General features: G+C 34.3%; 24 protein-coding genes, 7 long non-coding RNA genes, 1 other non-coding gene and 4 pseudogenes across 41 annotated transcripts; 23 read left to right on the top strand and 13 right to left on the bottom strand.

Moving 5' to 3' along the window:
• Positions 1 to 8,680: 8,680 nt before the first annotated feature.
• Positions 8,681 to 10,417, bottom strand: LOC125583883. Its single transcript, XR_007320914.1, has 2 exons — positions 9,825 to 10,417; positions 8,681 to 9,737 (listed from the first exon to the last, which is right to left on the bottom strand). It is a non-coding gene; the product is annotated as an uncharacterized LOC125583883 (long non-coding RNA).
• An 8,573-nt stretch (positions 10,418 to 18,990) lies between these two features.
• Positions 18,991 to 22,013, bottom strand: LOC125583272. Its single transcript, XM_048749906.1, has 7 exons — positions 21,147 to 22,013; positions 20,472 to 21,008; positions 20,125 to 20,188; positions 19,927 to 20,079; positions 19,728 to 19,768; positions 19,380 to 19,638; positions 18,991 to 19,307 (listed from the first exon to the last, which is right to left on the bottom strand). The coding sequence occupies exons 1-7, from the start codon at positions 22,011 to 22,013 to the stop codon at positions 18,991 to 18,993; spliced, it is 2,238 nt and encodes a 745-aa protein (XP_048605863.1).
• Positions 22,014 to 22,822: 809 nt separating this feature from the next.
• On the top strand, positions 22,823 to 24,079 carry LOC106386174 (peptide methionine sulfoxide reductase B9). Its single transcript, XM_013826062.3, has 3 exons — positions 22,823 to 23,041; positions 23,284 to 23,440; positions 23,555 to 24,079. The coding sequence occupies exons 1-3, from the start codon at positions 22,923 to 22,925 to the stop codon at positions 23,711 to 23,713; spliced, it is 435 nt and encodes a 144-aa protein (XP_013681516.1). The 5' UTR covers positions 22,823 to 22,922; the 3' UTR covers positions 23,714 to 24,079.
• A 19,528-nt stretch (positions 24,080 to 43,607) lies between these two features.
• LOC106389944 (derlin-2.1) lies at positions 43,608 to 45,426 on the top strand. The gene is made up of 6 exons (XM_013830302.2): positions 43,608 to 43,853; positions 43,971 to 44,070; positions 44,444 to 44,658; positions 44,730 to 44,813; positions 44,904 to 44,957; positions 45,043 to 45,426. Exons 1-6 carry the CDS (start codon positions 43,755 to 43,757, stop codon positions 45,223 to 45,225), a joined length of 735 nt encoding a protein of 244 aa, XP_013685756.2. The 5' UTR covers positions 43,608 to 43,754; the 3' UTR covers positions 45,226 to 45,426.
• Positions 45,394 to 47,319, bottom strand: LOC106384742 (annotated as a pseudogene).
• Positions 47,320 to 49,580: 2,261 nt separating this feature from the next.
• LOC106389945 (homeobox-leucine zipper protein MERISTEM L1) lies at positions 49,581 to 56,339 on the bottom strand. Of its 2 annotated transcripts, none has more exons than XM_013830303.3 (11): positions 56,039 to 56,339; positions 54,042 to 54,340; positions 53,838 to 53,955; positions 52,899 to 53,555; positions 52,717 to 52,818; positions 52,347 to 52,547; positions 52,075 to 52,249; positions 51,677 to 51,948; positions 50,573 to 50,668; positions 50,091 to 50,493; positions 49,581 to 49,990 (listed from the first exon to the last, which is right to left on the bottom strand). In XM_013830303.3, exons 2-10 carry the CDS (start codon positions 54,272 to 54,274, stop codon positions 50,101 to 50,103), a joined length of 2,247 nt encoding a protein of 748 aa, XP_013685757.2. In that variant the 5' UTR covers positions 54,275 to 54,340; positions 56,039 to 56,339; the 3' UTR covers positions 49,581 to 49,990; positions 50,091 to 50,100. The 2 variants fall into 2 exon arrangements, with proteins under 2 accessions (XP_013685757.2, XP_022555823.2); XM_022700102.2 differs by lacking the exon at positions 56,039 to 56,339 and adding an exon at positions 55,096 to 55,295.
• Positions 56,340 to 61,276: 4,937 nt separating this feature from the next.
• On the top strand, positions 61,277 to 63,247 carry LOC125583882 (annotated as a pseudogene).
• An 8,206-nt stretch (positions 63,248 to 71,453) lies between these two features.
• Positions 71,454 to 74,333, bottom strand: LOC125583881. The gene is made up of 3 exons (XR_007320913.1): positions 74,229 to 74,333; positions 73,484 to 73,903; positions 71,454 to 73,406 (listed from the first exon to the last, which is right to left on the bottom strand). It is a non-coding gene; the product is annotated as an uncharacterized LOC125583881 (long non-coding RNA).
• A 15,577-nt stretch (positions 74,334 to 89,910) lies between these two features.
• On the top strand, positions 89,911 to 95,634 carry LOC106360991 (DNA-directed RNA polymerase II subunit 2-like). Its single transcript, XM_048751423.1, has 24 exons — positions 89,911 to 90,193; positions 90,303 to 90,587; positions 90,651 to 90,848; positions 90,948 to 91,012; positions 91,114 to 91,197; positions 91,273 to 91,393; positions 91,501 to 91,545; positions 91,638 to 91,775; positions 91,909 to 91,981; positions 92,155 to 92,231; positions 92,314 to 92,421; positions 92,498 to 92,614; positions 92,695 to 92,850; positions 92,929 to 93,033; positions 93,123 to 93,248; positions 93,358 to 93,435; positions 93,521 to 93,616; positions 93,704 to 93,819; positions 93,897 to 93,966; positions 94,045 to 94,098; positions 94,204 to 94,347; positions 94,448 to 94,747; positions 94,827 to 95,249; positions 95,333 to 95,634. The coding sequence occupies exons 1-24, from the start codon at positions 90,017 to 90,019 to the stop codon at positions 95,438 to 95,440; spliced, it is 3,264 nt and encodes a 1,087-aa protein (XP_048607380.1). The 5' UTR covers positions 89,911 to 90,016; the 3' UTR covers positions 95,441 to 95,634.
• A 1,575-nt stretch (positions 95,635 to 97,209) lies between these two features.
• Positions 97,210 to 99,692, bottom strand: LOC106427509 (probable 3-hydroxyisobutyrate dehydrogenase, mitochondrial). The gene is made up of 10 exons (XM_013868241.3): positions 99,446 to 99,692; positions 99,171 to 99,259; positions 98,970 to 99,084; positions 98,575 to 98,725; positions 98,328 to 98,410; positions 98,103 to 98,198; positions 97,881 to 98,023; positions 97,712 to 97,796; positions 97,532 to 97,611; positions 97,210 to 97,450 (listed from the first exon to the last, which is right to left on the bottom strand). Exons 1-10 carry the CDS (start codon positions 99,569 to 99,571, stop codon positions 97,363 to 97,365), a joined length of 1,056 nt encoding a protein of 351 aa, XP_013723695.2. The 5' UTR covers positions 99,572 to 99,692; the 3' UTR covers positions 97,210 to 97,362.
• Positions 99,693 to 100,880: 1,188 nt separating this feature from the next.
• LOC106427547 (LRR receptor-like serine/threonine-protein kinase GHR1) lies at positions 100,881 to 105,952 on the top strand. Of its 2 annotated transcripts, XM_013868275.3 has the most exons (5): positions 100,881 to 101,214; positions 101,332 to 101,407; positions 101,533 to 102,661; positions 102,751 to 104,265; positions 105,145 to 105,952. In XM_013868275.3, exons 3-5 carry the CDS (start codon positions 101,611 to 101,613, stop codon positions 105,729 to 105,731), a joined length of 3,153 nt encoding a protein of 1,050 aa, XP_013723729.2. In that variant the 5' UTR covers positions 100,881 to 101,214; positions 101,332 to 101,407; positions 101,533 to 101,610; the 3' UTR covers positions 105,732 to 105,952. The 2 variants fall into 2 exon arrangements, with proteins under 2 accessions (XP_013723729.2, XP_022561695.2); XM_022705974.2 differs by lacking the exon at positions 101,332 to 101,407.
• Positions 105,953 to 106,396: 444 nt separating this feature from the next.
• On the top strand, positions 106,397 to 108,565 carry LOC106360994 (riboflavin biosynthesis protein PYRD, chloroplastic). Its single transcript, XM_048751422.1, has 2 exons — positions 106,397 to 107,088; positions 107,560 to 108,565. Exons 1-2 carry the CDS (start codon positions 106,714 to 106,716, stop codon positions 108,463 to 108,465), a joined length of 1,281 nt encoding a protein of 426 aa, XP_048607379.1. The 5' UTR covers positions 106,397 to 106,713; the 3' UTR covers positions 108,466 to 108,565.
• Positions 108,566 to 111,238: 2,673 nt separating this feature from the next.
• Positions 111,239 to 112,772, top strand: LOC106427531 (transcription factor bHLH162-like). Its single transcript, XM_013868258.3, has 3 exons — positions 111,239 to 111,553; positions 111,647 to 112,009; positions 112,508 to 112,772. The coding sequence occupies exons 1-3, from the start codon at positions 111,362 to 111,364 to the stop codon at positions 112,580 to 112,582; spliced, it is 630 nt and encodes a 209-aa protein (XP_013723712.2). The 5' UTR covers positions 111,239 to 111,361; the 3' UTR covers positions 112,583 to 112,772.
• A 581-nt stretch (positions 112,773 to 113,353) lies between these two features.
• Positions 113,354 to 114,397, top strand: LOC125583271 (alpha carbonic anhydrase 4-like; the record flags this gene model as incomplete). Its single annotated transcript, XM_048749905.1, has 5 exons — positions 113,354 to 113,590; positions 113,701 to 113,807; positions 113,893 to 113,995; positions 114,082 to 114,240; positions 114,323 to 114,397. Coding segments are annotated over 5 exons (681 nt in total), but the record flags the coding sequence as incomplete, so codon positions are not given.
• Positions 114,398 to 114,926: 529 nt separating this feature from the next.
• Positions 114,927 to 117,082, top strand: LOC106427525 (annotated as a pseudogene).
• Positions 117,083 to 124,113: 7,031 nt separating this feature from the next.
• LOC106427524 (late embryogenesis abundant protein 2-like) lies at positions 124,114 to 125,534 on the top strand. Its single transcript, XM_022705990.2, has 2 exons — positions 124,114 to 124,329; positions 124,764 to 125,534. The coding sequence occupies exons 1-2, from the start codon at positions 124,180 to 124,182 to the stop codon at positions 125,358 to 125,360; spliced, it is 747 nt and encodes a 248-aa protein (XP_022561711.2). The 5' UTR covers positions 124,114 to 124,179; the 3' UTR covers positions 125,361 to 125,534.
• A 5,810-nt stretch (positions 125,535 to 131,344) lies between these two features.
• Positions 131,345 to 133,138, bottom strand: LOC106427530. The gene is made up of 2 exons (XR_007320912.1): positions 131,853 to 133,138; positions 131,345 to 131,723 (listed from the first exon to the last, which is right to left on the bottom strand). It is a non-coding gene; the product is annotated as an uncharacterized LOC106427530 (long non-coding RNA).
• Positions 133,139 to 141,406: 8,268 nt separating this feature from the next.
• Positions 141,407 to 142,988, top strand: LOC106427523 (dof zinc finger protein DOF4.3-like). Its single transcript, XM_013868251.3, has one exon. It carries the CDS (start codon positions 142,075 to 142,077, stop codon positions 142,837 to 142,839), a length of 765 nt encoding a protein of 254 aa, XP_013723705.2. The 5' UTR covers positions 141,407 to 142,074; the 3' UTR covers positions 142,840 to 142,988.
• Positions 142,989 to 150,811: 7,823 nt separating this feature from the next.
• On the top strand, positions 150,812 to 153,536 carry LOC106384711 (F-box protein At3g26010-like). Its single transcript, XM_048751421.1, has one exon. It carries the CDS (start codon positions 151,793 to 151,795, stop codon positions 152,609 to 152,611), a length of 819 nt encoding a protein of 272 aa, XP_048607378.1. The 5' UTR covers positions 150,812 to 151,792; the 3' UTR covers positions 152,612 to 153,536.
• Positions 153,537 to 170,175: 16,639 nt separating this feature from the next.
• Positions 170,176 to 171,975, top strand: LOC106387070 (dof zinc finger protein DOF4.3-like). Its single transcript, XM_013826884.3, has one exon. The coding sequence runs from the start codon at positions 171,054 to 171,056 to the stop codon at positions 171,816 to 171,818; it is 765 nt and encodes a 254-aa protein (XP_013682338.2). The 5' UTR covers positions 170,176 to 171,053; the 3' UTR covers positions 171,819 to 171,975.
• Positions 171,976 to 173,734: 1,759 nt separating this feature from the next.
• Positions 173,735 to 178,142, top strand: LOC106389897 (protein BREAST CANCER SUSCEPTIBILITY 1 homolog). Its single transcript, XM_013830249.3, has 14 exons — positions 173,735 to 173,893; positions 174,026 to 174,079; positions 174,169 to 174,239; positions 174,316 to 174,423; positions 174,668 to 175,128; positions 175,334 to 175,441; positions 175,545 to 176,354; positions 176,438 to 176,538; positions 176,622 to 176,808; positions 176,892 to 176,989; positions 177,083 to 177,209; positions 177,286 to 177,451; positions 177,532 to 177,650; positions 177,725 to 178,142. The coding sequence occupies exons 1-14, from the start codon at positions 173,832 to 173,834 to the stop codon at positions 178,016 to 178,018; spliced, it is 2,766 nt and encodes a 921-aa protein (XP_013685703.2). The 5' UTR covers positions 173,735 to 173,831; the 3' UTR covers positions 178,019 to 178,142.
• Positions 178,143 to 178,785: 643 nt separating this feature from the next.
• Positions 178,786 to 180,815, bottom strand: LOC106389896 (adrenodoxin-like protein 2, mitochondrial). Of its 2 annotated transcripts, none has more exons than XM_013830248.3 (8): positions 180,679 to 180,815; positions 180,450 to 180,548; positions 180,244 to 180,311; positions 179,697 to 179,809; positions 179,513 to 179,619; positions 179,352 to 179,401; positions 179,184 to 179,266; positions 178,786 to 179,077 (listed from the first exon to the last, which is right to left on the bottom strand). In XM_013830248.3, the coding sequence occupies exons 2-8, from the start codon at positions 180,505 to 180,507 to the stop codon at positions 178,963 to 178,965; spliced, it is 594 nt and encodes a 197-aa protein (XP_013685702.2). In that variant the 5' UTR covers positions 180,508 to 180,548; positions 180,679 to 180,815; the 3' UTR covers positions 178,786 to 178,962. The 2 variants fall into 2 exon arrangements, with proteins under 2 accessions (XP_013685702.2, XP_013685701.2); XM_013830247.3 differs by having other exon boundaries at positions 180,450 to 180,541; positions 180,679 to 180,803.
• A 1,381-nt stretch (positions 180,816 to 182,196) lies between these two features.
• On the bottom strand, positions 182,197 to 188,671 carry LOC106389894 (DNA damage-binding protein 1b). Its single transcript, XM_013830244.3, has 19 exons — positions 188,397 to 188,671; positions 187,992 to 188,040; positions 187,764 to 187,823; positions 187,598 to 187,689; positions 187,221 to 187,272; positions 187,067 to 187,129; positions 186,918 to 186,967; positions 186,648 to 186,723; positions 186,195 to 186,404; positions 185,981 to 186,087; positions 185,800 to 185,908; positions 185,414 to 185,614; positions 185,110 to 185,325; positions 184,659 to 184,769; positions 184,202 to 184,477; positions 183,844 to 184,118; positions 183,400 to 183,748; positions 183,022 to 183,306; positions 182,197 to 182,935 (listed from the first exon to the last, which is right to left on the bottom strand). The coding sequence occupies exons 1-19, from the start codon at positions 188,498 to 188,500 to the stop codon at positions 182,354 to 182,356; spliced, it is 3,267 nt and encodes a 1,088-aa protein (XP_013685698.2). The 5' UTR covers positions 188,501 to 188,671; the 3' UTR covers positions 182,197 to 182,353.
• An 84-nt stretch (positions 188,672 to 188,755) lies between these two features.
• LOC106389895 lies at positions 188,756 to 189,930 on the top strand. The gene is made up of 3 exons (XM_013830245.3): positions 188,756 to 188,901; positions 189,234 to 189,395; positions 189,649 to 189,930. The coding sequence occupies exons 1-3, from the start codon at positions 188,785 to 188,787 to the stop codon at positions 189,694 to 189,696; spliced, it is 327 nt and encodes a 108-aa protein (XP_013685699.2). The 5' UTR covers positions 188,756 to 188,784; the 3' UTR covers positions 189,697 to 189,930.
• Positions 189,931 to 190,038: 108 nt separating this feature from the next.
• On the top strand, positions 190,039 to 191,650 carry LOC106389893 (protein BUD31 homolog 1). Of its 4 annotated transcripts, none has more exons than XM_013830241.3 (4): positions 190,039 to 190,188; positions 190,400 to 190,497; positions 190,587 to 190,774; positions 191,284 to 191,650. In XM_013830241.3, exons 2-4 carry the CDS (start codon positions 190,404 to 190,406, stop codon positions 191,437 to 191,439), a joined length of 438 nt encoding a protein of 145 aa, XP_013685695.2. In that variant the 5' UTR covers positions 190,039 to 190,188; positions 190,400 to 190,403; the 3' UTR covers positions 191,440 to 191,650. The 4 variants fall into 4 exon arrangements, with proteins under 4 accessions (XP_013685695.2, XP_013685697.2, XP_013685696.2 ...); XM_013830243.3 differs by having other exon boundaries at positions 190,047 to 190,188; positions 190,395 to 190,497; XM_013830242.3 differs by having other exon boundaries at positions 190,072 to 190,188; positions 190,367 to 190,497.
• A 2,445-nt stretch (positions 191,651 to 194,095) lies between these two features.
• On the top strand, positions 194,096 to 195,478 carry LOC111204190. Its single transcript, XR_002656597.2, has 3 exons — positions 194,096 to 194,942; positions 195,044 to 195,079; positions 195,276 to 195,478. It is a non-coding gene; the product is annotated as an uncharacterized LOC111204190 (long non-coding RNA).
• Positions 195,479 to 197,251: 1,773 nt separating this feature from the next.
• On the top strand, positions 197,252 to 202,868 carry LOC111204738 (cationic amino acid transporter 1). The gene is made up of 3 exons (XM_022700096.2): positions 197,252 to 197,891; positions 199,030 to 199,692; positions 201,687 to 202,868. Exons 1-3 carry the CDS (start codon positions 197,483 to 197,485, stop codon positions 202,406 to 202,408), a joined length of 1,794 nt encoding a protein of 597 aa, XP_022555817.2. The 5' UTR covers positions 197,252 to 197,482; the 3' UTR covers positions 202,409 to 202,868.
• A 295-nt stretch (positions 202,869 to 203,163) lies between these two features.
• On the top strand, positions 203,164 to 208,649 carry LOC106358925 (annotated as a pseudogene).
• A 134-nt stretch (positions 208,650 to 208,783) lies between these two features.
• LOC106361004 (ADP-ribosylation factor GTPase-activating protein AGD12) lies at positions 208,784 to 211,261 on the top strand. Its single transcript, XM_013800699.3, has 9 exons — positions 208,784 to 208,924; positions 209,329 to 209,390; positions 209,569 to 209,650; positions 209,752 to 209,827; positions 210,024 to 210,187; positions 210,270 to 210,420; positions 210,493 to 210,615; positions 210,697 to 210,792; positions 210,870 to 211,261. Exons 2-9 carry the CDS (start codon positions 209,366 to 209,368, stop codon positions 211,149 to 211,151), a joined length of 999 nt encoding a protein of 332 aa, XP_013656153.2. The 5' UTR covers positions 208,784 to 208,924; positions 209,329 to 209,365; the 3' UTR covers positions 211,152 to 211,261.
• A 1,488-nt stretch (positions 211,262 to 212,749) lies between these two features.
• Positions 212,750 to 213,477, top strand: LOC106359742. Its single transcript, XR_007320911.1, has 3 exons — positions 212,750 to 212,847; positions 212,956 to 213,036; positions 213,134 to 213,477. It is a non-coding gene; the product is annotated as an uncharacterized LOC106359742 (transcript).
• Positions 213,478 to 235,027: 21,550 nt separating this feature from the next.
• LOC111204737 (gibberellin 2-beta-dioxygenase 8-like) lies at positions 235,028 to 244,336 on the top strand. The gene is made up of 3 exons (XM_048751419.1): positions 235,028 to 235,945; positions 243,383 to 243,704; positions 243,905 to 244,336. The coding sequence occupies exons 1-3, from the start codon at positions 235,491 to 235,493 to the stop codon at positions 244,142 to 244,144; spliced, it is 1,017 nt and encodes a 338-aa protein (XP_048607376.1). The 5' UTR covers positions 235,028 to 235,490; the 3' UTR covers positions 244,145 to 244,336.
• A 1,466-nt stretch (positions 244,337 to 245,802) lies between these two features.
• LOC106433729 lies at positions 245,803 to 249,348 on the bottom strand. 2 transcript variants are annotated; one of them, XM_013874556.3, is made up of 5 exons: positions 249,156 to 249,348; positions 248,832 to 248,982; positions 247,936 to 248,050; positions 246,701 to 246,956; positions 245,803 to 246,322 (listed from the first exon to the last, which is right to left on the bottom strand). In XM_013874556.3, exons 2-5 carry the CDS (start codon positions 248,976 to 248,978, stop codon positions 246,241 to 246,243), a joined length of 600 nt encoding a protein of 199 aa, XP_013730010.1. In that variant the 5' UTR covers positions 248,979 to 248,982; positions 249,156 to 249,348; the 3' UTR covers positions 245,803 to 246,240. The 2 variants fall into 2 exon arrangements, with proteins under 2 accessions (XP_013730010.1, XP_022555813.1); XM_022700092.2 differs by having other exon boundaries at positions 248,832 to 248,978; positions 249,156 to 249,342.
• A 6,736-nt stretch (positions 249,349 to 256,084) lies between these two features.
• LOC106433742 lies at positions 256,085 to 257,333 on the bottom strand. Its single transcript, XR_001286638.3, has 2 exons — positions 256,770 to 257,333; positions 256,085 to 256,663 (listed from the first exon to the last, which is right to left on the bottom strand). It is a non-coding gene; the product is annotated as an uncharacterized LOC106433742 (long non-coding RNA).
• A 9,315-nt stretch (positions 257,334 to 266,648) lies between these two features.
• Positions 266,649 to 268,929, bottom strand: LOC125583880. Its single transcript, XR_007320910.1, has 2 exons — positions 267,226 to 268,929; positions 266,649 to 267,023 (listed from the first exon to the last, which is right to left on the bottom strand). It is a non-coding gene; the product is annotated as an uncharacterized LOC125583880 (long non-coding RNA).
• A 3,596-nt stretch (positions 268,930 to 272,525) lies between these two features.
• On the top strand, positions 272,526 to 273,382 carry LOC106433740 (cysteine--tRNA ligase 2, cytoplasmic-like; the record flags this gene model as incomplete). The annotated part of the gene is made up of 1 exon (XM_022698918.2): positions 272,526 to 273,382. A coding segment is annotated over one exon (822 nt), but the record flags the coding sequence as incomplete, so codon positions are not given.
• A 3,924-nt stretch (positions 273,383 to 277,306) lies between these two features.
• LOC106433730 lies at positions 277,307 to 279,812 on the bottom strand. 3 transcript variants are annotated; one of them, XR_002657283.2, is made up of 5 exons: positions 279,526 to 279,812; positions 279,045 to 279,211; positions 278,030 to 278,105; positions 277,852 to 277,941; positions 277,307 to 277,781 (listed from the first exon to the last, which is right to left on the bottom strand). It is a non-coding gene; the product is annotated as an uncharacterized LOC106433730 (long non-coding RNA). The 3 variants fall into 3 exon arrangements; XR_002657284.2 differs by having other exon boundaries at positions 278,030 to 278,698; positions 279,526 to 279,790; XR_007320909.1 differs by having other exon boundaries at positions 277,307 to 277,775; positions 279,526 to 279,783.
• Positions 279,813 to 285,360: the final 5,548 nt, after the last annotated feature.

Below are 285,360 nucleotides of genomic sequence, written 5' to 3'. Positions count from 1 at the left end.
TTTTAACGGATATTTGCCCGAAAAGATAAGCGCACTTTGATATAACCAAATCAATTCCCTTAAACATTTTTGCATATATCAGAAATCATGGTGCTACATTTTAATGGGACAATCTAAAGTTGAATGCATAATATTTTACCAATTCTTTCTAAAATAATTAAAGACACAAACTCATACACAATTTGTCGTTATCGTAAGAGTATCATGTTAACTTCCTACTATTAAAATGGCAGGATCACTCTTTTGTGATTTCCGAGTTCCAACCACTCTTTTGGCATATTTCTGACCACTACACATTTATTTCTTTTATAAAATTATTAGCCTAGTTGAGAGTTATACTTATGTATGAGATCCAGAATATATTCACATGTAAATTTTCATATAGTTATAACTCAACTAGGCTAATAATTTTCAATTAGTCATGTTTACTAACCTTGCAATCACTGCATACTACATGACCTTTGTATGTGTTTTGGCATCATTTGCACGATATTACAAATCACTTTTAGATAGGTTACATTTCATTTTACTACTCCAGTTTAAACATGCAAAACTCTAGTATTTTTTAACGGATATTTGCCCGAAAAGATAAGCGCACTTTGATATAACCAAATCAATTCCCTTAAACATTTTTGCATATATCAGAAATCATGGTGCTACATTTTAATGGGACAATCTAAAGTTGAATGCATAATATTTTACCAATTCTTTCTAAAATAATTAAAGACACAAACTCATACACAATTTGTCGTTATCGTAAGAGTATCATGTTAACTTCCTACTATTAAAATGGCAGGATCACTCTTTTGTGATTTCCGAGTTCCAACCACTCTTTTGGCGTATTTCTGACCACTACACATTTATTTCTTTTATAAAATTATTAGCCTAGTTGAGAGTTATACTTATATATGAGATACAGAATATATTCACATGTAAATTTTCATATAGTTATAACTCAGCTAGGCTAATAATTCTTAAGGGAAAAATGTAGTGAGTTTTATTTTATTTTATTCTAACTTCAAGATTATCTAAGGAGGTGTTAGTAGGAATTACAATTTTGGTGATTGTTATAAATTTTAAAATCCCTTATATATTAATTGAGAAACATTACACAATTAACGGAGGCCTTTTCGACATTTATTGCAACGTCTTCAATAACATTACAACCTTTAATTGTATCTATGTGTCATCACCAAAATGAAATTCAGAATTATTAAAAAATATGTTGGTCCAATTAAGTATATATTATACTTTTTATTAAACTAATCATAAAATTAATTAAAGTGTACAATTACTATTTTTTTATTTCCTTAAATAAAAGCTACAGGATTACCAAATATGACTAATATATATATGAAAATTAATGATTCTAATAATAAAGATTTGGTAATAATTTATATCTCATCCATCGTTTTTGTTTAATTTTATATTATTAAAATAAATTAAAAAGTCAAATTAGCTATAAAATTAAAATATAGATTTTTCGTATATGTTATATTTTGAATTTAAAAAATGACAAAATTACTAAAACTGCTAAAATTATTATGTTAAAAGTTAATGATCAATGGTTTAACATTCCCTATATATTAATAGAGAAACATTTAAAAAGTTTATAACTTGTAGTTTGTACTAATTAAAAAAGTGTTATGCTGAGTTGTCACGTAGTTGGAATGTTAATTTGTTTACGTGGCGGCTTGAAAATCAATTGAGAATTTTGTTAGTCCAAAATTAAATTACTAGGGAATGTTATATTATATAGTATGTCCATTATGGACCATTCATTTATAAAATTAAAATTTATTATATACTAATTTCTTAAATAAAACCTACGGAATTAACTAATGTGATTATGATATATAGTAAGTAATGATTTTAAATAATGAAGATTTGCTAATAATCTGTATAATTTCTATCATTTTTGTTTAATTCTTTATTATTAAAATAAATTACACAATTACATTAATCATATATTAAAATTTTAGATTTTTTGTGTATATGTTGTATTTTGAATTTTTCAAAACAAGTATAGATTACTAAAACTATTAAAAGTCTCACATAAACTTGTGTGATCGATGTTTAAATTTAGTTTCTATACTAAGATACAATGATAATAAAATCATATAAATAAATAATTTTATTTTAATTGGTGTTTACGTTAATATATATCTATATAATTCATATCGTTTAAAGTTAATTATATATCATATATGATATATAAGATTGATTGTTTTGATTTATTTATCCTAAAATGATTGCGAATAAACAAGAGCGGTCATTTGATTTATATGTGCAAGCCAATTTATTACATAATAGTAACTGATTTCTTAGTTATTCAATGTATAATTATAATTATATTATTTCATAATATGAAGAAAAATATAAAATAAGTAATAAATATAAAATATTTATCCTGCACAAGACGTTGATCTTAACCTGAATATGCATCTCTTTAATAATTTTGAATCTTAAATATTTTGTAAATCTCATGCCAAAATAAAATAAAGAAATGAGAATAAACTCAAAATCAATAATTATATCGAGCAATAACCAAAATGATACAAAAAGAAGAAAAATATCGAAGATGGATAGGATTGGCACGTGAACGTAAATTTCTCATAAACATAATTAACTTTTAAATTGTTAAATCATGATATAAAATCGAGCTGACATAGTTTCATTGTAATCAAATAGTAGACATGAGATTTTTCGGCCTACACGTTAGGTTTTTATGCGACAAACAATTTTTTTGACCTAAAATATTTTTTTTTAAATGGGATCAGTTCATTAACAAACAAATTATGTAATTAACAAATTAAAAAAAAAAAATTGTTTAAGGGCCAAAAATATTAATTCGATCAATAATATAAATTTTATTTTCCATAAAATATTTCTTAAATAGTTTTCATATAAATTTACCCTGCGCAAGGCGCAGGTCTTATCCTAGTTTAATGTTATTGGTTTATACATTTTTGCAATCTCATTAAAATCTAGAGTTATTGATTTGATGATTTAGTAATTCTATACACAATCGTTTGTTATTCAAAAAATTTAGATTTTGTTATAAACCATTTAGAGATCGACCCATTTATCAGCCCGTGTAGCAAGACGGGCCAAGCCCATCCGCAGGATCATACTGGCGCCTATCTACTCTTGTGTTTATCTACATTATAGTTGGTGTTTATCTTACGTATTGCTAGTCATTATCTAGTTAAGGATAAGTACGATCTCATGTCGATCCAGTACTTAGACCGTCATTACCATATGTATATAAAGACCAGTTGGTCGACCTAATAATACACACAAGTTCCCCTCTTCATTCACAACACGTTATCAGCACGATCTTGTCTCTAAACCCTTCCAAAAATCCACCACCCATAAATCAGAAACCAAACGATCTCTTGCTATTTTCCGGCGACTCCTAAAGCTCTTCCAGTCGTCTCCTTTTCTCTCTGTCAGCAACCAGCAGCAGCTCTCTCTCCTCACAGACCGTTCAATTCATCACAAAAGAATGAAAAGTGGAATGGATACAATCGTGGTGGACAGTGGCACCATCCACACCATTTTGAGAGACAAACAATTTTTCATACATCTCACACATAAGGTAGCTAACATCACCACTATAGCTGGCACGGCTAGCTTAATTGAAGGCTATGGCCACGCCAATATCTTATTGCCAAAAGGTACACATCTTGAGATTGAAGATGCTTTGTACTCACCTAGCTCAAACAGAAGTCTATTGAGCTTTAAAGACATAAGACTGAATGGTTTCCACATCGAAACAATGGGTGAAGGAAGTAAAGAATTCCTACAGATTTATAAAATCACCCAAGGCAATAAGAAAGTCTTTGAGACTATACCTGCGTGTGGGACTGGTCTTTATTATGCCCAGACCAGTCTTGTTGAGGCTAATGTCGTCTTGAATAAAGAATTGAAAGAAGAGTTCACTATTTGGCACAATCGGCTGGGACACCCCTGTTCGAACATGATGCGAAAACTCATATCAAATTCAAATGGTCACAGTTTGAAAACAAAAAGAGTTATCCCTAAGAATATCACATGTGAAGCATGCTCACAAGGGAAACTAATTACTAAGCCATCACGTACCAAAGTGAATAAGGAAGTGACAAATTTCCTAGAAAGAATACAAGTTGATATTTGTGGACCAATACACCCACCCTGTGGGACATTTAGATATTTTATGGTCCTGATTGATGCATCCACAAGATGGTCACATGTTTGTCTCCTATCAACTCCTAATCTAGCACTTGCAAGATTGCTGGCTCAGATAATAAGACTGAGAGTACATTTTCCAGATTTTCCATTAAAGACTATACGTCTAGACAATGCAAGTGAATTCACATCCCAAGCTTTTAATGACTATTGTATGTCCATGGGGGTAAGTGTGGAGCATTCTGTAGCACACGTCCATACTCAGAATGGCCTGGCTGAATCCTTTATAAAGCGGATCCAGCTGATTGCCCGACCACTCTTAATGAATACCAAACTCCCAGTATCAGCTTGGGGACATGCAGTACTACATGCAGCTGAGCTAATTCGCATCAGGCCATCTAGTGAGCACAAATACTCGCCATCCTAACTACTAACGGGTCATGAGCCAGATATATCCCATCTAAGATTTTTTGGATGTGCCAGAGGATGGGAGTATATGTTGGTTACGATTCCCCTTCTATTATTAAGTACCTAGAGCCAACAACATGTGATTTGTTTAAGGCCAGGTTCGCGGATTGTCATTTTGATGAATCCCAGTATCCAGCATTAGGGGGAGATTATGGTAAGCTGGTACAGGATATAAAATGGAATCAAACATCCTTAACATGGCAGGATCCTCAGACTAGAGATTGTGATCTAGAAGTCCGGAAGATTATACATCTTCAAGAGCTAGCTAACAGATTGCCAGATTCCTTTGCTGACCCAAATAGAGTAACCAAGTCATACATACCAGCTGCAAATGCACCAATAAGACTTGATGTCCGTGATGGACAGAATCAGGCTGCTACTACGTCTAAACCACAATTGAAACGTGGTAGACCAGTAGGTTCCAAAGACAAAGAAGTTCGAAAAAGAAAGAGTGCAAAGAAATCCGACAAAGTGGAAACTCTAGACATGGAAAAGGAAACTCATGTACCACCAAAAGATACTTGGGACGCTAAGAATCAAGGTAATGAAGTTCCTGACAATAATGAGATCTCAATAAATTATGTCATGTCTGGAAGGAAATGGACCAGAAAACATGTCGACATGAGTGATATATTTGCTTATAATGTAGCAGTCGAATTGATGGATAATAAGGATCTAGAACCCACATCTATACTAGAATGTATGCAACGACCAGATTGGTTGAAATGGAAAGAAGCCATTAATGTGGAGTTAGAATCACAGAAAAAGAGAGGAGTGTTTGGACAGATCATCCGGACACCTCACAACATAAAACCAGTGGGATACAAATGGGTTTTTGTGAGAAAAAGAAATGAGAAAGGAGAAGTTGTGAGATATAAAGCACGACTTGTTGCACAAAGATTCTCACAAAGACCAGGAATAGATTATGAGGAAACTTATTCCCCTGTGGTGGATGCTACGAGCTTAAGATTTCTAATAAGTCTGGCTGTAAGAGAAGGTCTTGATATGCGGTTAATGGATGTTGTAACTGCCTACTTATATGGTCCACTGGATAATGAGATATACATGAAAATTCCAGATGGTATTGAATTGAAAAACAAAGAGAGTTCTCGAGAACAACATTGTATCATATTGAACAAGTCTCTTTATGGATTAAAGCAATCAGGTCGAATGTGGTACAATAGACTGTCCGAATATCTCCTGAAAGAAGGATACAAAAACGACCAAATCTGCCCATGCATATTCATAAAGAAGTTCAATAAGGGTTTTGTAATCATTGCAGTATATGTAGATGATTTAAATATCCTAGGAACCTCTGGAGAAATTTCCCAAACTGTTGAATATCTCAAGAAAGAATTCGAGATGAAAGATCTTGGAAAAACAAAGTTTTGTTTGGGATTGCAACTTGAGTATATGAAAGATGGAATTCTTGTGCATCAAAAGGCATATACAGAAAAAGTACTCAAAAGATTTAATATGGACCAGTCTCACCCATTGACTAGCCCCATGGTCGTGAGAAGTCTTGGTCCGGACACTGACCCATTTGGTCTGAAGAAGAAAAATGAAGAAGTCCTTGGTCCCGAAGTGCCTTATCTCAGTGCCATAGGAGCTCTGATGTATTTAGCTGGCCACACACGACCAGACATCAGCTTTGCTGTGAACTTACTTTCTAGGTTCAGCTCATGTCCGACCCAAAGGCACTGGAACGGGATTAAACATATACTTCGTTACCTACAAGGAACGAAAGACTTGGGTCTTATGTTTACTAACAAATCTAAGGAAGATTTAGTTGGTTTTTCTGATGCAGGTTATCTCTCTGATCCACATTATGCTAGATCTCAAACTGGTTATGTTTTTACACACGGTGGGACAGCTATATCCTGGCGGTCCATGAAGCAGACCATGGCAGCCACATCCTCTAACCACACAGAAATATTAGCCATGCATGAAGCCAGCCGTGAGAGTGTATGGATGAGATCCATGACACAGCATATTCGTACCACTTGTGGTATGATCAAAGGAAAGGATCCACCGACCATCCTATACGAGGATAACACAGCATGCATCGCACAGCTTAAGGATGGATACATTAAAGGAGATAGGACGAAACATATTTTTCCTAAGTTCTTCTTTACACACGAGCTTCAGAAGGCAGGAGAGGTCCAAGTATTGCAAGTCCGTTCGAGTGAAAATTCAGCCGACCTCTTCACCAAGTCACTACCAACCTCAACGTTCAAGAAGCTCATATGGAAGATAGGCATGCGTCGACTGAAGGATCTTCGGTGATGCATTCATCAGGGGGAGTTCATGTGTTGTACTCTTTTTCCTGTCTTGTTTTCCCTTTTACCACATTGGGTTTTGGGTTTGTCAAGAGAGGTTTTAATGAGGCAACATCCAAAGCATGAATGAACCTTGACCGGATGTGTCGATCAAGGGGGAGTGTTATAAACCATTTAGTGATCGACCCATTTATCAGTCCGTGTAGCAAGACGGGCCAAGCCCATCCGCAGGATCATACTGGCGCCTATCTACTCTTGTGTTTATCTACATTATAGTTGGTGTTTATCTTACGTATTGCTAGTCATTATCTAGTTAAGGATAAGTACGATCTCATGTCGATCCAATACTTAGACCGTCATTACCATATGTATATAAAGACCAGTTGGTCGACCTAATAATACACGCAAGTTCCTCTCTTCATTCACAACAGATTTTACAAATGATTCTTTAAATCTATTAAAGTTTGTGTTATTAAGAATTGTATTCTTCACCATTTAACTCATAACACAAATTTTGAGAAACCTACTTATATTCCTTAGATTCTTAAAATTATTATATCAATTTATTTTCCTAGAATTTCATAATATACAATACTCTCTACAATTCTTTCCAAATTTAACAAATTTTGCTATTTTTAAAATCAATAAACTTTATATAAATCTTACTTAAATTTTAAATTTCAGGATTGCTGAAATTTCATACAATATTTTTTAGTGTGCTAATTGAGCTATTTTCCACAAATGCTATTAACAGTTCGTGTCTTCAAACCATAAACCTAGTTTCGGACCCAAACGTTGATGATAGATGCAAACTTGTTAACCATCTCTCGAGAAAAGAGGCAATTTGATAACAAGCACTCACCTCTTTCCCCACCAACACAGTTTTAATTTTCATCATTCAAATTATTATTAACGTTGGAGATTTCGCATAACAAACTGCCAACATAGTTCTATTTTTTAGGTTTTTTTTTTCTAAGAATGTAAATATCATTTGAAGAAACTAAACAAACCCTTCAAAAAAAGACAAAGAAAAAAACAAACCCTCCAGCAATATAAAGAAGATATTAAATATATTTTTGTACAATATTATTTTATTTTAATTTTATTTAGTAATATAGTTTAGTTCCATTTTGCAACTTGCTATCACTACCACCGGACATCTCATACTTTTTATTTATTATGATTATTATGTAAGGTACTATTTATTATACTTTTGTCATCTATTAGATTAAATAAAGATTTGCATCAGTTCTTACACAAAACAGGCAAAGATCTGACCTCTTTCCAGAGCCACAAGCTGGCGTGATATAGATTACCACCCAGAAATAAACGATGGAACTAAAACTGACTATACAAACTCAAGAAAACAAAGGAATGAAAAGGAGGCTAAGAACATAATGAAAATTAAACATAAACTTCAAGAACAATGAAGCTAATCGAAACACGAAGCAGGATTGAGTGAAAAAGCGAAACATGCCTAAATTATTAAAATTGAGCTGAAATTTCACAACACCATTCCCTTAGGAACCATACGAGCAACCAACACATTTACCAATTCTTTAACAAAAGAAGCCACCAAAGAACAAACCTTCAACCCAAACAGCTAACGGTGAGACACATACACGTTTGGCAAACCCGATTTTACCAAAATATTATTATACTTTCAGTTGGTAAAATCATGTATGCGGGATATATAGCGAAAATAACTAATATGTGGAACCTAATAATAAAATCAGTTAACACTAATGTTAAACTAATATCAATTGAAATGACGAAGTTAGAGTTTTTTTTTCTTATTTTCCTAAATAATAGATATTCATTAATGAAAATGATACTACATACTGTTTCTTTTCTTGTTTAAGTACCAAAAAGATGAAAAATACTTAAAAGAACTAAATCATTAGGATTTACATTGTAAACAATTAAATCCTACACTTTCTCATTAACAACCGCAAAACATATAGAAAACCGACAACACAATTTTTCACGAACCCTACCCTCACGAAGATGCTTTTAGTTACGAACCATGGCCTCCTGACGACACTCTGAGCACGGAGATTCTCAGCACGAACCCAAAAGAGACTGAGAACATTAATCCTTAGCAAGAACTCAGCAGAAACCAACAAAGCATCATGAAGCAAACCCAATGAATTCCTAGAGCAGTGCACACCTTTATCCGTGCTAGAGCCCGCCCGACACAAAGCTAAAAGACACTAGAAAGCAGGCTGACGAATCAACAGCAACACATCACTAATGCAGCTCTGTCAAGCACAAGGTCGATCAAAACGCAGCCACCGGGGGAGTCAAGTGACACAATCTAGTGATGGAATACTGGGTTTCACACAGGGATCCACCAAGACACAAACAAACCATAGAACAATTGGAAAGTCGAAGCCTCGCTGTGTGCCCATTATGAGAGCCAGAATCAAGACTGACCCAACAATATTCTAGGCAAGACGAAGGCAAACCGCAAGCTAAGGCAAAGAGAGATTAAACCCAAACTTAACCAATCACGATATCAATTCATAGGGAGAGCAGAGGAAGTGCAGCGTGACCGGAGAAGGTAAAGACAAAGCAGATGGAACGCAGAAGCAGCCACAGACATAGACGACTTTATGACACCGCCGAGCACCAGAGATGCACACGCCATTTCCAAGACAAGAAGACCGACACCTGTCGACCATTCAGACCTTGAGGCGCGCTGACGCGGCAAGACCAATGCCGAAAATCTTTGAGAGATGACATAATGAAGCTCTTCCGACGATGCACCAAGCGGAGGAGTATCTCAAACGCCACCGCTCGACCTCGCCGGAGCCACAACTAACGGGATAAATCAAAATTAGGATATAATATTGAAAACTGAAGTATAAATGACCTCAAACCCTAAGAACCGGCTGGCTGATTTACATTACAAGAGAAAGCCACGCCGGAATGCCAAAAGCAAGAGACCCTTGCTAGCAGTGGGCCCCATGAGCATGACATCGGGGAAGTAAGGTCGTGAGAGATCCAGAGCATAAGGCAGAGTGGACAAGAGGAGGAAGAGAGAAATAGAGAGCAAAAGAAAAAAGAGGAAATGGAGAAGATAGACGTTTTTAATGTCAGCGCACCGAACGCATGCGCGCACCGAACGCTGGAGCAAAAGAAAATATGTATGCAACTTTCGTTTATGAGAGAAAAAAACAGTTAAAGAGAGAAAAAAATATGTTCCGAATTCTTTTTATAAGCTCGAGAATATGTTAGACGTTATAAGTAATTAAATGGAATTATATACAATAAAATTTCATGCATACTGAAAACAGAGCTAAATATTAAAAAAGTTCAAAAATAATAAGAACACTAGGTGATAATCTGCGCATTGCTTGCGCGGAGTAAAATACCTAAAATAGTTACATATTTGCAATTTAAAATTAATTATATATTTGCAATTTTTGTTTTTTTCTCTATGTATAAGAATATGTTTAAAATTTAGTAAAGCATAGCAAGGACACAAATTATTAAATAATATTTCTTGTTGTTTTTATTTTAGTAATTTGATGGTGGTAGTTGTTTAAAAAACCAAGTTTGATTTTTTGTTTACTTCATCATAATTGATTTATGTTTATAAAAACGTAATATAATTTTACATTCAATTTTATTCAATCCATTTGTAGATTCTTAAAATATATGTTATGCCCAAAAAGAATTCAAATGGGCTGAACTAAGAACATAACCTGCTCTTTCAGATCTTCAATAAAGAGAATCAAAATCATCCTATGTTGACAAATCGAAGAAAAAAAGGAGAATAGGTTATGCAACTAAATTTTGCTCAAGCTATTATACAAATATGTAAAATTTGCATGTATACCCTCCGTTTTCATCTTCTTTTTCGGTCTTCATTTTTATATAAAAAAAAAATCATCTTTTAAATATATTTAATGACCAAACATCAAAGAAAAAAGTTTCATATTTATTTATTTCCATATTCAAACTTGATGAAATATAGAAAAGTATTGAGTGGTTTATTTAATGTCACTCTTTAAATAATTTTAGTAAAATCGTTCCAATTAAAAATGAAAAACTAAAAGAGCCCTCAACTTGATACGTAAATAGCTTCTTAAAGTTGTCATGTAACCAATGCTCAAGGATTAATATATCGGGGATTTATACCTTTTTTGTAACTGAAGAACATGTATACTTGTGTGGAGTGTGGACAACTTCGAATTCAGCTATTCTGTACTATTTCCACGTCATTGATTAATCAGAGTTCAGTATAATCAGAAGAAATAATGGTGTATTGTAAAAAAAACAAAATTAATGATCTATCTAGTTATAAAAGGGACAATAATGTATTATATTATGATTTGAGCGTTCACGTGATTCATGCAACAAGGACTGCGATCAACTGTATATTACTGATTAAAGTCTACAGATGTTCTGCATGAATTAAATAAATGAATTAACTAAACTAGCTACGAGAATCCAAACACGATTTCTAAACTACTCAAAGAAACGAATTAACTATCTACTACATTAAGTAGTTAACAAAATTAATTACTATGAATTTGAATAAATTTGTAATAGTATATCATGCAAAATTACTATTCATCTTCTTACTGTTCATTTGCTAAATGTGGTTTGTTCACCAGAAAATCAAAAAGTGGTAAGACTTCGATCAAGCATTTTATGCCTGCGTGGTACCTAGCATTTTGAACAGTAGTATTAGATTTTAACTAGTCTACTTAATATTCTAGTTCCTTTCTGTCAGTTAGAACTACCTATACGTTACAATACGTATGAGTTGTCACCTAGTTGTTTTATATTGAGTGTGATTGGTAAAAAAAAAAGCTAAATAGGAGTAAATGAGAGGGAGAAAATAAAGGGAAAAGAAAAGTTGAAATTGTTACGAAAGTCAGACATTCCAACGCCGAAAATGTTGAAATAATTAAAGATGTGGGTTCCACTATCATTATTTACATAGTAATTTTTCTTCTATAAATACGGAGTTTTCGATCATTTGTAAAAACACGATTACATCCTCTCCTCTCCTTTAATAACACATCATCTCTTCTTATCAGTGTTATCTTCTTCGTACGGGTATAAAATTTTGCCCTTATTTAAATTCCTGCGATATAATAAAATTTCAGTTCTTTTATAACACGTTATCAGCACGATCGTTCTGCAATTCGGTAAAATTTATTGTATCATATATACCCTGCTATAATGGTCGGTATACCGCCTGTACTATTATTTATATTATGTTATAATGGTCGGAATACCGCCTATATTATTTATTAATATTTTAATTAATTTATTGGTCGGCCGAGCCGCCTTATATTCTATTTATTGTTAATTGGTCGGCCGAGCCGCCTTATATTCTATTTATTGTTAACTGGACGGCCGAGCCGCCTTTATTTTCTGTTTGTTGTTAACTGGTCGGCTGAGCCGCCTTATATTTTGTTTATTGCTAATTGGTCGGCCGAGCCGCCGTATAATTCATTTATTACTCTGCATTGACCGGCTGAGCCGTCGCATGATTTGTTGCCATAATTTTTACCTTTACTAATTTTTATGAAATTTTATAGATTTGATTGACCGTTTAATACAATATTTTCGGATTAATTTTTGGTGCACTCGATTTAACCCCAACGGTCACAAATAAATTTTTTCAAAAATTTCCCCTTTCTCCAACGGTCATGAACAGTAATTTTCATCTATAAATACAACTCATTTTCACTCCATTTCATCATCCAAAACATTTCATCTTCTCTCAAAAAGTTTCAAATCGCTCTCCTCCGATTTTTCATTTCAAGAAAGATGATTCGCGCACTTTTGTTTTTATGTGCCATTTTTATTTGTGTTTCTATTTATGGTTTATTCGTTGGAGAATTTACTCCGAGTGAATTTAAGATGAATATCGGCTTAATTTTCTTTACATCACTTCTTCTTGTAATTGCTTGCATGATTAATGTAAACGGTTTTTAAATTATGAAGTTCTAATAAAATTATTATTTTGTGTTTTAGAAATACAAATGGCAAACATCGAGAAACTCCAGTTCCCGGCTCTGAAAGTAACCGGCGAAAATTATGTCAGATGGGTCACAAATGTGAAACCTTATCTTATAATAAAAAAGATAACCGAAGCGATAGAAGTCGGTAACAAATCGCCACCCGAGCATATAGCCGAAGCGATTATCTTCCTGAAGAAGCATTTAGATGAGAATCTAACTCACGACTATGGAGACGTTGAGGACCCAGCCGTACTATGGCAAGCCTTGAAAGATAGGTTCGATAATCAAAAGGAAATCAATCTCCCTCACGCTCTTGAAGAGTGGAAAACCCTGAGGTTTCAGGATTTCCAAAGGGTTAGAGATTACAATTCCACTATCTTGAGGATAGTTGCACAATTAAAATATTGTGGTAATCCTGTCACCGAAGCAGAAATGCTTGACAAGACATATAATACTTTCCACAAAGAACACAACGTCTTATCCCGAATTTACAGAAAATGTGGGTACACCAAATTTTCTGAATTGATGGTAAAACTCATGTTGGCTGAAAAGAACGATGAGTTACTAATCAAAAACCATAATTCCCGACCTACGGGAGCCAAGGCATTTCCCGAAGTGAATGCTACGGCGGTAGAATATTCAGGAAGGAGAAACCAGACCAACCGAGGTCGTGGTCGGCGTTTCAACAACAAACGTGGAAAGCCTTACTATCCTAAAAGTATTAGATCTAACAAATGGGTTAGATCTGAACAATCTCCTAAAGGCAAAGAAATCGAAGAAGATACCACAAAGAAAATTGAGACTGTATGTTACAGATGTGGATGTAAAGGACATTGGTCCCGTACCTGTCGTACTCCCCCACATTTGTGCAAGTTGTATCAAGAGTCCATAAAAGGAAAGGCTAAAGAGGTGAACCTCACGGAAAATGTTGAAGGGACTTCATACCTTGAATCCTCCGACTTCGCTAATGAGCTAGACTAGATTACTCCTGAAGAGAATCGAAACGCCTATGATAAGAGTATTGAATAGTTTTCAGTATTACCATGTATAATTATTATATTTCATGTTTTAAACAAATAATGATGTTTTTAACATCATCTTATTGTATAATTATTATGTGTTTCTTTATATGAATGAATTTTATGTTTTTCTTTTATTAATATTTATGACAATTTCAGAAATGGATCAGAATGCTAATGAAGCAAAATCCAAGAAACGGATTCGTGAAATATGCATACCAGATAGTGGAACAACGCACACTATTCTGAGATAAAAGAGATATTTCTCTGATATAAAACCAACAAGAATTGTCGTCAATACAATATCAGGTCCTGCAGACGTGATTGAAGGAACTGGTAAAGCAAACTTTACTTTACCGAATGGAACAAAATTTTCCATAAATAATGCTCTATATTCTCCAAGTTCTAAAAGGAATTTGTTGAGTTTTAAAGACATATATCTTCACGGATATGATACTCAGTCTGCAACTGAGGATGGAAAGAAATACATGTATGTAACTTCTGAGAAATGTGGCCGAAAACACATATTGGAAAAGTTTCCAGAGCTTCCTTCCGGGTTACATCATACTTATATCGATGAAATCGAATCAAATCTTGTAGTAGAACGGAACCCAGAAGAGTTCACGTTATGGCATGATCGCCTTGGCCACCCAGGAACTACAATGATGCGTAAAATCATAGAAAGTTCACATGGTCATCCACTGAAAATCCAGGAGATTTCTCAAGGGAATAAAATGACATGTGTTGCATGTTCTCTAGGAAAATTGATCGTAAGGCCATCGCCAACCAAAATCGATAAAGAATCACCAAAGTTCCTTGAAAGAATTCAAGGCGATATATGTGGACCTATACACCCACCTTGTGGACCATTCCACTATTTTATGGTATTAATTGACGCATCCAGTAGATGGTCACACGTTTGTCTATTATCATCTCGAAATGTGGCATTTGCGAGATTTCTAACTCAGATAATCAAACTGCGAGCACAGTTTCCTGATTATACTATTAAAAGAGTTAGACTAGACAACGCTGGTGAATTCACATCCCAAGCATTCAATGACTATTGTATGGTAATGGGAATTGAAGTTGAACATTCGGTTGCTCATGTTCATACGCAAAATGGTTTGGCTGAATCTTTAATTAAGCGTCTGCAATTGATTGCAAGACCATTGATCATGAGATCAAAACTTCCAACCTCTGTATGGGGACATGCCATTTTGCATGCAGAAGCACTCATTCGGATCAGACCGAGTGCATACCATAAGTATTCCCCACTACAGCTAGCGTTTGGTCGAGAACCAAACATTTCCCACTTTAGAATCTTTGGTTGTGCGGTATATGTGCCTGTAGCACCACCACAACATACAAAGATGGGACCACAAAGAAGATTGGAAATATATGTTGGTTTTGATTCCCCATCAATTATAAGATACCTAGAACCACAGACTGGTGACGTCTTTACAGCACGTTTTGCTGATTGTCATTTTGACGAAAATGTATTCCCAGTTCTAGGGGGAGAAAACAAAAATGTTGGAAGTGATATAAAATGGAGTGTACCATCATTGTTATATCTTGATCCTCCTACTAAAGAGTCAGAACTAGAAGTTCGACGAATTATGCATTTACAGAGTATAGCTAATCAGCTACCTGATGCATTTGTAGATACCAAGACGGTAACTAAATCTCATATACCAGCTGCAAATGCTCCTGCTCGTATCAAAATGCCAAATGAACAAGAAAAGGAGGATGACACACGAGAGCCAAAAACACGCCTGAAGCGTGGTAGACCTGTTGGTTCTAAGGATAAGAATCCTAGGAAACAGAAGAAAGCTGAAATATATGATGCACCCAAAATAGCAGAAAATATTTTGGAAGAAATAAATGATAAGGATTCTGATGAATCAGAGCATCATGAATCAGAGCATCATGAATCGAAAGATAATCATGAGATTTCTATTAATTACATCCATAATAAAAGGATATGGAATAGAAATGAACAAAATGACCTTGATGATGCTTTCTCATATATTGTGTCAAGTGAAATAAATGAAGAAATCGATGATCCAGAACCAAAATCTGTCTATGAATGTCAAAAGAGACATGATTGGGAACAATGAAAAAATGCAATACAAGCTGAACTTGATTCGCTTAATAAACGAAAAGTATTTGGATCTATTGTGCTCACACCTGCAGATGTGAGACCAGTTGGGTACAAATGGGTTTTCGTTCGAAAGCGAAATGAGAAAAATGAGATTACGAGATACAAAGCTCGTCTAGTGGCTCAAGGTTTTTCTCAAAGACCTGGAATCGATTATGAAGAAACGTATTCTCCAGTTATGGATGCAATCACGTTTAGATTCCTGATGAGTCTAGCAGCTGATAAAAATCTAGAAATGCGTCTCATGGATGTTGTTACAGCTTATCTATATGGATCATTAGATACTAATATCTACATGAAAGTTCCTGATGGATTTAAAATGCCAGAAGCATTAAGTTCCAAACCTAAAGAGTTATGTGCAATAAAATTGCAAAGATCATTATATGGGTTAAAGCAATCTGGACGTATGTGGTATAATCGTCTCAGTGATCATTTAACAAAAGAAGGATATGTGAATGATCCTATATGCCCATGTGTTTTCATCAAGAAAACAATATCCGGATTTGTAATAATCGCGGTATATGTTGATGATCTTAACATTATCGGAACTCAAAAGGAAATACAAAAGGCATCAGACTATCTCAAGGGAGAATTTGAGATGAAAGATCTTGGACAGACACAGTATTGTCTTGGCCTACAAATAGAACATTCACAAAATGGTATATTTGTGCATCAATCCACATACACTAAAAGAGTGTTGAAACGATTTAACATGGATAAATCAACTCCTCTTAGCACCCCGATGGTCGTTAGGTCACTTAATATTGAAAGTGATCCATTTCGACCACCTGAGAAAAAAGAAGAGATACTTGGTCCGGAAGTACCATATCTAAGTGCAATAGGAGCGTTGATGTACCTTGCAAATTGTACACGGCCTGATATATCATTCGCTGTTAATCTTCTAGCAAGATTTAGCTCATCTCCAACACGAAGACATTGGAATGGAATTAAACATGTCTTTCGTTACCTACAAGGGACTATTGATTTAGGCTTATTTTACCCTAAAGATTCAAATGGTCAAATGGTTGGTTTTGCAGATGCAGGATATCTTTCAGATCCACATAAAGCCCGATCGCAAACAGGATACGTTTTTACGATCGGAAGCACTGCTATATCTTGACGTTCCCAGAAACAAACGCTCGTGGCTACTTCTTCAAATCATGCTGAGATCATTGCACTCCATGAAGCAAGTAGAGAAGGTATGAATCAGTAGAAGACAAGATAAAATCTTCTCAAGGATCAAGAAAGAATAAAAAGCACAAGTGTAGCCGTTGTGGAACCGAAGGACACAAGAAAGGAACATGCGATTTACCCATCTAGTTTATTATGTGTGTTCATCTGTCTCTGTTTTTGTTTCTTATTGCTCTTGAAACAATTTGATCTTCTGTTTAAGAACCTATTTGACAATTTGGTAGTTGTTAAACTCTTGAGACAAATCGATTTATGCTAGTAAGAACCAAAGTATTTGCAAAATAATTAGTTTCAGTAGATGATGATCACCAAGAAATAACAAGAAATATGGTCTTAACTTCTTTGAAAAAAAAGAACAACAAATTGAGGAAGCACATAAAAGTAGTTGGGCGTGAACTTACTGCCTTTGTTGAACATCTTGCATAGGTATGGTACATGAAGACCATCACCAAACAACACACAAACAAAGCTTTTATGCTCCTTAGTTCCCTAATGCATTCTGAGGTCTTCCCTTTGCAATGTGCGATTGCATCTTCCATCTCTTCAATTCTACTCTCATAGCGTTTCATTATGGCCTCACCAGCTCTCACTGATTTCTGAAACTCAGAATTGTCAACGAGCAACATGTCAAACAGGTCCTGGAAGTCTTCAATTTCCTCAACAACTGACTTGTCAGTCCATTTGAACAAGTGGATTTTGTCTTTCATCAGTAACATCCAATACACAGTAAGATTGACAAATTCTACACTCATCGGACAACAATGAGACAGTTATATGATTAAACGACTAACCTTCTGAGATCCTAAAGGACAACAATGAAATAATCTTCCCAGATTTTTAATTGTTTTTGAAGTGAAACAAGACACTGCCTCACCGCAATCGCATTTTGTGGGAATTCCCCGTTGTTTGGCGAGATGATCTCTTTGAAGTTGATGAAGAATTTACTGAAGACAGGAGGGAGTCGATCTCCAAATTTTCGCCGCTGCAAATCTCTCTGTCGAGGAAGAATGAGGAAGAAAATGGGATTAGGTCAAAAAAATAACCAAAACTACGTCGTTTCAGACTCCCATAACGCGTACTCTAGCTAAGGCAGAGAAGAAAAAAATCACTAAATTTATCGATTAGACCACAAGAAATTTGTCTTTGAACCCTCTAAATTAGTGTTAAAACATCTTGCAAACATAGTGGATGGACGTACATAGCTAGTGACCAATGTACATAAATAATGAATAAATAGATGTCATGTGTATTTGGGGCGTTGGATTAATTTGTACTTTGGTTATAGTTAAGGGTTTGGTTAGGGTATGTCTACGGTTATGGTTTTAGGGTTTGTTTAGGGTTTAGGGTTTCACTATGAATTAAGGATTTAGGGTTTGTTTAGGGTTTGATTAAGAATCATTATTGTATTTTCAATAGGATTGGGTCCTCAGGTTTTATGATCTTGTAGCACACAATTCTTTGTAGAAAATCAAACCCAAAGCAAAAATTGTTTCATAATTCATACAAAATCAAATCTAGAGTCGTTTCTTAATTCAAATCAAATACCAAAGCCATAGTTGTTTTATAATTCTAACAAACCAAACTACTAAGGACACAGTTAATCAATCATCCTCGAGGTCAAAGACCTCAGACCTCTCCCATGGTGAAGGCACATATCGTGTCATAACCTCAGTGAAGATGGGGTCGTGTGCAGCCTCCCATAAGTCCACTCCAATCTTCTATCTGCAACCCATGATGATTTCATCATCCACTAAACTGACGTCGAGACCAAGCAGCGAGCATTCCAAGTGCTTGAGAGCGTATGCACCGCAATCACAACAAGTTTTGTTCAATCTCAACTTCATAGGCACATCCACGATATAATATGATGAGAGGAGTAGCTGCTTCTGTCTTTCTGGTGGTCCAACGGCCTTCACTATCCTAGGATTGATAGCAGCAAACTTCTCAACGTATTGTCTGTTCTTTCCCCGACCGCAATCAAAGACTTCCACTTTTCTTTCAATGATGTTTACACAGACACCAATCCAGTGATTACCTGCGTTAGAGTCCACTTAATTTTGTAAATGAAGAAATGTAAACTAGGATGTGCAGAGGAGTGAATGATTACCATTTACAAACAGAGGAAAGTAGAGTCGATCAACATCAACACCCCAAACTAGATCAGTCTGCCCATGAGATGGAAGCTCTCCTCTGCCGTACCCAAGAAGGAAATCAGGCAATTGATAGGCTTTTTTGTTTGGTAAAAACTTCTTGTATGCAGCGTCGACTTGGAGGCAGAACATAGCACTCATGAAAACAACACGGCGAGGGGCCCAACGAGTCAAAGTAGTGTTCACACGCCATATAAACATAACCGCATCCATCTCCTGAAAATTCACAATGAAAGTTAAGTAATGTAGCATAGAAGAAGCGTTAGGAAGATAAATTCACTAAAGGTTAGTAGAAGATTCATTACCACGTTCCCAAGCCATTTTCCAGCACTTACTACTCTTGTAGCTACAGACAAATTAAAGCATGTAGGACCAATTGTTAAAGGTATTGGATTTAATGCCCATTCCGTGAATCCTTTCCATGACTCTTCAGAGATATAATAAAGCGACGCCTGCGGAGAAGCATCTTCGGGCAATGGTGAATGCTAAGCTGAAGTCCTTGACCTTTTCCTTTACACCATTTCTCCCACTGTGACGGCGGTGGAGCTGTATTTATCTCTATCTTTTCTTTCTTTACTGGATTATCCACTGAACCTCGGACCGAAGTCATTGGAGTCCACCAGTCTTCTTCTTTTTTGGTCTGAGATGGATCAAAGCCTGGCACATACGACGTCTAAGAAAGCCCTTCAACCCCTTGCGTACCTATCCCGCGACCCATATCATCTGCTTCACTAAAATTCACATCGAATGTAGTCTCGGATCCATCCTGTTATGTCACGATAAATAAGCAATATTTGAGACAACAAAATACATTATCATTACATAAATATTTTACATAAAAGTTCACAACCATTACATAATTTCGAACAAGACACTTACAAACCAAGGACACTTATACACCAAGCACACTTACAAACCGAGACCTTATAAAGTAAAACAAAATTCAGGCCGATAACTTAGATGCCAATAAAACAAACAGACACGCAAACCATCTAATAAACAAGACAAAATAACACTCAAGAGAGTGGTGAAGACTAGTGTTTCTTCACCCCGCGTGTGGACCTCCTCAACGGTGCCTGGCTCGTCGATGGCTTTGTCGGTGAAGGCTCTCCAAGCTCAACTTCAACGCTTGCTTCCTTACGTGAATCTTTAAGCTCTGCCCGCATCTCCTCAAATGTCTCAGCCATCTGTTTCTGTAGCATTTGTTCCATTCCAGAGAAGTTGTGTTCAAACAACTGCGTCACAAAAGCCTTCATGTCGTCATTAAAAGGAGCTTGCTTTGGGCCACTTGCGAGAACCTTATGTTTCCTCTTCTCCATACCACGATCCGAAAGCCTCTTCTTACCCCTCTTTAATCTAGAACCAACGTTCTTTGATCCTTTCGGAGTCTGAAAGTCGTCATCACTCTCGGCTGCTTCAACATTCACGCTTGCTTCATCATTGACAGCTGATTCGTCATCAAGAGATAAAGAAACCACTTCATTTTCTTCAGTTTCCCAAGCATTCTCACTAAAATCATGACCATTCTTTATCAACTCCATCAGAACCTTGATTCTATCATCCTCCACATCATCTCTGCGAAATGTCTGAGCTTTGACAACATCATAATTTCATGTCCATGAGATGTATTGATAGATGTCATCCTACAAAAGAAAGGTAAATAAAGTTAGATCCTAAATACTCATTTCAAACCGGATGGAGTCATCTTAAATAGAGATAATTACCTTGGGTGTAATAAGTTCCTCCAACCGAATGATCTCCTCATATGACACCTTTGCAGCTCCCATCCAGTTTATGCATCTAGGACCGTTCTTGAAACCCTTGTCCAGCTTTTTTCCACAAAGCTTCCCAATCTTTGGTACCGCTTCCATTGCCCAAATCTGCAAGGCGTATGAGAATCCATCCAAGACATAACTAGTAGTCTTTTCCTTCAGTTGGTCACGATTTTTGGCTATTGACTTGCAGAGAAGGTCATAAGCAGCAAGTCCCCAAGGATACTTTCGAACCCTGTCAAGATCCATGACCACCGCGATGTATTTAAGGGGGATATTAGCCTTCTCATCTCTCGCTAATACCACACAAAGAATGATCGCCAAGTAGATAAGGCGTATGCGATCTGCATTCCTCCACTTCTTAACAGCTTCCTTGTCCTTAGTCCACAGGTTGAAGAGTGTAATTGTTCCATCTTTTCTCCTCAAAACTTTGCTCCAGAAACCACCATCATATTTCCACTCTTCGAATTCCTCAAGCGAGATACGAGTATCGCATTCAAACCCGGTTACTGCATGGAACTCTTGCAATGAGAATCGAAGCGGTCTCCTCGCAAAGACAAACCAAAGCTCGTGCTGTAAGTAAGTCACCAGCTCCCTACACAAGAAGCTGTGTATCACCCTCGCAGAGTATCCAAGACCATTCTCATGGAGCTTAAAAATCTGATGAAAAACCGGATCTTTCTTCACAACATCCAACTCCTTTGGCAGCCACGCTTGGAACTTTCGGATAATGTAGTCGATCCTGGAGTTGTTGTTGATCTGAGTCACTCGGGGCTCCTCGCCCTCCTTAAAAAGCCTCTTTGGTAAGTCCTCAGACATATCTACAAACCATGAAAAAATTGTTAGTTCAACATGTTAAAGTATCAATATCATCACACAAATAATGATGTATAAGATGTTTAACCAACCCGTGAAACAAATTTAGTTTAAGAAACATGACAAATCGTTTTAAAAAAGAATCTAGTTTAAATGGACGAACACTTCGATTTCGTTTTAGTTGAGAATCAATAGATGTAATCCAATACCTTGTGTGAAGAAATGTGAGATTTTAACGAAATTGATGGAAGAACACTTCGTAAATCGCTTTGACCCGACGAAGAGGAAGAACGCTTCGATTTCGTTGTGTCTTCAGTGAGATCGAAGAGGATGATGACGGAGACGAGAGTAGAGACTACGGGCTGATGAAACACCGACGAAGAACAGGGCTTCTCACCAAGGAACCCTAAATCGCTATGGAAGAGCGACGACTCTACGGCGGAGAAGACAATGAGAAAGGGAAATTAGGTTTGCGGCATCCCGCGTCTCCCTTTTTCCCTATTTAATTTTTTTTTTTATTTTTTTAACTTTTAATATTTTAACATTAAAAATCTATTACGAAAATTATTATAATTTATAATTTTAATTCAACATAATTGATAAATTAATGGTACTTTGGTATTTATAGGAATTAAAATTCTATTTTCCTAAAACATCTTCTATAAATTCTATTGTGACAAATTGAAATTTAAAGTGTCTCATTTATCCAATTTTCCATTATCTTTTCTTAGCTGTTTATTTCTTAGGAATATTCTAGTCTCTTTTAGACCCACAATAAGAAAATATTTTCTGTATATATACCCCCAACCCCTTTGTTGTTCTTCTACTCACTCACAAATCAATTCTTCATTTTCTCAGAAGACATCAGAACACACGACCATCTCTCTGTCGCCTTAAAAGCCTCTTCTTACCATGGCAACGACAGCAACATCGGCGGCTCCATCACCTGGATCTGTTCAGAAACACGATGAGGAGTGGCGTGCGGTTCTGTCTCCTGAACAATTTAGAGTTCTCAGGAAAAAGGGAACAGAGTAAGCAAGCTCTACAAATTTTTAGCTGAAGTTATATTTTCATTGCATGTTTTTCAAAACTACTATGACTACCATAATGTTCTAGTGGTCTCGGTACTAGTCTGAGTTTTGATCCAAGACTTATCAGACGAACAAATAGTCACTATAACATGTTATTAATTAGGTGTCCGGCTCAATAATACTACCAAGTATTATTTTTTTCTGAGACGGTCCCTCCTGTTAATATAATGATTTTGATTTAGAGCCCGATTCAAAGGAGAATATACAAAACTGTTCGAGGAAGGAACCTATGCGTGTGCTGGCTGTGCGACTCCTCTTTATAAGTCCACCACCAAGTTCGACTCTGGTTGTGGCTGGCCTGCCTTCTTCGACGCTATTCCTGGTGCCATTATACAAACTGTATGTAACTTATTAATTAATATGGTCTTATGATTCTGCATCTATGTTGCATATATGTATAAAGAAGCTAGATCTGTTGATAACAAAAAATATATTTGCTTATATAACTATCAGCTGGAGCCAGATGGGAAGAGAGTTGAGATCACATGCGCAAAATGTGATGGACATTTAGGTCATGTTTTCAAAGGAGAAGGATTCCCCACGGCTACCGATGAGCGTCACTGCGTCAACAGTGTTTCTCTTAAGTTTAATTCTTCCGAAACTTCCTCCTGATAAATCGATATATATCCATTTATTGTTTGGACCAATTCTTCTCCTACAAGAGAATAAAAAAATTGAGTCTAGTCGTTTAACGAACAACTTATGCAAGATGGAACAAAAAATGTGGGATTAGAAAGTCATAGCTTCAGGTATAAATATTGATGAATTCAGATGATCCGAGCAAGAAGAAAGAGCAACTAAGGGAACCCAAGAGAGCAGCGTAGAGAAGTTAATTAGTGTAATTTATCGTGTGTTGAGATTCAAGTCTTGTTCTTAGGTTTTTTTACTCTAGTTTCTGTATTGTACCTAAACACAAGAGTGACCAAGTTAAAGTTTGTGTAATCCTTTGGTAATCAATTTTTGTGTCGTTAGTTTCAATCCTGTCTCAGATCTCATAAATTCTAAACATTAAATCTAATTAGTTTTTACTTTTTAACTGGCGCTTATGGCCCAACGGTGAGCGAAGGCCAATATGGCGAAACTATTTGAGTTTGAATCCCAGCCAACGAAAAATTAAAATTTCGGTATTATGAAGGACATCGGACCCACACGAGGACCGAAAACGTAGAGTGCTAACATGTGGCTAATCGGAATTCACTTCGGTGAAAGTGACGATACCTCCGTATAATTAAAAAAAGGAAAATTTTTGTAGTCACTGAAATTTAAATTAAATTAAATTAAAAACTTACTATATTAAATACATTTTTAGGTTTAACTTTCCTTTGCCGACACTAATGATGAATCTTTTTGGTTAATAATACAGACTTATGCTTAAAACCAAATGATAATACAATATTAATATAAACCACTAAGATAACTGTCATGGTCACAGAAACAACAAAGTTGGAATTTATGCTTTTCAAATATCATCGATTTTTCTCTTATAGAACGAAGGTGCGTTGGAATAATAACCTCAAACTCAAAATTTACTATATTTTGCATACCGATACTAAATTTGCTTAAATGACAAGTTTTGCAACTTTAGACGGGTTTTTTGCAGTGTTAAATTGATTTTAGACCATCAGTTGAAATTATGTCCAATATATATTTCATCTAAACATTTATTTTTAGTCATTTCGCGCATATAGCCCTTATTATATACTAGATCCTTCTTCTTCTTACTGGTAATAATACGAGTATGTAAACCTCTTGGTTTTATTTTTTTTTGCCTTGGTAAACTATAGTTAGAATTAATAAAACACTTTTCTCTCTCTTACAGAAAATGTTTCTATCATTGTTTGCCTTTCCGGCATCGATTTCACAGAAAAATCGTGAAAAGATTTATTTCTTCTTTTTTCTTCTATTTTCTGTTTTTTCGGCCAACCATATCTTTTAAGACGGTCTTTTTCTCTTCCCGGTGGCTATTGCAATACCTAGAATAGTGGCAATATGAGAAGCTAGCCAAATACACATGGTTTCTTCAAAATACGATTTATTAGGAATCGCTTAAACAAACTTCACAGTCTTGTTTAATTAGATTTTTGTGACAACATGTTTAATTACATTTTTGTGACTACACACACCTGTGTATCACAATTGATAAATCTCTAACTACCCAAAACGTAAGAAGGACAACCCTAGTTGCTGCCCTTACAGTTATTAAAAACCAAAACCTTAATACCCTAGTCTACTGACTCTATCTCTCGCCGTCACCACTTTTTCTTTAGGTTAGTGCACATTTTATATCAATCATTTTCAGAATCTTTTCTTTTATCTTCTTTCCATATCTTCCGCTAACCATAATAACTGCGAAGATTGCGATCTTTGGTACTTTGAGTTACCAAACCGGATCCAGGCCCTTGATGGTTCACCCCGAAACTAATAAACTTATCTTCAACCATCCAAACCGTCTTTACTTTGGTCAAATCCTTGAGTCTACAATTTTCCCCTTTTTGTCTGCACGAGTCACCTCATTCTTGAACCTACACAGAAATCAAACGTAGTCCAAACTAACTGCAACTACATGCACATCAGCACTAATTAACATCATTAGTAAACGAAATACTTCAGCCATGCATTGGCCAAACTACATAGAACTGAAACCCAAAAAAATTCATGACATATAAACCAAACTCAGGATGCAAGACATAAGCAGGAGAAAAACACAACGCACGAATTGATAAAGAATAACCAAAATTTAAACACACTTCTCCCCCATAGTATGTCCCCCAGAATGAGTGATCCGTCAGACAAAAATCACCCTTAGGCCTTCCCTAAACGAACGACTTCGCTTGGAAACTTCCAAGAGATTTCGGACCTCCCACAAACTAATCATCATCTATCAAATTATGAATGTCCTGCTGATAAGCCAAGACATGATGAATGAGATTGAAAAAATCAATATATGAGGTGTCATTGAAATCGATGTCAGAGTTCTGGATCTGAGACAGCAACAGCTCTCCAAAGTCAATTTTTTCTTTCTTATTGCGAGGGCACCAAGTAGCTGCATGCGTTGCCGTATTAGGTTTTTCACCTCGGCTCCTAAGATCCAGTTTGTCGTGAAAATCTCGTATAGAGTTATGTACACTGGACAGATGTCCCTTAATCCAAATTCATCCCACTTGCTGCAAAGACCACCGGTAAGAATCGCTACTGAGTGATCTTGATCGATTAGCCTCCAATTCTCAGGATTTCCATCAATATTTGTTTTGAAAATCAATTAAAAAATTATAGATGAGAACTCAAAGTACTCGTTCCTAATCTTAACTTCCAGATCAGATTCACCAAGGTTCGCAAGTCACTCTCTTACTAGAATGGGTGAGAATTCTTGAATATTTTTAACTGTAGTTCTCCAACTGATACGATAGATGAAGTTTCGAACTGGCTGAAAAGCTGCTTCAGACGGGGACATGATGATGCCTTGGACAAGAAATCCTCTTAGACAGAGTGTGAGGTACTTTCGGAGAGCAAGGTCAAAAGACAAAGCGATCTGGGCAATTTGAAATCATGATGTCGATCTTCAGATTTTTCTGAAACAACATGTGATCTTACAACACATACGATATTTCTGAAAAGCTCAATTTAATCATGGTTAGTAGAGAAAGCCGACAACTTTCAGGCATTTTAAACAAATACCCGACACTTGTGAAATAGTTTTTCAAAAGTAAATCTATCGATTTCCGATTCAAATTATTATGTGTCCTTTGACATTCTTAAGCGAATCACATTATATTGACAAGCATAAAGACACAGTCCACTTTTCAACCAACCATGACCCATCTACTAGACAGATAGACAACCAGCCATTTTATTGAACCATTTTATCTTAACAGGCCACTTTCTTATCTCTATTTAATCATCTTGATTGATAAGATTCAAAGAGATATTGTGTTTCTCAGCTGAGATTCATACATATCAGTCCAATGTGGTGCCTCTTTCCCTTAAGACTTTGTTCAAATTGTCATCAGCTAATTATTCAGGGTCCTTCAGAGTGCGAGATCTGTGTCATCAAAAGATATATCACACTGTCCCAGAGTTTTTTCATAATTTATATGATATTGTGTTTCTCAACCGAGATGCATTCATATCATCATTTTTTCTAAATGCTTTAGGATTGCAGCGAGACTCTTCATAACAATCTACATACATAGACATTGCGACTGCAAGTCGTTAGTTTTAGGTATTACAAGCAGTAGTCGATCTCATTTACAGTAGACATGTTCTCAGTCCAAATAGTGATCAAAATCAGACACAAACTGTGGTTGCAGCCTGATCCGACATGAGTGTTTATATTATTGAGACTGATAGTTCCAATTTTAACTAGATTCTCCAACGTACGTTGACACTCTCCACCAGTGCCTCTATTGACTATTACAATAATGGGACATAAATATTTACACTAAAGGTAATCATCTAGGAGAAAGTGTAGAATCTAGAGATCGTGTATCCCGAGAGCCTCTCATACATACAAAAGACTGTTGAGATCCACATGTTCTCAATATAGATATGTCAGCTGGTTTTGTGATGTCTTATGTCTAACAATAGCTATTTTCTCCTCAATCAAGGTGAGCACAAAGTGATGTTTAACATCAATATGTATAGTTCTAACATAATTTATTCGTTCATTTACGAAATGCACATGACTCACACTGTTGCAAGCAAACCTCGTAGAGTTAGTGATGTTACCATAGTTGTTGATCATATGTCTCATCCAAAGGATTTGGACACATTGCTTCCCAAGTCTGAGGTACTCTCCTAGTACATTTGAGAAGATGTCCTGGTTATCACTGTCATACAAGACCAAAGTTTTTGTCAGTGAGTCCCTTAAAATTTTAAATATTTTTTTCCTGTATGTATTTAACCACTCGCTTTACTCTATGGAGAGAGTACTGTCCGAAACCCATCTTATTTTCTCCACAATGACTCAAGTCGATGCATAGACCTGGCTAGCTTACTGTGGTGTACACCAGGCTTGGTACTAGTGCATTGTTGCACTGAACCACTCCGTTAACACTATTCTTCAGACTAATCAATGTGCTTGATTCCAAATCAAAGCGTCGAGTCAGGCTTCAAATGCATATCTCATGCTCCAGACACGTCTCTTATGACCCAAGAAAGTAGACTACCTCCCCCATGATGCGCAACGCTTATACTCATCTTTCCATTAATGTAACTAGCCCTCGTGATGCATGATGTCACAATTATCAGATTCCTTGATCTTGCATTGACCTTCTTCCTCCACTGGAGTTTCAAGGCTGTGTATGCATTTTAGATACATATAGGGTTTCCAAGTTCCCGAGTCTGTCAGACTTTTTTGTTCCTCATCCATCGAGTCTTGCCAGTGGGTATTGTTCTGAGTTATCTTGTCTTACACTGTCTGTTCGGTGTTTTCTGATGCTCTCCACATGTAGCAGTTGTTTCCTGTCCTAACTCCTGATAGCACTACTCTCCCTTCTTCATCCACTACTTTGAAATCGGTTTTGTTGAACATTACTGTCAGGCTCTCATCACACAGTTGGATTATACAGATGATATTTAATCTTAATCCTTCAACCAGATAGGCACTGAATAGTTATGGTTGTTCTGAACTGTTTATTGTCCTAATTCTTTGGATCTTTCCTTTCTTTCTGTCACCAAAGATAACTTTTCTCCCAATTTTTTGAACAATTTCGGTTAGGACACTGCTATCTCCGGTCATGTGTCAAGAGCATCCACTGTCAAAGTACCATGCATCCGACAATCTTTGTTCATTTGCAAAGTAGGTGGATACTATGTTTTCTTCCGTCTCATTCTCGTCATTGTCAAACATGACATGATTGCAGAGTATGTTCTTCAATTCTGGTACTTGATCTTGGCTAGGGTATAGATCTTTTTTTGCTATCCACATCCTTCCAAACCATTTCTTCTCTAAGAAAAAACTTTCCAGCCTGCCATGCTTAACAAATTTTTCTGAGAAACTGATAACGAAATGTCTTCCTATGTCCCAGTCTTCCGCACGCAAAACAACCTCTGTGTTTGATAGTAGGAGGTGTAAGTTGTTCTCCTTGAATCTCCTTTCTTACTATTTTTTACTCTACCAAAATATTTTGGTTTGAAACTTTCTGAACTGTCTAACTAACAAGAGGGCTTTTGGTTTCCCTGATTCTAAATTGTCCCACTGTAACTGGTTTCTTCATCTCAGGAACAATTGTTGTGGAATATTCACCATCCTCAATCATGGTTCAATTCTCTTGCGGCTGATTCTTAGCTGATACGAATACCGTAGACAGTGACTACCATTATAGCCCAATCCCTAATTAACTTTAGGAGTTTGCCTATAGACAACGATTGATCAAGAATCTTAATTATTTTTCTCACCATATGAATATTCTTGTGATTCTCCGACAGATCCTGTTACAGACTCCTAGCCTTTCCTTGTTCTTCTGCGAAGACTTATCACATCTTAGCTTCTCAATCTTCCACTACTTGGTTCTTGAGTCTTTCCTTAGTAAGATCTTGTTCAACAATCTTGACTGTTCTCAAGACATTAGCAGGTTCATGAACCTTGTTCTCTTTGTCTTCTGATGAATGTGAATCAATGGCCTGATGTTAGCTTGTGCTTTCAGCATAGCCATGTCCTTTATGAGTTAAATATTCTCATGACTCAGATTGACCCACTGATCATACAGTTCACAGTACTTTTTTTTAACATCAATCGCTCCTTCATCCTCAGAATACGATGTGTCTTCATCCGATAAAGATATCTCAGACCCCACCAATGCTGCAAAGTTCAAGAGAATGTCTTGATTATCTTCTTCATCCTCAGACATTGTGTCAGTGAAACACAGAATTGACTTGTCTCCACTCTTTTGCAGGTTTGGGCATTCAATTTTTTGATGTCTTACTCCTCTACACTCAGAGCACTTCATTTCTCTTATTTTGTATAGAAGACATTCCAGTTTGAAGTGTATCTACCTTCGCACTCATGACATTATTGATCCTTCTTCCAGTCTTGTCGATCATCATTGGTTCTTGAATTCCGATATTGTCTCTTTTTGTTGAATCGACCAAGATTTATTGACATACCTTTGTCAAATCTTTGTACCAATTTGTTGAAATTATTTGCCATCATACTTACATTTTCTTCCAGCTTCTTCACTCTTTCATCAGCATGGTTGGCTGAAACCCCGATTCCTTTCACATGTGGAAGCTTATCTTCAGCTCGTTCTAGTTCAAATAACATAAGAAGTCCAACCAACTTGTCAAACTTAACTTCGTCAGAGTTGACGGTAGCTTTTATAAAATCTTTGTATCCTTAAACCGCTTAGGGAGATATCTGATGAGTTTCTTGACTAGTTTCTTCTTGGAGTACCTCTCACCCAACATTGTTGCTTCATTAGCTATTGTATTCAACTTTGTTGTGAAGCTTTGTAGGGTCTCAAGATGGTCAATGTGTGTTCATTTAACACTTGTGTCTCCTTCAAAGAAGTTAACCAGAGTGTCCCTTGCAGCTTTAGCGGATTCACATCCTTGAATAATTTTGAATTGATCAATATCAATAGCCGAGAAGATGGTGGAAATTGATTTTGAATTGAACCTATAAGCATTCTTTTCTTTAGTTGTCCATTGTTCTAGTGGTTTGATGACTTCCTTTTTTCTCTCGTCTATCATGGTTGGTTCTGTCCAACCACACAACAGCCGCCCACGCTTCTTCATCAATCCCCCAAATCACGTGTCTCATTCGGACTTTACAGTGCCCAAAATTTCCTCCATCCAGCATAATTGGTTTGTGTACTGCAATGAGCTCCTTCATATGTTCCATGTTCCTCCCAGGATCTCAACATATAGATGATACTTGATATTGAAGAGGTTGTCTGCTCTGATACCAAATGCAATACCTAGAACAATGTCAATATGAGAAGCTAGCCAAATACACACGGTTTCCTCAAAACACGCTTTATTAGGAATCGTTTAAACAAAGTTCAGAGTCTTGTTTAATCCAGATTTATGTGACTACACACACCCATATCTCACGATTGATAAGTCTCTAACTACCCAAACGTAAGAAGGACAGGCATAGTTGCCACCCTTATAGTTATCAAAAACTAGGGGTGTTCAATCCGGATATCGGTTCGGTTTAGGTTCGGTTTTTTTCGGTTTTCGATATTTCGGTTAGTAAAATATAACTACCATTCTAAATCCATATTTACTTCGGTTTGGTTCGGTTTATATACCGTCGGTTTTCGGTTTATTCGATTTTATACCAAAAAACATAATTATTTAGTTTGAGATCATATTATATGAATTTTAGAGTCATATTGTCAACACAGTCATTTATTAAAAATATATTACATGTTCAAATAAATGAACAAAAAAGTAAAAATGCTTCTACCATCAAATAAAATAATCAAATCTATAACTAAAATCAAAGTTTGAAATTTTGAAAATAAAAATATGAAACAAAACAGAAACACGAAAGAAAAGTTTTTCCACTTCCATATTTAGTGTTCATTAAAGTCAAGTTTTTTCAATTGAACACGAAACTCTGTATGTTTACAGATAAGAAAAAAGTTGTGAAATTTTTTCATTAATTATTGCCCATCAAATTTATAATCTTCATATTAATTTAGGAAAGACTAAAATAAAGCAAAAATATCAAAAGAAGAATTAGAAAATAAGATGTCTGAATTGCGATTAATTGTTATTTAATTATAGTTCAAGTGTTGTACAAATTAAGGATCTTTATTACTATAAAATTATGGTAATAGTTATTAACACAAATTTAACTTATGTAACAAATAGATTTTCATGTATTGTTATAAAATAGATACATATTTAATTATATGTTTCTACTTTTAATCGGTTTTGTTCGGTTTATTCGGTTTAATCGATTATATACCAAACCATATCCAAATCCTACGGTTTTTATAAAATTATATCCATTCGGTTTATATGGTATATACCAAAACCAAACCATATTGTCTATTTCGGTTCGGTACGGTTCGATTTTACCATATTGAACCGCCCTATCAAAAACTAAAACCGTAATACCCTAGTCTCCTGACTCTATCTCTCACTGTCGCCACTTCTTCTATAGGTTAACGAACCTTTTATATCAATCTTTTCCAGAATATTTTCTTTTATCTTCTTTCCATATCTTCCGCTAACCATCATAACTGCAAAGATTGCAATTTTTGGTCATTTGAGTTACCAAGCCGGATCCAGTCTCCTTGGTTCTTGATGATATACCCCAAAACCAATCAACTTATCTTCATCCATCCAAATCGGTCTTCACTTTGGTCAAAACCTTGAGTCTACAGATATGGCATTCTAGGTTTGATGTATCAGATGGAGTTACGATGGTCTCTGGTGGTGCGGCGGTTTGGACTTCACGCCTTCGATCAGTGGGGGGGGGGGGGGGGGGGGGGGGGTCTGAGTCGTGTTACCCAAGGTCTCCTCGTTATTTTCCTGCACATTTACGGTGGTCGTATGATTCCGTTCTAGCGGCGAGGTGGTAGAGGACCAACACTGATGAGGCGCGACGTAGGGGTCGGATTTTGCTACCGATCGGAACCACATGATCTCTTCTCGGTTAGCCGCTCACTTTGAGGACGCCGCAGAGCTAGGATTAGGGTTCTCTTTGGCGGTGGAGGCGAGTCGGTGGATATGTGAGGTCTCAGCCTATCCTCTCGCCGGTTCCGAACTGGCGAAGCCGGTCTGATCAGTTTTGCTCCTCTTGTCCCTCCGCTTTTCCTCCTTTTCCTTATGTGTTATTTAGATCCAGTGATTTATTTGTCCTTGTTTGTGGTAGTGGTAGTGGTAGTGGTTTCACCTCTCCTTGTCTTCTCTGGTTTCTTAGATTTATTTCTAAAGTTTCTCCTCCATATTGGCTTAGCTCTTGGGAACTCCGGCGGTGGCGGGCATAGTCGATATTGCTTCTCTTCGGTTGATTTTTTGGCAAAAGGCTTCTATTTTTGTATGTCTTCTCTTGGTGTTAGAATTAGAATAAATCCGGTTTCGTAAACTGAAATGTGGTTGTGACTTATTTTGGTTCATTTTTATTTATTTTATTTTTTTCTTATGTTTTTCAGCTGTAATGTAAAAAAAAACTCAAAATATTTTAATATTGAAGTCTTTTGAAATTTTTCTTAATGAAATAACTCCATAGTAGAGCCGGACTTGGGCATAGTATCGCGAAACATTTGAATAGAACCCCCATTTGGTGGAGCCCTTTTTCCAATTTTTTTCTATATGTACATATGTGTTTGTTATGTATATGTCTAATATTTAAGTGTAAAATAATTAAGTCGACAAAGGAAACACAATAAGAAAGTTACGGTTCTTAACAGAATATTAGGAAGGTTATAGACTCATAGATAGTTATGATTTAAACGATAACAAAACTTTTATATATAAAAAATATTTAATAATGAAAACTGGAATCAATTATGTTGTTGAATTTGGTTGTGAGACAGTCTTCTGGCTTCATCTCGTTAGACACAATTGTTTATTCATAAAAAAATAAAAGTTCATTGATTTTCAGTTACAAATTCAAACTGTAATTTTTTTTGGGTTCAAAACTGTAAATTTTTTATAAACAAATCTTTGTTGTTTATTCATCTGAATCTCACAGATGCAATTGTTTATTTTTGATCGAAAGTTTTTAATAGTAATTTTTCTTATGTAAAAGCTAAAATGCATAATAAACATATTTTTTTGAATAGGCCCCCTTTATAACAGGACCGGCACTAAATAGAACTGAAGTTGGTATCATTATGAGAACTAGTACTGCTAATATCAACAAATATATCCAACATGGACATCGATTGCAAGCGATTGTGTTCTCTCTCATTACTCTTTTCATATTTTTCAGTTCTCTTTTCGCTGGAATAGCAGCCTTAACAGAAAATTGATTTTTCTTTTTGAATTAAAATGAGATAAGACTAATCTCTCAAGAGGAGCCTGATCATGTTTCTGATATTCATATAGTTATACGAGGTCCGAAGCATAACTCTATATCCGTGTGACCACACATGTTTAGTGTTGTTTAGTTGTTTCGAACTCAGATCACTTAGCTTTCAAGAATCTATCTAGCACTTGATCACCTATATGTGGTTAACATGAATTAATGAGGCATAAGTTCTTTTAAAACTGAAGTACAAAACAATATTTGATTATTTTCAGTGATTTTTACAGATTTTCATTCCATGTTTCATTAATTCTAACCACTTCATTTATTCCACATCATTTATCACAGAAATACAAAACATAATCTCTTACATTTCCTTTCTCAATCTTTTTAACTACTTAATTAATTATTTTTACTATAATATTGCGACAACATTAATATATATATTAACCATAATAATTTAACATGTTTAAATGAAATTATTTCATTTGTGACAAGAATTCAAAATGGTTAACAAAGAATTTTTTTTATTTGATTACATAATCGGTTAGGCACATACATTCGTGTATATGTTAAGGTACGAGTTATTTCTTTCTGGTATCTGATAAACTATGGATTTGACTCATTTTCATCCATGGTTTATAGATGTTTTTACTAATAATTATTATATTATAGAGTCTATTTATTATATTTATAAGATCAGGAGAGATTTGGAGATAAGTGATGATTTTGGAGCATTTTGGAGATATTTGGAGGAAGCACCCGAAATGACCATCGAACTCGACCATCGGTCGATATTGGAGAGGAATAATTGATCGATGTTCATGTCTTGACATCGATCGACAGCTAAGCACGCAGAAAGCCCGTTTGGTCACAGCCGACTTGAAGCCCAAGTCTTCACCATTTTACAAGATTACCCCTGACGGGTTTTAACCTAATGATATAAGCTTTGCCACCATGTTAGAGGCAAAGTGTGCTTTTCTTGTTTTATTATTTTCACAGCAATGGTTTTTAGGATTCTGATAGATTGGAGAAAAGATCCAAAGTTATATTTTGTGATTGAAATTCCATTAATATCTATTTACTATTTTAATGAAGTTTTCTTGCCTAATTGTTGTTATGAATTTCTTGGCCATGTCTGAGTAGTTCCATTGTTAGATTTTAGGGTTTAAATAGGTTAGGAGGGATTAGCCCCAATTATAGATTTCTGAGTTGTGATAATTATCATTAGGATTGTTCATTAATGTTTGTTTCTAGATTAGCTACCTAGAACTTGCCCTAGGATTGATTGATAAAAGCGAGAGCTTCATTCTCATCCTGAAAACATTCTAACTGAGCTAAGTTTCTTGCTATGAGCAAGGCGAGAGCTGATCTAGTGAGCTTAGTAAGCTACCATTCAACCCGCGCATAAAGCTTAACTAGAAACGCATCAAATGATATCATCATTGAATAATCGATCGATGGAAAGGTGTATCGATCGATATCCCTATAGGATTATCGATCGACACTTTCTAGTGATCGACATACGAGAGTTGTGATCATTAGATCTAGTTAATAGACAAGTCAAAACATGCGAGAGCTGATTGACTTGTTGATCAAGTAGTTGAGCTTTACATTACATGCATGCAACTCATTAGACATCTATAGGTTTATAATCCCAAGTTTCCTGAATAAAAACCATAAGTCTAACTATTTCCTTTTAAGCACCAAAACCTCAACATGCCCAGCAGTACCAGAAGCAACAAGGAAACTCAACTGCTATTCTCACCAGATCCTGCAAGTTTGGAACATTCGATCCGCAAGGAAGCGCGCTCCTCATCGACCGACAACAACACTTGTGCGTCGCTCGATTTCGCTTAACCACCGTCGACCCAGACACTAGTCCCGTTGACCGATGCTCGCTCACCACTATCGACCGATACTCGCTCACCACTGTTGACCGAAGGCACTCACCTTCCGTCGACCGACATCATTCATCCGACATCGATCGATACTCCATTCCAGACATCAATCGATACTGAGCCGCGAGACATGGTTGCGACTTTGATACTTGTACGAGATAATAATGGAGACCTGCATGACCAGGAGGGTCATCTGCGTAATGCAGCAAGTCAGAGGATAGATGCTCAGGGGGCTGCAATCCCTGAGTCTGATGCTAATGCTACAAGTACTACTTTACCTGTAGATGAGGCTGCGCAACCCAAAACGTTGGCTGACTACAACCGTCCAGATCGATACTACACCAACAGATCAGCCATCCGTCCTCCCACTATTGAGAGGGATTTTGAGTTGAAGGCGCAGTACTACACGCTTGTGGGACAGATACCTTACCATGGATTATCCCACGAGCATCCTATGGATCATCTAGAGAGGTTTGAGGATCTGATTTCTGCTATTAGAGTCGAGGGAGTCTCAGAGGACTACATGTTATGCAAGTTCTTCAGGTACTCACTTTCTGGAGAAGCTCTGCATTGGCTCAAGCAGTTACAACTGGGATCTCTTACATCCTGGAACGACATCAATAATGCATTCTTATGCAATTTATTTGATGAAGCGCGTGCTGAAGACTTGAGAAGCAAGATTGCCACATTCACTCAGGGGCCTGCAGAATCATTCAGAGGCTCTTGGATCAGATTCAAGTTTTATCAGAGAGACTGTCCACACCATGGATACAATGAAGTACAACTGCTCAGTACTTTCTACAGAGGCATCGCGGTGCAGTACCAGATGGCTCTTGATGCTTCCAGCAATGGAAACTTCAACACCATGAATCCATAGGAGGCAGTAAAAGTTATTGAAAACCTAGCATCTAGCAACAGCACCAAAAACACTGATTTTGAGAGGAAAAGATCTGCCAACATCCTTGGGAATGATCAGATGGATGAGGTGAAGGCAAAGCTGGATAGTGTTCACAAGCTTCTCAGGAATCAGGTTTGTTTGGTTGAAGATGTAGAGGCTGTAGAGTGTAGAGCAGAGAAAGAAGAAGAGGTGAACTACATTGGTGGAACTGGATTCCAAGGTTCTGGAAACCATGGTGGAAACATAAACTCCTATGGAAATAGAAGTAATTTCAACCAAAATTCACAGTACCAGAAACCCTACAACAACAACTACAGCAACAACATAAGTTATGGAAGTTCCTACTATCAGAAGCCACTGCCGCCTACTCAAGAGACCAAGATTGAAGAGATGCTTGATAGGGTTCTTGAGGCACAGCAGCGAATGACAGTGGACTTCAATGGGAAGATTAATTTTGTCTACACCAACCTGAACACAAAGTTTGAGACTTTGAGCACTCATGTGAAGAAGCTGGAGATGCAAGTTGTGCTGACAGGAGATGCTGTCAAGAGGCAGGAAGCCTCGATAAGAGAGGTAGGGGATGATGTGATGAAACACCACGTGAATGCCATCATTGAGTATGATTTTTGGCAAGTGGTGAAGGAAGAGAAGCTGCAAGAAGGAGTTTTTGAAGTAGAAAGTTTGATGAGTTTCGGCGGATATCATTGGTGTCGATCGACGCTAGACATCGAACATCGATCGACACACACCAGTCCAAATCGATTGACAGGAACTCAAGAGCATCGATCGATGACGCCTATGGAGTCAACCGCGTCTTGCAATGCCGTGAAGATTCTAACTCACGAGGAGTTCGCAGCAAAACACCCACGTCCTCCCAGCCCCGTTTACGTACGAATCGATCGACGTGCTGACACCCACATCGATCAACAAACAGAGGCAGCCATCGATCGACAACATCCAGCGCCTATCGATCGACGAGCACCTATTACCTACCAAGTGCAAATGCCAAAGATAGATGTTGAATGTCTTAATGCACTCAGGCCCAAACCCGAACCTTCAGAAAACCCACCAGAGACCGTCATGACACCTTCAGATGATGGAGAGGATCCTATAGAAGAGGATAGGGTTCCTACTGGAAGAACCCTAAGAAGAAGAAATGAAAAAGTGGCGAAACATCTGAAGAGGGGGGCTAATGAAAAGGAAAAGGAAAATTTCCGAAAGAGATTCTTCAAGATTCCTCTACATAAGCCAATCGAAGAGGCTTATTATACCCACAGATTGTGGATGTTCTTCAGAAAAACTAAAGAGAAAGAAGAAGACATCAAGAGAATGTTCTGTGAAGCTAGAAAAAAGATGAGGATGAGGATTACATTGAAGAAGAAGAGCGATCCTGGGCAATTTACAATACCATGCACAGTGAAGGGTATTGAGTTGACACAAGAGCATCAATCAGCATCATACCTAGGGTTATGTCAGACCATCTGGGTCTGCAGGTGGAGCCTTCGCAGGAATTGTTCACTTTTGTGGATTGTTCCCAGAGGAACTCAGGAGGAATTGTGAGAGACCTAGAGGTGTAGATTGGTAATGCCCTAGTTCCAGTTGATTTCCATGTCTTGGACATCAAGTTAAACTGGAACTCTTCTCTACTACTTGGGAGAGCTTTCTTGTCAACAGTAGGAGCAGTGTGCAACTTGCAAACCAACCAGTTGTGTCTAACACTCATCGATCCTAATGCCCACTACGACCCTATTCCAGTCAAGAAGCCACAGACGATCTCCAAAAGAATCAATGATCCAGGAATCATTGCAGCTTGCCACTGTGTAGCCGAGTACGAGACAGACTACTCAGCGTCGATCGAAACTCACAGTGCATCATCGATCGACAGTACCAACAGAAAATCGACCGATACAATAAAGGAAGAATCGGGTGACACTTGTCCAGATGATTAGGAGAACGACTACTACAACCCCACTCTTGCCGCTTACACCAAACAAAATATGCATACAGACGAGTATGATGAAGACTATGAGGGGGAACGAGCTACTGAGTACAGAGCCATTCTTGATGGGGAAGAGAAACTCCTACATCATTCCTCCTGGAAAAGGAATGCACCATCGATCGACATGATAAGATCGCCATCGATCGACACTTAACCTCATCAACGAAAACGAAAACGAGCATCGACCGACACTGCCTACTATAAATCGATCGACACTGAAGTCAACCGTGCACGAGAAGGAGACTACTCGATTGGCAGTTGGGCAGATGAACACCACCACGAAAGCTTTGCAGTAGAAATAACAATCTACGCACCAGGAGAAGATAAACTACAAGACGGTTTCACAGACGAGGAGCTTCTCAACATGCAAAGAAGCGATGAAACATATCAGATTTGAGCAGAAGCAGCTTGGGAAAGAACTCGTTTCAGCCATCCGATCGACAGGGTAATCCGTCCATCGATCGACACCCATCATCCACAATCGATCGACATCAACAATACAACGTCGATCGACAACCGTCCAATACCGAGAACTACTGTAAGCGAAAAAGATAAATTCGATTACCAGTATCTAACACTAGACGAATTTGGTATTTTCAGGGACCCAGATGGCTACGCAAAAGCAATAGACGGACGCACACTATACGTATCTCGAGAAGATATCGCAGATATCCTTCAGACAGCTAATGGAGCAGACAATCTGTTCATGCATCAACGCAACAATCCAGAGCAGAAGGCTACAAAGGAGTCCTATGACACAGCTGGTGGCATAAACAAAGGCTTCATACAAAGATCTCGCCATACAACTCAACCATCGATCGACATTGACGTCCCAACATTGGTCGACAGACATCCAGAATTAGGCAGAAGAGCCTTTGATTTCTACGGTACCCGACGATTCTAATGGGAAGAGAAGGATGAGTATGGAGTTTACAGAGATGATCAGAGATACGCCAGAGATCTAGATGGACACACCATTCCTGTTCACAACAAGGACATCAGAAGACTTCTGGAAAGAGATTTAATAGATGAGCCAAGCTACATATGCCTTCCTGAACATGCAAGCTTATTCACACAGACAAAAATAGTACCAGAAATCTTCACCAAGGACGAGATCAAAGAGATGTTCTATGGAGTATGTGGAGAACAAGAGAAGAACAAAGAAGCATTCCAGATGAAACTTGATGGTGTCTACTATCCATTGAATGATAGTATCAGTTGGCTAACTACTTGCATGGAGGAGATAAAGCAAGACATAGCCAAAATTCAGCATGCGACCGACGTTGCTCGACCTCCATCGATCGACAGAAGACAACATACATCGATCGACAGGCATCACCACACATCGATCGACAACCAGATGCCAACATCGGTAGGCGACAATCTACCACGCCTAAATACGATGAAGTATCAACAAAAATTATACACCAGGGAAGAAATAGATCAGTTGGTGGAAGGGATCTATAGAGCTCTGGAAACTACAGAAGAAAGGCTTGATGGGAGATGTGATGACATATGTTTCCCAATGGATCTTAACATTAGTGGTTTGACTTCTAAGATTGAAGCTATACAAGGGGAATTGGTGGAGATTCAGAGTTACATTGCCCGTCGACCAGAATCATCGTCATCGATCGAAAGACGCAACAACAAATCAACCGACATTCATCATCGAACATCGGTCGACGACGCTACAAACCGAAGCCGGCTAGTACCAAAGATGACATCAGACATGTCCGACACACAGTGCCATGGAGAGGAGATTTCAACTGACACTTACGCCACAATTAGAAGACATCAGTTCAACCTTGAGAGTCTTGGTGAAAGATTGCAGAGGATGGAAAACACAACTGCAACAATGAAAGAAAAATGGCGCAGAGGGGATGAAGCAATGGGAGACTTCACTGGTACATGATTCAACAAGCGCAAAGAAGAGATGGATACTTGTTTCCAACAAGTCCTAGTTCTCAGCACTACTAGCCTAATCACCTCCAAAATCAAGCTAAATGACTATAACAAAGCACTAAGTGGGAGGCAACCCATTATTAGGTAATATTTATTAAGTTTTTATTAATATACTATTTATGTTGGTTTTTAATTATTGCAGGTCATTAAAAAAAAAGAACCGAGTAGACGATTGCCGTGAGTATCGACCGACGAGAAACTGTCGACATCAATCGACATAGCCTTACCTGCGGTGACCGATATCAACATCCTTACATCGGTCGATATCCATTATGGTCTGGTATATCATTTTTACTTGTTACATTGAGTCCATATGATTTAGTTCTAACCATAACTCCGACTGAATTTACACTGGGGACAGTGTAGTTTAAGTCTGGGGGGAGATTTACTGATATTTGTTTACTTATTAGTCTTATTAAAATGTTTTTCAAAATAAGTTATTATTGAGTCAAGAAGGGGATTATGAACTTTTAGATTTTTGCTTGATATCTAACCACTCTTGAGCATCATTCTAGACTTACTAATTGCCGATAGTACTAAAGATACTAAAGTGGATCAACCTGTCAACTATCCACTCTTGCTGAGATTGTTTTGAAGGAACCAAAGCTGACCTCCAACACTAAACTTGACACAACTGCTTGTCTTGGGGCTTGGTATACATGGGATCGGATTTTTCAAACAAGTCTGGAAGGTAAAGCCTTGTGTAGATAGATTTATCGCTCTTTCTCTCTCTATTTTCGAATTATAAAAAAAAATATTTTATAATATATATAGAGATTTATTAGAAAGGAATTCGAACAGGACTTGGTGGCTACAACCATTAAGGCTTGCTTCATAAGAATTCCATAGGTAAAGGATTAGAACAAGACTTGGTGGCTACAACCATTAAGACTTGCTTCACAAATAATCCTAGGATATAGGTCAAAAAGAAGTGAACATGACTTGGTGGCAACCACCATTAAGGCTTGATTCATGGAAGCATGTCCAATCTTGGTCAATGATCTTGCATATAAGCAGACTTTGACTAAGAGAGAAAATTAGTAGAGAGAGAAGATAGGAACTAATGTTTACCTGCAGGTCCAGATACTTGTTTGAAAATCCTTGCATCATGTGATCGATACTATCAAGGTAAAGCCTGCACTTTTATTTATGCTAAGAAATGAGGTTGGTAGAGGGGAATGTCAGACATGATTTGCTAAGTTGTTGGCTAGATGAATTTGGTTGCTAAGCTAGGATGTGGTATAATGTGCTTTTATGATTAGGACTTTTTGATGTGGATTGCAATATTGCAGAGGTGATGATTCTAAGTTTTAAATCATGTGAGTCCCTGCTGTTTTAAACCTCTTTCGGAGAGACTTCTTGTTTGTTTTGCTTGAGGACAAGCAAAAGTGTAAGTCTGGGGGAGTTGATAGACTATGGATTTGACCCATTTTCATCCATGGTTTATAGATGTTTTTATTAATAATTATTATATTATAGAGTCTATTTATTATATTTACAAGATCAGGAGAGATTTGGAGAAAAATGATGATTTTGGAGCATTTTGGAGATATTTGGAGTAAGCACCCGAAATGACCATCGAGCTCGACCATCGGTCGATATTGGAGAGGAATAATTGATCGATGTTCATGTCTTGACATCGATCGACAGCTAAGCACGCAGTAAGCCTGTTTGGTCACAGCCGACTTGAAGCCCAATTCTTCACCATTTTACAAGATTACCCCTGACGAGTTTTAACCTAATGATATAAGCTTTGCCACCATGTTAGAGGCAAAGTGTGCTTTTCTTGTTTTATTATTTTCAAGGCAAAGTTTTTTAGGATTTTGATAGATTGGAAAGAAGAACCAAAGTCATATTTTGTGATTGGAACTCCATTAATAGTATCTATTTGCTATTCTAATGAAGTTTTCTTACATAATTGATGTTATGAATTGATTGGCCATGTCTGAGTAGTTCCATTGTTAGATTTTAGGGTTTAAATAGGTTAGGAGGGATTATCCCCAACTATAGATTGCTGAGTTGTGATAATTATCATTAGGATTATTCATTAATGCCTGTTTCTAGATTAGCTACCTAGAACTTGCCATAGGATTGATTGATAAAAGCGAGAGCTTCGTTCTCATCCTCAAAACATTCTAACTGAGCTAAGTTTCTTGCTATGAGCAAGGCGAGAGCTGATCTAGTGAGCTTAGTAAGCTACCATTCAACCCACTCATAAAGCTTAACTAGAAGCACGTCGATCGATATCATTATTGATTAATCGATCGACGGAGCAAAAGGTGTATCGATCGATATCCCTATAGGATTATCGATCGACACTTTCTAGTGATCGACATACGAGAGTTGAGATCGTTAGATCTAGTTAATAGACAAGTAGAAACATGCGAGAACTGATTGACTTGTTGATCAAGTAGTTGAGCTTTACATTATCATGCATGCAACTCATTAGACATTTGTAGGATTATAATCCCAAGTTTCCTGAATAAAAACCATAAGTCTAACTATTTTCTTTTAAGCACCAAAACCTCGACTAATCTATTGAACAAACACTTGTTCAATATAAAACTGCAATTTACATTTAAATCTCTAAAACCATCTTACTTAATAAATCATATTAGATTTCTTAGGTTCTATACTTTCCTGTGAATTCGATTCCTAAATATTACAACTTGGCGTCTTATTTGATAGAGTATAAATCATGTTAATTTGTTTTGCCTAGTAGAACGTAGCGTCAGGAAAGTACTCATGATTGGACCGTGTAAACCACGCGCTCTCTTATTCGTGGAACTATTGTCACTTCACACGGATAAATAGCAAAGTTTTTTTATTTCTTCTTCTCCACATTCATCATCCGTGCGGGAAAGGAAAAAAGAAAAAAAGAAAAACCTTCAATCGCTTTCGTTTTCGATAGAGCTGATTTTGAATCCAATCTCAATTAGGTATTTTGATTATTCGTTTCTCAAATAATGGCTCAGGCGGTGGAAGAATGGTATAAGCAGATGCCGATTATAACAAGGTCATATCTCACGGCGGCTGTTGTCACCACCGTCGGATGTTCCCTCGAGGTATCTAATTAGGTTTTCATCCTCTGGAATCGAATTGATCCCACCTTTCTTAATGAAAATGTAATTGATTGGGATTGAAATCTAGGTTTAAATTGTTTTGGCAACGTGTTTTTGCAGATAATATCACCGTATAATCTGTATCTGAATCCAACCCTTGTGGTGAAGCAGTATCAGTTATGGCGCCTCGTTACCAATTTTCTTTATTTCCGGAATATGGGTAATTTATTTATCTCTTGTGTTGGATCCTACATTGTTTTATTTTTTTATTTGCTTTTCAAATGAAATTCGTAAGTACTTTTTTAAAGTTTTAATCTTTCACAATTTAATAATGTACTTGTATTGATAATGTGATCAAGTTTTAGACTATGAGTCGAACTGAATTTGTATTTACAGAGTAAATGATGTTGTGTTGAACAATGTTTTGTTAACCATTGAATACTTGTTCTTAAGACACAATCAGAATTGTTAGGGTCAAAATAGGCAATTTCCCCGCTTGTTTCTAAGCTAAGACTTGTATGGATTCATTTCCTTTGTAATATATCTTTATAAACTTTTGACTTATTTTCTGAACTATCAATCTTCTTTGGCAGATTTGGACTTCTTGTTCCATATGTTTTTTCTAGCTAGATACTGCAAGCTCCTTGAAGAAAACTCCTTCAGGGGAAAGACTGCTGATTTCCTTTACATGCTCTTGTTCGGTGCAACTGTTTTAACCGGTATTGTTCTCATTGGCGGAACCATACCTTATTTGTCTGTCTCACTCTCCCAAATCATTTTCCTCAGCAACTCTTTGACTTTCATGATGGTAACATTCTAAAATGGTTTAAAAATCCATCTCAGGATCATCCGTTTTGACATGTTTCATCTATACTGCAGGTTTATGTATGGAGCAAACAGAATCCTTACGTCCACATGAGTTTCCTTGGCCTTTTCACTTTTACAGCTGCGTATTTACCATGGGTGAGTTAGGACTTTCTCACTTTCTTCTTGTACTGCTCTAACCAGAGAGATAGTTTCAATCATATCTTACGCTAAGTTCTGAAAATGCAGGTGCTTCTTGGATTCTCTGTCCTTGTTGGTGCAAGTCCCTGGGGTGATTTACTGGTAAGCACTTTCTTGCCTCGATTCCATCCATTTCTTCTTCCCTCTTTAAGCTCGTCCTTACCCTTAAGCTTTGTCCTATATTCAGGGAATGATAGCAGGTCACGCTTATTACTTCTTGGCCTTTGTGTATCCACGAATGACGGATCGACGTCCCTTGAAAACCCCATCTTTCCTCAAAGCCCTTTTCGCTGATGAGCCTGTGGTGATTGCACGGCCAGAAGATGTGAGGTTTGCTCCTGCCCCCTTTGATGAAATTCACCAAGACTGAGTCTTCATCCTCCACACAGCACAGTTTAAGTTAAGGGCACCATTGTGTACACATTCATTGACTCTTGATTGTGGATAATGTGGAAGTTTTTTTCCCTTGTCCGACTTACATTTATGTGTTTACCCCTTTGTGCATATATGAACGCTTATTGTGTACAAAATCTCTAAAAATTCAAGTTTATAGTAGTCATTCATTAGATCATTAGGCAATATCTTCACAAAGAGATCCAGTTCCTTGTTTAACTACACAACTGTGGCTCAAACAAAACCAGTTAAAGCAAACTTGATCATGCTGAAAGATTTTGGTTTTTTGAGTCTTAAATCTTCATCTCTTCGTCTTCATCATCCTCATCTATGGCACCATCACTGTCTTCTTCTATTTGAAAGTCCTCATCATCATCCTTCTCTAGCATCATCTTCTCGGCTCCATCTCTATCTTTCAAGCCAGTGTTTAGAACCACAGTCCCTCCCTGAGAACTCTCAATATCCTTTCTTAGTTTCTCCATTTCCTTTTCTCTTCGCTCTTCTTCCAACTGCTCCTTCTCCGCCTTTCTCTTGTCAAGATCAGCTCTGAAGAACAAAAACACACAAATCATAAGTATGAAACTTGCTGACAGATGGTAGTCAAAGAGAAGAGTGTATGATTACTTGTAAGTTTCCATGTATTCCTCAGCACTTGCTTCAATGGCTTTAAAGAAATCATCCATTCCAGCACCAACAGATCTTATATTCCGGTAAAACTCGTACAGCGAAAGAGAGAGGCTGTTAGCTAAGGTCGACGTGTACGAGTTATCAGACTATATCGCCGCTTGAAAGACCTCGAAATCTTCCATCCACTGCATAAAACCAGTATCAGTACCATCAAATAGGTTCAATATTTATAAAACAGTTGAAGAAGCATAACCTCTAAGGCAAACTTGTGATATGCAACATCGGTTTTGTTGAAAGCCAAGACAAGAGGCAACCGGGTCTTGTAGAGAATACTACAAGCGTAGAGCATGTTACTCATAAAAGTAATTGGGCTTGTAGAACGTCGAGTAATCAACCACATAGGTGACGACAGTTGGGAAGGTTGAAGCAAAAGCTTCGGTGATTATAGCACCAGAAGCAGACCATGTAAAGATTTCAATCTGACCAGGAGTATCCACTAGGACATAATCAAGCTGGTCTGCACGTTTCTCAATCACAGAGACAACCTAAAACGAACACGAACAATTAAAAAAGACGAGGAACCACAAACATGAATGATGAAAGTCATTTTTACCTCATCGAGCTTAGTAGCAAACAAGTTGAGTGACGTCATTATTCCACCATTAGGTCCCAAGTTATACTGCTTCATAACTTCCTTGTACCTGACGGTGTCTCTTATATCGATGTTGGCACCAAAGGGAAGAGACATAACAGCAGGGACAAGGTTCAACACATACCCACGCTTGATTGAATCAAATGTATGACAGACCAAACGATGGAGGAAGCTAGTTTTCCCGCTGCCTGTGCATAACAAATATATAGTTACATCAGACAATGCAGCACTAAATTAACAGCAGAATGAGTTTTTCAAGGACAATTTGTACCAGCCATTCCAACAACAATGATAATGACAGGCTTCTTCTTGAAACTCGAGGATGAGCTTCCAGCACTTACACGAAGGTTGTCCAATGAGTCGACCATCTTGTGACTCTCTTCCACACACTTCTTTGCAAGACAAACAACAACAATAACAAAACTTCATTTCACTCTTTGTTTTTGCAGTAACTTAAAGTCTCTTATATCAGAATCCATGTTTTCCACTGAATGTATTATGTATAAGAATCTGAGAATGAATCGCCATTAGAGTGACAGAGGTGAACCCCATTACCTCTTCACCAGAAGATTCCATGGGATTGATGAAGACAAGAGAGGAATAGACCTGCGCGAAAACAGAGTTAGGGCTTTGATTTGAGTTAAAGTCTAATAACAACATAATAGAGATATGTGCTTTTCGTTTGGTTTCCTACTTGGGGATTTGGAGGTCGGCCCAGGGCCCGTTAGATAACCCAATACATAAAACAGCTTCTTACTTGTAACAAAGCACGTATATCACAAATGATTGCAACATCGTTGCATTGTTGTCCTCCGTAATTGAACAATATAAAGTGTCATTCTAGGATTCCATTTCCTAGTACCATATCCAAAATGAACTTATGCTCTCATCATCTCTTCCAAATCGATGTTCTAATACACTTGGTACTACATCTTGGCAGTCAAAGTTGTCACTGTTTTTTTTTTTTTTGATAAAATGTTAAATTGATTATACCAATTTTTTTTTTACAGAAAAACGAAGAAGACTAGTAGCAGAAAAACAGAAATAAAATCTAAACAGAGCATCTAATAAGAAAAATGCAGAAACTATTACAAAGAAGAAAGGTCGTCGAGATGAACCGGAGGTAGCGTAACATCGATGGTCCAAAGGAGAGGTATGAGCGGACTAAGCCTCAGGTTGCCGCAAGCTCCCGGAGAGAAAGGCACCCTCAAACCTTGTTGCACCATGCAAAGACCTACAGCTTCCGAAAGACTTTATCATCAACACCATCGCATAGAAACACATCACGGAGCCGCAAGCCCGTTCAGAATCGCCTCACCGGCACCACGAGGAGGAGTCCACTGACAGGCGGTGCCGTCGTTCAGGACGAGGAAGTGAAGATTGCTGCCTCCAGCTCCTCAATCACGAGACCGTATACATCCATTTAATAAATGGAGAAGCCAAATTGTGTATGTGTGCGCGCGTTTAGGTTTAAGATATATCACAAATGGTCTCTTTTTGTTATGAATTTTTTAGCATTTATATACTTTTTAGGTTTTCGATGCTTGTTGTATTTAGTTAATATCTAGTATTGGTCTCATGCTACGCATGGGAGTATTTTTTGCTTACAAATAAAAGTAAAATAAATTTTCAACTACATATAAGTATATAACTGAAAATGACATGTGCATATAACTTTGATTTATCAGGAGATAAGTATTAACACATTAAATATAAACATATAAAGTAAATTAGATTAGCTTAAATTTTGTTAAATTTATCTTAATTAGCTTGTTGGATATAAATATTACTTTGAAGCTTTCATGTTTTACTTTTATGTCTTGTTCTTTTTTTACAATATTTTCCTAATTCTTAACATGCAATCTATGCTTCTTAGTTTATTACATCTAGTCATTTATTTAGTATCTCCATCTGTAAACAGTAAGAATCATATGTAACAGAGAAACATCATATCATGAAAGCAAATCAAGAGGTAAAATAATCAAGTTATCAAAGTTGCTACTAACATCTAGCTGCTACTACAAACAAAGTTACTGCAAGAACTGCAATAATACAAACACGTAGCTGCTACTAAATACCTATGTTAATTTTGTCTTAGAATTTAAGCAGCTTTCCAATGGAGTACTGATTTTGCCATCTTAAACAGGTCATGTTGCTCTTGTCCTAATTGTAAACAAACTTTTTATTGAATATCTGAAACATTAAAACTCTAAGGCAGTAGCAAAGTGCTCACCGTAGTCTGAAGGATGTTTTCAATCTATTGTACAGGAAGAAAACAATACAATTAAGTGGACCCTTTCGTGGTGAATTAGTGGAAGGGTATTCACCTTTTATCCAAAGCCTTTCTAATCCCACCACGTCTTCTTTCTATCTTCCTCTTTTTTTGTCCAAAATCTCTTTGTTCCGGGTTGAATATATATCCAGCAATGCAAATCTACCAAATGTACTCTAGAACCTTCCAAGCCTTAAACTGGTTTTGATAAAGAAATGTAGTGCTCTCCAGAAGCCAATGAAACCGTACAAAGAAAGGGAATATGGGTTGTTGGTATCTGTTTTCTACGGCTCAAATTATTGATTAGAATTTTGAAACTTAGACCTTTTAATTTTGGTTTTGATCGATGAGTGTTTCTCAGATGCTTGTTCCCAGATCTGAGAAATATATAAGTATGGAAAAGAGATCATGGATAAAGGAGCAAGATCCTGGATTCGTGAGATTTGTATCTAGAAAAACCGTTAGATAGTTATTTTTTTCCAACTATTATTTTTTCAATTGACTTTTTTTTTAATTTTGTAAATAGAAATTACGTGGCAGAATTTTATTGGTGAAACGACTTGCGCTTTAGTATATAAGGGATAACAAGTTTCAACGTATCAATAAATATTTATTGATAATAATTATATTTTTGAATTGCTATTGGCTGAAACCAAGTCATAAAAAATTATTTAGTTTAAGAAGATTATACATTATATAGTTGAAAATTGCTTATTTTTCAAAATATATGTAAAAATTATTATCTCTGATAAATATGGAAGTAATAAAGATAAGTTTCAAAAAAAGAAAGTGATAAACACAGTTTCATCGTCAATATTATAGTACCAAAGTGGCTTGATAATAACAAAGAGTAGCAGGATACACTTAAAAAGTAACGCAATACGCAAAATGCGAAGATGTCCACTAGTGGGAGATAAAATAATAACATAGTAAATGCAAACGCAAAGGCAAAACCGCCTGACGCACAACAAACCTTTTTTTGTTCCCAGCAGAAGTCAATACCCGAACCTCAATTTACCCTTTCTCAGGCCTCTTGTTGCCCCACCCGCAAACAAACACGCAATGAGATTTAAACGCAAGAGGTGCGTTCTTGACTTCCTTTGGAGACTCTCAAAAGACTATTGAAACAAGAAACAAATATCACCACGAAAAAAACTCCTACACCTTCCTTTGCTTTCTCCTGTCTTACTTCTGCAGAAATATAAACCAAATCATTTGTTAAAGATCTCGCTTTAATAGATCAAGAAGATGTGACTATCTGAATAATAACCAAATAGAGAACATTGCTTACCTGAAAAACTTCAAGCTCCGTCACATGCCAAGGCATCTTTGATCCGCTGTACAGTGCATTTGATGAGACTGTTGACGGTAGCCACTGAGCCTAGAGATAGTTTAGCCGTTGGAACAGAGTCAACAAGTATCTGAAACGCTACAGTGAGTAGTGAGCCGCAGTTACTTGCTGTGGAAGTAACCACTTCTCCTTCAGCTACGACACTAGCATTCCCTCCTCTTGTAGAGCCATCAGGCAGTATAGCGAACCCGGATGGTAACAAAGCGACGTAATCTGGATCACCTCCGCTCAGGACAACGTTCATAGCCATCATGTCGACTGGTGCGTATATCACGTAGGATCCTGATGCGTCCGTACAGCTTTCTTGTAAGATCAACATGTTGCTCTCTCCTGAGTTCGAGCTCTGAACAAAACCAAACAAAAAGGTTGTTCAAAACAAACATAGCGTAAAACATCAAAACCTTCGTAAGAAAGATTCGTACATTGACTCGGAGCAAGGAGACAGAGTTCCCAGGGTCCCGACCATTTGCGATATGAGCCATTTCTTCAACCAAGCCTCCGTTTGAAAGTATATCCCACTGCAAAGTCAAACCCACATTTGGGCCTGAGGTTCAGATATTCAGGTCTGTAAAAACCAAACCGATTGGTTCCAAATCTTTTGGGTGGGTATAAGAGTTTCAAACGCGTAAATACTGCTCCGTATAAGTTTCACTTTGACATTTTTCACACATAATAAGAAAGTAGCGAAAATATATTTAAATTATAATTAATTATATTTTTCTAACTAATAGTATTTGAGATAAATAATATTATTTATAAAATCAATGCAGTTTGCAATTAATTCTCAGTTGAAAGTAAGTATAATTTGCATTGGATTTGTAAAGTAACATTTTTTGTGTAACAAGAAAAAAAAAACTAGAATGAGATTTATTATGAAAAGGGAGTATAAAATTTTAGTTCGGTTTTTGAATTGGTTCTTTTCAGTTTCAAATCAGTTTGGTTCTTAATTTTAAAACCAGAAAAACATCCAAAAATTTTTTTAATATGGTTTGGTTCGGGTATTTTCTACTCAAAAATCCAAAATAGTTCTATCTGAAATCCTGAAAACAAAAAAAAAAATACCCAAAATACTTTTTAAAAATTAAAAAAAATTCATGAAAAAACAAAAACTATATCAAAATACTATAGTATAGCCGAAAACTAAGACCATGATTAACCCGGAGTTCTTGGAGTGAGAAGCGGAAGTTAAGAAAATATTTCTTAATTTTTAACTAAAAAAGTTAAGAACCGGTTCTTAAAGTCTCACTCTAAAAGCCCTGGATTAATCATGCTATAATAATACACTGTACCCAAAAACACATACAATACCCAAATTTTCAAATCATTCGGCGGAACCAATACCCACGGATAATATCATAATAGTGCTCTGGAACCATCAGATATTATGGTTATACTGAAAACCGAACCAAACTGGGTTATTTCGGGTCAGTTCCGGCCTAGTTTTCGGTTCTGGTCATTTTTGCCCTAAGCCCTACCCAAATTATCTCTCGATAAAGAAAGTTAAAAGAAAAAAGTATCTTCTTTACCTGGCTTCTAGAGTTTTCGTCTCTGAGAAAATCGAACACTCGTTTAGGTCCCACTGGTATCCAAAACGAAGTAGCGGCGCTCAAGACGATACCCGGAGGCCTTCCCGGATCATCCATGCTCTTTCTGGTCATGACCCGAACGTCGTCGGATCCTGTGGCAGCAAGTGTCGTCCATGCGTGTGCAGTCGACGCGCCGACTCCGCTACAGAAGCTCATCACCATCCTCTCCGCTAGTTTCAGCATGCTCTTCCTCCCCTCAGAACTCGTTATCACTTATTCATAATTAGCACAAAATAAAAGGACCCAATAAGTAAATACTCTTTTCTCTATTTAGTTCAAATGTTTTTGATTCATCAATGTAGGCCTTAAATGATCTTATTTGATGTGTATATACATACCGGAAAGATCACCAGTTGGAATGTTGCTGGCCATGGAGCTGGCGAGCCGCTCACATTGGCGGTCAAGTGTAGCCACCCAACGTTTCGCACCAAAAGCTAAACCGGTATTAACCAACGGTTTATACATGGTATGAACCGATATATCATCGACCTCCGTATGTTCTACCCAAGTCACCTTCAACAATCACAAGAACCCATCACCCCATCAATTCATGTCTTTTCAGATTCTCGACCACACATTGATATATATCAATTTAGCCCTTTAAATTTACCTTGGAATAGCCATTCTGCAATTCTTGAATCAGACAACCAGAGGGTCTTCTTCTGCTTCTAGTGATCGGACTCGGTCGTAGGCTGTCCAAAGACACATCAACAACCGCCCAAGTAGTGTCACTATGCTGCTTGCAGTACCTAACAAAGTAGTTCTCACGTGTTGGGACAATCGGTGAGGGGACTTGGAACTCTGCTGTCAGCTTTGCGTACAAGAAAATAAAGACCAAACACATAAGGGATATTGATTAATACATGATTTAGAATAATAGACTAATAGCTTGTAGAGTAAGTAATCTTTTTAGGTCTTATACCACTTTCAATAATAGAAAAATAACATGTTAAGCAAGAAATCTTTTAACAGTCTCATACCACTTGTAACGCTCCGTTGTAGTTTCCAGCAACGCCCGTAGAGAGAACGTCTAACGTCAATGCTCTCGATACAATCCCGCAGAACACACTAGACCACTGATTCTATACAGAGAGAGAGATGATGTCAGCTAAATGTTAGAAACTTTCTTAAACTTTGAGAAGATAAGGAAACAGATTGATACCACATCCATCAGAATCTCAACGAGGTTGATATGATTCATGATAACAACCGTTGACTCTCTAGAAGCTTCTGATCTCAAACCGATAGGTTTAGGTCCAATTCCTCTAGGGAACGTTCGAAAGTACTCTTCTTCATTGAGAATCTCACCCGAACTATCGCTTAAAACCCACAAGGGATCACCAGTTTGAGCCATTCTCACAAGCTCTTCCATGGCTGCAACCGCTAACTCAACAATCATAGGCTTATCAGCCTCACGTGGGATAGAAACCGGCCTCATTATGTTGCTTGTTCCATACATGTCTCCTACAAAACCTGTCTGGCTACTGTTATTGTTCCCAAAGCTCCCAACTTCAAGATCAAGCGAGCGCGTGGGAATGTGTGTTGACGTTGTGAGCTGAGAGAAAGGCGAGGAATGAGGCAACATTGGCTTCCCTACGTACTTAGCAGCTATGGAAGAGATTCTATCTATTTCTTCACGCAGACGTGCGTTTTCAATCCTCAAATGCTGTTCGTCGAACGACATTTCTCCTATAGCAGCAGGACCACCACAGTTTGGGCATGTTGCGTTGCTTAGAGCATCCTTGTACCTATTGTTCTCTGCTCTGAGCTTGTCGTTGTCTGACTTCAGAATCGAGTTCTCGTGCCTCTCATGTTGTGCCTATAAATATCACAACTTTCTCTTCTTTAGGTTTGGTCTCATGAAGAGTATAGAGCAAGTAAAAATGGATAATTATACCTATAATAACCAAATAAATTCCTTAATAGAGGACCTACACTATGCAATTAGCAAACTACAATATGTGTTTAAAGAAGGCTTCATATGCTGTTGGAATGAAAACATCAAGTTCATTGATTAACATTAGTGAAGATTCGAGACCAGTTCATGCATATTAAATGAACATAATGAGTCAATAATCAAAATTATAGCCTAAGTATGTACCTTCATTTGAGTGCGCTTGTTTTGGAACCAAAACTTAATTTGGAGAGGTTCTAAATTTAGCTCTCGGCTCAGCTCTTTTCTCTGCTTATCATCAGGATGAGGACATTCTTTAAAGAACCTAAAAGATCGAAAACAAACAACAAACATTAACCTTAAATCTCAAAACAGTAAAAAATCTTTACACGTATGGGAGGTGTTACTTACGACTCAAGCTCTTGAATCTGACGTTGCGTGTGACGATGGTAACGTTTCTTTTTGTTGGGACGCTGATTAGGATCTTCAAGCTCTTCTTCTAAAGGATTCTCCATGGTGACTTCTGCACCAGACTTAGTCTCAAAGTCGTCTTCTCGGCTCCCCGTAAGACCCAAATCATTGTCAGAGCTTTTTGTCATATCGAACATATGATGATGAGACTCGAACATCTTTGGATGATACATATGATGATGATGATTGATCCCTATATCGGTTCTGTAGTTCTTTTAGCTTTTGATTTCCCTTCAAATCTACAAGATGATTATCCAAATCATTTTCGTTGATATAAAAATCGATTTTCTACTCTAAAGTATCTCCCACTGTCCAAATCAAAGGTCAAATGATCATGTGTATATATACGAGTCAAAGTAGAAACGGAAGATGAATCTTGGTATTATGTAAAGTAATCCTCTAGATATTATGAAACTATACATACCTTATATATATACTTATATGGTATTTTTCACATTCCACAAGTAACCGAAAAGTTAAAATATATTAGTCTATTATATATTTTCATGGTTATTTATATATCTTAGTGAGCATATCTATGCATCTTATCAAAAAGGGTATGAATATAAATGCACTCACTACGGACATTACCTGATCATTGCATATAAAAAAAATCTCGGGAATTCAAGTTAAACAAATGGGATACGAATACTCGGTGAATATTTAAATATAATGTTGAACACTATAAGAATATAGAGAAATTGTTCTAAAAAAAAAGAATATAGAGAAATAAAGTAAACACTACTTAGGATAATATTCTAAGAAATATTGTTTTCAAGAAAATTCTAGCACATCATATCCATTAGAATATACATACACATACACAAAGTAGACGATCCATAAATATATATAAACAACTGTGGCATAATTAATCTTGAAAGTCATAAACAACATTTGATCTACATGGAAAACGAATGAAGACACGATCTAGGAAACCCTAACTTTCAATTATCTTACACAAACAAAAAACGATAACTTATGTGCTTTTACTTACTTCTTTTTTACGTTTTTGAGTAAATTCAAAATCGATATGGTTAAGCCAAACTCGAATTGATGTAAAACAAAATGAAACCCTACATACAGATCTACTTTTTTGAAAGTGTTGTGTTGGTTTGGATTGAAGTTGATGATCTTTTGTCTCACTCTCTTTAATTTCTCTCTCTTTTCTCTAATAAAAGCTAGCGAGATAGAGAAATCCACAGGCTACTGAAACAAGAAAAAGACGTCTTTGTGTAAGAAAAAGAAGACATTTTTCGTTTAATTGACCTTAGAGCACCCTTAAGGCTGAGGGTTTCTTAAAAATTTCTTTTTTTTATATGATTTGAAAAAGAAAAAAAAAATTATAAGCAAACCAATAGCAGGCCGCCACGTGTTGGTCGTGTCGGTAGGACCCGCGAACAGTGCAAAAACCCTCCAATATCGATCCTAATTTGATATGGTTTATGATCGGTTTTTGCAAAATTAACGGCCCCCACCATTAAGAAACCCTCTTAAGGTGCCCCGTTAATTATGCTTTTATCTTAATGTAAAAAAAGTAAAAAAAAAACCACTTATAGTAAAAACGAAAAGTAACTATAAAAGGTAAATCAATTGGAAATTAAAAAAAAAGAACCAATTGAGAAAACAATAATAATTAAAAGAAAAATGTGTACATAACTACATATGTATATGAGTTGACACTTAATGGCCTTTTTAGCACAACCAGACTATAGTACTCAGTAAAATTCGTCTAACTCAAACCCCTTTACATGTTTATAACTACGCACAAAGAGATAAGTAAAATAAAACAAATCTACAAAGAGGTTAATACAGAGCTTGAAAAGACTAAAAACAAAAGGGATCTGGTTAGCATGAACAAACATGCTATACATATCTCATTCCGCAGAGAAACAAAGAACAATCGCATATATATATATAGAGAGAGATAGAGATCTAACCTTTGGACACACAATGAAACCCTAGCTCGGGGCCTTTTCTAGTCTTTTGGTTCTCTTATTTTTTATCTGACCAAAGTCTTTTGGTTCTCTTCTTGTGGCGAAAAAGCGATATGTGTGGAGGACTGAGAAAATCAAAAGGGCACCGATTTATAGCCCAGTCAAGACATATATGTTGTTAGAGGATCCTCTCTTTAAACCAGCAAAAGGAGAATTTTGTTGTTTAAGAAAAAATAGGAGGAACTAAGGAGAGGAGGAAGAAGAGAAAGATGTGGCAGCAGGAAAAGGAGTTATTGCGAAATGCATAGAGAGGGTGCATTACATTTATGATTATCGAAAGGTCCATTAATGCTTTTAGTGAGAGAAATTCATACCACTATAAATTTCTAGAGAGAGAGAGTTTCAGTTCATCAAATTTTAAATAAGTATTTTTTAAATTCATTCTTTCTCGTTGACCTCACGGATTCTTGTAAGGTAAGAAAAAAATATACAGGAATAACGAAACTTTAAAAAAAAAAATTAACATGATTGCCATTTCAAGGTTATTATATGTGTACTCTATAGTTTAATTTTCCATATGTGTACTCTATATCAGATATACAAGCATTTGTATTTATGTATTAAGCTTTTTCTGATGATTGTGTTATGCATATTGCACATTAATAACATATATGTCCAAGAACCTATATGGACAAATATGCAAGCCTTAAGTCAAAAAAAAAAACTATATGGAGATATAGCTTTGTATGGTTTACACACTCTATAATTTATGTCAGCCAATAATGCATTTCGAGATTATGATTCCTTGAATATACGTTTATATGCGATTCTCTATAAATTAGGATAATTTTTGAGTTGATTAAATTTATGCGAAAACCCAGGGAATTTACCAAATATGACTCAAAACTTGATTTTGATTGCAAAAATATACCCAAACTTGAATCAAATGCAAAAGTAAATCAAAAGCCTTGTGAAATTACAGCCAGCCCCTTGTGACCAAACAAAAAAACAGAACTCATTTTTACGAATATATCTCCGCTAAGTCTTCTGAGTCTTCTGAGATTCTGTTAAGTCTTCTGGATGACGTCCACAGAAGTCGTCTGGTATAGTTGATCTTAAAAATAATTTATAAATTTTGTAAAAAAATTTTGATAAGCGAAAAATTAAAATAATGTAATTATAAACAGTTTTAACTGATATAAATTAAGATATAATAAAATTGAATTATTTTCAACATAGATGAGTGAAAGTAGTGAATCATGATATTCTTTGGTATAGGGTTTGGCAACATATGTTGTAGTATTGTATGTATTCTTAGGGTTAGATTTTGGAAAGCTTAAATATTTTTTTGAAAAATTAAATTTTTATCTACATACGATTATTTCTGTGTATAGTAAACACTTTTTTTTGTCAAAAAAAAAGTAAACAATTTTTAAGTTTAATTTAATTTTATGAAGTGTTTAATTAGTTAATTTAGTTTAGGGGTTACGTTTAGGGTCTATACGACTAACATATAAGTCGTCTGGGAAGTCTTCTAACTCCCGCTAAAAATATTTTAGTTTCCCGCTAAAAATATTGAAGTCTTCTGGGCGACTTACAAGTAAATCGTCTAGTAAGTCTTCTGATCGAAAATATTTAACCTTATTAAAATTTTTGTCTCCATATATAAATTTTTCTTACACATTCTCTATTCTCCTCTCAAATGGCTGCAACAAAAATGGTATGTTCCTCATTCTAAAACTCTCCAACCTCTCTCTAATCTCTTTGAACTTATAAACACCAAACTTTATATCAATTTATTGTTTTTGTCTCATGTCTTTCTCACTAGTTTATCTTGTTTTGCAGGTTTTCATCACATGGTTCTCATCTTCCACTCATTTAAAGGTAGATTTATTAATTTTAAATATGTATTTTTGTGTCTATAAAAGTAGATCTATCTAATATTACACTCATTTTTCTGTTTTTAAGCCATTTGAACGTTTTTGAAGATGCATGTTTTTTAGATCTGGAAGACTTCTGGGCTAGAAGACTTCCAGATGACTTCCAGGAAGTCTTCCAGACGACTTCCAGGAAGTCTTCCAGACGACTTCCAGGAAGTCTTCAGGAAGTCTTTCAGACGACTTCCAGGAAGTCTTCTGACAGAGTCTTCTCTCATGTCTCTCTTTCATAATAGATCTGAGCGTTTGGTAAGTTCTTATGTTGATTTTTCTTCATTTGGTAACCTCCTGTTGCATAAAATTCATATTTTTTTCCCAAACTAAAACTCTTCAAACCCACTCTAATCTCTTTGACTTGAAAAGACTAAACTTTATATGAATTTTTCATTTTTGTCTCATAACTTTCTCACTAATCTATCTTTTTGTTGCAGGTTTTAATCAGATGGTTCTCATCTTCCACTTGGATATGTACTTTGTGTGTTCTATAAAAGTATGTCTATCTAATTTTCCACTCATTTTCTCTGTTTTAAGTCATTTGAACGTCTTTTGATATGATATGCAGGTTTTTACAGATCTGGGTTTGATATACATCTTTTTCAGATCTGGATCAGACTTTGGAAGACCTATGGGAAGTCTTCTCAGAAGTCTACTAAAATATAATGCGGTAGAAGACTTCGAAGAAGTCTTCCAGACGACTTCGAAGAAGTCTTCCAGACAACTTCGAAGAAGTCTTCCACACGACTTCCAGGAAGTCTTCTGACGGGGTCTTCTTCCATATCAAGTGGAGTCTAAGCTTGTCTTTGTAGAAGAATGATCTATAATAGTTTTGTTTGTGGTATGTTTTGTGATTTGCATGTGTACTCCTTTAGTTGTGACTTTTTTTGTAAATTTGAAGAGATATTAATGAAAAATTTGGTAAATATGTTCATTTTCCACGACATTATCTTGCCAAAATTACTTGACATAATTGAAGTTATTGATACAACTTCAATAGCAAAACACAATAACACAAAAAATTAATCAAATTTATTACAAATAAGGGAGAAGAATTCTCAAGAAAATTTAGTCAAATTCACAAAAGATAAAACATTACATAAGTTCAAAGCTAGAACACTTTCATTAGATACATAAGTAAAAAGTATATCTTATGATCTGAGAAGACACATTAAAGCATGTTACTTGATATTCTTGAAGTTACTTAACACTTTTGAAAATTAAATAAACATATCTTAAAGTTACATAACAAATTTACAAAAACTAACGTACAAGACTTCCATTGAAGTCTTCTCAATTAGCTAGAAACTTTACTAAGCATGAATATTGGTAATCTTATAAATATCACCAATTAAGTTATAAATTTCATTCAGTAGCCCCAATATTAACTAATATACATGAATTAACAAAAAAAAATTAAAAGTCTTTATAGTTTTAGAGAAAATGAAAGTTTATTAAACATTGACGCAGACGACTTCCATGGAGGTCGTCTGGTAGACTTCTAGGAAGTCGTCCATTTAGGTTAGTTTTGCAATAGATTTTTTAACCTAGATGACTTACATGGAAGTCATCCATCTTTGTTTGTTAAAAATAAAATTTGAGACGACTTCCATGTAAGTCGTCTCGGGAAAATTGGTTAGTTTTGCATTTGACCGGATTGTCTAAGAAATTTAACTTTTCCTGGACGACTTCCATGTAAGTTGTCTCAGGTTAGTTTTGCAATTGAAAAATAAAACAAAAAATTTATTTTTTTCTAGACGACTTTCACGGAAGTCGTCCGTCCGACGATTTACATGGAAGTCGTCCAAGATAAGAAAGGTTTGACCAGAATCTCGGAATAAAATTATGGACGACTTTCGTGGAAGTCGTCTGATGGACAACTTTCGTGTAAGTCGACTAGACAAAAATAATTTTTTATTTTATTTTTCAATTGCAAAACTAACCTGAGATGACTTACATGGAAGTCATCTAGGTATAACAAAATATTGATTTTTTAATTTTCTACTGGACGACTTACATGCAAGTCGTCCAGGAAAAGTCAAAATTTTGACACAATCCGGTCAAATGCAAAACTAACCCGTTTACCTTAGACGACTTACATGAAAGTCGTCTCGATTTTTTTTTTAACAAACAAAGATGGACGACTTCCATGTAAGTCGTCTAGAAAAACACATGTAAAAGTCAATTGCAAAATTAACCTCTGCATTGACCAGAAGACTTCCATGTAAGCCGCCTAAAGCCAGACGACTTACCCGGAAGTCGTCTGGATGAACAGATCTGGAAAAAAAAACTAATTTCATAGTTTCAACCAGTGAGATAACTTGTTTAGCACACAAAAGTTTTCTCCAAGCACCTAGAATCTCAAACAAAAGTGTTCCACCAAGAATCGTAAGCTTCAATGGCTCTATGAACCATAAAATTTTTAGAATCAAAATCTTGGGTTTTTTTGGATGAATATGGAGAGATGTTGTTTTTGGTTCATAAGAATTGAGAAAGAAAGAATGTAAATCGATTTTTAGGTGCATTAAGAGCTTCAAATTAGTTGTTCATGGTGGTTGGTGTATTGATGGTAATGACAATATTGTGAATACTTGAGGAAGATGAGGGTGATAGAGTAAAATATGCATTTAAAAAAAAATAAGGCATTTTCGTGAATAATCTTAACTTTTGGGGTGAAAGAGACAAGTCAAAGTTCCAAAAAAAACATGGGTTAGTTTTGTGTTTGGCTTCATGTTTTGAGTCATATTTGCAAAAAGACTGAAAACCTATAGGTGCAGTGACGAGATTAAGTGGTAGAGAAATAATATTGTACGATTACATTCGCAGGTCTTACTTACATTGTCACTATATTATATACCAAATAGTTTTACTATAATTCCATCATTTGGCAGTTTGGCTGATGTAAAATTGAATCTCATGTTAACTGATAAATTGCTGTAACTAAAAATAATAATAATGTGTATTTTGTACCAAAATACAAGAGATGAGATCACTTTGTACTTTTGGAGCTATTTTCAATGAACATTTACGTAAATTCCAAGAATAATATCTATTTATGTTCCCGAAAGTAAGATTTTCTGTAGTATGTACGATTATTAAGAATTTAATAAATTTTTATAATTTAATTTATTTTTTACTTTATTATACATTTTCCAATAATTTTTTACCAATGAAATTTAATCAGTTCAAATATTCTCAATTAATGTTCCTCAAAAGTATAAAAAATACCTTAACAATATAGAAAATCTATCTTTGTGAAATAAGAAAAAAATCTAAAAAATTTTACTTTCGGAAAGGAGCGAGTAAAATGAATTAAAAAAGGTCAAAGGTGTATTTAATGGTAGTTTGGATAAATTGTTTTAATTAAGAATTGGCCACTCGATTGACTCATGTAGTTGGGGAGCAACATCCTTGTGGACCATAGTCCAAGAAACAGCTCATACATTAAGATTTACATCACATACATATACGTAAACTGACAGAGTAGCAATGCAAAAAATACATATTTGTACAGTTATATGCATGTGTTAAACTAAGTACGTGTACGCATATGCAAAATACATATCAACATACGCGTGTAGTAATTTTATGCAAAATACAGATTTATGACCACTTTAGGGGGGGGGTTAGTGGGAAGCTGATTCACACTGATTTCAAAAATCAATAGAATTTTAATTCTGTAAAGATTTTTATTGATTCTAAGAATACCTCTTCCCATATTTGTAGAATCCATATATTCTTTTGGCTTGATTGATGATGATTTATTGGGATTTATGTTAACTTTTTCTACTAATATTTATCTAATTTCCATATAATATATGCAAATATGGTATGTTGAATTCTATATAATGAAAAAGAACGTCCATAATTGTTCTTTGCTTCTTGTCCATCGTAGAGAGCTGTCAAGGTAATACAAGTTTTTGGTTCTCCCTTTTTCTATCTCTCTTTTTAAGATCCATTTCTCTGTTTTTCATATATATATAAGTTGTATAAAATGGTTTGCTTGTTATTTGTATTGCTTTCAAGTCACGTTTGGTTTCAGTATTTTATTTGTTTAGACTAGAAGCATAAGATTTGATGTTTACTGTTTGTTTGTGATAAATATTTTTATGTGTATGTTTTTACTAATAATGATTAACTCCACATAAGATTGCAATGGGTGAGAAAGAAAAAAATCAGTATAGCCTATGGAATTCAGAGGAAATCAAGGTTTTGATAGAATTACTTGTGGAGGGGATTCAACGTGGATGGCGGGACAGTAACGGTATAATGAACAAAGCAACGGTGGAACATAAAATACTACCAGTCTTGAATGAAAGACTTGGATGCCAAAAAACCCACAAGCATTACCAAAGCAGAATCAAGTTCTTGAAGGGTCAATATCAATGTTATGTTAGATCTTTTAAACAACAGTTCAGGCTTTGGATGGGATCCTACCATGAAAAGATTTGTGGCTTCTAACGAAGTATGGAATGACTATTTAAAGGTATGTCTTTATTTTGCATCATTTTTATTAGATATGTTCCTGAATTGCAAAGTTTTTGTTAGATAAAATTCAGTTTATGAGTTAAATAATATATGCACATGATATAGTTTACGTGAACAAGGATCACTTACTGCTATAGGTTTACGTAAGTTCTTAAAGTACTGTATTTTTAAAAATTATTTTTATTGTATTTTAAGTATATTTTTTTTTGTAGGGTCATCCTAATCACAAGTTCTTACGCTATGACTCTAGTGAACACAGTTTGATGATTTGAAAATCATATTTGATTGTGCAACTGCTAATGGTAGTTCTTCAATTGGCTTGAGTGATACCACGGATGCTCGCGTCTTCACGGTTGGTGACAGTCAAGCACAAGAAAACTTGAATTTTGAGGACATCAGTGATGATGTTTATGTTCAGCAACCATCCCCAGAAAATGTTGTTAAAAGGCGTGTGGAAAAACTTGTCTCGAGAAAACGATCTCGAACCGACGCATCTAGCAGTTCAGTTGAGATAAACACTGATCAAAGTGATGCTATGGTAATGATGACCAGTAAGATCCTCACTTTCATACAGCAGAGAGAAGAAAGACAACAAAAAGAAGTTGAGAAAAGAGAAGCTGAAAAGAAGAAAAATAGTGTTTGAGATGCTATGAAAGAGGTTCCTAATTTGGATGATCGTATCAAATTTAAAGCGGTGACCCTTATCTACTCCTTAGGAATGAAAGATGTCTTCACTGATATGTCCATAGAAGAACGCTATGGTTGGATCCAAAGCAATGTCAACTACGATTGATCTCTGTTTTAGACTGTTTTGTTATTTCTTTACAATCATTCTATACTGTTTTTTTATTATTTATAGATACTAAACTGGTTTTCGTTTAATATATATGATGGATTTGCAAATCGTCAAAAGTTTTTAGCTCCATTCAGACGTACTCGCTATCATTTACAAGAATTTAAAGGTGAAGGTCGTGATCCTAAAAACCAAAACAAGTTGTTCAATTTGCGGCATGCATCTTTGAGAAACGTGACTGAGCGAATCTTCGGTATTTTCAAATCTCGTTTTTTGATTTTTAAGTCGGCGCCTCCTTTTCCTTTTACAACACAAGCAGAATTGGTTTTAGCTTGTGCTGGATTACATAACTTTCTACGGAAGCATTGTCGGTCTGATGCTTTTCCAGAGGAAGTGATCACTCCAAACAATGACCAAGCAAACTTTGAAGAAGTTATACATGTGGGTGCTCTCGAATCTCAACAAAGAGAATATGCTAACAACTGGAGAGACTCAATAGCTTTAAGTATGTGGAATGACGCTGTAGAAGCTGGAAGTCAGCGTTAATGGTTATTTCTACGTTTCTCAATGATTTATAACTTATTTTTTCATTTGTGATGGTGTTATTTTCTGGATTTATCATTTTAGAGAAACAAGTCACATTAAAATGATATGATTGAGTTATAAATAAAACGTGGTTGAGGTTTGTTGGTATGATTGTTTATTCATGCAAGGTTTTGGTCATTGAGAAACATGATTGTTATTCAATAGGAAAAACAAAACGTGGTGGTGCCTCACATATAAACAATCACGTATGATAAAAGAGATATTGATTTTGTCATCTCAACTTTAAGAATACATGAGTTAACTATAGTATTTTGAAAGTTATGAGTAATGAGTTAAAATGTAATGAATCTTTGTTCCAATAACACCATATTTTAATAGAATTAACAAATCAGAAAATACTTAACTTTTTGAATAACAAAAGATTTATATGGAATTTTAAAATCACCAAAGCAATAACACAAGACTTTTTAGGAATCTAAGCATCTCCCACTAACCCCCCCACCCCTTAATGTGATCTACCCCATTCATCCAATCGGGAGTACATATTTCAATATCTATCAAGATTATTCATTGCTCTGGCTTTTCTTGGATTTGTCTGTCTTCCTGGTGAATTTTCAGATATAATTGGCCTTTTTCTAATCGTTATTCCGATTTTATATACTTGATGCGACGAAGTACATACTTAACTTATCCGTTAATTATGCTGATCATTTAATATTTAAATAGATTATGACTCGCGTTTAAAAGCGCATAAATATTTTTTTTCTAATTGACAATATCAATAGATTTTAACATTTTTTGATAAGTAATGTTTTAACATTTTTATTTTAGTGTAGTTAAAGACTATAAAATTATATTATTTTATATTTGTATTAAATATGAACATTATCTTAAATATTTATTAATTCTTTTTAACTATTTCAACCCATTTCATTACGAAGATTTAATAAAATATTTGTAATTTGTTTGATTAAATTTGTGATATATACTTATTTGATACATTTTAATTATAGAACTTCTTTGATGTTAATTTATTGATTTTAACATTTTATTTCTATAAAACTATTTGATGTCAACTTAATTAAACCAATCATAATATTCTATATATAATTATATGTTCTTAAGAATAAAAACAACTTAAGAATAAAAATCTAATATTTATTAATTTTAAAGAATGCAATTTCTTATTTATGAAAATACAAACAAAATAATCTATTAATTTAATTAATTTCATATTAATTGATTTTTGTAGTATCTAAGCACGAAAAAATAGTAATACTTATTTTCAACTTTTAATAAATTATTTGAGTACCATTAAAGCAAATAATTTAAAATAAGATAAATACAAAATTATTATAAGGTAGGACTTAATCTTTTATATTTTTGGACACAAGATTAATTATTGCGTTGTTTGAAAACACATTTAATAGTATAATGATATTTTCATAATTAGAAGAGTAAATTTAACTATATAATATAATAGTGTATTTAATTTTAAAATTTACTTAAAAGTTGGATACATGAGAATGATTCTATTTTAATAAAAGAAAATATGAATTGATTTTGTTATGCTTCACATCCGTGTGATTCCCCACTTCTTATCTACTAAAATAGAAGTCATGACTTCTTTCATGTGTGATATTTCAAAATGGACCTCTTTAAAAAGGTGGTCTACATTGTTTTTGGTATTTACATAATAAAATCCTAACAATATATTTAGTTCTATTATTTGTTCCCTTCTATTTATAACTAATATTTAGTTCTATTATTTGTTCCCTTCTATTTATAACTAACTTTTGTTTGAATAAAACACCTAAACTCTTGTGCATTGATAGGAATGAGATTATATAATGATATTAATATACTATCAACATTTGTCTTATTTCATATAAGATCTGTACATTATTATTTAGATTTCCTAGATTTGGAGAATCCATTCTTAGATTAGACATCAAAAAGGAAGATGAGAGAAGATGACTAATAATAGGAAAAATCATATTAATTTGATTGAATGACCAATATGTAAAATATAACATTATTGTATTTGGGAAAGTAATATAAACATTTAAAAACATAGTGAATATTAAAAATATAAGACACTAATGTTAAATATGAAAAAAAATACCTGTGCGGTTGCACGGGTGAAGATCTAGTTACCTATTTAAAGTATTTTATAAAATCGTCACATATTATACAACTATTTACGTGGCTTAACACTTAACAATAGCTAATTGACATCTAGGTTGCAGCTTCATCGGATAGATGGATATGCACTTCCCACTTCAAAACTGGAGTCATATCGGAACCTTGTGAAAGTTTACTTAATTTCGCTTCCGTAAGATTTACAAAATAATATATTTAAAAAAAAACGTTGAAAGCTTGGGATTACATTTTAGAATCATGCTTCCATTAAAAAAAACACAATATCATAAATAAAAATATAAAATTATGTTTTTATTTTTTTATATAAAATCTTAAATTTAATAGCATTAAATGTAGAAAATAGAAATATCTCCTATATATTAATTGATGAGCATTACACCATTGTTTGTAGCCACATGTCATCTCTAGGATGATTCTAAGAATCTTTAGAAAATATAGTTGGTCCATCTAAACATATATACATTTTTATTAAATTAAATATCAAATTTAGTAGTCTACAAAAGAATGTTCTATTTTTTGCCTTAAATAAAAGCTATGAAATTACCTAATATGATTAACATATATATGACAATTAATGATTTTGAAATATAAAGATTTGATAACAGTTTGTGTATCCTTCATCATTTTTGTTTAATTTTTATTTTTTTTTATTTTTTAAAAACTAAACAATCACACTAATCATATAATAAAAATTTAGATTTTTTTTTGTACATTATATTTTAAATTTTTTAAAAACGACTTTAAATTATTAATACTCTGAAAAGTTTCACATTAAAAAATTTGTGATCAACAGTTTAATTTTTTTTGTTATTATAGCAAGATACGAATGATCATAAAATCATATGAATAAAAAGTTTCATTTAATAGAAATTCAGATTATACATATATATATATATATATATATATTATTAAAATTAAACTATATACCATATAAAAATACGTAAATATGTTAATTTTAAAATTTGCATTGAAAATTATTGAGGCCTTAATATCTTAATTTTGAAATTTGCATGGTGAAATTTCAATTCTACCACAAGTTTGATATCACTTTTTCAAATTTACCATTAATGAATGACTATTTTTGCAAATACCCTAAATTTGTGATAAAATAACATTAATCTATTTTTTTAAAAATATGTATAGACCATTTATAAATCCAACCCCAACCCCTTAATACTAAACCTTAAACAATAATCAATAAAGACTAAACCCAAATATTTGTATTTTTTTTTATTGATGGTATTTTTGAAAAGTGATACTTAACTTGGGTATTTCTAAAAATTTATCAATTTGCATTCAATTTTTAAAAACAATTATAAATTACTAAAATCATTAAAAATTTCACATTAAAATTTTTGTGATTAATGGTTTAACAAATATACAAACGTTAGTAAAATTATATGGATAAGAAGCCTCGACTTATAAATATTCATGTTAAAATATACTATATATATGTCAATATAATTTAAATTTAATTATAAACATATAAAGTAAATAATTTTTTTATTTTGTTTACCAATAAAAATTATTGTAAATAAAAAAAATAGATTGTTTTGATTTATGTGTTTACTCCAATTTAATTATATACATAATAGTTACTCACTTCTCAATTATTCAATATATTTATTATTTCATAATACGTAAATGAACACAAAATAAATAATAATATGCACAAGTAATTTGTATATATAATATTTATTCCGCGCATTCATTCTGTGTAAAGCGCAGATCTTCACCTAGTGCAAATATTAAAACTAATACTATAAATCATCTTTATGCACTGATATTTTTTTATCAGAGACATAGCATATATATTCAAATATATCATGTCAATATTACAAAATAATAAAAATAATTAATTGGATGATAATTTTTATAAGCATAATTTATTTCTATTTCAAAATTATAATAAGAAATTATTTAAATTATTATAAATGAATAAAAGGTTTTTTTTATTTGAATCATATAATTTTTAGTCAAAAGTTTTATAAATTATATATATATATATATTGGATGTACGCATCCAAAACACATACCCGTTTCATAATATTTTTAAAAAACTCGTTTCTATACTTCTATATGCTTCCAATTCCGCATACATGATTATAATTGCATATAACATAGATTGATATTTTTTTTTTTTTTTTTTTTTTTTTTTTTTTTTTTGTAACCTAGATTGACATATTATGACGATGACAAAGGACTTATTCTAATGATTTATGTAACGAAATATTTTTAGCTCTGATGAATTTATATACATGTTTGTCGATGCTTAGTTATTCCATATAGACTGATCTGTAAATTTGTAATGGTAAAACAAACCAAAACGGTTTAAGCAAAAAAAAAACGATGAGTATATTGTTTGAAGGGTTTATCTGTGAAGTAGGGCTGGGCAAATAAACCGAACCCGAAAATCCGAACCGAACCCGATCTTATAAAAATGAATCCGAACCGATCCGAACCCGACATAAATACCGAATGGATCCTATTTTTTCGTATTTTGGGTTATGGGTATTATCCGAACCGAACCCGGACCTAAATGGATATCCGATAGAACCCGAAACATTTAAAATCACAAAAAGAACTTCTACCAAATATGATATTAATTCTTAATATGTATCCAAAATACTTTAAGATATTATTGAACTTCTAAAATAATTATCTGTTACACGAAGGTTGATGGTGGAATGTGGCGGTTGAAGCCTGAAGTTTTTAGATTTTGGTTTTGTTTTCATTGAATAATGTTTCTCATTTCATGAGAACTTAGTTTTTGTTTTATGATTTTATTTATCTGGTTTTTTTTTCTATCACTAACTATGTTTATCTTTCGCTTGATTTTGAATGATCACATTTGATGTTTTTTCTTATTTTTGAATCGATTTTAGTTATGTTTTGGCTATTAAAATATGTACAAATCATGTATTTTAAATCCGAAGAACCGATTTCATTTATGTTTTAGTTACAAAATAGGTTTAAATCAGGTATTCTTAAACCGAAGAACCGATTGGGACCCGAACCCGAAAATACAATGGGTTATACCGGTTTTTTGAAGATTTACTAACCCCGATCCGAACCCGATAGAACCCGAACCGGTCCCGAACCGAACTTTTATATAACCCGAATGGGGTTGGTTTTGATAAACCCGAAAAACCAAAACCCGAATGGATAAAACCGAAACCCGATTGGGACCCCGAACGCCCTTGCCTACTGTGAAGTAGCAAAAAAAAAGAAAATCAGTTTTCTAGAGAGAGAATGCGTGATTTTTGTTAGTTAGTAAATTATGTTTTTTTTTGTTATCTCACTTAGTTTTTCTTTCCCATTGTTCAAAAGGCATCGTGAATCGCAGAGCATTCAAATGACATGCAGTGCAAAAGCGGCAACCGAGAAAACCACAGGTAGTTAACTTCATAGAGGAAAAACGACATGATGTGTAAATGGTGCATTGAATTAGAGAAACGAAAGAAGCTGAACTGCCTTGGCCTTGTGTGGACGTCATCTTCGAATAGAGGGAAAGAGTGACTTCTACGGTCCTACGTAATACGTACCAACTAACTCATTTTTTTTGTCAACGTACCAACTAACTCATTTATTGCATTCATTTTTGTTTTCAATTTGTCATTTTAAACACCAAAATCCAAATGATTATTTTCACTAGTTTGGAAACAAAGTTTCAGACAATGAATCATGCTCAGTTTTTGAATCTTAGCACATTTTTAAAAGTATGTACTATCGTTATGTTCTTGTTTTCCTTACAGATCTGAGTTACACTTCATAATCAAAATAAAACTAGGTATTTTCTACCACCATATAATAAAATTTTAAATTTAAATATATTTAAAAATAAATTTTTATCATTGTTTTAGATTTTATTATTTTTATTAATATTTTAATAATTTTTTTGATTTAATAGATCACAAAATTAAGATAGAATAAACATTTTTTTTTATTTTAAATTATATTTTAGAATGGATATATATATATAATTATAATCTTAGATAAATTTAAATCTAGTTATTTTGGATAAAATATTTTAAATCAACTTGTATAAAATTAATAAAAGAAAATTGATATAAAAGTTGTATAATTATCAAAAAGTACGACTAAAAATTATTTCTAAAATTTGTAGATATATAAAAGAAGCTAATAATAATATGATTAATAATTTATAATTTCTTAAAAAATGGTATAAAATTTGAAATTTCTTTTTATTAATAAATTTGTATGATTATTAGAAAAGAGAAACAAAATAATATTTCAAAATTTATAAAATATTATTATATTTATATTATTACTATTATTTAGGGTAAACTACGCATTTCCACACAAGAAGTATCATATAGTAACTGTTGCCCACGATCTTTTAACCTCATCTCAATTGCACGTATGAAAACTTATCAAACCTATTTCCCCCCAATTTGAATGATCCAAACCCGAATCCATATAGCTTCGGTTATTCATCGATTTATTGGTTTGTAACAGGTAAACCAAACCAAAAGACAAAATACAATTCGACCAAAGAGATCCGACTTTGTTCACCCTGTTTTGAATCCATCTCACGGATCTGCGTATCTCCCCACCTGCAAACACACAGAACACATCAAAGATTTCCAAATTTTTATGTTTTCTTCAAAAATTAATATACCAACAAGAGCTTGGCTTGGAAGAAACTCGATAATCCCATTGCTTTCAACAACAAAGAACACTCTTCACTCTAGCTCCACACGCTTTCACCCTCTCACATCCATCTTTCATAAAAGGCGTTCGATCGTAATAAGACAAATTCTCAGCTAGAATCAAGTGAGTCTGGATAGTAACCTCGTTGAGAGAACAGAGTAAGCCATTTTAAAATTGATGATCCAAGAGGCTTCTGAACGACGATGGCGTCTTCTTCCTTGGCGTCTCCTTGTCCACGATAACCTCCCAATAATTACACACACACACACAAAAGAGGCTACGAGAACCTCTAGCATGCTAGAACAAGCAATCTCCAAGGAAAGAAAGAGAAGGGTATTCGTCAGATTCAACAATGTCATCAGACAATGTGTAGAACTTTGCAGATTTCATATTGTACAAAAGGAGGAAGACGAGATTCACAGCCACATACATAATTTTTGTCTTTACAATAAAACAGAAGAATGATTTGGAGGAAACAAAAAGCTTGAAACTTTTTTCTGGGTTTGTCTCTTTCTTTTGTTGTTGTTCGAATTCTTATTCTTCTTCAACATTATGTGGGTTCAGTTTTCTGGGTAAAACCCGGTTAGTAGATCAGATTAAGGTGATGATTGTTTTGTTAGATTCTAGATTTTGGTTTTTGGTTTTTGGCTTTTGGTTTTTGGTTTTTGGTTTTTGATTTAACAGTAGATTTTGGTTTTTTGAAAAACTTGATCGGTGGTTTTTGATTTTGGTTTTTAGTTTCTGGTTTTGCTTTTAAAATTTTTTTTTTTTAAATATTATGAATAGTAAAATATCTATTATTGAAAAATAAAATACTATCATCAAAGCATACATAATTTTGTTTTAAAATATTTTAAAACAAAAAAATTTAAATATAAAATAAAAATTATCTTGAATCCCATAAAGATGCAGAAATTTGATCTCGAATGCCTTCCATATAGTGCACATGAGTATTATTATGTTCTTCGTCTTCATCTGAATCAGAGTTTTCAGTTGGTACATTACCAGTTGGATAGTCCGAATCAAAATCAACATCTCCTAAATTTGATAGCCTGGTAAAATTATGTAGAGCCATTGTAGCTGCAACAACTCTTCTTTGAACATGTATGTTGTATCTTGGCTTCTCTCTTAAAACCCGTCATTTTCCTTTCAACACACCAAAAGTCCTTTCAATAACAGATCGCAGCGAAGAATGTTGTTTGTTAAACATTTCTTTATAACTACTGGGCGGACTAGCTCCATCGTATTGGCTAGGATGATATCTTTCCCCTCTATACGGAGTAAGAAATCCAGGTCGAAGAGGATAACCAGAATCTCCTAAATAATACTTTCCAAAAGGTGCAGTTGGAAATTGATGAGGCCCCTCCATTGCTACTGCTAAAACTTTTGCATCATGAGCTGATCCCGGAATACCTATATATGCATATGTAAACAACATGTCCATATTGCATATAGCTAAAACATTTATACTGGTGTCACTTTTCCTGTTCCAATATTTTTCTGAATCTTTTCCCGCGATAGTGACAGGAACATGTGTTCCATCAATTGCACCAATAAATCCTTTAAAGTAAGGCCAATAATTTCTATTGGATTGTAATTTAGGATGAGGTTGTGTGAGCTCATTTGGACCAGGTTTAAGCAAATCAACCGCCATTTTTTCGAGAGCACTCAACACTTCATGGAATTTCCTACTTATAGTTTCCTGTGAATGACCAAATATCTTCCCAAGATACCTCTGAGTTGCATTTTGAGCACATATGTTAAGAAATATCGCAACACTTTCCTCGATGCTTACATTATCAGTCTCCTTCAACTGATAATCATCCTTAAGCTTTTCACATAACTGAATGTATACCGGCGGATACATTCAAATTATGTTATAGCATTGTACGTCGTGGCCGTGAAGTAATTCATTTACATATCTTTGACCGCGTTCTGGATCCAGGTTCATGTGTTGCCTTTCTATACTCACAGAGTAAGGATCGACGAAGGATTCTCCAAAATGAATGCTTCCATCTTCTGCTTCATCATCTTCAAGCATTCGGTAAAATGCTTCTTTCTAACCAAAAAAAACAAAAAGTAATATATTAAAATAAATAAATATTATTTGATAAATAAAAAAAATAAAAAACAAGAAATTGTTATTCAAAATTAAACATGAAATAAAATACGACAAAAAAATTATTCATTATTTTTTTTAATTTTCTTATTCAGCCTCTCGGTCGATTCCTGTCATTCTTTCGAGATATTTAATTCTAGCATCATCATCGGGTAGTGTAAGATAAACACATGCATGTGTCTCATTACTTTGAAGCACTCTCACTGCTCCCCAATATAACGAAGAGTCATACTGAAGACCTGGTAGTGTTTGTAATGAGGCAATTGCACGTTCAAGCTTGCTATCTTGGGCTCGTTCATAAAGTTCTGTTCGTTTCATATAGGCTTCATTTGTCACGAAGTCATACGAAACCTTTGATGTTCCTCGTTTACGTGCTGAAGATGAACTACGCGAAGTGTTTTCGTACACCCGTTTGGAACTCTGGTTGTAGGAAGACGGTGTTTCGTTTTGGTTTCTTGAAGGCGCATCAGAATCATCTTCTAGATTCACAGTGTCGTGTTCATTCTCGGTAACAGTCTCAGACTCGGTATTCTGATCCACTCCAGAACCTGGATAGTATCCATCATCGGTTGAAATGTGTTTGCCTCGAAAAAGTCTATCCAATCTGTCGATATCAGTGAGGGGGTGTGCACGGAGCTTTGCAGCATCAGGTATTTCCTAAATTAAAAAAAATATTAATAATAATTTATTTCTTTAAAAAAAAAACTTGATGAGTTATGATGTTCAAAGATTACCTGAATACGATCATTCTACCATTCATCATCCATTTGAATAGATTTTGTGGTCTCGTGAAATGAAACCCCAGTCATACGGCCCAATCGGCGATAAATGTCATACAATTTTTTATAGAATAGAATATATTTTTAAATGGAAGCCATTCTGGATTTTGACCTGTTGCTTCTTGAAATTCGTTTCTAATTCTCGTTTTACTCTTTTTTTTCAAAAGACCGGTACGCCAATTTATTTTTTCCATTTCATTTTCATATATTTCAAGAAATATATGGACCTTGCTATCGTTCCATAGTATTTTTCCCTTTAATTGTAATATCATACATAAGTTAGTCAATTAAACTATATAATCAGTTAATTAAAATAATTTATTTAGTAAATAAATACCTCTTTGCCATTTGATGATTGTCCTTGGTGTGCCATACCTATAACAAAATACACCATTAATAGTTAAATTTATGTAACTTAATATTATAAATAAACTACTAATAGCTACAGAGGTAAATTCCTACATGTTATTATAATAATTATAAAAACAATGCATGCATTTATGCTGTAATTATATTTTAGAATAAAATTTTAATTCTTTATTGTAGATATAATATAAATAGATAGAAACCGTACCTTTAAAACAATAAGTAAAATATGTACATCCATAATTTTTAAAACAAAATTAACCATAATTATATTATATATATATATATTCATTAATAGATAACTACAAAAATTTATTTTCAGGGAGCAAAATACCTTCTCGATTGGACGTAGAGAAGAAGATTTGAAACGAAGAAGATCAGCAAGCTTCCTAAAACTTGACACTTGGGTGCATTATTTAAGGTTTACGTTTGATTTGCTTTGATTTGCTTTGTGTGTTTGTAGTGAAATAGTTTTGTCTTATATAGTACATTATTTAGCTAAAATTAGCTAACAGAAAAAAACAGAAAAAAAAAATCATTTTTGTTTTTGTACGTAACTTTCTTAGGGAGAATCCATTAGAATAGGGATTTTGGTTTTTGAGAAGGAAAGAGTAGAAAGAAGTAAAAACCAGTTTTGTTCCAAAAAAAAAAAAAAAAAAAAAAAAGTAAAAACCAGTTTCCCTAAAAAATAGGAAATCTATTTTGTCAAAATCATGATTGGATAAAAAGTAGATTTTGGAAAATCAAAAATCAGAAACTAGTGCAGAATCTGTAAACAATCAACCTCTAAATATATTTTGGTTAAACACTTTTAATTGGGTCATTTTTGGTTTAATTAGGTTATCTTTTGATTATAAATGGTAGCCGATTTAAATCAGCTAGGTGTAGGTTTTGGTTCCAACTGTTATAAAAGTAATGAAAAAGTCTATCTTTATTCATAACATAACATAGAGGTTCCTTATATAGGAGATTACACCGTCATAGATAAATGAAAAGATTACAAATCATAATCTCTTGGTTATGAGTCATCCACAATCTGGTTCATAACACTCTCTCTTGGATGCCATAACCATTTAGAGCTTGTAATGTGCTTTAATGTTGCCTCATTAAAATCTTACCAGGAAAACTCAATTGGGACAAAACCATGGTGAATGAAAAAGAGTACAACACACATTACTCCCCCTGATTTGGACATTACTGAAGGTCACTTGGACCTCTCCAATTTTCTGCAATTCGTGGGTGATGAAGATCTTGGGCAGAATATGCTTCGTCCTCGAACATGATAGTTGGTTCTTCTTTACCATCGGCCATGCCACAATATGATCGAACATATTGAGTCATCGACGTCAAATACACACACACGAAATCTTGGATGATGTTGCTGTGATATGCGTGTACCACCATGTGTAAAACATAACCTGTCTGAAAATAAATCAACAAAACCAAACAACCCCTCTTTGGGCTGGTTAGTATAAAATAAACCAAAATCAAATCAGTGTCTAAAACAAGACTTCTGCATCGTCCATCTCAGGACTAAATGGACTTCTGTATCGTCCACCTTTGGACTGAATGGATCAGTGTCCAAAACAAGTGATCTCACGCCCATGTACTAGATAATGGGTGAGACTGGTCCATATTAAATCTCTTGAGTACCCTTTTCTGTATATACTATTTGATGATTATCAATATTGTTCTCGAGAACTTGCTGTACTTTCAGCTCAATACCCTCTAGTACTTTCATTATCCAGTGGACCATATAAATATGCAGTCACTACATCAATTTGCTGCAAGTCTAATTTTCTCTCTTATATAGCCAGACTTATGAGAAATCTAAAAGTAGTTGCATCCACCACATGGGAGTATGTCTCCTCATAATTTATTACTGGTCTTTGTGAGAATCCTTGTGCAACATCAGCTTTATATCTCACGATTTCTATTCCTCACAAGACAATTTATATCCACTGGTTTTAACATCATATGGCGTCTTAATCATATGGCCAAATACGCTTTTCTTCCTTAAACTATTTAACCCCACGTTTCCATTCAATCCAATTTGTTCTATGAGTGTGCACTCTTATATTGATGTGGGTTCATGATCCTCGCTTATATTCATAAATTCAAGTGCTACCTTGTATGGAAATAAATCATCTTATGTCGACATTCCTTATTGGTTCCATTATGTTCCATACATGATATAATCGATTGAGATTCATTATTATCAGGACCTTTAATACTTTGCAGCTTGGCGTCCCAAGCTACATTGTTTGGTACATGCTCTAAAGCTACATTGTTTGGTACATGTACCTTAGAGCCAGCCGGCCTTATCTCCATGTATGGGATGGTTTCCTTAGTAACCTCGGATTTGGATTTTGATTATCATTCTCTGCACCATTCTTTTGTTTCCGAGGATTCTTATCTTTTGGAACCTATTTGGTCTACCACGTTTCATACGTTGTCTAGACTCTGTAGCAACTTGACTGTGTCTCTTCTTGGACATCAAATTCGTTGGTGCTTTACAAGCTGGTTTATATATGACTTAGTCATTCTTTTGTCAGCAAATGAGTCTGGCAATTGATTAACTAGCTTTTGTAAATGTATTATCTTTTGGACGTCTAATTCAAATTCTTTAGTCCGAGGATCTTGCCAAGACAATGATGGTTGATTCCATGTAATCTCTTTTACTCTTTTACCAGTTTATTACTTTCTCCCCCTAATCCGTATACCTGGCCTCAAACTGATCACCCATATTTGGCTCAAGGTACTTAATAATCGTGGGAGAATCATATCCAACATATATCTCCATCCTCCTTTTGAGGTCCCATCTTAGTTCTCTGTGGTGGAGCAATTAGTACATAGACAGCACATCCAAATGTCTTATGATGGGGTATGTCTGGCTCTTGACCCGTTAATAATTATTATAGGGGATATCTATGCTCACTAAATGGCCTGATGCGTATTAACTTAGGTGCATGTAAATTTCGTGTGGCCCAAGCTGTGAATGGGAGTTTTGACCTCATAAGTTATGGTCTATCAATCAGCTATTTGCGTTTTAAAAGATTTCCGCCAAGCTGTTCTTGGTATGGACATGTATCACAGAATTGTCCACACTTACCCCCATGGACATACCATAATCATTTAAACGCTTGGGACATGTATTCACCAGTATTATCTAGACATATAGTCTTTATTTATGAAAAATGGGATCGTAGCCGTTTTACTGGTGATGGCCTAATGAGTTTCCCTTGTGTACATGCTACACACGTGAGGTTCTTTGGGATAACTCTTCTTATCTTTTAATGTGTGCCTTTTGAATATCAATTTTCGCATCATGTTTGGACCAGGATGGCCAATCCGGTCGTGCCATAAAGTGTATATTTTTGCATGCTTTTAGCCTCTATCATATTGATATATGCATAGTCTAGGTCAGTAGAGAATGCAGGTATAGTCTTTAGGACTTATTATGGGCGACTTTATACATATATCTGAAGAAACTCTTTGTTTCCTTCGCCCATTGTTTCAATATGGAAACCATTCATTCTTATATCTTTAAAACTCAATAGGCTGTTCTTGCTCTTAGAGCTGGGTGAACATAAGGCATCACTGATTTTTAGATGCATACCCTTAGGCAATAATATATTAGCCTAGCCATAGTCTTTCTTTCAGACTGGTGATACCTGTTTTAGTACTTATATTGGCGTTTTTCAGTGTACTCATATAGAAAAATCATTCATTCATTTAATCTAAGCAGACAATGTAATAGAAATAAATTCAAGGAGATAAAAATCAGAGAAAGCATACAAGCAAAGCAATCACACAAGTTTGATGTCGAAATCAGATTATCAACTTAATTCTTTTGGGCAATCATAAGTCTCATATTCCATAAGATCATCTTGATCATGTTCGAAATTATTTTCACCATCTTTATAGACCAAGTGGGTTTCATGATTCTTCCCTTTCAGACTCTCTTTGATAGAGATCACACAAATGTTTGGGAGTCCTTCATATCTTAGCCCAATGGTTCCCCATTCCACATCTATGGCACACTAATTTGGTCGAGCTTTGTGGTTTAAAGGATATACCACGGCCACTGGCTTGACCAAGGCTCAAATTGGGTTGATACCCACAGCCTCTGCCATAGTGATTCCCACGGCCAAATGTGTTATAGTGGTCATGACCGTGTGGTCTATCATTCTAGACGTGGTTACCTTTTTTTCTGCGGCCTTATTGGTATCAGATAATGGGGTTAATTCAGGAGGTCTCAATTCACTATTTCTCATCAGTAATTTATTATTTTGCCCAGCTAGCAATAGACTCATCCACGGACTTATAGTCCTGGATTCTGGGATTCCTCCAATCAAATAGGGCCTTTGGTAATAACACCGTTCTTTGGTGATCATATCTCGATTTTTAACTCTTTCCAAAGGTCTAGAGGATTCTCTATAGTCAGATACTGATCTTTGAGACTCTTAATAAGATGATGACTAATAATTAATATTGAACTGTATCAATCTTTCTCATTTGGCATTATCGCCTTTTGTGATTCATTCATCAAGTCCTTTGACTTTAGGATAAACTCAGTATCCAGTGCTCATTTCAAATAATTATCTCATGAGAGATTTAGGGCAACAAAATCCAAGTTGATTTTCGACATCTCAAATCATATATCAATCAATTTTAGATCTCATAGAATATTTAACATACGGCCATAAACAAGACAAGCTATCAAGTCAATACATTTCTAATAAGAAAACAAGCCACACGGCCAAAGGTGATATAATGCAATAAGGCCACACGGCCAAAGTGATATATGATGCATAATAAGTCACACAGATTTATCAAGCAAGGGTATCGACCAAATAAGCAATTTCTATATGTTTTCATGCGGTCATATGGTTAAAATGCAAACCTAGCATACTGATTCTATATGTACAGGAGTGGAATTATGGAACCTCAATTTAAAACAATCAGATCATGCAAAGGTCATAATAATCAGATCATGCGCATAACATAAACATGTTGGTCAGGATGATATATGATGCAAACTGGCCACACGACCAAGTCAAAGATCAAGCCACACGGATACTTAATGCAATCAATTCATTACCTAGCATAAGATTCTAGATGTAATTGCAATCAATCAATGAGATCAAGTTAGGTACGAATGCAATAAGGCCGCACGACCTCGAGATATGATCAAGTCTAGAACAATTAACCTAGCATGCAGTTTCAGATTCAACCGGATTATACAGTTTCAGATTCTATATCAAAACAATCAAGACTAGGTTATAAGGAAACACTTATCCTAACAGGTGGTTTCAGTTTAAAACAAGCAAAACAATTTCAATTCATTCAGATTCGAGTTTAAACAATCTTAGCAACAGTTCTAGGTGATCAAAACAATCAATGAAGATTCAAATTCAAACAATCAAAACCGATTTTCAAATTAGGGTTTAGGGTTTCAAATTTGATCTTAGATCAAAGGGGTTTGATTTGAAATTCAAAACCATTAAAGATTTTGATTTTAATTGATCAATAGATCAATCTCGTTTTAGAGTTTGGGGTATCGAACTTTTGAGGTTCGATTTACTCAATTAGGTTTTGATCTATTACCCTATGGTTTTTATTCATAAAAATTATGATTTTAGGGTTTCATTCTTTATCAAGAAATCCAAATTCGATCATAGGTTCTTAGGTTTCGAATTACCTTTTAACCTTAGATGATTGTTGAATCGGACCACCAAAGGAGTTGAGCCGCGAGCTGGACATGAACGGGACGCGATCGGGGTTTAGGGTTCGTCGGATCGCCGGCTAGGGTTAGGGTTTTAGGATTTTTCGATTTGGGTATTAGCTTAGGGATTTAGAGTTTCGTGCTGATAACGTGTTATAAATGTAATGGAAAAGTCTATCTTTATTCATAACATAGAGGTTCATTATATAGGAGATTACACCGTCATAGATAAATGGAAAGATTAAAAATCATAATCTCTTGGTTATGAGCCATCCACAATCTGGTTCATAACACCAACGTAATTTTTACGTGGATTCGGGTTTTGATTCAAAATCGAAACCCAAGGACAAGATTGTAAACTTTGCAAATAATATGTAGGAGATTATGTATCAAATAATCTTAATTACTACTTTCTTTGACTAAGTTATGAAAGCTATATACACTTTCTTTTAATCAATTTAGGATTGGACACTATTGAAGTACAAACCGGTAGTCATATATTTGGAGATCATAATGCAGCTATAATATGATTTGCAATAGATTCTTAGAGCATGTACAACTCGAATAAGAATGCTTTCTTTCATTATAACTGGTTCAACATAGTCAATAGGCGCCTCAAGTTTCATTGAAATATTTTTATGTTTAAATGTATGATACATGTTTAAAAAAAAAAAACATGTAATTCTTTTTGTTGTCAAAAAGAAGAAAATGTTAGTACCATGCGTAAATCGTATAAAGTTCTTAACAAATGTTTATACCCCGTAATCAGATTCGATCATTCCATTATGCTAATTTGAATTGTTTACCATGCACTTTTCACGTATGCATGCACTGAATAGAGTTAGGACATTTTCTCCAAAGAATTACGATGACATTGCCACATAAAGTTTACATCATTACACAACTGATAAACAAAATTAGGTATTTCTTACCCTTTTACAAAATCAGATCTGATGAGGACCTCAAGTCAGTAGCTGGACCACCAACTCATGAGATCAACCATACAAGCTACATTGGAGCTAGCAGCGACATAGGTGCACTCAAAGAAGGATATGTTTGCAACCATGAGGAATTTAACCGTGAAACCAGTTGCTATAGATTCTCAACTCAACCAGAGCACGCAGCGAATTGGTTTCATACCAAAAGGATTAATGGTTTAGGATATATGCAAGTTACAAGTCAGACTATCTACACTGCATCCGAATTGGTTCTAATTAAGGAAAGTAATTCTTTGCTTAAGGAGTGTGCAACTCAAACTCATGTGTTGAAACCAGGAGATCATTCATTACATCTAAGAGCAGTGGGAGAGTTTCTACCATGCACCAGCAGCCACATGATCAAGATGAATCCCTTATTTGTCAACTTACCTTACATGGATGCATTCACACTTGGAGTTATTGAAGACCAACGGCTCTTTCCCCTTCTGTTCAGGCACGAATTAGAGACTATCCAGACATCAAAGGAGATCCCAAGGATGCATTTCTTTCTGCCCAAACGCACAAGATACAAGGAGAGAAGACAACTTCCATACATGGACAGATTCTGCACCGACTAAGTCCAACGGCTAGTTTTTCACTTATTATTTCTTTCCAAGTTATTCTTTTAGGCATTTGTGTTCTTTTCTATTTAAACTGAGCTAAGTCTCATTTGTAAATGACCCTTGCACGAAATTAATAAAGTATTATTCAGTTTACAAAGTTTGCCTTTGTTTTGTTCAATTAGTTTTTAGGTGGATTCCTTTAGATTTCTTGTTCGTTTGCTTGTCTCCTTCGTTTGTGGATTCATTCTAGGATACAAGTGTAGGTCTCTGTCTTTGTGTGGATTCACATAGGTGCAGGCTTCTGGTCTTATCAAAGGGATACTTCCGCAACCCTTTGTGGCGACAATCGACCCATTCAAGCTTGACAACTCTTGTTGCCTTGTGATCTAGCCTTTGTCAGCTTAGGCTTGTATCAAGATCCCAGTTGATCATTTGTTTTGAACTATACTCCCATAAGTATAATGCATAGATACATTTTAATAACAATAATCTCTTTTCTAAATTTAAATAAGAGGATGGTTATAGAATCCTCTTATTTAGAAAATTAAACAACCATTTGATCAAGTGCAAAGACACATTTTCTTTTTGAGAACCTGTAGTTTCTAACATGTTCCATGATTCGGGTTAGGCCTGGTTGTTCGGGTACCCGTTGGCGTTCGGATCGGGTTTTTCGGATTTTGGTTCTTTTTTATAACACCTCCTAGGTCCCATTCTAGTAAATTTGCAAGTACGGGTCGGGTTCGGATATAACACATCGGGTTCGGGTCGGTTTTGTATCACATCTAGGGATGTTAACATGGGTAATTACCCATGGGTTTACCCAAACCCACTAATAATGGGTTGGGTTTTTACTCATCTAAGATTAATTGGGTCAACCATGGGTATTAATTTTAAAACCCATATTTATGTTGGGTAAATACAAAATGGTAATGGTGTACCCATGGGTTTCCAATTATATATATAGATTTTCACCATTTTAATTAAATTATATAAAATTTGCAAAAACGTTTTTTTTCGTCAGAACCAAAAAATAAAATTTTCCGCCAAAACCGTAAAATAAATTTTCTCACAGAAACCAAAACCAGTTTTCCCGCCGAAACTGAAAAATAGAGTTTTTCTGCCAAAACTACCTAACCGAGTTTTCCCGCCAAAACCATAAAACTAAGTTTTCCGCCAAAACCAAAAAACCGAGTTTTCCCGCCAAAACCGCAAAACTGAATTTTCCCGCAAAAACCGTATAATCGATTTTTTCCGCTAAAATCGCAAAATCGAGTTTTCCGACTGAAAACCGCAAAATCGAGTTTTTCTGCCAAAACAGCAAAAGGTGTTTTCCCGCCAATACCGTAAAACCCAATTTTCCCGCCAAAACGATTTTTCCCGCCAAAACCGAAAAACCGAGTTTTCTCGTCAAAATAAAAACGAGTTTTCCCGTCAAAATAAAAACGAGTTTTTTCGCCGAAACCGAAAAACCAAGTTTTCCCGCCTAAACCGAAAAACCAAGTTTTCCCGCCAAAACCGAAAAACCGAGTTTTCCCGCCAAAACCAAAAAATCGAGTTTTCCCGTCAAAATAAAACCAAGTTTTCCCGCCGAAACCGAAAAACCGAGTTTTCCCGCCAAAAACAAAAAACCGAGTTTTCCCGCCAAAAACGAAAAACAGAGTTTTCTCGCCAAATCCAAAAACCGAGTTTACCCGCCAAAACCGCAAAACCGAGTTTTCCCATTAAAATCAAATACGAGTTTTCCCGCCGAAACCGAAAAATAGAGTTTTTCTGCCAAAACCACAAAACCGAGTTTTCCCGCCAAAACCATAAAACTAAGTTTTCCGCTAAAACCGAAAAACCGAGTTTTCCCGCCAAAACCGCAAAACTGAATTTTCCCGCAAAAACCGTATAATCGATTTTTTCCGCTAAAATCGCAAAATCGTGTTTTCCGACTGAAAATCGCAAAATCGAGTTTTCCTGCCAAAACCGCAAAAGGTGTTTTCCCGCCAATACCGTAAAACCCAATTTTCCCGCCAAAACGATTTTTCCCGCCAAATCCGGAAAATCGAGTTTTCCCGCCAAAACCAAAAAACTGAGTTTTCCCGTCAAAATAAAAACGAGTTTTCCAGTCAAAATAAAAACGAGTTTTTCCGCCGAAACCAAAAAACCGAGTTTTCCCGCCAAAAACGAAAAACCGAGTTTTCCCGCTAAAATCGAAAAACCGAGTTTTCCCGCCAAAACCGAAAAACCAAGTTTTCCCGCCAAAACCGAATAACCGAGTTTTCCCGCCAAAACCAAAAAATCGAGTTTTTCCGTCAAAATAAAACCAAGTTTTCCCGCCGAAACCGAAAAACCGAGTTTTCCCGCCATAAACGAAAAACTGAGTTTCCCGCCAAAAACAAAAAACCTTGTTTTCCCGCCAAATCCGAAAATCGAGTTTTCCCGCCAAAACCGCAAAACCGAGTTTTCCCGTTTAAATCAAAAACGAGTTTTCCCGCCAAAACCACAAAACCGATTTTTCCTGCCAAAACCGCTAAACCGAATTTTCTAGCAAAAACCGTAAAACCGAGTTTTTCCGCAAAAAAATCGCAAAAAGATTGTTCCCGCCAAAATCGAAAACAGGTTTCCCGCCAAAATCTAATAAATTTTCCCGCCAAAACCGTAAAAACAAGTTTTTCTGCCAAAACCGCAAAAACGAGGTTTCCCGCCAAAACTAGAAAGATTATTTTTCCCGCAAACCGCAAAAATCGAGTTTTCCAACCAAAACCACAAAAAAAAAAATTATCAACATAAAAACGCAAAAAAAAAAATTTCTGCTAAAACCACAAAAACAACTTAACAAGTTTTCTATAAAATTGCAAAATCTTGTTTATATATTAAAGCTCACATTAATGATATTAATATTTTACATGATCTTTAGAGTAAATAAGATAATACTTTGGATACCCACGGGTAAACCTATACCATATTGGGTTATTTTCTTGGTTTGGATTTCAACCTTGATGTTTCTGGGTTTTTGCAGGTTAGGTATAAACTTGGTTGGGTTATTTGTGGGTTGGGCTGGGCTGTGATTCACATCATAGAACCCATAAAATAATCATATATCATTCGGATTCGGGTTATATCGGATCAGTACGGATATACCCGAAATAAAATCTAAAATTTAAAAGTAAAACATAAGAAATATATATTTATTTATATATAATTAAGTATTTAAGGTAGTTATTTAAATTTTAAATACTTATTGTTAGATAACATATCAAAATAAATATGAAATTGAATATTTGAAGTATATATTCATGTTTCATATAATTATATTGTATATTATTTTGGACATTCGGATCGGTTTCTTCGGATATTTTTTTGGATTTTTCGGGTTTTTCGGTTTTTCGGGTTACCCGTTCAGGTTCGGTTAATGACACTTCGGGTTCGGATATGTTTTGTACCACCTTACAAGACCCTTTCGGATATTTTTTACACTTCGGAACGGATACAGATCGGGGTTTTTGGTTCGGGTTCGATTCGGATTTCGGGTTTTTTGGTTCGGGTTCGATTCGGATTTCGGGTTGCGGATATTATGCCCATGCCTAATTCTGGTGCTGGAGCACTAATCGTCGTGTCTCTGAAGATGATATCGAAGAAGCTTCCAAAGCCCTTATTGATGTATGTCGGTATGTGCCCAATCTAAGTAATTTAATCGCACTGAGGAGAGTACTTCTATTGCGTTGCCAAGATGGTTTATTTCATTTGGCTATGGTTGTAGTTTTTATTTCATTGATCGTTTTTAATAACGAAGTTCGTCTATTGATTCTCTAGAGTTGAATAATTGTCAAGTTACTACGATGCAAAACCAATATATCAATATTTAGTTCATTAACATGAGTTATGAACTAATAAGTTCACAAGGTCCATCCCATGGGACGAGACCCACTAGGCCACTAATATACTCTCACATTATTTACAGGAATTATTAGAAGACAGAAACATGGGACAATAACTTGTGAGTTTGCTACTCTGAACATTAATACACCTTGTAACCACAGACTGCCATACATGCGTGAAAGCATTCACGAAATTTTTGAAACAGAGGATATGCTAAACGAGTTAGAGCATCTTTATCCCTAAAACCCCATTTGGGTTCTTATTATTTTTCTTTTCCTGATTTAAAAAAAAAAAAATTAAAATCGAATCAATCGTGGGCCGCCACGTGTCAGTGGGACCCGCGAACAGTGCAAGAGACGCTCCTTATTTTGTGAGTTTTGGCAACGTTTCTTGTTGTTTTGTGGGGCCCACACCAACTTTTTTTTGTTAAAAACCCTCCCGAAAGACTTGGGAAAAAGATGCTATATTAAAAGCCTTAGAGCATCTTTATCCCTAAGGTTTCTTATTTTTTTTTTTTTCTGATTAAAAAAAAAAAAATTAAAAAGCGCACCAATGGTGGGTCGCTACGTGTCGGTGGGACCCGTGAACAGTACAAAAAACACACAACACACGTCTCTTATTTTGCACACTTAGCATACGGTTTTTTTCTGAAACGTGGTCCCCCCCTCTTTAGAGACGCTCAAAAGTGAGCAATAAAGATGCTCTTAGATGTCAAAAAAAGTTAGATACGGTACATGTAACACCCCCGAACCGTCCTAGACATATGGTCGACCAACCGGCCAACAATCAAACAAGAACATGACCGATCGACCTTCCAACACCCAGGGTTAGAGATGAATGAGCCAACCGGCCAGCCAACAATCAAACAAGAACATGACTGACCGTCCAACCCAACACCATGGTCCGGAAGTGCTACGTGACGGGTTAGGGACGATCCGGTCAGAGTCACAAAATTTACTACATGACCTCGACCAGTTCATCCACTAACTCGTCCCGCTGCGCCAAGGCACAAGGCTTTGCAACACGTACCTAGAGTAAGCGTTTTCCGTTAGATCGAGGCCTAAGGCTTTTCAACCCGTACTACGACCTAACGTTGTGTTAGACCGGACTAGTCAAATATCAGAGTACTCATGAAGCGCATATAAAAAAATTACTTTTGTTGATTCAAGAAATATTCATACATTGAATAATTCAAGACTGGGCCCGGCCTAATGCCAAATCGAGTCAACTTAACACAATTAACAATACCGTTTACAAAAGGCATGAAAATCTACACCGGCGGTCCTAACGTCCAGCACCAAGCTATCCGATCATCCTTACCTAAAGCGACCTGCAAAAAAAACAACGGAGTTGGATGAGTAATCTAGTATTACTCAGTGAGCTGGCGGCCTCTACCCGCAACCTAGACTCTAACCCAGACAACCCAAAATAACAATCAATCTAGCCCTAGCATGCAATAAAAGCTAAGGCTAAACAAACCGTTACTAAGTTAGATTTGGCCTCATGTCATGATCTAGCTTCAAGTAGCGGGAACCTGCATTAAAACAAGTCAACAACCAATCCCTAGTTAACCATATATACACTTCAGTTCAGTACTCATGTAGTGTTAGACACTTAGATTATACAAGTATCATTAACTGGTTGACCAACAATCATACAAGAACATGATCGGCCACCCAATGATACCGCATAGCTTTAATATCCACCACCCTTCACAAGCAATCGTTCAAACACATACATGCCAACGTCAGGCATACAATAACCAAATACACACCAAGCCTAATCCGGTACCTAAACCAGACTTAGGACATGATATCAGAACCTGCAAACAAATCAATCAACAACCACAACCACAACAATAATAAGATAGTAACTACCAATGACTCGATCTTACTCGTAACACCGTATATTGGTGCTACATTAACTCGAGGGTTCCATAACCCTCTACGACACACTAACACAACACTCTAACCTAGGCCATGGTGACTTCGTGTTCCTCCTCTCTATCGGAAATATCCTATCTCCCTACCACAAAGGCCAGAAGAAGGAACTTTCAACCGACTGCGGCCCACAGTCCTTCGGGTCATCGCGCGACAACCCACAGTCCTTCGGATCACTGTCACATTACACCGTCGTGTAATACACAGCCATAGGACATGACCCCGTTCGTCTGAGTCTTCCCGATCCAGCGAATAAGGGGTTTCCTTGAACCCGCTGGGTACGAGGCCGAGGAAACACTAATCACCCCTAAACAAGCCTAGTATGGGCGGGTTACGCACATACTGTCGGCAACACACACAACACAAACTCAATCTAGAACCTAACCTAGAGATAAAGTTCCAGATGCTAACTAGACACTCGACTCCACAAGAGTAACCAATAGTACCAGTAATCCGGCCTATATGGCCTAAGACCACTAAAACCAACAATTAAATAATAATATCAATACTAAACAACTCAATCAATCCGTTACCCAAATAGTTTGGTCTCCTGCTATGACACTATCTTTAAAGATAACGGGAACCTGCACTCAACCATATCAACACACAAGAATAGAAAACATGATGCATCCTAGCCCTAGTCCTAGTCAGGTTATTAACTCAGTATTAATTCCATTCATCTCAGCTTAGCCCATGCTAAACTGAGTCCGGTTACATAAATAAAATAACCCTAAGGACTCTACCATTCAATAGCGTGATCATTCTAATCTATATGCGACTTGATCTACCCTAAATTCCAAGTGGAATTTACAGAAAACCAACTCACAGTGTTCTAGGCGAGAAGCAGCTGGTTGATCGGAGAGGACTTAGCCAAAACCCAAGATGAACATCTTGACTGGACTGGACTTAACTGATATCGACTTCGACACACCTCGGCTTCACCATGAAGAAACTGACAGGCCTCAACAGACTGATCTGGACTCGGACAGAACCTCCTTTAGCTTCTGGACAGTTCTTCGGACTTCCCGGTGGAGTATCGAGCAGAACTTCGACTGATCTGAACCCGTAGACTTGAACTAACTCCGGACAGCACTTTCGCTTGATCATCAAAGGAACTGACTGGCCTGGACGAATTCATTTGGACAGAACCTTCCCTAGACGCGGACTCGAAATCAGTAGAGAACTGACCTCTAAAACTCTCTAAAACTCTCGAAATAGCTCAGAATCACTTGCTTTCTTTTTCTACTTTTCTCTCACGTTTTTAACTTATTTTTGGACAGGTATGGATGTGAAGAAATGAGCTGGGGTCGTGGGGTATTTATAGAAGACAGCAACCAATCAGTTTCAGGTTGGTGGCAGCCCGTGTGTCGCTTTGCGGCTCCGGACGCATGAGCGGCGGCACCTCGTGCTCCACATGGCTGGCTGCATGTCTCAGCCTCATGCAGGACGACACACCTCCTCCCACATGTCAGGATGCATGCCTGGAGTGCATGCAAGACGCCACACCAGTACACACATGTCGATCAGCATGCTTCGGTTGCATGCGCGGAGACACCTCGTGCTTGGTCGATCCACCTCGTGCTTCTATATGTCAGGCTGCATGTACTGCTTCCATGCACGGCGACACCTCGAGCTTCTGGAGACAGTCAGCTTTTTAGATGCTTGACACCACGTTCTGAACCCATGCAACGAGCCACCTCGAGCTTCTCGGTCCATTCGCCTGATTTTGGTCTTTCCGGCAAATTTCTGATCCGTGATCCATCCTTAATATTTTTCCGCTCCCGTTCTGATGAGCTGAATATTTTTAATAAACTCCAATCTGAACTCTGACCTTGGCGGTAAATATTTCCCGATCCTTTGGCATGATCGAAAACTTCCATAATACCGAAATTAGGGTTTTCGTCCAATTTCGGGTTTTTCCGTCGTGCTTCGATCCCGTCGTGCTTGCTTCCCGTCCTGCTTAATTCCCGTCCTGCTTCCAATGTCTTCGAAATAATATTCCACTGATACGAAGTTTCGCGGAAAGCTTCGTCCTGAAGAAACGTCATTATTCTAAACCGTCGAGCTTCTAAACCGTCGTGCTTCCAAAAATGTGATGCTTCCAAAACGTCGTTCTGATCAGTGTAAGACATCTTCTAACTATGGCCGAGCAACTTATTCGATTCATAGTTCACTCACGATCACTTCTTCGACCACCACGTACTTTAAAACTTCTCGATCGATCCTTATCACCCGCGACTCGACCACCACAATGATACTCGACCATTCTCTTCTTCTTTTTTTTTTTTTTTTAACGGTTCTACAGTACAGTTCAGTAGGACATGATCTTTGACGCATATCTCATTACAATCTGATACACTTATAAAGTTGCACACTATCACAGCAATTCATTAAGTTGGAAATTAAACCTGAAAAAGAGAATTAAAATCTTGATACATAAAATGCTCTTTAAAATTAAGAAAAATATAGAAATATAAATTACTACGTGTAAAGAAAACAAACAAAAATCATTATTTTAATATGTCCAAAATGTAATTTTATAGTTAAACTAAGTTAGTAATTAAAAAGACAAAATAAAAATTATTAACAGTTAAAAGATCATATTATATGCTAAGAAAAATATAATTTCAAATTATGACGATTAAATTATCGGATGTTCTTTTTAAAAAATTTTTAGAAGAATTAATTTTTGGAATAATATGAAAGACCGGAAAAAGAGAATTATGTTGTTTCAGTCATTTAAGTATTTAACATATAGCTTATAATCAAACCGGTCGGTTACCGAATTGAACCGGTTATTACAATAAACAAGCAAACCGACTCTACCTCCGAGCTCCTTTATAAGCCACTTAAACTCACAAGTCCCTCTCATTCTCCGCGTCTCATTCTCCGCGTCTCATCTAAAAAAAGGATCTTAGAGTGTCTTTCAGTATTTTTTTTGAAGCTCAGATCATTTTTGGCACTAGGAGAATGTGTTTATTGATGAAAATTTAATTTTCTTGCAGACAATCTACAATATTAGTTTTGGACAGATTTATGTGAGTAAACCCATGATGACAGAGTCTGATGGAGAGATGGCCACCTTGTTCCCTAAGGCTGCAAGGTTGAGAAACCTCACCTACTCGGCTCCTTTGTGTGTCGATGTTAGCAAGAGAGTTATTAAGAAAGGGCATGATGGTGTGGAAGTTACGGAGACACAGGATTTTACCCAAGTTTTCATTGGAAAGGTCCGTGAACTTTGTTTTTGTGCAATATTATATAAGCGGCTTGCTTCTCCTATACGGTTCTGACTCTAGATATGTTTTCTTCCTTCTTTGATTTTTTTTTTAACTGTAGGTTCCCATCATGCTTCGGTCTAGTTACTGTACCTTGCATCAGAATTCGGAGAAAGATTTGACAGAGCTTGGAGAATGTCCTTATGATCAGGGCGGATACTTCATTATTAATGGCAGTGAAAAGGTTCTGATTGCTCAAGAGAAGATGAGTACGAACCATGTTTATGTGTTCAAGAAGAGACAGCCGAATAAGTACTCGTATGTCGCTGAAGTCCGTTCCATGGCGGAAACCCAAAATAGACCTCCGAGCACAATGTTTGTGCGTATGCTCTCTGGCTCGAAAGGGGTAAGAGAAAGCTCTATTTGAGTTTCTTTAGATTCTAAGATAATGTTAAATGGATGGATGCAGGGTTCATCTGGACAGTATATTCGATGTACTCTTCCATATATCAAGAAAGAAATTCCTATTATCATAGTATTTCGTGCATTGGGGTTTGTTGCCGATAAGGACATATTGGAACGTATATGCTATGAGTTTGGAGATACTCAGATGATGGAGTTGCTCAGGCCTTCCTTGGAAGAAGCTTTTGTGATTCAAAGTCAGCAGGTAAACCATTGATCCTACGTACATTTGGTTAATATTATGTTTATTCTGGCTCTTCTGTTGTTGGGAGAATTAATCCTGATGATTTTCGTATTCCTTCAGGTTGCCCTTGACTATATTGGAAAACGTGGTGCGCCTGTTGGTACACCCAAGGACAAGAGGATAAAGTATTATATATATATTCTAAAACCAATTAAGTTGGCATTATGATCTATGATATCAACTATTGAGATATTGATACTGGAGGTTTGCAATATTATCATTGCAGGTATGCAAGAGATATCCTTCAGAAAGAAATGTTTCCTCATGTAGGAGTTGGGGCTTTTGAGACGCCAAAAGCTTACTACTTCGGGTACGTATTCAGCTCACTCGTGTTCTTTGAGTTTCATAGTGCTTTGTGTTTCTCATATTATGCAGTAACCCTCAGGCTTATCATACACCGGCTGCTGCGTTGTGCACTTGGCCGAAATCCAGAAGATGATAGGGATCATTATGGTAACAAAAGGCTGGATCTTGCTGGTCCTTTACTTGGAGGGCTGTTTAGAATGGTTTGTTACCAGTCCCATAATCATGCATTTTTGAAAAACAAAATTAAAGAATTTTTAAAATCATTTTAGTTGATCTCTTACTGACTTAAAATCTTCTTTAATGTTAGCTTTTCAGAAAGCTAACGAGGGACGTGAGATCTTATGTTCAGAAGGTCTGTTACATATTTACTCTTTCTTAACCCGAGGACTTTAATTCTAGTTTTTTATTCTGTGTTTGGAAGTCTGATTCATGTCGCTATAACAGTGCGTTGACAATGGCAAAGAAGTCAATCTTCAATTTGCCATTAAGGCTAAAACAATTACCTCTGGCTTGAAATATGCTCTTGCTACTGGGAACTGGGGCCAGGCAAACGCTGCTGGCACAAGAGCTGGAGTCTCTCAGGTTAGGATACTTCTTTGTTTTTTTTGTTTTCAGGCCAAATAATATTTTGATATATGTTTATTAGGTTTACAGTTTTGGTCCATTATGGTTTATTGCTTGATCTACATGGTTCTCAAGTCTTTACTTCTACCAGGTTCTAAATCGGTTAACATATGCCTCCACTTTGTCACATCTGAGGCGTCTCAATTCTCCTATTGGGCGTGAAGGTAAAAAGCCTTGTTTTTTTCAGACATTTCTACTTTGTCTCGGCTTATCTGCTAGTGCAGTTGGTGTAGTGTATTTTAGTCAGGGTTCATTTTATTATCCACATCCTTGCAACTTAGGTTCACCTGTAGTTCTGGTTTTTCCACTTGAATGTTAATGAATTTTTATATGCCAGGAAAATTGGCAAAACCAAGACAACTACACAACTCACAATGGGGTATGATGTGCCCTGCTGAAACACCTGAAGGACAGGTATAGTTGTTGCATTTACATAAATAATAATGTTTTGGGTTTCAGTTTAGTTCCTTTGCTGACTGTGGATTTGCTTTGCCAGGCTTGTGGTCTAGTGAAAAACTTGGCGCTCATGGTCTATGTGACAGTTGGGTCAGCTGCTTATCCCATATTGGTATTTTTGGAAGAATGGGGACTTGAGAATCTTGAGGTCTGTAGCACTACACAGTCAGTTTCTTTGCCACTTTGTTTCATGTGTTTACTCAAGGTCTTAACTTTGATTGTAGGAAATATCCCCAGCAGATATACCCCAAGCCACAAAAATCTTTGTCAATGGAAAGTGGGTTGGAATTCATCGAATTCCTGACATGTTGGTTAGAACGTTGAGACTTTTGAGGAGAAGGGTAAGCATGCAGTTTATTTCACATTTTAGTCAATAAAATGCTACTTTTGTGCAAGTGATGTATTAATTTTCCTCTTGCAGAATGATATTAACACTGAAGTTAGCGTTGTTAGAGATATTCGTCTGAAAGAGCTCCGGATATACACTGACTATGGTCGCTGTAGTCGTCCCTTGTTTATTGTGGATAATCAGAGGCTCTTAATAAAGAAGAAAGATATATATGCTCTGCAACAAAGGGTAAAGTTTATAGTCTTTCGTTCTCAAAGTACGTTTTGTTGTAACTTCAGTGTACCAATACTCGTTTTCATAACCCAGGAAAGTGCAGAAGAGGATGGTTGGCATCATCTACTTGCAAAGGGGTTTATAGAATATGTAGACACAGAGGAAGAGGAGACTACTATGATATCCATGACTATCAATGTGAGTAATTAGAATGTCTGAAAATGTGAATAAATGCACTTTTGGGGGCATTCATTGGCACAGAAAACTCATTCTTAATTTCGTTTCAGGATCTGGTTCAAGCTAGGCTCCGTCCCGACGAGGCATATTCTGACACTTACACACATTGTGAGATTCACCCTTCTTTGATATTGGGCGTGTGTGCTTCAATCATACCGTTTCCCGACCATAATCAGGTTTCGCTCTCTTTAATTTACCTATCTATGAGAAGCAATTTAGTTATGTTAAAAGCTAAATTTATGCTAACTACCAAGTGTACCTTTCCTGCCACTTTTGATGAATTAGTCACCCCGTAATACATACCAATCTGCTATGGGAAAGCAAGCTATGGGAATATATGTCACCAACTACCAATTCCGCATGGTATGTTTTGTGGTCTCTTTCTGCCATCTCTTGTAATAACACTACAATGCTTTAATGATACTAATGTAATTGTTATGTAAACCAGGATACCTTAGCCTATGTTCTATATTACCCTCAAAAGCCTCTGGTCACCACAAGAGCTATGGAGCATCTTCACTTTAGGCAACTTCCAGCAGGAATTGTGCGTTATTTTGCTTTAAGTCTTTCAGAATCCAGCTTTTACTCTTCTCTCAATTCTCTCAGACGTTTTTTTCTTCGTCTTGTGTAGAATGCTATTGTTGCCATTTCTTGCTATTCTGGATATAATCAGGAAGATTCTGTCATCATGAATCAGTCTTCAATAGATCGTGGTTTCTTTCGATCCTTGTTCTTCCGGTCTTACAGGTGAATATACCATATACTTGTGGACATTTGCTTTCGATCTTTCCATTTAATTTATACTGCAATCTTTCTCCTGGCAGAGACGAGGAGAAAAAAATGGGGACCCTTATCAAAGAAGACTTTGGGCGCCCAGACAGAGGAAATACACTGGTAAGACACGTGCGGTTCATATTTTCTGTGCTGCTTTTTGTTAGTGGAGTTTATTAACACTTAGAAATTCTCCTGCAGGGTATGCGACATGGTTCTTATGAGAAATTGGATGATGATGGTCTCGCACCTCCTGTAATTAAATGATTTATTCTTCCTTTAATGGTTAAATCTGATATGATTAGATGATTAGTGCTAGAAAGCGTATCATATAATTTTTTAAAATATTTTGTGGTATAGGGTACTAGAGTTTCAGGTGAAGATGTAATCATTGGGAAAACCACTGCAATATCCCAAGACGAGGCTCAAGGACAAACATCACGATACACCAAACGTGATCACAGTATAAGCTTGCGTCATAGTGAATCTGGCATGGTGGATCAGGTAACTTCAGAAACGATGAATCTGATAATATTTTATTTAAACGAGGAGCTGGGGTTCTGGAAGTTCTCTAATTTTTTCAACTTGTGAACACTTCTTGTAGGTGTTATTGACCACAAATGCAGATGGTTTGAAGTTCGTGAAAGTGAGGGTTAGGTCCGTTCGTATTCCTCAAATTGGAGACAAGTTCAGTAGTAGACATGGTCAGAAGGGAACTGTTGGCATGACATACACACAGGAGGACATGCCTTGGACGATTGAAGGCGTTACTCCTGATATAATCGTGAACCCACATGCTATCCCGTCTCGGATGACAATTGGACAGCTGATTGAGTGTGTCATGGGAAAAGTGGCAGCTCAGATGGGTAAAGAAGGAGACGCCACTCCCTTTACAGATGTCACGGTAACTTGCATTTTATTCCTTGGCTCCTTGTTTAGTTGTGACTTGGGTATAAATCTGACGCATTGTGGTGTGCCTTTAGGTGGACAATATAAGCAAAGCTCTCCATAAATGTGGGTACCAAATGCGTGGATTTGAGAGAATGTACAATGGCCACACAGGCAGATCACTCCCAGCGATGATATTCATTGGACCAACCTATTACCAAAGGTTGAAGCATATGGTTGATGACAAGATCCACTCTCGTGGACGAGGTCCTGTGCAAATCTTAACAAGACAACCGGCTGAAGGACGATCCCGTGACGGTGGACTGCGTTTTGGAGAAATGGAGCGAGATTGCATGATTGCACATGGTGCTGCTAGCTTTTTGAAAGAGAGGCTGTTTGATCAGAGCGATGCGTATAGGGTACATGTGTGTGAAACCTGTGGGCTCATCGCCATTGCAAACCTGAAGAATAATACTTTTGAATGCAGAGGTTGCAAGAACACAACAGATATTGTTCAGGTAAGGTTTCAAATTGTGTTTTTTTTTCCAATCTCGTTAATGCTCATTTGTGTGATGGCATGTTATCTACTTATCTTTGACAGGTTCACATACCATATGCTTGCAAATTACTCTTTCAAGAGCTTATGTCAATGGCGATTGCGCCACGGATGCTTACTAAAGACCTGAAATCAGCTAAAGGCAGGAAGTGAGGAGCTTCCTTTTTCTCTTTGGCTCTCGTATCTCTGTGACAAAACTACAACTCAAACTTGTGTATCGTTCATTTGGTATTTATTCTGAAACTAGAAACTAGAGAGGTATATGTTTACCAAAAAAAACTAGAGAGGTATATGATACTGTAGAAATTATTATATTCACTTGTCAATGAATCCGTGACTTCACCAAACCTCTTTTTGTCATCATCATTCACTCCTAAGCACGCTAAGGTATAAGCTCAGCAATATTCTTACTGAGCCACCAGTCTCTGTTCCGGCAATGCTTAGCTCTTCTTTCTTAAAGTTCAAGAAGGGCTTCAAAAGCAAGCAAAGCTATAGTAATGCTTGACAACCTTCGAATCCCATTAAAACACAATACCAAAAGAGCCTAATTAACATTCATCATAGTGATTAGCTGTAACAAAGTACCAATAGAGTCTAACGAACATCCGTTGCTGCAAAGTGAAGCTTGATCCTGCTCAAGGACTAGATAGCATTCGTCATTATTATGAAATATGACACAGTCAACTAGAAGCTCAAAACAGTGAATTCATGGTCACAAGTTCCCACCACTGAAACAATCTTCTCTATACTCTAATTCTTCTTTGATTGTATCTAGCTTCTGCTTGGCTCCTCTATATCTCCTCATCACCGTCACGAATGGAGGTGGAGCAACCTCTGACACAAACCTTGCTAGACGTGCAAGGGTGTTCGTTGCCAATACAATCTCCTGCCAACAGAAAACATAAACGAAAAACTGAAACATTATCTCCTTACCCTCAAACTCTATCTCCTTATTGCTTTCAATGAGTCCTTTTAAACTTTTACCATTCCTCCTCGAAAAGTCAGCGTCTACCTCCACGGACAGGGAATAGCATATGGTAACCAATGAACCATTTGCTATAGTTTGAAAAAGTCCCTTTTATCATGATATCATCATCTGATTCTGAGTCCTCGTTTCCCCTGGCTCATATACTGGTTGTTGGTAACATCTGACTCCGAGTCTTGCAGGATCTTAATATCTCTGACAATGGTCTCGCAGGGGCAGTAGGTATAGTAAAAACAGGTTCAGCTAGCTGTAGTGAATGGAAAAGGCAAATACGCAGCGATTAATGCTTCAAGGGAGAGTTTATAGATTCCATTAGGAGAGACACCAGACAAGTTAAAAGAAGATATATGTTTTGTCCCACAAGTTAAGCAGGGGTTATTGGTTGTTGTATTTTAATGGATTTGAAAATCCGAACTAAATGTAATGTTATTGGTTCTATGATTTTCAAATCTGTATTAAAATCATGTGTTATTGGTCTAATGATTTGCATATTTTACTTGGATTTATAAATACTATATGGATTTCTAAATCAATCAAAATATATAAACCAATAACACCTTCTAAGAGTTTCTAAGAGAGATATTTAAAGAAGATAACCAACATTCTGGGATCATTAGGGTTTCTGAGAGAAGAATACTACTTAAGTTCTCAGTCTCACTGAGTTAAAAAACGGTAAATCCAAAGGAGACGATACAGAGATCATACAGACAAAACATAGAGATGAAGACCTGAAACCGAAGCACATGAGTGAAAAGCAAAGTTCTTTAATCAAGGATACAACTTAATATACTCTGTTCCAAATTTATATTTATTTATTTAATGATTTTTTAATTATGAAGAAATATTGTAATTCAGGAAACTATTGATTGAGTAGCGTGCTGTTCAAGGCTTTGACTTTGAGCCCAGTGGTCATGTTCAGAGTCCAGAGTCTAAGACAAGTCCCCAAACTAATTACATTTCAAATCGTTTTAGTAACACCACAATCCTTTCAAGATTTTAATTCTCTCTCAGCAATGAAAATAAACAATGTAAATGCACAAAGAAACCTTTGGATCCTTATTATTTTGCAGGGTCATTTGTAAAGATTGCCTCAGACTTCATCTTTGCCATTGTAGAAGTGTCTAAAAACACATGAAAAGTCCTTTGTCTCATGCCCATCCTCACACATCTTCTTGTAACTGCAAAAATAATACCAAAAGCTGAAGAGATATGCACATAATCTTCATTAAAAAAGAGTACTGCTCTTGAAAAGTACTCACATTTCTTGTGCTTTGGATATCAATGCGCTTTTGTGTCCAACTTCTTCAGCTGAGGCTGCTGCTAAGTTTAAGTCTTTAGCCTGCATTTTGAAATAACCAAATAGACTTGTGTGACAAAAGAAATGTGCTTTAGCGAGATTTTGGGACCAACAACACACAAGGACTTGGTAAGAAACTGACCATAAGTTTGGAGGCAAAACCGCCGTCGTAATCTCTTGAAGAGGGCACACCTTCCATTACTCCTGGAACTGGATTATATTTGTCGCTGCGGTTTTAAGCATATAGGAATGAAGTCAAGAGTTTGAATGGCAGCTACTAAAAATTTGAAGCTGCTATTTCATTTACTGACCTACTCCAACATCGGCCACTAGATGTGTTTAATACATCAGTTAAAGTGGTGGCAGATAGTCCAAGTGACTGACCAAGAGCTAAAGCTTCTGAAGTACCCAGCATACTCACGGCCATTGCCAAATTGTTACATATCTTTGCAGCCTAAGTTTGAGAACAGAAACAGGTTATGTAATGATGAACGCAGAAGAGCTTCTCAGTCTACATCTAAGAGTGAGCTTACAGATCCATTTCCTGAACCGCCACAGTAGATGGAAGTTCTGCCCATTGACTCGAGTATTGGTCTTGCAGCTAAGTAAGCATCTTTCGGACCTCCAACCTACAAAAACGTGCATTTGAGACATTGGTGCTCTTATAGGAACTGTGCCAAATTTTATGTTATACATATATATAGTTAAGAGCATCTAGAAAGGATTTGATTCAAATGATAAGAGAGTAGACAATATACCATGAAAGTAAGTGTAGCAGCTTCTGCAGCAAGAACACCTCCTGAGACAGGAGCATCCAACATTACAGGCTTTTCCCAATTATCTGCACCAAAGATGCTTGGATGTTGAAATGAAACACTCCCTACTTTTTAACAAGATGCTGTTCATGAACTATTAACTTTGCGTTCCCGGCAAAGAGGTGAAAACACCTTTTTTTTTACCAAAAAAAAAAAAAACTTTGCGTTCAAATCATATCTATACTTTTACCTCTCTTGTCTTTTAAATTACAATGGGAAACCGCAAGAGAGATTTTGCGGGTGGTTTGAGGATCAATAGTGGATGAATCTATCAACAAAGCAGGTCTGATAGCGTTGTCTCCATGAAGCAACCCATTTGTTCCAGTGTACACATCCATCACCTACATGCATTACATATATTCTTCATGAATAAACATCAAATCAATAAGACCACATTTTTGAAGATATACATTTCAACCATCTAATAACCCATCCCAGCATCAGGAGGTAAACTAAACAACAAAAATGTTATCTCTAGCTATTTCCCAATAATCCCATCTAATCATACAAATAGCATAGGAAGATTTTCAAGATTGTACTTCATAAGTTCATATTAAACTTTTCCTAAAAGGCAACACAACTTACGTGAGATGAAGAAGGCAACATGGTAATCACAACTTGGCTATCTTGAGCAACTTCGTAAGGAGTTTCTCTAGCGGAGACTCCCATTTCAGTGAACATCTTCATAACATCACGGTTTCTGTTAAACCAAACACAAGTGTTTATGAGCAAAAAAAGTTAATCAACGTTTAATCCCAAATAAGAAAATGGATAAAGGATGTTTACATGTCATGAACGGTAACGTTAAATCCAGCTTTAACTAGATTGTTCACCATTCTTGATCCCATGTTTCCAAGCCCTATGAAACCAACATTCTGTAAAAAAAAACAGAGTAAATTGGCACCAACAATTATTGTGAAGTAAAACTATGCGTGTGAGATTATAAACGTTGAGATCTTTCCTTCAAACTATCTCAAGAAAATTTGGAAAAGTAGCAAAGTTTTTCAAAACCCACTAAAGAAACCTCTGAGGCAGAGAGGAAAACTATAAACAAGAATAACCTGGAATTGAGTTGAATGCTGTGATGATGACGAAGAGAACCGGTGAAACCTTGTATAAGACCCGAGGACGAAACTGGTTTTGAATTTGGATATAGAGAGTAAGGCTTGCGCTCTACGAATCGCCATTGATGATACTGAATCACTTCAGACCAAAAAGAGCAGTTAGCAAAATTGAGTCTCAGACGGAACTATCTGTCTTTATCGTAGTCTCATGATCTGATCAATGAGTCATCAAATTTTAGTTTTTGAATTCACTACCCCTTAATTCTTATTTTCTTGCAAAAATTGGTATCTACTTTCAATTGCGTAAGTAAAATCCAAAACAATTTTCTTTTCCTGTAGGGCCCACATCCCTTCTACATTTTATCGCTAATAAATGTACGACTGATCGAAATATAAATTACTCTTTTTCTGAATTGTCGCAATAAATTCGTAAGTAATACTATTTCAAATTCTTATATCCACTTAAATTTATTTATTTCGAACTCTCTCTGTAAGTTTTGATACTGCCCTGCGCAATTCAAAGCTTATTTTCCCAATGTGGTCTCACACTCTGCGCAAGTAAATGACATTTTAACCCTCACTAAAGGCAGAATAGAACAAAAAATCATATATGGGATAAAACTAGGCCCGAGACGGATCGGATATCCAGACAATTTTAAAGTATCCGGATTCGGATCATCCGGCGGATCCATAATTTTACTATCCTTATCCGGATTCAGGGTTCTCGGATATCTGTGTGTCGAATATCCTTCTAAAAATTGTAATATCCGACGGATATCCGGATCCGGATTTGGATCCTTAAAATAAATAAAAAAATAATATTAATATATAAAAAATATTAAAAATAATTTAAAAATAAAAATATATATAATGCTTTTAATTATTTCTATGTATAATATTACAAAATTTACATAAAATTTATATATACTATTATAAAAATAAAAATATATTAAAAAAATTAATTTTTATATATAGATATTACTATTTTTGAAATAGTTATTAATAAAACTTACGGATCCGGATATCCAGACTAAAAAATTAAGGATCTGGATCTGACTTTGACGGATCTAACATTTTATTATCCGGATCCGGATTCGGTCCTTCTGGATATTCGGATTTTCTGATCGGATCCAGATCGAATCTCGTATCGAATTCGGATCTCGGATAAAAGTCACTAGCTTAAATAAAACCCTTTCGCGTCCACTCACTCAGTTAAAAGCTTTGTAGATTCCTTTGGCGGGTAAATCCCTAATTTTTACATTATTTATTAAAAAAAAAACGAATATTTCTCCCGCGGCTCTTTCGTCTTTTACATCTGAAAAGCCTATGGAAAAGTAAATTTAAAACTTCTTTTCTCGTCAACCAATGAATTATTATAATCTTTTTCTATTTCCTTTTGTGTATTTTTTTTTTCTGCTATTTTTCTCCTTCACACGCCTCAAGAGTACCCATTTACCGAGTCCTTGTCGTTCGTCACTGTCGTACATGAAAACTTGCAATTTTTCTATCATCACTTTTTTTTTGTTTTCGCCTTCTCTGTTTGGTTCTTAATACTCTTACAGTGTGACATTCAAAGGGTAACCCACAAAGATTCTCACTGGCTCTCAGTCAACTATGCTCGAAACCATATCCAGCACTCCGTAGTTGCAGTGCATGAGCTAAGGAAACAAATTGACTCTGCTTCCACTCCAAGTCTTTGTCTTCCTTCTTCTTCATCTCTCTCGTCATTGTTTTGCAGTGAAAGGTTTCTAATTTATTTCATTCGGGTAAGATAAAATTTATTCCTTTCTCTCTTTTTTATCTCTTTGCCTTGCTTGGTGTTAGATCTTGAAATGGGACCCAATATTGAATAGCCCATTTGTTCATTTATTGTTTCCTTTCAGCTGATTCCCTTCAGTACACGGTTGTCTCTTCTCACTCAATAGCATTTTCATTTTGAATGATTGGGGCTTGAAGCAGGTGAGGTTCCTTAACCTCCTCTTGTTCCTTCTGTGTATTGCTGTTTTGGGGTGAAAGATTTGAACTTTTGTCAGTAACTTTGATGGGTTTTTAAACTAACTTTGGCTGATTAATTTTCCTGCCAGGTTTACTAAAGTTCCATGACTGTTCAGTGAGCTGGGAAAGTTGTTGGCTTTCTGCAAAGAAACTGTAGCTTTGTTAGGATGATGAATCTCTCCAGGCTTCTGTTACTATCCATGTTTGTCCTGTCCGCAATGGGGCAGCTTCCTTCACAGGACATCATGGCACTGCTTGAATTCAAGAAAGGCATCAAACATGACCCAACCGGCTTTGTCCTCAACTCCTGGAACGATGAGTCAATCGACCTCAACGGCTGTCCTTCTTCATGGAACGGTATTGCCTGCAACGGTGCCAACGTGGCTGATGTTGTTTTGGATAATTTGAGCTTGTCTGCAGATGCTGATCTCAGTGTGTTCTCCAACTTGACAATGCTTGTCAAACTCTCCATGGCTAACAACTCAATCTCCGGCGTCTTACCGAGTAATCTAGGCAGTTTCAAAAGCCTCCAGTTCCTGGATTTGTCTGATAACCTCTTGTCTTCCTCGCTGCCTAAAGAGTTTGGTAGATCAGTGAGCTTGAAGAATCTCTCTTTAGCTGGTAACAACTTCTCTGGTGAGGTTCCAGAGTCTCTGGGAGGTTTGATTTCGCTTCAGTCTTTGGATATGAGCCGCAACTCCTTCTCTGGACCTTTGCCAAAGTCCTTGACGATGCTGAACGATCTGCTCTACTTGAACCTCTCTTCTAATGGATTCACAGGGAAAATCCCAAGGGGCTTTGATCTAGTTCCGAGTCTTCAGGTCCTTGATTTGCATGGTAACTCATTTGATGGTAATCTTGACGGCAAGTTCTTCCTTTCAACGAATGCGAGCTATGTTGATCTCAGCGGAAACAGACTTTTGACAGCGTCTGGGAAGCTGTTACCTGGTGTTTCTGAGAGTATCAAGCACTTGAATCTCAGTCACAATCTGCTTGAAGGTTCGCTGACTAGTGGGTTTCAGCTGTTTCAGAACTTAAAAGTCTTGGATCTTAGCAACAACCAGTTGTCAGGAGAGTTACCAGGTTTTAATTATGTCTATGATCTTCAAGTACTCAAGCTTAGCAACAACAGATTCTCAGGCTCCCTTCCTAATAATTTGTTGAAAGGAGACTCCTTGGATTTAACAACACTGGATTTAAGTGGGAACAATCTCTCAGGTATGCTCTTAGCTTAATTGTTATATGATAATGGTGGCACCAAGAACACTAGACATCTAATTTTTATCTGTTTTGTGTTTGTGTTGCAGGGCCTATAAGTGCTATCATGTCAACAACCCTTCACACCCTTGACCTTTCTTCAAACTCACTGACCGGTGAGCTTCCTCTCTTGACCGGGAGATGCGTCTTACTCGATCTCTCAAACAACCAGTTTGAAGGAAACCTGACAAGATGGTCAAAATGGGAGAACGTTGAGTACCTTGATCTCAGCCAGAACCGTTTCACAGGCTCGTTCCCAGACGTTACTCCTCAGCTTCTTCGAGCAAATCATCTTAACCTTTCCCACAACAAGCTCACAGGCTCACTACCAGAAAGGATTCCTACCCATTATCCCAAACTCGGTGTTCTAGATATAAGTTCCAACGGCTTGGATGGGCCACTCCCAAGTACGTTACTGTCCATGCCCACTTTGGAAGAGATCCATCTTCAGAACAATGGCTTGACTGGTAACATCGGACCTTTGCCTTCTTCTTCTGGTTCCAAAATCCGTCTCCTTGATCTTTCTCACAACCGGTTTGATGGTGATCTTCCTTCTGCATTCGGATCTTTGAACAAACTTCAAGTGCTGAATCTCGCAGCGAATAACTTGTCTGGATCTTTGCCTAGCTCCATGAATGAAATGGTCTCTCTAAGCTCATTAGACCTATCACAGAATCATTTCACTGGACCACTCCCAAGCAACTTATCCAGCAGCCTTGTGGCTTTGAATGTGTCTTACAATGATCTGTCAGGGACAGTGCCTGAGAATCTGAAGAACTTCCCTCCGCCTTCCTTTTATCCTGGGAACAGCATGCTCATCTTGCCTGCTGGATCAACAAGTGCATCAGAAGTTTCCAAGGGGAAACCAATGAACTTACTAATCAAGATTGTCATAATAGTTTCCTGCGCCATTGCTCTTATTATTCTCATCCTTGTGGCTATCCTTCTGTTTTGCATCTGCAAATCAAGAAGACGTGAAGAGCGTAGCATCACTGGTAAAGATATTAACAGGCAAGCTCAAACAATCCCCTCAGGCAGTGGAGTTGTCTCTGCTGAGGATCTAGTTGCTTCGAGAAAAGGCTCTTCATCAGGAATCCTCAGTCCAGATGAGAAGCTAGCTGTAGCGACCGGCTTCTCTCCTTCAAAGACAAGTAACTTATCTTGGTCACCTGGCTCAGGAGACTCACTCCCAGCTGATCAGCAACTAGCACGGCTTGATGTTAGGTCGCCGGATAGACTCGTGGGAGAGCTGCAGTTTCTGGATGAGTCGATCAAACTGACTCCAGAGGAATTGTCGAGAGCACCGGCTGAAGTTCTTGGAAGAAGTAGCCACGGGACTTCTTACAGGGCAACGCTTGATAATGGAGTGTTTTTAACCGTGAAGTGGCTAAGAGAAGGCGTGGCAAAGCAGAGAAAAGAGTTTGCTAAAGAAGTGAAGAAGTTTGCTAACATTAGGCATCCTAATGTGGTGACTCTCCGAGGATACTACTGGGGTCCCACGCAACATGAGAAGCTTATTCTTTCAGATTATATATCACCTGGAAGCCTCGCTAGCTTCCTTTACGGTAAGGCTCCTTTCATTAGACTTCTCTATCACTATGGGGATGATTGGTTGGGGCTATAGATGCTCTGGACAGCCAAAATTTAGTCTACAACTATATATGTCAACCAATCGAGCTTTGCTTTCCTTAAAAAAACTCACAACAAAAAAATCTCTGCAAAATCAAAATATGGCTGTAGAGAGTTTTATTTCCAGAGCAAAAAAATTAGTGATTTAGAAATCTATAGCAAGGAAAGCTATAGCAAATAAATTTACAGATTAAATTCTACAGCAAAAAAATATAAAGCTACAGCACTTACCAATCATCCCTTATATTTAGGCATGTGCATTTTTGGTATCGGTTCGGTTTGTTTTGGTTTTCTATTTTCTGGTTCTAGAATATAGGATCTGTTAGGATATTTAGGAAATTTGGTTCAGTTTTGTTTTGGTTATTTCGTATTTTGGTTTGGTTCCGGTAACAAAATTGGGAACTGATAATATTCAAGATAATTTTGGGTCTAGTTCGATTCTGGTTCGACTCCTGTTTCTCTGTTAATTCGGGTTAAAAATAAGAAAATCCGAGGCTTTTGGGGTTTTGGATAAAAATCAGATAATTCGGGTAATGTTAAATATTTTTGATAAAAATATTTGTGTAATTCGTTTTTGGATAATTAGGTTTATAAATATTATAGAAATTAAAATAGTTAATATTTATAAGTATATAAACTATATTATAGAAATTAGGGGGTTCTTGGTTTGATTTTCATTTCTATTTTGTGGTTCTAGAGATATACGATCTAATTGAATTGATAAGATTCAAACCCGAGTTTTTGGTTCGGTGTGGTTTTTCAGTTCCGGATAAATGTGGCCTGGCCTAACTTACGGTTCCTGTTTGATTTTTCAGATCGACCAGGCAGGAAAGGCCCTCCTTTAGCATGGATCCAACGGTTAAAAATTGCAGTTGATGTAGCGCGTGGTCTAAACTATCTCCATTTCGACAGAGCTGTTCCACACGGTAACCTCAAGGCAACAAACATTCTCTTAGAAGGAGAAGAGCTAAACGCACGTGTTTCAGATTACTGCCTCCACCGTCTCATGACACAAGCAGGCACAGTGGAACAGATTCTAGACGCAGGCATCCTTGGTTACCGAGCTCCTGAGCTAGCAGCTTCAAGGAAACCGTTGCCTTCTTTCAAAGCAGATGTGTATGCGTTTGGTGTGATACTTCTTGAGATTTTAACGGGGAGATGTGCAGGAGATGTGATCACAGGTGAACAAGAAGGTGTTGATCTAACGGATTGGGTTAGGTTACGTGTTGCTGAAGGACGTGGTGCGGAATGCTTTGACTCGGTGTTGGCACAGGAGATGGGAAGTGATCCTGTTACGGAGAAAGGTACTAAAGAAGTTCTTGGGGTTGCTTTGAGGTGTATAAGACCTGTTTCTGAGAGACCTGGGATTAAGACCATTTATGAAGACCTGTCTTCAATTTAGGAACAATGTTCTTCTCTCTCTCTCTCGTTCTGTTTTTGTTTTTCGTAGGTTCAGGTCTCATTGGAGTTAACATGCTTTTGTTTCTGGAGAAGCATGTTCTTGATTTAAGGTTGTGTTGTGTCTTCTTCTGTTGTTTTCTTTTGTTACATTTTTCTCTGTAAAAAGACGAAATACGCTCATGTCTCATGAGTGAATGAAAGTTTATGGAAGTTGTTAAATCATGTCCTTGATCGAAACCGGATCATTTACAGATGAAATAGCCTATTAAACCGGTAGCTATTAAACCAATTGGAACAATCCGGTTCGGTTTCACATATTGCCAATATTCGCTGGTTCCACTTAACTATAACCTTAGATATTTTATCCGACATCCAGTGGTTATCGCATGACACACAAAAAAAATTGAGTAATGAGTATGTATCTCCAGTATTTTAAGTATCTTTGTCTTTTTGGTATTCCTTGATATTTAGAAAATATTTTCACTACTTATGAAATTTTTTATTTTTCTATAGATTTTGAAATATATTTTGCGACTTTGATTATATTTTTATTTTTAGATATGTTTTCGAAGTTTTGGAGAGAAAATTTCTGAAATGAATCGAAGTAAATAAACATTTAAATTCTTAATATTAAGAACCGAAGTGACCCGACAAAAGAATCAAATCCAAAACTTTCAAATCGAAAACTCTTCGCCACAAATGACCTGGAATCGATCGGTTTTTACCAAATCAAATACCAAATTAAACCAGTGGACATTCCCGGTTAGACATAACCGGTTCATTGAATTAAAAACCCAAATCTTCTCATCGTCGTCTTCGACGTCTCCTCTCTCCCGCCGCTGCTGTACATTTCCAGCCGGAGACGGCTCGAATCTTAAATCCACTCGTCGAGGTTTTCCAGTTGACTTCAGATTGTTGTTAACTTGGGTGAAGAAGAAAAGCCAATCAAATTTCGAAACGGAGCTTCCAATTTCTACGGTGATATGCAGATCGCATGCCTCCCAATTCCCATTTTTTCAATCACTCCACGAGCCTCAGTTCCATCTTCAACTGTATCCTCAAATCCTCGCCGCGTTTTCAACCCCGCTTCGTTTCAGAACCCAAGACCCAGTTTCTTCACCCTCTCTCTCAAAAGATCACATAGATCACGAACTGGTTTCAAAGCTCCTCCTGTCTTGGCTGCCATGAGAAGCGAAGAAGCTATTGATGATGCGTTTTATATGAGGAGATGCGTGGAACTGGCGAAGAGAGCAACTGGGTGCACTAGTCCTAATCCTTTGGTAGGCTGTGTCATTGTTAAAGACAGCAAGATTGTTGGGGAAGGGTTTCATCCCAAAGCTGGTCAGCCTCATGCCGAGGTAACAGCAAATGAGAAGACTTTTATGTATTGTTTCTTGAGCTTCTCTTGCATTGTGGAATTGGATATGAGTTTATGTGGTAATGAGTTTGATTCTTGGTGAAATTTGTTAGGTGTTTGCTCTCTAGATGTGGGAGACTTAGGTGAGAATGTCACTGTTTATGTTAGCTTAGATTAGAACCATGTAAATGGAGATTAGTCGATACTAATGAGTTTGATTCTTGGTGAAAGTTGTTCTTAGCATTGTTTGGTGTTCGCTATGACACTGCTTTTGTTTGCTAAGAACCATGTATAATGGAAATTTTAGTAGATTTTAATGACTTTGGTTAGTGGTAAAAATTGTTACGTGTTTGCTCTTCTGAGATGCGGGACACTTTGTTGAGAATGACACTGCTTATGTTAGCTCTATGATTCTGTAATTGGAGATTACTAGATGTTTATGAGTTTGATTCCTTGTGAAAGTTGTTCTTAGGTGTTTGCTCTTCGAGATGCTGGAGACTTAGCTGAGAATGCCACTGCTTACGTTAGCTTAGAACCCTGTAATCACCACGGGAGAACGCCGCCTTGCACAGAAGCATTGATCAAGGCCAAGGTGAAAAGAGTTGTAGTTGGGATGGTTGATCCGAATCCAATCGTTTCTTCTTCGGGTATCACTCGTTTGACAGATGCTGGGATTGATGTCACTGTTGGTGTTGAAGAAGACCTATGCAAGAAGATGAATGAAGGATTCATCTATCGAATGTTAACAGGAAAGCCGTTTCTCGCTCTCAGGTATTCTATGTCTGTCAATGGTTGTTTTCTGGACAAGATCGGTGAAGGAGCTTCGGATACTGGTGGATACTACTCAAAGCTATTGCAAGAATACGACGCAGTAATACTTTCTTCCTCGTTATCTGATAAACTCTCGAGCATTTACTCACAAGAAGAGACTAATGTTTCAATCCAGCCTATTCAAATCATAGTAGCTAGTAGTAATGCACAACAGTCTCCTATCCTTGCTTCTTCCAACATGGTGGAAGATTCGGGTCTAAAAGTTGTAGTCTTCACCAAAGAGGACATGGTTGCAGAGTCCGGGGTCGAAACAGTTGTATTAGAAAATATAAACTTGGCTTCCATCTTGGATTACTGTTATCGCCGTGGACTTTGCAGTGTCTTGTTGGATTTGAGGGGAGACATCAAAGACCTTGAAGTGCTTCTTAGAGATGGATTTGAGCAGAAGCTGTTGCAGAAGATAGTGGTTGAGGTTTTGCCTGAATGGTGCGTGAAAGATGACGAGAGACAGGTAGCGTTGTCGATGGACTGGTTAGAGTCAAAAGCTGTGGAAGATCTGCAGCCTAAGCAACTAGGTGGAAACGTTTTGCTACAGGGTTATCTTTGATGTTTTGATGTATGAATGTGTAAGTTCTTAAACTTCTTCTTTTTTTAAACCTTTGTGTTATTAACTTGATTAATAAAATATTTTAAAAATATTAATGTCATTTTTGTGTAATGTTTTATTCCTAAGAGCATAATCATCAACTGAGTATCTAAAAATATCTTAAACTTTATAGTATCCCAAAAAGTTTCCACTAATTAGAGTTTGCGAAGTTATTTATAAATCTTTCATAAATTTTTTATAATCTCTCAAATGAGAGAAGTTACTAGTTCTTAATCTTCATTTCTCCTAGTTATTTTTTGGTCAAGGTATTTTCTATAATTTTTTAATTGTTCTATAATTTTCGTAGAACTTTACTGAGAAACAAGATCAAACTAGATAAGTCATCCATAAAAATGCTCTCGCTCACTCACACATACCAAATAAATTCAATAGTGTAAATCCTGAATAAATTCAAGAAAATGTTAGTCAATATTTTTGGTATTGCAACAAGTTTCATAAAAGGTGCGAAAACTCCAAAACGTGGTTTGTGTTTCAAGAAACTGACTAACTGAGTTTGTTACGTTATAACATTTTCACATCAAGAAGAAGTGATTTCGACCACCTTCTATGGCCGACAGGTAATAGGTATCCTAAATTTAATTGGCTGCTAAAAAAAAAAAAAACATGCGCTTATTTAAGAACCGGTTCTTAATTTTTTTAATTAAAAGTTAAGAGACGAGTTTTTATATTCCAATAAAAACCTCACCTTAAGAACCCTCCAATAATCATACTATTACACTAGGAAGCACCATCAATAAGAAAAACGATTGTTGATGATGTCGATTGCATTACTCAATGAATTCGAAACGAACAATAGAAAAGTATTCTACATTTGGACTAACTAATGGACAAGAAACATCTTATAAAGCATTAGATTTTTGCGTTTAAACCGACATATGTACATATGCTCAAAGAAAAGAAAATACTAAACCAGTTTTGATTTGACAACCCTAAATTTCAATTTAAGAATTATATAACTGCATAAATTTGAATATTTGTAAAATATTCATAATAAAAAAGGTCAACAATTACATTATCTTTCTTTTGTGTCCTCATTATTAGTATTTTATTTTCTTAATACAAACATATGATATAAGCATCCTACATAAAATAGCAGCCTTAACTAGGCTAGTATGTACATAACAAAACAAAAGAAGAGAAACATTTGACAAAGATTAATTTACAAATTGGTGATGTGAACAAAAGATTATGAGCATGTCTCTATGCCGATCATGTTCTAGTGGTTCAATAACATCTCCTTAGTTGCCTCAGCGAAATAATTGACCATACTATTCCCACCAATCTCCATTTCATAAACAGTTTTTCTTGTATCCTTCTTCTTTTTATTACATATGGAAACAATTAAAAAATAGTTATAGCGTTTGACTTCATAGGTTGTCAAACTTGAATTATGTATTTAGATACGAAGTTATGCATGAGTTTTGTCAACTTTTGGATTCTACATATAAATAAATATATAATGATATAGAAAATTTTTTATATACGTAAGCAAATACATGTAAGTATGATAAGTTTCTGGCCTTCCAACTTAAAACCAATTAGCGATTAGTGGATTGATCCAAGTCTCTTATATATTATTCAAGTCCCTTTCATATTTCCAGTGTGGGATCTTTTCTCCAATACCTTTCCTCGAGATAATAGTGCGTATAACCATTAATCTCGCAGAATCCATCATACTCCCTTCGAAATCATGCTTTATTTTCTAGCGATCTCGGCGGAACTGAGCATTCTATGAGCCATCAGCTAATGGGATGATCGGACCACTGTCCGGGCCGGATTAATGGGTCAGGGTATTGGGTCAGCTCTGATACCATGATAAGTTTCCTGAGCTTCCAACTTAAAATCAATTGGCGATTAGTGGATTGACCAAAGTCTCTTATATATTACTCAAGTCTCTTTCATATTTTCAATGTGAGATCTTCTCTCCAATAAAGTACAATTAATTTAACTGACTAGAGGAACGTAGGAACTTCTATAGACCAAGATTTCAAAGTAAACGCAGGACTTGAGCACATCCCCTATGGGACTCTGTTTTTCAGAGCTCCACTATTTAAAAAACGGTTATATATGGTGTATAATGTATATAATACATATATAGTTTATATTGATATATTAAAACTATTAATATAAAAATATATAATTATTCATATGTAATTTTTGTTTTAGTTATATATGTGTATAATACACTTTAGTTAGTTAAATTTATATTTTCATTATCATTTTATTTAGATGTATTTTTAGTATAAAATATGATTTATGTTAATTTTAAATGAACTAAAAATTAACTAATGTTTTTTCTGAAACTCAAAGTAGGTTTTGTCCAAAGTAGAAAAATTAACTAATGTCGTTAGTTACGTCGGTAACACACATTGGCATATATCTTTTCTAACAAAAAAAACACAATATTGGCATATGTATATGAATAACTAAAAATATTAACTATAACAAATCCGTTCTAAAAAAAAGAGAGTCAAGAATCATATTTACTCCTTTTTTTATGTCTTGTTTCATTATCTTCTTATATTTTGTCGATATACCTTTCGTCCTTTACAAACCTTTTTGCACTAAACCCTTACAATTAGCACTAGGGCCAGCTCCGAGAGTTTGGAGGTCCAAGACCATTTAGTAAAGACTTAAAAAATTTGAGGACCTAAAAAATTTTTTTTTTCACAAATTGAGAACTTATTTATATATAAAAATTTTCAAAAATTTTGGGGGTCTAAGGCGAATGTTTTGTTGGGCTTGGCCCGGGACCGGCCCTGATTATCACAAACAAATTATCCTTGTAGAGCTAATGTGACTTAAACCAACTCACTCCTTTTTTTATATATTATTAATGTGGTTGTTATTGAGTTCCATGGTTTATGACACTTCAACAAGAACAAGAAAAACAGGAGTGTGGATAAGAGGCATTCAAACACAAAGTCAATCAAGACCTTCAGATCTCAAAATAATTGAGAAAAATAGAAGGATTCAGATGGAAGATCTTTACTTAGAACTGAACTCTCTTCTTCCTCAAACCTCTAGGGTTTCCTCTTCTTCTTCTTTTTCCTCTGATATGCATATATAATCTGTGGTTTCATGTCTAATATATAAAACCCTTTTGCTGCTTAATGGTTAGGAGCTACCTCTACCGGATCAGTTAGATGAAGCTGCAAACTACATCAAGGAGCTACAAGTGAACGTGGAGAAAAATAGAGAAAGGAAGAGGAAGCTTGTTACGACTGCAGCTTTGGACAAATTGAATTCCACAGGATCTTCATCCATGTCCTCGAGTGTTGATGTCTCCGTGCCTAGACGGTTGCCAAGGATCGAGATTCAAGAAACCGGTCCGATTCTTCACATCTCCCTTGTGACAAGCTTGGAACATAAGTTTATGTTCCATGAGATCATTCGTGTTCTCACTGAGGAATTAGGAGCTGGGCTCACTCATGCTGGATACTCAATTATTGATGATGCCGTCTTCCACATTTTTGATTGCAAGGTATATTAAATCAAATAAAAAATTTATCGATCTTGAGATAAAACTTTGTTACTATTACTATGTCAAAGTTAGGTTTAATCCATACAGTATTCAGGCAATGTGAATAGGATTAAAGTTAGGTCACTGAACTAATAATATATACAGCTTGGTAAAAACACACGTTTTATTCATTAGAAACAAGACATATTATATTTATTTTGAGTGATAAGGAGATGCACTCAAAATGCCAAGAATTGGTCCCAACTAATTGTTATCACAACTTGGTAAAACACACACGTTTTATTCATTAGAAACAACCCAGTTCAAAAAAAAAAAAAATTCATTAGAAACAAGTGGTTACATATTATATTTATTTTGAGTGATAAGTAGATGCACTCAAAATGCCAAGAATTGGTCCCAACTTATAAGTTGTTTTACTAGATGATTCTTGGTGATACGTATAGAGATATCTTTGATCTTTTTTGGGTGCTAAGTAATTTAGCTATAATATACGTGTAGGTGGAAGATTGTGATTTTGGAGCTACTAGTAGAATTTCTGAGAATCTCAAGAAACTTGTGAACAGTGTCAACTAATAGTCTCCCTAATGTGTACCCTTTTACAGCTTTTTCTGTTTTCGTTCTATTTTATTGTTCCTTTTGCTGAATTTATCTTGTAATGTGAAAATGATGTTTCATATGATGATATGAGCATACTATATATATTTTATATGATTTGTGTACAATTTACATTTAGTCTGGCAGTTATAAAGATTGGTTGAAACGACTTAGCATATGATATCTGTAACTTTATATTTAGTTTGGCAGTTAAAACTTCTGTATTTTCGGCATTGAGCAATGAGCATATTCTCTCTTATGCACGAGTTTAAATTCTATTTTTGTCTTCTCTATCAAAAATATTTACATTGATTTACTATTGAAACTGAAATTAGAAAACTCTAACCAAATGGATCCAGTGAACTGTCTTTTATTTATTTTTACAAATCACAGCAGATTATTAACTAATAATCCCAACAACTGTAAGAAACATAAAACAAAAAAAAACAGCAAACGAGCCATGCAAGCCTCTTTACAAATAGCGTCTCTCTAAACCCTTGAAACATACTCAAAGAACATAATAAGCACTAAGCAAGATCAAATCACATAAGAAAGAACACAAATGGATCCGAACGCAAAAACAATTATCTCTTTCGCATTGTTTTTCCTCTATTTATCTTTCTCTAATATTTCCCTCGCTCGTGGCGCTGAAGTCGGTACGTTTATTTCCTTTTGCAAAATCATGTTTACACTTGTATCAAAACTCAATACTTATATATATATATATATATATATATATAAATATATATATATGATGTTACTTTGGAAACAGACGATGAAACTTCATTTACGTACGAGAAGAATCCAGAGAAAGGACCAGAGGGATGGGGAAAAATAAACCCTCATTGGAAAACTTGCAACATCGGAAAATTCCAATCTCCGATCGATCTCACTAACACAAGAGTTAGTATTATTCGTGATGAAGCATGGAGAAGACAATACAAACCAGCCCCGGCTGTAATTGTGAACAGAGGACATGACGTTATGGTACATTTTGTTTAGCTGTAAATTATCATTACATTACGCATATGCATGGTAATATAATTTTTTTGCTAATATAATTCTAACAATAATTAATAATAATGAAATAATGAAAGGTGTCGTGGAAAGGAGATGCTGGGAAAATAACAATACGTCGTACTGAGTATAAATTGGTGCAATGTCATTGGCATTCACCGTCAGAGCATACCGTCAACGGAACTCGGTTTGTGTTTTCTTGTCTTAAGAAATAATATAAGAATTAATCTCTTAATTTACACCAACTTTAATTAATTTTAAATGTGTTACAGTTATGACATGGAGCTTCACATGGTTCACACAAGTGCTGGAGGCAAAACCGCAGTGATTGGAGTTCTTTATAAATTAGGCAAACCTAATGAATTCCTCACAAGGGTACGTATAATATCAATGTTTATTATTTATATGAAAGATTGTGTATTTATGACATTTTTTAAATTTTTATTTTAATTTAAATTCAGCTACTAGATGGAATAAAAACAGTGGGAAAAGAAGAGAGGGATCTAGGGATCGTGGATCCAAGAACTATTAGATTTCAAACCAAAAAATTCTATAGATACATTGGCTCTCTTACTGTTCCTCCCTGCACTGAAGGTGTTATTTGGACCGTTGTCAAAAGGGTATTTATCTTTTGTTTTATTGATTACTATCTTTATTCTTAACAAAATGCAATGTTTCTAAGTAAACAAATTGTATATATAGGTAAACACGATATCAATGGAACAAATTGCAGCTCTGAGGAGTGCCGTTGACGATGTAAGTACTCTAAATTGCTAATGTTATTTCAATAGCTGATATTGATATTACCTATTACTAATCATGTTATAACCTGAATATAGGGGTATGAGACGAATTCAAGACCGGTTCAAGAAAGAAATGGAAGATCGGTGTGGTTCTACGATCCAAATGTTTGAATTATTTAGTTGAATTGTTTTGTAATGTCGAGAATCGATATTGATTGAGTTTAAATAAAAGATAACAATGATTTGGATCACTTCATTTATTTTATCGTATCTTTTTAAAATTTTGGTGGAACTGAGAATATTTTTAAAAGAAAAATAAACAGCAAACAAAAAAAATACAAATGATTAAATTAAGCAGATTTCAATCATTTTTCATATATTATCAAGTATTTGAGGCTTTGAGCGAATCTCGTCCAAAGGGGTTTATTAGGAACAATATTTGTATGATTGGGGTATGTGTACAAAACAATACAAAACAATATTTTCTTTATTTCTCTTATATATACGCTTTAATAAATAGAAAAATCATTTAATCCCAAAACCGTAAAAACCTAATCGTAGATGTTCAATGGAAACCTTAACAAGCACCATACATCTCCCAGAGGCTATACTAGCAGAGATTCTAGCAAGGTTACCCTTGAGAAGCATCTCTCGATTCAAATCCGTTAGCAAAACATGGAAATCAACACTCGAGTCCGTGTATTTTCGACGTCTATTCGTGTCTCTCCACAAAAACTCCTCTCCCGGTTGGTCGCTAATATCATGCGAAGGAAAAGAACTGATAGGGTTCCATGGATGCAAGACATGGGATCTTCCCAAGTCCCTAGCTTCTTACGTCCCACTGTCTCTTCAATACTGTACGGCTTCTTCCAACGGTTTGGTTTTGCTTGAAAGACATCGTCCTGATGATTATAGCTGCTATGTTGGCAATCTAGTTTTACAACAATGGGTCAAAATCCGTCCGACAGATGTTAACTCTTGTGTGATTGGTTTAGTGACTCGTGTAGAAAAGGATGGTGTCGTTTTGGATTTCAAAGTTGTTAGGCTAGCTTCACTGAAAACAAAAGATAATATCTCGTGTACTTTGAGTATTCCTCTGAGACAGGGGTTTGGACTTCAAAGATCGTTCACTGCTCTACTCTAGTCTCCACCCTCGTTCTTAAGACTCTGAACGGTACGGTGTACTTTAACCGTCGTCTTGAACCTAACGTACTTGTCTCTCATGATTTCTATTCTGAATCGGATCAATGCCGGGTTGTACCTTTCCCAGAACCTTTGAATCACAACAACTGCAACGACGTCTTGACAACATCAGGAGGTTTTGTCATGTATATCAGTAGAATATTAGCTCAAAAGGGTGAAAATATTTTCAAGATTTGGAGATTGAACAATGATGAATCTTGGCAGCTTTTGTGGGAGATGCCTATCACTGCTTACTATTTTTACCCGTGGCAATGCATCCGTTTGATAGTGATATTGTTTTTCTATGGTGTTATTCTAGCTGTCGTCTGGTACCATTTAACTTGCGGACGCAAAAGGAGAGAATACTCAGAGATGATGAGAATCATGATTATTTTATGAATCGGTCTATTATTAATGAGAATAGGGGTGATACATGGAGACCAAGATGGTTAATGCAGTCCGTGCTTCCATGGTGGATGGAATTGGTGCCTTGTCTTCCCCTTGAGATGATAGATACCTTCTTCATTTCCGACAGGAAAGAGGAACAAAGATAACAACGATGTCTTTTAGATTCACAATGTATTCGGTATGTTTTTTGAGGTTTCCTTCTTCTCTATACAACTCAGGAGAGAGCTTACAAATAAAGGGTACTAAAGAAACAATTCTTAATCTTCGATGATGTACAATCTTTTGTGCTAATTAACTCGTAAAATGCTAACTATAAGAGTAGACATTATCTCTGGGTTAAGATTGAAGTAATCACATTGCAATGTACAATAAAGGCATGAACAGATGAGACAACACGGGAAACATCTTTCTCATGTACCTATGTCTCTCTCAGCATAAAATCTGTTACTGAATGCTTTCTCTATTCTCTGTTGTATGGGTTATATACCCACTTATTACGGAATACAAGCTCATAATACCATATGTCCCTTTCACTACTCATACGATTCATCCTTGTTCATGACTCAAGAATTGTTCACCCAGTTCACGGCCGCAGCGCGCTACATCTGGGGTGGATCTAGGATCCACAACATCCACTATGAAATATTGGAAAATACCTCCGATGTGGTTTACAAGATCATTACTCTCTCTGTCCTGGGTATACAAACCCTATAGAGTATAAAGAGAATACAAGAGAAGTATATGGCTAAGAGCTAAGCCTAGAACAGCATATCTATGTCTAGCTTACTCTATATCTATGGCTTCTGCCTCCCAGAGACTTGATTTTCGCCACGCTTAGAGATCTCTGTCGTGATCTCTCCTTCTTTGTATCAGCACTTGACCTAATGGGCTTCAACGATTAGGTCCATATGTTGTCCGCGCGTAACTTGTGCAAGCTGGCCCAACATTGAACATGTCTGATGGGCTTTCACCAAACCTCACAAAACTCCACCTGTTTGGTCCAAGTCCATAACCCTTACTTTGTGCCGAAACCTCTTGATGCTTGAACAAGTCTGCTCATCTTCTGCATCTCCTTGTCTTCTCTTATCTCTTCTCACTCCTCTCAGCTCTACCTTGAGCAAAGCTTGAAGTCCCTTCATGATCTTCTTGAAACCTTCATCTAGTGTCTTGAGTTGCGAACCCAGCTGCTACACTCCAAGTGTCAAGCTCAACTCCTCATTGACGTCGTGTTACTTTATATCTTGTTACTCCTCGTGAACTTATCAACAACACAATCTTGATGTTAAAATTACGAACCTGTTCAAGTGCTTGAACAGAAACCTGAACATCTTTCTGCAAGTTGATTTCCTCCTTGGCCTTTCGATTCCACTCATCCGCATTGAGCCTTGAATCAAAGTCTTTGAATAATGTGCAACAACCTTCGAACCATATATGCTTCATACCTGAAACAACCTCTGATTCTCTACTTGTTTAAAACACTCCAGCCTTGAACACGTTTTGTACCGCTGTTACTCAGAACATGACCCGCCATCCAACCATCACTGCTGGATAGACTCTCGACACAACCTTGGTTCACCCTTCATGTTTTTAACAGAAATTGCTACCACATAATTCTCCTTGAATCAACTGCAAACCCTTGAAGTCACTCATGCTCCATATCTCCGAAACAGTCTTTGACTTACCCTTGATGTTCTTGACTAGATTAAACTTGAGCATCACTTTATACCGCTGCACACTTAAGCAGGACACGCCACCTAAAACCACATGATTAGGAAGACTATCGACACAAATATCTTTGCTCCACCATCTGATCAAACTGTTCTGCAATAACAGAACCTCCACTAACAGATTTAGACTCCACTGCTAGTTGAATGAACTAAGCCTCATACCATCGAATCCATGATACGCCTTGGCTCTCCTCACGAGCTGCCTGTGATATCTTTATCTAGAATCCTTGATATCCATCCTTTTTCAGCTGTAAATTCATTATCTCAATAACATTCTTGTATTAAGATGTCTCCAAACACCGAAACATGTTCATCACCATCAACAATTTGAACACGCCTGTCATTGAATCCACCATTAGCCTGATGAGTACCTGGCCGTCGATGAGTATCTGGCCATTTGCTAATGGACTTTCCTGGGGACACTGCCTCAATATTCCCTTGTGATGCAACCATATATCCAGAACTCCACTGGTTCCTTTTCTCTTAGATGCATTCGGCTTTTCCTTGCATTTAAACCTTCATGAAAGCTTCTTTCAGTTCCATGACTTGATCTTAAGATGAGTCTGCTTGTGGAGAACAAGTCTTACCCTTCCTGAGATGGACAATTCCCTGCAATCCCTGCAATGTATTCTAACCGTTTCTTACTTTGGTTCATATCACCATTCTTCATCTTCACTGCTCAATATTTCAGTATCTCTTGATACTTACTTCCCTTCAGTTTAACTAAGTACCTCACCACGTGTTATCTTGCATTATACCCGGCTCTGATTTTGTGGTCTTCTGTATCAACCTCACTGCAGTGTACTCATGATACATATGCCGATTTACTTGTCTTGCCGACAAGTTCCCTTATGTAAGACTCCTCTTACAAATCCTTATGTAAGACTCCTCTTACAAATCTTCTTATGATGCGCCTTGTACTAGTTAGCTGACCTTGACACTCTGAACATATCCACGATCCTCTTGTCATGGAATAACCTTCCCTTTCAGCTCTTACTCTCTTGAGCTGACCAAGTTGCTAACCGAAACTTTTACCCCTCAGCTGAACCAATCAAGACATTTTCTAAACCAGTGACCCACTCTACCTGGAATCAGATTATATATATCCTTGATGCATCAATCCTTATATAATCTCAGTGGCTCCACCTGAATCAAATAACCCTTTAAAAGTACCATGTCTCTGTAACTAAGTTTCTGCAACTGTTCGTTGTTCCTGTCAGCCTCTTAACCTTATCTCACATCATCTATGCCTGTGATGCTCCTGAAATAATTCCTTACAGCTTCTCATGTGTCAAACTCGAGTCTCATGACGAGTTTCTTCAGTTGTAACTATATCTGAACCCTGACTTGTTCAAGCATGAAGTTTCGACCTGGTCAAGTCTGCAAATTTCTCCTTTTGGCTTTGAGCTTCGATTCTAGTCTGAGAGCTCCACCTTGACCACTGTGGTCGTGACACCAGACCGGCGTCCCTTACTTCTCTTCTGAGTCTATTCATCTTGAATTTCCAACTCAGACATCCTTGACGATTCCTCTAAGGTATAACTCCCACACGCTTCTACTAGTTGTGGTAGCGACTTTCTGCTTCTTGAACAAGTGTTGATGACTGTTGTCTCATATCCTTTATCCTCAGGATTACAACCAGTCGTAACAAACTGTTCAACCCGATTCCGCCTGCGCATTTTTCTCTGCCTTTGACCAGAATCCTCAAGCTAAGTCTAACCTTGAATCGCTTTTTCCCTTTAGGTTATTCCTGTCACTCACACGACCTTACTAAAGCTTCTACATGTTGTTACCACAAATAACCATTTGCTCCAACATACTCTTTTGTAGGCTTTACACACTTTGTGCCTTCACTCTAGTTGCTTATTCGTGGAGGTACAACCTATTCCTGCCACACTGACTTGGTGACTATTCTGGCTTTCTTCTTACAGCCAGAAACTTTCCGTGTCACTCACACAATCTCACTAAAGCTGTTACATGCTGTCACCACAAATATCCATTTGCTCCAGCATATACTTGTGTAGGCTTTTACACACTTTTCCCTTGCTCTAGTTTCTTCTTCGTGGAGGTACACCCAGAGCCGTGCGACCTTGAGACCAAAAGAAACATTGGCTTAGGGCATCATTTAAAAAAAAAAACACTTAATAGCATATGTTTAGTTAATATTACCAATCATAAGTACTAATATATATTTTATATGGGCTTGAGTTTTAAACTATAATATTACCAGTAGGCTAAATATGGGTCACAACACATAAAGACATTCATTAATACTTCACTAATTAAAGTTAAATTTACTTAAAAAAATTATTCATGTAATTTTACAAAAATTAGGGTAACAAATCCAATTTCACGACGTCTTCTGTCTCTTCCAACTTCTGATCACGTCTTCTTCTCACACACAAACCTGCAGTTCTGATTTTTGAAGTTTAAGATTTATTAACAAAGTAGCTTTATCTCACTTTCTCTCTTACAATTCAAACTAAGGTAAAAGTACTACCTATTGTTATCTATTTTCATCTATTTTGTGAAACAGTGAATAACAATCAGAATTTTATATGTTGATAGAACGATGTCATCGAACAAAATACATCAACCGTGTGGAGCAGACAACAGAAAAAAGAAGAACAAAAAAGATGAGGAAGCAAAATCTCAAAAGAATGGTTTATTAAGGTATTTCAAAAAATCTGAAACTCTTGATACCTTTGTAGAGAATAATGATGAACAAGAACAACATGGTACGTCTAGAGAAGATAATGATGAACAAGAACAACATATTGAAGTGCTAAACTTTTTGCAAAGTGTTCATGATTTTTATCCGAACTCATGGATTGCTAATCGAATATTGTTGACCATCCCTGTTTCGGTTGCATCTGCTGAGAGGAGTTTTTCGAAGTTGAAGCTAATAAAATCTTATCTTCGTTCGACTATGTCACAAGAAAGATTAAGTGATTTGGCTATCTTATCTATCGAGAGAGAACTCTTAAGGAACATTGATTTTGAAAGTTTAGTCAATGAGTTCTTAGAGAAGAAGGGAAGACAAATTATGTTTTAGAATTATTATGCAGTGTTTTTTTTTGAATTGACTCTTTATAAGACATTTTTATGAATGAAGGCATATTTTTTTTTCTCGCTTACGTATGGTTTTAATGCTCGCACGGCTCTGGGTACACCATGTTTCAGTCACACTAACTTGGTGACTCCTCTGACTTTCTTCTATCAGCCAGAAACCTTTTCTCTCATGCACCCACGAGCCTTACTTGAACTGACCCAAAACAAATCACCTTTGTTTCGTCTTGTCACACGACAACTAACATGTGCAGCTGCAAGATTCGTTGGTCATCTTTCGCTAAGATAACCTGCATTCCTTGTGATCTCTGAAAAACCTTCAGTCCCTGTGAAATTGATGACCTTTGATTTCATCTCCTTAAGTCTAGCTTTGACTGACTGTGAGTCTGTTTTCCCTTGAGATATTCTCCATGTCAAACGACTCAAATCAATCTCCAACACTTTTGATCACGAACATGCCCACCTGTGCAGCCTTCTTGCTGCAGGTTACGCGAGTCTTTCCTTTCTTGCAAATATTGCTGCATCCCTTGCAAGTCTCTCATTATGATTTCACCAACCTGAAACCACCACGTGCTTTGAGATCATCCTCTGTGAACGTTTCTTCCTTTGTCTCTGACGCCGTTGTTGTGTACCACAACCGAATGCCATCTGCTTTCTCTGACGCTACCTGTTCAACGTCATCTTTGGTTTGTCACACTTAATGCGATCGTGACTAGAAATCTACTGATTCTTCTTCTCCAGAATTTCCAGCTGATGTCGATGCTAACTTGAAGCTCCTGCAGAACCTGAATCACCACTGCCTCAAACCAGAAGCCCTTTGACTCAATCCTTATCCAACCTCAATAGCCTGTAGACACCAAACTCCTCATCCTGAGAATTTCCTTTGTAACAACCTGAATGAACCCTTTTTCTTGAACATCACTCTAAACTGCTGTTGTTGCCAACATATCCTGCCGCTTAACACAACTTGCTAAGAAGAATTTCTACGTAAAGAATCTCTGCTCAACTTCTGCTCAAACAAATCATTACCTATGCAACCGTGATACCCTGTAGACCCATTTGTTTTCCCCCTCATATGCTCTGAGAAGCCAAAACAAACTACTACTGAATCCCATGCAGAAAACCTAAAACATACATGTTTCCATCCTGAATCAATTTCGATTTGACACCGCCACCTGTTCAGTCGAACTCTGCCTTAAACAAGTAACTCCTCGTTCTCGCAGATCCATCCCAGCAGAAAACTATGTGTTACGCCAAACACATATCTGCTTAGAAAACCACACTGCATTCCCTCTGAAAAGGCAGCCTTGTAGTATCTTGTTCTCTGAACATCTACACGATTGTAGACTCTCATAATCACACATAGACAAACCCGCATGAGTCAATTTCCTTCAACCCTTCTGCAACACCCTTCACGCTGATTAAGAATACCATCTGAACAGCCATGAAACATTCATATCATTCAAGGTTCTAAGGCGTTCCCTAGTTCCAAGAATTCCATGAGATACCTAGCTGAAATACCCACATATATTAGAACACCAAATGCAACTGATATACCATGTAAATTGCTCTCAAGAACACCGTGAAAACCCTCACTAAATCTTCAGACAATCTCATAGAAAAACCAGTGCGAAAAACCCCTTGTGCTCCACTATGCTTTCAGTTCCAATAACTTGCAGAACATGAAGAAACCCAAGACTCCAATGCATATAGTCACATAAGCCTTCTGACTGCAGCTCGAGGACTGCTCTAAAACCTTTCTTTCTTATGCTAACAGCCTGCCACTATCTTATATTGTGAGTAACCCGAAGTCCTTCTCACACAGTAGCAGATTCTTGCACCCCTGGAAAACTCTAGAGAAACCCTGATTTCATAACTAGAAATCATCTCAACCGATTCAACTAACTTTTGAATCATTCCTCCATAAACCTGTGCAGCTGCAGCGAAGAACGTCCAATAGTTTTCCTTCTTCTCTTGTAAACCGAAAACCTCTTTAACATGATCTTCTGATTTTTTTATCCTAATCAGATTTCCACGTGTGTAGAACCACGTGACCACCAGCTTCCATTAAACCTTGTGAGTTTATTCTGTCTCGCTTGGAAGCTTCTTCATATGTCTCTCCTCCTCGAGACGTGGACTCCATGAATCAATGAGCTTATGCTCTGATACCACTTGTAGGGGTTATGATACCCACTTGTTACAGAATACAAGCTCATAATACCCCATGTCCATTTCAATACTCATACGATTCATCCTTGTTCATGACTCAAGAATTGTTCACCCAGTTCACGACCGCAGCGCGCTACATCTAGGGTGGATCCAGGATCCACAACATCCACTATGAAGTATCGGAAAACACCTCCGATGTGGTTTACAAGATCATTATCCTGGGTATACAAACCCTAAAGAGTATAAAGAGAATATAAGAGAAGTACATGGCTAAGAGGTAAGCCTAAAACAACATATCTATGTCTAGCTTACTCTATCTCTCTAAGAGACGCCATGGAAGCACTCTCTGGATTCTTAAGACTTCTGCCTCCCAGAGACTTGACTTTTGCCACGCTTAGAGATCTCTGTCGTGATCTTTCCTTCTTTGTATAGCATTGATCTAATGGGCTTCAACGATTAGACTCATATGTTGTCTGTGCGTAACTTGTGCAAGCCGGTCCAACATTAAACATGTATGATGGGCTTTGACCAAACCTCACATCTGTTTCCTGTAATTTGACCAAATACATAATATGAGTATATATTGTTGAAATGGTCACAATATTCTCAAGCATGTCTAATATACCCACTAGACTAAAAGTATATATATTTATTTTAATATGTCTTATCCGTTTATTCGGTTGGCCCTAGGAAAAACGCACTTAGTGTTAATGAATAGACTAACCCGAAAAATTTCTATACTACACCATTTGAAAAACCCAAATCTAAAATAATCAAGTAGGGATAATTTAGTTTCTACCGATAACTGAACTCATGACTAACGTAAATACACGTTGAGCTCTAAAAAGAATTACCAGTAAGCTACCGTTACTTGGTTATAAAAATAACAGGCACCTTGTTACATCAAACATTACTAATCAGGCTGAAAAACAACCGTATTTCCACACGTGTGGACATATTTCATACCATCCAATTTACACCGTTAATTTTGTTGTTTTCCTAGTGGTTATCAATAGCATCCTCAAAGATGATACGTTTCATTGCAGTGATCAACTATCCGGCCAAACAAGCTAAAAATAGTTATATCTAAACACGTGTCTTCACTTACGCACGTGTCACATACTTAACCTGCCAGGTTCTGCTGTCGGCTCCTTAAGCTGCAACGTATTACAGAACCGACCATTTAAAGACCCCTTGCAAAAAGGAGAAGAAAAGAGACCTCGATCGAATTGATATTATCACATCTTTCTTTGTTGATTTGATGAAAATGGCGTCCATGCAACTAACCAGAGCTACTCTTTTTAGCCTCTCAAAAGCTTTCCCTATAGTTCGATCTCCCTTAACTCTTGCTGCTTCTTCGACCCGGAAAGTCTCTCGCGTGTGCTTTGCCTCCTCTGTTAGCCGTTCCGAGGTTATTTGTACAACTTTGCTTCCAATTTTCTTAGATATTTATATGATTGCTACGTCAAAGTACTTTATCATGCGAGATCATGTGAAAAGCTTCGATTCGATTAAGGTTGGTTTATAGGTGATAGGTACAACAATCCCTAACCAAATAACAAAGCCTAATTTAAAACCCCAAGTATATATTTCTACGTACAATAGAAAGTTACATTGATATATATATATATATATATATATATATATATATATATTACATACAAATATGTTTGAACATGCCAAGGTATAGTAACATGTCATACTGTTGTACTCATAGATCCTAGTTAGGATGCGATTTAAAGAAACTTAAGTGCGTGGTTCTGAGATTTACGTGTTGGAAAAGTTATGACCCCTACGTGAAACTAGATCTTGTAAAAAAAGGAGTTCTTATGTGTGTGTTTTCAGGGTAGAGATCCGGTAGAGAATGCTAGAGACTCAAGGGCAGATGTACCTTACGGTTCAAAGAAATGGAGGGAGAATACCGAAGAAAACTATGCTCAAGGAGCTAAAGACAAAGCTAATGAAGGAGCGAGCAAAGCAGCTGATAAAGCTTACGAGACCAAAGAGCAGGCTAAAGGCACAGCCTACGAAGCAAAGGAGAAGGCTAAAGACTACGCGGAACTGACAAAAGACGAAGTAAACGAAGGGGCGTATAAGGCAGCGGAGAAAGCAGAAGATACAAAAGAAAGAGCCAAGGAGAAAGCAGAGGATACAATGGACAGTGCAAAAGCAAAGGCTCGAGATGCTAAAGAAAAGGTTAAAGAGTATGGAGAAGAGACTAAGGAGAAAGCAGAAGGGTTTAAGGAGACCGTGAAGGTCAAGGCTGAAGAACTTGGAGAGAAGACGAAGGAGTCGGTGAAAGGAGCTTGGGAGAATACAAAAGACACTGCACGGACTGTGACCGAAGCTGTGGTTGGGCCTGAAGAGGACGCGGATGAGGCACGAGCTGATATCGATAAAGGTGTTGAAGATTTAACTAAAAAAGCGGAGAAAAAAAGATGAGAAGGATCGAAAAGAGGATGAGTTCGTAACGTTTAACTAATGAGAGAGATAGGATCTGTTCTATATGTGTTTGCTTTCATGCATTGCTCCATTTCAGCTTTATTCTCTGTTGCTAAGCTATGTTCATGTCTTGTTTGTGAAAATGCATAAATAAATAAGATAAATTTATGGTTATGGCCACAATTTTTTTTTTTTTTTTTTTTTTTTTTGTTAACCGACGGTCCCAAGCCGGGGTCCCAAGCCGGGGTCCAGACATCCCTCGAGGCCCGCAACAGCCACGTTATTTCCATCCCAGAAGTAGCAGGGTGGCCACCTAGTGATTTAGTGTCTTCGAACCCAGGTCGTTTAGTTCACTGGTGTCCGCCTACCACTAGGCCACCAAGAGGTGGTTGGCCACAACTTTAAAAAAGCAGTTGTGTCTAGAATATTATTCCAGTTTTATCTCTGTTTACTCATTAATTATCAAAATCAAAGATATAATAAATAAATTCATAAATTCTTTTTAATATGTGTAAAACAGAGAGTATTTTTTATTTATTTTTAAATTAAGGCTACGACTTATTTAATATATTTATTTTTGAAGTATAAATTAAGCTATAAAATATAATTTTATTGACACAATAAAATTAAAATAAATAAAATAATAATTAAATATATAGATAATCTTTTAAAAATATGTAAGAAATCATCAAATATATTATGGAATCGTAATTCACGTGTATTACTCTTAATGATGGTTGTTGACCGTTTTTACATGTTGATTTCTCGTATCTGCAAACCATTTAATTTGATAAAATTACATGTGTAAATTATGGCGTGAACCCCTTCAAATAATAAACACTTTTGAGTTTCTGTTCTCCCTTCTTAATTTAAACACTTGGAGATTTATTATTTTCCATTACTATAGAGGGAAAACTGTTAAATCCCTAGAAAATGATTTGGAGGAGGTGCTTTGTGGTTGTGAAAATGGGTTAGTTGTTGATGTGTTTGGTTACTTGGTCTTGAAGATAAACTACTCGATATAGAATCCCTTTGGAGTCTCTTGCTCTTTTTATTTTACAAGTCTTATCGTTTGATTTGTTATCTCCGGTAAAAATGCACTTAATGTTACATAACTAATTTTTTAAAAAGGTTATCTCGCTAACACACTGGCTAATCTAAATTTAGAATGTTGTTTGAACAAGGGTTCATTAATGCTTCTACACCAGCCGGTCCAGGTTTCAATTCTCGGAGAAAACGATTAATTAAATAATTATGTAGACTACGGAGAAAAGGCTTACAAGAGATCTTCAACATGGTGCAAGTAAACTCGGTCAGACGTGATTTTCGTAGGACGGTCATGTGATGCAGTTAGGTGTGGATCCTTATAAGGCAGGTAGTACTGTCGGTTGTCGGATCGTCTACGTAATCTTTCTCATAATTGTAATATCATAATATATAAATCAGCGTTTAAAAAAAGTATGAAAGTAACCAAATCATATGTTACCAAAAAAAACATGTAAATTGATTGGAACGAAACTCAAATTCAAACTTCCCACGTAATAATAAACTTTGTTTCATATGAGGGTCGAAGTTCAGAAAAATATTTTAACACAGTTTTAAATCTCGTTTACCACTGAGTCACAGCCATGCGAATATAAATCCCTTGTTTTCTTGGTATTCATAATTGTTCGATACTTAGATTTTTCAGTTCTCACTATTTGTATTCATTTCGAATATGGTCTATACATAGGTTTTCTGCTACGATAATTTCCCACAAACATACACACTTTCTTCCTTTATCAAACCTAATTATTTTTTTATACGTGTTTTGTAAGTTTCAGTCATATATATGTTATTAAGTCGATATAAAAAACTATTTTGATGAGTCCTTTGTAAATTCAAAGATTTAGAGCTTGGCATGTTGGTACATTGACACAGAAAAAGTGTTGATTGACATTAATGGCTCGTACATATCCAAGGATATTGGAGTCTAGCGTTTTGCTGTTGTGTTACACATGAACGATAGTGTGTGACACATGTACGTGGAATGAAGAACTAAAGCGTCGTGACGTGGAGAGTTATCATTGGATGATCTTGTTTGGACGTGATTCACGAGAAACTAGAAGATCCTCATATCACAAATTGGAAGATTTGGTGATCCTGCTTTTTAGGAAAAAATATATTGCACAATTGGAAAGAATTGGTGGTGATATATAGGAAAGCTTAGACTTAGGATCAGGTTAAGTTTTCAACGTCGTATTCTCACAGAAACACAAAAAAAAGGTTTTGGGGTTTCAGGAAGTGAGTGATTTGTAAACGTGATCAACATGGGTTGGTTCACGCAAAGAGTAGATTAAGAATTGGTCTGTATCAAGCCGTGTGTGGCGTAGTGTAATTCGGATTAAATAGATTTGTGTAAGATTGTTTAAGTGATTCTTAATAAAGAGATAGTTAGTCTCGACCTAAACTTTTCATTTTACAGTGTGTAAGATTTCCTATTCTTTGCAGGACACACTTTTAAACATTTTTTTTTACTAAACCGCTGCTCATGTTACACTCAACCTCTATGTGTTACTTTGTTCAATCCTTTCTAGTGTAAGACCGAGATCTGATCGCCGGGCAGTGAGGTAAATCAAGCTCCCACTTATAATCTGGTGTGTAACACTTTCATCTTGGTGTGTTACATCTTTCTGAGACAGATTCTCTGTTTTAGCAACAATGACTTTAGGCTGGATTGATCTCATCTGATCCACGTGCCCAATCACTGTTGTAGCAGTTTCAGCGTTGCTACATGTTCCATAAACTGTGTCTCCTTGATTACCACGACTTGAAATTTCCTTTTCTCCTTTCATCCTTTTCAAGGTGACTTTGAGATAAATTGCATACAAAATCTGCAGCATGTTCCTCTCTATCCAGGTGTGAAAAACCATGTTTGAGATGTGGCTTTTGACTAGCTTGATTTCTGATCTCTAGTTCTGCAGCACGCTTGTGTGACACATCAAATTCAAGGTGTAACTCATGACGCGCTTGTCTTCTGATTTTAGGATAGAGATCCCATTTAGCAATCCACACATATCAACATGTCTTGGGTTTTATGAAGCAAAAATTAAGCCTCCATGCTCTCTCAAGCAGATTTTTACGAGCATAATAGTAAGAAACACTATGTCCGACCTTACCACAAAAGTGACATCCATTCCTTCGCTTAGCTACAACTTTTTTTGTCTTGTATCTTTAGAGCAAAGTGTTTGCTTGAGTTACATCCTTCTGATCAGCTGAAACAACTGGGATTAAGCGTTTTACAAACTTGATTCCTTCATTCTTCTCAACCGACTGAACTAGTTCCATGATCATCTCGCTCTCCATTGAACACGCACCCATTCCCACAAGTTGTGTTTTGATTCTCTTTCATCTTTGTGACTGATCCTAATTTTTCTTCAGGTTTTGGTTTGTTAACTTGTGGAGTTTTAACTTGTGGTGTGTCATCTGATTTTACTCCAGATTTTATTAACTTCACCCCTTCAGACTTGTCATAATCTTTTGAAGTCGATCTCTTATAACCCAAACCCCAACTGATTTTTGGAGACTTCCCGAGTTACAAGATATGATCCAGACTGTTGTTCCAGTGTTTAACATTATCACCTTTTTTAATTCTCAGTGAGTTGTCTTTCCAAAAGTTGATTCTTCTCAAGCTCTTGATTCATCATGCTGTTTCGTCTGATGAAACTTGACACCAAACTCTTGTTAAACTTGGTTCTGCTCTGCGACAACTTTCTTAAGAGTCTGAAGCTCGTCTTCACCATCATTCTCTGTCTTTTTCTAGTTTGTCTCAGCTTTTGTATCAGGTTGTTTTAGCTCCAGAATGTTGACTTGCGCTTTCAACATAACTGTATCTTTGATGAGTTACAGCCTTTCATGACTGAGCTCTGCAAATTTATTGAACAATGTTCTATATTCAGGCTTGAGATCAATAGTCATATCTTCTCTTCCTGAATCTGAGTCTGAGCTACAATGATGATCAACCATTGTAATCTGACCAACAAGAGCAACAAAGTTGTTCAATAAATCTTCTCCATCACTCTCACTTTCTGATTTAGTGTCACTAAAACATAACAAAGATTTATCTTTCTTCAGATTACTTGGACACTCATTTCTTGTATGTCCAATACCTTTGCATTCAATACACTTAAGCTCTTTTCTCTTTGCTAGAGGGCATTCTTTACGAAGATAGCCAAATCCTTCACACTTGGCACTGTAAATTCTTCTCTATGTAGAACCTTGATTGTTGAAGCGCCCTGAGTCATTCCTGGAGAGCTGAATACCTGACCCACTTCCACGTTTCTCAACCAGTTTGATCATTTTGTTGAATTTCCTAGCCATAAGACTCATATTGTCCTTTATACGTTGAGCTCAATCTTCTTCCTTTGATTCTGCTGCGAAAACAATCTCTTACTCTTTCTGAGTTTTTGATAACTCATCGTTTTTCTCAAGATCTTGTACCTTGAGTATACCAGCAAGTTGATCAAACTTCATGTCATCAGTGTTCATTGCAATTTTTATGACAACTTTGTAGGCTTCAAATCGCGGAGGTAGACATCTCAACGACTTCTTGACAAGCTTCTTCTCTTTGAATTTCTTTCCTAGAACAGTGGCTTCATTAGCAATTGAACTTATCTTAGACACAAAGCTAGTAATGGATTCGTCATTTTCCATTCGCAGGTTCTTAAACCTTGAAGCTAAATGATCAATCCTTGTTCTTCTTACACTTGTGTCACCTTCAAAGTGATTAACCAGCACATCCCATGCCTCTTTCGCTGATTCACAGACTTGGATAATCTTGAATTGGTCCATGTCAACAGCTGAGAATATCATAGTGAGTGCTTTGGAGTTGAACTTTGATGCAACCTTTTCAGATTCTGTCCATCTTTCCTTTGGTTTGAGACCATATGTTTTATCTTCCATGAGCATAGTAGGTGGCGACCAGCCTAGTTCAACAGCAGTCCAAGCGTCTTCATCTATTATGCAAATGATATGTCTTATATGTGCCTTCCAATGTCCAAAACTCCCTTCATCCAGCATGTAGGGACTCGGTAGGGTGATGAATTTTTTCATGGTTTCAAAGTCTTCTTCTGCAGGACCTCAACCGGTATGTTAATACGGAATCCAATGAGGTGACCCGCTCTGATACCAAATGAAACGTCTAGGTCACGAGAAACCAATAAGAACATAAGGGGATTCAAGACCAACTATCTCTTTATTAAGAATCACTTAAATAATCTTACACAGATCTGTTTAATCCGAATTACACAACGCCACACACGGCTTGACACATACCAATTCTTAATCTACCCTTTACGTGAACCAACCCCTATTGATCACATTTACAAATCACTCAATTCTTGGAACCCCAAAACCTTTTTTTTGTTTCTGCGAGAATAAGACGTTGAAAGCTTAACCTAATTCTAAGTCTAAGCTTTCCTATATATATATCGCCACCAATTATTTTCAATTGTGCAATATACGTTTTCCTAAAAAGTAGCATCACCAAATCTTCCAATTTGTGATCTTAAGATCTTCTAGTTTCTCGTGAATCACGTCCAAACAAGATCACCCAATGGAAACTCTCCACGTCACTACGGTTTAGTTCTTGATTCCACGTACATGTGTCACACCCTATCGTTCATGTGTAACGCAACAACAACACGCCAGACTCCAATATCTTTAAATATGTACGAGCCATACTCTAAGGAATCATGTAAATCAATCACTACAAGAAAAATGAGTTTTCTTAGCGGACGGAAAACGCTATCTAACGATACGATAGCGGTTTATGAAGCGATGTATCATCGTCCGTCATAGTAGGTCAGACACATTAGATAGCAGTTTTTTGCACTGCTATCGTATTGTTATATAATATAGCATTTTTTGTATGCGATTAAATGTTCTTTAATAGCGTATATTTTTTGTTATTATTTACAGTATTAAAAATTTTTAAAAAATACAAATACAAATAAAAATATTTTAAAATTTTGATATATCGATATTAGTTACATATTTAAGGATTGGTATTTTAAACTAAATCAAACTAAACCAAGCTAAACCAATTTTTGAAAAAAATAGAAACTAAACCTAAATTTCTAAACCCCATCTTCAATCATCTAGCCGCCACCTCTATCTTCTTCGTGCTTGGCTCCACCTCCACACCACGACCCTAACTTCTGCCATATCCACACCACAGCTTCTTCAGATCTGACGATTCATTGTCTCCGCCGGATCCATCACCGCAAGCTCGTCCCATTCACCTCGCCGCATCTCTTCTTCCTCTTTTATCTCTGCACCACCTCCGTCGCATCTTCTTCCTCCTCTTCACGACGTTGTCTCATTCTGTTATTAAGAACAATAATAAAATCAAAATCAAACAATGAGAGATACAGAAGATGTCGATTAGAATCTCAAGCACATAAAAGATCCAAATAAATCAAAGATCAAAGAGAATAAGAAATGGATTCCGACGGTGATATGACGGTAGCACGAGACGTTGGTGGCGCGAGATGTCGGGGATGGTGAGATAGGTCGGTGAGAATTGGTGGATGAATCAAATAAAACAAAGAGAGAGTGAAAGTGAAGTTCTGTGTAAACCGTAAGGAGAAAAAAATGAGATGAACAAGAAAAATAAGAAAGACGAGGCAACCTTTAGCCAATGAAATTTCATCACCTAGATTAAGGTTTACCAACGGTTGAGATTAAGTTTTGCTTATCACCACCAATTTTTATTACCCAATAAGAGTTTTTCATTTTGGTTTATCTTTTATTTGCTATATTGTATTTTCTTGTCAATAAAGTTATAAGAAACTTAGTTTGTATTTTTATTTAATTTATGTATAGAAATTGATTTTCATATTTTATTTTATTGTTTATAATACAGTTTTATGAGTAAAAATATAAAATGAAGGTTTTAAGTGTTTTTGGTAAAAAAAATTAGAATATAGGATTAAAAGGTTTATGTATAAGAATTGAAATTAAAGTTTGAAACATAAATTTGGATTTTATGCTTAGGAAAAGATTTAATATTAGAATTTAGATTAAAAATTATAAGAGATTCAATTTTAAGAAGTTTAAGTTTAATGTTTGGGTCTTTTAATGTTTGTGATATATAGGGTTTGGAGTGTTGGAGGGTTAGATTTTATGTTTTGAGATAAAATTTTGGATTCGAAGTTAAATAATAAAAAAGATTAGAGTTTTTAAGATTTTTAGTTAGAGTTTACAATATATAATTAATCTCGGTGTGTTTCAAAAAAAAAAAGATTAATTTGGGGTATGATATATATATATATATATATAAGTCTAAAGTTTAGGGTTTGAAGTTTAGATGATATTTTGAAATTAAATTTTTAATAATATTAAAATTTGAATTTAAACTTTGATTTGTGATTAAAATAAAAAAAAAATACTTGAGCTTCAGGGTTTATGTTTAAAGTTTATGTTTAAAGTTTATGGTTTAGGATATAGAGTTTTTAAGAGTTGATAAATGAAATCTATAGAGAGAGAAAGTAAAATAAGGATGAGAGGGAAAATCAACTATTTTCCCGCTTTAATTATGCATAGCGTTTCAAATTTGAGACTGCTATATATACTACGTTTCTAAGAAGTGTTTTCAGAATTTAATTCGGATCAACCAAACATAGAAAATGCAAACGCTATCTAAAATTATCTAAAATTAAGGGGTATGTCAATTATAGCAGAAAGGTAAAAAATACTATCCTGTATTGCTATCAAAACTCATTTTTCTTGTAATGGATACTCTCTCTATGTAAATGCACCAACATGCTAAGCTCTAAATCCGTGAGCTTACACTATTCCTTCTCTCAAACCTGTGTAAACATTAAATGATCGTATCCACGTATAACCAGCAAAATCCGGACGTCTTTTAGAACACCTCCAATGAATGGTTTTAGCTTCAGAGTTCTCAAAATACATATATATATATATATATATATATATATATATATATATATATATATATATTTATTTATTTATTTATTTATTTATATTAATATTTAATTATATGAATCTTTATTTTATGGGAAACCTAATCTAAAATATGTGAGTTGGGTTTATTATAATGTTAAGAATCCCACAATTAAATACTAATATTAATATATACATAAATATATATATATGTATTTTGAGAATCTCGAAGCTAGAACCCCCTATTGAGATTGATCTTAGATTAGCTCCAACTGAGTATTAGAAAGGAATCTAAATATTTAAGAAAATAGAACAAAATAATGAAATTAAGAGGAGAACTATTTTTTTTTAAGAACTCTTACTTAGTATACTCAAAAGACACATGTCATCATGTAAAGAAAATTAATGTTTTTATTGGTTTAGAAAAGATAAAACGTGATTGAATAATTATAAAACTATTTTTTTCTTTTAAAAACTTTTATGGTTTCTAACTGTTAGAATTGCTCTTATGTCCTTGTAATAGTGTTGTTTCATTGAAAACAATTCATATAAACTAGGGTTGACCATGAAACGAGTGTCAGAGTTTTTTTGAAATATATGTGATTCGATATGTTTCGCTTAGATCATCAACTTTCTGAATTATATTTGTTCCATTACCATTTAAATAGAAGGAATTTAGGAAGCCAATAAATTATTATCGAATATCCAGTTCGAACTGTAAAAATAAAATGAAACATAACAAAATAATAATATTTTATCGCAAAAGTAAAAGGTTATTTATTTTAAACTAATAATTTGATAATGAAATAATTCAAAAATATTGCAAAATTTACATTAAATATATAATAACTAAACACTTTAAAATTTGTATATATATATTCGTATAACGGCTGGAGCGGCTATCCATTTGTAAATATAAGTGTTTCTGATTTTATTTCGTTTTTACGAACATTGCCTATTTTTGGATAATAAATCAAATCATATTTTCCTCCATTGTCTTTTTATAAGGGATTTATAAATTATTTTCCATTGTCATGACAAACCTAATTAATAGGGAAGAGCAGAAACTCAAAATTCTATTGTAAACTAACAATAGAAAATATATTACTAGAGTACTTATAAGAATTTGAAAGGGTAGGCGCCACAACATAGCAGTAATTATGTTATCATACTACGTGTTTTCCTGCACCATGTGCAGAAATAAAGTTTTAAAGTTATATTTGTAAATAAAGTTTTGTTGATATTTTGGTTTTATTAGTTGCATACAATATTTTAATTCTATGTAAAAAAAGATAAAATAAATATTTTTATCTACATTTATATTTAATAATATATATATATATATATCTTGGAAATATTTTTATTTATTTATTTTGGTTGATATATATTAAATAAAATTATATAAAATTAAGGGAAAGTTTTGTTATGTACAATTAACAAAACATAAAATTAAATAATATTTATAAAATTTGTAAATATTAAAAAGAAATAATCATAATATGATTAGAAATGGTTTTTTTTTTTGAAAATGCATAATTTTTTTTAAGATTTGTTTTAGTAATAAAAATTATAAAATTATTTAAATAAAATTAAATAATATTTTCAAAAATTATTATATATTACTATATTTCTAACTTTACTATTTATTGTTATATTAATGATGATTTATAAGTTATTACGTTATTCTAAAAACTTACCAAAATTATAAAACATCATTAAATGTAAATGTTCATGTTATAATTAGTCTAAGCCATGTCATTTATTAGTATGTCATGTCATCATTTTGTTTTCAAAATTAATGTGGTGATGACATGTATCAAAATCACTTGGTAAATAATGTATAGGAGATTAAAAAATGGTTCACAAATTAAGAGTTTAATATTCAAAATTATATTAACATCAAAGTCTGGGTGGTGTAGTTGGTTATCCAAGGCCGGCTTAGGGAATGGGGCAAGGGGGTGTGGACCCCGGGGCGTAAACATTTTTTAACAAAAATAATATTATAGAAGCGTTCAAATTTTTTTTTTTTAAATAGGAATAGGGGTCCAAAAATTTTATGTTGTCCATAAATCTCTTATTTATTAATTGAGAAACATTACAACATTGTTTTGTAGCCACATGTCACTATGATAATGAAATTCAGAATTCTTAGAGAAATAGGTTGGTACATCTTAAGTTATATTATACTTTTTATTAAACTAACTATTAAATTGATAAATAGTGTACAAAATAATATTATCGCACTTTTCTTAAATAAAAGCTATGGAATTGCTTAATATGATTAACGTATATATGACAATTATAATTATGAATAATAAATATTTGATAATAATTTTTATATCTTAGCTCTTTTTTGTTTAATTTTATATTATTAAACGATATTAAACAACCAAATTAACCATATAATAAAAAATTAATTTTTTCTTATATGTTATATTTTGAATTTTTAAAACGACTATAAATTACTAAAAACGTTAAATGTCTCGCACTAAATTTTGTGATCAATGGTTTATTTTTTTTTTGCTAATAACAAGATACATATGATCATAAATCGTATGAATATGAAGTCTTATTTACTAGACATTCATATTATACATTAATATAATTTAAAATTAAACTATATAACATAGAAAAATACTTAAATATTATAATTTCTAAATTAGTATTGAAAACGTATTGAGACTTTAATATTTTAGTTTTGAAATTTGCATTCAAAAAATCGCACATTAAAAATTTTGTATTTACCATATGAGTATGAATTCTCAATAATAAATATTTATATTAAAATATACTATATATCTATGTCCATGTCATTGAAATTTAGTTATATACCGTATAAAATAAATAAAATGATTATTTTGATTTATTTACCAAAAAATATCGTAAATAAAAAAGATGTATTGTTTTGATTTATTTATGTCTTTCATCTAATTTAATTATATACATAATACGTAAAGTAATACAAATAAATATTAATAAAAAAATTATTTTTATATATAACATCATCCTGCGCAATTGTGCAAGCTTGTACATGTTAAAAAAACTAAAAAAACTTTTTGCCCAAAACCCCATTAATACCTTGAACCGGCCCTGTGGTTATCACGCTAGTCTCACACACTTAAGATCCATGTTCTAAACTGGGCGCTCGCGGATCTATTAAAGACAATAGAATGTTATGTGACGCTCTTTAAATTTATATAAATTTTGTTTTGTGTGTAAAAGCTCCAAGAAGTCTTTGTCATTTAAAGTAAAATCCCATCTCTTGACACCCTTTTATTCAGAGTTCAAATCTAGTATGGCATCATGTTTTTTGTAATTAGATTTTTGACACCTCATAAAATAATTCTTGGATCGGCAGACATAAGTTTTTTTATTTTTTTGGTAAAAAAACTCTAGCCGAACCACACACTGCGTAATTTTAGTGTTGTGGCCATGGAACAACAAAGCTTCAACAGTCTTTTGTAGAAATCCAGATTGATAGTAGAAATACAAGCTAAATATTTTAGACATAACCATATATTTACCATAGTTGTACACTAATGCATCTCACATTGGGCATAATTTAAAAACAGAGGATAGACTAAAACAGAGCAATTCATGAACATTTGATAACACATAAATATCTTATTTATCAGTTATGAAAGACACAAGACACTACTAATTGGTGATGATTATTTTATTTATATTACAAAAAAACAAGACACGCAACTTATGTCTGAAACTTTAGGGAAACAACAATGAACACTCTTAGAACTTCAGATTCGACGATTGGTTTTACGGCCACCACCACCAATTGGTATGTGTTGAGATTGAACCTTGATTAGAATCTCCAACAGAAGAAGAAGAAAAAAGAGTAGCTTAGAAGAAGCTATAAAGAAGAAGAAGAAGAAGAAGAAGAAGCTTGGAGCGCAAGGAACGAAGGAACAAGAAGAAGACCAGCGTGGACAACAAGAAGTAAAGGGTTAGTGGGTTGTGTAACTAGAAGTTACACAACAACAAGAATAAAAGAAACTAGTTAGTTAGTAAGCTAACTAAGTTAAGTTGGAGTTGGTAATAGTTGTTAGGAATGTAAGCAAGTTTGCTTGTAAGCAACATGCCTAGAAGTACGGTGCAAGTGGGAGTTGCTGAGTCTAGAGTTGCAAGTAAGCATGTGTGTAGTAGTTAGACTAAAACAACTATAACTATGTATGTGTGTTGTTGTAAGAAGGCATCCAATTCTAATAAGAGAAAGAGTTGGAGAAAGTAAAAATGTAGGCATACAAAGAATACTCTCTTCTCTATCTACAAGAACAACAACAACAAAGAACAAACAAAACAGAGAGAGTAAAGAGAGTGAGTGTAAGCTAGTGTACAATGAAACGCAAGCAAGTACAAGGGCGTGAGAGTGAGTGAGTACAGAGAATAAAGAGAGGCCAAGCCAAGAAAGAGAAATCACAACAGTATGTTCCTTAAAGCCTTACCATGAGTCCAACATCGAAAAAAAATTCTTGCAGATGTAGCGCGGCTGAGACAATCTAGAGTTGTAGTAGTAACAGAACTTGGAATTGTCTGAGTTACACCTTGGACATATTCGTGGTGGAGGCTTCTCTTCATTCACTTGATGATCTGTACTCAGAAAAACATGCGATGTATTCATTTCTCTCAAGAGCTATACTTGGTTTTGTTGTTGTTGTTAGTGTTGCTGGGGAGGGTGGGGGGTCTTATATAGCGTGGAAACTGAAGAAGAGATACATTTGTCTTTAAAAGATTATGAGCAAAACGTGTCAGAGATTCTGTATTAATGAATTCTGGAAAACTATCTACACAATAAACCTTAGGCTAAGGTTAGTCAAAAACCAAGTCTAGCTTACTCTTAGCTCTTGGATGTATATGTAAAGTAGAGAATGAAGAAGTTATTATTAAATGAGTTAAGCTGTAAACATAAATAAAATCTAGGGACATTGAGAATTTAATGCTAATTTAAAGCAAATTATGTGTTTTTTTCCTGCACTGTGATAAATTTTTAAAAATTTATATTAATTTAAAAATGAAATTTATTAATATTATATATTTTTTTATTTGAACCAATATTTAATATAAATCTGATTTAATTAAGCATAAAATTAAGATAATAATAATTTGTTTATTTTAAATTATATTTAAGAATATATGTATATATTTAAAACTATAATCTTAGATAAATTGTTTATCCTTTTCTTTTGGTTAAATATATTAAATAAACTTGTATAAACTTACTAAGAAATCATATAAAAGTTATATAGTTATCAAAAATTTAAAATAAATAATAGTTATATAATTTGTAGATATCTAAAAGAAACTAATGATATAACGATTAAAGTTTTATAATTTTTTCTAAAAAAATATTGTAGAAATTTTTGAAAATTTTAGTAATAAAAATTATATAATTATAAAAGTAAAATTAAATAATATTTTGAATTTATAATGTCATATTTGATTATATTTATTTTAGTGATAATTTATGAGTTATTACCATATTTTACGAAATTTACCAAAAATATAAATCAACATTAAATGTAATGTATAAAGTTTACCGAAATATATATTAACATTAAATATAACCATCTCATATTTAACCAAAAGTCATGTCATCAATTTTAGTAGTAATGTCATATTGTTTTTGTGAAACTGATTGTAAAAGAGACATATGACAAATTACTTCGCAAATAATGTCTAGGGGACTAGGGGATGAAGCTTCATTAGGTGTTTATTATGAAAAAAAGTATGTGTATTTTCATTGGGGCAGAAGTTAAGTTTTTCACTATATAAAATATTCACATGCTTTGTTATAATTAAATGGGGGATTTACCAAATATGACTCAAAACTTGATTTTGATTGCAAAAATATATCCAAACTTGAATCAAATGCAAAAGTAACACAAAAGCCTTGTGAAATTACATCCAGCCTCTTGTGACTAAACAAAAAAACAGAATTCATTTTTACGAATATATCTCCGCTAAGTCTTCTGAGATTTTGTTAAGTCTTCTAGACGACGTCCACGGGAGTCGTCTGGTATAGTTGATCTTAAAAATAATTTATAAATTTTGTAAAAAAATTTTGATAAGCAAAAAATAAAAATCATGTAATTATAAACAGTTTTAAGTGATATAACTTAAGATATATTAAAATTGAATTATTTTCAACATAGACGAGTGAAAGTAGTGAATCATGCTATTCTTTGGTCTAGGTTTGGCAACATATGTTGTAGTATTGTATGTATTCTTAGGGTTATATTTTGGAAAGCTTAAATGTTTTTTTGAAAGTTTAAATTTTTATCTACTTGTGATTATTTCTGTGTATAGTAAACACTTTTTAAGTTTAATTTGATTTTATAAAGTGTTTAGTTAGTTAATTTAGTTTAGGAGTTATGTTTAGGGTCTAGACGACTAACATGTAAGTCGTCTGGGAAGTCTTCTAACTCCCGCTAAAAATATTTTAGTTTCTCACTAAAAATATTTTAGTTTCCCGCTAAAAATATTGAAGTCTTCTGGGGACTTACAAGTAAGTCGTCTAGTAAGTCTTCTGATCGAAAATATTTAACCTTATTGGAATTTTTCTCTCCATATATAAAAAAAAAACATTTACACATTCTCTCTCTCCTCCTCTCAAATGGCTGCAACAAAAATGATATGTTTTTCATTCTAAAACTCTCCAACCTCTCTCTAATCTCTTTGAACTTATAAACACCAAACTTTATATCAATTTATTGTTTTTGTCTCATGTCTTTCTCACTAGTTTATCTTGTTTTGCAGGTTTTTCATCACATGGTTCTCATCTTCCACTCATTTAAAGGTAGATTTAATAATTTTAGATATGCATTTTTGTGTGTTCTATAAAGGTAGATCTATCTATTATTCCACTCATTTTCTCTGTTTTTAAGCCATTTGAACGTTTTTGGAGATGCAGGTTTTTCAGATCTGGATTAGGATATGCAGGTTTTTCAGATCTGGAAGACTTCTGGGCTAGAAGACTTCCAGAAGACTTCCAGGACGTCTTCTGACGGAGTCTTCTCTCATGTCTCCCTTTCATAATAGATCTGAGCGTTTTGGTAAGTTTCTATGTTGATTTTTTTTCATTTGGTAACCTCATGTTGCATAAAATTCATATTTTTTTCCCAAACTAAAACTCTTCAAACTCACTCTAATCTTTTTGACTTGAAAACACTAAACTTTATATGAATTTTTCATTTTTGTCTCATGTCTTTCTCACTAATCTATCTTTTTGTTGCAGGTTTTAATCAGATGGTTTTCATCTTCCACTTGGATATGTATTTTGTGTGTTCTATAAAAGTATGTCTATCTAATTTTCCACTCATTTTCTCGGTTTTTAAGCTATTTGAACGTTTTTTTATAAGATATGCAGGTTTTACAGATTTGGGTTTGATATACATGTTTTTCAAATTTGGATCAGACTTTGGAAGAGTTATGAGAAGTCTTCCCGAAAGTCTTCTAAAATATAATGCGCTAGAAGACTTCCAGGAAGTTTTCCAGACGACTTTAAAGAAGTCTTCCAGACGACTTCCAGGAAGTCTTCCAGATGACTTCCAGGAAGTCTTCTGACGGGGTCTTCTTCCATATCAAGTGGAGTCTAAGCTTGTCTTTGTAGAGAAATGATCTATAATAGTTTTGTTTGTGGTATGTTTTGTGATTTGCATATGTACTCCTTTAGTTGTGACTTTTTTTGTAAATTTGAGGAGATATTAATGAAAAAAATTGGTAAATATGTTCATTTTCCACGACATTATCTTGCCAAAATTACTTGACATAATTGAAGTTATTGATACAACTTCAATAGCAAAACACAGTAACACAAAAAATTAATCAAATTTATTACAACTAAGGGAGAAGAATTCTCAAGAAAACTTTGTCAAATTCACAAAACATAAAACATTACATAAGTTCAAAGCTATAACACTTTCATTAGATACATAAGTAAAAAGTATATCTTATGATCTGAGAAGACACAATAAACCATGTTACTTGATATTCTTGAAGTTACTTAACACATTTGAAAATTAAATAAACATATCTTAGAGTTACTTAACAAATTAAATAAATATATTTTTCAACTTGTTATCAGGCTTGTCAAAGCTTGTGTCGTTATCTTTCTATTGTCTTGTATTAAATGTATTTAGTAGGATCGCAAATCTATTGTTGAATGTTGCTTTTATCTTTGTAATCGGCTAAGGTTCATGAATGAAATATGTTGTGTTAAAAAAATTAAAAAAATATATTGTTATTTACTAATGCTCACCATTTGAAACAATATGGGCTATACATTTTCTTTAAATATATGTATATATATATATAATTATTTTATTTACACGCGTCCTCCTCTGATACTATGTTTCATAATGAACACCAATAATTTATGATTTTTTTTTCTTAAATTAGCATCACACTCTCAATATCTCTATCTAGATTTGTTTGTCTCTATTACTTGACTCATTTAATCATTTTCTTCTTAAATCTCCATTTTTCATATACATCCAGTAATTAAAACTTAAGAGTAAAAGAGCCTTGGTTTTTTACTAAGCTTAGCCTAATGTTTTGGTGTGAGGATAGATCTTCAGATTTTACTAATACATCATTTTTAACACGTTGCCCATAATCTCACTTTCTTAAACCCAAACTTATCTTTCCTTTTCTTCAGTTTCCAGTTCTCAAGAGCCTATATAAGAAGACACCCTCACAACACCAAAATAATCATACCAACAACAAGAAAACTAATTAGTAGCTCTTGAGAAAAATGGATTACTCTAGTGCTTTTGCTGAAGAAGGCAATGAAGTGAACCAAGAGAAGCCTCCACTGCGAGTGTGTCCAAGGTGCAACTCAACCAACACCAAGTTCTGTTACTACAACAACCATAGTGTGTCTCAACCACGCTACAAGTGCAAGGAATGTCGCCGAAAGTGGACTCATGGTGGAGCGCTAAGGAATATACCGATTGGTGGAAGTGGCCGTAAAAAGAAGAGTACAACGATAGATCAACCTTTTGTTTCTCAGGCAGTTTCTGCTGAGATCCAACAAGTTATAAGTCGTCGTCACCAACCTTTCTTACATGCTCAAGCAACCAACCAGTTTGTTCGATCTTTTGGTGGTTTTTCTTCTGGTTTTGATGTTGAGAATGTCGGTTCTTTTCCTGGAAATCATGGCGATGTGGTGCTTCCATTTCAAAGTTTTACACCAATGGATCGCTCTTATTTCCATGATGGATTGTTTCAACAAGATTACTACAACGTTGAATCCAATGATTTGATTGGTAATCATTTGAATAACCAATCAATCGGTAGTTATAATGTTGTGAACTCTGATCATAACAATTACATTAATCAAGAGGATCAAAACAAGTGGAACCAGAGCTTAAACAATACTATGAACATGAATCATAATGCCAGCACCAGTGGAAGCAGAGAATCTTGGGACATTGATCACATGAACAAGTACAACGGCAACATCAAAAACAACTGTGTGTATGAGTCCTCTTACCATTTGGAGAAGCATGGTCCTTGAATCTTAGCCTTATTATCCATTTTCCTTTCCTGTTTTTATTTTTAAGTGATAAAAGCTTCCATCGTTGTTTCCCAAAATTCAGACATTTGTCTGATTTTTTCCCCTATCTATAATTATATGAATATCTCTATGGATCAGTCCGTTAATTATTTTGCCTACTGCCATGCACTTTTCTGGTTATAAGTAGGATCTTGAGCCAAATTATATACTAGTTCTTTATATTTTTAACTAACATGTACAACAAATTACGTCCAAGATAAACCCCACAAATGCAATAATCTCGATACATCATAAGTTTTTTCCTTGATAAATGATTTGTACAGCACAAGTTAAGCTCATGAACATGAATCATAACGCCAGCACCAGTGGAAGCAGAGTATCTTTGGAGACTGATCATATCAAAAACAACTGTGTATGAGTCCTCTTACCATTTGGAGAAGCATGGTCCTTAAATCTTAGCCGTATTACCCATATTCCTTTTATGTTTTTGTGCGTTTCCCAAAAATTCAGACATAAGTTGCTTGTCTGATTTTTTCCCCATATGTATATGAATATGAATATGATAAGTCTGTTAATTATGCTGGAATATTCCAATGCATTTTTTCTGGTTATAACTTATAAGTAGGATCTTGAGCCAAACCATAAATCTAGTTCTTTAGATTTTTATCTAACATGGAAAATAGATTACGTCCAAGATAAACCAACAAGTGCAATAATCTCGATACAACATAAGTTTTTTTTTTATATATAAATGATTAGTACAACAACACAAGTTACAACTCATGCATGCAACTTGATATTTTTTTGAAAATTTGGATACTCGTAGAACGTGTAGTTTTTGTGTTTTGACGACTTAATGCATTCACTGAGATTATACTTAAAAACTAGAGAGTATCAAACATCCCGACCATAACACACCAACGACAAAACTATTAACGCATGGATGCAGCCTGTGAGTACACACAGTTTGAAATTTAGCCTGTGGGAGACAGAACTATTACACTGCACATTACCAATCTCCTAGTCAGATGATATGCCCTTGGAGTAATTTGGTGAAAGGATGAGCAAAACAATTGGCACTAGTCAGGAGATTACAGACTTGACAATCCCGAAACCTCCTTTTGTAGTTATGCTCTTCTTTGGAGCTATTTGTTGTACACACTTGCACAATCAGGATCGGGATAACATTCTATAGTTGTACATTGGTGTCGATTGATAATATTAGGAAGTTAATCTCAGAAAGAGTCAAAGAGATCTAATCATCTAATAAACTTTTTTTTTTGAAACACAACTTTCATTTAACTCAAACTTGAAGACTACAATGACAAGAGGGAATTAAACATCCTCTTAAAAACAAACCATAAACTACAACAGCAAAAGCAATTAAACATAATAAGTCGTCATATGAAGTTGACAGCGAATTCGAGACATGGCTTGAATGCGTCGATAAAGCATTTCCGGCAAAGTCGGATAGCTGAGATTTAGTGTCAAGTGACATTGAGAGACAACCCTCACCAACAAGAAAAATCGAAGTAATCTTGATTGCACCTTCTGGCCCCGTACAGACCGCTACGCAAAGAAACAGACTGGTGAGTAAGCTGAAACAATAACTCGGAAAAGGATCCGAAAGAACATCTCCGTTCATAGAATGGAGGCATGATTGTAAGATTCTGTCCTCGACCAAGGAGGATGATGAAAACGATAACAGATCCGGTGAATCCACCAAAAATTGCTTCCTAAGTGAGTGATATTGCAATAAGCTCAGAAAAAAGACTTCAATGAATCCATCGAAGCTCTTTAAATTAACCAGAGAAACCAAAACCAAAATTGATTGGCTCACAATGTGTTGCAGGTTTCTGGATTTTAGAAGATTGATAACTGGGCTGGCAGCTTCAGCCAAAGTACTGGGCCAGGCCCATGAAGATTTGAATCTTGGTCCAATAGCCGCTGGCTCATTGGCAAGGGACGTTGTGGATCTGGAGTACGAGTCGGAAGCGGCGAGGAAATCCCCGGCTGAAAGACAAAGAGCAGTGGTTGGTTGGTATTTGCAGAGCTCACCGGAACAAGCTAGATGGCCATCGAGATAAGTCGGAGGAGGAGACTGTTCTTCACCATAACAGGTTTTGTCGGACTTCCAAGCAAGACTGGAGAGAATATAACTTAACCGGGTGGAGAAGGTGAGAGTATTAAGCAGACAACACAACCTTATCAAGCTTTGAAGAAATAGATCTGGTCGCGGGAATGGAATCCCATCTACATCGGTCGCCGGATTAACTCAAGATGTTAAGAGAAGATGTGGCTGCGGTCGTTTATGGTGTGGGTCTTCGGCCAGGCGCTTCATCGCTGAAGTTGAGTTAAATAGGTTTATAGATCTGAAGAGCGGATGAGAGCAGACATGGAGGATGAAAAGATGGAGAGAGGTATCGTCTGAAACAATTATCCAAGAGTCCCCGGAGAAGAGGTCCACTCTGGTGAACTCCGACCAACAGTACGAGACCACGGAGATCTCTACCGGTAGTGTTGACAGTAGATCCAGAGCAGCAAAGTTGAAAGAAACCATAAGAGATACACAACAGAAGTGAATTAAAGATGGAGTCGTGGCTAAGAAAGACTGGCAGAGGCGACGCCGGCGTGCGCCTGCACCACCGGCTTCGGAGAACATGTTCAAATTTGAAAACTCGATAATTGTGCCCGAGAGAAAAGCCAAATGAGGATAACGAAGAGTCCATCTAAGAAACTTTTATTAAAAGTATTTGAACATTTAACAAGGAAGGCATTGACAAGCCTACTTAAGTCAATGTAATACTAATCTGCCGGTTCGTATGTTTAGCTTGATCATTTGTTGATTCTCTGAACAGTTCCTAGCTTCTACTCGGAAGAGCTCTTTACGTAATGCTGAATTGTCTTCTTTCTTGCCACATGTCCATAGAGATAAGAGTTTGGTTGTTGGAACTGAGAATATTTTAAAAAGAAAAACTAGATTTTAACCCGATCTGCACGTCCGTGCGAATATTTTTTCATTTTATAAATATATTTACTATTATTACAAATGTTTTAAATATATAATTTCTATTTTAGTATTATGTATTGTGTAGCTCTATAATATTATTGTTTATATTTTTTATTCGGCATTATTAATATATAGTGATTTGTTTAATACATTTTACTTTATTATTATTTTTATTACTTATTAATATATTTTCATGTTAGGTACAATAAAATAACAATATGAAATAATCAAATAGATAACCTCCTTTAAAATATGTTTTTTTCTTTAATTTATACATTTTTCTATAATATATTTTTAAAATTTATTTATTTCTATTATAGAAATGAAATATGTTTAAGATAATTTATATTTACATGTCTTTTAAAAATATACTTTAATATATATTATTTTAGTATTGTACGGGATTTATATTAAGAACAATGTAATATAGCACTATTATTTTACATAGTAGCATCTATAAAATTATTTTAGTAAATTTTATTGATATATATATTTTGGATGTTATGATATTAAGTTTTCTTTTCATTTTTAATTAAAATTTTAAAATATTAGATTGCCTTAATTTTTACAACATATATAGTTTACTTATTTGTGGTCATTTCAAAAAGTTATTCTTTATTATCTACGTTTTTTATCTTTTGTAAAATTTGAAATATTATCATTTTGAGTTTGAATATTTATTTTCAAAATCTTATATTTTGTCAAGAAAACTTTATAAAATTGCACTACTATTTTTAAGTTTGGAAGATTACATGAATTTTGAATATGTTTTTGTTACTACTTTAATACATTATTTTATAAAAAAAGATTTGAATTTTTGGTAATATATTCTAAACTTTTCTGAGCAGATTTTGTTATAATTGAAAAAAAAATTATAATTACAATTTGATTTGTGATTAATATTTTAAATGAATTACTAAAATCTCATAGTTTTCTAATTACGTATTTTTTTAAATAGTATATGAACAAAAAGTTATTATATACGATTATATTTTTGTATATAAACATTTTAAGCAATATATTGTTGAGAATTTCAAAATAAATAAAAAGATAATATATAGTTGTAGATATAAAATTTTAACCTATGTTAATAAATTTATTTTTGTATAAATATATTATATAATTTACGAACCCATTTTAATGATGAATGAGAAAAATATTAAATGAAACCATTTTTAAAAATTAAAATTTGTTAATTTACCTATTTAATATAATTTTGTCATATTTAATTAATATAGCACTTCTATTTTTATGTAATATCGAATATAATTATAGAATTTATAAAAAGGTATATAATTTTTATTTTATTTTTCATGATAAAATTTTAGTTAACACTGATTTACAAAAATATTATATTAATAATTACGAAATTAATTAAGGGAGACTTACCAAATATGACTCAAAACTTGATTTTGATTGCAAAAGTATACCCAAACTTGAATCAAATGCAAAAGTAACCCAAAAGCCTTGTGAAATAACAGCCAACCCCTTGTGACCAAATAAAAAAACAGAACTCATTTTTACGAATATATCCCCGCTAAGTCTTCTGAGTCTTTCGAGATTCTGTTAAGTCTTCTGGACGACGTCCACGGAAGTCGTCTGGTATAGTTGATCTTAAAAATAATTTACAAATTTTGTAAAAAATATTTTGATAAGCAAAAAAATAAAATCATGTAATTATAAACAGTTTTAAGTGATATAAATTAAGATATAATAAAATTTAATTGTTTTCAACATAGATGAGTGAAAGTACTGAATCATGATATTCTTTGGTCTAGGGTTTGGCAACATATGTTGTAGTATTGTATGTATTCTTAGGGTAGATTTTGGAAAGCTTAAATGTTTTTTTGAAAAATTAAATTTTTATCTACATGTGATTATTTCTGTGTATAGTAAACACTTTTTAAGTTTAATTTATTTTATGAAGTGTTTAGTTAGTTAATTTAGTTTAGGGGTTATGTTAAGGGTCTAGACGAGTAACATGTAATTCGCCTGGGAAGTCTTCTAGCTCCCGCTAAAAATATTTTAGTTTCCCGCTAAAAATAGTTTAGTTTTCCGCTAAAAATATTGAAGTCTTCTGGGTGACTTACAAGTAAGTCGTCTAGTAAGTCTTCTGATCGAAAATATTTAACCTTATTGGAATTTTTGTCTCCATATATAAAAAAAAATTTACACATTCTCTATCCTCCTCTCAAATAGCTGCAACAAAAATGGTATGTTCCTTATTCTAAAACTCTCCAACTTCTCTCTAATCTCTTTGAAATTATAAACACCAAAATTTATATCAATTTATTGTTTTTGTCTCATGTCTTTCTCACTAGTTTATCTTGTTTTGCAGGTTTTGCATCACATGGTTTTCATCTTCCACTCATTTAAAGGTAGATTTATTAATTTTAGATATGTATTTTTGTGTGTTCTATAAAGGTAGATATATCTAATATTCCACTCATTTTCTCTGTTTTTAAGCCATTTAAACGTTTTTGGAGATGCAGGTTTTTCAAATTTGGATTTGGATATGCAGGTTTTTCAGATCTGGAAGACTTCTGGGCTAGAAGACTTCCAGACGACTTCCAGGAAGTCTTCCAGACGACTTCCAGTAAGTCTTCTGACGGAGTCTTCTCTCATGTCTCCCTTTCATAATAGATCTGAGCGTTTTGGTAAGTTCTTAGGTTGATTTTTCTTCATTTTGTAACCTCATATTGCATAAGATTCATACTTTTTCCCAAACTAAAACTCTCCAAACCCACTCTAATCTCTTTGAATTGAAAACACTAAACTTTATATGAAATTTTTATTTTTGTCTCATGTCTTTCTCACTAATCTATCTATTTGTTGCAAGTTTTAATCAGATGGTTCTCATCTTCCACTTGGATATGTACTTTGTTTGTTCTATAAAAGTATGTTTATCTAATTTTCCACTCATTTTCTCTGTTTTAAGTCATTTGAACGTTTTTTGATATGATATGAAGGTTTTACGGATCTAGATTTGATATACATGTTTTTCAGATCTGGATCAGACTTTGGAAGACCTATGGGAAGTCTTCTCAGAAGTCTTTTAAAACACAATGCGCTAGAAGACTTCCAGGAAGTCTTCCAGACGACTTCAAAGAAGTCTTCCAGACGACTTCCAGGAAGTCTTATGACGGGGTCTTCTTCCATATCAAGTGGAGTCTAAGCTTGTCCTTGTAGAGGAATGATCTATAATTGTTTTGTTTGTGGTATGTTTTGTGATTTGCATATGTACTCCTTTATTTGTGACTTTTTTGAAAATTTGAAGAGATATTAATGAAAAAATTTGGTAAATATGTTCATTTTCCACGACATTATCTTGCCAAAATTATTTGACATAATTGAAATTATTGATACAACTTCAATAGCAAAACACAATAACACAAAAAATTAATTAAATTTATTACAACAAAGGGAGAATAATTCTCAAGAAAACTTAGTCAAATTCACAAAACATAAAACATTACATAAGTTCAAAGCTAGAACACTTTCATTAGATACATAAGTAAAAAGTATATCTTATGATCTGAGAAGACACATTAAACCATGTTACTTGATATTCTTGAAGTTACTTAACACTTTTGAAAATTAAATAAACATATCTTAAAATTACTTAACAAATTTACAAAAACTAACACGGAAGTCTTCTCAATTAGCTAGAAACTTTACTAAGCATGAATGTTGGTAACCTTATAAATATCACCAATTAAGTTATAAATTTCATTCAGTAATCCCAATATTGACTAATATACATGAATTAACAAAAAAAATTAGAAAGTCTTTATAGTTTTAGAGAAAATGAAAGTTTATTAAACAGTGACGCAGACGACTTCGTTCATTTAGGTTAGTTTTGCAATTGATTTTTAACCTAGACGACTTACATGGAAGTCGTCCATCTTTGTTTGTTAAACAAAAAAATTCGAGACGACTTCCATGTAAGTCGTCTAGGGAAAATGGGTTAGTTTTGCATTTGACCGGATTGTGTCAGAAATTTGACTTTTCCTGGAAGACTTACATGTAAATCGTCCAGTAGAAAATTAAAAACTCAATATTTTATTATATCTAGATGACTTCCATGTAAGTCGTCTCAGGTTAGTTTTGCAATTGAAAAATAACAAAAAAAAAATATTTTTTTCTAGACGAATTACACGGAAGTCGTCCGTCCGACGACTTATATGGAAGTCGTCCAAGATAAGGAAGGTTTGATCAGAATCTTGGAATAAAATCATGGACGACTTTCGTGGAAGTTGTCTGATGGACGACTTCGGTGTAAGTCGTCTAGACAAAACTAAATTTTCTTGTTTTATTTTTCAATTGCAAAACTAACCTGAGATGACTTACATGGAAGTCGTTCAGGAAAAGTCAAATTCTGACACAATCCGGTCAAATGCAAAACTAACCTGTTTACCTTATACGATTTACATGGAAGTCGTCTCAATTTTTTTTTTAACAAACAAAGATGGATGAGTTCCATGTAAGTCGTCTAGAAAAACACAATTAAAAGTCAATTGCAAAATTAACCTCTGCATTGACCAGAAGACTTCCATGTAAGTCGTCTACAGCCAGACGACTTACCCGAAAGTCGTCTGGACGAACAGATCTGGAAAAAAACTAATTTCACAGTTTCAACCAGTGAGATAACTTTTTTAGCACACAAAAGTCTTCTCCAAGCACCCAGAATCTTAAACAAAAGTGACCCACCAAGAATCTTAAGCTTCAATGGCTTTATGAACCATAAAAAATTTAGAATCAAAATCTTGAGTTTTTTTGGATGAATATGGAGAGAAAGTAAAGAGATTTTGTTTTTTATTCATAAAAATTGAAAAAGAAAGAGTGTAAATCGATTTTTTAGGTGCATTAAGAGCTTCAAATTGGTTGTTCATGGTGGTTGGTGTATTGAAGGCAATGACAATATTGTGAATACTTGAGAAAGATGAGAGTGATAGAGTAAAATAAGCATTTTCAAAAAAAAAAAAAAAGTGATGGCATTTTCGTGAATAATCTGAACTTTAGAGGTGAAAGAGGCAAGTCAAAGTTCCAAAAAAAACAAGGGTTAGTTTTTTGTTGGACTTCAAGTTTTGAATCATATTTGCAAAAGCCCATTAATTAATATGTTATTTTATAAAAATATTTAAATTTTTAAGTAAGATTTTGTTAGATTTTTTTTCAACAGATTTTGTTATAATTAAAAAATATTTAAATTTATAGTTGGTTTATTATTAATGTAAATAATCAAATTTGTCATATTAACTAATTTTTTAAGTGGTCCTACTATGACTCATTAATGGTAGATTAAAATAAGACCCTAAATTAATAGATTAGATAAACATCAAACATGAAAAAAAAATACAAAAGAAAAATTAACCAGATTTCAATCATTTTTCATATATTATCAAGTGTTTGAGGCTCTGAGCCAATCTCGTCCAAAGGGGTCTATTAGGAACAATATATGTATGATTGGGGTATGTGTACAAAACAATATTTTTCTTTATTTCTAAATATATATATATGTTTTCTTTTAAAAGCTGATTTATTATGATATTACAATTATGAGAAAGATTACATAGACGATTCGACAACCGACAATACTACCTGCCTTATAAGGATCTATGCCTAACTGCATCACCTGAGCCGTCCTACTACGCCTGCCCAGATTTACTTGCACCATGTTGAAGATCTCTTGTAAGCTTTTCTTCCGTAGTTTGCATGATTGTTTAATAAATCGCTTTCTTCGGGAATTGAAACATGGACCTCTATAAAGCGCAATCTACAAGAGATTGTATAGCCTGAGATTCGAACCCCAGACCTGGGTGTAGAAACCTTTAAACCTTAACCACTAGGTCACGGTGCTTCCACAATATATATATATATACGCTTTAACAAATAGAAAATTCATTTAATCCCAAAACCGTAAAACCTGATCGTAGATGTTCAATGGAAACCTTAACAAGCACCATACAACTCCCAGAGGCGATACTAGCAGAGATTCTAGCAAGGTTACCCTTGAGAAGCATCTCTCGATTCAAATCCGTTAGCAAAACATGGAAATCAACACTCGAGTCCGTGTATTTTCGACGTCTATTCGTGTCTCTCCACAAAAACTCCTCTCCCGCTTGGTCTCTAATATCATGCGAAGGAAAAGAACTGATAGGGTTCCATGGATGCAAGACATGGGATCTTCCCAAGTCTCTAGCTTCTTACATCCCACTTTCTCTTCAATACTATACGGCTTCTTCCAACGGTTTGGTTTTGCTTGAAAGACATTGTTCTGATGATTATAGCTGCTATGTGGGCAATCCAGTTTTACAACAATGGGTCAAAATCCCTCCGACAGATGTTAACTCTCGTGTGGTTGGTTTAGTGACTCGTGTAGACAAGGATGGTGTCGTTTTGGACTTCAAAGTTGTTAGGTTAGCTTCACTGAAAACAAAATATAATATCTCGTGTAGTTTGAGTATGTGTATTTATTCCTCTGAGACAGGGGTTTGGACTTCAAAGATCGTTCACTGCTCTATTCTAGTCTTTTTCCTCCGTACTGAGACTCTGAACGGTACGGTTTACTTTAAATGTCGCGACGATCGTCTTAAATCTGAAGTACTTGTCTCTCATGATTTATACTATCAATGTCGGGTTGTACCTTTCCCAGTACCTTTGAATCACAACGACTGCCACGACGTCTTGACAACATCAGGAGGTTTTATCATGTATATCAGAAAATTAGGTCAAAAGGATGAAACTATTTTCAAGATTTGAAGATTGAACAATCATGAATCTTGGTAGCTTTTGTGGGAGATGCCTATCATTGATTATTATTTTTTACTTGTGGCTATGCATCTCTTTGATAGTGATATTTTTTATCTACGGTGTTTTAATAACTGTCATTTGGTACAATGTAACTTGCGGACAGCAAAATGAGAGAATACTTGGAGATGAAGATAAAGAGAAAATTACATTGGAAGACACATTTCATCTTTTCAATTACATTGACAGGCACATTGTGCTTGTAGCACACTTTATGCTTGTTGTTTGTCTGTTTTGTCCTTCAACTAAACTTTAATTTTCTTACTTTTTCTTTAATTAAATGGCTGAAAATAAAATTAAAAAGAACAAATTAAGACTATCTCTCTCTTCACGCACTTCCAAGTTCTGGTTTTAGTGAAAATCCAAGATCTCATCTTTTGCATAATATCGACGGACGACAAACCAGACGATTTCTGGTGGCGTGTGGAATATGGATTGAGGATCAGCTTTCCGAGGTGTTAATTGTATAACTCAACAATGGATTCCGCAAACTCGAATCGTTCTTCCTGAGTTAACTCGGAATTCATGGTGATGAAGATCTCAAGAATTATATAGACTGATGGCAATACTGTTCGAGTGACATAGTGGGGAACATGCGTTCATGCCAAGTTCTGTTATGACGATTAAGATGGGTATTGAGCGCTGGAAAAGATCCCTGAAATAGTGGATGTGGAATCAGTTCCAGATTAAGAAAATAGCCTTGAACTCAATAACGAAAAACATTGAAAAATAGGTTTTTGGTACAAGCTATTTATTGCTTAAGTTCTGTATGTACGTGTACTTTTGTGCTATCATTTGCTCAACTCTATATTTTTTGGGTCAAACACTGTTATTTTGAGCCTTGAACTGAATAACAAAAACATCAAAGCTTTAGATTTTTGTATAAGTTGTGTATGTGCATATGTGGTTGCGTTGTTACTTTCTCAAATGAATTTGTTTGGTTCTAGAGATGTTTCTCAAAATGTTTTCACAAAACCTCGTCCACAAGACCTTGTCCATAAAACTTTGTCCACAAATCTCGTACACAGAACCTTGTCTATAAAACTTTGTCCACGAAACCTCGTACACAGAACCTCTTGTAAAATTAAAATCTTGTGTATTCTTTCTTTCTTTTTTAAAACAGAAAACAAGCAGATAACTACATGATTCTGCATATGTGGTTGTGTTGTTACTTTCTCAAATGCATTTGTTTGGTTCTAGAGCTGTTTCTCAAAATGTTTTCACAAAACCTCGTCCACAAGACCTTGTCCATAAAACTTTGTCCACGAAACCTCGTACACAGAACCTTGTCCATAAAACTTTGTCCAAGAAACCTCGTACACAGAACCTCTTGTAAAATTAAAATCTTGTGTATACTTTCTTTCTTGTTTAAATCAGAAACAAGCAGATAACTACATGATTGTAAAAAAAGTTGTATAAACAAGTTTGATTGCAAGTTGCTTTTCAATCATCTATGTTCAACATGTTTAGCCATTCACAATTTTCCATCCACAAATTATTTTTTAAAGCTTGTCCACAATTAATCTAGCCATAGTATAAATTTTAAAATTTTAAATTATCAAAAAGTGACTTATATTATGAAACCTCAAACGCATAACTTCTTGCAAAATTAAAAACCTCGTCCACAAGACCTAATACACGAAACCTCTTGTAAAATTAAAAATCCCGTCCACAAAACCTCGTCCACAAAACTTTGTCCACGAAATCTCTTGTAAAATTAAAAACCTTGTCTATACTTCTTTCTGGTTTAAATCGGAAACAAGCAGATAACTACATGATTGTTAAAGAAGCTGTATGAACAATTTCGATTGCATGTTGCCTCTCAACCATCTATATTCAACATGTTTAGCCATCCACAATTTATTTCTTAAAACTCACAATTCATAATCTATAGTATAAATTAAAATTATCAAAAAAAATATATATAAATATGGATATCAAAATAAAAAGAAAAAAAACATATGTTATATATAGTAGATATATGAAATAAAGACAAATAAAAATGTTGGAAATAAAGTGATATAAAAAACTGTGTTTCTTCAGCAAAGTTTCAAACTTGAAACCTACGAACACAAGGCCATAAATTCACGTCACCATCATATCCCCACCACCATTCGATATACTTTTCTCTTTTCAATCTAGTGGCCAGAAATAAAGTCCACATATCTATAAACTAACCTTAACTATCACTGTAATCAAACTAAGAGTGATTTATACTCAGTGACAGTTTCTGGGTTTTAATTAGAAAATATTACACTCAAGGTCAGTTTTATACTTTCTAATAACACTTTAAGACAGTTTCTGCTCCTCGCACACTTTTTCCTTTTCCCAACGCACTTTTCACTTCTCTCAACCTATGAAAACCAAACCTACTCAATTGAAGCCGAATTAATATTTAACTAAATAACACAAATTTCTTACTTTTTTCTCATTATCTCTTTTATTTTTCTCTTTCTTTCTCTCTCTTTTCGGCCATTGTTGTAGAAGCTTGTTTTGTGAAGATGTAGATGAAGCGATATAAAAGACGACGGAGAAGAAGTAGCTGACCTGCAACGTCTTCACCACTTTTCTATGTCGTCTCCGCCACAGATGTCCGGCGTCTCCGCCACCGATGTCCAGCGTCCCCGCCAAAAAATCCTACCTTTTTATTCTGATAAAAAAAATTTGTTGTTTCTCGATATTGGTGTTGTTGTTGGTAGCCTTATTGAAGTCTTTCCAATAAATATTTTTGTCAAGAAAGATAACGATACGAGATTGTTAGTGTTGAAGCTTAATTTAATTCAGCCACCAATAGAAATCAGAGCAATTCAAAAGACATTTTTTATATTAATTTTAATAATGGATGATAAAATTGTGTTTAAATCTACATTTATAAACGTTAATTCAAATATTGTACGTAGTGTACATGTGGATTTAATGCTCTAGTGTACACATATAATTGTCCACATGTACGCTTGTACATTATCCACATGTACGTTTGTCAACATGTACAGATACCCAATATCAAAATGTACAATTGCAAACAATATACATATGTACAAAAATAAATACATAAAACATCATTAGGATACACAATACTGTTACGCATAATAAGAATGAAACAAACATTTTCTACTGTTCTAAATTTAAATACTTGATCACTTTCTTCTCCACACTGTCTTGAAAAGTTGTGTTTAAATTATGAGCATGTTTTTCCTTCACGTTTCTTTTACTTGTTGTGAACGGAAATGTTACACATCACATTTGAGTTGTTAATTTAAGTTGTATTCTTTTAGATATTATCAAGTATTAATTTTAAAGATACTTAATATACAATACACACATACATGCTACAACATAGATATGTGGACAAATAAATATGGATGCTTAATCAAAGAACATAGAGTTTCTTTATGTACACGTGTACGCCTCCTATATGATATCCACATGTACACATCAACAATGTGTACTTTTTACATATATCTACATGTGTTCATATGACTAATATTGTATTTAAGAATACAAACCACATCACTGCAACTAAGAGCATATAATGCTTATTTAAATGAAAATTTTGTTATGAATAAGTAAAAAAATCTAAATTATACATACCCAACACATTCAAGACGAACGCTTTGACCCGCAGTGTTGTATAGTTCAAAGCGGTAATTAGACTTGATGGAAAAGAGTTTTCCGGTGACAGAATAATAAGAGTATTAGACAAAGAGGTTTAATACAATTTGAAGTGGTAATCAAACTCAGACCGTTGGAGAGCATTAATGAGTGAGCGGTGATGATGGCGGAGACAAAACAAAATGGAGAGTTGATTCATATGAGAAGGAAGATAAACTGTGACTTTGACCATGGATGAACAACTCTCTGATTGAAATTTTGGGAAACAGATTGTGGTTAGTTGATCGAGATCTGAGACTACGCGTTGGAGGATGAAGGAGATAAGGATTTTGTGGTTATTGAAGTCATCGAGTCTCTATTTGCCTAGATACTTTCTCTGTTATGTCATCTAGCTCCACCGCCTCCGTCGTCAAATCAATTAACTTTCTCGGCGTGATTTTTCAACTTTTCTTAGCACAATTTTTAGGTAAACGTGCAAAAGATGAAAAAAATATAAAAAGGTGTGGTTGAAAACTCTTTAATGTCGTTCTTATCTCTTTCCAATTAAAAAACAATTTAAATTTTAAAAACACTAAACTAAAAAAGAAAAAGAAACGTTAAGCTTGTTAGGGATAGCAAAGTAAACAACCATAGCAAAACTACCTCAGTAGTTGTAACTGACTTATTGTGTAATAAAATCACATAAACTAACTCTCAATGTAAATGTCTCTTTTAATTACACTGCAGGTCACATAGCACTACTTGGGTAGTTTATCGGAATGAAAGACTATCATGACCCTAAAAAAGCAAACCAGAAACTAATTCCCTCGTTGCTTTTTATTTTTAGTTTGTTTTTCGAATTTTGAATAAATCAAATTGGTGGACCCGAAACCAAATTTAATTGATTTTAATAATTAGCTCACTTGCCTTTTACTTTTGGATATAATATTTTTAATCAAGATTTAGGATTCCCAAAGTGAAAGAGAAGAAAGAAGCTTGAGAAACTTACTATCGACAGAAGTTTGTTTCGACGATAGAGATAGTGCCGAAAAAGATGGCGACTAGACGAAAAAACACATGAAAGAGAGAGCTGACGGTAAATTATATCTTTTCGATTTTGTTTTGTTTTAGTCGGTATTACTTGAATCATGTTTCTTACAATCTGTTTGGTACCTAAAATCAGAGCCTTCGGTTGTGGAAGAACTAGACGAGCGAATGAAATAGAGGGGCGTTTTGCAACTAAGTAAGTTGACATCTTTGATTTTGAACACTCTATTTTATGTTGTTTTCAGTGAAGGGAGGGAAGGTGACACATCAAATGCTACTATAAGAATCTTAGGTTACTTCCGGCCTTCTAAAGCTAAGGTGGTTGGTGTGGTAAGGCAAGCTATCTATCAATCAATTTGTCTCATCACTCTTGATGCTAGTCGAAAAGATGAAGGTTTATTTTAGATCTTGATATAGGCGTTGATAAGTTAATGACCTTGTCTCTGTGACGTACAATTGTTGGTGTACACATGTACAACATTATATATTATTTGTGTACATATATACTTGAACTATATTTCACTTATAAGGTCAATCCCATAAGCCCAAGCATTTCAAACTGAACATCTTTGATATGTTTTAGTGTCAAACGACATCCACTTTCACGAATATACTAATCTAAAAATGGAACACTAAACTAAAATGAAGAAAGTGAAAAATGGAAACTGATAGGTTTGGTGTACATAAAAGTTAATGTACCGTAAGAAACACTGATAGGTTTGGTGTACATAAAAGTTAAAGATTGACATTGATAACCGGTGTACAAAGATGAATAATGTTTTGGCGTTCCAATAGCTGATAACATTTATTAACATTTATGTGTACATAATGTACATGATGATTGACTGTCCACGTGTACAATGGTGTACTGATTAACTTTTATGTACATCACTGCTGATTAACTTTTATGTACATCACGAATGGACACTGATAGGTTTGGTGTACATAAATTTAAAGATTGACACTGAGAACCGGTGTACAAACAAAGATAAATAATGTTTTGGTGTTGCAATAGTTGATAACATTTATTAACATTTATATGTACATAATGTACATGATGATTGACTGGCCACGTGTACACGATCTTGGCTCGACATGTACATCTGTTTAAAAAAAACAACATGTACACCGATTACAAAACATCGACATGTACATCGTTTTTAAAAAAACAATGTGTACACCAATTGCAAATTTTTACACTTTCAGCATGAGACCTAGCCAAGAACAACCAAAGTCATTGTTTCATCACCAGCCATGTCATTAGTTTGAAAGCAGCTTGTCTCACTATCATAGCTCCAATGTTCTCAATTGGATTCTCAAGCTCAATCTAACCAAAGATATAACAAATTCTCAAATCTAATAAAGAAAAAAGAAATAAATAAAGAACAAAGGATACCACAAAGACTACTACCATTACCTCTCTAAAAACTCTTTATTTTGAAAAATCTAGATATAGCTCCTAAAGTTTATCTTTTCAAGCCAAGATCTAACATCATGTAAAAGAAAAGAAAAAATAGCATCATCTAAAAGACTTTCAATATATACAAAGGAACCAACTAAAAAATTATATTAATTAGTAACGAAACAAAACTCATCCACAAAAAGCACGAACTAGCCGTAAAGTGAAGCATATACCATCAAACTAAATTCATCATGTTCACAATTAAAGTTGCCATTAACTTGGAAATGATTTAGTTTTTTGCGAAATTGTTTCACAGAATATTTTACAAATGGCCAAAGCAACTTACAAAAGACTGAAATCTTTCTAAAACCGTAAGAACCTTCGGACAGAAACAACAACACCGTGAAGCTTATGACCTTTCAGTTCTGTCCAACTCAGCAAAGGAGGACTGTGTGTAAAAATTGTGAGGTAGAAGATGCGGCGATGGGGATGATATTCTTGGCGGCGTCCTATGTGAAGGTGCTATTGTGGAAGAACCTAAACTTTGGCGGTGTCCCATGTGAAAGCGCCATGGTGGATGAATTTCTTGATTTTTACAGTCTGGTTTATGGTGGGGGATGAGTCTTCTACGTTGTGTTTGCCGTCGACTATGTCTCCGCCATGTCTTCGTCAAAGTCGCCAACATCTCCTCCGTTGTTGTTGTTGTAGTATATAGCACCACTAAATCACCATCGGAGATACACCTTAACATATTTCAAAAGATAGATTAAGTAATAGAGATAATGATTAAATACAAGTTTTCTTGAAAAAAATATATAAAGAAGCATGTTTCAATTTAGAAAATGGAGAATATGATAGGAGAAAAATGGAGAATTTGGGAGGAAGACGACGAAGAATAAAGGTAAGAGGACTCACTTGGTCTCTGAAGAATCTTGACCATTAGATTAACAAATAAATGAATGGCTATAGTTAAATCCCGCCTAAAAATGAAATAGATGTTACATTTAGTTATCGTATAACACTTGGTTACAAAGTTATTTAGTTAATTTTTAACCAGAAGTTGAGTTTCATTAAACAAAACTACCTTAGTAGTGAAAACTGCCTCATTGTGTTAATAAAACTCATAAACTGCCTCTAGATGTAAATTTTTCTCAAACTAATACAAAAGCTAGTTAATTTAGTTTGTTACCAGACAAAGAAACCCAACTAATTTCTTTAGGTTTTTGAGGGTAAAAACGTCTATAAGCGCCTAGAAAACAGAGAAAGTGACCTTTAGGCATAATGTGTCTTAGACTGTAAAAGAAAAGACAAAAGTGTCTTGTAACGTAAGTCACTCTGAAGATAATGATGAGAATCAGAATTATTCTATGAATATTGATGAGTGTTCGGATGATATATGAACATGGACACCAACAAGATGGTTATTCCAGTTTGTAAGTCCGTCGGTGCCTCGTCCTCCCCAAGTTGAGATGATAGATACAACTTCACTACTCTCTATCTTTCAGATGAACAGAGGTAACAACGATTTCTCTTTAGCTAGATTCACAATGAATTCAGCATGGTTTTCTTCTTATTGTTCTGTCTTTGGTTTTGTTTCTCTCTCGTTTCTATTAGAAACCAGTCGAGGCCCATGATGAAACCAGCAATGCAGACGAGGCCCACGAGTCCATCTTTCTTCAGCTCAACTCACGCAAACAAAGTGACGACCGGCACACAGAAACAAGACAAAAATGGTCAAGAGCAGCAAAACAGAAATAGAGAGCTGGCCTCCGTAAAAGCAAAAGACACCTCAAACACCAGCTCAGCAAATCACAACGGGAAACAGATTTGCCATCTTAGAGGATGAGGATGCTGAGTTCTAAATTATTCGAAATAAGTATTTGAAACCCAAATAAGTACATAAAATACTCAATTACATGTTCAGTTTGATATGATATTTAAAAATAAGTATTTAAAATGTACAAAATGTATATTAAATACTTAATTTGATGCTTATTGAGATATTATATCTAAACTACTCGAACTGAAATAACCCAAATTTAAAATAAGCATGACTAACGAATGTGTTTTAACATGTGTTACAAATTAAGTTCGAACCCAAAATATTATTAGCCTAACCCAATCTTTTTTTTTTTTTTTTTTTTTTTTTTTGATAACCCAGGTGTCCTGCCACTCATCGACAGGGCGATAGCCAACAGGGCGATATAACCCGTACATTGGCACCCGTACATCGAGAGTGCAGACTAGCCGCGTGGGCGGCCAAACGGCTCTCCACGCGTTGGTCCTGGAACGCTGCGGCCCGTATTTGAATACCGCAGTGGCCGGGGCTCGAACTCGAGATGGCGGGCACCCCAGTCGAGGTTCCTATACCACCTGAGCTAGAGGCTCCGGTTAAACTGTATAGGTTAAACTTTTTATAGTGACTGGGCTCACCCCGAAGGGCCACCTCGCCAGAAACCGTATCCCACGTTCAGTACTGGCCGTAGCCCACCTGACGCAGGGGTTTTTTAGCTAACCCAGTTCCACCCCGCTACCCCCGAGTATCGAACTGGCGACCTCGGGTAGTTGTGTGTGAAAAACATTCAGTACTGCCGCTAGGCCACCTGATGTTCTCAGCCTAACCTAATCTGTCATAAAAATAATACATGAATGAGATCTATGAGACTAAATTCGAAACTTGAAAATTCAAACCAAACATGAATGACAATCTGAATGTCCATGCCTACGTAAGACTTTTCAATTCACACAATTTGTATCCATTTCGAATATGATCAATTCTAGACATATGTTTTATGATGTAGTTAATTTTTCACACATACACACCCTTTCATCCTTTCTCAAAACAAAATTACTGATGAAATTTTTATTTAAAATTTTTACACATTCTCAGTTTCCAATTACACATAAAGACACTTTTCACATGTCACACACTTTCTCTATGCGTAATGTCTTATATACCTTCAACTAAAGCATAACTACATATTTCTAACAAAACAAACCAAAGCTATTTTCCACACAACCAAACAAAAATTAAATAAATAATTAAAAAAAGAAACATTTACTCTCTCTCTAGAACCACTTTCGATTTACAGATTCACTTTCCCCAATTTTATAACCCTAATTTTTGAAATCCTTTCTTTCTTCTTCCTAAAAATTTTCTTCCTAAAAATTATGGATTCTTAATATGCGCCGCTTGATTCTGCATTTAGCACTCCATCTTTACTTTTTCGTTCTAATTCCTCGATTTTCTTCTTCAGTTCATAGTTAATTCGTTCATCTGTCTCGAATCATGACGAAATCAAAGTCAAAGAAGAAAGGCAAGCTTCCTTCGTAACCAGCCACACAGCAAAACAAAATCAGAGGTTAGTATTTTATCTTTTTGTACTATCGTTTCTTTGACAAAAAAAAATTGGTTTTTTTCAAATTTCAGATTTTGCTTTAAATTGAAAAATAATTTTGGTTCGTCTTTCAAATATAGGAACCCTTCAACATGACACCCGTCTCCCCCAAGAGATTATTTGCAACTGACAGATACCCAACAAGCGTCTGAACAAGCGTCCACACTTCGTCTGTCCACAACACTTAAATTTATATCCACATATATTTCTTCATTTTGTGTAAGCCTTTTTAATCTAAGTTCTTTGTAACATCTTTAGTTCCTGGATAATATTTTAATTGTTGTATGTTCTTCCTTTAATTCTAACTAGTTTTGTGTACATATATGTACATACCCTTTTGTCCACGCATACATGTCTCTATTTACCGTCCACACGTTATCCGTCCATGTCCACCCTTTTGTCCACGCATACATGTCTCTATTTACCGTCCACACGTTATCCGTCGATGTCCACATGTGAAAATAGATGTTAAAACGTAGAGAAAAAAATTGTAATTTATTGTAAAAATTATTTTTATAAATAAACTACCACAATAACTAATATAAAAACCAACTTCTAACTAAAAAAACACTAACTAAACTACACTTAATGAAATACAAAATCACCACGTGAGACTCATTTTACTAGGCATAGAGCATTATATAGAAACAAAACCAAACTTATTTTGGTCCCCACTAACTAGACACAGAACGCCAAAACTTTTTTCCTTGTTTTAGTTAAGCCAGCGAGGGTATATATGTCCAGCAATTGCCAGTTGTAAGGAGAAAGTGTCTCTCCAGCACAAAATGTCCTAATGTGTAAAGAAAGACAAAAATGTGCCTCATTAGGTAATGCACTCATTTTATTTAGATGTTTTGTAAGTTTCATTGATAGGTTATTCATTTGATACTAAATATTTTTTTGTTGAGTCTCTGTCATCTTGGTGTTTAGCATTGCTATCTATGTATATACTCCCTCCGTTTCATATTAAATGTCATTTTAGAGAATTTTTTTCGTTATAAAATAAGTGTCGTTTTCGATTTTCAATGAAAAATTTATTAATTTTATGCAAAATTTATTTTTCTATTGGTTGAAATATGGTTAGCTGTATAGGTAATAGTGTTTTTTTATAAGAAATGTACAAAATTAATTGTTTTCTTAATCCGTGTGCTGAAACCTAAAACAACACTTATAATGAAACATAGGGAGTATATATGAAAACATTTCCTTGAGCATATCTTTTAAAAATAAATTCTTATAAACACTTACAACGCACTCACTCACACAAATTGTCTAAGGGCATCTGCATTAGTGAAACTTAGGAGGGGTTCACCAATTTAATTTTTTATTATTATTTTCTTTTTTTCGTTTGATTTCTTTAAAAAAATAAAAAATAAATAAATAAAAAGTCCAACCAATCGCAGGCCGCCACGCGTCGTGGAGCACACGAAATAGTTGTGAACCCGTCTCTTACGCGTGAACCTGCAAGACCCTGAGTTCACCTTTTTTGTTTTGGGAAGCGTGTGAACCTGGGTTTAAAACCCTCAATGCGGATGGCCTAACACTTACGAACGCACGCACTTACACAGATTGTATTTTCCCTCTAAATAAGCTCATTACTGCTAGAGATTTAGTTTTAAGGGTTTTGTCGAGTTCTAAAGATATTTCGAAAAATAGGCATTCGATATTATTTTGACTACTTATTTTTTTGTAGTATGTATTATTAATTTATTATCAACCAAACTTTTCTTAACACTAGGGACATTGCCTCCGCGCAAGCGCGGATTGTAGACATATTTCTTGTTTTATCTCAATATTTGTTAGGGTTATTGTAGTTGTGAATTTTGCGTTTTGGGTTTATCATTGTTTTTAAAGTTTTTTATTGTTATAGGGTTAGAGTTGTGATGATGTACTGTGTATGCACTGTTCTCCACTCATGAAAGACTAAACTGTGTTAGTAATGTGATTGATATAGTTCGTGTTGTTGCTTGATGTGTCACTAAGACTTATTGTTTGTTTGTCTTTTTAATTTGTTACTTGTACTGTTGAGATTACATAAATTATATTAAGGTTGTTGAGAGTACCTTTTGTTTCTGGATATTTTTTCACCAGTTTAGTTGTGTAAGTTGTGTGTATTAAGTAATAATTTTTTTTATTCTTATTATGTTGGTTATATGTTTTTTTTACTTTTAAACTTGTTGTTTTTACCGGACTTTTAAAACAAATATATGAAAACTTGTAGAAATAACTATAAAATGAGTGACAATTAGTATTTGAGTCTTAATGGGTTTTAAACGAATATATGTATTTCTCATAAGAAGACAATAGCGTTGGCATGTTGACATTGAGCATATAAGCTATTTTTATAAGACAAGATGAGTGAGCAGGTGGAGATGTTGTTGCCGTCTTTGTGTCTGTTGGGATTATCTCTTGTATCTCCTGGTGTGGCTGTGTTTGTTTCTCTTTTATTAAATGGGTAATATGTAAACAAAAATCATTGTTAGTTGTATTTATCAGAGTTTGTAACTTACTCTGCTTTTTTGTTTAGGTAATTTCACTGATCTTGATTGTCGTCTTCCTCTTCTTCATAAGCATCTGTGAAAGTAAGTTTGTAAATTGTTAAATATTTGGCCGTGTAGTTTATATTTGTTTAGCTGGCTCAATGTATGTGTCGTTGAATTTTAGTTGTGTTGATTGGTTTGGTATATTTGTTTTGAAGTTTATTTGTAAGATTAGACAAAAAGAGAGGTGATCATTAATGATTCGTCTTTTTTGGGATTCTAGTTTTTGGTGTTTTGATTGTTTGGGTTATTGTGGTTTCTTTGAAACAGTAAAATAAATATTTGTGTAAAATTAGATTGATAAGTAAGGGAGATAAATAGACGACCACAAATCTTGGGTGTGAAATATTATTGATTATTGATGTTAGCACAATATAGACAGTAATATAAAGAGAATTATGTGTTGATTGTTTCTTACGGATCAATGAGGAGACGGATAACGACTCGAGTTGTTTCTTTGGTGAGGTCAGAGCCCTGGAAAGAACGGATTTGTCCAACCACATCTGTGAGTTTAAATATCAGTTATGATATCAAAACATAATATAAACCCAGATGCAATATGATTATATACCTGGAAGTTCTAGGTTTGTGTTCGCAATCACTTGGAGATTGTCGAACAGTCTAATCTTGACTGAAGATTGATCTCAGGAGCACCCGTGATGACTTCATCAATAATGGTTAGTGAGATGAAACGAATGAGGAATGGATGATCAGTTATCTTGTACATGCTTGAGCACCTAGAAACCTCAAAACGATCGACTTTCACAATGGAACCAGCTTTCAAAGATGACATGTAATGATTAGCACGTCTGACGGGAGTAAACCCATGAATCACGGAATCTGTAAATAATATTATTCAACAAAGAATCAGGAAATAAATTAAAACAATTATGTTAAATAAGTGTTATAGATCGAAGATTAACTTACATTTTCATCAAGGAAGAGAACCGTGATTCCCACAAACTCTCTGTCTTTCTTGAAATTCAGGGAATCCCAGAAGCGAGGAAGCCAGAGGCTATGCTCTGACTACTACGACCAAGACGGAGAGATTCGAAGGTTGAGTGACGGACGCCTAGACGCCGGTTTGACGAATTGGAGAGGCAGAGAGAAACATTTTCTAGAAGTTGGTTAAATCTAAGAGGAATCAATGAGTTTTGTGGAGATGCAGATTTGGTTCATCAAAGATGAGAATCATATATATAGGGTTTATATAGGGGCTACAAATCAGGAACATTAATGATCAAGCGATTTAAGATGTGGACATGAAGAGTTCACCGGTGAAAAAATAGATTACGAACAGACACATGGTGCAACTCTGTAACTCAGACTTGTTTGAGACAGTGAAGAAAAGAACTCAAACTCATGTTCAACGACAACAGTTTACAATATGAGAAAACTATAATTGTTGCAAACTTGAGTTTTTTTTCATATAACGTGATGAATCTCATTTAAAAATGAAACCCATAACGCACTTGTAGGCCCGACCCTCTGAGGAAGCTGAAGAAGCAAGAGCTTCCGACCTTCATAAATATATATTAGGTTCGACCATCAATGTACAAAGTATCATTTAGCTTAGTGGTATAAATGTTGGTGTTTATATCTCAATAACCCGGATTCGAGTCATAGACTTGACATTTTTTCAGAATTTTTAAAAGTGGGGACCACAAAATGCTGACGTGGCGCCCTGAGGAGTGAGCAAAAACTCATTTATTACAATAACCCGGGTTCGAGTTATAGACTTGACATTTTTTCAGACTTTTTAAAATTGGAAACCACAAAATGCTGACGTGGCGCCCTGAGGAGTGAGCAAAAACTCATCTATTATAATATAGATTTGTATAATGAAATTTTTGTGAAGATTTATATAGAAAATTTTCTAACTTTCGCCCCGATGAAAGTGTGCGTGAGCATACACACTCACGCATACTCTTTTTCATAATAAACACTTAAATGTATATTTCATTTGCCTTAAATTGGCATTATACTTTCAATTTCCCGGGATTTTGTTTATGTTTACCACTTTGACCCATTCAAATGTATCTTCTTGATTCTCTTATTTTCATATACATCCAAGATGAAGAGTATGCTAGCCATGCTTTTTGGCTAAGCTTAACCTAAGGTTTATTGAGTGAATATAGATCTTTAGATTATTAATACACAATTTCTGACACGTTTGCACATGATCTCAGTCTCTTTTTTTTGTATGATATCTCAGTCTCTTAAAAACAAAATGTATATCTTCTTCAATTTCCACTCCCCCAAAAACCTATATAAGACCCCCCACCCTCCCCAGCAACACTAACAACAACAACAAAACCAAGTATAGCTCTTGAGAGAAATGAATACCTCGCATGTTTTCGTGAGTGCAAATCATCAAGTGAATGGAGAGAAGCCTCCACCGCGAATATGTCCAAGGTGTAACTCAGACAATACCAAGTTCTGTTATTACACCAACTCTAGTTTGTCTCAGCCGCGCTACATCTGCAAGAATTGCCTTCGATTGTGGACTCATGGTAAGGCTTTAAGGAACATACCAATTGGTAGTGGTGGCCGTAAAACCAAGCGAATCTGAAGTTCTAAGAGTGTGCATTGTTGTTTCCCTAAAGTTTCAGACATAAATTACGTATCTTGTCTTTTTGTAATATAAATAAATAATCATCACCAATTAGTAGTGTCTTGTGTCTTTCATAACTGATAAATAAGATAATCTATGTGTTATCAAGTGTTCATGAATTGCTCTGTTTTAGTCTATTCTCTGTTTTTAAAGTACGCCTAATCACATAATGTGAGGTGCATTAACTATGGTAAATCTATGGTAAATCACCGTTATGCTGTGGCGCCCACCCTTTCAAATTCTTATAAGTAATGTAGTATTTTGTTTTCTCTTGTTCGTTTACAATAGAGTTTTGAGTTTCTGTTCTTCCCTATTAGGTTTGTCATGACAATGGAGGAAATTTTAATACATCCCTTAAGTGAGAATGGATGTCTTTCTTAACAATCTAATTTCTAAAAGGTGTTTTAAAATAGGTTGCTCAATATCGAGACTTTCTTCTCCTAAATAGTAGTCCACATGAGTATATAGTTGAATTTATGGAAGCGTCACTAGTCTACTCATTAAAGTTTAAAGGTTTCTATACACAGGTCTGAGGTTCAAATTCCAGATAGTTGATCATCATATGTAATAGAGTTAAAAATTATACGATGATGTAATGTGTTCCCCATTACTAAAAAAAGAATATTGTTGAACTAAAAATATAATCAAGTTATTGGCAAAAAAAGCCACTTTATATTAGGAATGAGTACAATTCTGTAAATTTTGATTAGAAAGTCAGCCGTTTCGATTCGAAATATTTTGATATTTCTAACTCTACGAAATAAAGCAAATTACAATAGACAATATCCTTAATAATAAAATAAATCACAAATACTTACCGTTATGTGAATATATATACATGCATTTAATAAATTATATATATTATTTAATTATTTTATCTATATAATTTGTCCACCATTTATATTTATTAAATTTATTATTTAATTATTAGAGTTTTAAAATAAATAACATTTTTTAATTAATATTTTTATTTATATTAATTTTTTATTTTCTTAGTTTTATTTTTATATATTAATTTTTGATAAAAATTTCGAAAGAATTTAGCCTTTTTGGTAGCATGGGCAATAAATCCGAATCCGAAGAACCGAACTGAACCCGATTCGAAAAACTAGTATCGAACCCGAACCCAAACCAAAATTTATAAAATATCTGAACGGGTTCAAAATTTTGGTTTTTAGACAACCGAATCCAACCCGAACCGAGGTATTTTGGGTACTCGAATGTATCTGAAATAAATTTATATACCTAAATATATTAATTATTTTTAGATTTATTGTATATTAATAACATCTAAAATATATAAGATACTTTTAAGTTGTCCAAAATACTTGAAATATATACAAATAGTCAAAAGTATAATGTATAAAGTAGGTAAAGTATACTCAAAACACCAAAAATTCTTAAAATATCTATTAATTCTCTATCTAAATATTCAAACCAAACAAATTTATATATTAAGTTTATGTATTTTGACATATATCATTCAAATTTATATTCCTCCGTTTCTGAATAAGCGTCACTATGACATTTTTCACACATATTAAGAAAATTGATGAAATATATGTAAGTTGTTATTAATTATACCTCTATGACCAATAGTATTTGAGATAAATAAAATTATTTATAAAATTAATGCAGTTTGCAATTAATTTTCAGCTGAAAGTAAGTATAATTTGCATTGGAATTGTAAAGTGACACTTATTATGAAACAGAGGGAGTATGTAATATATTATTTTTTTATATATTTTGAGAAATGTAAAGTAGATAATGAATTTTTAAATTTTAAAAATAATTTAAATGGGTTACCGGAACTCGAACTGAATCCACAAAGATCGGAACCGAACCCAAACCAAAATTTAGAAATATTCAAATGGGGTTAAAATCTTTAAACCCAAAAAACTGAAACCTGAATAGACCCGAACCGAATCCGAATGGATACCCGAATGTTCACCCCTATTTTTTGGACCTTCATTTAGTGAGATGATCGGACCACTTTTCGGACAGATTGATAGGCCAGAGAATAAACCCGTTCTGATACTATGTTAAATTTGGGTTTATCATAGACTTCCAACTTGGGAACATTTAAGCAGGAAATAGATTAACTCAAATCCGTTATATAATAGATTTCTAGTTAAGTTTTTTTCATATTTCCGAATGTAGGATCTTTATCTCCAAAGGCTGTGGGACCGATATAAATCAGAAAGTTAATGATCTAAACGAAACACATCGTATCACATATGCTTCTAAAAACTGTGCCACCCCTAGTTCATATGAAAAAAATTCGATGAAATCTAACACTATTTCTTTTATTGGTGACCGATTTCTAAAAGGTCTGATATATTTTAAGTGCTGTATGATTTTTATCTTTCAGTGATCAGTTGTATTATTATGGCTATACATATGTGAATTTGCGAAATCCTGTTTTATATAGGATGTTGTTTTGCAGTTACGTTTACACACATTACATACAAAACAATAGAGATCGAGCACAGAACCCAAATCCAAAGTACTCAAATTTCTGATCCAGATTATAATTATTGATTTCCCACGTATCTACCCTTTTGTTCTTCTAAACCAGACACAAATAATGAGATCAAACACTTCCAACCCTGATCATATACCAGCTAATATACATACACACAGAGTCGACCCTAACTTAAAAAAAATGTATTTCAAATTTACTGATCTTTTTTAGATTTTTTTTCTTGCATTGACAGTTGTAAAGAAGTTACTCAACTAGATTTGATTTTTGCGCCAGAATATGTACTAGCATTGTGGTGGTAAGGCAAAAGTAGCGATGTCGGAAAATAGTCAAATGCAGTATTGGTTGGAGTGACTGGTTTTGCCTTATCAGATTGTGCACCTTGTGAGAGTGAAACAGTGCACCTTGTGAGAGTGAAACAGTTGTGATTGCAATAGGAGCAGCGACATTAGAAGCAAAATATCAGTTAACTGGAGTATCAATGACTAAACCAGCGGCAGTGTGGCAAGCACTAGGCGCAGATATTTATGAAACCTCCGCAGTTTTCACTTGATCATTTATAACAATAGGAACATGTGAGTGAACCTGAATTAGTATTATTGGACTTTGATATAATATTGTCTCCTTGGTCTTGAAATTGTTATCAAACACAAGAACTCACACACATTATTTTCCTCTCTTAATATAAATCTATTAAATTATTACTAATTTTAACTGTTTATGTGTTTTGTCTATTCAAATTTATTTTTTATCATTAATATATATTCCTATGGTTATATTTATATTTTTTTTGTTAGATATTGTTATTTACTAAACCCTATTAATGTTCACCATTTTTAACAATTTAGGCTATGCATTTTCATTAAATATATGTATATATATAATTATTTTATGCACACGCGTCCTCCTCTGATACTTTGTTTGATAATAAACACCTATAATTTATGATTATTTTTTCTTAAATTAGCATCACACTCTCAATATCTCTATCTAGATTTTGTTTTTGTATTATTTGACTAATTTAATCATTATCTTCTTAGATCTCCCTTTTTCATATACATCCAATAATTAAAACTTAAGAGTAAAAGAGCCTTGGTTTTTGACTAAGCTTAGCCTAATGCTATGGTGTGGGGATAGATCTTCAGATTTTACTAATATATCATTTTTTAACACGTTGCTCATAATCTCACTTTCTTAAACCCAAACTTATCTTTCTTTTTCTTCAGTTTCCAGTTCTCAAGAGTCCATATAAGAAGACACCCTCACAACACCAAAATAATCATACCAACAACAAGAACTAATTAGTAGCTCTTGAGAAAAATGGATTACTCTAATGTTTTTGCTGAAGGAGGCAATGAAGTGAACCAAGAGAAGCCTCCACCGCGAGTGTGTCCAAGGTGCAACTCAACCAACACCAAGTTTTGTTACTACAACAACCATAGTGTGTCTCAACCACGCTACAGGTGCAAGGAATGTCGCCGAAACTGGACTCATGGTGGAGCGCTAAGGAACATACCGATTGGTGGAAGTGGCCGTAAAAAGAAGAGTACAACGATAAATCAACCTTTTGTTTCTCACGCAGTTTCTGCTGAGATCCAACAAGTTAGTCGTCGTCGCCAACCTTTCTTACATGCTCAAGAAACCAACCAGTTTGTTGAATCTTTTGGTGGTTCTTCTTCTGGTTTTGATGTTGATAACCATGTCGGTTCTTTTCCTGAAATTCGTGGCGATGGGGTGCTTCCATTTCAAAGTTTTCCACCAATGGATCGCTCTTATTTCCATGATGGATTGTTTCAACAAGATTACTACAACGTTGAGTCCAATGATTTGATTGGTAATCATTTGATTAACCAATCAATTGGTAGTTATAATGTTGTGAGCTCTAATCATAACAGTTACATTAATCAAGAGGATCGAGACAAGTGGAACCAGAGCTTAAACAATACTATGAACATGAATCATAATGCCAGCACCAGTGGAAGCAGAGAATGGTGGGACACTGATCACATGAACAAGTACAACGGCAACATCAAAAACAACTGTGTGTATGAGTCCTCTTACCATTTGGAGAAGCATGGTCCTTGAATCTTAGCCTTATTATCCATTTTCCTTTTCTGTTTTTGTTTTTAAGTGATGAAAGCTTCTATCGTTGTTTCCCAAAGATTCAGACATAAGTTGCTTGTCTGATTCTTTTCCTATCTATATTTATATAAATAAATATCTATATTGATCAGTCCGTTAATTATTTTGCAAACTGCCAATGCACTTTTCTGGTTTTATAAATAGGATCTTGAGCCAACCATACACTAGTTCTTTATATTTTTAACTAACATGTACAACAAATTACGTCCAAGATAAACCCCACAAATGCAATAATCTCGATACAACATAAGTTTTTTTTTCTTGATAAATGATTTGTACAACACAAGTTAAAACTCGTGCATGCAACTTGATATTTTTTTTTTTTTTGAAAATTTGGATACTCATAGAACTTGTAGTTTTTGTTTTTGACGACTTAATGCATTCACTGAGATTATAAAAACTAGAGAGTATCAAACATCCCGACGATAAGACTCAAACGAAACAAACAAAATTAAAAGGATCGTGAGAGTCAACAACCATGACGATAAATATATTGTTTTCTCAAGATTCAAAATAAGAGTTTTTAATAGACAGTTCTTAACTTTTAAAAAGTTAAAAGTTAAGAGAAGGGCTCTTATATTCCGCTAAGAACCTTACCCTAAGAACTTCTCAATAATCATGCTCTAACCATTTAACAAGGAAGGCATAGACAAGCCAAGGTCAGTGATCTGCTAATCTTTATGTTGAGCGTGAGTTGTGATTTGCTTGATCATGTGTGGATTCTCAGAACAGTTTCTAGCTTATAATCGGGTAATGCTGAATTGTCTTCTTTCTTGCCACATGTCCATAGAGATAAAAGTTTGGTTATTAATATAGAGATTACAGAGTCATGACCTGAGCAGCATTCAGGAGAGGTTGAATAAACTATAAAACAGAACAATCTTAAGAAGCGCGTGGCAGATAAATTGGAATGCAGAAAACTGAAAAACTCATATTGCTTATAGAAACAAAACAATAACGTAGCTGTAGCGCAAAGAATATGACCAACTGATCTTTTCATGATCAAAATGGGTTTAGAGCTACGTGCTTGTTATGTTTTTATTTAACACCGTGTTTAATCCTCACGCCAAAATCTCGTGGCCGTGAAGTTCTGATACACAGTGAGAATCAATCCAAAGATGAGCAAAGAGACAGACACAGATAAAGTTGTTCGGTTGAGAGAAATTGCATAGCAAATACAATAAAGATGTAGTCTTTTTTTTTTTATTTATTTCGAGTCTAGGAAGTAGAAAAACAGAGCTTAACATGAAAAAAAAAACCACCATTCACAGTTAGAGAAGAATCTTACCCCCAAAAAGGGAGTCTTAGATCTGAAGAACAACGAATCCAAAACCACCCATCTTAGAACTAGTTCATAACTCTCTCGGGGCTTAGACATTGTGAACTCGAACCTCCAGCTTGATTCATCTTTAAAGGATGCAACTTTGTTGGACTGGAGAAAAGTTGAATTTATCCTTTAGGGTTCTGTGATTAAATAGTGTATATCGCCTCGATACGAGGCCCTTGCAAAATGTATCCATGTTCTATGCTTCCTTTTTTCAATCCGCTATGGCGTCTCAACCTCCTACGCCGACCTTGGCAAACACCTCATCTTCTTCTGCCTCTCTGCTTCATATTTTTATATGCTAATTGTGGAGCTGGTATCTAGTGCGTACAAGGTGTTGGAGAAATTTGTAATTCTAGGACCAAAAATAATGGGGGTTCAAATCTCAACAAGTTAATAAAATTTAAGGTAAGGAAAAGAAAAAAAAAATTTATTATTTTTGGGCGGGGAGTGAAAACATTTGAAATAAATAAAAAGTTCGCGGCTTTGGCTTTCTCACGAAACGTTCTAAAAGCTTACAAGGGAAGCTCTTTCAAGGATACGCTTCTTCACCATCTCTCTCTATAATATATATATATATACCCAGAGGGAAAGACGCTTCAGTGCTTAATCTATACAGAACGAAAGAGAAGATGGGAGACGACGGCGCAACTCACCTGGAGAAGATGGGAAGAGAACTCAAGTGCCCTATCTGGTAATTCTCTCTGTGCTTTTTGGATTCATATTGATTTACGATCTCTTGGTATTAGCTTTGTAATCCAAGTTGAATTGAGGCCTTGTTTAAACAACTTACCCTTTTTTTTTTTTTTGTTTTTTTCTGTGGCAGCTTGAGTCTATTTAATTCCGCAGTTTCGCTTACCTGCAACCATGTCTTTTGCAAGTAACAACACTCCTCCTCCTTTTCTTTTCTTTCTTTCTTTTGATATAGCATGTATTAATCAAACTTGTTTTCTTTCTTTTTTTTCTCAGTGCATGTATAGTGAAATCTATGAAAGTCGATGCTACTTGTCCTGTCTGTAAAGTCCCATTCCATCGTAGAGGTATTTTCACTTGCTTTTTTTTTTTAATTGATCTCAGAGTCATACCTAACTTTTTGATAATTATGATGTTTGTTAGAGATTCGAGGAGCTCCTCATATGGATAGCTTGGTGAGCATTTACAAGAACATGGAAGTTGCTTCTGGTCTCCACATGTTTGTTAGCCTGACTAAACAATCATCACCAGGTATGCTTACTGTTAGCCTGTTAGGATGATTATCTTAAATTAAACGAAGGATACTTAACTATATTAGTAACTGGAGGTTAATCATTTCACTTCATTTTCTGTTTTTTTTCTCTAAATTGGACGTTAAACAAACGCCATAAGATTCCTCTTGAATGCTTGTTTTGCTGCAATTTTTTGAACTTTTATATGAACGATGAGGTAAGTACCTCTTTCTTAATGTGTGTTCTGTGATTTGTGTCTGTAGAAAAAGAAATGCATGTGGGAGATGCTTCCATTGAAAAGGAAAACGGTAAGAAACGTGTGGGATCTAGTAAGGCCCGAACATCCAAGAAGAGAGGGTCTAAAAGAAACAAGGAGACAGATGTAGATGCCACCGGACCTATTGTTATGAAGCCTTCATCCCAAACCAATAAAAGGGTGCAGCTGTCGCAGAATCACTCTTCTCAAACTTTAACAAAATCTACAGAATCTCTTGAATCAGCTGAAAAACTCAGGGACTACACTGATAAAACTGTGATTCGTTTGAACGAGCATCCAAGTCTGAATAAAGAAGATAATCTAGCACCTTTGTTCTGGTTGAGAGATGAAGATGATGGGGAGAGCTTAAGCTCACCAACAGAAAGTGATCAGCTTTTAAATGTGACACCAGTTGATGTTCCTTCTTTCAGTGATTTGAAGGACTCAGATCATGAGGGCCCATCCAAAGTAACTTCTTGAAACCCCAATATCTTATTTCAATGATATCTTCCGCTACTTATTGCAAAACATTGTTATGTGGTTTTTTTTTTCACTCATAATGACTACTGCAACCTCAAGCTATTTGACACATATCTATTACTCTTAAATCCAATATCCAAAAAACATCATCGGGCTCTTTGATCTAACTTCTTTCTTATGGTGAGTGTTTCAGGCAGTCGAGCAAAGGCCACATCCAGGAGACATGTTTGACAGTGAAATGTTTGAATGGACTCAAAGGCCTTGTTCTCCAGAGATTCTGCCTAGTCCGGTGAAGGCCAAGGTAACGGAACTTCTTTACTCTGATACAGACAGATGTTCTCCTTCTTTGTTAGTTTCTTCATGTCGGTTGAAATTAACTGAAGATTTTCAAATTTTATTTGTAGGACCTAGGTAGAGGTGAGATTGATCTTCCCCAAAGGGAACTATCTAAAGATGCATCATCAAATAAAAAACGCAAAGCAGGAAGTGCAAGAAAGAAAGTTGTTAATGTACGTGTTGGGGTTTCCAAGGAGGACCACATGGCATCGTCTGCAGGAGAGAATATTGGTGAGAGACAAGTGATTGGTGGAACTTCTGGAAAATCTATCAGGAAAGATGGAAAGCTTGATGAAAATGTGAAAGCTAAACGGGCTACAAGAAACAAGGGCCAGACTTCAGAAGTTCAGTCTGGTGTTAAAAAATCTGTGGAAGCAGAGGGAAAGCAAGGGACAAAGAGGAAAAGATCTAGCGTTAAAGTGTCTGCAGAGCAGCCGGTTGCTGTATCTAATGAGCTCTCACTTGGAACAGAGAACGTTGGTAAGGGGGATCAGGAACCTGAAAAACAAAGTCCTGCAGAGAAACCCTCTCTGAAAAAGAGAAGAAAATCTCAAACGGGTGATCTCTCTGAGAGAAGTGAAAAGAAGACTTCAGAAAAGAGATCAAAACTTGATTCCTGTGCAACCCCAAGCAGAGTTACACAATCCCGTGGCAAGAAAATCCTAAGTGATGAGTTGAATCAAGAGGGTGATAGACAAGATTCAACTAACAAAAAGAAACCCAATGTGGATAAATGCAATCATACCGTGCAAGATTCAGAGAAACGCTCAACGATGAACAAGCCCTCGCTTGGAGGTAGTGTACTTCTGCGACGATGTTCTGGACCACGAACAAATAAATTCCCTTGTGCATTCTGTCAGTCCTCAGTCGAAACAGAGGTAAGCAAGCTTCACTATCTTACATTGGAGTCCTAGATGTACCCCCCGTTAGTTGATTCTGAATTGGAATGTGTAACTGACAGGCTTCAGGAAAAATGTCTCACTACCACAAAGGTGATCCTGTCTCTGCTGATTTTAGTGGAGGGTCTAACGTCATACATGTTCACAAAAACTGTGCTGAATGGTAAGATATCTGGTTATAGTAGTAACTCATGCCTTTTGAATAATTTAAACTACATGAGCATGAAACTATATTGCATTTTCCAGGGCTCCAAATGTATACTTCAACAGACGTACAGCAGTCAACCTTGATGTGGAGCTGACAAGAAGCCGGAGAATAACTTGCAGTTGCTGTGGGCTTAAAGGGGCAGCACTTGGTTGTTACAATGAGAGTTGCAAGAATAGCTTTCACGTTACGTGTGCAAAACTGATACCAGAATGCAGATGGGACGATGTAAGTGTTGCATAGGTTATGTAAAAACTCTGTCTCATAGTCCTTTATACCGTTTTTAACATCTTTTTTTTTTTTTCTAACAGAAAAACTTTGTAATGCTATGCCCTTTGGATGCATCCTCTAAGTTGCCCTGTGAAGAGGCTAGTCCAAAAGGAAGAAAACGCAAGCGTGCTCCTGAAGGGTAATGTTATTTTTATTTTATTAATGCGGATTATAAGGTGATTCTAATTTGTGAAATTATAATGTTGACAATAACTTTATCTATCTTCTCTAGACCATTGCAAGCTCAGGCTAATCAAGTATCTGAAAAATCTGACATCAGTGAGCTCCAGAGAAAGCCTTTTCACGGATTACCCAAGAAAATGGTTCTATGCTGTTCAGGACTTACAGATGAAGCGAATGTATATACATACCCTTTTGCTTTATCAAAACCTCTCCACGTTATAACTTGAACCGCATTGATGGCTTTGCTTGCAGAGTGTGATTTTGGAATTTGCTGAACTGTCTGGAGTTACAGTCTCGAGAAAATGGGAACCAAGAGTTACACACGTCATTGCATCAACCAACGAAAATGGAGCCTGCAAAAGGACACTCAAATTCATGATGGGGATCTTAGAGGGGAAATGGATTCTTAGCATTGATTGTAAGTATTATCAGCAAAGAAACATGTATGTTTGTGATATATCAAAAATCAACAAGATGTCTGTATATATTTTCTTGCAGGGATCAAGGCCTGTATGAAAAACGGAGAATATGTATGCGAGGAGCCATATGAGATTTCCATTGATGTTCATGGAACACGACAAGGACCTTATATTGGAAGGCAAAGAGCTTTAAACAAGGTTTGCCTCTTCTCTCTGTGTTACAACATACTTGATAAAAGTATCATCTAATGGTTTGATTCTACATTGTGCAGGAACCAAAACTTTTTAACGGACTAAAGTTTTACATAATGGGAGACTTCGAGCTTGCTTACAAAGGTATGATTGTAGCAGCAGGAGGAACAATCCTGTGCAGGCGACCCATTTCTAATGATGATAATGAAGTTTCCACGATCATAGTGTTTAATGTTGAGCCAAGCAAGAAGAAAACTCTGACGGAGAGAAGATCCGATGCTGAGGCCTTGGCTAGATCTGTTAATGCAAGAGCTGCAAGTAGTTCATGGGTCTTGGATTCTATTGCGGGTTGCCAAGTTCTAGAATTGATATAAGTTTCGTCTCTGGATGGTTTAGTTGTTTTTGGTTTTGTCAGTATGGCTTATGGAGACTTGTGTTAATATTTATCTTTTAACGTTTTAATTTATGAAGAGCGAATATATCAATAAGTTTATAATATTTTTTTTCAATCTCAATGTCTTCTACAACATCTCCATTCAATCAACACCATAGTTTTATGCAGAGGAGATGTCAAACCAAATCAAGATGACATAGGTTGCTTCTGCAAAGCATAATATAGAAACTTGTCCTAATATCATCGCTGCAAAGCATATTGTACAAACCTGTCCAAATATCATGGAAGCAGTGATAAGGCTCGAGAAATGCATGTTTCGTTGCACGATTCAAGCCATCTTTAGGTCAGGAGCCCAGTTCCTTTTTTTATCAGACATCAAGCAACGTTAGCGTGACGGGCAAGAAAGGTTTCAGCAAGGGCTTAGGTGTACTATTGGATTCATTAAGGGGGAAAAATCGAGGCTTATGAGGGCGATGTTAAGTTTGCAGCAGGAGTGAAAAGAACCGTGGCTCTGTTCACATCAGATGGTAGAATCAGATCTTTGCTAGGGCTTTTTACTTGTTGTGATGGAAAGGCAGGTGGATTAATCCGAGTTTGCTATTCTAGGTTTTAAAATTATCTATTTGTTGATCGCTGTAGGCTATTTAAGAACAGAAACAACCTCTTTCTGCTCATATTAATGAGCCTCAGAAGAAGTGATCAAGGTATAACAAGTTGCCTACTTGAAACTTAAAAGAGAACAGGGAAGAAGAGAACTCTGAAAGCAATTTATCAAGATTATTGTAGTTTTATAATGCTTGATAACTGTGAAAAGGTTTTAAGGTTTTATCATGTATTTTCGGATGATAAACAAAAGTGTTAACTCTCAGCTCAACTCATTGAAAACAAAAGAATCGTCTGGTGTGAGAGACTTTGAAATTGGCTTTAGTGAGGTTTTGGAACAAACCCATCAACTGCGAAATTCCTGGTGGCTGAAGGAATGGCTAAGCGTATTCCATCTATCTCTGGCTTTGCTATCACTTGACATCCCAACCTCGACCTATACACAATTTTCATATGGAACATATCAGCAACATTTCTCCAATGAACCCGAGTGAGACCATTTTAAAGCTTAACAGAGAGAGAGAGAGAGAGGGGGAACGCACGTTTCTGTTAAGGCGAAAGCAAGATCCAGCATATCGTTCTCTTCATCTGTAGGTTCTTCAAGTTTGTTGTAGTACTCCGTGTCCTAGTTTTCAATCACAGTTTGGTGAAAACACACTTCAAGATCAATCAATTGCAAGAAAGAGAGAGAGGGAGAGAGTTAGTTTTACCATAACAATCACATGGCACGTCGAACACGCCAGAGAACATTCACACGCCCCTGAATATTTAGATAAAAACAACCTTATTACTACTATCTTGGTTTAAGCAAAAAAAAAAAAAACTATAGCATCAGACCCAAAAGAAAGAATGAAATGGAAGAAAAGGGTGCCTTCGAGTTCTATATCGTTTTCATGGGCAGCTTCAAGGATGTTCATTCCGATGGGGACCTTAATATGAATCTCCTCTCCATCTTTATCAACAAAGATAACGTTTATCCTGTATACAACTCTCAGTGTCAGCATTTGTTCTTGTCAAGAGTTTGAATGTTTTATAAGATAAATCTGAACACTTACTTTTCTGTTTCTTCACCGCTTGTTCCAGAGGAAGTGCTAAAGGATGTACACAGATTATGATTATTTGAGAAAAGGGCTTGCCGAAAAGTCCTAGTTTGCGTCTGTGTTACAGCCTTGTCAAAAAAAAAAAAAAAAAAGGAAGAAAGAGCAGAGATATCAAATCAAGATAAAATATGAATCAAAAATCTCTAATCTAGTTCACTTGCAGGCAAAAGAGACATATCAAGCACTTTGGTTAGCTCTTTGAGCCAAAACCATTACCTTTTAATTCTCCTCTAATGATTTTAATTAGCTATAGTCAATTTCATAGGATCCACCCTTTTCAGATTTAGCTAGAGATACAAAACTAAAATCAGTTTCAACAAAGCTTTTAGATAGGCTAATTAATAATGAATCCACATTTTAATCAGAGCAGACTGGCTAATTAATAATAAAACTTTTTTCTATCTTAAAGCTATCGAGTTTGGGAAAGAGATTGTCTAATCAATGAACCATGTAAAGAGTGTAATAAACATTCATGAACTGAGAACAAAGGTCTGAGACTAACCGAGGAATGCAGATATTGGCCATAAGACCTCTGTAGAATCCTCCTTCCACAAACTGAGAAATGCCTCTCTGCCCCCAAAACATAAACAATGGAGTTAAATTACAGAAGACAACATATGAGCTTCTGCTTCCACCACCAAAAGCAAAAAAAGAACAAATCCAAATCAACAATTGCAAGAAAATAGAGCCAAAGATAAATGAAATAACCTTTTGGAAGCTCTTTGGCAATGCGAAAACCTAATCTTGAGAGCCTACGGAAGAGCATGATGATCTTGGCGCCCCACCAAATGTTTCTCTACCTACAATCTCGAAACCAATTCAAAATGAGTACAAGAAGAGGAAGAAGCCAAGACACTATACATCTTGAAAGGGCATCGAAGATTCGACGAAACAGAACATAACACACAGAGAAGCTAAAGGTAAAAAAGGTTATTACTTTTTTTTTTTAAATCAAGATTCGACGATGGAGGAAAGGGCTAAGAAGAGGATTTAGGGTTTGTGCGTTCGTTGACACAAAGGACAACCTCCTCCTCTGTCTCAACTCTCCTCCACCTTCTCTTCTGCCTCTGGTTTATTTACGCCCCGACAGTTTCTCTAAACCCGTACCGAACCGGCTTAGACCACACAAAACCGAACCACGTTTAAATTTCAAAGTTAATAATACTTGAAATTCACTATTTTCGTTCCAAAAAAAGGAAATTCACTATTTTGAAAATAAAACAAAATTAAATTAAATTAAATATTTAAATTGTTTACTTAAGTTTTTTTTCTAAAAAATATATATATATATATATATATTATTTTCTCAAATTTATTTTGGATTATTGATCAAACTTTTTGGTGTAGATTGGTTGAATACGAATATAAAATTGTCGGGCTGAATTCAATTCGGCTAGACCAAGTTGTCTATTACCAAAACAAAAACGGCACTCTGGCTTACTTATGTGAAACTACTGCTCAAGTTCTCACAGAGAAAATAACTCTTTGGAGTATTTCCAAATGAATTTCTATAACTTCGAATATAAAGTTTTTTACTTTCCAAAAATAAACTTCAGAACTTCAAATTTGAAATTTTCATGAGTGAAACTCTATATTTGAAGTTTCGCTACTCAAAACTTCAAATTTGAAATTTCATATTTTTATTTGCATTTTGATCCTTACAATTACAAATCACATTTATGATTCATAAATATTTTTTATTTATTGTTTTAATCCTTATAAAAATTATATCTCATAAATATTTTAAATTTTTGTTTACAAAATTTAATTTTATACATAAAATTAAATAAAAATTTAAAATAAGATTTAAAATATTTGAAACTGGATTTAGATTACAAAAATATACAAAAAAACTTAACAAAAAACTTTTAAAAAATTACATGAAGACATAACTATTACACAAATTTAAATATTACAACAACACTAATAGTCAGGTAAGTTTGAACTGGAACCTTCAAAATTTCTAAATATTGTCCAATTTTTTTTTTTGTGTAACTGAAGATGGTTGTTGTTGTTGTTGTTGATGATGTATTTTCGTACAATCCTTTCTTGTTTATATGAATATATTCACGAGTATTAATATCATCGATAAAAGTTAGTCTTATAGCAATATTTTATGTTTATCTTTTACTTTCTTGTTCTTATCTAATGTATTTACAAGTATTAATATCACTCAATTTTTATCTCTAATCTACAAATTAAAAATGAGGATAATCATTTTTACTTCAAAATGGACTAATAGATCATATATGCATTACGAAAATCACTTTATAGAATAATATGATATTTTGATTGAAGTTTAATATTAATCAAATTATTTTGTTTAAATTAATATTGTTGTAATATGTTTATATATGTGCTAGTTATTTACAAAATTTTTATGAATTCAAATTAGTTATGATAAATATAAATTTCATATTAGAAAATACAAATAGTTTTAAAGTTGAGTTTGAAATTTTGCTTTCGGAAAAAACGCATTTAAACTTCACATATAGAGTTTTGGAAACTTCAAAATAGAGTTATGTTTTGGAGATACTCTTAGAACCAAAAATAAAAAATAAATGTTGAGAAATGAACCAACGAGAGAGCAGAGAGAAAAGCTATGGATCTGCTCAGTGAAGCCTTGTGAGTTCCTCAACTCTCTTACACAATTCTTCCACTTGCACATCCATCCCTTTAGATATCTCCTCCATCTTCCTCCTGCTCAGATCCATGAACGATTCTATCAAATCCCCATCCAAGAAACTCCTCGCATCTGCACTTCTCTTCTCGTTCTTGAACGATCTCCACTGCTCATGGCTCAAACCGCCAACTCCTTTGATCACTTTCCTCATACTCGTCTGCAGTTTCTCCAGAAACGCATACTGTTCTTGCGGCAGCGAAGCCATCACTCCGATCACACCGTTGACAGTGCCAAAGATCATAGTCGGTATCTGACTAGTTTCTGAATCAGGCAGCCTCGTGACCAGAGATCCATGGCGGAATCGGTTCACAAATTCCCCAATGTGATACTCACCAACCACCTCCATGCGACACCGTTCTTCATCTGTAGCAGCTTCACTGTGCCTCTTCACTGTGAATAGGTTGTAGCAATTGTCAGCACCGAGGTACGTGTCATCATCTAGTATCCCAACTGCCGTCATCCAGCTTGCATTATAGTCTCGAGCTATCTCCTCGATCGCACCTTCCTCGTGCTTTAAAACAGACACAAGCAGTCTACATGAGATCTACGATTTAACATGTATTAACAAGAAGATGGAAGTAGCAAAATCTTTTTTACCTTGTAGATCAATAAGGAGATTGACTTCATGAGGTCACCAACGACGATGAAGTCTCCACGGGTCTGAACGTAGAGAGCTAGTATGTGACCGTGATGTCCACATTCAGACTGGAGCTCCCGAGTTCCATCATCCCGCAACGTCCATTTATACAACTGAATTTTCTGATTAATAGCAGCTAGAAGTTTTCCATTGAAGGCATTAAGAGAATAAACAGATCCTTTAGTTTCCTTCTCTGCTACCAGCTGCAGCTTTCCTTCTTCAACTACAAACACAAGTATCCTTCCCTACAATCACAGAACAAAAGAAAAAAAAAATTGAAAAAAAGAATTGGGAGAAATAAAGTTTAACACAAACAAAATACAGAGAGTCATGTATACCTTCGTTGGTTCGTTCTCCTCAGGCAAAACATATGAAGTACCGACACAATAGTAAACGTTTTTGTCGTCGGTAAAAGAGCCGCTCAGTATGGAGCAACCGTATTCAAAGGCATCCAAAGGGTAAGTTGCCAAGAATTCGAAATCTCGGTCATCCAACAGACGGACAAAATGCATCTCAGATTCTTCTGCACTCGGTTGGTTTCTCAAACTGCAGATAGCAAATGTTCGCGTTTGTTCCTGATGGCAGATACGGCGAGCGTGCTCTCCAATGGGAATAGTGCGTATGTGAAGCTTCTGAATCTCATCGATGGTACCAATAGTAAGTTCCCCTTCCCTAGCAATCGCTAAGCTGCTCATGGAAGAGAAGCAGAACCAAATTTCAACACTACATGCTTCGGCCCCCAAAGGAAAAAAAGAGAGAGAGAGATTTAGAAATTAGTTTACCTGTCTGGAAAAGCACCAGAGTTGAAGGGACACATGTGACTAACTTCTTTCAAATTCACGTTGCTGTATATCAGCTTCTTGTTGTTGCTATATATAACAGACGGTCTATCTGATGCAGCGAAGACATGCGTTGCACTTTTAGATGAAAACGTACGCAGAGTTATAGGCTGAGTCCCAAGCGATACTTTTTTCCGATCTCTCAACTCCCCAGTGCTCGTATCCAACTGGAAGTTTAATAGATGGCCATCTCCAAGAGCACACAGCAAGTAAGATATCTGCCACAAAATGAAATACCATTTGTTATCTAGTATGGCAACCAAAGGCTGCATTAATAATAAGATGGTGAAGAAAACCATACCCCTTCGAATGCACAAAGAAGAACAGATCGGGGAATTATCTCTCCTCCTAGTTGCTCCTTAGTGATAAGAGTCAAGTCCGGCAGCACAAAAATCCGTACACTTATATCTGTCCACATCCCCACCGCAGCTAGCTGACTGTAATTAGGATTGTCCCCAGTGGGGTTTATATCAAGACAAGAAACCTCGTACTCCAACTGGGCATGTTTGACTTCCGTCAATGTCCCATCTCCAATTTCTATATAGACCAAATGTCCACCTCCAGTCGCCAAAAGAACCTAACATGTATATCAATCCAAATCACATTGCATTTCTAGAAACGAGAAGGATACTGAAGCTATAAGTTTTTGGAAAAAAAAAAAAATCCATGTATAGTACTAAATACTCCTAGAATTCTTCTCTCTCGGGAAGTTTTAAATATAGCAGCTCCATATAAATCCTTAAGAAAGAAAGACACACCTGGCTAGCATTTGCAGTTGCAACATTAACAGTGAATCCAGCTGGGGCATCCCATTTATTCCGCAATTCTCTAGTTGTCGAACTGACTAGCCTCACAGAATTTGAAGTAATCTGATCAAGAAAAGACAGTAGTTAATGCATCCTCGAGTAAAAGATAGGATAGAAAACTGTAGGAGACAAAAAAAACATGCCCACAGAAAAATAACATCGATGAAATGACAAGAAACTATGTCAAAAGGACATCTAAATTTGATTCGCTTTGAAAGACCCAGAAGGCCTAAAAATTGACAACTGATTTAACTATACGTAGATAACACATTGAAATGCCGTGAAACGCAAAGAAGACAAACCATATATTGATAACCTGGACATACACTCAAAACCTACAAATTGGATTTCGACAAATAGTTTTCTGCATAGAAACTGACGAATGAGCACTGGCATAACATACCTGTACAAGTTGGTTGTAGACAGCATCATGACAAAATAAAGTCTGGACTTGAGACAAGAAACCCTCAATCTCTGTGTCTTCCAGTTCATCCTCTATGTTCATGGCTAAGATACGAGTTTCACTGATGAAACTAACTACCAGGAATGTATCAAAGGCGTCATCAATTGAAGATTTCAGCGACCATATTCCTTTGATTCCTGGAAGTTCCACTGACGCCTGTAATACAACAGAGTCATATATAAAAATCAGAGAGCTACTCATACATGACACCGAGTCAAAAAGACATTCTTGATAAACATCAAACCTGTTCATTTATTCCTATCCCATTACGAACTATGCGAAGAGAACCATCCTTGTATGCTCCAGAGCAAGTTACAACCTGACCTTGCCCCTGTCTCTCAAGGTCAACTACACAAAAGTCGACAATAGGCCCCAAGTTGACATACTGTTCTATAATTTCTACATATGAACCGTTTGCATCCGGCTGCATGTTTAACTTTATAAGCTGCAGTTTAAACATGAAAACATTCAGATGCTTCATACTACATATTTATACTAGAAATCATAGAAGATTAGAGTCTAACACAAATAACTAGGATAGTGGTAACCAAATTTTTTATACTATACATTATCCAAGAAAAATAAATATAAAAGATTTTGTAATGGGAACCGTATTCAATCCTAGCGTACCTGTGAATCTCCATAGCTTGAGCCGATAAAGACGACAGCATTGTCAAGATAGGAGATGGTAGATGCAATCGATGTTTCACCCAAAAGCTCAATTTTGAGGCCAGTGACCCTAGAGAAAAATAAAGTCAGAATATCCACAATTTTGTTTTTATTTCGACAGAGCTTTGTAATATCAACTCACTTTTCTTTCTCGTGGGTTATAACAAGGAGGTGGATCAGTCCGGCATGGTCACCAAGAAGATACCTAGAGCCATCAACATCAACTCTTCCATATGCCTTTGTGATGGACTGGACAATTAAATTGAAGCTTTGAAAATCAAGGGGTGCTCACTGAAAGGTTATGCACATGTTTATAGGAGCAATGGAGCATATGGCATGATGTCAGAAAAACTTACAGATCTTATTGGTATAGCTTTGAGTGCATTGGCACTACAATACACAATTGTTTCTTCTCCAATGATAAGGACCCCACACAGAGGTGAAGGCACAGGGATCAATAGGTCAGCACCATTGTCAAGATTGTTCTGTGACCATGGTCCTTCGACAAAATCTTTCTCCTTCTGAGAAACTTCATATGTTTTTACATGACGAGCATCTTTGTTGTCCTATAACGCAGGAATTAATTAGTTCACCCAAATAAGTCCTAGATCACATTATACCAAGTTAAGAGAAAATATACAATTCGTTTCTACAAAAAATACTATACACATATAGAAAAACAGTAGTGCTAATTTGCTCCATTTCTACCAGCTTTCCAACAGAGCGGATTTTAAGAAAGAACAAGGATTCATGTGAACATTATTATATATTAATTACAAAAATAAATAACCATAGCAAATTCATTTAACCTGATAAAGTACTGCGATTGTTGGCTTTGCGCATCCATACAGAAACTTGATATCCAGGACCTGCAACTCCTCCAACCTGAAATTTAGTCAATATTAGATTCAGTGTTGTGGTTCTCGAAATAACCACATCTGCAAGAAACAAAGAGTATCGACCGAGTGTATTAATAAAACAGAATCTGATGCATGGAAACAAGGGTTCACTAGAACAAACACGACGTAGACGACTAACCAACATAAGAAAAAGAGCTGTCCTTTATCGAAAAGGAGTACCTTATGTTATAAGCTTCCTTGAGCTGTCCTTTATTGTCAAATGGAACCACCTAACCAAAGTCGGTTCATAAATAAAATTTCAGTAACATGACACAGACAGCTAACGAGCATACCATGCGTCAAATTTCTTCTAGAGGTCAATAACATACCTTAAACAAGCCGTCATACAGATGGAGGCCAATGAATCTGCAATCAGGATCAATTATACCAATCTGCAAAATCAGTGTAAAGTGAGAACTCAGGAATGCCACATAAGTCAAATTTCACAAAACTGATACAATGCAGTAGTACTGAACTCAATACCTGACCATTGTCGGTCTGTCTGCCTATACGATCAGAGACATCCCCCATTGCCCTACATAATGATGAAAACAATATTTAAGAATCAGCTGTACAGGAAGCTTTTGTCAAGGCTATGTATATACAACAAAGTATGAGTAAGTTAATGACCAACAGTAGCTGAGATCCTATAGCTTATTCAGAATAAATAGGAACCTCATGAACTTTGAAGTTGTTTCTAAAAAAACTACAGCATAAACCATGCAATTGTCTGCGACTAGTTACTAAAATCCGATACCTTTCCAAGCCCAATACCAAATTTGGACAAAAAAAAGAATACAGAAAGCACATAAACTAGAAGAACTATAAAATTTGATTCCCCCTCCCCTCCTCCTTTTTACCTTGTAATAAGCTCGGAGGAATCAGAATCCCACTGAAGAACACAGAATTTATATCCCTCAGTTGCAATGAACAAAAAATCTTGTGTTTCACCCTGCAAAAGATGAAGTACTTATCATTTAACACTGTCACTTACTCGTGATAAGCCAGACTGAAAACTATACTCACGTGGGGACGGAACAATTCCAAAGTAGCGATTCTCCCATATAGAGGAACATCCAGTATAGCCTGCAAAATAAAATAAAAAAATCACTCAACATATCCAATCCATATAGAGAATTTCGTTTTAAACGTTCCAAATTTCCAACTATAATCCAAGTAACTGAACATTTGTAAATTTGAAATAAACTCATCTTCGGAAAACAAAACCATTAGAACAAAAGATGTGTGAAGTACCTGAAGTCCCTGTGGAGTAAGCAGATGGATCTCGAAGCGAGTGCATTTCCTGAGAAAAGTCAAAACACTGTTGTCATACTACAGACCCATAAGAAGATAGCTTATAAAACAATTAACAGAATTGTATGCAAACAAAAACTTGTAACAAGAAATCAAAAGCATCAAGGTGCATTCTTTAACATGAAATCAAAAGCATCAAGGTGCATTCTTTAACATGAAATCAAGTGTAGATCAAACGCTGGTAGATCAACAGGTGAATCGATTGTGTACATCTCTCTCATAAACCACATTAAAACCCTAATAATCAGCTGTTAAAGCAGAGGATCCAGGAGACAGACTACAGAAATCAACGAGCTTCCTTATAAACCCTAAAAGCACAATTGCGAAAAAGAAGGAGTTACGTACGCGACAATGAGATTGAGCTCCTGGGGACTGGTGAGGTTTCCGACGCAAGAGTGAGTGACAGAGGTTGGTTTCTGAGCCGTGACGACGTAGTTCCATACGCTCATCTTCTTCTTCTTCTTCGTTCGTTACGGAAACTAGGGTTTCGCTTTCTACGCGACTCACGCGGAAATAAACACTTCCCGCCTCTGTTATTATTATTATTATAGAGGAGCAACGGAGAAGAGAAGAGGCGATGCAACGCAAGAGAGGAGGAGGCGGCGCCTTAAGAAGAATGGCCGGTTCGGAGCAGAGACTTGAAATTAGAAGGACGGTTCGGTTTAGTTTGGATAACCGTAATTGAAATTTTGATTTCGGATCGATTTGGGCCTTTAAGGTATGACAGGCCCAAATGATAACACTTACTAAACCCAACCCTAAGAAGACGATTTGTTCTTCTTCTTCGTCAGTCGTCGTCGTTCTCCTTCCATCTGCGCTGCGATCTCTCTCTCTCTCTCTCTTCTCTGAGGTAAGCTTCTCTTAGATCAATCGTGATTTCGAATCCCTGCGGTGAAATCGTATCAAATCGTAAAGGTTCTTCATTTTCCACAGTTTGAATCGATCTCAATATTGAAAATTTTAGCCTAGATTAATCTGGATGAATCCGTTGAGTCTTTATCATATCCCTATTGATTAGAAACATTATGGATAGAGTTGATGAAAAGCTTAAAGCTTTAGTGTTTATGGAATGGTTATGTTCTTGTGGATGTAAGCGTTATTATCTCATATAAGTTGTTCATTCCGGGAGTGAGGGATAATGTGTTTTTTTTTTTTTTTTTTTTGGTGTGGAATTAATTGCAGATAATGTTGACGGAAACACCGTTTAGGCCAAGAGAGAAGCTTCTGGAGAAGCAGAGGTTGTTCCAGAGCATCCAGAGGCACACTTACCTTAAAGGACCAATGGACAAGGTCACATCCGTTGCCATTCCTCTTGCCTTGGCTGCATCTTCTCTCTACATGATTGTAAGTTTTACTCTTGTCTCATTTCCCTTTTTGGTTTTGCAGAATTATCTCGTCATGCTTTGCCCATGTTTTCTTTGAATCTCTTCTTCCTTTAATGGGTTGGAACACGTTTTAAAGCTTGCTACTTCCTGTCAATTGTGTTTTGCTAAAATCCAAATTGCCCTAGTTAAATTGGTTTTGATATTGTCTCAGCTTTATTAACCATGGATGTTCTCATCATCTAACTATGGAAGATTTGTGTGGATGGATACAGGGAACAGGAATCTACAACATGTCCAACGGAATCGGGAAGAAGGAATAATCAATCAATCAAAGCAGCTTCTTCTTTTTTTTTCCTCTTTTCCTTTATTTATAATGCTTTTGGAGGGTTCTCTATGGATCCAGTAGCTGCTGCTGCTGCCATATCAGACTATTGGTTGTTGCAGCTGTGTTATTATATTCCCGTTTTGCCAAATAATAATTTGCAGACAATGTCGAAAGCTGAAACATGTTTTGATGATTAAAAGTATTTGCTAATGACAAATTGAATTCTTTTCTTCTGCGTTCTCTCACTTGTTGTGTCGTACTCTCGCACACACACAAAAAAAAACAAAACAAAGGAATATAAGTAAAGAGTAAGCGAGCACAGGTAAATTACTAAGACCGGCCCCAGATGGGTTAAAACACTCTTTACACCGAATCCAACCTAAAAGAGGCCTTTCTTTCTCTACTGGGAGAAGAAGCTTCTTTCATCCTCGTCCTCTTGAGCCGCCATCTCTCCTCCTCCAAACTCTCGATTTCTTTCTCCAAAGAGGTAAAGCTTCTTAGATTTCCCTCTTGCTTGGCACCCTAATCGTTTCGTTTCAAAACCCTAAAGTTTCCAACTTTTAGAATATCCGTGTCGATCTCAAATCACAGAGATTGATAAAACCCTAATTGCTCCCTTTCTTTGCTACTGAATCTTGATTGACAAGTTTCTAGCTTTGATGTATGGTTTCCTCTGTCTAACGTTTGCAAAAGTGTAGGACAATGCCGAAGATTAAGACTAACAGAGTCAAGTACCCAGAAGGTTGGGAGTTGATCGAGCCGACTCTCCGTGAGCTTGACGCCAAGATGAGACAAGGTTTGTTGAGATCTAGCTAGCTAGCATTTTGGTTATTTCAGATGCTAAAGTTTACCCTTTTTTGCTTCTTCTCTTAACTCGTTACGCAGCTGAGATGGATGAACATGATGGCAAGAAAAAGTGTGAAGCCTTGTGGCCAATCTTCAAACTCTCTCATCAGAGGAGTCGCTATGTCTATGACCTTTATTACCGCAGGGACGAGATTTCTAAAGAGCTCTACGAGTTCTGCTTGGACCAAGGCTACGCAGACCGCAGCCTCATTGCCAAATGGAAAAAGGTGCCTCTTCTTTACTCCTATACTAGTTTTTCTGCATAGGACATTGACTTTGAAAATATGTTTAAATGTTTTATTAGTTTAGAGAGGGGCTTAGTTATGGCCGTAGTGCACAATGGTTTCTCTGAAATAAGATGTCTTAGCAAATGAACTTGTTTGGAACCATCTTACAAACTAAAAGTTTTAGAATTAAGATATTTGTTTCGTTTGGTAGGGTACAGAGATCTGGTCATTATGCTTTGAACGACAGGTTCTTCTCAAGATATGTTATCTCTGTTTGTTAACACTAATGCTTTTCTCCCAGCTTTTGATGATGGGTTCCCTTGAGTCCTTGCTTTCAGGTTCTGATTCATATTATGTTTGTAGATTGTATGTGTACTTCCCCAAAATTGATCTGGATTTTACTTTTTGTTTTCTTTTAGTGGACAAAGATTTGTTCAGATATATATCTTTCTCTCTTTTTAGCTTGTTACTTAACTCTCTATATAAACTCTGTGCTTTGTGAAATGCAGTCGGGATATGAGCGATTATGCTGTTTGCGCTGCATTCAGCCAAGAGACCACAACTATGGAACAACATGTGTATGCCGTGTTCCCAAACACTTGCGTGAAGAGAAAGTTGTTGAATGCGTTCACTGCGGTTGTCAAGGATGCGCCAGTGGCGATTAATCTCTACGTGTGTTTTCTTCACGATTCCCCACTGTTGCTGTATTCTATATCTTGTCAAATCTGATTTGTGTACCCTTAAAAAAACCTTAAGAAACTCCCTTTCAGAACCTCTACTTGTTAACTCTTACGTTGGTGACACTAGAAAGGCGTTCCCGGTTTGGTATGTAAATGAATTGAGAGAATGATTTTCGATTAGATTTGTGTTTAAGTATTTATCAGTGTTCTAGGCCGTTTAGTTGGCAAATTGGGTATATTGTAATATGTATAAATGAAGAATTTTTTTATACCATTTAGACATAATTTGAAATAATCCTGACTTTTCCTAAAGAATTACAGTTTCATGCCACTGAATAAATAAAATAGATATATTTTAAATGTAAACTATTAATCATTTATTATAGTTAACCATTTCCAATTGAGATGAAACCATGCCATTTACGGTTTTAAATTCGTCCATGTTTATGAAAAATATGAGTTTTAGAATTACTGCCTAACTCAAAACTCATTATTCACTGATTGTGCTCATATTATATTATATATCAAACTGGGAATTTTTTTTAAAATATTTCTAGACAATATAATTGCTTCAGTTATAAAAAACCTGAGACTTTGCTGCCTATAATTTTAGGTTTGTGTTTCATTGCTGCTTTCTTTTCCAAGCATAAACAAACCATTGCATGGTTTTTTAAAAATGAAACAGGACCATTGCAAGGTTTCTTAAAACGTTGACCATGGATTATACTATGGCTTTTGTGGCATACAAAGTAACTGGTTTAATCTTCCTATCATTAAAGATCTCGTGATAACAACAATCTATCAAACCGTTTAGTAATTGAAAAAAAAACTTTTTGAATGGATGGAATATACCTTTGTTTTTGAAATGTACACTAAATAATTAAAATTAAAATGACATATATATATATATATATATATATATATATATATATCTAAATTAGTTATGAGAATATAAACTTTACAAAACAGATCATCGAATGAAAAATAAATATTCCACATATTTTAACAAACTGCCAAAAGTACTAGAATATATAAACTCAATATCTAAACTTATCTCCCACATATATTTCGATTTCCTAAGAACTAGTATTTCCATATATATATTCAGTCCATAATCTTAAATATTCTGTAACTAACAATACAAATATTTTTAATGTTATACGTTATTCACAGTAATCTCAGCCATATTACCTAACAATACAAATATTTTGCGTGATTCAATCAGTTTTAAACATTCTTTCTTTATATTTTTTTTGTAAAATTCTGTCCGATTATGAGTTTAAAAAAGAATATTCCAAAGAATTACAGTTTCATGCCACTGAGTGAAAATCTACAATTAGTGAAAATATCACTTTTAAACACGAAATTAATTAGCTCATTAATATTAAATCACCATTGTCCTTATATATATATATATATATATATTTATATATATATATATATATACATCTCTTTCCTTTTATTGTCTTTGCCTCCAAAACACGCTAACAAAAAAAATTGTGACTAACCGAAATTTTACTCTTATCAAGCACGTGAAACCCTGGGTGTATTCTTGCAGGTGAAACTGTTGTAAATACTTGGGTGACAAGCCTATAGATAACTATGTCAAAAAAATTTATGAAGTACAATCGATGATAAAGAATCGTAAAAAAGACTTGCACAATGAACAGAACATTCAGATGTTGTTATATTTATCCTCTGTATTCATATTATCTCAAAGCCAATATTATGAGAAACTGACGTATGTAACACAGATCTTCGGCTTCGGATTTCCTTATAGATCGGCTATGTTAAGTCGTACACTAAACATAGAATTTTTTTAGTATTAATTTGATCCCACACACAATATATATATACAAAGATCCAATCATTTTTCTTATAACCACATAACTGATCCAACACACACTCAATCCCTTTTTTATTAAAATAGGAGCATTTCTAGAAAGTAACCTTATACTCATGTGTTATTAACGAGTATGTCATTTCCTACGTGTCATCATAATAACTCTCCTCATACCATTTAATTAAATACCCTCTTCTTACTAGAATTATTACATTATTTGCCATTGTTATAAACCAACCTTTGTTGCATCATGTTTCTGTTCGTATATTAAACTTAAGTCACGCGGAATGTTCATATATTAGTCAACGTTTTTATTTTTATATGGTATTATTGTCTCCACAAAAAACTAAAATGTTTATGGTCCTACTGTCTTCATAAAAAAAGGTTATACAAATAATTTTATGTTTAAGTCAGAACATATGGTCGGGTTATAAGTCAGAACATATAGTTGTTCAAAAAACTATATATACAAATATATACAAATAATATACAAAATACAAATAATTTTTTTTGTGACATATAAATAAATAAAATATTAAATAAATAAAAAGAGTAAATATTTGATGATATTATACCATAAAATACAAATAATTTAATGGTCCTATGTTGGTTTTCTTTGCGACATATATAAATAAATAAAATATTAAATGTAGTTGTTCAAAAAAAAAATACAAATAATATACAAATACAAAAGTGGTTCAAAAAAAAATATACAAATACAAATAGTTTTATGGTCCTACGCTATTTTTCTTTGCGACATATAATTACATAAATTTTAAATAAATAAAAAGATAAATATTTGATGAGATTATACTCTAAAATATATATAATTTTATGGTCTTACGTTGGTTTTCTTTGCGACATATATAAATAAATAAAATCTTAAACAAATAAAATATGTTAATATTTTATGCAATTAAATGTATTCATTTTAAATGAGTTTTGGACAATTCAAATTTGACAATACATTAATTGATATCGGTTTTCTTTGAAACATTGATATCAGTATTCTTTGCAACATTTAAATAAATAAAATCTGAAAAGATTTTATGAGATTATAATTTTTTTTCTTTGCAGAATATAGAAAGTCGTTGATAACTTGATGCAATTAAGTATATGACGTTTTAAATGAGATTTGGATGATTCAAATTTGACAGATACATTAACTATTTTTTTCTTTCTATTGCTGAATTGGCGTGACCATGCGCTATAGCTAAGGTAGGTTTCAGGGAAAAAAACTTTTTATTTACAGCTAATTGCGTGATAAAAGTTGATCAAAGTGGTATATATTGTGTTAAGGAAATTTAGGCAACAATTTTGGAGCACAAGTTTTGGTTAATTAATTCCTCAATATTTGTTATTATGAATCATATACAATTTCATCTTTTAAAATCTAATCTCTTCTCAGCTTGTATATAAATAGGTTGCATTGCTATCATTTACTCATCACAGTCTTATTCCCAAAACTTCATTACAAATTTCATTTCTCAAGCAAAACACTTATGGTCGGGTTCAACTCAGTTGCAGATTTGAACCATTTAAGACAATGTAGAGAGTTAGGGTGAATATCATCCGATTGTAGAAGCTATATTCCTGTGCTGGTGGCCTAACCATTTCAATTGAAATGGTTCTCATTGATTCAAGCGTAAGTCTTCTCTTTTTAAGTTGTTTACGTTTGGGAACTCAAAGCCACTAACCGTGTCTTGAAGAATAAAAACTTATACGATATTGTTTTGTTTTGTACAGGGAGATAAAATTCATGCAAGTGTGAAGAAAGATTTGGTAAATCTATTCGATCCTTTCCTTGCAGAAGGGAAAACATTAACTTTTACCAACTTTTTCAAAATTGTGTTTGAGTCCAATGATGTTTCAGAAATCGATGCTTTAAGAATGAAATAATACAGTTCGTTTAATGCTTTTGTTTAAATAAAAGTGTTTAGTTTCGTAAGCTAATATATTTTCTTATTGATCTTAATAGGATTACAAACGAAAAGGTTCTGAAGACACTTTTTACAACATTCGTGATTTTTTAATTTTTAGTTTTTTATTATTTCAAACCATTCGGTTGTAGATTTTTCCAACCCGAATGGTTCGGTTCGGTTCGGTTCAGTTCGGTTTAAAACCGAACCGAACCGAGAAACTGATGTGTTTTGTAATTATTTAAATTAAAAATATTAGTTATACCAGTATACTAAAATTCTAATACCAAACCATGTAATTTCCATTTTTCATTTAATAATGATATAAGAGACATTACTAATGATGTTGGTTTTTGTTATTTTAGTTAACTTTCATTTGTTTTAATTTTTATATACTTTTGTGACTTTTTTAAAGGTTTTTGTTTTAGTTTATATTGAATTTAGTCCACATAGTTTATGTTTAAATAATTTATGTTTTAAAACATAATTTTTCTTACAAAAAAATAAACTGGAAAGAACCTAATTAAACTAAAAAGAACCAAATTAAACTGATCCAAAAAACAAACCGAACCGAATACAAACTGAACCGAATATAAATCAAACCGAACACAAACCAAACCGAACCGAACCAAATTAACTATGGTTTATTTCAGTTGAAAAAAATACTAGAACCAAACTAACCAACCGAACCAAACCCGAACCGAACTGAGAAAATAACCGAAGTGCCCACCCCCTACATAAAACTGAATCACGCGGGTCAAGTTCTATTTTAGTTTATTACTTGAACCTTACTTGGACCATGTGGACAACCTATTTGGTTATGCTCCTGTTTAGATATGGTGGTAACTGGACATGGTTATATTTGGGATTGGACCATACACGTCCAGAAAACGAAAATGTCCGGTAACTAGCACGACATGGACAACTAATTTGACAGCCCTACTAATTAATAAGGTCTTGTTTCTACGTATCAGAGTTTAAAACTTACGTTATTCTATTTATTCACATAACACACATAACGCATGATCATTTATTGTTAATTTTATTAATATTTTATTGAATGAACGAAACAAAACTAAACAAGTGATCACAGTTCTTGGACTTCGTATAATATAAAGCGGAGGTTGAAGTAGATATGCAAAAAATGAAATACGAATCTCGTGACGCATGTCGTAGTCTAAATTCTGCCCATTTGAAATTATTCCCAAGAGAATGTCCTACCTAATTTAGATTTTTTTTAATTAATTCGCCCCCTGTATGTATAACCTATCATTTTTAAAAAGTTTTTGATCCGTAATTAATTTGTTTGCCATATTTATAACTAATCATATTTATAACCAATTCCACGCCATATTTATAACCGACCATATTTATTATATAAGATCGTTATTTATAAAGAAACAAATTTTGCGTTTTGAAAGTGCAGATCAAAATCTATTAATCTCTTATTATACATTATTTCTTTTCGTTTTTTTCTTTCTAAATAAAGAATGCGGCTACAAACCAACGACTTAGAGCATGATTATTAGAGGTTTCTTAAGGTGAGGTTTTTAGCGGAATATAAGAACCTGACTCTTAACTTTTAACTAAAAAAACTAAGAATCGGTTCTTAAATAAGAGTTTTAAGAGACACTTATTAGTTTTTTTAGTTAAAAGTTAAGAGACAGGTTCTTATATTTCGTTAAGAGCATGATTATCGCCCAGAACGTTTTCGGGGTTCTTAAAATCTTTTTTTTTTTGTTTTCTGGTTTTTTTTTTTTTAAATTTTAAAATGAACCAATCGCGGACCGTCACGTGTCGTGGGATCCGCAAACAGTGCAAATGACGCAGTGCAAACGTTCCTTATTTTGGGACATTTTGGCACGGTAATTGAGAAAAGGTGGTCGGGCCCACGCGTAAGAACCCTCCCCCATCACCGATAATATTGATCTAAGAACTTACCCTAAGAATTTTCCAATAATATGCTCTGATCGTATGACAAAAACTCATGGGTAATTTTTTAATGTTTCCATATTAAATATCCGTCACGTATTTCTAGCTATTTACGTAAAAACTGTTAACAATAAATTACACAAAATTGGTCAAATAAGAACAATGACGATAAGTACGGCGGACTTTAAGATCCACTGTGTATCCATTTCAGTTTCAGCTCTCTTTCTGTATTTTTTCTTTCCTCATTCACTCCAGATTCAAAAAGAAAAAACAGTTTCAGAGTCTGAATCTTACATAATATTTTTTTTTTCTTTCTTTCCACCGAAATAAGAAAATGGGATCAGAAAACGGTGACGATGGGCTTCGTCGGAGAGGTTGTTCATGCACGAAATATGATTTTCTCCCGGAGGAATCGTTCAAAAGCATGGGGAATTACTTTAAAGCTCTTAAAGAGACACCGAGTCGGTTCGTAGACCGTTTACTGACTCGGTCACAAGACTCGGTGGAGATTCATGATATGAAGGCACGTAGTGGTCACGAAATGAAGAAAACGTTAACGTGGTGGGATCTGATGTGGTTTGGTGTTGGTGCAGTCATTGGGTCAGGAATATTCGTTCTTACCGGACAAGAAGCACGTGACAGTGCTGGTCCCGCTGTTGTGGTGTCCTTTGTAGTCTCAGGTGTCTCGGCTATGCTCTCCGTGTTTTGTTACACCGAGTTCGCCGTGGAGATTCCTGTCGCAGGTAACAAAATATTATGTTTCTTAGTATAATATTATTATTCTACCTATAGTGTCATAACTAGAGAATAAAATTAGGATTACGTATAATACGCAGTAATTACTTACTTCCTTGATAAATTAATTTTCTTGGTTTTGACAATTTTTTGTTCCTTTTTGGCAAGTTGTTTCCTTCTTTGGTGTAAATTAGGTTTGTCCCACTTTATTGGACGTCCAATCACCATACTTAACCCTGAGACCGATCAAATATTGTGTAAACTTTTTTTGATAACCCGGATTATCCCAGCCGAGGTCCAGACCGGCGAAGCCACTTTTAACACTACGGGTGATAATATTTATGTTTCACTTTTTGTGACCCAAATCATCAAAAATTTAGAAGATTAGATGGTAAAACTTAGGTTGTGCACCCATACTGACTCTGGTTCTAGGCTTTCTTTTGTCTTTCATTCTTTTATTATTAATTGTGCACCCACTAGATAAAATTTCTATTTGCCCATGGACTCCAGACTAATCTGCCAGCCCACCGACGACGGACAAATCATGGTTGCTTTATGTACCGTCTAGAAACAGGATGGGTAATTTGGGGTAGATTTTGAGTCCGGGCGCTTAGTACCTTTCCGAACTCGCTGTACCACCCGACATACCCGCATGATTTATGTACATGTCGATAGAGTCCCAAATGTATACAATATGCTTCTTATAATACTTGAAATGCATAATAATTTAGTTACTTGTCATCCCTTGTCATATAACCGTTTAGATTTAAGCTTTTAGATGATAAACACTAGCTAGGGAATTCCAACAAATTGGGGCAAACCTAACTTTACTAGAGTTGATAGCTATTTGTTGTTTGGCATAGGTTGTGTGGCGATTGACCAAAAAAGAAGAAGAATTGTTTGGCTGAAAAAGAAACGAATTGTTCATATAGATTTCTGTAAATAATAGTATAATTTTTGGTATCTACCGTATTTAAAGACGACTCAATTTACATGCAAAACAAATTGTTCACTTAGAAGACTTAATTTACATGCAAACAAATAATTCTGTATTTGTTAAATGATTTGAAAAGGAAAGCCAAGAACGTAACAATATAAGACGTGACGTCATATTTTCACAACTTCACGTCTTCACATTGTGTGTAGGTGGTTCTTTTGCCTACTTGAGAGTGGAGCTAGGCGACTTCATGGCTTTCATCGCCGCTGGAAATATAATCCTCCAGTACATAGTCGGTGGAGCCGCCGTAGCTAGGTCATGGACCTCTTACTTCGCCACTCTCTTAAACCATAAACCTGACGACTTCCGCATAGTAGCTAACAGTCTCCACGAAGACTATAACCACTTAGATCCAATCTCGGTCGGCGTTTGCGTGATCATTTGTGTTTTAGCTGCCATTGGCACAAAAGGCTCATCAGTCTTCAACTACATCGCTTCTATTATCCATATGCTCGTGATTCTCTTTATAGTCATAGCAGGATTTATTAGAGCTGATTTCAAAAACTACTCCGACTTTGCTCCCTTTGGAGCTAGAGGAGTATTTAAGTCTGCTTCGGTTCTTTTCTTTGCTTATATTGGATTCGATGCGGTTTCAACCATGGCTGAGGAGACAAAGAATCCTGGGAGAGACATTCCTATTGGTCTTGTTGGATCGATGGTGCTTACTACGGTTTGTTATTGTTTAATGGCGGCTGCGTTGTGTCTTATGCAACCGTATGGGATGATTGATCCGGATGCACCGTTTTCTGTCGCGTTCTCTGCGGTTGGATGGGATTGGGCTAAGTACCTGGTCGCCTTTGGTGCTCTTAAAGGTACGTATGACAACTGTTTTGGAGTCTGATTATTTTATTTTTGTTTGTGCTTGTGTTATAGTGTTTGCAGTAGGCATACGGGTACGGTTCGTTCGGTAATTCGGTTCTCGAGTAACCGTACTCTGTATTAGATTTCAGTTTAGTTTGATTAAAATTTTCGATAATCCATGTATATTAATTGATGAACATTTGAAAAGATATAACTTCAATTTTGTAATAATTAAAAAAAAAAATTTCTTGCTTATGTGTCAATCAATTAGGTACTTAATTAGTCATACGTGTCAGCCTCACATCGAAATTGAAAAACATGTTGGTCCAATTCGATTTTTATATTTCACTAGAAACATTTAATATTAACTATATGATATCATATGATATTAACTAAAACAAGTTGGCTATTTATTATATATTATTTCCTTAAATAAAACCTACGAAATTACCTAATGTGATTATGATATATATAGTAATTAATGATTTTAAATAATGAAGATTTGCTAATTATGCTTTATATCATTTTTGTTTAATTCTTTACTATTAAAATAAATTACACAATTACATTAATCATATATTAAAAATTTAGATTTTTTTTGTATATGTTGTATTTTGAATTTTTCAAAACGAGTATAAATTACTAAAACTGCTTAAAAGTCTCACATAAACTTTTGTGATCAATTTTTAAATTTTTTTCTATAATAAGATACAATGATAATAAAATCATATAAATAAATAATTTTATTTTAATAGGTGTTTATGTTAATATATATATATATACTTTATATCGTTTAAATTTAATTATATATCATATACGATAGATAAAATTGATTGTTTTGATTTATTTATTCTAAAATGATTGTGAATAAACAAGAGCAGTCATTTGATTTATATGTGCAAGCCAATTTATTACATAATAGTAACTGACTTCTTAGTTATTTAATATATAATTATTATTTTATTATTTCATAATATGCAGAAAAATATAAAATAAGTATTTATTTTGCACAAGGCGCAGATCTTAACCTAAGTATGTATCTCTTTAATAATTTTGAATCTTAAACATTTTCTAAATCTCAGGCCAAAATAAAAGAAAAAAAATGAGAATAAACTCAAAAATCAATATTTATATCAGCAATAACCAAAATGACACAAAAATGAAAAAATATCGAAGATAGGTAGGATTGACACGTGAACGTAAAATTTTCATAACCATAATTAACTTTTAAATTGCTAAATCATGATATAAAACCGAGCTGACATAGTTTCATTGTAACCAATTGTAGGCATGAGATTTTTCGGCATAAACGTTAGGTTTTTATGCGATAAATAATTTTTTGACCTAAAATATTTTTAAAAATGAGATCAGTTCATTAGTAAACAAATTATGTAATTAACAAAAAATGTTTAAAATTTCTTTTTAAGAGCAAAATATATTAATTCGATCACTAATATAAATTTTTTTCCATACGATATTTCTTAAATAATTTTCATATAAATTTACCAAGCGCAAGGCGCATGTCTTATCCTAGTTTTAGCTAGTTTGGCTACTTTAAATCAAAATTTTGGTCAATACGGTTCGTTCGGTAATTCGGTTCGAGTAACCGAACTCTGTATTAGATTAGTTTGCTTTTTGAAAATTCTACAGAATTTAACCGAAATTTTTGGTTTCATTAGATTTCAGTTTAGTTTGATAAAAAATTTGGATAATTTTAGTTATTTTGGCTACTTTAAATCAAAATTTTGGTCAATTTGGTTAATTATGTTCGGTAAACTTGGTTATTAAAAACTGAAATAAATCGGTTATCAAACCGAACCGAATCAAAAACTAAAATTTTAAGTTTTTCGGATTCAATCAAACCTTAACCAAACCAAAATTTCAGTTGCTGGTTCAGGTCAAAATCTTAAGCATTAAAAATATATTTTAATGATTCGATTTTTGACTCAGTTACCTAGTTTATCCAGCTGAGCACCTTTATGTTCAAAATATTTGAATTTTGTAGGTATGACGACCGTATTGTTAGTTGGAGCCATCGGTCAAGCTAGGTACATGACGCACATAGCTCGAGCACACATGATGCCACCATGGCTAGCTCATGTCAACGCAAAGACCGGAACACCCATTAACGCGACAGTGATTATGCTGTCCGCGACAGCTCTCATCGCATTCTTCACAAAATTAGGAATCCTAGCCGATCTCTTATCCGTGTCCACACTTTTCATCTTCATGCTCGTCGCGGTGGCTCTCCTCGTTAGGAGATATTACGTAACCGGAGAAACATCTTCCAGTGACCGGACCAAGTTCTTAGTGTTCTTAGGTTTGATTCTTGCATCCTCTGCTGCGACTGCTGTCTATTGGGCCTTGGAAAAGGACAGTTGGATTGGTTATTGCGTTACGGTTCCTATATGGTTCTTGTCTACTGCTGGGATGAAGTTTCTTGTGGCACAAGCTAGGGCTCCAAAACTTTGGGGTGTTCCTTTGGTTCCGTGGCTGCCTTCTGCTTCCATAGCTATTAATATCTTTCTTCTTGGTTCGATCGATGCGAAATCGTACATTAGGTTTGCGATCTGGACTGGTGTTCTTCTTGTTTACTACTTTTTGTTTGGGTTGCACGCAACTTACGATACAGCGAAGGAGACACTAAAGGAGAAGATGGCGCTGCAGAATGCTGAAGAAGGTAGTGTTGCTGCGGAGAGTTCTGGTGCTGCAACTTCAGATCACTAGCTAGCTTGTTTTAATAATTGTGACACAAGTTTGATAGAATTTTAGTAATTGGATTGAATAGGAGAAGAAAATTTTCTTTAGAATTAGTGGGTTGGCCCAACACTAATGCAAGGGATCTTATTCATAAACCACCTTCGAGTTAGTGGTAACAAAAAGATTCTGTAGAAATAGATATTTTGTGATCCATGAACTCAAGCACACACAAACTCGATTAGATGACCAAAGAATCAGATTCAATAGATCTACAAATATTGTAACTTGATTAAGGAAAAAAAATTAGAAGCCAAGAGGTCAATATAAAGATTCTAGCCACAAGTCAGTCTTGGATTCTCTCGAGACCAGACTTCATCAGTTCTCAAACTATGATGTTCCTTGGAGAATGTGGTCTGCTTTGTAGCTTTAGGACTCTTGCCATTACAGTCTACGGTAGGCCTGTACATAACCGAAAACCAAAAACCAAAAACCAAACTGAAAACCGAACCGAATAAATCGAAGTAGATCTAGACAAGTTCATACTGTTCATTACATTATTTCGCAAAAGGCTGATATGAAGTAAATTTCTAAGAACATCATTATACACGGTTTCTTAGAACGAGATTCTTATGGAAATATAAGAAAGTGTTTCTTAATTTTCAACTAAAAAGTTAAAGAAACTTTTTCTTAAAATACTAATTTAAGAAACAGTTTCTTAACTTTTTAGTTGAAAATTAAAATGCTCGATCCTAAGAAATTGGTTTAACCTTTTAACCTGAACTGGACTGTAGTTAATTTAAAGGTGGGGGTATATTGGTGTTTAAAAACATATAAACAGATGAAAAGCAAACTAGACAACCTTAACACTTAACAGACGAGTTTGCTTTGATACGCAGCCGTTTAACCGCAATATAACTGGAGGGTGGTTAAGTTTAAAAGCGAGGGTAAATCGGTCTTATCAGTTACTGTCGTCAAGCTCCACACTTTCTTCCTCTCGCGCAAAATCCACAGATCGATCCGAAGCTTCCCCGAGCCTCAGTCTCCGTCAACTTCTGGTAAATCTTTATCGCCCGATCTCTAAACGCTTAAGGTTCTCGATGTGTCTGTCGTAGAGGTGATTGTTTCGATTTTTCTGATGAAGTGCGAAGATGGCCGGAGGTCTCGTACGATATCTGGTTTTGATTCTCGCCGTAGCAATCTGCGGTGCTGCTTCATTATTTCATCCGATTTCAAACTTTCACCGATCCGCAGCCCTGGATGTGTTCGTACCTGTCGATGGATCCTACAAAAGGTTTGGTTTTCTCTAAAAATCTACAACTTTAGTTAACCGTGTGATTAGTTTTGGTTTAATCTCTGGTTTAATGTTAGCGCAGCATAACCCGAGACTTTCACTAGTTGGTTGCTCGTTTTACTGATTACTTCTGTTTGAGTAGTTAACCGTGTAATTAGTTTTTTGGTTTAATCTCTGGTTAAGTATTAGCAAAACCGGAGACCTTCACTGTTTGGTTGCTCGTTAAAGCTCAGGACTTGTTTGTTTGTGTAGTAGATGATTGTGTACGGAACCATTTTGAGTTTGCGGTTTTTGTTGTATTCAGCTTGGAGGAGGCTTATGAAGCATTAAAGACGTTGGAGATTCTTGGAGTTGATAGAAAGTCTGATTTAAAGTCAGCGACTTGTGAGAATGTTGTTGAAGTTCTTGCGTCGCCTTCTTCTACTCTGAAGGATGCGTTCTTTGCTTTGAGCGTCAATGGGATTATGAGATGCAAATCTGGAGAAGATGTTCCTAAGGTAAACAATTGTCTTTCACCCTTTAAGCGGCTAGAGTAACTTCATCTGTTGCTTCTTTTCCTCTTTTGAAGGACATTGTCTCTAAACTTCAAGCTGGAGTTAAAGATGCTAAGTTGTTGCTTGACTTCTACTATTCTGTCAGAGGCTTGGTGCTTGTTAAGGTAAATACTAATTAGACTTGAGTGGGATTGACTTCTCCTTTTTCCATATGGTCTTCTAAGAGTTTTTTCTTAGTTTTTCGCTTATTACGTGGAAGTGTGACAATTTGTTCTATTCAAGTCTATTGCTTTCCGTTCTTGCTTTCCTCTTTGTTGGCTTCAGGCTTGACCTTGCTTTTCCATAAATGCAGGAGCAATTTTCTGGAAATGATATAAGTTTTGGTGATGCCGAAGCCATTTTCCTTTCCATTAAGGTTTGAACTTTGTTTACCTTACCTATTTTGTTGTTTTTGTTGAACTATCAGATGTTACATTGTACGCTGTCTTTCTAAACTTTTAAGTATAGATTCTTGTAGAAGTGTATAGAGCGCTGACATGTTGGTGGTATTCAATAACTATATTACATACTACTAAGATTATTTTTTCGAGTAATATTTGTGTAAAGTAGTAAATTTGTATTAGGCTCTTAGCCAGAGTGATGGAAGATGGCGATACAGCTCCAACAATCCGGAATCAAGCTCCTTTGCTGCTGGTAAGTATTTCATATCGGATTAACCTTTCCGACATCACGACGTTAAACGTTAATGATGAACCTTGTAGATTATTTTTCCTTCCTTTCTTGCCTTCAACTTGTTCACTTCTTTTGCTTTATTATTTCTTACATTCTTAATATAAGTTTTTTTTTCTCTCCAGGCTTAGCCTTCGAAACTCTTGGTGGAGTGATTTCGTTAGCACCTTCAGAGATTGATCAATCATTGGTAAGTGAGATCTTTTGCTGCACTATATTACTGATTTTCTGAGGATATATTTTGGCGAGACATCACTGGGATAATTTGGTTTACTTTTGCTTCTGGAACCTCTTAGTAACTAATATAGTACTAAATTATGTTTTGATAATTTTGATTCCAAGTCGTAGCTATAGGAAAGGTTATGTATGTGTACCTGACTTTTTTTTTAATCTTGTTATGCCTTTTTGCCATTTTATCTGGTTGTTTGGTAGATATTACTGGGTCATGTGATGATATGATCATTCTTGTTTGTCATCTTGTAGATTCAGACATTGAAGACGAGTATCCTGAAGCTTTTTGACAGTATCCAAAAATATGGTATGTAGTACACTACTTGCTATACTATGTATATGTTCTCCAGTCACTTTATATTTTTTTCAGTTTAGATTTGCATTTCTAGGATTGATGATTTTTTTTTGGCCTTTTAGATGATGGAACATTTTACTTCGATGGAAGTGAAGGCCCGATTTCAACAACTGCATCAGTAATTAGAGGGCTCACGTCATTTGCAGCTGCAGAATCCACAAGATTGAACGTATGCAATATGCATATTTCTCTGTATCCTGTATTCTGTCAGATGTGTTGATAATTCACCTTCGCATTCCCATTCTCTCATGCAGCTTGCAGTTGATAACATAGTTGGTTTGGCAAAGTTCTTTCTTGGTGTTGGAATTCCTGGTGATGCCAAAGATTTCTTCAACCAAATAGATGCACTAGCTTGTTTGGAAGACTAACAGGCAATGCTCTATGCAATTTCTCTTTGATTTATATCAGTACACGTCTTAGTATCTTAGACGAGAATTCAGTAACCTTGAGTTGAGTTGAGTGATACAAGGACAGTAAGACTTACTGTTACTTACGTCTTTCATGTAAAATACTCTGAAGGGCTTGCAGTCCTCCATCCTAGAATTTTGAACAAAATGATGGCCGCAGAAATGATATCTGTAGAGAAGAGTAGAAGCTTAAAAGCATAAACACTTACGAAATTTCAAGCAGTTGCTCATTGATTATGCTCTCGCCAAAAATTTGTCATTCTATGGGAGAAATAATATGTTCTATGGTCGTTCTCTATGATTTCAGGTTCGCTGTTCCACTCATCTTGTCTCTTCCATCTACTGTCATTTCAGTGCAAAGAAAGAGCCTCTGAAGGTATCCCATCAAAACTTTCATCAAGATGTGACTGATATAGTTTGAGATGTTATATTCTTTTTATCACCTGTTTTTCCCCTTATGGTTTCATACAACTCTCTTCAGAGTTCTTGGTGTGGTACTTGTAGCAAGGAAAATCTGCTTACCTTTGCATATCGTGGCTTTTATTACGTGTCCCTGTTGAATAGTGGTTTTCGTTAGTCTAGATTTTCTGGCTATACCGGTTGGATTATAGTTGGTAGAGATTCTCTCATAGAATTGCATGCTATGTGTAGAGATCTCGTATATTTGATAATGATTCAATCTAGTTGACCCTTCGTCCACTCCTTTTTTGGATATTTTTTTTTCTCTAAATTTGACTCTCTTTATCTCGCACTAGGTTAAGGTTAGCACTGTACTCGGTTCTAAGGCACCAGCTCTTAATGTGAAGCTCGCACAAGCTCTATGTTCTGGATCAAAAGGTTCTGTAATTAACAACCAGGTAAATAATGTAGCCTCTCTGACGGTTTGAGCTCGCATAAGTAAATGTTGCTTATTATGTGCTTTAAGGCGGTATACATGCTTCCATTGCATTTTTGGGGGTACAGGAGCTTAAGTTTGACGCTGATAGTGCAACGTACTTTCTGGACTCATTTCCCAAGAACTTTTATGTCGGAAAGTATACATTTGTATTTGAGGTATTGCTCTTCTTAGGATGTATTACAGACAGACCATATATAATGTATGTTACGAACATGATAAACTTCGTTTTCTGTAGATCTTGCTAGATGAGTTGGCACATGAAAAAGTATACATAACTGAAGCTCAAACAAAAGTACTTATAGCCGCCACAGGAGCTATAAGCATTGAGAACACAGAAATTTCTGTACTTGACAGTGACGTTGGAAGCGTTGAATCTCAGAAAAAGTATGTCAACTGTGTCTTTGTACCATTTGTTGCTTACAAAACATATATCTGTTTTTCAACTTTCTTCTTGTGATTATCATCATTTTGTTTCTTGGTTCTCTTTTGCAACTACTGTAGGCTAGATTTAACTAAAGATGGAGCAGTATCGTTATCAGCTAACCATCTCCAAAAGCTACGCCTGTCCTACCAGTTAACTACTCCACTTGGCCATGTGTTTAAGCCACACCAGGTTTGTTCATTCCCGATTCTGCTTTATAAATTGTTTTGCTCTGTTCACTTTCTTGACTTGCTAATTTTTCCTCGCAGGCATTTATCAAACTGAAACATGAGTCACAGGTCGAGCATGTATTTCTCGTGAAAGCTTCTGGAAAGAAGTCTGAATTAGTTATAGTTGAGTTCCTTAAACTACACTTTGAATTGTTTTCTCAAAATAAATTCTTCGACATATCTTAAAATTTTGTGAAAGAAATGAAGTTCTAAATACAATATTAATGATTGATGTTTATTGTTCCCTTCAGGATTTTCTTGGATTGGTTGAGAAGCTCTACTACCTGTCTGGTAAATATGAGATCCAATTAACTATTGGAGATGCTTCAATGGTAAGTACTGTTGTTTTACGCCTCAGAAAATATGAACAGTGTTACTTTCCCAGGAGAACTCTTTGTTGAGTAATATTGGCCACATCGAACTAGACCTACCAGAACGTCCAGAGAAGGCGCCTCGTCCTCCCCTACAACCTACTGATCCTTACTCAAGATATGGGCCAAAGGCTGAGATATCACACATCTTCAGAGTTCCCGAAAAGCTTCCAGCCAAGCAGCTTTCTCTAGTTTTCTTGGGTCTTATAGTTCTCCCATTCACCGGTTTCCTGATTGGGGTCGGTCTTCTTTCACTTGTAAATAGACTCAGAAACACAAATTCGAAAAGAACATCATTGCATTTGTTTCCCAACTCATATACACTTTTGTTTATGTTTCAGCTTACACGGTTGGGAGTGAACATAAAGAGCTTCCCATCATTGGTTGGAGCTGCAACTTCCGCTTTGCTTTTCCATGGCGGCATTGGAGCTGTTCTGCTTCTCTACGTGCTTTTCTGGTTGAAGGCAAGTTATCAATACCGTTTCTTATTTTAAGATCATTGCATCAAAAAATCTAATGCCCTTTTTTGTTCTCCTTTGCATTCTATACAGTTGGATCTGTTCACAACTCTAAAGGCACTTTCTTTGTTGGGAGTGTTTCTATTGTTCGTCGGACACAGTACACTCTCTCACCTCGCATCAGCATCGAACAAGTTGAAATCTGCTTGAAGAATATATATTCACTATGATGGATCTTGTTTGGATCATGCGTCTCCATGGAGCAGCTGTTTTTTTTGGTTAGTTTTGTAGCATTGCTTATATAGATTACGACGGTGATAGTCAACTCGAAAGGATATCAGAGTACAGTTTAGTAAGTTAACAAGAAGAGTTGCTTTCGGTTCCTCTTTTTATTCGGTCGAAGTTGAACCATATTTGCCAAAGCCAGTCAACGACAACTACAAGGAAATAATTTAAGTAATTGGTATTTGACCCCTCACATGGCACCGTTACAACTCAACCCAACTTTACAGTTCGAATCATAAATGAGAATAAAATATAAAAGTAAAAGAGAGAATGTAGTTGTCATTTGAAGACAATCATTATTATTTTTGTTCATCTGAAAAGTTTGTGTAAGAACATCATATCTCTTCCTCTCTCTCTCTCTCTCCTCTCATTGGTAAGAAGAACGTTATCAATCTAATCTATATCTCCTTTGTTCCAATTCCTTGCATGTTCTTCTTATTCTTGGCATCAAGTTTGAGTTTCATTCTTTATGTATCGTGGGTCCTTCGTCGAAATGGTTTCAGGAATGGTTAAATAACAAAAAACTTTCGGATTTATTTTCATCTCAATGAATTTCTAATATATAGCTTGTGAATTATGTAATGGATACGAATAATCTACATTTCTGGGTTTATCTCTTTCTTGCATCTGGTATTGAAAAACGATATGTTCTTTTGGTCATTCTGTGGTCGTGGTTTCCCCAAAAAAAAAAAATGTTTTGTTTTGATATTTGCAAAGCAGAGTTTGATAATGTAACACATTATTGTGCGTGATGCGTGTTTCATTTGTTCTGTATAGGACTCTGTTTGATGGTTGCTATCTTTCAAGAAGAGCAATGAGTCATTCTGCAGCAAGCTCAGGTAACTGCTCTGCTTTACTTTCCTAATCATTACTCTCTTAATGAAGATTAGTATTCACCTGTTAATATATTCATTATAATGTTTATATAGTACTACTGCCTTGAATTTTCACAAAAAAAAATATTATGTGGTGTTTACAGGACTCTTTTGTAACTCATTCACCTTGTTGCTTTCACAGGTAAAAGGAGAATAAGAGATCTCTTAACTCAATCTGATAACCGAGTCTGCGCTGATTGTGGCGCTCCAGATCCTAAGTGGGCGTAAGTCATCTCCGTTAAAACTCTCCCTCATATGTTATCTATAACATTTAACTCTCTAACAATTAGCAATGTAACCGCATCTTTATAATTAATTACTACAGGTCAGCCAATATCGGAGTGTTCATATGCTTAAAATGTTGCGGTGTGCACAGAAGCCTTGGCACTCATGTTTCAAAGGTGATGATGACTCTTTGCTTCTCCTTCTAAGATGCTTACAAAATGTTCTTGTGGAGATGTTACTTTCATTATGGAAATAACTAACATAACCGTTTGTAATACAGCTTTTTCTCTTTTATAATCATATATTTGCTGCACTAGTTCTTGAAAAGAATCTTTTGCAAGCTTATTGATAGTTTGGGAGGGGTGTTTCCAGGTCTTATCTGTAACATTAGATGAATGGTCGGATGAGGAAGTCGATTCAATGATTGAAATTGGAGGAAACGCCTCTGCTAATTCGATCTACGAGGCGTTTATACCTGATGGTTCCTCTAAGCCTGGACCTGATGCTAGTCATGACCACCGTATGAGGTTTATCAGGTAAGGTTTAATGTTTATACCAAATACCCTTTTAACATTTTTAGTGGCATAATATTCATAACTCTCAAAATCTTAATATCAGGTCTAAATATGAGTTCCAAGAGTTTCTGAAACCAAGCTTGCGTATCACATCAGGGAAGACCTCTAGTACAAAGAGCTCATCATATCGTTCATCAAGTCTTTCTTCAAATATCATCGATAGCTTTCGCACAACTTCATCATCCCAAAAGCCGGTAAAAGCTTCTTTCTCTGAATCAAATTGAATACTTTGAACATTGTGATTCATGGTATTTAAACAATGGCAGCAACTTGAAGGCATGGTTGAGTTTATTGGATTGTTGAAGGTGACTCTTAAAAAGGGTACCAACTTAGCTATCCGAGACATGATGACAAGTGATCCCTATGTTGTGTTGACTCTAGGACAACAGGTAAGTTGTCTTTAATTAATATATGTTCTTACCGTTATTCTAGTGTGATTGGATGGTTGATCTTGTTCATCCTATTACTAGACTGCACAATCAACTGTAATGAAAAGCAACTTAAACCCGGTTTGGAATGAGGAACTCATGCTCTCTGTTCCTCATGACTATGGCTCAGTGAAGCTGGTAAAAAAGCTTAACATCCAAATCAGTTTCTACTTCTGATTGAATCTTTTAACTGAAGTTCTCTGGCAATTTTGCAGCAAGTGTTTGATTATGATACATTTTCTGCTGATGACATAATGGGAGAAGCTGAGATTGACATCCAACCACTGATCACATCTGCAATGGCTTTTGGAGACCCTGAGATGTTTGGAGATATGCAGATTGGGAAATGGCTGAAATCGAACGACAATGCCCTTATAGAGGATAGCATCATCAACATTGCAGATGGGAAAGTGAAACAAGAGGTTCAGATCAAGCTTCAGAACGTTGAATCTGGTGAGTTAGAACTAGAACTTGAGTGGCTGCCTCTTGACCAATGATAAAATAAACAGTTTTATTATAGGCTCATTAAATCTATGTATGGAGAAAGAAAATCTTATTATTGTATTCTGTATTCATTCTAATTACGGAAACTTCAGTCTTGGAAACCCTCTTTGGTGTTTTTTTAAAAGAAATTATGAGAGCCATTTGTATAACTCAAATAGATTAAATGTTTTAGTTCAATTTTTTTTTTGACAACATATATTATTATGCTGTAAAAGAAAAATACAATTTTATTCATTTCTTATTCGGTATGTAACATCAAAACTCTAACACTAAATTATGAATGGATCCTAGATCATCACTTGATACTCGGCTTACACAATTACAAGCTACTTACCCCATATTCGTCTTGAAAAAGCAAGTATTTGCTATCGTTCAAGTCGGGTGACATATATTTAACTTTTATTATTTGTAACTTGTAAGTACAAGTGAAGTGTCAAGACTTGTTATTTTTGTAACTATTTGATTCATTTACTTGCTACTCTTTTTTTTCATATAATAATTATACTTAATATTTATTAAATAAGTATTGTTAACATTTATCTCTTTATAAATAAAACTCAGTACAAATGTTGATATTTACGTTACTATATATACACAAAACTTAACAGAAGTTTATGATTTAAAAATTAAAAATATTCATTAAAATATTGAAAATCTAAATTTCAATCCAAAATCCATTGTATTTAAAATTGTATTTAAAATTTCAAATATTTTAAATCGCGTATAAATTCAAATAATCAAGTATTTCAAATTTAAGTAACGGATTTGAGCAAGTAACATAAAAAAAATCAAATAATGTGCAAATACTCAAAATTTTGACAAGTAGTTGGTATGGCAAGAGCTCTTTTTAAACGAATCAAATGCAAGTAGCAAATTTAATTACTTGAACAAATTAAGCCGAGTATCAACTATCCAAAAATTAGCGGGTACTTGTTCCGTGTCCACCTCTAACTCAAAGCATGTAGTGTTCAACTAACGTGTAGATTCAACAGTTAGGCTCAAAGCTAAGATGTCTGATTCTTCATCCAAAAACATATGAAACGCTGCGTTTTGAACTAACAGAGAAGGCCCATTAACTCAAAAAGTTCAAACCGGCCCATTAACCTGAAAACTTTGACCCGGCTCTCTTCTCGTAACTTCATCGTCCCCATTTCAGTGATCCTGAGGTCTCTACAGCTTAAATCCTTTCCCTCTCAGAGGTCTCAGGTGATAGAGACCAAATCACAAGGTAATTACGTGTTCCATTCTCTGTGGTTCATCTTCGATTAGGTTTTTTTTTTTGTAACGCCTTGATTTTCGATTGTCTAGCTCTGGTTCTGCTGTTACTTTCTTTATGTGTGTTTAGTAAAGAGGTGAAAGATCTGATTTTTTTTTTTTAATAAATACCATTGGTTTAAAATCAGATTCAGAGTTTTGTTACAGAAGTAAAACGATGCATCCTCCACTTACCCCACATAGACATCCTCTGTGTCTTGAGGTCAGTTTATCCATCTCCTATTTGGTTTCTCAAATCTGTCTTAGTTTCTAATCTCTGCGTGTGACTGCCTCTTTAATAGGATCCTAGTTTGTGTACCAATCATATGTATTAGAACATTGTGTAACAACCCGCCCCGTGGGAACTAACCGCCCCATGGACTCCAGGCTGGCCCTGCAGGGTTGTGAGCCTGGGTCTGCGGGACATGGCATTTTGTAAATCTTGCAATCCAATTAAAATTGAGCGGCGGCTTTTGCCAATGTTTAGTCATAAGAAGATCTCGTTACTAAATTCCTCTGTATGATGTCTTACTTGTTTTCTAGATAATTGAGGAGTTCCAAAAGTGTCATTTAGAGCATCCCATTGGTAAATTCTTTGGGGAGTGTACAGAGCTGAAAGTAAAGGTATGTTTATTCATAGCCAAGAGAGTGCGTTATGCAGCTTAATGTTTGCGGTTTGATTACACTTTGCCTTAAGAGATATCTTACTGTTTTATTGCAGAAAGCTGTGAAGCGGAAGGTAAATTTCGAACGAAGCAAGAAGCTTCAAGAAAGGCTCAAAACTATAAGGAAAGAAGAAACTGCGGAGACTTGAGTTTTGTTGGATACTGATCTCGATGAAGAACATATGTTTATTTTGAAAAGAACACGTTTATCATAGATCCAGGAGGAAGAGTTTGAATACACTTTTCGTCTCGTAAATGAGCGAAAAACACGGGTTTATACATCTATTGATTAGGGTTTAAAATGAGTTGGTTATTGGAGTGTATAAAGCTAATTAGCTTGGAGTGTAAGGCTACTATACTCTATAAAATGCAGTAAATAAGATATCTTGGTCTACAAGAATTTTTTTTAAGAACAAAATTTCCACACGTTGGGAAAATTTGTGACTTCATTCGGTCTGCTCTGAAACATGTTTATAAAACGATCCAGGAAGATGGTATTATGAATCTATTGAGTAGGAATAAGGTTTTAAAATGAAACGAAATGAGGCGGTTATTGGTGTGTATGGCAACAAACAAGTAGCTAACACAACTTCATTTAATTGTGGCTACAAAAAGAAAATAACATTTGAATTCCGAAGTTCCCTAACATAACTGGACTTCTCAATCTTCTCTTTGATGTCTAGGACAGTTTCAGAGACTGCTGAGTCTGGGATACCACACATCTCTAAAATGAAAAAAGGTCTTACGATAAGACTCAAACTTTCATTTATGTTACTTGTCCCGCAAGAAACATCGAAAACATGACCTCGGAATTGAAGGACTGCATACAATAAAAAATATGATGCAAAATGTTAGAAGCTATGTTCTGTTTTTTTTTTTTGGTATCATTAAGGGTGCGTTACAAACGATAGAAGAGAGTTAGTGTTTTATTGTTTCTCATAACTCAAGTTAGCTGGGTCATTGAGTGTGCATGGTCGTTTGGTATAAACACACCATGTGAAACATACGGGCTGAAGCTCAAAGCCAACCGGCCCAAAAGGAATGTGTTTGTTTCCAGCGGTAGAACCAGGGAACACTTGATTTTGGATAAAGATTTAATGTTTCGTTAAATGGTCACTATGGGAGATTGTGATAATAATGGACACTATTAATGAACATAATAACATTACGATTTAGTTTATGGTTTCGAGACAAACCAGTGAATCAGTTTGTTAGTTTTCTGTTACACTACTGTCTGGTGGCACGTGGTCTCGTATATTTCCAGAGAACTTTCTTCCAGAAGTCATCCTCAGAAGAAGCTAATCAATTGGCTGATCAATTTATTTCACAAGTTCCAAGGAAAAATACATTTTAATAGGAAACCAACAATGGACATTGACAAGACGAAAACACACAGAAATGGACACTGTTTTATGCAAAATATTTATGCATCGGGGGAAAAAATGCATGTGATTAAGGAAGTCACCACGTATGAGCCGACAAAGGTTTCAAAGGTAATAGATATTTTGTTGGATTTTTTTTTTTGTTTTGCCGACTGATATTATTATTAACAAAATATTACATAAAAACTCATAAAAACAAAAACTAAAAGACCCAAAGGAAAGACAACAACATAAAAGACAAGGCCCAAAAACTCAAAAGGAAGGGAAGACATCTGTTGTACCCACGTGTACGAACATAGCGACACGCGTTACCACATAAACCGCCACCTACCACCGCCGGAACAGGGCTTCACGCCGGAACTCTGTACTATCGGAGACCAATCTCATCGGAGCAGAGAAACTACCAGCAATAACCCGATGCGGTTGAGTGAAACACCGAGACAATCACTTCGTCGAGAAGAAAACCATTCGAATCCATTGAAACTTCCACGATCTAACTTCCACCGCCTTCACCGATCTTCGCCGGAAAACAACCGGCTGTCCACCGAAACCAACGATCAAAGAAACCCACAACGGTTTCAACAACATACCCCATCATCGTCTGAGCTATCTTCAACGAAACCAAATCGCTCACCAGATCAGAGACGCTAGCAATCGTGATGATTCTAGAGACGAAAGTCGGTCAGCCAGTGCTGGGTTAGCCACCGATTGCTAGAGTCGAAGCCCGACCTCACGGGAATCTTATGCCAGAAAGGAACCGGCGCTCGATAAACAAAAAACTCTCATATCATCCCTCTCTGTGAAAGATTTAAGAGAGAGAACAGAGAGATAGAGAGAGAGCACTGCTAAGTGGACCTATTTTGTTGGATCTAATTCTAATCATCACATGCTTTGTTTTTCTTTTATTAGTTTTTATTGTCTATGATTTGTTGGACCAATTCAAGACCAGAAACCACCTCCTTGTGTTCAGTCACTTTTGTCAATGTATCACCAAAATTAAATTGATGCTAGTGAAGAAGTTAAGTGTTGAGGTTCTTATTACATTTACGCATAACCTAGTTTAATGATTATACATCACTACAATTGTGAGATATAATAGTGTTTTCTCCTGATACTCACCAGCATTGATAAGTGATCTGAATCCAGATCACTTGCATCATGCCCATACAATGACACTTACAGCATCATCATCGTTGAAAAACTGTTCTATTTCTCTATTAATTAAGATTTTATTTATATAAAATTATTTTAAATAAATTAGATTAATAGTCATTAAACAATTGGTCCTTTACAGTTTTGGGTGAGCTTTTGAGAAGAGAAACAATTTTTTCGTCTCTCCTTTTATTTTTAATATTTTTATCATGAATAACTATGCCACAGACACTCCAGTAAAGATGGTTTTGGACATGCAAGAATCAACAGCTAATTCAACCTTGGTTACAAGTAGAATTTCGCTTTAAATGCTCTATTGTCATTTGTAAACTTTATGCTTGTAAGTTGCAACCAAATCAAATTTTCTTTAATGTAAATATGTTTTTGTTGATAAAATATAAATTGTGAATGAAATTTTACCTGCTCGATAAACATGAAAACTAATTTATGAAAATAAAATTTGAAAACAAATCAAGTAGAATTTTGCTTTAAATGCTCTATTGTCATTTTTAAACTTTATGCTTGTAAGTTGCAACCAAATCCAATTTTCTTTAATGTAAATATGTTTTTGTTGATAAAATATAAATTTTGTATGAAATTTTACCTGCTCGATAAACATGAAAACTAATTTATGAAAATAAATTTTGAAAATAATATAAATGAGCATTCATGTTTTAAATGGATAGTTCGGTCGACAACGTACGAATCCGGCCAAGATATTAATTTTTCCTTATATGTCTATTCACATAAGATTATTGAGCAGGTGTGATGTGGCCTCTCTAGTCTGTGTATATTAATGAACCAAGTATCCTCCATATGCCCGAGGCACGTTTGCAATGTATGTGTCACTTCTTATGTCTTTTCAGTTTTTGTAGTTCACGTCGGATTTGCCAAATCGATCAAAGATTAATTACGGCGTAGACTTTTGAAGCCCCTCGATATCCAGGGTTGAATTGTCCAAAGTGTAAAATCACGTCCTCCTCTGCGTGACTTATGATATGATATTTCTTATGCGTCACTTATTCAGAATCTAATAAAGCATTCATCTTAATCCTCAGATTGTTATTCAAGATGTAAAAAGTGTGATAACTTAGTGACTATATAAGAAACTGGTTCTATATTGTTTTAGCTTAATCCCTTTTTAAGAAAAATATTTTTGTTGTTGTGATGTTTATATTTTGAACTGTGAATTGTTATGATGTTATCTCAAACTGTTTAATCTCAACTGTTTAATCTCAAACCAACGAAAATATACGACCTTCACCTCCTAATATTAGAAAAGATCCATTAAGATTTAATGGCGTAGAATGCCCTTTTTCAAAAAAAAAAGAAAAAAAAAGAAAGATTTAATGGCGTATAATCTGTCTGTTCTTACCCTATAATACATCATATACTGTAGTTGTATAGTATAGTACACGAGACATGGGACCGCAATTTTTATCAGACACCCATGGCGGGTTTATATGTAAGATTTTTAAAAATTAATAATGTCAAAATTATATTATTTTATAAATATATGAATTATTATTTTAAAATGTTTTATTTCATCTTTAATTATTTTAGTTTAACGACATTTTAGTTTTTAATCGTAGCTTTCATTTCTTTTGATTAGATTATATAACTTAAGATACAAATTCTAGGATATATGTTAGATTTAATTCAACAAAATAACTTCATGAAATAAAAATGTTAAAATACAATATTTCTGATACTTTGAAATTGTAGATATGTTAATTAGTTTATAATTTAACTAAATAAAAATATCATAGGATAACACTATCAAATATATTTGTCACAAATATAGACTCTAAAGATCAAAATGACCAAAATATTTCATTAAAGTGGTAAATATACACTTATACGCCTAAGATTAACTAGTTGAAACCTTAGGGTTTAGAGTTAAAAAATGGAGATTTTGGATTAAGTTTTAAAATTTTATAAAATAAAAAATAAATGTTAAAATTTTGAAAAAAAAAATTGAAAAAATAGTTTCAAAAAGTATTTTGAATTACAAAAAGAAAATTTGACAAAAATAAAATAAAAAAAATAAAAAAAAATTATAAAAAAGTTCTGATTTGAAAACATATAATCTGAAACTATAAATTTTTTTATTTATTTGTTTATATTTTTTATCTGTATTTATATATCTAGGATATTAAAGTCTTTTACTTATTAAATGAAATATTTTGGTCATTTTTTTCATTATGGTCTATTTTTGTGATAAAAACTTGAAAATGGTTTATTAAGTAGAATTGCCCTTAATTAAATCATATGTTTATTTAATTTTATAATATTTATTATTTTTTATTTATTTTTTTATACTATATTAGGAACTACTCTAACGTATTTTTTTTATTAATGTATCGGATATTAGTTTATGGTATATACTATTTTTCTTCACTAAAGATACTTTTCGTAGTGTTGTTATTTTGTCACGTTACATGTCGATTAACTGTGAACTACGATAATACCTGCGTTTTGCGCAAGGTGAGTTTATTTGTATATATTATTGACAATTATTTTTATTTGATCATTTTATTTATATATATACAATGTTTTTTTGTTATTATTATATAATTTCTTTCCGTTGGATCGGGTCAATTTTTATTGAAAATTGTGGAACTAAACTATAATTAATACATCATTGATCGGATTTGACGTTAAACAAATTATGACACAAAAAATTATATTTTTCACCGAACATATTCTTAAAAAAAAGTGATCAGTACTGTTTCCTTTTTTTTTTATCAATTTTCATTGAAAATTGTGAAAATAAACTATAATTAATACATCATTGATCGGATTTGACATTAAACAAATTATGACGCAAAAAATTATTTTTTTCACCGAACATATTCTTGAAAAAAGTGATCAATACTGTTTCCACAGTTGAATTATTTTGACATTTATCTTCCATATGGTTTTGAAAGGTTTCAAATCAACCATTGAATTGATATATGACATTTTAATGCTTTTAGTCGTATGTCTAAGGAAAACTTACATTTTTGTAATTTAAATTTAAAAAATTCAAAATATAACATATAAGAAAAAATTTAACATATAAGAAAAATATAACATATAAGGTTTTCTCATTTTTGTAATTTAAAGTCGTTTTAAAAAAAATTAAATATAAAATATAAGCTTTCCTCAATTTTGTAATTTAAATCATTTGTAAAAATTCAAAATATAACATATAAGAAAAAAAATCTATTTTTGATTATATAGTTAATGTGATTGTTTAATTTTTTTTTAATAATATAAAATTGAACAAAAATGAAGAAGGATGTAAAAATTGTTATCAAATCTTTATTATTCATTGTCATTAATTGTCATATATCTGTTAATCATATTAGGTAATTCCGTAGCTTTTATTTAAGGAAAGAATACATCATTCTTATATTTTGGGTTAATATAACGGTATCTAGTAATTGGAGTTTGACCAACATTTTTTTTCAATTGATTTTTAAAGTGACACGTAAGCCAAATTGACATACTAATTAGGTGATACCTAAGCATGAACTATTTTTAATCAGTACAAACTTAATGTTACAACTTTTTAAATGATCCTCAGTTAATATATAAGGGATTACTAGGTTAAGATCTGCGCCTTGCGCGGGATTAACATTATATATATAAATTATTTTATGTATTAAATATTTTTACATATTATCAAATAATAAATACATATTAAATAATTAAAAGTCAGTAACTATTAAAAATATAATTAAATTGGTGCGAACATATAAATCAATTGTATTAATCCAAAAAAAATTATTTGATAGGATATGTTATTAAATTTAAATGATACTAACATAGATAATATATTTTAGTATATTTTTAATATTAATGTCTATTAAATGATGATTTCTACTCATATAGTTTTTTGATCATTTGTATATTTTATAGAAAAAAATTTAAATTACTGATAACAAAATTTTCATTGTGGGATTAATAGTTTTAGTAATTTATAATTTTAAAAAAATAAGTTGTCAATGATCGTTCAAAACTTTTATCAAAAAAATTGTTCAAAGTAAATTTTGAAACTAAAATATTATATTTTATATGGTTTATAGTTTAATTTAAAATGATATATATATATTAATCTTATTAATTAATTAAATTAGACTTTTTACTTATATAATTTTTGTAATCATTTGTATTTTTTCATAACAAAAATTTTAAACCATAGATCATAAAATTTGAATGTGAGACTTTTAACAGTTTTAGTAATTTATAGCCGTTTGTAAAAATTCAAAATATAACATATACATAAAAATCTAAATTTTTATTATATGGTTATTGTGGTTGTTTAATTTATTTAATAGCTTAAAATTAAACAAATAAGATAGAAGATACACTATTTTTATCAAATCTTTATTATTCAAAATCATTAATTGTCATATATACTTTAGCCACATTAGGCAATTCCGTAAATTTTATTTAAGAAAATAATAAAGTACATTAATGATGAATTTATTGTTAGTTTAATAAAAAACTTATTATATAATTAGATGGACAAACATATTTCTCTAATGATTCTAAGAATAATTCTAGTGATGACATGTGGCTACAGAAAGAAGTCGTAATGCTTCTCAAATAATATATAGGGGATACATATCATATCTTGTTTTATAAAGAGGTAAAAATTTCGACCTTTTCGTTTTAATTCGATCGCCAGTCATACATACTTCAGGTATCTGATTTTTTCCTTTTTTTTAACATTCGCGTTATCTTAATAGGTTAAATTGCTTACGTCAATCGTAGTTCAAGCTAACTACATTTTGATTTGTTCGAAATTCTTAATTGTCAATAGTCGCTCACACTGTCACACATTTTGATTCTGATAACATATTTTGCTGTCAGTACAAAAATAATTAAGAATATCATCCTTCTTATATCTCCTGTAAATGCTCATGTTGACTGATGACTAACGAGTTGTAGAATCAATACCCTATTGCTCCAATATCTTAAATGAGATTCTAAACAAAATAATAATAGTATTTTAGTAGAATTTAGTAATTTGATTATTTTTTAGTGTTTAAAAAGGAAGTAAGTGGTCTACTAATTGACAAGTGTTTTTTTGGTTACTAGAGAATATCTTAAAGCTTCTCTTTTGAAAAATTTTCGTTATCTTTTTCTAATTTTTACATTTTTTCTTTTTATTAATTACTTAGATACTCTCTAAGTATATACTATCCAAGTATCCACTGATAGATGTGTTCTTACAAACAACAATCAAGAAAAGTTTTGAACGATGAACTCAATATCTCATGATAGTATTTTATTTTATTAAATGATTATACGATGTGACAAGAGTCCCACAACTGGGAGATTCCGTTAATATTTTTTTTATTCCGTTAATACTTAATACACAGACATATACATATATATATATATATATATATATATATATATATATATATATATATATATATGTGTATTGTGCTCTTTTTTTTGTAACTTTTTTTTTTGAAACTAACTTTTTTTTTGTAACTTGTATTGTGCTATTTTCCATTTTGATAATGATATCTCGATGGACCTTAAGAAATTAACTCAAAATCGAATCATGGATTAAGGCCTTGATTGGAACAACTGATGATAAAACAATAACATTATGCTGTAGAAGCAGTATGTTGCAGAATTGTATGGTCTAAGTAAATTTTTTAATAAAGCGATCGGTAAAACAGTAGCAATATACAATTTAAAAATTATCATAAAGTTAGTATATAATATATTTATTGTAGTATAACATATTAAATTATAATATATATATATATATATATATATATATATATATATATTAATAATATATTTGTTATTAAAATAATGAATCTTATTTAATTATATAAATTAAATTATAAATGTGAAATATTATTATTTGTAAAATTTATTTAAAAAATATAATTTATTTTTGGATATAAAAATAATTTTTGATATTAAATAAAATAAATTAACTGTATATAATTTATGTAAATTATCATTATTTATTTATTGGTAGATCAATAAATGATTCATATATAATATTATCTTAAAACTTAATATATGATATATAATTTATTTATTTCTAAATTATATAGATATGTTTATTTTATAATATATAAATATATATTATTTATGTTTTGTTATTAAAATAATGAATGATATGTGTAATTATATAGATAATATTATATTTTAAATGTGAAATATTTTTACTTTTTAAATTTAAAAATATTTAATCACTACTTTTATTTTTTATTTTAATTTTTTTATTATAAATTGTTTTTATATTATTAATAAAAATAAATAAATTATATATAATTATTTTTTAAAAATTTTATATTTTAACTGCAAATGCTCTTCGAAAAGCTTCATATGAGAGCATTGAGCAAATAACATTTGGAGAACATTAGCATCATGTAAATATTTTTCTAAATGCTTTTACGATAGTTGATTGTATAATAACGAGCATAATGATTATGCTAATGCTCTGCCAATGAAGCCCTAAGCCGACAAAATGAGTAATATTCTTGATGAAATATAAGATCATGGGTTATTGATTAGGAAAAAAGTGAATTTATAACTGAATCTCTAAATTTATGTTAAAATGCTGTTATTTTTTTCATTTGGTTATTGTTCCTCCAAGTCTCTTCATTCAGTCCTCAGTATGCTCACACAATAGATAAGAAGTATTGTCAATTATTTATCATCAAGTACGCTTGTAATATATATACTAGGTGATAATCCGCGCAGGAATGAGTGATTAAAAGAGATTATTATTTTTAATCTATAGATATTATAAAGTAAAAATATATAGTCACAAATATTAGATATAATAAAAAATTAAACGAAATTATGCGGATTTATATACTGTAATTGGTTAGGTGTAATTGAAGTATATTATATGGAAATAAATCTTTAAGCGTAAGCAAATAATTAAATAAATTTAAGATAAAACAACACATAGGAATATAAGTATTACTTTCATAATAAAAATTATGATAATATGAAACGAAACATATGTAATAGAATAATAAAATACAAAAGAAACAAATTATAAAGAAACAAATAAAAAAAACTGATAAAACCACAACTAATGTGAAAAATGTCTTTAGAACTCTAGGTTTGCAATCCTAGAAAGAGAAATAACAAAGAACTCAAGGCTACGTATTTATATACGTTAAATTAATCTTCTGAAATCAATCTCACCCTAATTATATAAAATATTCACTAATTATTATCACAAAACTTGCGCTTTAATCTCCTTTAAAAGCTTGCCTTAATACACGATAATAATAAATCAAAGAAGATCAAATTAGGTAAATACTATCATACACAAATGATGTAATCAATTCACTTTATTTTTAAACACTTGTAACGATATCACCTTCGATTTCGGGATGATATTTAAACAACAAAATCATGTGATATAATTTTTAAAATCTGAATACATAATCTAACTTTCTTTATATACAACTGTAATTGCAGATGAATGCTTAATGATTATAAAAAATCAATCACTTAAAATTAAGAATTGATATGTAATTTAATTTGTCCAAGCAGAATAATCTAACTTTCTTTATATACAACCGTAATTGCCGGTAAATACTTAATGACTTTAAAAAGACAATCAATGAAAATTTTGAATTGATATCTAATTAAATTTGTCCAAGCGGGCTAATGAATTTTTCAAATTCAACGTAATAACATACGTAGCTAACCGATCAAGGTTATAGCTTAATACATCTTTTGATATAAACAAAAAACTATACCTATAATGAGTTTATATATGTGAGGTTGATATAAAAAAAATTAACATATGACCATTGGACAATAAGGACTTCTGAAATAAAAAATATTAATACAAACCGTATAGAGCAAGCAGTCATATAGCTCCTTCTACATTTTGAAAATATTGAAATTGCCTTATAGTTGATATCATTTAATTGAGACGGACATTCTTACTTATACAAAAACAAATTTATACTTGAGATTTCTATATTCTCAAAGATGATAGGCGTTTCGAGCTATATTCGATTTTTATTTGTACTTATATATCATAAAGATGATAGGCGTCTCGAGATAGATGAGAAATATTTCTTGAACTAAAACCTGTGTTATACTACTTTTACTAAAATATATTTGTATCTACTTGATGGATATAGAAACCTAAGGAGACTACAAAAATCAATAATAAAAGAGACATTCTATCAATACGAAGGAGGCCGCGTGAGAGATGGGTAATGAATGATCAAATGAGTTATCGATTATATAGATAGGAATCATATAATATATTATGTTAAGCTATATTGTAATGAATAATGGCAATATATGTAATTAGTCTAATGAGGAGAGGGCTTTTAATTAAAGGGTGTGAGAGTGATTCTAGTGTTGACACCTAAGAAATGACAATTTGGTTAATAACACATGAGGTCAAGGTTAGTTTAAAATAATGCTCCTCAAATAATAAAAAAAGAATAATTAGGAGAGACGTGCATTGAACAAACAAAATTGGCTGTGAGTGATTTTACCAAAATAAATTGTTTGTTTAAAATGATATATAAAAATAAGGGCTTCTTTCAAAAGTGACTCAAAATTTCAAGTCAAACACAAAAATAACCTATGTTTTTTTTGAAACTTTGTTTTGTCTTATTCACCACAGAAGTTCTAGTTATTCACGACTAATTCTACATTTACTCATCTATGTTAAAAATAATTCAAATTTAGTAAAACTAAATTTCTATCATTTTGAAATGTTTATTAATACATGATTTTTATTTTTTCTCTTTCAAAGTATTTTTTTTATTAAATTTATTAATTGTTTTTAAGATCTAATACATGAGAAGACTTTCCCTAGAAGACTTCGGGAAGACTTCGATTTAGGCAGAAAACCTATTTTTTCTAAATTTAGGCGGAAACCCTAAATTCTACTAAAATGTAGGCGGGATATGTCAGAAGACTTCATGGGAAGACTTCTGTGAGTCTTTCAGACTCTATAATCAAATAACTAAGCAAAAAACACTTTCTTTAACTTTTAAGATATTTAGAAAGTGTTTAAATCAAGTTATTAGATAGTCACTAATCACATATAGGTCAAATTTTTTTTTTTTTTTAAAGATGAGATTTCAAAATCTAACCCTAAAAATACTAACAACACTACAACATATGTTACCATACCCTAAACCAAAGAATATCATGATTCAATCTACTTTCACTTGTCTATGTTAAAAATAATTCAATTTCAGTAAAACTAAATTTCCATCTTTTAGAAATATTTATTAATACATGATTTTGACTTTTTCCCTTTGAAAATATTTCTTATAAAATTTATTAATTATTTTTAAGATCTAATTCATAAGAAGACTTTCTCTGGAAGACCTAGATGACCTATGGAAGACTCCTAGATGATCTATGGAAGACTTTGATTTAGGCGGAAAACCTAAAATTTTCCAAAATTTAGGCGGGAACCCTAAATTCTACTAAAATTTAGGCGGGATGTCGAAAGACTTCTTTTTAAGTCTTCTGTGAGTCCCTAAAATCAATTAACTATGCAAAAAACACTTTCTTAAACTTAAAAGAAACTTAGAAAATGTTTAAATCAAGTTATTAGATACTTACTAAACATATATGGGTCAATTTGAAAAAAAAAAATGAAGGTAAGATTTCAGAATCTAACCCTAAATATACATACAATACCATAACATATGTTACCTAACCCTAAACAAATGACTCATGAGCCAATATACATTCACTCATTTATATTGAAAATAATTAAATTTCAGATGAACTAAATTTACATCATTGAGAAATGTTTATTATTACATGATTTCAGTTTTTTACCTATCAAAATATTTTTTATAAAATTATAAAATTATTTTTAAGATCTACTGAACGAGAAAACTTACAAATAAGTCATCATAGAAACGACTTCTTTGTAAGTTTTCTCTAACGGAAGGTTATAATGGTAAAATTGAATACATGTTTTTTGTTTGTTCATAAGGGGACTGTTGAAATTCACTAGGCTTTTGGGTTACTTTTGCAGTTGATTGAATTTGGGGTACACTTTTATATTCAAAATCAAGTTTTGAGTCATTTTTGGCAAATTCCCCTAAAAATAAACCTTAATTATGCTTGATTTTACTATCTTGATTTTAATGTTAAATTCTGGTTAATTTATTTCTATTATCTTAATGTCCGTCAAAATAAGTGCCCTTACACCTATTTATTATAAGTTTTGCTAAAATGACCTAAAATTTGAAGTTAAATATAAATTTGACTTTTTTTTTTATCAATTATATTTTGTTATTTTTTTAAAATATAATCTTTAGAGTATCTCCAATAGGTTCTACAATCGAGATTCTCAAGATACATATATATATATATATGTATGTATATATAAATACTAATATATAATTACAGATTTCTTAATTAAATACTAATATATATTGAGAACCTAGTGGTAAAACCCTCCATTGAGATTGCTCTTTCCTGGGCACTTCCTTGATATTGTTCCTTTGGAGTGGTTGCTTGTTGGCCCTGTGCAGATGGTCTCTTTGAGTCTTAAAAATTTGGTCTCTCTAGAGATTAGCCTCTTTAATGTTTAATGTTAGTATCAATGTAGTTATATTTGTCCTATATATTTGTTTCACAACAAAACATTTTGTAAATGTCTCGTTTTCGTTTTGAATTGTTTTCCGTTAACATCGTTTGATTATATAACTTTTTGACTTAGATTATATAATATTAATATAGGTTGCCATATTCAGGTAAAAGTTGGACTTGTTGGGAGATTGCCCGATTATAACATAATCGCCAAGTAGATGTTTTCTGTATGTCACCTTGTTATGTCTTTTTCTTGTTGGTGTAGAATCGAGATACAGCGAAAACACAAGGCACAAAGTAATTCCAAGAACTCGTATATCTTTTATTAGAAATCCTTTACACAATCTCTTACAGATTTGTTTGATCCGAATTACACAACTCGACACGGATCGATTTCTAACAAACCCAACTTGCTTGACTCAACACCTGTTGATCAAGTCTACCAATTCACTCAGCTATGAAACCCCAAAACCCTTTGTGTTTCTCTCTGAGAATTACAACGTGAAAGCTCTAACCCTAATCTTAGGTAAAGCCACCATATATATTAAATAATATTTTCCTATTATCTAATATAATATTTCCTATATTTTAGCATCACCAAATATTCCAATTCGTGATCTAAGAACATTCCTTTAATGCTTATTTCGTCAACCAAGCATATGGAAATATGACACATCATCGCATCTTGACGTTTTCTTTTTATTCTCCGAAGCATGTGTCACACATTACTCTCCATGTGTAACACATGTACACGAACCAAAAGTCCACCACAGCAGCAACCTATCAAGCTCCAAGTTCTTGAGCTTACATTCTCCCCCTTTTTCACTGAGTTTTACAACTCAAGCTCAATAACATCTAACATCTAACTCCCCCTGAATCAAGTACCATCTCCCCCTGCTTGAGTGGAAAACTCTGTGAAAAACTGCATTATACTTGTTGGACCATCAAAACCATCAACTCCTTCTACGCCATCGAACTGGTTCTTTTTCCACAGGTGTAGATGTATGTCTTTTCTCAGCTTTCGAGCTACTTTCGGGGTTAGATGGAGTACCTTTTACAAACTTGATAACATCGAGTGGAATAGCTTGATCTTTTGGAGCAGCACCCTTGTATCCTAAGCCCCAATTCACCTTTGGAGGTTGTCCAACTGATAATATCTGATCTAAAGTTTCAGATCCTCTGTTCAGCATCCTTAACTTTTTGTAATTTTCACTGAGTTCTCTTTGCAGCAGCTGACTTTTCTCGCGTTCCTCATTCAATAGTTGTTTCGTCTGATCATATTTAGTCTCCATACTCTTTAGATTGTAGGCCTGCTCAGAGATTTTCTTCTGTGAACTTTGTGGATCAGACTCCTTCTCTTCTTTTGACACTCTAGTCTCAGATTTATTGTTGGTTTCCAACTCTAGAATGTTCACTTTTGCTTTCAGCATTGTTGTATCTTTGATAAGCTGAATATTTTCTTCACTGAGTTTAGCAAATTGACCAAACAAAACCTGATACTCAGCTAGAAGATCCACATTTATATCACTTTCTGCATCACTATGTGACACATCGGAGTTGGTGTGTGACACACACGACGCACGAAATTCACTTTTAGTGATGTCTTTTTCAGACCCCATAGCTCCATGAAGAGCCACGAAATTTAGAGCATCTTCTTTTCTTTCTGGCTTTTTATCATTGCAAATTCTCCTCATCTTCATCTTCTTTGTGTTCACACAATCTGATTTTATGTGCCCATAACCATTACATCCATTGCACTTGATTTCGTTTCTCTTGAATGATGGACAATCTGTTTTGACATGTCCAATACCATGACAGTTAAAACACACCGCTCCCTGCATTTTATTTTTTCCTTCTTCTTTAGGCAGTCTGTCGTTGAACATCTTATACAAGAGATTCATGGTTTCTTCAAGTTTCTGAATCATCAGGTGAATAGATTCTTCAAGTTTTTGAGCTCTTTGGATGTCTTCATCAACTGTAACTGTAGAGTCTTGAGCAGGTTTTGAAAACTTAGATTCCAGTTCCATCTCCTCAGCCTTCAATATCCCTACTACCTCAGCAAACTTGAGTTCATCAGTGTTCATCGTCAAGTTTATTGCTGCTTTATGTGCTGCAAACTTAGTAGGCAAACATCGCAAAAACTTCTTCACCAATTTCGCATCTTCGTATTTTTTACCTAAAACTTGTGATTCATTGGCTATGGAGCTAAGCTTTGCACTGAAATCTCCTATCTTCTCATCATCAGTCATCCTTATGTCTTCAAACTGTGATGCAAGCAAATCCAATCTTATCCTCCTAACTTTCGCAGTACCCTCAAAAGCATTTTGTAGTATATCCCAAGCCTCCTTAGCTGATTCACATCCCTGTATAAGCTCAAATTGCTTTCCATCTACAGAACTGAAGATTGTATCCAGTGCTTTCGCATTAAACCTTGAAAGTTTTTTCTCTGTTGCAGTCCACTTTGTCTTCGGTTTAAGTGTCTTCAAGCCATCTTCTTGCATCACACATGGTTCTTCCCATCCAGATTGAACAACTGTCCAAATATCTTCATCAGCTCCACGTAAGTTTGCTCTCATTCTCACTTTCCAGTACCCATAATTCACATCATTCAGCAACAACATATTATTTGCCAAAATCGCCATATTCTCTTCTCAGGATCTCACCTTGGTTCGAAGAACTCTTCTTCGTTTAGATGTCCTGCTCTGATACCAATTGTAGAATCGAGATACAGCGAAAACACAAGGCACAAAGTAATTCCAAGAACTCGTATATCTTTTATTAGAAATCCTTTACACAATCTCTTACAGATTTGTTTGATCCGAATTACACAACTCGACACGGATCGATTTCTAACAAACTCAACTTGCTTGACTCAACACCTGTTGATCAAGTCTACCAATTCACTCAGCTATGAAACCCCAAAACCCTTTGTGTTTCTCTCTGAGAATTACAACGTGAAAGCTCTAACCCTAATCTTAGGTAAAGCCACCATATATATTAAATAATATTTTCCTATTATCTAATATAATATTTCCTATATTTTAGCATCACCAAATATTCCAATTCGTGATCTAAGAACATTCCTTTAATGCTTATTTCGTCAACCAAGCATATGGAAATATGACACATCATCGCATCTTGACGTTTTCTTTTTATTCTCCGAAGCATGTGTCACACATTACTCTCCATGTGTAACACATGTACACGAACCAAAAGTCCACCACAGCAGCAACCTATCAAGCTCCAAGTTCTTGAGCTTACAGTTGGGACCTATGGTTTAAAGTTTATAACTTTCACCGTCGTAAAAAAACAATTCGAGTGCTACAATTTCCTTCCATTTCCACGTTATGTTTACTTTAAATAGAAACGATTTTTACTAAGGTTTTACAAAACCAAAAATATAAATTTTCCCTGCCTGTAGGCTGTAAATATAAAAGTAGTTAATGTTAACAAAAAGTCGCGTTCGAATTCTAAAAGAATTCGTCTTCAGAGTCGATGAGTGATAAAAACTTGAGCGATATAAATGGGCTTAAATATAAAAAGTAGTGGCGCCCACATGCAAGAAGATTCTATGGGTTACATCAGCATTATCATTTGCAAACGATTGGACTGGTTGATCAATTTGTGTTTCAGACAACTCATTTGATTTCAGCCACATTCATATTTAACAAACTACTATTGAAAAATGATAATGCAGGGAAAAAAGATCAACTGGCTCTTGTCTCTAGCCCAAAAAACTATGAGGTTCGGTTTAAAACTTCTTGAACTAAAAAAAACATGCAATATACAACACGTAATATATAACATAGAACATGCGATCCTACTAATGGGAGACGGATCAACTGAACATGATCATGCTAATCATGTTGTACTTTCATTAATCAGTGGATATGTTTTAAAGAGATAATTATAACTTTAATAATGAAAATATTAAGAAAATAGATTATTCAATATTAAACAGATGTTATTCCACAAAAGCAAAAAAATATTTTATACTACTGTAAAATAAAAATATTTTATAATACTGTAAACTAAAAAATATTTTATACTACTGTGAAATAAATTAAAGTTATAGCGCATAATTTATTTAGTTAAGGTATACCAAATTATATCAAAATCGTAATTTGGTGCTGTAGAGTGAGTTCGTAATAAATACAAATATTGCTATATAAATATGAAATTATGCCAAGTTACAAAAAAATGAAATTAGGGAATAATTTTATTTTTATTATTTGCTCACTAGAATAGGACCTCTTACCAGTATACCTTAATTTTTTAAGTCAACTGAAAGATACATAATAGTGGTTGTGATGTAACTCTATACGGCATAGTATACGTACTGTTGTATATAAAGTCCGTAAACTGTTATTATAGGATTAGGATAAACCACAAAAACACAGTTTAACTGAAAATGATATGTGGACCAGATTGATATGTGGACTAATTAATCTGTAAATTGCCTTCCTAGGCTTACTTAAATTATCACTTTCTTCACCTATCCCATAGCCACGCCTCCTTTTCGTTGATTTATTGCTTTTTAAATTATAAACAAAGCGGCCAAGAAAAATACGAAGGAAAAAAGGGTCGGTAATTAATCCCATAGCCACGCCTCCTTTTGGATCTGAATGGATGCAAGCAACGAATTGTCTAAAGCCTTTTTAGCATGCTACGAATTGCAGAACAAGAAAAAGATGCAATTAATGAAAATATCTTTTTTTTGTAAATAAACAGAAAAATAAGAAAAGTACAACGAATAAAAATTATGACTTATTTGTCAGATAACCAAAAAATAGAAATTAAATTTGTAGAAAAACGATAGAGAGATATGAAGAAAAAGTAAGAGAGGAAATGATTTTGGGTAGTTAATGAATTTGTGTGTTTTTAGTTATTAAATCTAAATTTCCTAAAAACTAAACATACGATCATAGGGGGTGATTGGTAGTTGTTGTGAGTGCTGTCCACAGCCATATTTATTTCTAAAGCACCAAATTCAGAGCAATCATGCTTTAAATTTTTTTTTGAAACCACAGCTCTAGAAATAACCTACAGCTGTACAAGTGCTCTGCAGAGCCAAATATCCAAAGCAATTTTTTAGTGCTTTCATAAAATTCTACAGCAATAAAATTTAAAACCACAGCAAAAAATCTACAGATTTTTTTCTACAGCAAAAATTTTAAAGCTACAGCCATTACCAATCAGATCCATATTTTCGGCATGGTCAAAGCAAAACACAAATCAAAATAAGAAGAACAGAAAACAAATCAGTGCAATGGAATTAATATTGGATGATGATGTTAAATAAAAAATGTAAATTATTATAAAATTATTAATTTGTTAAACATTTAAACAAGTTATATATTGGTTTGGTTAAGAATATCTTAATAATTAAAGATTAATAAGAGATGTTTTCTATAATATTTTTTTGGTAGGAACAGTTACCTATATGTTTTTTGTTTATAAGAATATATTTTACTTTTTAATTTTTTTTCAAAAAAAAAAATACAATTGAAATAAATTCAATTATGGTTCTGTAAAGGGAAATTACCAAAAATATCACAATCATAGTACCATTTTTCATGTTTACACTAACCACTTTTATCATTACTTTTAATAAATGATAGAAGACATTTATAACCCTAGAGTTAACTAATTTAGACATAGGACATCTCCATCTCCACTACATTTTTTTTTAAAATGGAGTAAAAGTGAATATGGAGTAAGAAATGATTCAATCCAACTTCATGTCTCAATCCATAATGGAGTTTACTCCATAAATGGAGTAATCTATTTTTTTTTTGTTCATCACTCCATTATGGAGTAGGAAATGAAGTAGGATTGAACCATTTTTACTCCATATTCGTTTTACTCTATTTTGGAGGAAAAAATGAAGTTTTACATTGAAGATACTCTTAGGGTTTAGAACTTTAGAGTTGAGGGGTGGGGTAGAGTTTTTGGAATGTACGATTCTGATAAATATATAAATAAATACTTAAAACAAAAAATTGATAAAAAAATATAAAAAAATTTAAAACTAGCTTCAAAAATAATTTTTGATTTTCAAAAAGAAATTTTGAAAAAAAAATCAAATTTATTTTTTATAAAAAAACTCGAATTTGAAAAAAAATATAATTCGAATACATAATTTTTTATTTAAATAACTATTTATTATATATATATATAACAATGATATAAAAATATTTTGCCACTTAATAAAGAAAGTATTTTGAAAATATCTATTTAATGATAGTAAACATGAATAGTGATACGGAGAAAATGGTAAACATGAAACTTTCCCTAAAATAAAAGAGCAACAATGTGTGTTTTTTTTTTTGCTAGAATACGCTCATATTCATACACATAAATAAAAACATTTACACTGGAGGGAAGGAAACATTATTTCTTGTCTTTCTGTGGTGTTCAGAAAAAAAATTTCCTTCTTATTTTTATAGAGTAAAAGTTTTCCTCCGGAATCAACATTTTCTCTCATTTATTTCTTCTTCTTTTTTTTTTTCAAAGGTAGTACAATAAATAAATTAGGTAAGGGAAAAAAGTACATATATATAACTATGTTACCGTTAATATACATGAGAAAGCAAACTAAAAGTCGTTGTGTTAATTCTTTTTCTTGGACTCCAAGCTTCTCCTGCTTCCATAATTTTCTCTTTATTTGTGCATACTGTATTAAACAGTGCATAATAATGTTTTAAAATTAATTGGTCTATCCAATGACGTATAGATTAATCTTTTGATTAGTAATTGATTATGCTATATATAAAAAGAAATTAAAATAGAAAGAAAAAAACAGTCGACATAGAAAGGAGTGAAAACATGAGAAACAAAGGACGGTGTCCAGACAAGCAAATATTCAAACCTTTGAATATGAAACAACTTCATGTTCTCTAAGACAGCCCCAACTTACTTTATTCTAATAAAACCAAATTTATTAATCCCCATTATCGTATCTTGTCCACCATATGTATACAAATGTAGACACTATACCCATATCGTATTTTTCTGAGATTTTTCCTTTAATTACTGTCAAGTGTCAACTTAAACATCTCATACATACCAATATTTGACAGAAAATTATAATCTCAAGAGTATTTTAAAAAAAAATTGTTAAGTAACTATCCACTTTCTAACTATTATTAATTATTTGCTACCAAAAATCATCATACTCGTTAGACGTAGCAACATAATGTGCTTACTATTTTCTTCAAAAAAATAATAATAATGTGCTTACTATTATTAAGTAACTATCCACTTTCTAACTATTATTAATTATTTGCTACCAAAAATCATCATACTCGTTAGACGTAGCAACATAATGTGCTTACTATTTTCTTCGAAAAAAATAATAATAATGTGCTTACTATTATTAAGTAACTATCCACTTTCTAACTATTATTAATTATTTGCTACCAAAAATCATCATACTCGTTAGACGTAGCAACATAATGTGCTTACTATTTTCTTCAAAAAAATAATAATAATGTGCTTACACACGTCCAAATGTCTATTCGTTAACGGATACCAACTCATGTAAAGTAAGTAATTAACAAGGTCATCAATGGGCGGCAAAACAATTTTTCCTTTTTAATTCAATTTTTATCAACATGGTCTATATACTAAAAATCAAAATATGAAAATTGCACTCGTACATACATATACGCAGATAGGTGAGCGTGTATATAAATGGACAGAACTTATGTTCACCCCTAGCGAGAAACTTTAAATTCACTGCATCTTTTAAGACCAATCAAAGTGACACATAGATTATTAATTAAAAACATTAAATTAAATAAAAAATAACTACAAAAAATAAAAACGCTAATTTTAACGATGCTAACGCTTTCAGATAAACCCTAAACCCTAAATCTTAAATTCTAAACCCTATTCCCTAAATTCTAAATACAAATCCAAATTCTTAAACCCAAACCCTATATCCTAAACCCTAGATCCTAAACCCAAATTATATACCCTAAACCCAAAAACTAGACTATAAACCTAAACTCTATACCCTAAACCCAAGTCCTAGACTCTAAACCCAAACCGTAAACCTTAAACCCAAATCTATACTATTAAAGCAGGATCCTATTGTCCTTTTTACCTTAGCCTGCCCTTTCTTTATTAACATTGTATGTTTCATTAAGGGCAATCAAGTAATATTAATAACACATCTATATTGGGCCATTTTTTTCGGATCCAGCCCACTGTCCACATCAGATCTCTCTTGGGCCTTTTGAGCCGATTAAGAAATCAGATCCAATTCTCATTTTTTTTCCTTTGGGTCATTGAATCCAAGTTCAAATAATTTTTTTTCAACCATTCTTAATTATTATTTTTTTCTTATCTTAATATAATTTAAGCATTCATAAAAAAATTGAAATTTTCATTGAAAAGTATAAATCTTTATTAAAAATATATAATTTTTTTATTAAAAATATTAACCACACAATAAAATTAATTTATCAGAGTTATACCAACTTAATTCATTAAAGAAATAAAGTTTAATTTTTTAAACATAAATTGTCATTTAAAATGAAACACGATAAAGAAAGATAAAAAGTTTAAATCTTTTATAAAATAAAACATAAATATATAAAATATGGCATTTACTAAATATTTGTCAATTGAAAAAAAAAAAAGAACCCGCGCTTTGAAAGCGCGGGTCAAAGTCTAGTTATATACCTTAAACCCAAAACTTTAACCATAAATCCAAACGGTAAATCCTAAATCCAAACCGTAAATCCTAAACCCTAAACCCAAATCCTAGACCCAAAACCCAAACAGTAAACCCTAAACCCAAACCCCAAACTTAGATGCTATAGGGTTTGGGTTAAGGTTTACAGTTTGGGTTTAGGGTGTAAGACTTGGGTTTAGGGTATAAGGTTTAAGTTTATAGTCTATATTTTGGGTTTAAGGTCTAGGATTAGGGTTTAGGGTATAGGATTTGAGTTTAGGGGTTTGGATTTGGATTTTGATTTAGAATTTAGGGTATAGGGTTTAGAATTTAAGATTTAGGGTTTAGGGTTTCGTTAGCGGCATTAGCGTTCTTAAAATTATCATTTTTATTTTTTTAGCTATTTTTTATTTAGTTTAATGCTTTTTAATTAATAATCTATGTGACATTTTAATTGATACTTAAGAGTGAGGTGAATTTAAAGGATGAAACTAAGTTTTGTTCTATATAAATATAAGAATTGTGTCTCTCACCACAACACGTATTTTGATAATTTTCGCTTCCCATAATTCTCTCTACCTCTCACTCTTCTTCGTAGATCTCTCTTAGTTGATTCTCATGGATCCACCATTCAACGAAACATACAAAACCCTTTTGTATAAACAGATCAAAAACACAGAAAACAATGTCCCGCAAACACCTTTTAGCTTCCATGTCACTGCTGTCGTTGAAGAGGTGGAGCTTCCATTGATTGACGTCAGCCGTCTGATCAATGGAGCCGAGAAGGAGAGGGAGAAGTGTAAGCAAGACATTGCTAGCGCTTCTAGGGAGTGGGGGTTTTTCCAAGTGATCAACCATGGGATATCAATGGATGTGTTGGAGAAGATGAGACAAGAGCAAATTAGGGTTTTTAGAGAACAATTTGACAAGAAAATCAAGTCGGAGAAGTTCTCCACCGGGAGTTACCGGTGGGGAACGCCGTCAGCCACTTGTCTACGGCAGCTTTCTTGGTCAGAAGCATTTCATGTTCCTATGACAGATATTTCTGACAACAAGGACTTTACTACGCTCAGGTACACAAATATTGTGTTATTAATTAACTTTTAATTGTTAACTACATACTTCTAAATTTTTAATATTCAGGTTGTTTTAAAATATATTTGGAGGACATTTTACAATAAGGAAATGTTGATAACATTCCACTTAATCTGAATTTTTACTAACTTAAAAATTAGTTACCTTCTAATAACATATCATCACCTAGAAACCAGCTAGTGTTTCTAGGATAATATTGTGTACATATAATGCAATGCTTGTTTTATGTAAGTGTTTGACTATTAGTCAGATAGTCTTCTTCGAAAATTCATTAAGGGGATGTATTCAATCTAAAATTTAAAGTGATTTGATTTTTAATGAGATTTTAGATGATTTTAAAGAATTGCAGAGAATAAAATAATTTTTGTTAAACCACTCTAGAATATCACCTAAAACCATGGGATTTGAGTTTTATTTTTTTAACTAAAAAACTCCACCCAAACACTCTAAAATCACTTGAAAACTTGAAAACTCCGCAGCTTAAAATATTTTCAATAACAGTGGATTTCAGAGTACTTTATAAAATGTCAAGTTCAATAACACTGGATTTTAAATGAATTTTTAAAATTCATGTTTCAATAACAGTAGATTTGTCATTTTGACACAAATCACCTAAAACTTTCAATTGAATACACCTCCAAGTAGTTAAATATTCGAGCATGGGAGACGAACGCAGTTTTATTCAATATTTGGCGGTTTTGAAGCATATAATAGTGTTGTCATTTCTATTAAATTACTATTTAGTCCACATACATAAAAGAAAATCCTAAAAAGTTTTCGAGGTTGGGTCAAAGATTTATTCTCCATCTCTCATGCGTGTCTCTGTTTCCCATTTTTAATATTCCCTCTGTTTCATATTAAGTGTCATTTTAGAGAATTTTTTTCGTTATAAAATAAGTGTCGTTTCGATTTTCAATGTAAAATTTATTAATTTTATGCAAAATTTATTTTTCTATTGGTTAAAATATGGTTAGGTGTATAGGTAATAGTGTTTTTTATAGGAAATACAAAATTAATTGTTTCTTTAATCTGTGTGCCGAAACGTAAAACGACATTTATAACAGAGAGAATACTATTTTTGAATGTTTAATTTATAGATAGCAAGTTGGCATGTGAAAATATAATGAATAAATAAATATTAATACTTCCAAACAAAAAAAATGATAGAAAATATTATGACTTCAGAACATGCTCAGAGCATAGTTACGTAATTAATTTAAACCCTAGCTAGTTCTAATGTTGGTTTTATTCTTTGGCTCCTCATATGCTAAAGAATTTCGTCAAGCACTTCAAATATGAAATATTCTGTAAATGTAAATGAGCTAGCATTGTTAGTTTCGGAAAATAAACTTCTTAGAATTATTCTGCACCAGCTGCGGCACATAATGATTCTGTAGACTCTAACCTATTCTTGGGATTAATAACGAAGAACCATTAACCAATTCGTGGCTGAAAAAACCCCATCAATCAACTCATTAGAAAACAGAATAGCGGAATTTTTTTTTTTCCATCTGAGTTTTTCATTCATAACAATAAAAAATTACAAGGTTAGAATCATAACGCCGGCGGAACACATGAACATCTCCGAAAACTAATCCCAAACAAGGAAGCCAAAGCCCAAAGAAACGGGACACATACATCACATACTTCAAAACAGAACATCATACTACCAACCTTAAACTAAACCCACAAACAACCATGCAAGAGACTAAACAAAGACTTATTTTTATATGATTAGCCGGATTCTTGTTATGCACTAAGTAGGCAAGCACACAAAGCAAGGGGTTTCTTCATCAAGAGCAGGAATCCTCATCTGAACCACACGTTCACAATGACCACGAACCACTTGGACAAAACCAAGATAAACAAACCCATTAAGAAGCAAACACCGGGATAAACCCCTTCTTCAACCACACCTTTACCTGGACACCAAATAGCCTTACCCTCTTTATATTGCTCCAACACGCAAGAAGCCACCTAGGACAAACAGAGACCGCCAGCTTCTTCTCAACTATAACCTTCAACTGTTCACCTCACCCCACAGCCCCTTCCCATGAAGCTACACCGTTGCTAAATCAAAGACAAAATAAGCCAAATTCTAACGTCCAGAAAGATTAATCGGGTACAGTCTCAGCAAAGTAGACACATGCAGGAGGAAGAGGAGGTAAACGAGCTCGTCTAAGCACACAGTTAAGGGAAAGACAAGAGTATCTAGGGTTTCAAAAGAGAACCAAACTCTTGATACCGGTGAAAACCACCGAGCACACAGCTTCCTCAACTAGAAAAAACTCATCTTTACCTATCAGTCTCAGACAACGCTCACCAAGAACCAGCACGCTCCACCAATCTGGAAACTTCACCGCCATGAAACAAGCCGTAACCTCACCCCTTCTGCCGAGAACAACTAGACTAATGAAACTAACAAACGAAAACGGCAAATAAACTCGATTCCGGTACTGTGTGAGCCACCGGAGTCGACCTCCCACAAAACTATATCTGTTTTTCTTTTAGAGAGAAGTTGAGTAAAAAGAGAGATAGTGAACATTGTTACATGTGACACAGAATAGTGGAATAGCCTTTATAATAAAATACAAATATTACACATTCGACATGCGTTTACATCTGAAAGTTTTCAAACTTTTAACATGCATGCCGACATAGATCTGAATAAAAATTACCGATGATATATACACATGTAATGAATCTACAATTTATAATCTGTTTTCATCAATAGTAAAACATTTGTATGAACCTAAAATACTTTACATTTAGTATATATACCTTGGTTATCTAACATATATTTTGTTCAAGTAAGATAATTTCCTTTTCCCGTCAATGTGGATTAATTAAGCTTCTTAATTTTCTTCTTATGTGATGTTTGATTATGAAGAAATACTATTTAAAATGTGCTCAGAACCTCTGTAATCTTGTTGAAAAAAAAAACTCTATAAAAGCTTAGGTACGTTCATTATAATACATAGTACACTTTGACAATATAGATTACAGTACTATATGGTCACGAGATAAATGTCTCTTAAGAAAAGAAGACTAATGGAAGGGAAGAAGAAGTACTTGAACATGCCAGGTTTTCACGATTTTTGATTATATTTTTAGCTGCCACGGCTTTCACGGTTCTTCGCAGATCCATTCAACTTCAAAGGCTGTACCGTCGACGACTCTGCGTGTAGTCCTATTCCGGCAGTCCTTCCGTATCTCACTGCAACGTTATCTAAAATTAGCATTTGCCGACCTTTATCCTTCAGAGGCTGTACCGTCGACGACTCTCTGTGTAGTCCTACTCCAGCAGCCTCTCCGCACCTCATTGCAATGTCGGGAGATCCACACATCTTCAGAGACGGTTTTTAACTGCTCTCAAAACCCATCGGTTGGGTTATTCAACGTCGATTTCGACTTCTTTGTGTTTCTTCGAACGCGGACTCTAGGAATACAAGTGAAGCTTCTCTACGGGTCTCTTCTCTCCTTAGCCACATCAATCATTCGTCATGTTTTAGTTATTTTTGTTTATCACTTTACCGTCGAGAATCTCTCCGGTTGTAACCGACTTAGCACTTTGGGTGTTTAATTTTAATATAAGCATTTGGTGTTAAAAAAAAAAAAACATGCCAGGCTATATATATATATATACACGCATAGATTATCTTGATATGAGCGCGTATGAAATCTGTACATGTACTAGTATTCTCACGCATGTGGTTGTCATACACATCTTATGCAGTTTCAGCTTATGTGTGTGTAACCACATCCCCTTGCCACCACCTTCCATATGCTTGAGCGTTCGGGTACCCGTTCGGATTCGGATCGGTTATTCAGATTTCGGTTTTATTTTGTAACACCTCATAGGTCTCATTCTAGTAAATTTACAAGTACAGATCGGATTCGGATATAACACTTCGGTTTCGGATCGGTGATATATCCGAAGTAACCATATATCATTCGGATTCGGGTTATATCGGATCGGTTCAGATATATCCAAAGTAAAATCTAAAATTTAAAAGTAAAACATAAGCTATATATACTTCTTTGTATATAATAGAGTATTTAAGATATTTATTTAAATTTTAAATACTTATTATTAGATATCATATCCAAATAAATATGAAATTGAATATTTGAAGTACATATTTATGTTTCAAATATTTATATTATATATTAATTTGGACATTCAGATCGGTTTCTTCGGATATTTTTTCGGGTTTTCGGATTTTTCGGGTTACCCGTTCGGGTTCGGTTAATAAAACTTCGGGGTCTGATATGTTTTGTAACACCCTATAAGATCCATTGAGGTATTTTTTATATTTCGGATCGGGTACGGATCAGGTTTTTCGGTTCGGATTCGGTTCGGATTTCGGGTTTCAGATTTTATGCCCAGCCCTATTAGTTGGCATTTCATGATAAGTCACTATTGGTTGCAATTTGACAATAAATTCTAAAAGTTATGTATAATATATCTCAATCCAATAAAAAAAAAAGCCAAGTTACAAAAAAAGAAGTTATTTTCTCTTCGAAAAACGAATACTTTAGGGGAACTCGAACACTATTCCATGACATTTTAATAGATGTCGTAATCCAATAAACTGTATATATAGAACACAGGATTTTAAGGTACATTCATCCAGGATTAGTCTAAATTAGAATTCCAGAGTTCGTATGCCGTTTCAACAAAAACAAACTAATTGCCGAAGCCAAACAAATGATCATTTTTGATAAAAGTTCGATTAGACATTAGAGTCCGATACTTTGTTTAAGAAGTTTTATGGTTGATTTTTTTCCCCTGTTCTAAAAATCGGCCGTCTAGGCGCTATGCGTCATTTTTCCGCCCCGATTTATGCCAAATCGGTTTAAAAAATCGGATATCCGATTTTTTCTGTCTAGACCGCCTAAATGACCGTCTAGCCGCCTAATCTATTTTTTTTATTTTATTTTTAATAATATTTTTATTTGTTTATTTGATCTAAAATTTTATAAATATCATTTATATTCATAATTTTGATGAAAATTACACTATATTAAGTTTATATATTCTATTTGTGTGTTTTATACAATCTTAAACATGAAAATGTATTAATGTTATACACAATTAAAGATTAACATGTTTTATAACATAGTAAACCATCTAAAAATTCCGTCCCGCATATTTTCCGATTAATCTCCGATTTTTTCTTTAGGCGCTAGGCCCAACCCGACTGCCCGACTAGCGCCTGGCGCGTTCCCGAATAGGGCTTTTTTCTAGTGCTTCTATTATACACACTTGAAACCTCTATACCCATATATCTTTTTATTTTAAAAAATTTTAGATGATCCTCGATCTTAACAATGACGTCGGAACAGAAACGATCATTCATCTTTTCCAACAAAACAAAAGAATATATATGTACAGTACAAACCCTATAAATTAATATTTTATAAATAAATTAATATAATAAAATTAATGAACTTTAGTCTTGAATTGGATCAGTTCAAAAAATATGACACAATTCTTTGATAAAGTAATAAAATAATAAATTTTCGAAAATCCTATCCAAATATATGGTCATATTAAAATAATAAATGATACTTACAAAGTTTATGAAAAATATAAAATTTTTTATTATTTGTTTTTATTCAGAATGAAATTTATCTCAATTTTTTCTTATAAATTAAAATTAATTTAATATTATTTTGTCAAATCAGCTACAAAACACATTACATATATGTTATACACCAAATTATCATACAATAATATGAAAGCCAAATTTAAATTTTGTAAACCGTTAAATAATTATTTTATTTTACACTAAACAAATTTTAGTTATACTCCTATTAAATCTAAAAGTTAATAACTTTATAAAATAATAAAATATTGTAGTTCTAACATAATTAATTTATCAGAGATTTTACTGTATATACTATATAGCTTGTGGCCAACAAATCCAAAGTGAATAGAGCTCATCATTCTAGTGGCGAAAGATGGTCACTCTATACATGCATATGTAATGTATCCGAAAAGAGAAATGATATAGTAGACCCGAAATTTGCAAAGGATCTCATGTTCCTGACAGATAGGAGATATGTATACCTATCATAGAAAACCTATGGGTTAGACACGTACACGTACCTCTCTTCCCAACCTATTAAACCTTTTTCTTTTCTTTTTCCCCTTTTCTTCTCGTCTTGTTTCAGTCTCTCCCCTGTTATAGGACCCTTCTATTATAAACTCGCTGGGCATTAGTCGGGCGCTCGGTGTGGGAGTAGCGCTTAATCAATAAATCGGGGATTATGCAGGGTTTAATCGGAGATTAGTTTTTATAATTATTTATTATAAATATATGTATATATATTAGAAACTGTGTATAACCAACAAGTTATCTTTCGGTCTAGTGGTTTACGACATCGAGTAGGCTGTGACAGATCTTGGTTTCGATTCTTTCACCCATCATGTTTTAATATTAAGACAAAAAATTTTAAAAACACTTTAGCCAAAGTCCCACATCGACTAAATACAAGGAATACATGATTTGAAGACCTGTATAAATAGCTACATGTGGTTAGAAGTAAATCCTGCAACTGGGCTTCTACAAAAGATCCAAGTTCTGCCTAATTAGTTAAAAAAAATCAGATTTAATCGGTTAAAAATCATAAATAAAACCGATTAATCGGGTTGTTGGCCGATTAGTTGGTTAACCGATTAGTTAAGCTGATTAGGTCTTAATCGCGGTGGTTGCATACCGTTGAGCGCCTAGCCGGGTGATTAATCGGCTAGGCGTCCGCGTTTTAGAACAGAGAGATTTATAACTAACATGCATGTCTTACTTATAAACTGCATCATGAATCTCTTCCATGTTTGTTACATGCACCTGCTATATTATATACGCCACACCAATAGTAACAATTTTCATTGTGCTTGATAAACTGCCAAATGCTTGTGTTGCTGCGTCTTCATGGTATTCCCATAAGATTAGAAAGATATAAAAAATAGCATGTCTTTTGCTTAAATATGTACCACAAATAACAAATAACCTTACGTGTTTCTTTTGTTAGGTGAATTTTGTATCTTCACAAAAAAAATCAGCAAATCAAATAATTTCCACAATTTTCTACCAAATCAAATAATTACCGTGAAATAATTATTTATACTATATCATTCTACCATTAAATAATAATAATAATAATAATAATAATAATAATAATAATATTTTACATTTCTTTTCTTATCATAACTTCAATTCATGGTTTACAAAATTTTTTTTATTAGCAATTCTACGTTAAAACAAACGAACAATTCATGGCTTGGATTAAACAAAAGGAACAAGAAAGGTTCATGGCTTTCGCAATTATTTCACCTAATTTATTTAACATGATTTATTTGTCTCTATAATAAATTAACCTTAGTTATAATATGTACATTTATATCGCAGCTCAACAATGGAAAAATTTGCTTCAGGATCCGAGGCTCTGGCATATTCATTGGCAGAGGTCCTTGCAGAGAAATCAGGACGGAAATCAAGTTTCTTCAAAAAAACCTGTGTGCGAAACACATGTTATCTAAGGATGAACCGTTATCCACCATGTCCGAAACCATCGGAGGTGTATGGTTTGATGCCACACACGGACAGTGATTTCCTCACAATCTTGTATCAAGACCAAGTCGGAGGACTCCAACTCATCAAAGACAATAGATGGATCGCCGTTAAACCTAACCCTCGTGCTCTCATTATCAATATTGGTGACTTATTTCAGGTATTTAAGCATGGTGAAGAGTTCTTAATCACGTTTAGTTAGGTTTAGGTTCGGACCGTTCGGTTTAGGAGATACGGAAGCCTAATTGAAAGTGAATTTCTTATGTATATAGCTTTGATGTCATTGTAGATCCATTTGCATCCATCATTAAGGCAGTGTATTAAAATGTTTTTAAGATTCTATATATGTGTTTTTGCTAGGCATGGAGTAATGGCATGTACAAAAGTGTGGAACATCGTGTGATGACGAATCCAACGGTGGAGAGATTCTCAACGGCGTATTTTCTATGTCCATCATACGACGCCGTTATAGAGTGTTCAGGTGATTGTCCTGCTTATAGAAATTTCAGTTTCGGAGAATTCAGACAGCAAGTTCAAGAAGATGTTAAGAAGCTTGGTTATAAAGTTGGCCTCCCTAGGTTCATTAATGATATCTACTAATTTATACACCCAGCTCTAATGTATTCTTAGGGTCTATATCTATATGTTTTGATTTTTATAAGTTTTGGTTGAATTTTCTTAACAAATGTTGTATTCTAGGTAAACTGGTAATCTACATTTAGTCAAAATGAATTGTAAAATCAATTATGTTAAAACGGAGCTTTCGGTTGACTATAATTTAAAAGATATTACCCTCTCTGTTTCAAAATAAATGATGTTTTAGAGAATTGTTTTTTTTTATTTCAAATTATATGACATTTTCAAATTTTATTGCAAAAATTATTAATTTTATATGCTATATGATTCTTTATATTCTCTATTTATTTTTATTGGTTGATTTATGATTAAGTGTATATAATTAGTGATATTTTTGTTGAGGAATATAAAAAAATTAAATATTTTTAATTTGTGTGTATAAATAAAGCGACATTTAAAATAAATAGAGGGAATATTAATCTGATATAAAAGTTAATCCGAAGTCCAAATTCTTATTCAAGTGGTTGGTTAAGGTTTGACCAGTTTGAGTCTTGTTGAAAAAAAGTTATATCCCAAGAAGAAAAAATCGTATTAAAAGTTTCGTAAGACTAAATATTGTTTTGATATTACAAAAGATTTGATGAAGAAAAAGAAATTGAATTGTTTTGTTTTGAAGAAGTGACAGAAAGAGCAATCGAGTAAACTGCGGCAGTGGTTCTGAGGCTCTACGATGAGAGACAAAGCAATAGAGCCCATTTATACATTTTATAATAACCATATATTATGTATGGGTCAAAGCAAATGTCCATAGAAATATATTTGCTAGCCCAGGCTGAAGAGAATTGAATCAGTATTTTGTTTCTCCACAAAACTATTGAGAAATAAAACAAATTATGTGATAAATGAAAGTTTCAACTAATTAACTATCAAATTAATAACTAAACTTATCAACTCATAACAATTGGATATGTAACAGGTGTATTACTTTTTATGGTCTACAATTCATATATGCATACTGTTGGGTTTAAATTCAGATACTATGACATAATGGACACCAATGCAAATCCGTAAAATATACATTTGTTTGTAGTATACTAACTCTATTCAGGTTTCCATTCAATGATATGCAATGTATCATATCTAATATGATGAAACAGTAAATTATTTAAATGTTAGATGTGCATGCTAGTAATATAAGTAGTTTGAGCAGTCTGGTTAGTCAAGAAAGGTTGGTTGTGGCTTGACCAATGACAAAATTACAGCAACTAAAATAACTAAGTGGCTAAAGTGTATATAAATAGTTTTCTTTTTCTCTTTAAAAGTCTGATTATTTTTACCATCTCAGCTGTGATCAACAACTGCAAATATCTGTACTATCCATCGCCCTCCCCATTTCTTACTGTAAAATCCACACCTTAACTTGTATAGGAGTTTTATACTTGATTGGCAACATTTCAACATCAAACTTTTTAAACCACGCTTTAGCTTTGGTTGTTATCACCAAAATTGAAAATGTTTTATATAATGTATATACATTCGCAGGTAATATATTCTTGCAATCTGGTCTAAGAAAGGGAAATGTTACTTTATGTTTCAAATACTTAAAGACACCTAAATATGGTATAGCTTACGTGAATAGCATGCAGAGACTCTTTAAATGCTCCACGCTTGTGTAGGTTGTATTTGTTAAAGAGGTCCATATATTACCATTCAATTCTAACACGGCTCAATATTTCTATAAGTGAACCCAAACCGAAACTAAAAAAGCTCATGCCAACTGATATACATATGTACATAAAAGAAATACACCAAACTGAAAAACACATACTAAATAAAATTTAAAAACAGAGAAAAGGAAAAGAAGAGAAGATTCTCTGTCTTTGTCACAATGCTCATAAACTCTTGTCTTAAAGCTTTCTTTTCCAATCTTCTTAAATGGTCTCGTGCGCGGCGTGCCCACTTCCCATGCACTTTCTGTGTCTTGCTATCTTTTTTTTTTCATTTTTATTATAAAATATAACAAAATATATATTGTCACAACCTTACGCTCTTCGTTTTTATAAATATAGGTCGGTGAGATTATCGCATGCTCTATAGCCACAAACTGAGGACGGTCACTATTAGCCTAGAGGCATATCTCCTGGATTAGACTTGCTGATTGAGAGAGTAAATATGATTAACAAGATTGATCCCATGCTTGACCTGTCACAAAAATTTAACATTCCATCAATATTTGATATTCATCCAAAACAACTTTACTTATTAAATTGTGAAAGATACTCCCATTTTCAGTAGCATATTCGTACATGCATGACATAGTAATATATATACGTGTGTGTGTATGTGTGTGTTAAATTAACTCAAACGTTTAAACTCAATAAATGGCTAAAATCAATTACTACTAGAATTGAACCATATGCAATCCGAAAAATTGAAACTAAATATACTGTTACAGATATTTTGTTCTCGTAAATAACTATAGATGTTTGCATTATGAGTTATATACTTTATTTTAAAACATTTTGTATTCCATAAGTTTATATATGTAAATATATTATAAGGGAGTGATATAATACTTACAAAATTGCACAGAAGAGGACGATTTTCTTGGGATCAAGCATCCAAGAAGTGTGAGAGCGTTTAAAACTCGACTTTCTTGCAAAACCAAATCGTCTTTCTCTATTTTGATCGGAGATCATATTTCCGGCGGTGGCGGCAGATGTAGTAATGGTTATCTGATGAAGCGGCGACGATGGAGCAGCGGTGTTTGCAGTTGTAACCGTGCCTGCATGATCAATGGGCCCAACAGTGCTCGGCTTTTCCGGCGCGCTTGACCCTACAAAACTCATCAAATGACATACCACAAGCTTTAATTAATACAACAATTAATAATGATTCTTTTTCATTATTTGACTGGAAGAAATAAATTGAATCATAACGTATTCATTAGTAATTTGTATGCCTAATTTAATAGTGGTATGAGTGAGCATGCAGTTCATGAGAATAAAAGGTTGGAATATTGGGTTCTTTGTGGTCTGCTTAAAGCTATATGTAGCTAACACAAATACATTCAAAACGAGAAACCAAGAAAAGTTTTTCCTTATATATGTATGTGTGTATGTATTGATGTGTTACATAGATTGCAAGCACATAGACGTCAAAAATATTTAGTAAGATGTATGTCAACAAAATATTATCCTTATAAAAGGAACCTCGTTACGGTCTACAGCTAAAAACGCATGGGCTGGTTACATACCTAGATCACACCTAACACTTCGTCATTTTTACACTCAGAAGGAAAAATATATGTATTCAGCTTTATTCAGATTATGCAACCGAGTCCTGTTGCATCAGGGATTAAAAAGAACAAAAAAGAAAAAAAACATGTCGTGAAGATAAAACATATGAGAATATCTATCCGCATAAAATAATAATAATTCGAATTGTAAAATCAATTAAAAGGCCGAGATACATTTGTTTCCATCCAAACCCCCCCCCCCCCCCCCCCCCCCCATTATTTTTGTCAAGTTTTTTCATTACTAAAGTCACAGATAAAACCAAATCGAATTTATTAAAAGAATCTACTATAGGTCCATTTGATACTATTATGTTATATCACATGGTAACAGACGAAAAAACAAAAAATGCACCACTGGCCTCTAGAAAAGATGCATTTGTCCATATACGTTAATTTAATTGTTTACTTTGTTGAAAAATGAAATCTAATCGATGTATCATGCAGAAAAGAAAACAATAAATCAAGAATATGACATAGATTAAAAGTTTTACATTTTGAAGAATCATTTAAATTTTACCTCTAAGTGGAAACTGAGGAAACGAGGTCTCTTTGTCATTACTATTTGAGTCACCATGAAGTTTCCTTTCGTTGTTGTTTCTTGGAGACCCTTTCCTTGAAACACTTCTATGCAGCTTTAATTAGAAAAAAAAACAAATTATCTTATCAATAATTCAATTAGATTATAATATAATATTCAATTATAAAGTTTCATAGGATCGATCACTACGGCAAAATAAATAAATTAGAATATCTAAACTAGGCTTCATGCCAAATGTCAATTACCAGAAAAGAAACCAGATAAATCCGTGGGATGATAATAGTTGCACGTCAACTTCCGTTTAGGGTTTTCTTTTTATTTCATTTATTTAATTGGACAAATAGTAAATGGAATAAAATCGACTACACAAGAATAGTTATTAAGGTTATGGGCGAATCTTCCATGATTCTCACGAACATTAAACACCAAAAGACAAAAACGTAAAAACATAGAAGAAAATATAAAAATAATGAAATAATATTGATAAATTCTGGTATTTTCTTTTGAAAAAAGGCTTCCAATTTAAACCACGAAGTTCTCAAAGAACTTTTAACGAAAGAAAAGAAATGGATTGGCCACAGGTACCGCCACAACTAGAATCGGTCATTGACATAGATAAGTAAAACATTAACCTATAATTCCCAAATTTTAGAAATAATTCACACACACATATATATATATATATATATATATATAAATTCTTAAAATTATAAGAATAATTTTTTTGGGTTAAATAGTGTATAGTCCATTCCATGGCTTGCACTTTCTTTGATGGCTTGATAATTTTTTATATTTTCGACAAAACGCAGTGATTAACAAACTAACAAAGCACGGTTACTTAAAATAAAGTGGATTTGTTTTTAAAAAAAACTTACAGTAATTCTGGGACTAGAAGAAAAGAAGTCTGGGTGCAGAACAGGAGAGAAACTCTCGACATCGATCGTCATAAACCCATCTGGTTTGACGGGTTTTTGAAACCCGGATCCAGTTTCCTGAACCGGAATTGCTCCACCGATTTCCATCTATCTTAGGTTGGAACAAAACCATAGAGGAAAAAACGATACATCATTTTTTCAAAAAAAAAAAAAAAAAAAAACTATACATCATGTTCATGAAGAAAAAGAAGATAAAATTCGTTTGTTTGAAATTGTTCTCGTAACTACATCAGATAAATAAGAAAAAAAATGGAACCAACTTACTTTGGGATCCAAACAGGAGATTAAGACAGAGTCGAACGTCTTTACTGTGATCACTGTTATGCTCTGTTTGAAGATGAAGAAAGGTAACAGAGGTTTTTGGTTGGAGACAAAAAGGTGAGAGAGATTCTGAGGAATGTCGAAACCGAAAGAGAGGAGATGCTTTTACTTTTATTTATATGGCGATTTTCTTATAAATGGTTGGTGCCCTTTTTGTTTATTTATTTCGCAAAGGTAGTATTTGTAGTTGTCACACGCACGAGAAATAAGAGATATAGACTAATGAGTAATTACTTATTCATAATCATGATTCCTGTTGTTAATTTAAGAGTAGTTGACGTCGGTGGGATGAAAAATGAAGTTATAAGAACTTTAAATTACATTTTTTTTATAACACTGGTCAAATTATCGATTACAGTATCATGTAATATTTATTCTATGATTGATCAACTATCTCCAACATATTCAAACAAAACATGATGAACAGTTCACAAACAACTATTCCATGATGTACCTCTCTCCATAACACTTGGATCGACTAACGTTTCATCATGGACGACATCTTCGATGGACATATTTTTTCTACAGCACACGACCACAACAGACGGCTATGCCTACAAAACCTCCGATAAAATTGAATCCTATAATCCGCAGAAAATTGCGCTTCCTCTGAAAATCAAACTAGAGATCTGATGTAGAAGCCTTTAAACATTGAAGGTTAAGCTACAATGCTACATTCTAAGACCATCTCCAATGGTTTACTCTATTTTTTTCTCTAAAATAAAGTGACTTAACAATAGAGTTGATTGTTGCTCCAATGGTACTATATTTTAGATAAAAAATAGAGTGTTGAACAAACAATAAACAAGTTATTCTATATATAGAGTAAACCTATTTTTTACTCCACTACAGAGTGGAAAATAAGATACCACTAAAATTATTTTTACTATAAATTTTATTTTAAAGTGGAAAATAGAATGAGGTTAGAGATGCCCTAAGTCTTATTAAAAAATACGGTGGACAGATTGGAAATATGGAATGGCTACACTAATCTAGAAGATTAATCGAGTTCAAGAGATGCATCACCTTTTGTTGTGAATTTATTGGCAAAGTGGGTCACTTTCGAGTGTTTAATTTGGGGTTTGAGTCAGGCAAAGTTTTTATTTGCAGAATGGGTCGCGGTACTATTTGGCCCTATACAAGTCTCTTAGAAAATACGTAATACACCCTGTCCAAATAACATATTCACCAAATTGCCATTGTCTCCCTTGAATTGTTTTCGCACGTGAGAAAGTCTTTTTCCCTATTATTATTTCTTTCTCTCTTCTCCAATTTTCTCCACTGGATTCATCAACCGTTTAATAACTCGGCAGAGACGAAGCTTGCATCATTTCAGAGGTTCACCACGACCATGCTTCTTCCATGGCCTCAGGTCTCCATCTCCTCGTTGTGACCTTCCTTTCTCCACGAAATCACTGTCTCATCAAGCTCCAATCCTCGTAGCAATCCCATAGATAGAGCGTCTTGAAGCTCCAGAGTCGTCCAGTTCAAAGCTCTCGCCGCCGCGGCCCTCTTCCGAGCTTCCAGTTCAAAGCTCGCCGCGGAGTCGTCCAGTTCGAAGCTCGGAGACAACAATGGACACTTTTGGCCATTTTGCACATCTGGTCCTTGATATTTTGGCTATTTACTCATTGACCCAAAAACTATTAAATTTGCAGAAAGGTTCACTCGAACCTTAACCCAAGCGAATATTCCAAAACTGCAACCTTGGTCCCTGAATTCTTGTCTTTTTTCGCTGTGGCCCTAAAGGTTTCAGATTGGTAGTGTATCCTTTCAAATTGACACAAAACATTTCAATTGTGCACTCCATACCCTAATGCACATAATTGAACAAATATATACAATGTGGACACCTAAATGCAATCTAAAGTGATTAAAAATGAACTAAATGAGATGCTAAATATGATTAATTACACATAAACAGTTATTTAATCTATTAATTCAAAAACTTAATTTTTATCTACCACATAAGACCAGTTAAAGAATTAGTTAATATGACATATTTGATTATTTACATTAATAATAAACCAACTATAAATTTGAATTTTATTTTTAAGTATTACAAAATCTATTGAGAAAATATCTAACAAAATATTACCAAAAATTATAAACATTTGTATAAAATAAAATATTAATTACTTTTGTAATCAAAAATATAATTGTTATAACACAATGTTAACTAAAATTTTATTATGAAACAAGAAAAAAAATTGTATACTATTTTTTTAATAAATTCTATAATTAAATTTTGTATTATATAAAAATACAAGTGCTATAAGAATTAAATATGGAAAATTATATTATATAGGTAAATTAAAAAACAAATTTGTTATTGCATACCCTAGGTAAACACAACGGTATACACCCGATATACACACCGGTGTACACCTCCAATATGCAATACGGTATACACTACGGTGTACACTCCCAGTATACTCTACGGTGTACACCCCAGTATAATTTATGGTGTATACTCCGGTATACATTACGGTGTACGCTAGGGTGTACACCCTGGTGTACGCTAAGGTGTACACTCCGGTGTGTAGTGTATGCTAGGATGTACACCCCGGTGTGTAGTGTACGCTAGGTAAACACAACGGTATACACCCGATATACACACCGGTGTACACCTCCGATATGCAATACGGTATACACCTCGGTATACACTACGGTGTACACTCCCAGTATACTCTACGGTGTACACCCCAGTATAATTTACGGTGTATACTTCGGTATACATTATGGTGTACGCTAGGGTGTACACCCCAGTGTACGGTAAGGTGTACACTTCGGTGTGTAGTGTATGCTAGAGTGTACACCCCGGTGTGTAGTGTACGCTAGGGTGTACACCCCGGTGTGTACGCTAGGATGTACATCTATGGTTCAAAGAGTTGAAAACGGTATGCGGAAGCAAAATTTAGGGTACACACAAAAGCAATGAGTTTTACAAAAAACACAGTTTATGTTTTTTATAAGATTTTTTCTGTTGTAATTAAAAGAAAAGTTATATTTATGTTTACATAATTTAATATTTAGCTTAGGATTTATGAGATAGTATATAGTGTTTATTGTCTATAAATTATATGTTATAAGGTTGAATATATGACTTATATTTAATATTGCATTTGATTCATTTTAATCTTTTTGGATGCATTTTAAATATCTTTCTTGTACATATATGTTCATTAATATGGGTTAGATGACACATTTTAAGGGCTTGGGGCAAAAATCTAAAGAAATGTGTACACTATAAGATTCTAGGGCCAAAATGAAAAGAAGCAAAACAAATAAAGACCAAATATGCAATTATGAGAAACTTGGCCATTGTTGTTATTGACCTTCCGATATGAGGCACGGCGACGAGAGCTGAGGACGGCGATAAGGACGCTCAATGTCGCGCTCCTGTGTACACCAATGTACGCTTCGATATGCATCAGTGTACACTTCCGGTGTACACTTCTAGATGTACACTTCCGGTGTACACTTCTAGATGTACACTTCTAGAAGTGTACACCAATGTCGCGCTCCTGTGTACACCAGTGTACACTTCCGGTGTTAACTGCGGTGCGGGGCGGGTGGGTTCGTAACATTCGAAGCCTTAACCCAAGCGAATATTCCAAAACTGCAACCTTGGTCCCTGAATTCTTGTCTTCTTTCGCTGTGGCCCTAAAGGTGTCAGATTGGTAATGTATCCTTTCAAATTGACCCCAAACATTTCAATTGTGCACTCCATACCCTAATGCACATAATTGAATAAATATATACAATGTGGACACATAAATGCAATCTAAAGTGATTAAAAATGAACTAAATGAGATGCTAAATATGATTAATTACACATAAACAGTTATCTAATCTATTAATTCAAAAACTTAATTTTTGTCTACCACATAAGATCAGTTAAAGAATTAGTTAATATGACATATTTGATTATTTACATTAATAATAAACCAACTATAAATTTGAATTTTATTTTTAAGTATTACAAAATCTATTGAGAAAATATCTAACAAAATATTACCAAAAATTATAAACATTTGTATAAAATAACATATTAATTACTTTTGTAATCAATAATATAATTGTTATAACACAATGTTAACTAAAATTTTATTATGAAACAAGAAAAAAAAATTGTATACTATTTTTTTAATAAATTCTATAATTAAATTTTGTATTATATAAAAATACAAGTGCTATAAGAATTAAATATGGAAAAATTATATTATATAGGTAAATTAAAAAAAATTTGTTATTGCATACCCTAGGTAAACACAACGGTATACACCCGATATACACACCGGTGTACACCTCCAATATGCAATACGGTATACACTATGGTGTACACTCCCAGTATACTCTACGGTGTACACTCCGGTATACATTACGGTGTATGCTAGGGTGTACACTCCGGTGTGTAGTGTATGCTAGGATGTACACCCCGGTGTGTAGTGTACGCTAGGTAAACACAACGGTATACACCCGATATACACACCGGTGTACACCTCCGATATGCAATACGGTATACACCTCGGTATACACTACGGTGTTCACTCCCAGTATACTCTACGGTGTACACCCCAGTATAATTTACGGTGTATACTCCGGTATACATTACGGTGTACGCTAGGGTGTACACCCCAGTGTACGGTAAGGTGTACACTCTGGTGTGTAATGTATGCTAGAGTGTACACCCCGGTGTGTAGTGTACGCTAGAGTGTACACCCCGGTGTGTACGCTAGGATGTACATCTATGGTTCAAAGAGTTGAAAACGGTATGCGGAAGCAAAATTTAGGGTACACACAAAAACAATGAGTTTTACAAAAAACAAAGTTTATATTTTTTATAAGAATTTTTCTGTTGCAATTAAAAGAAAAGTTATATTTATGTTTACACAATTTAATATTTAGCTTAGGATTTATGAGATAGTATATAGTGTTTATTGTCTATAAATTATATGTTATAAGATTGAATATATGACTTATATTTAATATTGCATTTGATTCATTTTAATCTTTTTGGATGCATTTAAATATCTTTATTGTACATATATGTTCATTAATATGGGTTAGATGACACATTTTAAGGGCTTGGATAAAAAATCTAAAGAAATGTGTACACTATAAGATTCTAGGGCCAAAATGAAAAGAAGCAAAACAAATAAAGACCAAATATGTACTTCAATATCTTTATTGGATATATATGTACTTCAATATCTTCAATAAAGACCAAATATGTACTTCAATAAAGACCAAATATGTACTTCAATGTAAGCTCCGATGAGAGCTGAGTGTCTACACCAATGTAAGCTCCGATATGCATAACTCGCATCTACACCTAAGTTGTACACTTCCGGTGTACACTTCGATATGAGGTACGACCACAAGAGCTGAGGACGGCGAGGAGGACGCACGTTGTCGCACTCCTGTGTACGCCAATGTACTCTCCGATATGTCACTCGCATGTACACCTCCGGTGTACACTTTCGGTGTATACTTCCGGTGTACACTTCTCAGTGTACTCTCTTTGGTGTATGTTACGTTTTACATTAGCTTTTCCTTTACTTTAATATAATAAATAAATAAGGAAATGTTCCTAAATAAAATTCAAACTAATTTGTCAAAACCTTGACAATAACATATTTTGTAGGTTCATATAAAGTGAAACTGATAACAAAAGAATGTAATATCAATGTTAGAATAACGGTTCCGTATACAAATATATATCAAACCTTTATCTTAATTTTTAAGTTTTTGTTTATTATCTTTGTTTTAAAGATACTTTATAATTATTTATTTTTTAAGAAAACCAAAAATTCATCAGACACTCTAGTGTACGCTCTGGTGTACACTAGATATACGTTGGTGTACACTAAGTGTACGCTCCTGTGGACACCAATGTACACTCTGATATGCATTAGGATGTAAGATGTACGCTCAGATGCACACAAGTAGAGGCTCTAGTGTACACTGGAATTGATGATGTAAAGTTTAGGTTATATTGCTTGATTTTTGATTGTAAGACATAAAGCTCATGATATAAGTATAGGGTTTTTATTTAAAGGGTCCTAGCTATTATTGTTTTATTTATTTTTTCATATTGTTTTTATTATTCTTTTGATTTAGGGTATAAAGTTTTGAGTTTAAGGTTTACAGTCTTAAGTTTAGGATTTAAGACTTACTTTAAATTACTTTAGGTTTTGAGTTTATGATCTTGAATATATGGTTTATGGTTAAGGATTTCGAGTTTTTTTAAAGATCATGGTTGAGGGTTTAGTGTATGGTTTTATGGTTTTGAGTATATTGTCCAAGGTATGGGATTTACGTTAAGGTATAAGGTTTAGTTTTTGGTTTTGAATATAATATCTAGGGTTAGAGTTTAGTGATTTTAGAATTTCAAAGTTTATGTTTAGGATTTAAGATTTGAATTATAGTGATTAGGGTTTAGATTTAGAGTTTACGATTTCGACGTCCGTATATATAAAAATAATATGTATAAAATAAGTGTTTATTTATATTAATAGAAAATACTAACAATATACTATGTAAACAGAGTTTCAAAAAAAAAAAACTATGTAAATTAATAATATTAGAATATAAAATGTAACTTTAAGAATCCATTTAGATTTCTTTAAATAATAACAATAAATCATTCCTTTTATGTAAAGTTATAATATTTATACATATAATAAAATAATGTTTAAGATGATTATTCTTAAATAATAAATCGTCTCTTTTATTATTTGTTTATTAGTTTTAACAGCTTTGTTTTGTTTAAAATATTTATTTTTCACATAGTTTTGCATTTAAGTGTTTATATTATTTATGCACATATATTTGCATATAATAAGGGTTGTAAAGGAGCATGATTGAAGTCGACATAAGAAACGACGACGAAGACTTCAATTGTTTTTATAAAAACAAATTAACATAATAAGGGTTGCAAATCTGAAAGTTATTGAGCCAAATTGTAATAAATCAACATCCAAGGGACTTAAATTGCAATAAGGACTAAACTGGTTCCAGATTGGATCCAAGCTTGGAGATGACGACGACTTCAATTTCCGGTGCACTGGCCGGAGAACAAGACGACGAGTGGAGCTTTGTGTAGTAGGCTTACAGGAGATCGTGGTCCGGTTGTTGTCGCTCTCGTATACCGGCATAAGCTCAGTAAAGCTCCGGTTCTTCGGTAAAGCCTGGTTTGGTAAAGCTCTGGTTTGTTCAAGCTCCGGTCCAGCATGAGCTCTGTCAAGTTCCGGTTTGGAGATGAGTCTGCTGTACTAGGACTGGGATTTCTTTACAATCGATTTGGTGAGATTTCTTCACAATATTCGAGTTTTAAATCAACTGGGACTCGAGACTCTTACTTTGCAAAATACAGAGATTGTCAGGTCAAGAATGGAGTTTGCGAGTCTAATTCCACCCAGCAGAGTCAGATTTCAGCTTTGTCTCTGTAATAAAAAGAGACAAATTATCTCAATTCACGGTGATGAGTAAAGATTGGTGTTTGCTCAAAAACAAAAAAAAAGAGAGTAAAGATTGAGGTAGGTCACGCACGTATAAACAAGTTTTAGAGTTTAACTCTTTGGGTCATTTTTGCTTCCACATTTCACAAGTTGTCGAGTCAGAATCTATAAGTTTATGGGTCAAAAGACCAAATTCGTCACCGATTTATTTCTCTCCCCCCTAGCGGCCCGTTTCGACAATAAAAATTTGCAGCGACCCACTTGGCCAATTAAAAACTTGAAGTGACCCTATGTCACAAGCGACTCCTTTTGTTATAGAGAAAAGTTAGTTTTATTATAGGTCTGGTCATTTTATTTTTCAGCGTGTGTTGATTTTACATATACATGCAAAGTATTTTGTTTTAGTTTATTTAATAATATTTGCAAATGCAAAATATCCACGGATGAGACATTTTCTTTTCCTGAGCACATAAGGGCTATGGATATCATGGTTTCCTAAATTGGTTTCCGCAGAAAATTAATATGTGGGCCCCACTTTAAAAAAAAAACGGTTCCTAAAGTCATGAAATATGGATCGATCTTGAAACAGTTTTTGCACTGTTTGCGGACCCCACCAACATGTGGCAGCCCGCGATTGGTTCATTTATTTTTTTTTAGGACAAAAAAAATCAAAAAAAAAAATTTAATGACCGCATAAACGGATTTACAGTTAATCATGCTCTAATATATTCCCTTGTCCCATGTATATTAAAAGAGAAACATTTGTCATTGTGTTCACACTATATTCACGTGGCAGCTTCACAACGATTTCAATTTGAGTATGATGACGTATTGGCCTCACAACCATTCAACAATTAATGCATTCACATATTAATTTTTTAAACTCTACTAAATACTCTCTCCGTTTCTGAATAAGTGTCACTTTGACACTTTTCACACAGACTAAGAAAGTAGATATGTAAGTTGTTATTAATTATATTTTTCTGACCAATAGTATTTGAGATAAATAAAATTATTTATGAAACCAATGCTATTTGCAATTAATTTTCAGCTGAAAGTAAATATAATTTGCATTGGAATTGTAAAGTGACACTTTTTGTGTAACAAGAAAAAAAAGCTTGAATGATACTTATTATGAAACAGAGAGAGTATAATTTAATGTCTTCACACTAATTGGTTTTAGCCAGCTCATTTTTAGTTCCTGCATTTTTAACATTTGTATTAGTGGACTGAAATTATCTCCGTACAACTACTGAATAATATCATTTTAAAAGAAATAAATTTCAAAATCATTAACATTTTTATCAACTAAAATGCTGGAATGAGAATGTTTTTAAACACTGAAAGTTTCGTATCTTGTTCAATTTAACCTTGGTTGAGACTTTCTGTACACGAAGATAATAAATAATTGTGATTGACTATGAATTAATGAAGTTGAGTAAAAGACACCACGCACAAAGTCAAATATTCAGTTTAGCCAAATATATATTTTTTACGGAGTTTCCATATCATACCAAGAATTAAAGGCATAATCAGATTGCTAGAAAAATCAGAAATCAGAAAAGTTGTAAAAGAAAAAAAAATCATGAAATCAATTGACAAACATAATTCATTTGCTGAGTGAAGAGATCACATTAATTTCCATGTAACTCTAACACTTTTCTCTCGATTATATCATGTTTTTATTATATTTACCAAGAATATTTTTTATAAGAAAATACACGTTATTGGCTGTAGACTACGTCAATTTTGCAACATGGCCAACAATGTTGACACGACACTCAACCATTTTTATTTGTATTCTTAAAGTGTGGTCCAATAATTAGGTATGTTAAATAAGTCTAAAATATTTATCTTACATTTATTTTATTTTGATTTATATTAATAGAAGAAAGTAAGTCTGGGTAAAATATTTGGATCCGAAGAACCAAACCGAACTAGATTTGAAAGTAATACTAAACACAAACTAAAATTGATTAAGTACTCAGATGAATCTAAAAGTTTAATATCCATATAACCAGACCCGAATCTGATCGAAACTAAATATTTTGGAAACCAAAAATATATAAATCACAATTATATACTTAAATATGTTAATTAATTTAAATTTTATATCTATTTGATATTCAAAAATATGAAATATCTAAAAATTATCAACATAGTCACAAGTAAATATCTAAAAATAACAAAAAATATTCAAAATACTGAAAATATTTATCTGTTCTCCATCCAAATATTTAAATTGAACTAATTTTTATGTAAATTTAAATACTTAGTCTTACATTATTCAAAACTTTATGTTTTATTTTTGAATTTTGAGGATTTAAGTACATTTGGATTTTTGTTAAACAAATACATAATTAAAATGGGTATCTGAACTCGAATCCGAACCGAACCCGCAATGATTCGAACCAAATCCAAACAAAAATTTGTAAATATCCGAATACGATTCAAATTTCTAACTCAAAAAATTTGAAATCCGAATAGATAAACTGAATCCGAACGGATATGTGAATGTTCATCCCAAAAAAAAAACTACAACAAATCCCTTAGTACAACATAGTATGTTGAACATACAATAAATAATCTAATAAACTATTTCACTCCGTGCTAAGTGCGGGTTACTACATAGTACATTAACTATTTTTTATGTAAAATATTACGTACCATCGACTATCCTATGCAAAATTGTTGCTGGAACAGCAGCTCCTTACATATATTGATTGCTTCTCTTAGAGCTAGTCCCTCTGGGGGTGATGGAAATCAGACAGAGCGACAAAGTGAAGTGAAAGAGGAGTTCTCTGCATTGTGATGTATTATGGGAGACATGGCCGGGAGACATGGCTGTGTCTGAGAATTCATGAAGCCCAATTATTTATTTGTCCCCTCAAAACCATGAGAATTTAAAATGTTATGGAGAAGAATCGAATTGCACACCCTTTCTACTTCAAATAAATACATTAAACATGCTACTTAATTATTTTTGTTCAGAATTGGCCCCAAACAGTAATATAATTTTTCAAGGTCCCAAGCATATGCGTATACTCAGGCATGGCTCTGATGGGAGAATTTCAATTTTACCACAACTTTGATACCACTTTTCAAATTTACGCTAAGTAGATGGACAATTTAATAAATATCTAGAGAGACAAAATGACAATGACTAAAATAACCTTCCTCATCCAACTTCCATCCCTTGAAACAGAGACGAAGAAGCTTCACTGTCTCCATCAAGCTTCCCCATCGACGTTTCATCAAGTTCTGTCATCGTATTAATCGAGCCTCGCCGTCGTTGTCTTCATCGAGCTTTCGACAGGCTTTCAATGTGTTGTTTCTGGTTTCTTAATGGATTACTATGTGATCAGAGAGGTGAAGGAGAAGATCTAGAGCCACTTTTTGTTTACCATCATGTTCAGCCATCGGATTTAGTTTGCATTGACGATAAGTTTCAGTTTTTCAATCACACACGTTTAGGCGATCTTTCTTGATTGTTTAGTTTGTGTATAATCATATATAGATTCCTTAAAGTTTTGATTTTTTACTGTTGTATTCATTAATCCAGTCAAATGGATATATTTTCTTTCTATCACTCACTGTAAATCTTTCTTTTTTCCAGTTAATTTTTGCATGTTGGATCATTTTGGGATAGTTTTGTCTACCAGATTCATGATTTTTAAAAAAAGTTTATATCTTTTTCAATTTATGTTGATCTACGATGCTTTTGATTTGATTAGTACATGTTCTTGCTTGGTATGTTAAGGTTTGATTCTCTAGACAGAAGATTTGATTTGAAATATAGTCAATAAGTCACTCTTTGTTGTGTGATTTTATATTGTTCGTCTTTCATGAAACTAACTTGATTTGTTATTACAGTGTGTTTTTAGACTCAAGAAGCAAGGCAAAATGGATAGTGGTAATGGTGTTAGTTCCCGGGAGAACTACAAGAGAGCATGAAGTATTGAGGAAGGTGCTGTCAGATTTGTAAAAGAAACATGGTTGGATACTGATGAGCATATAGAGATCACTTATCCAAGCCATGATCAAGGCAAGAGCTCTAACAACAGCAGTAATGGTAGTGGTCATAGCAGCATCTCGTATGATGATAGTGATAATGAAACTGGTGGATCTGTTTCTGAAGTTATTACTGTGATTTCTGTGCCAAGTCAAAATGTTTCAGTTGCTTGAGACGCTCTGTTTTTGTGTTATATTGCTAATATGAGTGTAGAGAGCCGAGTTTGATGGATTCAACTACACCTAGTAATCCAAACACTCAGTTGATGCAATAATCTCAAACATCTCAAATCATAGTCCATAGTTTCTAACATAAACAAAAGCCAGTTGATAAAAATTAATAATTCAACTTAAAAACCCTTAAATCAGTTTTCAAACTCTAATAAATCAGTTAATAAACCCTAATAAATCATTTTTAAACTTTAAATTACTTTATAAACTTTTATAAATCAAACTATAAAACTTTATAAATCATTTTGTAACACATAAAACAAAAGTCTGTTTATAAACACTAGTAATTCTCCTTATAAATCCTTAAATCAGTTTATAATCATCTATGACATTTATAAATCAGTTTATAGACATTATAAATCCATTTATGAACCATTGTAGATCAACTTATAAACCTTTATAAATCTCTTTTTTTTTTGTCGTCGATGTATACAGACTCATACTGACTCTGTAAACCAGGAAGGTAGCTCTGCATCCATGTGAATGATGAAAGACGGTTGTTTTCGGACACTATGTGCTAGAATATCCGCCATTAAGTTCTTCGTTCGAGGTACATGAATGAGCTATGAACTGAGGAAGCAATCTTTTAAAGTTTTGATGTCCACGAGAGAACACCCAAACGCTGGCCATTCTTTTGGTTCCGAAACCATCTTCACCAATTGAAAATAATCCATTGCAAACGTAACTTGATGCTGTCGCAGATTCCTCATACACTTCATTGCCCATATAAATGCCTCCATTTCCGAGTGAAGAGGTGAGAGACTTGCCTAACCTTTCTTGCCCCCATCAGTCCGTCAAAACCCTCCAGAGTTCTATACCAACCTTGTCTGGAATACGGTTCCTTATCTTTCCACGAACCATCTATGAAGCACCAACGTCCCGCAATTGATGGTAAGGTCTGTACCTCGACCTGTCCAGCTGCTCCCTATATTTTCGGCACCTGGGCCTCTACCCATAGTATTGATTCTGTCTCTGCTAATTTAAGCGTATCACTGGGATCAATATCTAAATTACTAAAAACTTTCACTACAAGAAAACAGCAAGGATTCTGAGGGAAAAAATCGTCGGAATTTCGTCGGAATATCATTATTCCGACGACATACCGACGAAACAAGTCGTCGGAAATAATTCCTCGGAATTTCTTCTTTCCTCGGAAATTCCTTGGAATTTTCCGACGGAATTCTGAGGAAATAAACGTCCGAGGAAATTCTGAGGATCACTAGTTTGTCGGAAAGGTCCTCGGAATATACCGAGGGAGAACTTCGTCGGGATACTTCCTCGGACGTTCATCGATCGATGCGTTTTTAGGCATATATACATCGATCGATAGAAATATACCAAGGGACATATTCCTCGGAATACTCCGAGGAATGTGTCCCTCGGTATATTCCGAGGGAGTCCCTCGGAATATTCCGAGGGAAATGTCCCTCGGTATATACCGAGGAACCGTTCCCTCGGTATATTCCGAGGAAAGGTTTCCCTCGGTATATTCCGAGGAAAGGTTTCCCTCGGTATATTCCGAGGAAAGGTTTCCCTCGGTATATTCCGAACGTTTTTTTATAAACAGATCGATCGATGGATTTATGTCCAAAAACGCATCGATCGATCGAGTAAAAAATATAATTAATTTCCTCGGAATGTAAAAAATATTAATTTTTTTAAAAAAATAAAATTTCTGAAATTTAAATTCGAAAATATGAAATTAAAATTAAAAATGAAGTCATATTAATGAATATTCAAAGTTTCACAAATAAAAATAAAACATTCCGAGTTTTTGGAAAAAAAAAAAACTACGGGTCTTGCACGTCCGGGAAGACCTCATTCGGGTACATCCTCTGCATCATCTCCATCATTTGCTGGTTCAGCCTCCTCTGTGCCTCATAGCCCACCTGTTGAGCCGCCATCTGGGTCTCCAACAAAGATATACGATCATCTTTGTCCTTCAACTGAGCCGTAAGCACTTCTAGATCAACAAAGGGCGGTGGTGCAGAAGAAGGAGGAACCGACCGGGTGCGACGACCCAAACCGACCAAACGTCCCTTCTTCTTTGGAACCGACTGAATAGAAAATAGCCAAATTTACAAATTTAAACCAAGAAATAAATGAATTGAACTTAAAAAAAAAAAGAACTTACGGATTCAACGATTTCGTTGATTCGAAACCGGGACAAGTTGGTCGAAGCCGTCGAAGCGTCATCCTCGGTTTGAAGCTGAGACACTTCGTCTAGCACCTGAGTTTGGACTAGGTCGACCACGTCCCTCACAAGACCGTCATCAATCTGGCCGGTCTTCTTGTTGGTATACGCCCTCCTCATTAGGGCGAGATCATCAACCGGCTCGCCATCATTTTCTTCCACCTTGAAAAAAAACATAAATTAAAGAAACATTAGAAATTAGAAGAAATGCACAATAAATTAAAATTCTGAAACTCAAATAATTGAAGAAAAAACGGTTGAACTTACCATGCGATCTCCCAGAGTGGCAATAGATTGAGCACCCAAGTTATGCTTGTAGATGCCCTTCCCTTTACGGTCGCTCCTGCGGTTGGTGGAGTTGGTGGAAGAAGTTTCTTTCGTCTCTTCTTTATCCCAATGCGCACACAACTCCTTCCAGACCGTGTCGTTCATAGACTTTGGGACCTTTTAATAAAAAAAAAAGAAAATAGTTTAATAAATTAAAAAATAGTTTAATAAATTAAAAAATTGTTTAATAAATTAAATCGAACCTTATTGATTTCCCACTTCTTCTTCCATTCGTGGATCTGCTTCCCATAGTTGTCCATTACTTTATGGACGAAGTGGTGATAGATAAAGAGCGTCTCATCGGAATTCCAGTTGAACTCTTGCTGAATACCTTTTACAAAATCAGCAATCGCATCCACACAGTCTTCAGCCAAATTATAATCTGTTTTAATGCCCATCAATCTTGTAGCAGATGATAAAGCTGAATGACCATCTCTGCAACCTTCGTACAATGGTTGCTTTCCAGCATCCAACATATCATAAAATCTCCTAGCTTCTGCATTGGGTAAATCTTCCCCTCTAAAATGATCATTTACCATCTGCTCAGTACCTACACCATAATCTACATCTGTTCTAATTGGTTATTCTAATCTAACCGCTGGCTGAGGTTCGCTAGTACTACCATGTTCATAATCAGTTTCCCCATGATGATACCAAATTTTGTAACTTCGTGTAAACCCACTCAAATATAGATGAGTCCAAACATCTCACTCTTTAATAACCTTTCTATTTTTACAATTAGAGCAAGGACATCTTAACATACCTGTTTTTTCTTCCGGTTGTCGATGAACTAACCCCATGAATTCGGTTATACCTCGTTGGTATTCTTCCGTAAGCAATCTCGTGTTCGGATCCAAATGAGGTCGATCGATCCAAGAACGAAAATAATTTGAAGAAGACATATTTTTTATGAATCAAATTCGTGTGTAAATAGAGTAAGAGGGAGGATGAAGATATGGAGTGAATGAAGAGGAAGAGGAGTGCTTGTATTTATAGTTTAAATCCTGCCGACAGACCGAGGAAATTCCGACGGAATTCCGACGGAAAAGGCTAGTTCGTCGGAATTTCCTCGGAATTTTGTAAAATCCCCCAACGACTATAATATTTCCTTGGAATTCATCGGTTTTTTTCGAGGAACCCATTTTCCCTCGGAATTTCCTCGGAATATTCCGACGGATAGATATTTCCTCGGAATTCCGTCGGTATATTCCGAGGAAATTCCGAGGAAACCCAATTTTGTGCTTCCTCGGAATTTCCTCGGAAATTCCTCGGGATATTCCGAGGATTTCATTTTCCGTCGGAATGTCCGTCAGAATACCGCTGTTTTCTTGTAGTGTTTGTTGTTTCTTCATTTCCAAATATACCATAAAATCCACGCATAATGATGATCATCCATTTTCGGAAGAACTCGCCAGAATAGGTGATCCATATTTGTGAAAAGAGAACTTGTAGGAAAGAAAGCCGGATTTGATGGGAAAGAAAGCCGGATTCAATATATAAAATTTTATAAATGTGTATAAACTTGGTATTTCATTTGTAAGAATTTAAAAGGGTTTGTATCGTTTATCAATTCTTATAAAAATATACCCATTAAATAAGAGTTTCTAATTATTTTTAAGTGTTTATAATTGGTGTATATAGGTTTATAAATTGGTTTAAAACAAAATCATAGTTTATAGAAACTATAACAAACATATTTTCTAGAATAGTTTATAAAGGTTTGTAAGTTGTTTGAATGATTTATAAATTGGTTTATAAGAGTTTATAAATTTAATTTTGATTAATAAGAGTTTATAAGTTAATTTAAAAGGGGTTATAAACGGGTTTCTACGGTTTATAAGTTGATTTATAAATGCTTATAAACTAATTTATAAGGTTTGTTAGTTGATTTCTAAATTTTTTAAACCTTCTAAATTTATGTATCATCATTTACGAACTTTAAAAAGATTTATAAGATCTTGTAAAACTGATTTAATTTATAAAAACATCTAATACCTTTGCAAACTTTATGAAGATAATAATTATATTTATAGAAAATTAAAAATCATTTGTAAGAGTGTACAGATACCTAGGTGAAATCTATAAGAATGTATAAACCATTATAACATTATTTATATGAACTTATAATTTTTTATAAATATAAATTTATATTAAATTATAAAATTGACTTAATAAAATTATTTATAAGGACTTACAAATAATTTATAAAACCTTATCAAATCTAGAAAACTTATAAAGTCTTATAGAATGTTGACAAACTTTATGTAATATATTTAAATACTCTTATAAGAGTATATAAAATCATTTTATATGGATTTATAAATTATTCATAATCAGTTTATAAGTCATTTCAAAGTGTTTATAAATGATTTATTAGGGTTTATAAAATTTTGTAAGGTATCTACATTTATAACAGTTAATATATTTATTTATAAGAGTTAATAAATAATTTATAAATAATTGATAAAGGTTTATAAAATCTTTTGTAAAGGTTTATGAAATCATTTATAAAGTTTTATAAATTTTCAACACATCTTTGGAAGATTACAAATATTCTTATAGAATTTTAAAAATTTATAAGAGTTTACAAAATGAGGCATTAAAATTCCCAAATTGTTTTGGTGTGACACATAATTTTATATTTACTTATTTCTTATTTCTTCTTTTTTTTTGAAAAAAAAACTTATTTCTTATTTCATTGTTCACATTATTGTCATTTAGAATATTTGCTACTTTGCAAGCATAAAACCAAACTCATCTTGACCGACATGTATGTATACATTCACATATCCTCAAGAAAAAAAAACAGAGCTTTTTCTATCAAAAGATGAAACACACGTTTGGTCTCACCTTCCCAATGAAACCTAATGAACCACCAAGCGAGTGATGCTTATAGCTACATCTGCAAGTGAACCACATGTAGCATTTTTGAAAGCTGGTGATTGGGCCAATAATAGTCTGCTTGTTGTTGGTACAAAATCAATCAGCATTTCTCCAAAACAGACTATAGAGGAGACACTTGCGTGGAGCCATCACATTTATAAAATCGTTAAGCATTTCTCACATTTCTATATTTATGTGAGATTTATAAGTATTTATAAAATAATTTATAATAATTTATAAATTATTTAGTATTTGTAAAATTATTTAACCATTTTTTTTGATGCTCAGTTTCATAAGAAGCGTATATGTTACCATCTTTCTTCATCGCTTTCAAAACCTCTTCTACACGAGAGAAGTCTCTCTCTTAACATAAGCATTGATAATGGTGTTGTAAGTGTAAGCTTCAGGTTTAATCATTCCTTTACAAGAGAACTATTTTACCGGAAAAAATTATTTTACCAGCTTCCTACTCTTCTCAAATTTACATCTTCTGTATAATCTTTCGACAACAATCTTCAACGAAGAAACAGTAATCCTCAATCCAAAATCAAACACTTGCATAAAAAGTCCAAAACAGAGATCAAATATCTGGCGTTTCTTCGTCACCACCAAAAACACAATGCAGGAGATATCTTTGATATATAATCCCTTCTTCACCACTTAATACGAAACCCTTAGACCCTCTTTGAACATTCCGGTCTGATAAAAGCAATGGCACATGTCGCGCAAAAAAAATATTAAAAACGTTAATGCATAAACAATATGTTCTTCATGAATAAATATTTATAAGATTTTATAAATTTGAGAATATAAAATTTCAAAAAAAAAATTTGTCTCCCTTTCCAAAATCAGATTGATTATGAGAAATCAAGTTAAAACTAAAGAAATAGAACAAAACCACCATCAAATATAACGTTTAACGCGCGTTCGTGAGAGATCTTGTTCGGTTCGTCGAAGTTCGTAGAGTTTTTCATGTTCGTCAGAGAGTTCGTCAAGTTTTTCAGGTTCGCCGGAGAGCTCGTCGGGTTTTTCAGGTTCGTCGGAGAGCTCGTCAAAGAGCTTGTTGGAGAGTTCTTCGGATAGTTCATCAGGTTCATCGGAGAGCTTGTCCGGTCTCGTCAGATTTGATAACCGTGCAGCAACCGGAAGCTTGTCAAATTTGAAATTAGAAAGCTCGGGAGAGTATAAATTATGAATGAGTTTAATTAATTAGGAGTATAATAGTAGTTTTACTATTAAAAATAAAAAATAAATGTGTTTAAATTAAACATGAAAAATGATAATAAGAAAATGATAGTTTAGACAACTTTCATCCATCCAAGTCCTGTCACATGTATCTCCTCGTCAAGAAGCAAGCAACTAACTTCCCTATTTTATGAAATCCCTTGTTAATACATTTCGAAATTGTATTTACAAAATTCCAAATCATCGAGCAGTTTATATAATTTCCAAATGACTTTACGTATGCGCAAAACTGAATTTTAAAAAGTCGACCCTGAATATTTTATGTGAACTTGCAATAATTAGAAAACTAGATGATAACATGCCTCCCGCATGGGATGAATATTTTTAACAATATATTGTACTTAAATATTATACCCAATATACATTTTGTTATCAATAATCTTATTTATATTTTATTAGAAGTGGACAGTCGAGTATCATTTGGTTCAATTCGGATCCTTGAGGGTTTGGTTCGGTTCGGATCTTTGCGGGTTTGGTTCAGATTTGGGTTTGGATAACATATTTATTTTTTTTCAAAAATTAAAGTTCATATATACTTTAAATTTTTAAAAATCAAAAATAAAAATAATATATAACATATAAATTTGAATAATGTATGCCAAAATACTTAAACTTAACATAAAAATTGGTTTAGCGTAATATTTAGATAAAAATCAATAGATATTTTCAGTATTTTAGGTGTTATAAGTATCGTTTAGCTATTTTAAACATCTACTTATAACTATTTGTATATATTTTCAAGTATTTTGGACAACTCAAAAACATCTTATATATTTTGTATATTCTTTTAGATTTTAAATTTAAATATAATTAATATATTTAAGTATATAAATCTTGTTCGGATATATTCGGATACCTAAAATATTTCGGTTTGGATCGGGTTCAGTTCCAGTTATCTAGATACTATAATTTTGAACCCATTCGGATATCTAACCAATTTTGGTTAAAGTTTAGTACTATTTTTTTTGATCGTCCTTGGTTCCGGTTTTTTGGATTCAGATTTTTTGTCCAACCCTATATTTTTATTGTGACAAAATTTTAAACGAAATTGATGATGGTTCATATTGATTTTGGGTATTCAACAATTTTTAAACCAAAATACATTTTACAATGCAAGTGACCCATTTAGTTAATCATTAAAAACTGTTCTTAGCCCATTTGAGAAAAACAATGGGTTGAACTTAAAGAAACGTTGATTTCAATAACTTCTAAATAAATCTTAGTTGTATCAATATCTTGTAAGATTGTTGAACAATATTAATTAATAAAATCTTACACTTTTTAGAGTAATCAATTGTTTGTAAATTAATTTATAGGAGATTATAGTAATTACATAAATCAAAATAACATATCTTGTTTATTTACAATATATTTATGGTAAATAAATTAAAATAATTATTTTATTTATTTTATATGGTATATAATTATATTTCAAAGATATTTACATAAATATGTAGTATATTTTAATATAAATATTTATTATTGAGACTTCTTACTCATATGGTTTTAATAACATTTGTATATTTGATGTAACAAAAAATTTAAACCATTAATCTTAAAAATTTTGGTGTGGTATTTTTCGATGCAAATTTCAAAATAAAAATATTCAAGTCTCAATACTCTTTCAATGCAAATTTAAAAATTAACATATTTATGTATTTTTAAATGGTACATATTTAATTTAACGATATTAATATATGTGTGTATATATATATATATTTGATATGAATATCTATTAAATAAAAATTCATATTAATATGATTGTATGATCATTTGTATCTTGTTATAAAAAAAACCAAATTAAGCCATTGATCACAAAATTTCAAAGGGATTTTTAACTTTTTTTTTGTAATTTAAAGTCATTTAAAAAAAATCAAAATATAACATAAAAAAATCTAACTTTTTAATTATATGGTTAATGTGATTGTTTAATTTCTTTTAATAATATAAAATTTAAAAAATGAGGAAAAATGCAAAAATTGTTATCAAAACTTTATTATTCATAATCATTAATTGTCATATATATGTTAATTATATTAAGTAATTTCGTAACTTTTATTTAAAGAAATAATACTTGCTTCTTATATTTTGGATTAATATAATGTTCCCTAGTAATTGGATTTTTGACCAACACTTTTTAATTGATTCTTAAGTTGCCATGTAAGATTAATTGATATTTTAATTAAGTGACAACTCAGCAATATTCTTTTGTAATTATTACAAACTACATGTTACAACTTTTTAAATGTTTCTCTATTTATATACATGCGATATAACAATTTTTTAAATGTTTCTGCAGCCTAATAAGTTCAGCTTTTTTCCAAAAAAAAAATGACAACCTTGGAAAATATTTGATTTCTTTTAATTTAATATGATTTTCGCTGTTTGTGCCGCCATGCCTTAGGAATACAGTCACATTTAGAAAAAAGCAATAGTGAAAAAGATTATCAAAGTCTGTAAATAGTAATTACCGCATACAAAGATAGTGTACTACTACTAAGATATTTTATTTGATAATTTGGGGTCCTGTGGGCGAAAACACATATCATACAGAAAACAAAAATAGAGACATAGGCGACAAGAAGAGGAGTAGACCTATTAGCTATATGAAAAAAAATGTATAAAAAGTCACAAATAATGAAATATGCCATCGAGTGTTTATGAGTATTGAGAAGAATAAAACGAAAATAATAATTAATATCTGTTAGAAGGCATTTGGGCGTTAGATATTTTAAAAGAATTGTTCAGCTTTTTCTCTTTAGATGTTTATATATATATTATTACATTATACGTTGTATTTTTATACATATGCTTGCATTATTCCAAATTATTGTGATTTTGTCTTATTATGTCAGTAGAAAACTAGGATGCATCCAAGCTTGTATTGCATGTTCCAGCTTTAATCAAATTTAAGATGACCGGACAGAAACCCAAAGCCAAAAATTGACGGAAATGCTAAATATAGATATCTCATACTTGTTGTTCAAAAAAAAAAAAATCTCATACTTAATAAGAAAATTAAGTTTCTTATCAGTAATTAGATAGTTTACCGGAGAATGTTGGGATTGTATAACCCATGTCCAACGCTTTATTATCCGATTAGTATGATATTGTCCACTTTAAGTCTAATTGCCAAGCCCGTATGGATTTACTTTTGGTTTACTTCCCAAAAGGGCTCGTACTATTAAAGTTGTACATCTCTTTATATATTAGACACTCTTTGTCTAATTCTCCAATGTGGGACTTAGTTTGTTATCTCACATTCTCTCCCTCAAACTAAGGATCACATTCATCTCGTGTTCAACAACTGACTTCCAGAATCTTTTGACTTGATCTCTGCCACACACCTCTCATTCCTAACTCATAGGATACCATTCATCTCTCGAAGGGTATATTGGTCTTTTGCAGATTTCTCGTCAACCGCTCTGATACCAATTGTTGGGATTGTTAAAGCTCATGTCCAACTCTATATTATCCGATTAGTCCGATATTGTCCACTTTGGGCCTAATTGGCAAGCCCGCATAGATTTACTTTTGGTTTTTTTCCCAAAAGGCCTCGTACTATTAGAGTTGGACATCTTTTTATATATTAGACACTCTTTGTCTAATTCTCCAATGTTGAAAGTAAGCTTGAAGAAAGCTTGTGGAACAAGTTATCCTAAAAGTATTTGGAATGTGAAAGAAATAGGAAATATACTTGTTTAGGAGTTATCTAAATAAGTTAAACTAATGAGATTAGGAAATTGATATCTCTATATAAGGAGATGCCAATGTGTGGCATTACTTATGAATTGTGAGAGAGATCTTTGTGAAAGCTTAAGTTTTTGAGAGAGTTTTCTTAAGCTAATAAGAATTGAGTTATTCTTAATGATCTTGTGAGTTTATACAATAATATTGAAACTATATTTGGTATCAGAGCTTGTGACGAGCCTGAGAACGATTGATGTTTTGATGTTCTACGGTGAAGATCTGGAGAGGTGGGTTGAGTGGATTGACGCGTTAGTTGCAGCTCACAACTTCACCATTTTCAAAACAAGAAAGTTTATGTATGGGTTCATTGAAGGTCATGCTCTGTCGTGGTATGGAGATGAAATTTCACGATATGGGTTTAGTAGCTGGGATGATTTGAAAGTCAGATTACTCAATCGGTTCAATACATCCGCAAAGCAAGAGAAGGAGCAACTGGAACAGTCCAGATTGTTGGATATTTTGAAAGAGATGAGTAATCGTTTTGAACAAAGATGGAAAGGAAAAGAGGAGAAGACATTGGAATCAGATGATGTAAAACAGGTCGAGAGCGATGACGGAGGGGATGATCTAATTATGTACTCAAATCAGCTGATTCAATATGTGAAGAGTGATATGTTGATTCTAGCCTATCCAGTGATGGTGCAGGAGAAGGAGGATCCAGAGACTGAAACCCTTTTGTTCGATGAGGATAACAGGTTAAAGACAGAGATGGATAGTGGTGCCTGCCAAGTGTTCGAGAAAATTCTCAAGAAAAGAAAGAAAGTAACAAAGAAGAAGAAGAGATTAAAAAAGCTCTTTAGTGATATTGAAGATCAGTTGGTAGAGATTTTGAGCCATAAAGAGAGTGATAACTCAGACATGTTGGGGATACAAATGGAGAACACAACCAAGAGACAAAGAAAGAGTTGGTTGGAGTGGAGTAAAGGGAACTGTCACTGGGTACACACTCGGCAAAGGTTAGACAGAAAGTGGATGCTCATATTCAGAAAGAAGAAGAGAAAGAGGAAGAGAGAAATCGAAGTGCTTTTGGGTGTTGAGAATAAGATAGAGATTGTAAAGAGTTGCCAGAGAGGGGAAATCGAGGAGTTAGAGAATCTCTTAGTCAAAATGAATGATACTATGGAGAGTTTTACAAAGGAAGAGAAAGCTGTGAGAGATATGGAGGACGAGAAGATGGAGTCGAATGGTTCAAAACAAAAGATATAATTGAAGCTCTACAACACGATGATGCAGCAGAAGGAAGTTTTGAAACCAATCAATCTTGAGCTCATGATCAATCCTGGCAAAGTCAGAATGTATGTCTGTGGAATCACAGCCTATGATTTGAGACACATCGGCCATAACCGCGCTGCCATTTTCTTCGACGTCCTATACAGATACTTGAAGCAATTGGGTTACGAAGTTTATTACGTCAGGATTTTCACAGATGTTGATGACAAGATAATCAAACGTGCTAATGAGAATGGAGAGAAGCCGTTAGATTTGAGTAAACGTTTTTGCAAGGAGTATTGGGTGGATATGGAAGCTCTTCAGTGCCTACCTCCCACAGACGAGTATTATCTCCGCAACCATATTGATGATATTATAATCAATATTGACAACATTATCGAGAAAGGCTTGGGGTATGCTATGAAAGGAGAAGATGTGTTCTTATATGTCGAGAAATTTACAGACTATGGTAAATTTTCGTGTCAACTGCTGGAACATAAATGGGGTGGCGAGCAAGTTGAGGTTGATCCTAGAAAGCGTAAACCTGCTGTTTTTACATTATGGAAAGCTGCAAAACCTAATTGGGAAAGCTCGTGGGGTCAACGAGTAAAACCAAGATGGCACATCGAGAGTAGTGCTGTGAGTGCTCATTATCTGTCTCCGAGTTTCGTAGTTTATGGTGGTGGTGCAGATTTGAAATTCCCACACCATGAAAACAAGCTCGCTCAGACATGTGCTGTATGTGATGATGGTGGCGTGAGTTACTGGTTGCATAATAGGCATGTAACTATCAATAACGACAAGATGGCGAAATCATAGAAGAATCTTTATGAGTCTATTGAGAAAAAGAAGGCAATGGTGGTACAAATTGATGCAATAGGGAAAGATAAGATGGTCAAGGAATCTGAGCTCGAGAGGTTAATGAATGAAAACGTTTCAGTTGAGAAACAGATGGAAATGTTCTATGTGCAATGCTCGGATAAGGAGAAGTTGATTGGCAAGTTGTCTCGGGAGAAGATTGAACTTGAGGAGCATTTGTTGCAAGAGGAGAAAATACGAGTTGAGCTGATTTGAAAGGTTGATGAGCTAGTGTGTGTCGAGACCAGTGAGAAGCCTCAATGTAAAGTTGGAGAGATAAGGATGCTTGAGCATGTTGAGCTCGAGAGAGAAAACTTGAATGATGCACTTGATGAGGAAAAGAGACATGGAGAGGATCTGGAGGCAGATGTTTCAAAATCAGAGAAGATGATTGAGACAACTCTAGAGAAGATTAGGATTGAGCGTGAGAGTTTATCTACAGCAAAGGCTATCCTGGAAAAGAAACTACTAGACCTCACAAACCCCATTAATGCTCTGAAAAAGGAAGTAAAATCTGCTGGAGTGGAAGCGAAACACAGCTTGGTGACGCTAAAGAGTACCGCATCCGATGTGTTACAATCAGATAGTGAGCAGCAAAAGCAAGAAAATGGAACATAATCCTATGCCTTGGATTTAGTATCAATAGAGAAAGTGTACAAAACCAAAGAGGACATAATGGAGGAGATGAAAAAAGAAGCCAAGTCAATGAAGCTATCAACAGAAGGGCACCACAAGAAGAAGAAAAAGTATGCTAAGAAGCTCGGCCATAACCGAAAAACTAGAGTAGAGAAAGTCCCATGTATCGTCAGTGACTGGCCTCTCGAAGAACATGAGCTTAAGGCCTTAGAAGATCGACGTGCCCGTGCTCTCCATGAGATTGAACATAAAAGGAGAAAACTTGGCTTGGTTGAGGATGATAATAGCAAGACAGATGAAGGGAATGAACATGAGAAGAAAGAAGATAACATAACAAGAGTTGTAAATGGTCGTGATGACTCAGAGAAGGCTTTCTACAAGGAACTCTTCTATCACTCTACGTTTCATGGTACACTAGCTGATATCTTCCTACAAGACACAGATCTCATCTCAGATTCTCGTGGAATGGTCGCATTTGTAGCCACAATTAAGGAGCAGAAACTTGAGCCTAAGATGTGTTCAAGCTTAAGGGGGAGAATGTTGAAAGTAAGCTTGAAGAAAGCTTGTGGAACAAGTTATCCTAAAAGTATTTGGAATGTGAAAGAAATAGGAAATATACTTGTTTAGGAGTTATCTAAATAAGTTAAACTAATGAGATTAGGAAATTGATATCTCTATATAAGGAGATGCCAATGTGTGGCATTACTTATGAATTGTGAGAGAGATCTTTGTGAAAGCTTAAGTTTTTGAGAGAGTTTTCTTAAGCTAATAAGAATTGAGTTATTCTTAATGATCTTGTGAGTTTATACAATAATATTGAAACTATAGAGAATTGGTAGGATATACTTTCAGTAAGATAACGTTAATCATAAATAATTAAAACCATGAAATTATTTAGTGCATGTTTGATCGAATTTGATAAAATTTCTTGTACTTAAGAAACTAAACTTGATTTGTTATGTTTCTTTCCCTAACCAAATTCTCAAGGTTATAGATAAACCCTTTCACCAATTAAATTTCATCTATATGAGTATGGGAAACCCATTTGCAAGCTCCTTCCTGGTGTTTTTAACGTAGAGGATGAACTTGTATGGTTATTGAAAAAGTCCGGACAACACTTTACTGAGTCAGGGTATGAACTTCAAAAAGTTAATTCTTCCTTTATTTCTTTGGAGCCTTTCAACGGCAAAAAATGTAAATGGCAAATTCACTCTTCTCCTAAGCTAAAACACTTTTTTGGAAGGACAGAAACGTACGTAGCTCTCTCAATCGGGGAATCACTAGTCTCGGGAATTACGTTAATCCCTCATATATAAGATGCAGTGTTCTGAAAAATGAACTCTTCCATGATATGGTAAGCAATTCCTTTTGAATATATCTTCTGTCTCAGGTTTGAATATGTTATTGTTGATTTCCTAGATAAATCAGCTTTGTACTCTTTCTCAAGTTCTCCTATTCAAGGTGAGTGACTATCCAATTAAAGTTTTATAAATGAAGATCATTCAAAAAAGAAAAGGTAAAAAACTAAGCTTGAGTATTGTTGCATCGCTAAACTAAGGTAGTTTTGTTAGTGTTTTCACAAAGGTCTTTCTATTCTTTCCAGAGTGTTGTTCAAACTGATTCAAAACTTGTATTAGAATGAACATGAAGGATATCATGGGGGAGTACAAGTAAGAAAAGGAAAAAATATGGTTGATCTGATTCTAGTAATATCAGATTTATTTTGATGTAAAATAATATCGGAACAAATGATATTAAAGGTTTGTAGTTATTATGCACAAGTTTAATAGAAAAAAAATCTGTAAAATAGTAATTTTTCTTAGTTTCAATTCTCTCTCTTGGGTTTTGCTTAACGTTTGTTTCATAGTCTTTCCGAATTCATAACATGAAGAAAAATAAATAATCTGAAACATAATACAATATTATACTATTAACCTATTTGATATAGTTTTAGTTACAGTTATCCTACTTGCTTTAATCAAACTTATTTCAAACTTTAGAAGAGTTTGTTTTCAATGTTGCTGTTTTTGGATTTGGGATTCAATATATATATATATATATATATATAATTTTACATTATGAAGTTTTAGTATCTTTTGGATATGTAATTTATATTTCCCTTGGCCATATGCTAGCATATGATTATGAAGGAACTGACTCCCCTTCTAACCGGGAATCAAACTATGGGTCCTAGGAATACAACGTTTGGAGAGTCCTAGAAAGCATCACTAGCCAAGACTCATCTGGGAAAGAAATAGATTGTTTTCGGTTTAGTTATGTTGGGTTCGATTTATACAAACTATTTATATTTGGACTGATCATCAGAAAAAATGTACTAGTAACTACCATAAAACCATGAAAGAAAAGGAAAAATAAAACATGGAGGACCGCAAACATATGAAGGAAGATAAGAGAAAATAGAAGAAAATTCATTTTGCTTGATTAAAACCTAATGTCATACTAATGAATTGCAGTCATCTCACTAAAATACACTTGATTTTTTGAATAATGCAACACACCCATTACCCATAGTCCCATACTAATAATACTACCAAATACTATTAAAATATCCACCTTCCTTTTTTTTTTTTTTTTGATCAAATACATAAAAAATATCCACCTTCCTATATACATAAAGAGAGGGAGACAATTATATCTCATAGTCTAAATAGTTCACATGTTGCTGTACATCTAACTTGGAAGTTTTAAACCATTTATGTTGGTCTTAACGTAAAAAACAAAACAAGTCCTTCATCTAAGCATACGAAACAAAACTACATTTATGTCTTCTCTTTTCACTGTCCTTTCTTTTTCTGAAAAGAAAAATGTCAATATGGTAAAATCAATTCAGTATAGAGACCTTTTGGATGCTGTCTTCAAATATTGGGTAAAAGATTTGGATTTTTGTCGATGTTGTTTACAAATTTGGCACGAGAAAGGAGACTCAAATGCATTATACATCACTAGGGTAGGTCCGCGCTTCGCGCGGAATGTAGTTAAATTTTTGGTTTTGGTGTTGCATATAATGTTATCGTTGTTGGTAAATTTAGGCAGTAATATACTGTTATTGGAATGATTCTGATGTTATTTGTTATTTTTGTTAATCCTGATTTGTTTGAATAAGTTGTTGTCTCATGTGGAACCATTATCAACGTTTCGTGCGTTATTAACATTTTCAACTTGTGAAGCATTAGCTTCATGCAGTTGTTTACTTGACCAATCCAAATTATGTAAAGCATTATAGTAAAATACTTTTGACTGTCACCAATAGAAAAGGAAAAATATGAGAACGGATAACAACATTTTGTAAATGCATAGTTTGCAATCTCGAACACAGCCAAGTGTTTTTATATGTAGAATCAAGTAGCATGAAAAGAAATAATACACAAAAGATAAAAGTACATAGAATACTTTTAAGAAAATTCAAAATATTAGATTGTGTGGTTTGGGTTCTTGAGCCCAGCACATGGACGTTGGATCTCCCAGACAATAGCTATGGTAACTTCGTTTTGTCCGATAAATCTTCTATGAAGTCTCTGCACCATATTGGGAATACGGCTAGATTCATCAGACTTTCTCAACCAGAATTCATGACCAGGTGGAGACAATGGGTTGGATGTCAGATTCAGTGGCAGTAGACCCTCCTTATTCACCAGCTTATGTCTCAGCTTTGCTCACTTCTTTGCCTTTGGCTTAAACAACATATATCTATCTCGTCCCTATATTATTTTTCTGGTTATAGTGAGAACCAACCTGTTGCTGAAAAATAACTCAGTAAATTGTAAACATTCATCTTGGGTCGAAAGTAAGACAAACTCAACTATAATACCTTCTAAAATTCTTGGCCTCGCACAGACTCATGCTTCTCCTAAGTGATCTGTCTGAGTTGCTTTTCAAGCTCTCTAGCTTCCTCAGGGATCTAAAAGATAAAACCTCCATTTTGAATTAACTCAAAATAAATAGAAAAATACATTTTCTGACAATGCAAGAAACATGCAACTATAAACCTGAGCATGGCAAGGTCGAACCAAAGATCCATCTTCATCAATCAAGTCAGTCGCTTTGTCTTGAAGGCACTAATCACTATTCATTCAATAAAGAGAATCAACTGGTTTGAGTAAATGCTACAGTTTGTCTAAAAATCATGTCTTGGCAAGAGGCTGAAAATAAGAAGAAACAAAAACTTGATGTATTGATGTGACAACTGCGCAACAGCAACCAATGCATTGTCAGTATAACGAAGCTTGCGGTGGATTTCACACCGCTCACGCATACCGTGCAAGATCTGTATAGCAATCTTATTACTAAATTATTTATCCGTTTCTCCGTACGATTCACAAGTTTGAAAACCAAAAATGAAGATACAATATATGACATGAAAGTGTAATGAATTTTTTTGATCTATCCAAGAGAGAACACATATGTTTAATCTCGTATCTGCCTACCAAACCAATTAACATATATGCATATACTTACAATTTCCGGCTTTATGGTTTCAATTTGTTTTGACGTTTTAGTATGAGCAAGGATGTTAGCGAGCGCATTATAGGGTTTGTAGATTTTCAACAAACAGTCTAGCTTTGAGCACTAAACTAAGAAACTGAAAAATACTGTTATCAAGCAAGCCTTCGAGTCCTCTCTCAAATACCACATTGGGTTTTACCTATTCATGAGCACTACAACAAATTTAAGAAATAAAACATTAATCATTAATCACTACCAAATAATCATTAACTCTACAGCCTAGGCATATTATACTATAGGCAATGACTCAACAGTTATAACTTATATCAGAGGATGGAGATCACTGGTTATAGACGAACACTGAGAGAATGGGCATTAGCTAAGTATTGATTAGCTCTACCAAAACAATGTCATTAAATTGAATTATATAATCTGAATATATAAGTATAATCTCATCAACTGTGGATATTCTAATAACTTATACATTATACTTTGCCAATCTTCTACCCAAATAAAGAGACATATATTGCAACGTTTTAGCAAAGACAAAAGAATTACCGGTTCGGTGACCTCATCAAGGGAGTTTGTATCCCTGAAACGAATCAGCAGAGAGGAGTCCAACAGTTGGAAATTTTGATTACATCGAGTCACATCAAAGCTTTGAAGGCGTTTGGTATGTAAGTAGCAAGCCGGTTGACATTCATGGTGGCTACCATCATGGTCGCCTGAAACACACGTGAAATAGACTGCAAAATCAACATATGGTTTCAAAACTTCTCACTCAAATGATGTGAACAAAAAAAAAACTGAATAAGAAAGCTTCATAATGAGGATATAACACTCCAATTTTTTTTAATGAACGCCAAATCTGAATATACCGCAAAATCAACAAATGATTTCAAGATTTCCTATTCAAATGATGTGAGACAAAAAAAAATCAGAATAAGAAAGCTTTGATGAGTTAGCCATTTCTCAGAAATAAGTTTACTGCTTTATTTTGACGGACTGAGTAGATGGTTTCGAGATGAGGAAAGCTAACCTTTTTATATTCGCAGATACACACCCTTGCGAAGAAAAACTCGCATTGTAGTCGAGATCGTGGGTGATGGATTTAAGAAGGGGTTTAACGCCATGAAGCTGTAACCGGAGGCGTTTCAGATCATTAAAACAAATATCAAACGACGCGATCAAAACCCTACAAATAGATTCTTCACGACGACTTCCAGAGCTCAAACTCTCTCGTACAGCGGAGAAGAAAGAGTGGGACGAACCCTAGAATCAGATGGGGGGCGCGGGTTGGCTTGCCATCGGGCTGGTTTCTATGAGCAAATACCAGTCTAATTAACTAACACGTCATTTGATCGGTTTTTTTTTTAAAATCAGGTGTTACTGTTATTTTAAAAAGATGGTCTAGCTATATATAAAGAAGATTGTTTTCCATTTTGTAGCTCTTAATCATTGTCTAGCTATAGTCTTCACTTGTATTTATTTGCATCTTGTATATGAAAATCAGTAGATAAGAAGTCACACTAAATGTAAACTGAATTCGTAAATATTTATACGCTACAGTTTTCATTTGTATTTATTTGATATCCTTCTGATTTTTTTTTTAATTAGGGTACTGATAGATGTATCTTCATCATAAGAAAACACGATGCAAAGTTTGTGAAAACTCTAATAATATTACATACAAATAATATGCTTTCTGCACTGGTGAATTAGGACATAAGCTCCGAACAAAATTATCTATAAGAGAGCAAAATTTTCATCTCTATAAGAAATTTCAGTTAAAAACACAATTGTGTGGACTAGTTATGGAACTCTTGAAGGGCAGGAAAATGTTGAGAAGGATGTGGGAAAAGATGGTGATCAGCACTGGAAAACAGTTAATGGACCTCGTCCTTCGTTGGAAGCACTCGAGGTTGCCTTAGTGTCATTCGATATGAACACTTATGCTAATGGGGCTGCCTCCAGTTCTATTTCCCTGACTTGTTTTCAACCTGACAGATTAGTGATACTATCAGGTTGTAATTACTGAAATATAATTCAAGTGCACAGTGAACAGCTATAGTATTTCAAAGATTAAATCCAAAAAAATCAAGGCCACACTATAAATCTTCGAAAGAAGAGTTAAACTAGAATAAAAAGTTTTTTTTTGTGTTTTCAACTTGTAAGAAACTAAACCGCTGAAAGTAAAACGAGGTAAAACAAATCGAATAAAGTGTTAGACAGTGGGTAATTCTCAAGAAACACATATCTTGAAACAATTGTCAGACATGAAATCCATTAAGTATCATTTTCGAACTCAAACAACGTGATTAGACTAGAGACTAGCTTTTATTGAATTTCAAATTCTAAACATACATAAAGATATATATAGGTTTCGAAACTTCCTAACATCAACTTCCGTTAGCTAAGAATATTTCGCTCATTCTAGGCTCATTCAGGAGTTTAATCACACACTGAAAGTGTGTTAAAAACATAAGATCAGAAACTAGGTCTTGAATATAATTTCAGCGTTAAGAACAACCTAGAAAAAGAACTAATTGGATAATTCCCTAATCTAACATATCAGTTTCACAAATCCATGATTCCTTGAAACACATAGCCTAACAAGATGATACTCAGACATGAAATATAAAACACAGAGAATCACTCAGAAAATCATCATGGCAATAGAAATCAATAAATGAGTTCAGAAATCGTCTCTAGAAATAGTATGGAATTGTCTCCCCAAATCTTTAGAATAAAGTATAAACGAAATTAAAACAAGATTAACATCAAGAATGGCTGAAAATAGCATATGTATATATATATAAAACACCGAGAATCACTCAGAAAATCATGATGGCAATAGAAATCAATAAATGAGTTAAGAAATCTTCTCTAGAAAGAGTAGGGGTGGGTGTTCGGGTACCCATTCAGGTTCGGTTCGGGTCTATTCGGGTTTCGAATTTTCGGGTTCAAAGATTTTAGCCCCATTCGGGTATTTCTAAATTTCGGTTTGGGTTCGGTTTTTCGAAAATGAGCATAACTTATAATCTAACCGTTGGATATACCTCAAACAGGTTCCATTGGAAATCTAACTCAAATTTATATCTTGTGTCAGAATTTGAGCTGAATCCATCGATGGGAAGTATTCCATACGTTGCTAAACTTTTGACGTATATGCAAAGTTCCGCATCTTTTAATGCTTTTTTACACCCAATTTTTCACCTTCTGCTCTAAATCAACCTATTACCTGAAAAGATTCGATAAAGGATAAAATTCTAAATGACTATGACTCGATAAACGACTCAAAACAAAGACAAATAACCGAATAAAACAATGTTTATCAACTCTCCAAGACGTAGACTTTTGTTTGTCCTTAAACAAAACATAAATCAAAGTATAAGGAAGATGTTTGAAAACATGGAAACTCACATATTATTTAGAAGACTGCCTTACCATTGCCAATTGTTAGCCACAACAAAAAATACCAATCTAACAAGGTACTTTCATGACTCGATCTCAACTTAGCAACCTAACCATTTTCAGCCCACAGCTCATAGGAGTTATCCAAATTCACTATCACTGACCTCATTTAAGACTAAAAGTGCAGTCTCATCGAGGGAGTATCGATCATAAGACACATGGACTCTTACCTATTCAAGTATCTGATCACACATATAATTTTACTCTGTTTTCTTTCCTCTCTCTTTCTCATTTCCTCATTCGATTTCTCTATACTCTGTAGGGTATCATTTTATTTTTCTATCGACTGAGTTTATTAGACAAGATTCCATGACACACAAGCACTGATGGTGGTAACCACTAAGCACGCGATGCACTTCTTGTTGATTTTTATCTTTTTCTTTCATTTTTTTTGAAGAGAAGAGAGAGTAAAACCATATTCACACAGACTAGTCTTTTTAGACGTGAGCAAGAAGTCCAACCCAATGTATACCAAGATTTAAGACAAGAGAATCAAATAGATTAGGTGAGAGGTCAGCTTTGGATCCTTCGAACGCCCAACAAACATGGATGGCAGATCAATCCACTTTGGCAACAATGTCTTTTGTTCAGTATTGCTACTTGGAAAGCAAAACACAAAAGCAGCTTATTTGTTTTATTTTCTTCTCATACTTGTGTGGTTCAACTGGAAGTAGCTCAGTTTGGAAGGGTTCCATCATAGTGTTCTCTGTAGGGATATTGATGTCTCTGAGCACAATTCTTATGACTAGCTTTGGAAGCCATACCAGTTGCAAGAAGGCATCTTTGAGAAATGAAAAATTCCTAAAGATTTCTTCTCTTTCCTCTATGTCAATTGCATAAAAACTCCTTTCCCAATTATGGGTTACTCACAAAGTCAGTGTCCTCTAGAAGTCTTCGATCGAACGGTATACTTCTTCACCGTTAAAGACTAGAAACTGGGATTTTCACACTTTGGTAGTTCAAACAGATTTGAAACTACAGTAGATACTCCATAAAATATTACTTGATAAATTAATAAATACGATTATTTAATATATTTCATTAATTCCTATTTAGGTGTGTATAAAATTCGACACAAATCGATAAGATAATAAAGATATATTTTTTGAAAAACTTTATGTAAATTTATACTCTCAATATAATCATAAACTAATAAAAATACATATTTATAAACATATATAATGTATAGTTTCTTTTTATTCGCGATGAAGTTTATCTTAATTTTTCTTAAATTTTCTAAATATATTGACGCTATTGTGTTATTTTACACTTAAAATGCATTTACATTTATAGTATATATTTTTATACACCAAATGATCGAATATGAATAACATAAATTTTGTATATATAAAATTTAATCAATACATATACCATAAAACTAAAAAAACTGTTTTTTTTTACATATAACATATTTTAAATTATAACAACCTAAAAGAAGAATTTTAATAAATTAATAACTTTATAAATTAATAAAATATCAAAGTTAGAACATTATTAAATATGGAGTTTTTACTGTAATGTGGCTGACTGAAAACACTACTAACGTTTTTAGTGTTTTCAGTCAGCCACATTACAGTAGTAGTGTTTAGCTGGACGACTTTCATCTAAGTCGTCTGGAGAAAGTTAAATTTCAAGTTTTATTTTTCAATTACAAAACTAACCTAGGACGACTTACACGTAAGTCGTCAAGTTTTCATAAAATATTGAAATTTTAACTTTCCCAGAGACGACTGAATTATAAGTCGTCCAGAAATAGTCAAAGATCTGACACGATTCGGTCAAATGCAAAACTAGCCCGTTTCTCGTAGACGACTTATATATAAGTCGTCTGAAGTTTTTTTTTTAACAAACAAAGCCGGACGACTTAGAATTAAGTCGTCCCTTTTAATTTTCAATTGCAAAAGTGACCTCTTTAGACGACTTACCTTTAAGTCTTCTGGACGACTTAATGCTAAGTCGTCTGCGGCAATGTTTATTGAACTTCTTCATTTTCTCTATGTTTACTAATGTGTTTTATTTTGAATATTTGCAGATGATTTTTCAGTTACATGCAGTGTATGGAGAATGGTTGTTGAGAGATTTCCGTTGGGATTTTGTGGTTGATGATCTCAAAGGAGCAAGATTGTTTTTATTGAATGAAGATTCAACACATGCTGAACTTGTTGCAATGGCTCAAGAAGATTATAACCTGGACATGAGAACAGTGAGTGTGGAGATTAGCTACTCATTACCAGCAGAAATGATGATGGCTCCAGGCAGTCTTCCCATTCATGTTACAAGTGATAGACAAGTTCGAAACTTGCTGGAGATACTCAAAACCCATAGAGTATGTCTTTGTGTATCAAGCCGCAGCAAGGTCGAAACGGTTCAGAGAAAAGGGATATTGATGAAGCTGGTGAATGGGAAAAAGATGTTGGTGATAATGATGAAGCTGGTGAATGGGAAGAAGATGTTGGTGATGATGATGAAGCTGGTGAATGGGAAGAAGATGTTGGTGATGATGATGAAGCTGATGAATGTTTTGAAGATGTTGGTGATAATGAGTTTGTTGAAGATGAAAATCAAGATGGGGAGGAGGAAAATGGGGAGGAGGATGCTGATAATTCTATTGTTGGTGAAACGGATCAGAATGGTGGGGATTACAGTCTTTATGGAAAGGTTCCAGATGAGGACGAGGAAGATGATGATAATATTTGTTTTGAAGAAATCCAAAAGACATATGCTAAGACAAATGCTATTGAAGGAGGAAAATCGAATGGTACCAGTATCTATGTCAACCAGAGTTTTGTTAACAAGGGTGCACTGCTTTCAGAGCTGCGGTTGGCAGCAGTGAGGGGTAAGTTTTCTTTCAGATTATACAAATCAACGAAAACTCTCGTTGTGGCAACATGTCCGGTTAGCTATTGTGGATGGAAGGTCAGAGCGAGTGTCAAACATGGGACAAACACGTTTTGGGTAACAAAGTATGTGGAAAAACATTTATGCTCAGCGGGAGACCGAATCGCTCAGCGGAGACACTGTACTCCGAAGTATGTAGGTAGTCTTTTCATTGATCGTGTTGGAATCATTGATGGGATAACTCCGCAGCATATCACTGATGCAATGAGGAACATGTTTGGCATGGCGCTTGATTACACCACTTCATACAGAGCACTGTTATATGCACAAAGATTGGTGAGAGGATCAGCAGAAGAAGGGTATTCGCGTCTGGCATCATATCTCGAGCAAATCTCCATTGCAAATCCTGATTCTATCACGGCGATAGAACTTGATTCTATGAAAAGATTTAAGTATCTATTTCTCTCTTTTGGAGCTTCTATCAAAGGTTTTAAGTATCAGAGAAGGGTCATTGTGGTGGATGGAACTCACCTAAGTGGAAAGTATGGAGGAACTATGTTAG

The sequence above is a fragment of the Brassica napus genome, chromosome C3 (genome assembly GCF_020379485.1).
Source record: "Brassica napus cultivar Da-Ae chromosome C3, Da-Ae, whole genome shotgun sequence".
NCBI classification, from domain to species: Eukaryota; Viridiplantae; Streptophyta; class Magnoliopsida; order Brassicales; family Brassicaceae; genus Brassica; species Brassica napus.
Note: the sequence above shows the minus strand (reverse complement) of the source record. Positions and strands in the feature narration are given on the sequence as shown.

Coding starts and splice junctions, on each gene's coding strand:
- LOC125583272 (XM_048749906.1), bottom strand. CDS start 22,013: ATGTCTGAGGACTTACCAAAGAGGCTTTTTAAGGAGGGCGAGGAGCCC. Junction 21,009..21,146: donor AGGAACTTATTACACCCAAG/GTAATTATCTCT, acceptor GTCAAAGCTCAG/ACATTTCGCAGAGATGATGT. Junction 19,769..19,926: donor GAAATGGTGTAAAGGAAAAG/GTCAAGGACTTC, acceptor ATTTGTCTGTAG/CTACAAGAGTAGTAAGTGCT.
- LOC106386174 (XM_013826062.3), top strand. CDS start 22,923: ATGGCAACGACAGCAACATCGGCGGCTCCATCACCTGGATCTGTTCAG. Junction 23,042..23,283: donor CTCAGGAAAAAGGGAACAGA/GTAAGCAAGCTC, acceptor ATTTTGATTTAG/AGCCCGATTCAAAGGAGAAT. Junction 23,441..23,554: donor CTGGTGCCATTATACAAACT/GTATGTAACTTA, acceptor TATAACTATCAG/CTGGAGCCAGATGGGAAGAG.
- LOC106389944 (XM_013830302.2), top strand. CDS start 43,755: ATGGCTCAGGCGGTGGAAGAATGGTATAAGCAGATGCCGATTATAACA. Junction 43,854..43,970: donor CCGTCGGATGTTCCCTCGAG/GTATCTAATTAG, acceptor GTGTTTTTGCAG/ATAATATCACCGTATAATCT. Junction 44,071..44,443: donor TCTTTATTTCCGGAATATGG/GTAATTTATTTA, acceptor CTTCTTTGGCAG/ATTTGGACTTCTTGTTCCAT.
- LOC106389945 (XM_013830303.3), bottom strand. CDS start 54,274: ATGTATCATCCAAAGATGTTCGAGTCTCATCATCATATGTTCGATATG. Junction 52,548..52,716: donor ACAACGGAGCGTTACAAGTG/GTATGAGACTGT, acceptor TTGTACGCAAAG/CTGACAGCAGAGTTCCAAGT. Junction 52,250..52,346: donor TGCAGAATGGCTATTCCAAG/GTAAATTTAAAG, acceptor TGATTGTTGAAG/GTGACTTGGGTAGAACATAC.
- LOC106360991 (XM_048751423.1), top strand. CDS start 90,017: ATGATGACAGAGTCTGATGGAGAGATGGCCACCTTGTTCCCTAAGGCT. Junction 91,013..91,113: donor CCCAAGGACAAGAGGATAAA/GTATTATATATA, acceptor TTATCATTGCAG/GTATGCAAGAGATATCCTTC. Junction 93,820..93,896: donor TTGTTCTTCCGGTCTTACAG/GTGAATATACCA, acceptor TTCTCCTGGCAG/AGACGAGGAGAAAAAAATGG.
- LOC106427509 (XM_013868241.3), bottom strand. CDS start 99,571: ATGGCGATTCGTAGAGCGCAAGCCTTACTCTCTATATCCAAATTCAAA. Junction 98,411..98,574: donor TAATTTAAAAGACAAGAGAG/GTAAAAGTATAG, acceptor TCTTTGGTGCAG/ATAATTGGGAAAAGCCTGTA. Junction 97,797..97,880: donor AGTGGCCGATGTTGGAGTAG/GTCAGTAAATGA, acceptor TTAAAACCGCAG/CGACAAATATAATCCAGTTC.
- LOC106427547 (XM_022705974.2), top strand. CDS start 101,611: ATGATGAATCTCTCCAGGCTTCTGTTACTATCCATGTTTGTCCTGTCC. Junction 102,662..102,750: donor AAGTGGGAACAATCTCTCAG/GTATGCTCTTAG, acceptor TTTGTGTTGCAG/GGCCTATAAGTGCTATCATG. Junction 104,266..105,144: donor CCTCGCTAGCTTCCTTTACG/GTAAGGCTCCTT, acceptor TTGATTTTTCAG/ATCGACCAGGCAGGAAAGGC.
- LOC106360994 (XM_048751422.1), top strand. CDS start 106,714: ATGCAGATCGCATGCCTCCCAATTCCCATTTTTTCAATCACTCCACGA. Junction 107,089..107,559: donor CTGGTCAGCCTCATGCCGAG/GTAACAGCAAAT, acceptor AGTTGTTCTTAG/GTGTTTGCTCTTCGAGATGC.
- LOC106427531 (XM_013868258.3), top strand. CDS start 111,362: ATGTGGTTGTTATTGAGTTCCATGGTTTATGACACTTCAACAAGAACA. Junction 111,554..111,646: donor TTCTTCCTCAAACCTCTAGG/GTTTCCTCTTCT, acceptor CTTAATGGTTAG/GAGCTACCTCTACCGGATCA. Junction 112,010..112,507: donor TCCACATTTTTGATTGCAAG/GTATATTAAATC, acceptor ATATACGTGTAG/GTGGAAGATTGTGATTTTGG.
- LOC106427524 (XM_022705990.2), top strand. CDS start 124,180: ATGAAAATGGCGTCCATGCAACTAACCAGAGCTACTCTTTTTAGCCTC. Junction 124,330..124,763: donor CCTCTGTTAGCCGTTCCGAG/GTTATTTGTACA, acceptor GTGTGTTTTCAG/GGTAGAGATCCGGTAGAGAA.
- LOC106427523 (XM_013868251.3), top strand. CDS start 142,075: ATGGATTACTCTAGTGCTTTTGCTGAAGAAGGCAATGAAGTGAACCAA.
- LOC106384711 (XM_048751421.1), top strand. CDS start 151,793: ATGGAAACCTTAACAAGCACCATACAACTCCCAGAGGCGATACTAGCA.
- LOC106387070 (XM_013826884.3), top strand. CDS start 171,054: ATGGATTACTCTAATGTTTTTGCTGAAGGAGGCAATGAAGTGAACCAA.
- LOC106389897 (XM_013830249.3), top strand. CDS start 173,832: ATGGGAGACGACGGCGCAACTCACCTGGAGAAGATGGGAAGAGAACTC. Junction 175,129..175,333: donor ATCATGAGGGCCCATCCAAA/GTAACTTCTTGA, acceptor TGAGTGTTTCAG/GCAGTCGAGCAAAGGCCACA. Junction 176,355..176,437: donor AGTCCTCAGTCGAAACAGAG/GTAAGCAAGCTT, acceptor TGTAACTGACAG/GCTTCAGGAAAAATGTCTCA.
- LOC106389896 (XM_013830248.3), bottom strand. CDS start 180,507: ATGCTCTTCCGTAGGCTCTCAAGATTAGGTTTTCGCATTGCCAAAGAG. Junction 179,810..180,243: donor GCCAATATCTGCATTCCTCG/GTTAGTCTCAGA, acceptor TTTTTTGACAAG/GCTGTAACACAGACGCAAAC. Junction 179,620..179,696: donor AGCGGTGAAGAAACAGAAAA/GTAAGTGTTCAG, acceptor AGTTGTATACAG/GATAAACGTTATCTTTGTTG.
- LOC106389894 (XM_013830244.3), bottom strand. CDS start 188,500: ATGAGCGTATGGAACTACGTCGTCACGGCTCAGAAACCAACCTCTGTC. Junction 184,119..184,201: donor TTCTTTGTGCATTCGAAGGG/GTATGGTTTTCT, acceptor ATTTTGTGGCAG/ATATCTTACTTGCTGTGTGC. Junction 182,936..183,021: donor TCTCCTTATTGATCTACAAG/GTAAAAAAGATT, acceptor TCTGTTTTAAAG/CACGAGGAAGGTGCGATCGA.
- LOC106389895 (XM_013830245.3), top strand. CDS start 188,785: ATGATAACACTTACTAAACCCAACCCTAAGAAGACGATTTGTTCTTCT. Junction 188,902..189,233: donor CTCTCTCTCTCTTCTCTGAG/GTAAGCTTCTCT, acceptor AATTAATTGCAG/ATAATGTTGACGGAAACACC. Junction 189,396..189,648: donor CATCTTCTCTCTACATGATT/GTAAGTTTTACT, acceptor GGATGGATACAG/GGAACAGGAATCTACAACAT.
- LOC106389893 (XM_013830241.3), top strand. CDS start 190,404: ATGCCGAAGATTAAGACTAACAGAGTCAAGTACCCAGAAGGTTGGGAG. Junction 190,498..190,586: donor TGACGCCAAGATGAGACAAG/GTTTGTTGAGAT, acceptor CTCGTTACGCAG/CTGAGATGGATGAACATGAT. Junction 190,775..191,283: donor TCATTGCCAAATGGAAAAAG/GTGCCTCTTCTT, acceptor TGTGAAATGCAG/TCGGGATATGAGCGATTATG.
- LOC111204738 (XM_022700096.2), top strand. CDS start 197,483: ATGGGATCAGAAAACGGTGACGATGGGCTTCGTCGGAGAGGTTGTTCA. Junction 197,892..199,029: donor CGTGGAGATTCCTGTCGCAG/GTAACAAAATAT, acceptor CATTGTGTGTAG/GTGGTTCTTTTGCCTACTTG. Junction 199,693..201,686: donor CGCCTTTGGTGCTCTTAAAG/GTACGTATGACA, acceptor TGAATTTTGTAG/GTATGACGACCGTATTGTTA.
- LOC106361004 (XM_013800699.3), top strand. CDS start 209,366: ATGAGTCATTCTGCAGCAAGCTCAG. Junction 210,421..210,492: donor CTTCATCATCCCAAAAGCCG/GTAAAAGCTTCT, acceptor AAACAATGGCAG/CAACTTGAAGGCATGGTTGA. Junction 210,616..210,696: donor TGTTGACTCTAGGACAACAG/GTAAGTTGTCTT, acceptor TCCTATTACTAG/ACTGCACAATCAACTGTAAT.
- LOC111204737 (XM_048751419.1), top strand. CDS start 235,491: ATGGATCCACCATTCAACGAAACATACAAAACCCTTTTGTATAAACAG. Junction 235,946..243,382: donor AAGGACTTTACTACGCTCAG/GTACACAAATAT, acceptor TTTATATCGCAG/CTCAACAATGGAAAAATTTG. Junction 243,705..243,904: donor ATATTGGTGACTTATTTCAG/GTATTTAAGCAT, acceptor TGTTTTTGCTAG/GCATGGAGTAATGGCATGTA.
- LOC106433729 (XM_013874556.3), bottom strand. CDS start 248,978: ATGGAAATCGGTGGAGCAATTCCGGTTCAGGAAACTGGATCCGGGTTT. Junction 248,051..248,831: donor CTTCTAGTCCCAGAATTACT/GTAAGTTTTTTT, acceptor TTCTAATTAAAG/CTGCATAGAAGTGTTTCAAG. Junction 246,957..247,935: donor TCCTCAGTTTCCACTTAGAG/GTAAAATTTAAA, acceptor TGAGTTTTGTAG/GGTCAAGCGCGCCGGAAAAG.